This window comes from Cetorhinus maximus, chromosome 12 (genome assembly GCF_964194155.1).
Source record: "Cetorhinus maximus chromosome 12, sCetMax3.hap1.1, whole genome shotgun sequence".
In the NCBI taxonomy this organism is placed as follows: Eukaryota; Metazoa; Chordata; class Chondrichthyes; order Lamniformes; family Cetorhinidae; genus Cetorhinus; species Cetorhinus maximus.
In genome coordinates this window covers 90,278,387-90,511,980 of record NC_135890.1, presented here as the reverse complement: position 1 = coordinate 90,511,980, position 233,594 = coordinate 90,278,387, and the positions used below count along the sequence as shown (strand labels likewise).

Genomic DNA, 233,594 nt, shown 5'->3' with positions numbered 1-233,594 from the left:
GTAATAAATTTTAAATGTTTATTATTAACATCCCATCTCGTGTGACATTGTCACTCACATAAGGGGGACATGTTAATAATTTTAATATTTTTCTGTTTTTAGACTTTATTTACCTCTCACGAATCTCCCTGAGACAGGGCTTTGCTTCAGGGAGCAGTGTGTTCTTTCGCGCGCATGGGCGAAAGAGCGCTCTTTGACAGATGGGGAATCCCTCCCCCCCCACCGTATGCGCTTCCTGTCGGGAAAGCCGCCGCCGAGCTGGTGGGGCCTGCACGCCATCCGAGGGCAAAATTCTGCCCATTGAATTTATTCAGGCAGAATTAGACAGATTTTTGATAGATGAGCTAAGGGGGGGCAGATGGCAAAGTGGAGTTGAGACAACTCCAGATCAGCCATGATCTTATTGAATGACACAGCAAGCTCCAAGGGCTTAATGGCTTAATCCTGCTCCTAAGTCCTACGTTCTTATGTAACATGGGCAAGGAAAAACTTATTAGATCTAGAAATTAAGGATCTGACCCAGGTGCCTTGAATCCCACCAAGAATATGGCCCATTTGCTAATGTGCAGTATTTTATATAAACCATTGAGGCTTCATTTCCCATGAGTTTGCCTCAAAGTAGTAAATACTGGCCTAGTTTTGTAAGTGAGAGTCATACATGTGTTGTAAAGAGAAGACTTTTGCGTTAGTGTGGCTTAGCTAAAAGTGATTTTTATGATTTCATCTTTCTTACTCACAAAGCAGTAAGTTCCCTATAGCACCATGTACTGTAACATTAATTGGTTGGACACAGGTTAACGTAGGCTGCAAAAAGTAGTGAATTCTGATTCACGCTCAATTCAGCACAAGGAAATGGTGATTGGGGAAACTATCTAACAACCATAGCACAGGATGGCAAAACAGTTCAGTTCACCTGACCTGCTTTTGCATAGTCCTCTTCAAAGCGTGTTACACATTCTTGATACAAAAACAGAAAATGCTGGAAATACTCAGCAGATCAGTCAGCATCTGTAGAGAGAGAAAAATAAAGTTAACCTTTCAGATCAATGACCTTTCATTAGAATTCAAATATGATGAAAATTCTCGTGTTCTGATGAAGGGTCATCAGCCTGAAATGTTAACTTTATCCCTCTACATGGATGCTACCAGACCTGCTGAGTGTTTCCAGCATTTTATGTTTTTATTTCATGTTTCCAGCATTTGCAGTATTTTGCTTTTGTACAAATAAAAATTGTAAAGGAAATGCTTCAAATACTACATTTTGTATGCAATTGCTTCTTGTAGTAATTGCAATCTACTCACAGTTTGAAAAGTGACGTTTATGTGGTATGACAACTGTTTAAATAACAATCAGTGATAGAATTAGGGATTAACTAGGTTACCTAGTGAATCCATATTTGTATAATTGATTGATGTTGATCTATTCCAGGTATTCAGGTGTATAAATGTGAAATTTATGAATTAAAAAGTTACCAAGTAGAACATCTGGGTTTAGAAATTCAGTCATTTAAATTAGGGTCCTGTGTTTCTCACAGGATCTGTTCCCAATTTCTGAACACCCCAGTGCTACATTTGGCATATGGTGTACTCACATGACATGACATGGTGCTAACAGGTAGAAAGACGTTCATATTTATCTGAACGTGGAACTGGGGGGGAAGAAGAGTGCTTCCCCTAGCTCTCACTAAAAATATACGGACTGCTGCCAGGTCTCCACCACCCCCAGCCCCACAACCGAAGGCACATGTCACCTCAAGACTAGATGTCACTCTCAAGGCCTGATCTCTTCACCCACCTGGCATTCACTTATTCAAGCTGCAGTGGCACAATCTTGCTCCACCCACAGCACCAGCTTCATGTTAATGAGGTCCAAGGCCTATTATCAATGGCTACTGGGGCCTGTCCCATTTTGGCAGAGATTGTACTTTGCACTCCCCACGAGCCCAAAGAGATGCTTTCAAATTTCTGTTCCTGATTTCATTTGTTTTCTAAATGGCCTGGATTTTGCACTAGTAATGATAGTGAAACTGTCAGTGTTCATTGTCATTACTCCTCTGAAAATGCCAGCAACTTCAGGAGTCCGCACGAGCAGTTAAAAGTAGAAATCCTGAAGTTGCTGTCAACAATCCTATGCTCCTTCATTGGGTGTGCTGTTGAACTTCTTGCAGACTGCAATCAATTAGAAATCACTGATCCAATGAGCTTATGAAATATTACTATTAAAGTTATGCCTCTTTAATGAGGTGCAATTGGGATTTTTACTGCGTACTAAGTCATAACTACTGCTGAAGAGTTCTCAGACCCTGGAAAACTAATTGTTTGTTTAATGCCAATATTTTCCATTCTGATAAAAATTCTAATTTGTAATCTTTTTTAAACATTTGATGCATATGTCCCAAACCTTATTTTACTTATAAAAAGTACAGGATAATCAGTACATTTTACTTCCTGGTTTGCAGTCTGAGAGAATTAATATGATTAGCTGTTTACCCTGTTTGATGAAAGCACTGTTGCTGGAGACAGATTCAAATTAACATTAGGAAGGGTAAGATCCATGCCAGATCACTAGACCTTTATGAACGGCTTCCCTCAACGTCAGCGGTGAGTACTGTCGCTTCATCGCTCATGGCAAAATCCAGGTCAATATATTACATACAGTTTTTAAATTCATTTGTTCTATGTGAATTTATAATGTAGCTCGATGTTTACTGGTAAATACAATTTGTACACCTGTTAAAATCCCAGGTAATTCCTTTGTGAATACTGTATAGGGCATTAATAATTCTTAATGTCACACAAATGATGGATGTGCATGCCAAAAGCATCATACAGACTGCCTACAAATTAAAAGTTTAAAAGTCAAAATTAAATTGTATATATTTAATAAAGAAAATAATTTCAGTACTGTAATTTAATTCCAAGTTAAAGTTACTAATTCTTTGGAAATAAACTGAATCATTTATAAGTAATTTTGACATTTTATTTCTATATAATAGCATAATAGATAATTTTACCTTGTGCAAGTGATTTTTGTGCTGTTCTCTAGTAATTTGCATGTATAACCATCACTGCAAAGTAATTCATGTCTGTGAAGCAGTTTGCGACATTTTAAACACAATAAAGCACTAGTCTTTCTTTCCACATCCCTCACCTTGAATCTGCACACAAAAAATCATTCAAAGATGAATCTCAAAACTTACTTTATTGAAGATGGCATGTCACAATTGGCAGTTATTTAGCTCACTCTTCCTGTTGAGCTTAATGATCAGTGAAGATCTTAGTACACTCGTGTTCACTTTACCTGTACTAAATATCAATGGTACAGCTGAATTTCTTCAAGCCAATTTTTGAAGTTTTCTTCAAGTGTGGATCTTGCTGGGTATTTATTGCCCTTCACCGAGGCTACCAATTAAGAGTCAATTACATTATTTGACTTTAGCCCCACTTCCGCAGACCATGTAAGGATGCCAGGTTTCCTTCCTTAAAAAGGTTAGTGAAACAGTTGCGTTTTTCAATACCTTCATGATCAACTGATTAAAAAAACTGAATTCTATTTCATAAACTGCCATGGTGAGATTGGAATCATTAGTCCAGGCCTCTGGATTGAGTGTCCAGTAACTTGTGCACTACACAAATGTACCTATTCTTAGCCACATAAATTAAGACAAACAATGAGTGTTGCTAAAATTTCTAAACTTTTTAACTTATTTCTAAAAATCATGAAGGGAAAAGTCGTAAAGTATTAACAGGAGCTGCATGTTCATAAAATAACTGATATAATTTGTCTCAAGAGTTGTCCTCTGTGCACTCAAAAAAGTTATTGTTTTAGCTGATTACTTGAAGTGGAGAGAGAATAGTATATGACCAAAGTTGCATTGCAAAGTACCCAGCTAACATTAAATTATGCTACATTACCACTAGAGTGGTACATATGTAACTTCACTCCTCCAATTCAGGCTTCTTTAGCTTCCCTAAAACTCTGGAGCTCCCTCCCTAAACCTATCTACATTTTTTTTCTTCTAAGACACTCCTTAAAACATATATCTTACATCAAGTTTTTGGTCATCTTCCCAATATATCCTGATGCAACCCAAATTTTGGTTTATAAGGTTCCTGTGAAGCACCTGTGGACGTTTTATTATGTTCAAGGTGCTACATAAATACAACTCTGTTGTATACCTGGTTTTCACATTACTGGATAGAGAGATTAGGTGGGAAAAGACACCCGGATCCTAATTAACCTAAAGCATTACAATTAAGTAAAAACTATAGCGTTATTCAAATGCAAAACTGTCAGGATCAACTTAACTCTGAGTTAAGAAAGATTGTAAGTTTATGCTCCAATACAGAACTCAAATAAAATTTAAGCTGACTTCAGTGCAACATTGCTGGAAGATGCCAGTCTTTTGTTGAGATGTTAAACAAAGACCCTGTCTACTTGGTCAGGTAGATGTAAAAGATCTTACAGCATAATTTGTCAGGCAGTCAACATTTCCTTCCCCAACCACCAAATTAACTTGTCATTCATCATATTTACTTGTTTCAGTTGGCTGCTGTATTTGCCTATGCAATAGTGACAACGCTTCAAAAGCGTAATTACATGAAGAGCTTTAAGATCCGCTGAGGATGCAATAAATGGTCATATAAATACAAGAGCTCCCCATAAGGAACTTCTGGTCTTTTGCCAGAACCCTATCTTTAAACAGAAGTACCTCATCACTACAGGCTACAATGGTTCACGTAAACTCATTTTATATCTGTAACAATGAGAATCTGCTAAATACAAAATACACAGCAGTACTTCCAGGAGTTTGCTCATGTTTGGTAACTATTGACAAGAGATTTAAAACTAAGTCCAACGGATTTAAAAGAAAATCTTGATATTGCAATAACTATAACTTTGAATTGAATAGACTCTCTTTCCACCCACACCCTCAGTGCTTAAGATCACAAAAAAGACAACAAAGCAAATCTAGTTAAGAGATAACATTGAAGGTAGGGGATGAAAGTCAAATTGGTCTGTTTCACTATTTAGATCACCGAGTCTTTGGAAAATTAACATAACTCATAAAAGGAAAAAAAAAAGTCCACTTGTTTAAATTTAGAGTTGATGGGCAGGCACATGCAAGTGTACTATATTGAATGTCTAAACTTTTTGGATAGTAACTAATTTACTTATACCACAACAGTTAACTAGGCAGCCACATATATTATTTCACTGTTGATTATATAATTGGATACAGTTCATAGTAAAAGATTCCACCCACAGAAATTTTTCATTTTATACTGTTTTCCATTCTCTCCCTTCACTGTGCCAGGATAGTTCAATTTAATTACTGTTTTGTTCGGTTACAGAATTTTAGTAAAATATTTGTACAATACACAGCAGCAATTTATTTTTCAGGGTGTGGTTCATGACTGAATTTGGAATTCTTATTATCTGAATAATATCATTTCAGTTTAACACTGATAAAATGGTTTAAAAATAAAATTCACCACTTTTACAATGGGCTGATATGGTACAGACAAAAAGTATACATTTTACAAATGGATTCAAAATACCAAATAAAGTACTGTGCTGAACTAGGTATACCATTTTATTAATAAATGTGCATAATTTCTTCAGTCTTCAGACTAAGCTGTTTATCTGGAATATTTCAGTGATGGCAGTGGTTTTCAGAATAGTATTCTACAAAACAAGTTTCATTATAAACACACAATCTTTATGTTCCAGCTTATACAATCTCATGAAAGTCAATATGTTCAACTAGTTTAAGGCATTGTTATCTCTCCTTTCCCCCAAATAAATTTCCATTCAATAATCTGCATAAGTAACAAGGAAGGCAAAAACTAGCATCAGCTAACATTAGCCTGCAGCACATCATTACTGTAAATGGCATTAAGATCACATAGTCCAGTTCTGTAGGAGACCTTCTGGCATTATGAATTACATTTTTTTCCGCATTTTCCCTTTGCCTCTACCAAAGGCCATGTTCTTCATTTCTCTTACACGTTGCCGATTCTTAAGCTTGAGTTTCTTCATTCCTCCCCGTTGTAGGAACTGAGATTTTTCTTTTCTCTTTCTATTTTTGAGGATTTCAGCTTTGGTCTTCAGCTCTGATCGCACTCCATGCTGTTGCCCTTGTTTTCTTGGGAAGGAACTAGAGTTTCCTCTTCCACCTGTAATTTTACACATTGGTTCTTTATCATGGTACAAACAGAATGTTATATTAGAGCAACAGGCAACTTGGCCAATCATGTTTGTGCTTGTATTTTTCTCCAAGGGCTACTTACTCAAATTCCACTCACCAGCTTACTACCCATACCCTTCAATATAGTACTCCTTCATTCAAGCAGCTATTTAACTCTCTCGTCAAACAATTTATGCAATCTCCTTCAGCAACAGTTTATGACAGAGAATTTCACTAAAGAATCATTTTCTCTTAATTTTTTGTGATTGTTTTAGATTGTTGCATCAGTCAGCAAAACAGTAACATGAGAACACAAACTGAATCACTATTTCATCTTAACATAGCTCTTTAATACTTTGACAACTTCTACCAGGTCTCTCAGCTACTGTGGAAAAAAACCAACTTCTTGCCTCTTTTCATATCTGTAACTTCTCATCCTTGATAGGATATGACCTCCTGCAACACTTCATAATAGTCATCATTACAATTTGGCGTTATTAGCAATTTTCAGTATTGATCCCCAAATGCATATCCAATTCATTTCTGTATATAGAAAGAACAATATGTATGCAAGAACTTCACCACACATCTAAGTGTAACAAATCTTTCCAGTCCAACTAACTTCCTTTTGCCTTGCAGCCATCCCTTGATTCACACAGCCACATTCCTAATATTGTGCTATTTTCTTTACTGTAACCTCTTACATGGTAGCTTATCAAATGGTTTTTTGAAAATGCATATTAACCATACCAAATGAATTTTCCTCCTCAAAAGAGATTGGTGCATTATAGACACCCCTATTTTCAAATCAGTAAAACTAATTTTTGTTCCAGTTACAAGCTTCTGATTGAAAATTAAATCCAAGGGAAATGAATCCAGAACAAATGGTATAATTTTATGTCATATCACCATTTTAAGGATGGTCCTTGCTTCTCTGGAGGTCCTGTAATATATGAAAATGTTGTGTTTTCTTTCTTGCAACATCCGTAATGCTGCATTCCTCAGTCCTCATGTATGAATTGCGCACCACTCATTACCATCCCCAGCTCTCCTCCTCTGCACATTCCACCTCACTCTAATCTACCTGCTGCAGTTTTTCTATTTAACCTCTATTCTGTTCTTCTGTCTGATCTTTTCTGTTGTGCTTTGCTCAAAACCCTTCCATGCTGTGTGCCCTTCCCTAGTTCAAAATGCAACATGGTAAACATCACATCACCAACCCAGCCTTTCTACTAGTCCTTTCCAAGCATTTTCTTAATTATTTCCATAGCTATAGGAATATCAGAAAGTAAATTAAAGAGATTAAGTAGTCTATTTATCTGGTTAAAAGGTCTCTCTGATCATCCATTCCACCAAATATCTAATTGTCCCTCAAATTGTAATACTAACTGCCTCCTCTGTTCTCTGGGCCATCCATTCCACAACACATAGGGTTGCCAGTCCTCCAGGATTGGCCTGGAGTTTCCAGGAAAAGAAAATCAATCTTCAGGACATTGCTGTGTGCAAAAACATTTTTGTTGTTGTCATTTTCTTGGAACATTTCTCTTTATCAGTTATAAAAATATTGAAAATGTGGAAAAAAGGGCAGTTTGGCTGATAGCCAAGCATCTTCCAATTGGGTAATGGAACTTTTTGCTTTTCAATTGGCGTAGGAGGGCAGTGTGTCACAGGATGGATGTGTTGGCTGACTAATGGCTGAAACATGGAGGCAAGTCTGGTGATGAAATCTCCAGGACAACATTCAGGCTTGGGTTGATAAGTGGCAAGTAACATTTGTGTCAGGCAATGACCACCTCCAACAAGAGAGAATCCAACCATCTCCCCCATGACATTCAATGGCATTACCATCGCTGAACCCTTCCACTAGCAACATCCTGGGGGTTACCAATGACCAGAAACTGCATCTTCTCAAGGGCAATTAAGGATGGGCAATGCTGGCATAGCCGACGATGTCCTTGCCCCGTGAAAGAAAAAAAAATCCTTAATTACAGTTGGCAACCCTAACTATACGTTATGTAATTTGTGCACCTTCTTTCCTAAGTCTATGTCCCCATTTCTAGAATTTGTGACAGTCTTAAATGCAATCTTGATTTAGCATATTTATTTCCTTCAGATACCATTTGCAGTCAGATATTTTAGAAATCTTTTTCACAAGTGTGAAGCAGGATTATTATGCTCAAGGGCATATCAGTTACAACTGAAAAGAGTGCAAAGAAAATTAGATAAATATACAATTTTACCAAAAAGAAATGTTGAACTGCTGAAATGGGAGCAGCACTTTGAGCTGAAGTACTACCATAGATTTTCCTTCCTATTAATGGATTATAACAGCATTTTGCACTAAAACAAACATTCAGCAGAACTGGTCTAATACCACATGGTTTACAAAACAAATGCATCCTAAGTAAGTTTAGTAACATTTATGATTAACACAAGGTGTTTAGTTTTTAATCAATACTTTGACACAAAGATAACAATATATAAAAAATAAAGTAGCCTTACCTCGACCACCTTTTTTCCTGTGATTCCGTCGCTCATTTTCAGTTTCATCATCAGATATTCTTTCATCAATCTTGTACTTCTTCTTCCATTCCTCATAGCTAAATATAACTAGTCATGGAAACGGGTATATTTTGGATTGTTATTTTTTTTTTACCATTTTAATCTCAAATCTTGAATATGTATTGGCTCAAAAAATGAGTGAAATTTTAAGTGTAAATCGCTTTCTGCAGTAAGATGGTCATGCTACTCAGTTGAATATAAATCATTTCTGAAGTGCTCAGACAACATTCGATTGAATTCAAGATTATAGAAAAGTTCTTATGTCATAAGTTACAGTGCTTGTAAAATTTCTACATTTTCTCCCTCAACTGCCTATTAAAAGTTACCAGATTGTTTTTCTACATCGTTATAATACAGTCATATCTGATTATCAAAGTGCACAGTGACATTTAATTAGTGACCAAGATATATATTCATCTGAGTCATAGAAAGACACAGGACAGAGGCCATTCAGCTCACCATGCTTATGTCTACTCTTTGGGACAGCTATCCAATTAATTCCGTTCCCCTACTCTTTCCCCATGAGCCCAAGTAATTTCTTTCCCTTCAATAACTTACACAATTCATCTTTGGAATGTTACTGTTGACTCTGCTTTCACCAACCTTTCAGGCAGTGCAATCTAGATCACAATAACTTGTTTTGTGAAAACATCTTTCCTCATGTTACTTCTGGTTCTTTTGTTAATCACGTTAAATTTGTGTCCCCTGGTTACTGAACCTTCTGCTACTGGAAACAGTTTCTCCTTCCTTACTCTATCAAAACACTTCAAAATTTTGGACACCCGGTCAAATCTCCTTAATTCCAAATCTCTGCTCTAAGGAGAACAACCCCAGCTTCCTCAGTCTCTCAACAGAATGGAATTCTCTCTCTGTCCTGGTGCAATTCCAGTAATCTTTCCTGCACCCTCTCTAAGATCTTGGCATTCTTTCTAAATTATGACACCCAGGATTGAACACAATATTCCAGCTGAGGCTCAACCAGTGCTTTGCAAAGAGTTAGCATAACTTCTTTGTTTTTGTATTCTATTCTTCTATTAACAAAACCCAGAATCCTAAATGCTTTTCTAACAACCTGAAATTATCCTGCCACCCTCAAAGATTTGTGTACATACCCCCCAGGTCTCTTTTTGAATTTGCTTAAATCTAGAATTTCTGTCCACTACAAGTTACATTTAGGTTATTTTCAGTTTCCTCGATTCCAAAGTTTTAAATCGTCATGGACTGGTGCCATTATTATTGGTTCAGATGTGTCCATCTGAATGATGTGCCAATGGTCATGATTCCTAACAACAGGTAATGTGAAGATGATTCCCTCACATAGCAAATTTTAAATCTAAGCTTAATTCTTTAGAAAAAAAAGGGGAATATGAAGCATGATCTGTAGTTTCTCATATTTTAGGAATAGTGGGGAGGGAAGGAAAGAGCTAAGGACATCTGCCTTCGTTACAACTGCAGATCATTAACCTATTCTTTTGACTTAGGAATTGCACAAGGTATCAAGAAGAGAGAATATATACCAAAGTTTAAAGAAACTGAGAATGCCTTGCTTGCGGGACAGGTATCACCAAATCATGTTGACTGATGGGGAGATCTATCAGTCTATCTCAATTCCTCCATTCAAAAATATACTGATAAGCCTCTCCACATTACAACATCTAATTGGTTCCAAAATAATTCCAGGGCTTTTGTCTCCCCTATGTAATTTGGAAACCAATTCTATGTATTGATCATTGTTTGTAAAGAAAAATTTATTGATATCAGTAAGTTTGCCAATCACTTATGAGACTATTTCCCCACGTCCTATTCTTAGTTCTAGTTGTAGTCCTATTCTTTCATTTTAGTTGAAAGTAATTTTCACATGCATCTTTTGTATATTATTTTCTATACTTTTATATCACCTCTGATTTTAAAGTCAAGAAGTCCAAGTTTCTCCTGTCTTTTTTAATTAATCTTTGATACAGGGATCAGCCTTGTGACTCTTTATGCACAGCCTACAAGGCTTGAAAGTCTCTTTTGTATCTAGTTGAACAAATGGACACCAGTACTCAAGCTGTGGTTTTGTGTTGGAACAGGAGTATGCTACTCAGCCCTTTCAGCCTATTCCACTAATTAGATCATGGGTGATCTGTATTCCTACTCCATGTACCTGCCTATATGCCATATATCAATCTCAAGTCATGCATATTTTAACTGACCCAGCATTCAACACCTTTTGGGTATCAAGTTCCAGGTTTCTATTCCCCTTTGTAAGGGGAGGTAGTTGTAATGTCACTGCACCAGCAATCCAGAGGCCCAGGTTAATGCTCTAGGGAACATGGACTCAACTACCACAGCAGCTGGTGGAATTTGAATTCAATTAATAAATCTGGAATTAAAAAATTTAATCTCAATAATGGTGACCATGAAAACCCATCTGGTTCATTAATGTCCCTTAGTAAAGGAAATCTGCTGTCCTTACCTTATCTGGCTTGCATGTGACTTCAGACCCACAGCAATGTGGTTTACTCTTAATGCCCTCTGAAATGGCCTAGTAAGCCACTGAGTTATATCAAACTGCTACAGTAAATTCAAAAAGGGATGAAACTGGACAGACCACCCAGCAGCAACCTAGGCACCGGAAATGACAAAGGCATACCCAGCCCTGTCGACCATGTAAAGTCCTCCTTACTAACATCGGGGGGGTGGGGCTTGTGCCAAAATTGGGAGAGCTATCCTACACTAGTAAAGCAACAGTCCAATATAGTCATACTCACACAGTCATTCCTTACAGACAATGTCCCAGACATCATCATCGTCTCCTGGTCCACCAGCAGGACGGACACAGCAGAGGTGGCGGCATAGTGGTATAAAGTCAGGAGAGAGTTGCCCTGGAAGTCCTCAACATTGACTCCAGACCCCTTGAAGTCCCATGGCACTTGTTCAAACATGGGAAAGGAAACCTCCTGTTGATTATCATCTACTACCCTCCTCAGCTGATGAAATAGTACTCTCCATGTTAAACATGGAGCACTGAGGGTGGCAAGGGCCCAGAATGTACTGTGAGTGGGGTCTTTAATATCCATTAGCAAGAGTGGCTTGATAGCACCACTACTAACTGAGCTGAACAAGTCTAACCTCAGCTGGACATAGCTGCTGGACTGGCTCTGGGGCAGGTGGTGAGGGAACCAAAAAGAGGGAAAAACATACTTGACGTCGTCCTAACCAATCTACCTGTCACAGATGCATCTCTCCTACAGCACTGACAGGAGTGACCACTGAACAGTCCTCGTGGAAACAAAGTCCCGTCTTCGCATTAAGGATACCCTCCATTGTGCTGTGTTGCACTTTCATTGTGCTAAACGGGATATATTTTTAACAGATCTAGCGACTCAAAACAGGGCATCCATGAGGCGCAGTGGGCAGAACTGTGCTGCACAAACTGTAGCCTCATGGCCTGGTATATCCTCTACTCTGCCATTACCATTAAGCCAGGGGATCAAAGCCAATTCAGTGAAGGTTGCAGGAGGGCATGCCAGGGGCAGCACCAGGCACAGCTGAAAATGTGGTGTCAACCTGGTGAAGCTATAACATAGAATTACTTGCACACAAAATAGTGTAAGCAGCATGTGATAAACAGATCTAAGCAATCCCACAACCAATGGATCAGACCCAAGCTCTGTAGTCCTGTCACTTTTTTTAATATTTGTTCATGGGATGTGGGCGTTGCTGGCTAGGCCACCATTTATTGCCCATCCCAGAGTCAACCACATTGCTGTGGGTCTAGACTCACTCTAGGCCAGACCAGGTAAGGATGGCAGATTTCCTTCCCTAAAGGACATTAGTGAACCACATGGGTCTTTAAGACAATCAGCAAAGGTTTCGTGGTTATCATCAGTTTTTTAATTCCAGATTTTTATTCCAGTCGTGAATGGTGGTAGACATTAAACTACTAATTAACTGGCTCCACAAATATCCTCATCCTCAATGATGGGGAAGCCCAGCAGATCAATGCAAAAAGACAAGGCTGAAGCGTTTGCATTTTGTTGGTATGTCAAAATCCTGGAACTCCCTCCCTAACAGAATTGTGGTGTTGCTCATCACATGGACTGTAGCAGTTCAAAAATGCTGCTCACCACCACCTTCTCAAGGGCAATTAGGGATGGGCAATAAAAGTGCTGGCATAGCCAGTGATGCACATGTTCCATTAAAGAATAAGCAAAACCTATTTTCAGCCAGAAGTGTCAAGCGGATGATCCATCTTGGCCTCCCCCTGAGTTTCCCAGCATCACAGATGCCCGTCTTTTGCCAGTTCAATTTACACCATGTGATATCAAGCCATGGCCAAAGGCACTGGATAGTGCAAAGGCTATGGGCCCTGACAACATTCCGGCAATTGTACTGAAAACTTGTACTCCAGTGTATGACATGCCCCTAGCCAAGCTGTTCCAGTACACTAGCATCTATCCAGCAATGTGGGAAATTATTACGTTCTGTCCACAAAAAGCAGGACAAATCCAACCCTACCAATTACTGCCCCATCAGTCTACTCTCGATCATCAGAAAAGTGATAAAAGGTGTCGTCAACAGTGCTATCAAGTGGCACTTAGTCAGCAATAACCTACTCACTGAACTTCAGTCTGGGTTCCACCAGGGCCACTTGGCTCCTGACCTCATTACAGCTTTGGTCCAAACATGGACAAAAGGGCTGAACTCCAGATGTGAGGTGAGAGTGACTGCCCTTGATATCAAGGCAGCGCTTGACTAAGTGTGGCACCAAGGAGTCCAAGCAAAACTGGCATCAACAGGAATCGGGGCAAAATTCTCCACTGGCTGGAGTCACACTAAGCACAAAGGAAGATGGTGTGGTTGTTGGAGGTCAATCAACTCTGTCCCAGGACATCGCGGCAGGAGTTCCTCAAGGTAGTGTCCTAGGCCCAACTATTTACAGCTGCTTCATCAATGACCTTCCTTCCATTATAAGGTTAGAAGTGGCACAATGCTCAGCACCATTTGCAACTCTGCAGATACTGAAGCAGTCCGTGCCCACAAGCAGCAAGACCTTGACAACATTCAGGTTTGGGCTGATAAGTGGCAAGTAACAGTCGCACAACACAAGTGTCAGGCAATGGCCATCCCCAACAAGAGAGAATCTAATCATCGTCCCATGACATTCAATGGATTTACCATCACTGAATCCCTCACTGGGAGATTCCATTGACCAGAAGCTGAACTGGACTAGCCATACAAGAGCAAATTAGAGGCTGTTCTGCAGTGAGTAACTCATCTCCTGACTCCCCAAAGCCTGACCACCATCTACAAGGCATGTCAGGAGTGTGATGGAACACTCTCCACTTGCCTGGATGAGTGCAACTCCAACAACACTCAAGAAGCTTGATACCATCCAAGACAAAGCAGCCTGCTTGTATGGCATCCCATCCACCATCTTCAACATTCACTCCCCCATCACTGAAGCACAGAGGAAGCAGTGTGTATCATCTGCAGGATGCATTGCTGTAGTTCACCAAGGCTTCTTTGACAGCACCTTCCATACCTGTGCCCTCTACTACCTAGGACAAGGGCAGCAGATGCATGGGAACACCACCACCTGGAAGTTCCCCTCAAAGCCACACATCATCCTGACTTGGAACTATATCATCATTCCATCACTATTGCTGGATCAAAATCCTGGAACTCTCTTCCAAACAGCACTGTGAGTATATCAACTATATGGATTGCAGCAGAAGCTCATAAGAATAAATAAGTTTAAAAAAAAAGTGGTTCCTGAATTCACTCCTAAATGCTTGACCTTGCTCTAATTTTAAACACATCCCCTTGTCTGGACTTCTCACCAGAAAAAAATAGTTACTTAGTGTCTATTCTAATGAATTTCTTTATTATTTTACATACCTAGATTAATCACCCCTTAACTTTTTGAACTCATGTGAATACAAGCCAAGTACTTGCAAACTGTCCTCAATTTAACCATTTTAACCCTGGTATAATTCTGGTGAATTTGCACTATGCTCTTTCCAAGGCCAATATCTTTTTCCTGAGGTTTGGTGTCCTGAACCAAATATAGTAGTCCAATTGGATTCTGACCAAAGCTCTGGGTAACTAATTCCTGATCAGAGCACTACACAGTTGCATTTCTCTTAAATGAGGATCTCAATACAATGCACAGCAAAATTTGAACTATTTCAGATTTAGGTTAAAACAAGATCCAACAAAACGTAATAGTGAGTGAAATGAATCCCAATAAAAAGGATACATGTTTTTCTTGTATGAAGCATTGATGTATCTTCCACTTTCAGTCTTTATTTTCTTATTTTCTTTGCCGGTGTCCCTGACAAATCGCTTTTTTTTACGGTCCCTGCATAAATTTATTTAAAAAGTGAATTGAATTCCAAATTTAGTTCAGATTAGCACCTACAGCACATTAAAAAAATTTTATTTAGAAACTCATGAGAAGATTGACAGCTTCAATCTGGGCAAGCAAAAGAAAAGAACAGTTGGCTGAAAAAGGTGTTGAAATCGCCATTAGATAACACTTCAGGCTACAGCATTACAATTATTCATTTTGTTTCAAAGGCTGTTTGGAATAAGAAGTTACTCATTTACAAAATTTTTTAAAGAAATTGCATGGTACAATAAAAAACCAAGGTGACCAAAGGCATAATAAGCACAATGAGAAAGAGTATGGGAATTTTTTACCAGTTTGCAGCACATGAATTTTTAATGAAACATAAGAATTGATTTCAATAAGTTTGTGACAATCTAAACTACGCGAGTTACATTGTCTGCAAAAGGGGAGACAAAGTGGAATATAAGTATCCCTCATTTAAAGCGCGTTCTAATAGCTTGGTTGGTAAATTAGGGACGCTCCCCGATAGCGTTTGCCCCAATTTTGTTTAAGTGCCATTACTGAGTCAGTTTTTAAAAAATCTACCGCTCGTCTCTCCCGCTTCCTCAACCTTCCACCTTGACACTTCCCTCGCTGCCATTCCATTTTGCAAACATTGCCACTTGTCGCTTTCCTCCTATTCTCCAACCCTCCTGCTCACCACCTCTCCCAACTCTCCATTTTAGTCCTGGTATCATTCTGGTGAAATTTCTGATTCAGAAAAATGGAGAATGTTCCAAGTAAATTAGTCGCAACAGCAGTGAACTGCAATATATAAAAATAAGCCAAAACAAGTTTTTTGCCACTGGCACACATCACTGAAATGAAACAGAGCAAATTAACCTTTTTGAGTTCCAAATGTCTTTTGAAACTTGCATGTTTGTTAACTGCTAGAAATACTTTTTCTCTCCCCTCACCCTCCTGCTTGCCGCCTCTCTCCCCGACCTTCCTACTCACTGTTACCAGTTCCCTGCCTCCCTCTCGCAGTCTCTTTCCCAAGCCCTTGCTTACAGCAAGAGTTTGGGAGAGGGAAGTGATGAAAGGATGGTCGGTGACTGGGAGGGACAGGGACGGAAGCGGCGAGTTGGAGAGACAATGAGAAGGGAAATAGTGAGCAAGATAGTCGAGGAGAGAAGTGGCAAGCGGGAGAGGCAGTGAGCTGGAGAGTCAGCAGGGGAAGCGAGTGGGAGGGACAGGGAGGGAAACAGCGAGCTGGGAGAGGCAGCAAGCGGGAAGGAAAGAGTGAACAGGAGGGAAGTGGCAAGTTGGAGAGGTGGCAAGCTGAAGGTAATTCATTATGAGTTAGTAAGTGCTTTTTGGGCCAGTAAGGCTCAAAGCAGCCAATAGATTTTTAATGGAACAAATGCAGGTCAGGAGCATAACTTACTATTTTCTTATGGGAAAATAGTTTTCATTCAGCACATCCTTTTTTAAGAACGCGTTAGGAGTTCTAACTCCTAGTGCTAACTGAGGGATAGCTGTGTATACCATTAATTAAAAATTAAAGAAATCAATTCAAAATGGGACTAAAGGTTTGTATTCACAACCCCCCCATGCATAATTAACATTCTCTTTTTCCTACTGGCAGATAACATATAAAAAAATACATACACACATTTATGTAGATAAGAATACTTGGAGAATGGAAGGCAGATAATATACAAAACAAGCACAAGAAGTTGTGAAAGCTTTCAAAATACAAGTAAATAGAAGCAAATAAACGATTATAATAGGTGATTTATCCAAAATATGGATGGAACTTTCCAGGCCCCGCATGCCATTGACATGACCTCAAATGCAACAGACAACTTACCAGAAAATTATGGGCGTTTTTGCATGACATTTTTCATCCATTCACAAAAATGGGAAGAACACTGTGATGAGAACACTCGTGACCATCTGGTAAGCCATCCACCGTGCGCAAGCCCCCAACAGTAGTGCAGGACTTCAGAAGGTTTTGGCCTATACCTCAGATTAATTTGCAATTATCTTTTTGTACATTGTTCACTTATATTATGACAAGGCATGTTCCATTTGTAGAAACCTTTGGCAGTTGGGTAAAAGAAGATTCTACTCACATAATATGCAAGCAATTATATTCCATCCATTAAAGATCTATTTTGAAAATGCCCAGTAGTAGGCATCAATTGAACCCGCTAGAAGTTATGGCGTGAAAGCACTTTACAAATAATACTTACCACTTCAGCATTTGTTTCTTCTTTTGCATGTCTTCTGTTTCATCGCCCATCAAGTCTAAAACAGCTCCAGATGCCTGCTGTTCAAAGGTGGTACCTTCCCCACTTAAACTTAATCTAGGTTAAGTGAAATAAAAGCATGGGTTTAAAAAAGTCCTTCATAAATTCAGTGAATTATACAACTAAAAACATTGTTTTGAGGAGCAGAGTAATTAAAAGGGACATTGCTACCGTGAATTCCATTTCAGATAAACAGCTATTACACACATAATTTCAGGTTTAACTATTACACAGGATGATTTAATTATAGACACCACTGCATCCTTGCACTATCTGAAATATTGGATTTGAACGTAGAGCCACACAAACAAGCAATTTGGCGCAATTGGCCTATGCCATCATTTATACTCCACATGAGCCATCTCTCATCCTATTTCTTCTAATTTTATCAGCATAAACTTCTATCCTTTTCTTTTTCATGTGCTTGTCTTCAAATGTATCTATGTTACTTGTTTCAACTACTCCTCGAGATAGCATATTCCACAATCTTACCACTCATTAGGTAAAGAAGTTTCTCCTGAATTCCTTATTGGATCTATAAGTGATCATCTTATATTTATAACCTCTGGTTTTGGACTCCCTAACAAATGGAAACATTTTCTTTATATTTAACCTGTCAAATTCTTTCTTTTTCATAAAGAGCTTTATTGGGACACTCCAGCCTCATCAGCGGGAGAAGAGCTAAGACCTGATTGGAGGCAGCAGCAGCAGACCAGGGGCATGTTCGTGTGTGAAAAAGAGGGGGAGAAAAGCATCCTGTGACTTCACAGGAATGCCATGAGTTGATTGGCTGGCGAGTACCGGAGCTTTGTTTCCCTTCCTCCAAAGGTAAGGAACTGGGAAATTTAAAAAATCCTTTTTTTTTAGATAATAAGGGTTAAGTAAAACATTTCAGTTAACTTCCCTATATTTAAGTGACATTAGCAGAAGGGAAGTTGATGAGTCTCTCTTTCTTAAGTAGTAAGTTTTATTATCTAATAGAGAGTGGAATGCCAGGGCCGCTCTGGCCTCTTGAGTGCACATCCTGTGCCATGTGGGAACTCCAGGGCACTTTGTGTGTCCTGGATAACCATATGTGCAGGCAGTGTCATCAACTACAGCAGTTTAAGCTTTGGGTTTCGGAGCTTGAGCAACAGCTGGCAACCTCACGGATACACTGTAGTGATGAGAGCTTCATGGATAGCATGATGTGGTCACTCCTCAGCGTAGGAGTTTGCAGGAAAAGAGGGAATGGGTGACCACCAGGCAGTCAAGAAGAAACAAGCAGGTAGTGCAGGAATCCCATGAGCGCATCTCACTCTTCAACTAGTAGTCAGTTCTGAATATTGATGAAAGTGATGGTTCCTCTGGCAAGTGCAGCCAGAGCCAATTCCAAGGCACCCCAGGTGGCTCAGCTGTACAGGGGGGCACAAAGACGACTAGAAGAGCAATAGTATTGGAGATTCAATACTTAGGGGAACAGACAGATGTTTCTGTGACTGCAGAGTTGAATTCAGGATGGTATGTTGCCTCCCTGGTGCCAGAGTCAAGAATGTCACTGAACGGCGGCAGAACACCCCGAGGAGAGAGAGTGAACATCCAGCAGTTGGGACACATCGGTACCAACAGCACAGGTAGAAAGAGGGATGTAGTCTTGCAGTCACTATTTAGGGAGCTAGGTAGGAAGTTAGCGAGCAGGACATCAAAGGTAGTAATCACTGGATTACTCCCAATGCCAAGCACAAATAAATGTAGAAATAGGAGGATAAAACAGATGTATGTGTGGCTAGAAATATGGTGGGAGTGTTTTAGATTCCTTGGACATTGGGACCAGTCATTGGGGAGATGGGATCTGTACAAGTTAGATGGGTTGCATTAAACAGAGTTGGGACCAGTTTCTTTGTGAGGTGATTTGCTTGGTGGGGTGTGGGAACCAAGAGACAATACTAGAGAAGAATACCAAGGTACGCAGAATACTGGGAGAGACAGACAGCACCAGAGTAGCAAATAGTAAAGTATTAAGTGGGTTCAGCGTACATATGAATGTGCCTTGTGGTAAATAAGATGGGTGAGTCACAGCCGCAAAGAGCCACTTGGAAATATGATGTGATGATTATGGAGACCTGTCTCAAAGAAGGGTAGGACTGGGTATTAAATATTTCTGGTTAAAAGGTGTTCAGGAAAGGGGGAGGGGTGGCAGTATTGGGTAAAGAGAACATTGCAGTGCTGGAGAGGGAGGACTCCCAGAGGGGGCCAAGGACAGAATCTATTTGGCTAGGGTGACAGAACAAAAAAGGTGCAATTACACTGCTCGGTGCAGTCTATATTCCACAACTAGTGGGAAAGATATAGAGGAACAAATCTGCAAGAAAATTACAGAGAGTTGCAAGAATTATAGAGTAATTATAATGAGGGACTTGAATTGTCCGAATATAGACTGGGATAGTAGTGTAAAGGGCAGAGTGGGGCAAGAGTCCCCCTTGTGTGTTCAGGAGAATTTTCTACAGCAGTATATTGCTAGACCAGCATTTGATGCCCATTCCTAATTATCCTCGAGAAGATGGCATAGTCCATGTGATGTGGGCACATCCACAATGCTATTGGGGAGTTCCAGGATGTTGATCCGGTGACAGTGAAGGAATGGCGATATCGTTCCAAGTCACAATGGTGTGTGACTTGGAGGAAAACTTGCCTGCCCTTGTCCTTTGAGGTAGTAGTTTTCCAGTCCAATGAGAAAGGAGGCATTGCTAGGCCTGCTTCTTGGGAATGAGGTGGGCCTAATAGATCAAGTATCAGTAGGGAAATATTTAGGGGTCAGCGCTCATTGCATCACAAAGTTTAGGTTGGCTATAGAAAAGGACAATGAACAATCCAGAGTAGGAATAATTAACTGGGGGAAAGCTAACTTCAATGGGGTAAGAATGATTCCAATTTATCTGGGTCAAAAACAAAGGTCTGTGTCAAGATTGTAGTTGAACGATGGGCTACATTTAAAGATTCCTCTCTGGGGCATCCTCCCTCTCCAGCACTGCAATGTTCTCCTTACTTAATACTGCCACCTCTCCCCCCCCATCCCCCGCCCCACCTTCCCTATCGTTCCTGAACACCTTGTATCCAGAAATATTTAATACCCAGTCCTACCCCAGCTGAATGATGGGCTACATTTAAAGAACAGATAGTTTGGGAACAGTCAAGGTAGATTCTCATGAAAAGTAAAGGTAGGGCAAACAAACCCAGAGCTCTCTGGATGACAAAGATTTACAAATTAAGGAGAAGAAAAAGTGAGCTTATGACAAATGTCAGGCAGAGGATATAACTGAGAACCAGGCTAAATATAGAAGGTTCAGAGGGGAATTGAAAAAGCAAATATAAGCAAAGAGAGAGTATAAGAGACTGGCAGCTAAGATTAAAGGGAATCCTAAAGTCTTCTGTAAGCACATAAATAGTAAAAACTTGAGGACCAAAAAGGGATTTGTGCATGGAGGCAGAGGGCATGGCTGCAAATGGAATATCTGCACCTGTCTTTACCAAGGAAGATGATATTGCACAGGTCATGGTGAAAGAGGAAGTATTTCAAACACTTGAAGGATTTAAAATTGACAAGGACACAGTATTGAATAGGCTGTCAATAAGGTATGACTGGATGAGATGCATCCAAGGCTACTAAGGGAAGCGAGAATAGAAATTGCAGAGGCACTGCCCTTAATTTTCCAATCTTCCTTACTTAGGGTGATGCCAGAAGACTGCAGAATTAAAATGTTACACCCTTGTCCAAAGAAGGGCCAGCAATTACAGGCCAGTCATTTTAAGCTCGGTGGTAGGGAAGTCTCAAGAAACAATAAACGAAAATTAACAATCACTTGGAAAAATGCAGGTTAACTAAGGAGAACCAACACAGATTTGTTAAGGGCAAATTGTGTTTAACTAACTTGCTTGAGATTTTTGATGAGGTAACAGAGAGAATTGATGAGGGTAATCTGTTGACGCGGTGTACATGGACTCCCAAAAGGCATTTGATGAAGTGCCACACAACAGATTTGTGAGCAAAGATAGAGCTCGTGGAATAAAAGGGACAATAGCAACATGGAAATAAAATTGACTTAGCAACAGGAAACAGAGTGGTGGTTAACGGTTGTTGTTTGGACTGGAGGAGGGTTTATAGTGGAGTTCTGCAGGACCGTGTTAGGGCCCCTGCTCTTTCTGATATATATTAAGAACCTAGACCTTGACATACAGGGCAAAATTTCAAAATGTGCAGATGACACAAACTTGGAAGTATTGCGAAACGTGAGGACAGTGTAGAACTTCAAAAGGACTTAGACAGGCGGACAAGTGGCAAATTAAATTAAATACAGAGAAGTGTGAAGTTTTAGTAGGAAAACTGCAGAGACACAAAATATAGAGTACAATTCTAAAGTGGATCCAGGAGCAGAGGGACCTGGGTGTATATGTGCATAAATCATTGAAGGTGGCAGGGCAGGTTGAGAGTGCGGTTAATAGAGCATACAGCATCCAGGGCTTTATAAATAGGGGCAGAGAGTACAAAAGCAAGGAATTTATGTTAAATCAATGTATAAAACACTGGTTCGGCCTCAGCTGAATATTGCGCCCAGTTCCGGACACCACACTTTAGGATGAATGTGAAGTCATTACGGAGGGTACCGAAAAGATTCACGAGAATGGTTGAGGAACTGCAGTTATATAGATTGGAGAAGTTGTGACTGTTAAAGGTTGAGAAGAGATTTCACAGAGGAATTCAAAATCATGAGGGATTTGGACAGAGTAGATAGGGAGAAACTGTTCCCATTGGTGGAAGGATCAAGAACACACAGATGTAAAGGTAATTTATGGCATAAGAAGCAATGGCGACATGAGGAAAATTTTTCTTTTAAAAGCACAGAATGGTTAGGATCTGATTTGCACAGCCTGAGAATGTGATGAAGACAGATTCAATCCAGGCATCCGAGAGGGAACTGGACTGCTATCTCAAGAGGAAGAATATGCAGGCTACGGGGAGGAGTCGAAAGCATGGTACCTGGTGAATTGCTCCTTCACAAAGCCAGCAGACATGACAGGCCAAATGACATTCTGTGCTGTAATCATTCTATAATTTTTCCCGAAAGAAAACAGCCCATCTGTTCAGCGTTTCCTAAAAAGCATATTCTCAGAAATCTAGCATCATCCGCGCAAACCTCTTTTGCTTCCTTTATAACCTTTTTATAATATGGAGACCAGAACTGCGCAGTTTTTTTGCGTGGTCTAACCAATGTCTGATATAGGTTTAACACGACGTTTCTATTTTTCAATTCTATGCCTCTAGAAATATATCCCAGTGCTTGGTCTATATTTTTTGAAAAAATTGGCCTCATCAACCTCCGTGGGTCCTTCTGGAGATTTATGCCTCTTTATCCCTTGATCTCTTTGTTCCTCTATCCCATTCAAATTCTTATTATCAGAGTAGTATGTGGCCTGTGTTGTTCCTATGAAAATGCACCACTTCACACATACCAATATTGAAATTATTTTGCCAATTGCACACCCATTCTGTAAGCTTAGTAATATTTTGCAAAATTGATGCAAAGGAGCTCTTTCTTCAGAAATAATTTTGTCCGCCATATAATTTTAATCACAATGGGAGAGATATCTACAGATCTTTATTGTTATTGGTTGGCTAGTCCCATTAGACTGGGAAGGAGTGCACCTGTCCATTGTTTTACGCCTCTATCAGATGACCAAGCTCAGCTCCTGAGGAAACATGAGGTGCAACCGTTTTTTTTATGTACAGCTTCAAATGAAATCCAGATTGTATAAGATTATAGCACGACACACAAAGGTCATTTTTGATGATAATTCAATCAAGTTAGGAGGAATAAATAAATATAACCAGTTACTAGGTCCTTTAAGCCCATGCCACAAGGTGGTTCCATTCATTAATTGGCAAAGGTCTTCCAGCATGGTGGGGCACTGGCATTTCACCCTTCTTTTCAGTCAGTAAGTGTCTAAGTGCTTTATTATTTTACTACTACCTCTAAATGAGAAAGACCCTTTTAGAAAGGGAATGTCAGTAAGGCAGATTCAAGGAATACAGTTGGAAAAATGTGTTGAAAATACTGTAGCAAAATAAAGTGAGCAAATAAAACAAAGTACTGAATAAAAAGCTTAAAACATGGAAAATATAAAATCTTAGAAAGAAATATATATATAAACAAAGAAAAAAACCAGGATACATGGTTTTATAGTAACAAAAAAAAACAGTTTTTGGCACAGAGTCCCCCATCTCTGGGTCACACACCCAAAGCGAACAAACTAATTTTCACTCCTCCTTTGTAGCTGCCATCTGCTTAATGCTAACAGACAATGATGTGGTTGAGATTGGGTATGGAACTGTGTGGATCAATGCCTAACACTTTGTGGCATAATACAATGAACTCCAACAAATGATCTAAAAAAAAACCAGATCACAGAATAATACAGGAAAGGAGGCCATCATTCGGCCCATCATGCTTGTTGAAAGAATTATCCAATTATCCTTACTATGCCGCACTCTCTACATTGCCCTTAAAACCTTTTCCCCTTCAAGAATTTATTCAAGAATTACTACTGCATCTGCTTCCACTTAAATTTCTGACATATTCCAGCTTCCAACATTCTTTTCCACCCCAAATCACCCAAAAGCTTAACTTATGCCAAATGGCTTTTACCAGTTTTTGTTAGCAGCAGAATTAGATACACATGAAACACAATAAACAGGCAATTGATACAAACAGTGGAGTGTTCCAGCTAAGGAAAGTTCTCAGCATTGTAGGTTAAAGGGGCTTATAGATAGTTACCCTCTTTCAGAGTTGAAGTCCTTTGGTCGGTAAGGGATGTAAAATTCCTCATCCCTCCCACATTCTTTCTTCATTTTGGGAAAATGATTTGTGGATTGTTCATTTTTCCTCTTTCTCCCCATAACTTCAGAGAATACAGTCTGTCAATATAAAATACAAGATCAATTAACAATGTAGAATAAATGATTGTTTGGTAGTACAGAACCTGAGTATTGCTGAAAAAAGAGATTTTTTTTGAAGCTTTTCATCTTGCACTCAACAGGACAATCGCAAAAATACCAATGTCAGTGGAAGCAGCAACTTTATACTGTATGAGAAGAGAGTGCTGACTGGTTGGCAAGTGGACTCTGATTGGTAGAGGTGTTGCCATGGAGAATGCATCAGTTAATGGTGACTAACAGTTAACTTCCAAGCATTGTTTGAAAATTATTAGCAATATAATGTAGAATAAAGTATGTTGGGCCGGTGAGATGGCGGGGGGTGGAATTTACAGGTCACTCTCCAAAACAGATATTATATCACAGAAAGAAGATGCATCAAGTAATACATATCATCTTTGATACAACTGCTGACACTGCTTTGAACTGTGGGTGTACCTATAACCACAGATTGTGATGTTAAACAAGATAGCTCTCCACCACCTTCTTAAGGGCAAGGGATGGGCAAGAAACACTGGCCATGCCTGCAACACACACATCCTAAGAACATGTATAAGAAAATCTATTTTGAACTGCTACACTTTATATCTAAACATTTCCTACAGATTAAAGTTAAAGCCATGCAAAACTAGTCTATTGCTGCATATTAGGCATCAATTCTAAAAGCAGAATCTGAATGGCACCAAAGGCTCATTTTATGAAGATATTTAAAATGCTCTTTAGCGGACCTAGCTTCTAAAAAAAAACATGAGGCCTTCAACGTCTCTACAACAAAATGGTAAAGTGGGTTTGATCTTTTCACATCAAATGCGAAACGGCATTCTAGTCCACACAATGAGAATATGCTTCACCTGAATATTTCTGCTAGCATAATGATAATGATATTTTGGATCCTTAGATTTTAATATTTCAGGAGCTTATCTAGGGCAAGCACAAGTTCTTAGCCCTTCCAGTTAAACTTAGCCATAGCCAAGGCAATCATTTGGCAACTCCTCCCTGTCCTTCTACCCCCAAGAAACGTGGCTCAGATGGGGCAAGTGCTGTGTGACATGTTATAGCATAGAATCAAACAAATCAAGGAGGTTCCAGGTTTAAAATCTGGTCTGTCCTAAGTTAGCTGCTCTAAATAGGGTGGCAGTTGGGGCACAATTGACTGTAATATCCAAAAGTAAAAGTGGATTTTTTTTTACTGCTATCATCGCCAATACACCATGTTAAAGCAGATTAAACGAGGACAGAAATCAAGCTAGGCTGTGATGTCCCCATTGTCAATAAGCATATAACCTGCTGTTGTCCATCTCTTAAACCTAAAATGAGCAACCTCCAAGTTCACTCCATCCATAAAAAATAACTATTTAACCTCAATGTTATCTTCATCAGATTGCTGACCAACAGCAAGATCTGTCTCCACTGGGCTCGGCATGTTCTTGGAAGCAGCTGCTTGCTTTTCTTCCTTCAACCGTTGAAACTTGTTTATAACCCGGCTCTGCTTATTTCGTGTCACCCTCATAACCTCACTTGCAGTGGTTTTATTTGTAGAACTGACTTCAAAAATGGTCTGTAAAATTGAGAAAGAAACTATATTTTATTTTTTTAAGAAACTATAGTTCTTGGCTTAAAAGCATTCTCATGAGATGGATTAAAAACAGTAATACACAAAACTGTTTACTCACAGATTTAGCTTTGTAGTTTTTGATACTGTTAATAATTTTAAGTCTTTGAAGTTCTGTATCTTCTATGTTAATACCTTAAAAACAGGAAAACACACAAGCTTTTAGTTTTATTAGATTAAAATATCATTACAACACATCTACCTAAAACACTGCGATTGGCAATATTTTTTTTCCAATGAAAAATACAAGTTACAGCCCAGTCCTTCAGAAAGCTGTCTGTTGTGGGTAGGTTCTCAAACGCTGAAAATATGGTGCAAAGGCTAAATTGCATTTGTTTAGTGGGGATACTCAATCATTTTTACTTTTGCATGAGTTAATGTCCAGGAATGTAAGCCCCAAAAATTGTTTTGTAATTTTTGATCTCCTACTGCTTCATTTTTGTAGCAATTGTCTAAAGCCTCTTTCTTGCTGTACAATTCTTTTTTTTAAAGGTTACAAACATACAAAGGACAAGTATTTTGTGACTATAGTATCCATCATTACCACAAATATGATCATTATCTCCACAAAGTGACTAGTTAGCATTTTAAAATCTTAAATATGCTTAGCTTACCAAGTAATGGATGAATGCCCAGTGTTGAAAAATCCATATCTCTAACTCTTTTTACTGATTCTGGAGAAGGATTTGGCCTTGACTTCAGGTACTGTAAGTAAGCATTCTCGGACACTCTTTTCAGGTTCTGAAGGTCTAGTGAAGCTTTATGGTCTGCTATAAGCAGTGATTCCTCATCATCTATAGTATTTTGGGGTACCCTGCCATATATTCCATTTGTATCTGAATACACAAAAAGAGAGATTTAAAAATTCAGTCTATGGCAGAATGAGACACAATACTTAGTGACCATTCACGGTGACACCTGCTGCAAAGATACGGTCATAACAGTTCCTTCCCTCCAGTTACTGATGAGCTAACAATGTCTTGGTACACTTGTACTCAAATAATCTAATGATTAATCAACATCAGAACTTTTATGAAGTTCGAATTTTCGACTCGGTTTATTTAGAAATATTAATTTTATATCATAAATTCTGGATGGTGTTCTAGAGCTTGGGAACGCTCTAGTGCCAATGCCTTACACGTGGCTCAATATTTTACAGAAGAGAGTTCAGTTTTCCACTGAAATTAGATTAGCTAAATCAGTACTTGAAAGACCAGATGTGCATTTTATAATGTAAGCACAAATAAAATAGATTAATACTTTTTTTCAGCTGCAGTTTGAAATAAGGCGGAATAAATAACATCCAGAAGTCTAAATTTTAAACCACGCACAATCCAGTGGATTGACTGAAATTTTTTTTTAAAATGCATTATGCTTCATTAAAAATAACCAAAGCAAACTTTACTAAATGCCTAAAACACATAATTACCTTCAGAATTTTCATCTTGGCTTGCAAATTTGAGGGGTCGTCCAAGAAACAGATGTAAATCATAAACATATGGAATTTCATCCAGGGCTACAAATGAGTAAGCGGTACCACTTCTGCCAGCTCTGGCTACTCGACCTGATTCACAATTAACAATTTTACATGTCCGCTGCTATTTTATAAACAACATTGCTATGTTATCTTAACATATGTTTCAATAAATATAACATTTAGTAGAGAATGATTTAAATCTACAAAAATCTATGTACACAAAAGCCTGCATGTTCATCAGTAAATATTGACACTACAATAAATGTCCAAAGCTGAATCCTTTAAAATGAGAAGTCTCTTAAAAGTTCAAAAAACAACTTAGTGAGGGATGTAGAGATTATAAATGTCCCTCTTCCACCACATTTAAGACCAAAAGACATAGGAGCAGAAATTAGGCCAGTCGGCCCATCGAGTCTGCTCCGCCATTCAATCATGGCTGATAGGTTTCTCAACCCCATTCTCCCGCCTTCTCCCCGTAACCTTTGATCCCCTTACCAACCAAGAACCTATCTATCTCGGTCTTAAAAACACTCAATGACCTGGCCTCCACAGCCCTCTATGGAAATGAATTCCATAGATTCACCACTCTCTGGCTAAATAAGTTTCTCCTCATCTCTGTTCTAAAAGGTCTTCCCTTTACTCTGAGGCTGTGCCCTCGGGTCCCAGTCTCTCCTACTAATGGAAACATCTTCCACACGTCCACTCTATCCAGGCCTTTCAGTATTCTGTAAGTTTCAATCAGATCCCCCCTCATCCTTCTAAACTCCATCGAGTATAGACCCAGAGTCCTCAAACGTTCCTCATATGTTAAGCCTTTCATTCCTGGGATCATTCTCGTGAACCTCCTCTGGACCCTCTCCAGGGCCAGAACATTCTTCCTGAGATACGGGGCCCAAAATTGCTCACAATATTCTAAATGTGGTCTGACCAGAGCCTTATAAAGCCTCAGCAGCACATCCCTGCTTTTATATTCTAGTCCTCTCGAAATAAATGCCAACATTGCATTTGCCTTCCTAACTACCGACTCAACCTGCAAATTAACCTTAAGAGAATCCTGGACTAGGACTCCCAAGTCCCTTTGCACTCCAGATTTCTGAATTCTCTCCCCATTTAGAAAATAGTCTATGCCTCTATTCTTCCTACCAAAGTGCATGACCTCACACTTGCCCACGTTGTATTCCATCTGCCACTTCTTTGCCCATTCTCTTAACCTGTCCAAATCCTTCTGCAGCCTCCCCGCCTCCTCAATGCTACCTGTCCCTCCAGCTATCTTTGTATCATCTGCAAACTTAGCCAGGATGCCTTCAGTTCCTTCATCTAGATCATTAATGTATAAAGTGAAAAGTTGTGGTCCCAACACTGACCCCTGCGGAACGCCACTAGTCACCGGCTGCCATCCTGAGAAGGACCCCAAGGACCCCCTTATCTCCACTCTCTGCCTCTTGCCAGACAGCGAATCTTCTATCCATGCTAGTACCTTGCCACTAACACCATGGGCTCTTATCTTACTGAGCAGCCTCCTGTGCGGCACCTTGTCAAAGGCTGTATCGATTTATTTCCCCCAAACATATCTGTGACCATAGGCAGCACTGTTTATGGTGAATTCATACAAAATATGTATTTAAAATTTTCACAACATTCATTTGAGTCACTTCAATTATTTGTTTTTAAAGGCTATTCAGGGTAAACATTTGCTGTAACGTGCAGAACACAACCACTGCTGAAAAGATCACAAAGTCTTAAAGCCGAAGAAAATTTGAACCATCCTAGGCAAGATATATTCCATTAAGTCCAAGATAAATAAACAAAGATAAAATGGATTTAAAATCAGAAAAGGACTGTACATTAAAAGCTTCAACATCAATTTTGATAAGATGTGGTTTGCCTCATAATTTTTAAAAATACATTTACATGATGTGGGCGTCACTGGCTAGGCCAGCATTTATTGCCCATCCCTAATTGCTCTTGAGAAGGTGGTGGTGAGCTGCCATCTTGAGCTGCTGCAGTCCCTGTGGTGTAGATACACCCACAGTGCTGTTAGGGAGGGAGTTCCAGAATTTTGACCCAGTGACAGTGAAGGAACGGTGATATAGTTCCAAGTCAGGAAGGTGAGTGGCTTGGAGGGTAACTTTCAGGTGGTGGTGCTCCCATGTATCTGCTGCCCTTCTCCTTCTAGATGATAGTGGTTGTGGTTTGGAAGGTGCAGCCTAAGGAGCCTTGGCGAGTTTCTGCATCTTGTAGATGATACACACTGCTGCCACTGTACACCTGTGGTGGAGGGAGTGAATATTTGTGGGAGTGGTGCCAATCAAGTGGGCTGCTTTGTCCTGGATGGTGTCAAGCTTCTTGTGTGTTGCTGGAGCTGTGAACCAACAATGTGAACCAAATCTGGAGGGTACGCCACAGATTTATCAGCACAGTTTATGAAAAAGAACAGGAAGAGAACAGCTGATCCCTCAAGTTGGTCTGAATTTGAAGGGTGTAACCAGCTCACACACCAAATGTGCCCTCCCTTCGCTCCAACAATATTTCAAGTCAATTCGCTCAGGTTTGGAAATCTTGAATAACTTGCTTACCGACTCTATGCAAGAAAAGCTTGGCTTTGGATGGGAAGTTGTAGTTTATGACATTGTCTAACATGGGAATATCTATACCACGAGCTGCGACGTCAGTGACAATCATCACCATACACTTTCTGTGGACAAATTTCCCAATGTTGATTTTTCTTGCTGTTTGGTCTAGAGCACTGTAGCTGTGTGAACAGTCAATACCTTGACTGGTGATCAGCTGGTAGAAACAAAAGTAGTAAGTGCAAGCACATACGCTCTTAGGATAATATTTTCCTACAAAAACAAAACTATTACATTTGGAAATAAGTGAGTAATGACAAATTGATCTTTCAAAGCATAATCAGGCTATTTTTCTGATATATAAAGCAATCTTAATGTAATAAAATGTTCTGTATATGATTTAAGGAAGCAATTGTTGACAGGTGAAAGTATCTTTTCCCATCTTACAAAAAACACACTAATGAGGCTGAAGTTACCAATATGTTGCCACTTCTACATCATTGTTAAACAACTTGCATCAGATTTGCATCCACAAAAAAGCTATAGTGTAATTTAGGTGTGAGGTCCCAATCAGGCATCCAAACACACTAAAGCCAAGTGCTGACAGCAACATCCAAGAGGCCACCTCACGGCACTTGGGAATTGCACTAACCCAGCATCAAGGTAGTTTTTTAAAAAATTCTCGCAATCCGGTGGAGCCCTGAAGCATTTATATACTTAGTATACTTAGTCTATTTTTATACAATGAAGAAAGGGCATGGTGTGAATGGCAGCCAGAGACAAGCCCAGCCATAACCCTGATCTTGTCAGCAATACTTCATGCTCTGCTGCTACTGCTTCAGACTTGTACTTGTACAACTGCAGCTTAAAACTCAAGATTGGCAGATTACCGATCAACTGCAATGCACGTTTCTCAATGGCAAGCACCAACACAAAATATTATTTACCCTCTGATGCCGGGTTCAATTTTGTAGGCTACTATGAGTATAAGCCTAAATATGAGAACAAATTTGTTCTAACAACACAAATTTAAGAAAATATATTGCTAACTGGCACCAATGTATCAGAAACTAAACAAATAAATAACTGTGTCCTTAAACACGAAGCATTTTAAGTCACAGAAAGCTATCAGGCATTAACTGCATCCTTTACATTATCTACATCACAATTTCCCTACTCAGATCTATTCTGGTGGTATATTGATGAAAGGAGTGCAATTATTTTTTACTCTCCCAGAGTTGACCTGTCAGAAAAATTGCCCATTTTGAAATTTAACATGGCTTTAGTATTCACAGGGATTGCTTAAAAGAAAGTCAAATGCTGTCAAATTAAACTGAATGGAGATCCTTGAGGATTGCTGAGATGGCTTTTGTTCTTTTGGCTAAGGCTGTTATGTAATTTCAACAATTTTGTGCACCTTCACATTTGACACAAACCTCCTTCAAGTATTCCACATGATGTTTGGTAGCAGCAAAAATGACAGTCTGTTCTTGAGGTTTTATGATATTTCTCAACAAGTGAAGCAGAACAGCTGCCTTGTCATCAGCTCGTACGTGGAAAAATGCCAACTGTAAAATACCAGATGTAATGTTTTAGTGCAAATGTGTGTGTTAACTGCCTATTATTCTTAAAAAACTGATCAAGTCCTAGTCCTTAAAACCAGATAGAAAAACTAGACAGTCAAATTTCCTAATTCTTAATCACATAAAATAATATAGTTCAACATAATTTGAAGCCCCCGAACAATTAAATTATACCCATTTACTGTTACTTTTTAATTACCTATCATCTCCCATAACTAATCAAATTCTCACCAGCGCAAATTCTATATAGATCTGAATAGATTGAATATACAAAAGCATAAATCTATCTGCAACAATCTCTCAAATCTAAACATTTCCTATTTACAAGACACAATTCATTTTAAAAGATTATGATACGTGGATTAGGAGAAGGAGGAGGCCGTTCAGAACCTCGAGCCTGCTCTGCCATTTGATAAGATCACAGCTGATCTAACTGTGTCCTCAACTGTGTCTACTCCCTATAACCTTGGACTCCCTTATCAATCAAGAATGTATCTAACTCGGCCTTAAAAATATTCAATGACCTTGCCTCGACTACTCTTGAGGAAGAGAATTCCACAGATTAACAATTCTCAGGAGAGAAAAAAAAATCTAATCTGTCTTAAATGGGAGACCCCTTATTTTTAAATTGTCTCTCCTTGTTCTCGTCCCCCTCCCACCAGGGGAAACATCCTCTCATCCTGTCGAGTCCCCTCAGGATCTTACATGTTTCAATAAAATCACCTCTCATTCATCCAAACTCCAATGGATACAGGCCCAACCTCTCCAATATTTCCTCATAAGATAACCTCTTTATTCCCAGGAAGCAGTCAAGTGAACCTTCTCTGAACTGCTTCTAATTCAATTATATCCTTTCTTAAGTAAGGAGGCCAAAACTGTACATGGTACTCCTGCTGCCAATTTTTGGCCCACTCACTTAACCCATTTATAACCTTTCGCTGACTCCTTATATCCTCTTCAATTGCGATTTGCTATAAATTGATAAGAATGACTATTTCATCATTAGTGCTGTTAAGGAAATGGAATTATAATACACATAGCTTTTGGAAAAATTGATGTCACACTTGCTGCAACTGTCCACAAGATAAAGATATAGCTCTACTTAAGTTTAAACTTAAAATTGTAATACCCTGTACAGCTGTTATTTTGAAAGATTAAGTGCACATTCTTCATATTCTTTTATTTCTACATGGCATAATAATATAAAACATTTCTTACCTGTAACTGATCATTCAGTTTAGCATCCACATCTAGCCGGATTAGAACTGGCTCTGTCAAACCTGGAAGGTGCATTTTTTGAAAACTATTAATTTGACTAAGTAGCTTTTTAAACCTTACAGGCAAAAAGATCATCACTACAAAATTTGGTTTTAAGTTATAGAAATGTTATAGTTCATATTAACAGAGAATGCCAGATAAAAATTATATATTTTTGAACAGGCAACTTAAAAATTTGCAGACATATATTTATCTTCCATCGTGGACTCTATAATGCTTAAAATATTTCAAACAGGAATGCGGCTCATTAAAACTTACCACATTTAGGGCTTTCAAAGGGAGGCATGATTGTAACCTTTGGATGTTATATTTCCCCAAATTTCAGGTACAAAGTTTTACATTATACAGATGTTAAACATTAAGCAAATTTAATAGTAAACACAACTTATTTCCGCATGTAAAAAACCCAGAATCCATTGAAATATAATGCAGAATATATTTGTTCCACAATATTAATATATAGCCTCAGATAGCTATCAACTGAGCAAAAGTTTGAATACATAAATACTGTTACCACCACTATGCCACCTTGTAATTGAATTGTTTGGGCAATTTCTGGGAAACAAGGGCAATCTATTTTGGCATCCCTAATGTTTGAAAACATATAAGGAAAAAAAACCACACGCCACATGATTGCATAATTTCAGTTGAGTATTTCAGTGCTTGCCCACTCAACAACAATTTTAAAATGCATGTATTCTAATGAGTAGACAAAAAATATGGATAAAGACTTCAGTTATTAACAAGAGCCTCATGCATAGGGCCATATGGTCTACTCATGCTCCTATCTCATGTTCTTATGTAAAGTACTTTGTAATTACCAATAAATTAGCTAACATTATAAATTAAAAATTTATAGCTGCAATTCGATTTTAACTAACACTTGGACAGTTCTTTATCCAAAAATTGAAAAAAGACTTTGATGAATTTTTACCCTCTTTTATTATGCCAATTTTCTCTTTTCCTTTAATTAAGGCTTCTGCTGAGATACAGGGCTGAATTTTCCAGCTGGCATGCTGGTGGCGGAGCCCGCACGTCAGCGCTTAAAATGTTGCGCGAGCGTCCTGACGTCAGCACGTGGCATCGCAATGTTTAAGTCGGCAGGCGTGCTATGCAGCGCAACGCGTGCCCACCATTAAAGGCCTTGTTAAGGTCATTAAGTCACCAATTGTCGACGATTTTGAGGGGCCCATGTGAACTTCGGCTCGGCGCACGGGCCCAACGGGCAGGTGGGTAAGTGATTTTTTAACAAACCTCATCCACTGGCAGGATGAGGTTTGATTTCAGATTTAATAAAGTTTAGTAAAGTTTCTGTGTACTTCATTAACATGTCCCATCTCGTGTGACATTTTCACATGAGGGGGACATGTTATTGATTTTTAAATTTTTCTAGTTTTGAACTTTCACCACCTTTCAGCGATCTCCCTGAGGCACCACTTAGCCTCAGGGAGATGTGCGCTCTTTCGCACGCATGCGCGAAAGAGCACACTCTTGCAGTTGGGGAATCCCCTCCCGCCCGCACAGGGAGCGCATAGCGCTTCCCATCAGGCGTCACGCTGGGCGGGCCTTAATTGGCCCGCCCATGTACAATGGCGGCGGGGCCCATTTTGGCAGCAGCGATCGGCTGCCCGCCTGCCGCCGAGTCGGTCGGGCCCGCGCCCATCAAGGGCAAAATTCAGCCCACAATTACATAGGTTACACTATCACCTCAGTGCCCAATCTCCATGCACCAATATAGATATTGACAAGAGGCACTGTCTCTGAATCCAAAATACTCTAATCAACAATCCAGGCAGGTGTATTTCAAGCAAGGAGAGCTGGATAGCAATCAGAATAGTGCCCTGGGTTGATTCTCCAAATCCTAACCTAAAATAAACAAGTTGTAGCACTATCAATCATTACCACAGCTGAAGCCAGTTAACAACAGATTGGTGATCGAACCTGGTATTCTCCTGTTCTTTATATTTCAGTTACTCACTGCCTATTCACTTGAACCAGAGATTAGTTTGTGGCCAACAAGTTGTTCTTTCTTTTAAAATAAAACCCTATTTTATCAGTAAACTATTATAGAAAAACAACATGGAGAACATTAACAGGTAGTTCTTACAAATTTCTGAAGTATGCTACTGCAGTTTTAAAACAAGGCATTAAAATGCTTTACCAGCACGTGCAAACTCCACCAGTTGCTTTGGCAATGTGGCTGAAAAGAGCAAGGTCTGTCTGGAGTCTGGCAACCTTCGGATAATCTCTTGTAAGTGCTCTGCAAATCCCATCTCGAACAACCTGGCGCAAAATAAATATTTACAGCACACTTCAGTTATGTACCATCAACAAACACTGCTATTCTCTACATCCTTTCTGCTGTCCTTGTAAGATATATGTTACAAAAATCAAAACAAATTGACTATTGGCATTTACAAAGAGAGTCATTCACCAATATTTGCATGTTAAGCAGTACAAGAGAACAGTCACCCTATTCAAATTAATCTTAGCGTGGCAGTACCTTTATATACAATACAGTTCTCACTTTCTCAATTCATAATTATGCTTCAGTGATCAGTACAATCTATAATTAATAAATGTGCCATTAAGACACGATTAGAGTTTTTGTATGCTCATCCTTTTGCTGTTTTGGAATAAATTACACTAGCATAGTATTAATGACTCATTCTTGCTGAACCGAAAGAAGCACAACACCATCCAGTCCACATTGTCAGCAGCACATCCACTCCCTCCACCATTGGTATACAATGTCTGTAGACTGCATTATCTGCAGGATGTACTGCAACAAACTTAAAAGGATGCTTCGGAAGCATCCCTCAAACCCACAACATCCACCACCTAGCATCTGAACCTGGGCATATATCACCATTTCTTTTTGCTGCTGGGCCAAAATTCTTGAAATCCCTAACAGCACTGTGAGAGTACCTTCACCATATGGATTGTAGCAGTTCATGGGCAGCCAATAGTTTCTCTAGAGGAAATAACAATGACAATAAATGCAGGCCTTTCCAGTGACATCCACAACCCAAAAATGGATTCAAAAATTCACCAAAGGCAATTATTTCAAAATGCACTAACATAAAGCATTGGCTAATTATAAGCAAGATAACAACTTTGTCTCAAAAAACCAAAACCAGGTTAAAATGTGTGGGCAATATGAAAATTTTACTGAATGCGATTATATCTCTCTGAAATAAACTCCACTGAAAGCATCAGACAAAGGACCAGTCGTTTTTTTCCCCATTACCACACAAATGAATGCAATTTTCAAAAAATTTATTCATGGGAAATGAGCATCACTAGCTAGGCCAGGATTTATTGCCCATCCCTAATTGCCATTGAGAAGGTGGTGGGGAGCTGCGTTCTTAAACTGCTGCAGTCCATGTGGTGTAGGTACACCCACAGTGCTGTTAGGGAGGGAGTTCCAGGATTTTGACCCAGCGACATTGAAGGAACGGTGATATATTTCCAAGTCAGAATGGCGAGTGGCTTGGAGGGAAACTTGCAGGTGATGGTTTTCCATTGTGTCTGCTGCCCTTGTCCTTCTAGGTGGTAGCAGCTGTCGGTTTGAAAGGTGCTGCCTAAGCAGGCTTGATGAGTTCTTGCAGTGCATCTTATACCACTGCACCTTGGTGGTGGGGGGAGTGAATATTTGTGGATGGCATAAAAATGAGCTTTCGACCACTAGCATTATTAATAATAGTTGGAAGGCATTACACAGGGGTGTAAAGTAGAAAACATTCTATATTTTAACTTTCACAGCACCTTCTGATTCAGGAAATGAATACTAGTTAAAGATCAGAGCAGGAGGACATGTGTGTGTGCACGCGCGTGCGTGTTCAGAGGTGACCTAAAATAACAGGACATGGAATATGGCTTTTTTCTCGCACATGTTACACTGTTGACAACCTACCTGCAACATTTTGTGTTTATATATTTGGTTTGGGGAGCTAATCTGGACTGTTACCAATTTTCCTTTTCTTTTTTCAACCTTATATACAAATCAAGCATGCAAAATCACTTCGTTTTCTGATGTGGCAGCTTATTTATAAAAGTAAAAATATACTAAACAAACCACAAAAAATAAAGCCATTTATAATAGGCTAAGTTTTTTTTAATCATTCTTCAGGCTTTGGGTTGTGGTTAGTAAAAGTAGCCAAATTTTCCAATTTGAAAATGTCATAATTCTTCATACTATATACGAAATTCAGGTGATCTGCATCAGAAAAATACTTTCTAACAGCCTAGGCTCAGTGTACATTCATCTCTGGGTTCAGAACCCCACTTAATCCCATAATCTCTTCACTGTAGTGCTGTGGGAGTATGGCACAGTTGAGCCTTTCTGATGAGATGTCAAATCAAGACCAAGTCTGCCTCCCAGGTGAGTGCAAAATGACCTTATGGCATCACTGAAAGTAAAGCAGGAGTGTTCTGTGTCCTACCAATATTTATCCTTCAACCAAACCCTACATCATGATCTGGTCATTTATCTCATTGTTATTTGTGGCACCTTGCATTGCATAAATTGGCTGCCATGGTTCCTACATTACAATAGTGACTGCACTTTAAAAAAAATTGCATTGATCGTAATGGTTTTGGGGTGTACTGATGTCGTGAAAGGCACCATATATACGCACACAACTACAATTTCTTTCTTTCTTCTTTAAAACATAAAAATATAGGTTGTGTTATTAAAAATCACCAATATCATTAAGTAATAATAATGGAACGAGATGCTGGTTGTATTTGATCAATTTTACCTGTCTGCTTCATCAAAGACCACATACTCAACATTGTGTAGCTTTAGGTTCATTTCCACAACGACATGCATTAAACGACCTGGTGTGCCAATTATTCTGTAAAATGAACAAACTGTGCAGGTTATAAATCTACATAAAATCATTACTGATGTGTAAAATTCAAGGTACTCATTAATTCAATACTTACATATCTAGCATTCACTCATAATTGCTTGAATACTTAATGACCAAACTGCTCAGCCAACAAAGTCAACTTTCTCTTACCTAAAGTAAGGAATTTTGATCGGGTTCAGCATAACATTAATTGAAATAATAATAAGAATCACCTTCCGAAACTTGGGTAGCTTATTAAAAAGGTTTTATTAGTAGTAGCAAGGCACTAGCAGTGGTAAAGCTTATTATTAGTAGTAGTGAGAGTCCAGAAGGCTGCACTGCCTGCCTGGTGCCAGGGTTTAGGGCATCTGCTCTAGGCTGGAGATGAACTTGCAGTAGGAGGGGGAGGATCCGCTTATCATGATTCACCAGCCACAAGGATTTAGAAAACTTGAAGCGCAGAGCAGAAAGAAATCACTGAGCTATCCAATCCTCAAGAATCATTTTTCCATAACTTCTTTTATCTGTAAATTACTCCTAAATTTCAGCAAGTCCAGACGGATTACTTTTTGTTGCTAAAGTTGCATGCTCCGATGCCCTCTAGAGCCACTCATCAGGAGGGTCTAGAGACTAGCACACATGAATTTCCTCCATGTAAAGCAAAAAAAACAGAATTTTCTGTGCCCACCGGCACCGGACATACTTGGTGGCGTGAGCGGACAATATGGTGCGCTCAGTTTTACGACGGCGCGGTCACCTGCTCGGCCCGCCGATGGTGGGCTGCGTTTCCTCCATCGGACGTCAGGACCCTCATTGTAATACGTTAGCATATCATTATTGGGCATGCCCACTGGAATCGCAGCACCCCCCCTCCCCGCCGGATCATCCGCCCACATCGGCAGGAAAACACGCCGACGTGTTTCACAACAGCATATAAAGGGCAGTCCACCAAGTACACGTCGCTTGAGGGGAACTCAGAGGTGAGTACACAGTAACATTGTGCAGCCCTCGTCAGGGTCACTTGTTGGACTTCAAGCTTGAAGGGCGCTGGTGGGAAGGGGAAGGGGGGAGGGGTCGGGGTTAAGGGCAGCCCTAACTCTGAGGCGACTTGTGGACTTCTGGGGTTGGGGGGGGTGCAAAGGCAGCCCTGCTGTTGAGACGACTTGTGGGGGGTGCACGGGGGCACAAGGGCCTGGCATTGAATTAAGCACACAAGCATTCAGGGTGGGGGTAGGATAGGCGAGGGATGTGGCCATGCATTAGGGAAACTTGTATAAAATGACCATTCCTCTGCAACTCAGACAGCTGATAATTGCAGTCGGGCTTCTAGTTTATCTGCCCACTCAAGCAATGCAGAGACATCAAAGTGCCACCAAGTGTGCCAGAGCTTTTCACCACCCCCCGACCAGGCTCCACAGGTGACCTCTGTGGGATCTCACAAGCCTCCACCCACAAATGCATACATGCAGGAGAATGGGATTGGGAAACTTATCAGCCATGATTGAATGGCGGAGCAGACTCGATGGACTGAATGGCCTAATTTCTGCTCCTATGTCTTATGGTCTTATGAGGCCACAGATGCCATCTTTAGCAGGGCACACAACTTTGTGCATTTTGTCCGGGACCAGGACAGCCAGGATGCAAAAGCGATTGGATTCACCCAGATCTCTGGTTTCCCACAGGTTCAGGGTGTGATCGACTGCACTCACATGGTGCTCAGATCTCCGTTGCAACACATAGTATACCATATCAACCGCAAGGGATTCCATTCGCTCTATGTACAGCTGGTGTGTGAACACCAGGAACGCACCCTGCAGATGTGCGCACGGTTTCCAGGGAGTGTGCACGATTCCTAAATCCTCAGTCAGTCACAGATCCCTGAAGTTTTTCAGGGTCCACAGAAACTGCAGGGATAGCTCCTTGGGGACAAGGGCTACCCGCAGAGGACGTGGCTGATGACACCCGTGCAGCAGACTCAGGCTGCAGCAGAGTGACGGTATAACGAGGCTCAAGCTGCAGCTCGCAACTTGGTGGAGAAGACCATTGAGATGCTGATGGTGAAGGTCTGGTGCCTGGACCAGTCTGGTGGAGCACTGCAATACAGTCCGCAGAGGGTGTCATGCACAGTCATCGTCTGCTGCGCCCTTTACAACCTGGTGCCGCAACGGGGAGATGAGCTGGCTGAGGAGGAGATGGAGGAGCTGGAGGTCTCCTCCAGTAAGGACGACGCCTACAGGGAAGAGGGTGAGGGGGCCCTTGGAGGCAACGAGGACATGGATGAGGCCCTCGCACTGTCTAGACGAGGCCTCAACTTAAAAGGTGCTGAGAGCATACAGAGAGAATGAGAGAACTCTGTGGCACCTGCCTACTACATTATGGCAGCAATGACAAGCACCGCTGAGGTGCAGGCATCAGTAATGTTTCCAGGGCATGAGAGGCCAGACCATCACTTCGGTCCAGAGGCTGCACAAAACACAGGGAAGAGGCCCTGGGCTGAGACACCTGTCTTTGTCTTGTGCAGAAAGGTTTCAAATCTGAGTGACAAGAACGCTGCTCATGAGAACAAGGAACCATAGGCAGAGACATGTTTGGGAGTTTATTGACAATAGTGAACAGTATGTACAAGTGATTAACACCCGTGCCCAGGCTATGCAACTAATTCTTCTTGGCTTTCCTAATCTTGCCGCTACGTCTTGGTGCTCCCCGGACACCCACAGCAAAGGTGCAGGCAGCCTGCTGACTGTGACGCCGTCTGTGATGACTGGAGGACCCAGGCCTGCTTTCGGGGTCCTGCTGCGTGGCAGCGACATCCTCCTCGGCTTGTGGAGTTGGGGCTGCTGAGGTCACAGGAAGAAAGGATTCGGATGGGACGGACATGCTAGGATTCTCCTGGGTGGATGACCCCAGAGTGTGCATCTGCTGATCCTCATCCCTATGGGTGCCCGAGGCCCCAGACTGACTCCTTAAGGGGAAGGGGTAGCTGGAGTGAGATTAAGCTGCCCTGCACCCCTCTTGTGTACACAATATTGGAGGCCAACTATGGTCTCAGCGATGGAGTTCAGCCTGTGCAGCAGCGCAAGAGCAACGTCCTGGACCAAGGTCTCCATGACGGCTGCCATCCTACCAGTGTTGACCTCGGTACGTTGGCATGTCGGCGCTATCACCTCAGTCTGAGGGCAGACGGACACCTCCACCATGCCATGCAATCTGAGGAGTGCAGCAGACATCCCAGTGATATTCCCGAGCTTGCTTTTGTAACTCCAGCAACTGTGACATGACCGACTCCATTGGCTCGTCATCTGGCTCGGACTCAGCAAATTTCTGGCCTCCAGCAGTCATCCGAGTGACGGACACCTGGGAAGTCCCTGCCGCCGCCTGCTGTGGATCAGACAGTGCGATGTGCTCACCAGATTGTGATCATGGGCTATTCTAAAGCTTGGTCCCACTGAGGGGTGTGTCTTGCACTACTGGAGGGTTTGGGTGAGCGCAGTGACGGGACTTCAAGGAGGGTGCCTTCCAATTCCTCTTCCGAGGTGTCTTCGGGGCTTAACTGGAGGCCCTAGGTTATGGACTCTCTTGGCTGTTTCCCAGATGTGCCTGCGGAAGCAAGGGGAGATAATTAGTACATGGTAGTAGTCTGTGAAACAGGACACATTACTCACAGCATGGTTGTCTCATATATGTTGTACTGCTGAACCCCCACTTGGTACAGCAACACCGACCTCACCGTCAGCACAGGACTGGTCCAGATTGTTGCCAGCCAGCTGGATGGCTCTGTTTTCAAAATCCGTGAGGACCTTGGTCTCAGGCATTCCTCCACTGGTCTGCGACGTTTCCCTGTTGTTGTGTGCCAGCTTGGATAGAGATGGAGAGAGTGTAAGCAGGATGCCTGACAGAGCAGATGATAAGTATGCCTGCCGTGTGTGGGTGGTGAGTGGTCCCATGGACGGGATGAGGACAACGAAGGTGTGTGTGAGAGAACAAATGGTGATGTCCCTTGAACTGGCTGTGTGTGAGGGCCCTGTGGATGTGTGATGTGTTTGTGAGATTGTGAGTTACGAGTGATGTGAAGAGTGACTTATCCTTGCGGAATGAAGATCATCATTCATCCTCTTGTGGCACCGGGTGGCTGCCCTCTTTTGAAGGGCACTGGCGCTGACCATTGCTGCCACCACCTCCCAAGCTTGGTTGGTGACACTGCTGCCCATCCTGCAGCCAGACTGGGGGTATAGACATCCCGGCAGGACTCCACTGTGTTCAAAAGGCGTTCCAGAGACGCATCGCTGAAGCAGGGGGGGCTGCAGTCTTTTTGCCTTTCAGGGTGATCCTGTCTTCCATGCAGCAGTCGTGGCCTGGAAGCACTGAGATGTGTGCTCGTGGCTTGACTTTAAATATGGCACCCGGTGTGATGAAGCGGTGAGGTGATGGAGGGTAGGCAAATGAGAGCCCGCTCGCCAATGAAACTGCATATTTCCCAGGAGTGTATAAATAATGTGGCAGGTTTGGGACAATATGGTGTAAAAACCCACCATCACGGCTGACAGGTAAAAACCTCACTTAGTGCAAATCTGGGATGATTCCATGCACAATCTCTGCTTAGCTAAAAATCAGGAACAGAACACATGAATTAGGCTTACGCTCATCCTTTAGTGCAAAGCCCTGAGCACTTATGCTCCAACATTCAGTACCATCATGCTTCCCCTGAATTACAACAATTTCAATAGTAAGCTCCATGGCTTTTTCCCCCAGATACAGTAGGGGACAACATTGCTAATTCAGCATTTCTATTGTGGTATTCTCTTTACATTAACAAATTCTCGATTTATCGAAATTCTTTTAAGTAACAGTACATTTCTATGAAGAACATTACACAATTTTGAGTGAGTTCAACTGCTTGTCCAATTCTTTACAGGGGATATTTCTAAAAACAGTAAAATTCACTAAATTTGTTTTACAAAAGGAATTTCAGGTAGCTGAAGATCTTAATACACAAAGCAAAGCTATGTTACATCACTAGAAGCATTTGACACTGCGTTTGAAGAAATAAAAAAATAACTAATTCAAGAGGTTATTCTCAAGGGGTTAGTCATCATCAAATATTGTTCAAGAAAAAAGTTAACTTACATATCAGGGTTTTCATGAAGTGCTTCAAACTGATCCTCCATTCTAAAAAGAAACATACCACAAATTCCATTTCATTCTTGGCTTTGCTTTGATCAATTAAATTACACCAGCAAAAGTACAGATTACCGCCCCAAAAAGGTACTCACTTGTCTCCGCCCAAGATTAAAGCTGTTTTGAAGCCAGCAAACTTTCCAAGCTGCAAATTAAGGTTGTAGATCAGAAAATTATGTGCAGTAAAGTTTTTGTTTAAATTTTGAAAATGTATATTTATTCAAATTAAACAGAAAGCATATGTCAAAGGCTCTATAACCAGCATTAAATAAATAGTCCAAAATAAGATCATCTGAAATATGTAATACACAAATCTGGACCGCAATTCTTACTTTCAACAACACCCATGCTTTATTTATACAAAGAATGTAATCTTTTCTCTAACATTAGTTTAAAAGATAAAATGTCATATTAAGTGGAATTAATACACGCATACATGCAGATGAAGAAATGATGCTCATTCTTTGGAGTTATTAGTTCCAATTAGCATTAGAAAACTACACACACTATGTATCACGGTCAACTGTATTAAAGTAAGGAAACACCAAAGGCACATGCTCCGTATCAGTAATGTGACTCTAGCTATGTTTTGTTCTATTACATTTTATAATATACAAAACGGTGATTGCAATTCAAAGTACGTAATTAATTGTCTATGTAGCTATTTGGACTGTGAGTTGTGATAAGATGTTACATAAATACCATGTTTTTCTTTCCTTGATGAATTAGGTTTCCCACATTGCAACACTAACTATACTAAAAAATACTTCATAGTCTGGAAAGCATTTTGAGACATCCGAGGGTTATGAAAAGCGCTACATAAATGCAAGTATTTTCTTTTTTATATCATGGATAAATTTGAGAAGCTTGTACTTTGATTTCTTTAAAACTGCCATCATAGGCGCATTTTTCCTGACATTTAACTTCTTTTTGGCTTGCCTGACATGAAAAAGCAACACAGAGGGCAATTATATCGACACGAAAAAACACACTACAGCTGTCCCAATCTGCTCAAATTTTACCCATCAGTTACATAAGTGTGGTTGCTCAGTAATGCATGAATAATACTGTTCATTTTTAATAGCTTAAATTCTCCTGGAATGGTAAGAATTTCAAAATTGTTCAGAAAAAAACACTCTAAAAAGCCAAGACCGACCCTCATTTCAGTAACATGAATGCAACTATTTAGGAACCAAATAAGTGTTAGATTCCATGTTTGCTACATGCTAATGCCAATCTAACTCCATATTTCCCGAATGCATAAAACCAAAGGAAGTATTTTACCTCTTTTGTGAACTTCATGGTTTGTAATGCCAGTTCTCTAGTTGGAGTTAGGATTAAAGCTCTTGCTCCTGATTGAGCATTATGCACCTTCAGCTGTTCAAACAATGGAATAAGAAATGCCGCCGTCTTACCACTACCTGTCCTAGCCATAGCAACGACATCCTTGCCATCCAGTATCACTGGGATAGTCTAAAACAGAGAACAGATTTTTATCTCATAAAAAATTCTGAAGTAATTCCTCAAGGTAAAGTTTCAAATTGTGTTAATTAATAGATCTTTTCCTAAAATATAGAAATTCTCTACTTCTTAAAAATTCTGGTCAATATTAAGTTGCTTCCCTTTCTCAAATTTGATACTTATTCCCCCACAAGCTAAGCTGCTGATTACAACAGGGCTGACAATGAAGACGCTATTTGGAGAGGTACTTCCCTACCAGGTTTATTTAAAATGTGCTGAAATAATTAGAGAAGTTAGTCAACGCTGCTCTTACACACTTATTTTTTGATAAGCGCAAGATCAGCATCAGTAGAAGTCTGAGCGCAGAATGTTTGCTTGCCATCTTTGCTGAGGGGAAAGAAGCATGCAAGGCAAGGACAATTTATAATCATGTTAATCTGATTGATAGCTGAGATTCAACCGTGATACGGAGTTTGCAGTTACTAATGTAAACTTGGCAAGTGTTGAAACTGTTTATGTGGATTTAAAAGTTTCAAAAGAAGGGATAATAGACCCGATTAAAAAGATTAACTAAATATAATTTTTTAAATTCATTCTTGTGGTGTGAACATCACTGGCAAGTCAACATTTATTGCGCAACCTTAACTGCCCTTGAGAAGGTGGAAGTGAGCCACCTTCTTGAACCACTGCAGTTCATGTGGTGCGGTTACACCAATACTTGACTCTTCTGTAACAGTTTGATAGAATTTGGCTAGGCCATTTCATAGGGTGTTAAGAGTCAACGGCATTGCTGTAGACACATGTCGGTCAGACTAGGTAAGGATGGCAGATTTTCTTCCATATCAGTGAAACAGATGAATTTTTATGACAATTTGCTAGTTTCATGATCATTGTTAATGAGATCAGCATTTTTATTCCAGATCTATTCGTGGTGGGATTTAAACACAGATCCCTGGAGCATTAGTCCAGGCCTCTGAATTACTAGCCTAGTAACATCAATATTATGCTATTGTCCCCTGTCCCTGTATTTCTTTATTTCCTCTTATTTGAGAATACCTCAATGTAGAATGTATCATACACTTTATCTGTAAATGTAAAAACATTAAATCTACAATTCTCTGGTAACTTTTTAATGGAAATCTTTTATTTTGATAGTTAATGAATAATTTCACATGTTGGTGCCACTGGCACAGTATAAATAAACAAATATTTTTCATCCATGATGTTTCTTCTACATGTGCTAATTTATAACAAAAATCAGTGTAGCAATGATTTGTCTTAATATAAGCACTACTACAAGTTACCTTTCTCTGAATTGGTGTTGGTACTTTGTATCCTTTCTTCATTATGCCTTTAAAAACAGGAAAGCTTAAACCTGCGGAAAAACAAAACATGATCAATTTTGTGATAGCCATTTTGTACAAATGTTAAAAACCAACATATAATTTCTACATAACATCTCTGTTCAGTGTAGGTAGCCACAAATGTGGTGCTTGATTCACACATTCTGATACTAGAATATCTCTGCAATGACTGCATCATTATGATAGTATGAGGCTAGCCAGCAAACCAGGTGAGAATGTCTAAAGCATCTATATAAAAAGTAAATATTTCAATATTTTAAGATGTATAAAATCAAGTGCCTTACTATAAAAGGCAAACAGAAAGATATGCAAAGAAATCAGGTTATGAAAATTAAGCTAGTCTTCTTGCCACATCTATATATTCAAATTTTTAGATCTGTATGCAGTTCTTGTCCACAAAACATTACTTCTGTTGTCACATCTTTGCATAGATCTCTACATTTACATTAAAAATGGAAACTATCAAAATAAAATTATTTTGTAGTTACACTCGTCCATCACACTGTGGCATTTCTATACTCCTCGGTTTATACAGTGTAGAAACTCCTGTGTTCCAACCTACCCTATTTCTCTACTTCCCAAATTGCCACAAGAATTGCTATTTATCACTAATAACATAAAATCAAAGTATTGCATAAAATTTCAGGCAGAAAGTATGACTTTGAAACAGGATTTGAATTATATCTGCACACCTCGATCTAAATGTTCTCCACCCTCTAACTCCATTTAATTTAAATAATGCACTTGCTCTTGACTCACGTTTGCAACAGCACAACTAGTAACAGTTCTATTTTTGTTTTCAATCCAAAACTGTTCCCTCTGTTGCATCTAGTTTTAAACTAGATGAACATACACCTGTCTATGAAACCAAGGAGTTGGAAAACACAACATAATTCAGGATAAATGAAACAATGCACCATCTTGCAATAAAGAAATTGCTTTTGTTAGGAGAAATACTATTTTATGCTTATGGTATATTTAGGTTGTTGGAGAAGACCTTAGGGTATGTTGATGAGATGAAGCCTTGAGTACAAAAAACCAGCACCACTTTTAACAAATACCATAGAGCACAGCTCTACATAAACCAAGAACAGCACACTACAGTATCTAGATTATATATGAAAGGAAAAGAACATTGGGGTTATGTATGCAAAGTGGGGAAACAAACTGCTCTTGGGTCATAACTAGTTTGTGGAGGACTACATAAATTAACTTGTTAAAGCTGTAATGTGTCAAATAATCAAAAAAAGTAATTCAAGTATCAGAAGTTGTTGGGTGTACCCATGGACTGAAAGCCTCCTGACTTCTTCTTCTTTTTATTCTGCTGTCGGACCATCTCACGGGTGTCTGGTTCGACGTCTGATGGGCAATCAGCTGAAGGAAAGCTTGGTAAATATCTGGTGCTGTGCTGTGAAAGTAATTAAGATCAGATAATTAATTTCTGGATATTTTTTGAATATAAACAAATATATTTACATGGGATACTAATAAGCTAAAGAGAATTTTCTTTTGGGGCATGAAACCATCTCTGAAATAACCATTAACAACTAACGAAATTCGGACAAAATCTATTTCTGCTATATATTCAAGCCAAAAGCAAACTTTTTAGTGCAAATCCTCACAACTGATTATGCCATTGCTTCTTTTACCTGACAAGTCTCTGTAGGGCAATGAACTAAAGGTCCTAAGTGACGCCAGTTTTGTTGGCAGGAAACAAGATGACTTTGTGATTGAATTATGTCACCACAACATAATCCATTTCAATAGTCTACATGGCTAGATTTGAAATGGTAATCTCATTGTACATCTACAATGATTCATATCAAGAGTCAGTTCATTAGGAAGGATAAACAGTCATTGACTCAATAGAGACCAGCTATCCTTAAGACTTTGGCTCACAGATTTTTAAAAATGCAAGAATGCCCCCATATCGTGAACAGGGGTTACAAGTCATCTATCAAATGCTAAATGCTAACACAAAACAGCTTTGTTTTTCCAAAACAAAGTAGTTAAAATCTACTACTTCCTGCTTTTCAAAGCTTGATCCTAGATCTCATGCACGGGCTAAAGATGCTCTTCAAATGACTGAACAAGCTGGGGCTCTTGTCTTTAGAAAGGAGAAGGCTGATGGATTACCTGATAGAGGGAGAGTTCAAGAGGGTGATGTGGAGAAGATGGTTTGACTTGAAGGGGAGGCCAAAACTATTGGTCATAAAGTCAGCTACTTATAAATCCAACAGACCATGAATATGGAGTAATTAAAGTGAACAGGATGAATGCATTTAAATGGAAGCTAAGTAAACTCATTAAAGGAAAACAAATAGGATATGTTAATAGGGTCAGATGAAGCAAGAACACCAGTATGGAGTAGTAGGGCTGAATGGTTTGTTTCTGTGTCACACATTCTATGTAATTATTTTCACTACATGCATTGAAGCTCCTAAGAGCAACTTTTTGAGCACACATCTTACATTGGTATTTCACAGACACTGAAGAGAGATGGAAAAGATCAGAAAATCATTCAACCTTTTCAACTAAGATCCTAAGAAACAAGCTAAAATATTTACATTCACCAGAAATGCAGGTAGCAAACTGAGTCACCAATTTGGATCATTGTTCTTTACACTCCTTGTGGCTTGCCAACCCTGTCAACAATCATCCTCCCCATATTTTTGCATGTGTCCAGCAACTGGTTAGTTGTCACCAGTTTTTGACACCTCTGATTTCCTTCACCACCTTCCCCCCCAGGCTTTTTATCCCAAAAATATACTTTATTCATAAAATTTATAAAAGTACATTACATGATCAAAGTTGACATAGATAAGGTGCAAATCAAATCAGTTTCTTCCAATACTGTATGTTCACTACATTTACAATTATTGTTAATATTTACAAGATTCATTACATATCAAAAATACATCCCAAGGGGTTTTACTCAATTTCCAGCCCCTCAGTGTACTATGGCTGAAAGGCATTAGATGATGGTCTTTCCCCATTGAGCCGCGACAAAAACCACTGCAACGTCTTCAAACCTTCTTTGCAAAGGCACGTTCCAGAAGGCAGTGGCTGACGGTCTTCTCCCCACCGCAGCCAACTTGAGGGCACCGTGTGGAGGGAGTGACACCCCACGCATGCAGGAAGGCTCTTTCTCACTCCCCCCCGGCCCCCCGCCAAAGATGTTCAGGAACAGGGAAGGAAAACAACCTAGTGAAGCTCAATGTAAGTCAAAAGATCAGCACCTCATCTTTCGATTTGACACTTTGCAGTCTTCTGGACTGAAGGGTGAGTTCAACAATTCAGATTATAGCTTCATCCCCTCCCCCTTTAATCGATAGCAGCTGTTGATGGTGAATGGTGACTTCCTCTAGGCCCATCTTATGTTGCTTGTCCCTTACCATCTCCTGTTAACTTACTCCATTATCCTTTTAATCATTTAATCTCTCCTGCCTTCCGCCCAATCACAGGCTTTTCCCTTTTGCTCTTTACGTTGTCTCCATGTTTGCTTCAAACATGAAACTTCTCTGATTATTTGTTCAGTTTCGCTGAGATGTCAGTGAACTGAAACGTTAACTCGGTCTCTCTCTCTCTTTCCACAGATGCTTGCCTGACCTGCTGAGTCTTTCCAGCATTTTTCTGCTCTGATTTCCACACTATTTTGGTTTGACCGACCTGTCGGCCTCATCACCCCTTAGCCCGGCACCCGCTGCTCCCCGGCCACCAACCTTGCCCACGCCGTCATCCTCCTCGGTTAAAGGGGCCAACTGGAACTCCCCACCGTCACTCTCTACATCCACATCCCGGTGGTGCGGCTGAGAGTGGGCCCGGGGATTCCGGCGTCTGTTTGGCCGCTTCTTCTTCTGCGCCATGTCTCCAGACAAAATCCAAACCGCCGAGCCGTCGCACGCGTCCCCCTCAACCGAACAGCGCATGCGCCGCGGCACCCGGCAAGGTCAGAGATCAATGGCTGCGCCCACTCTCTAGTTATCAACAGGGAGAGAGGAAAGTGTACATCATAACTAGCTTGGAACAACCCTCATAAATATGTTTTTTCCATACCTAAAATTAACCTATATCTAAATTGGTTTTTAATAGTTTGTGGTATTTTGTTATGTCTATTACCTGTCTGCTATTCAATGTAGTGCTTTTCCCCCCCTCCAGGCTGTGCGGCGCTGGGTCGCTCCGGATCTCTGGTGTTTGCTGCCATCGCGACGGGAGGCGCGAGGCGCAGCCGCAGGTGAGAAGTAGGCGATGTTTGTGCTCCAGGAACTCACCTGGACAGATAGGATCTGCACTCCGTGGTAACTCATGTGTAGAGTCTATGGTGCCAATATTGTTTGGATGACCGACTTCCGTGGAAGTCATTTGCGTAAGGAAAAAAAAATCATTGCACGTCGTTAGATTTGTTTCCCGTGTGTTTTTTTTTTGGAGCGATGGGCCCAGACTGGAGACTTATGCTGGCAGCTGATGGAGCATAATGTGGGCAAGTGTGAAATTATCCACTTCGGTAGAAGGATTTTTTTATTCATTCACGGGATGTGGGCTTCACTGGCTAGGTCAGCATTTGTTGCCCTTTCCTAGTTGCCCTTGAGAAGGTGGTAGTGAGCTAGCTTCCTGAACCGCTGCAGTTCCTGTGGTGTAGGTACACCCACAGTGCTGTTAGGAAGAGAGTTCCAGGATTTTGACCCAGCAACAGCGAAGGAACAGCGATATCTTTCCAAGTCAGGATGGTGTGACTTGGAGGGGAACTTCCAGGTGGTAGTGTTCCCATCTATCTGCTGCCCTTGTTCTTCTAGATGGTAGTGGTCGTGGCTTTGGAAGGTGCTGTCGAAGGAGCCTTGGTGAATTTCTGCAGTGCATTTTGTAGATGGCACACACTGCTGCTACTGTGCATCGGTGGTAGAGGGAGTGAATGTTTGTGGATGTGGTACCAATTAAGCGGGCTGCTTTGTCCTGGACGGTGTCAAGCTTCTTAAGTGTTGTGGGAGCTGCACTCATCCAGGCAGGTGGGGAGTATTCCATCACACTCCTGACTTGTGCCTTGTAGATGATGGACAGGCTTTGGGGAGTCAAAAGGTGAGTTACTTGTCACAGGATTCCTAGCCTCTGACTTGCTCTTGTAGCCACAATATTTATATGGCTAGTTCAGTTCAGTTTCTGGTCAATGGTAACCCCCAGGATGTTGTTAGTGGGGGATTTAGTGATGGTAATGCCACTGAACATCAAGGGGCGATGGTTAGATTCTCTCTTGTTGGAGATGGTCATTGTCTGAAACTTGTGTGGTGTGAATGTTACTTGCCACTTGTCAGCCCAAACCTGGATATTGTCCAGGTCTTGCTGCATTTGGATATGGACTGCTTCGGTATTTGAGGAGCTGTAAATGGTGCTGAACATGGTGCAATCATCAGTGAGCATCCCCACTTCTGACCTTATGATGGAAGGAAGGTCATTTGATGAAGCAGCTGAAGGTGGTTGGGGTGAGGACACGACCCTGAGGACCTCCTGCATGATGTCCTGGAGCTGAGATAACTGACCTCCAACAACCACAACCATCTTCCTTTGTACTAGGTATGACTCCAACCAGTGGAGAGTTTTCCCCTTGATTGCCATTGACTCCAGCTTTACTAGGGTTCCTTGATGCCACACTCAGTCCAATGCGGCCTTGATATCAAGGGCAGTCGGTCTCACCTCATCTCAGGAGTTCAACTCTTTTGTCCATGTCTGAACCAAGGCTGTAATGAGGCCAGAAGCTGTGTGGCCCTGGCAGAACCCAAAATGGGCATCAGTGATCAGGTTATTACTAAGCAAGTGCTGCTTGATAGCACTGTTGATGACCCCTTCCATTACTTTACTGATGATCGAGAGTAGATTGATGGGGTGGTAGTTGGCCAGGTTGGGTTTGTCCTGCTTTTTGTGTGGAGGACATACCTGGGCAATTTTCCACATAGCCGGGTAGATGCCAGTGTTGTAGCTGTACAGGAACAGCTTGGCTAGGGCTGAGGCAAGTTCTGGGGCACAAGTCTTCAGTACTATTGCTGTAATATTGTCAGAGCTCATAGGCTTTGCAGTAGCCATTTCTTGATATCACGTGGAGTGAATCTAATTGGCTGAAGACTGGCATCTGTGATGCTGGGGACCTCTGGAGGAGGCCGAGATGGATTATCCACTCAGCACTTCCGGCTCAAGATTGTAGCAAATGCTTCAGCCTTATCTTTTGCACTGATATGCTGGGCTCCTCCATCATTGAGGATGGGGATATTTCTGGAGCCACCTGCTCCAGTGAGTTGTTTAATTGTCATTCACCATTCACAACTGGATGTGGCAGGACTGCAGAGCTTAGATCTGAACCTTTGGTTGTGGGACCGCTTAGCTCTGTGTATCACTTGCTGCTTATGCTGTTTGGCACGCAAGTAGTCCTGTGTTATAGCTTCACCAGGCTGACACCACATTTAAGGTATGCCTGGTGCTGCTCCTGGCATGCCCTTCTGCACTCCTCATTGAACCAGGGTTGATCCCCTGGTTTGATGGTAATGGTAGAGTGGGGATATGCAAATGGAAAATCAGAATTTTTTTTTTTTAAAAAGGCGAACAACTAGCACATGGTTGGTATGTACAGGGACTTGGGTATCCTTGTGCACAAGTCACAGAAAGTTAACTTGCTGGTAGTAATTAGGAAAGCAAATGACAAATTAGCCATTTTCTTGCAAGGGGTTTTGAAGAATAAAGTAGTCTTGCAGCAATTATATACGACTTTGGTAAGAGCACTTGAGTACTGTGTATAATGTTGGGCTCCTTCCCTAAGGAAGGATACACTTACCTTGGAAGGGGGTGTAAAGGTTCACTAGATTGATTCCTGGGATGAGAGGGCTGAGCTATGAGGAGTGACACCTGTGTTCTTTCTCCCCCATCTCCTCTCTAGTACTGCTTAAGCTCCTCTAACTTTACCCATGGGTGTATTATAGTTCTCAGTACAAGTTAAGCAGTTTAAACTGCTACTGCCTATCCCATGACCATGCTTGCTCTCTGCCTTCCTCAGTGAGTATTGGACCTTTCCTCAAATTTATCCTCCAAATTCCTGAATTTCTCTGGACAAAAAGACTAAATGACCAATTTTAACTTGGTGTAAACAAATGGGTTTTAAGTAATATATACTTGGGCCCATGGCATCTTTCTGCATTGGACTTCACAGTAAGATTCAGCTGCTGTGTCTCTGATCTGCTTAATTCTTGCTTAAATTTAAAGTAATTTTGATCAGCTTCAGCATGGCTGCTGTTCCCAGCTCAGCCTGTGACTGACCTACTGTTTTTTCAGCTTAAGATACGGTCTGGTTTTTGGCCACAAATTTACTGTCCTGGACCGAGGTATGATTCTCCACCGCTTCTGGATCTTATGGTGATCTCCAACTTCATGACAATTTTTTCTGCTCTGCATCCAATTCTTCACATCTCCGAGATCTTCATTCCCACAAAAATGTCTCCAGTGCATCCCCTGATACTCTACCCTAGAAATAGTCTTTGGATTTCACTTGCCTGCCACACCTATCTACTCTGAGTGTAACTCTGGATCTCCTCCCGTTGTCCTATCTCCATTCCTCATTCACAACCAGGCTAAATGTAATCTAATACATAACCAGGTTCATGTAACTTTAGTTTTGCCTCTGTCCATTTTTGTGCAAACTTTGGCTGCCTCTCTGGACCTGAACCAATCAAATTTCTATTTCCACTTTTTTTCTCTCCACATGTCATTTTTCCCCTCTTGGGTACTCTGCCCTCCCAAATCCCTACCCCAACCCTTCAGTACTCCTCAACCTTCCTACTTTCCTGCCATCGCCATCCTGGACTTGAATCACTCTTGGGTAAGTCTACAGCTTCCCTCTGTGCCTCTCTTGGATTCCTCTGAAGAGCTCATCACTACCTCATTATGAGTAGCAGCCTCAACTGCTCCAGTCACTGAGCCTGTCTCCCAGTCCCAACTCATCCCTCCCAATGCTCACCATGTAACTTCCACCAGCTGATAAGCTATCATAGCCCTTCTCCACATGTCCCTCCAGAATATCTGCTAAATTGTGAACGAGGTACTTGCCATCCATGAGCTCATTGAGGATGATTGAAATGACATCATGACCTTGATGGAAACCTGGCAGGGGTGATGACACCTTCCCACTCAATGAAGCCTCCTGCCTGGCTACACCTGGCACCATTAGCTGTGCCCAGACTCTTGCAGTGGCAGTGTGGCTTTTATCACCAAATCACATCTTCACCTCTCCTCTTATTCTTCTGGCACTTTTTTTCCTCCTCTAAGCATCTTGCCTTTTGACCTCTCATTTTAAATCCTCCTCTCTCTATCGCCCACTCAAGTATCATAAAAATTTTCTCACCAGGATATCATCGCTGGTTTCCTCCTTCAGCATGTACAGCAAACGTCTCGTCCTCAATGATTTCAACCTGCATTTCAATTCACCATGCTCTCCTCTGAGTTCACTTTCCTCCTAGCCTCCCTTAACCACTCCCTCCACATAAACTCCCAAACCCATGTTTACAGCTTCTTACATCACATGGCCTCATTACTCCCACACTGTTAATCACAGATAAAGCCATTTCTAATCACTTACTTTTATCATTCCATCCACCACCCCCTTCCCCCTCCCAACCTTACTTCCTTCTGTGTCCACTCTGGAAGAAAAACTCTCTCCTTATTCACTTACAACAGCAGTCAACAATTAATAGCACAGTTAGCAGTTCTCTCTTCTCGGATACCGTTGCCTTCTCCTTCAAATGTACTGTCATCACCCTTTCTTCAGAAAAAGAGCTATAAATCCCTCTCCCCATCCACATCCTAACTCTAACCTCCCTCTCTCCTCCAAGGACACCTCCCAAATCCATGCTCATCTTTCTCGGAATTCCATGTTTGAATTCTTCCAATCGATTTAGGTCCTGGCACAGTATTGCCACGCCTCTTATCATAGTCATAAACGACATTCTATGTGACAGTGACAAATGTAAACTATCTGACTTCATCCTTATCGACCTGGGGGTTTTGGGCTAGGACACCAGGTAAATTCCTCTGTTCCTCTTTGAATAATGTGTGAATACATCCAATTAAGCAGGCAGACTGGACTTCTGTTTAATACTTCATCTGAAAGATGGCACTACTGACAATGCAATATGCCCTCAGAACTGCCTTCATTATATAAATACCAGTGCATTGTTCTAAAGCTAACAAAAAAATATAAACAACTGTTGGTTGTCATCAGGTTTTGTTTTAAGCAGTGCTCAACAAAAATATGCATTCTTGAGTTTAGGTTAGGCTGAAAAATAATTGATTGGTCTTGCTTAGAATTTTATTCATTTTTTTATATCTAAAGTGGTAAGAAATAAACTTACTGCTGAAAAACCATTGGCAAATTTGGAATTTCTCCCTCTTATAAATTATGCAAGATTAAATTTAGCAAGGGAAGTTAAGTTTAGAGAAACAATCCATCATAATTGCTTCAAATCACTGCTGTATTGGTTCTGTCATTAACAATTCAAGAGACCTAATAGGATTTTTCATTTACCTTTAAAGGAAATACTAGGGAAACTATCTCTTGTCAGACCTTCTATCTTAATTTACTCAGCAAGGAATGACTATGAAACATGAGACTTGAAACATGAGACACTGAAAATTTATATGACAGGAAGTCAAGACCAACTGAAGTCTTAAGATCAAGCATGATTAGAGGTTTGGGGGAATAATTGCATCACAAGAAATAGGAGTAGGAGTAGACCACACAGCCCATCGAGCCTGATCCACCATTCAGTACGATCATTAGACTGTAAATAGCTAAAGCCCCAACACTGATCCTTGCGACACTGCACTACTCACAGCCTGCCAACTTCAAAAAGCCCTATTTATGCCCACTCTCTGCTTTCTATCTGTGAACCAATGCTGTATCCATAAAATATCATCCCCAATTCCATGAGCCCTTATCTTGCTTATTAACCTTTTGTGTGGCGCCTTATTGAATGCCTTTTGGAAATCCAGGTATACTACATCTGGTTCCCCTTCATCTACCCTACTAGTTACTTCCTCAAAAAAACGCTGATAAATTTGTCAAACAAGATTTCCCTTCAGAAAAACCATCTTGACTTGTTCCAGTCATACTATGCTTTTCCGAGTGCATTGTTAAAACTTTCCCCATTAACTATTAGATTCCAGCACTTTCCCAACAACTGATGTTAGGCTCACTGACCTGTAGTTCATTGTTTTCTCTCTCCCTCTTTCCTGAAAAGTGGTGTGGCATTTGCCAACGTCCAATAGGACTATTCTCAAACCTAAGGAATTTTGGAAAATCATAGCCAGTATGTCCATTATCTCTGCTATCTCTTTTAGGACCCTAGTGTGTAGGCCATTGGGTCCTGGGGATTAGTCCCTTAAGCTTCTTCATACTTTTTATCTGGTGATATTAATTTCCCTAATTTCCTCATCCTTTTTACCCCCTTGGTTACCATACATTTCTGGTATAAAACTTGTCTTCTTCTGTGAAGACAGACACACAAGATTTGTTCAATGCCTTTGCCATTTCTTCATTCCATTGAGATGGCAGAAAGGGGATAGGCGAGAGTTGGAGATATGGATAAGGAGAAGGAGAGGGATGGGGACAAGGAGGATGAAGTTTGTGAGAGGAAGAGGTTCAAGAGGAGGGACTGGGCAATATTTGGTTGATTAGTGGTGGGGGAAGAGAGTACTGTTTCTCGCCCAACTGCTGCTTGGTAAGCTGGGGAAAGAAACTGATCAGATTAAGCTAGCAACTATTTCTCTGCTCCATGGCGGCAACAAAGTGGCCAGTTTTATTCCTCCTGTTCAGTGAAAAAAGTGTAGAAAGTCTGAACTAATGCTGTGTGGTGAGACAAAGGGCTTGGGGATGGGGGAACATGGGAAGAATGGTTAAAGGGCTTTGGAAGTACTCATGTGAGCCAAGGTGATAGTAAGCTTGGAGGGGTGTGAATTTGGCTGTGTTGCTGATTGGTGGAGGAGTTTTGCAATGGTACATATGGTGATCTGTGTTTGGGTGGTGGTGGGAGTAGCTGAGATTATGTTCAATGTTGAGGGGTTAGGAGAGTTAAAATAATGCTCAGTAGGAGGGGTGTTTGGGTCCTGTTCAAAATATTGCTGGGGTTTTAAGGCCCAAGTTGCTGGTTATTGAAGGAGACACTGAGGACCTCATATTGCTTAGTTTAGAGGGTGGTGCAGGGTGGGGTTTACTGGAAGCAGCTTTGATAGAAATTGAGGGAAGTGCAGAATGATTGACCAAACATGTAATCAGCTGGGTGGGGGCAGCTAATTTTCTCTACATCCGCCAGAGGACAAGATCAGGGGAGAGACTCGTGGACTCGAAGGATCTCTTCGGCTCCCAGGTTTTGGGCTATCACAGTTTATTACTGAGGCAGGTCTTCATCATTTTCTTCAACTGATTTTGTTTTGTTTTTTGATTCTTCACACGTTTCACATGCCCATTTACATTCCTTACTACAAGAACTGTCATCATTAGATGATTTGACTCGGTAGTGTTGAGAAATAATTCTGAATTTTTTGTTTAAAAACTCATTGATTGAAATTATTTGTACATAATAGAAAAAAAAACACAGCAGGTCTGGTGGCATCTGTGGAGAGAGAAATAGAGTTAAGGTTTCAAGTCCAATATGACTTTTGTTCAGAGTTGAAAATGTGATGGGTTTTATGCTGTTGAAAAAGGTCAGGGATGGGTTAGAGAGTGGGAGAGATTAAATAATGACGAAGTCATGGAACAAAAAGAAAAGGGAATGGTAATGTTGTAGTAAAGAAACAACGCATTGGTCCAGAGTAAGTGTTAATGGCAGAATACCTTTATCTGAAAGCAAAAACATGAAAACAAGATACAGACTAGCACTTGGCAAAAAAACAAAATGGAGGACAGAGTTCATGGTCTGAATTTGTTGAATTCAATGTTGAGTCCGGAAGGTTGTGAAGTACCTAATCGGAAGATGAGTTTGTTCCTTAAGCTTGCGTTGGGCTTCACTGGAACATTGCAGCAGGCTAAGGACAGAAATTGAGCGTGAGAGCAAGGTGCTGAATTAAAATGGCAAGCAACCAGAAGGTTGGGGTCAAGCTTGCGGATTGAGCGAAGGTATCCTGAAAAGCAGTCACCCAGTCTGCATTTAGTCTCCCCAAAGTAGAGGAAACCACATTGTGAACAGTGAATGCGGTATACTAAATTGAAAGAAATACAAGTAAATCGCCGCTTCATCTGGAAGGTGAAGAGAGATGAGTTAAAGGGATAGGTGTTACACCTCCTGCGATTGCATGGGATGGTGCTGAGGGAAGGGGACGAGATGTTGGAGTGATAGAGGAATGGACCAGAGCGGCGTAATGTTGCTTCCTTTGATACCATAAATAGTGTTTTATTTGGTGGGGGCGAAAGGGGATTGGATTTTGTAAGTGTTTTTGAGCTGTCACGTTATGCTACATGAAACCCCTGTTATTTTCAACCTATCATGTAATATTACACTGACAGCACAATCTACCAATACAGTATCTTTGAACTGCTGAGACTGAGATTGATACACATGGAATGTTTCACTGATTTATATATTAGAACAGTTAAGGCTCACACAGTGGCTTCCTAAGGAAAACAGTAAATCTTTGGGCCACAAGAATCAATAAGTTCTTAGGTATAATTGCTGGTCCCTGTTGAATTAGCTGACCTCATCCAGGTGTTGGTACAGGAGCTACAATTGGAAATAATTGTGTCTTAACGATTTTCAGAGCATCATAACACACTGATTATATAGAGTGACTGAAAATATAGTTTATCAAAAAAAACTCTCCCTTTTTCTCATCTTTAGATTAACTTCACTAGACTTGAAAAGACCAAAGTGACCAAACCAACGTGCCAGAAATCATCTTGAGGAGTAGCATGTCAAGTGATTTAGCAGTCACTGATCTTCAACCCAGTCGTGTACGTCATAAAGGATGCAGTCATTATAGAGTTAGAGCAAAGACTTCCTATGTGGATGAAACCTTATTTGGCCATTCTAATGGGCTTCAGAGGTCAGTGGCTGAATTTGAACCACCATGGGGTTCCACATCTCAAACTGGTTCTCAACAACCATTATTATGGAGTCCAAGTTCACAAATAAGACCGAGTGCAAGTGGAAAAATTGATCCAGTTCCAACCCCATCTAAGTGTGGTGGCACACCAATAAAAAAGAACAAATACAGGTAATGACAGGCAGTGTATGAATGTCTGAATTTTAGTGTAATACTTAAGGTGCTAAAATGACTAGCATGAGAATGAATGAATTCTCCTGACATGGGAATGATAAATGAAGTGTTGGGCCGAATAGAATGGGAAGAGAAAGTGGATGATGCATGCAGGAAACCCAACTCAACACTTTCTGGATTGGGGTTTTTTCCAGATTGTAGAACTGAATTGCAGAATTTTGCACGCATGTCATCTGGTCCATGAAGTCTGCAGCTGTATTTTCCACCAAGAGTCACTAGCCAAATCCTAGTCCTGCTTGCACCCATAACTTAATTTTTTTTAATATAAAAAGGCTTTATAGACTCTGGTTGAACAATGTTATGTGGTAGAGAATCCTACATTCTGGATACTTTGTGTAAATAAATTCCTGCTTACGTCCTCTTTAATTCTTTTTGTGATTGTATTTGTGCCCTCTTGGGTCCTTGCTATTGACCATTGGAAACAATCTACCATTATTTACCTTTTCATAATCTTGAAGAGGGGGGCAGTTAGTTCAGATGGCTAGACAGCTAGCGTGCAGATCAAATTAATCCCAACAGCACAACAGTTTGTTCTCCATTCTGGTTGAGAAACACCCAGGGCCTGCTTCCTCGCTCTAGCTGTAAGTAAAAAATCGTGGCACTTAATGGTTCGGCAAATAATCGCTAAGGACCTGCCTTCAGGCAGAGAAGTAGAAGAATCTTGAAGACCTCTCTCAGGTGGCCCAGCAACTTTCTAATCTCCAGTGAAAAAATATTTCAACTTCCACAACTCACTTATAACTGTACATCCTTATTCATGCTGCATTTTTCCATTCATTTTATATTTCTATTATGGGGTACCCAAAACTATACACAATGTTGCCACCTATAGCTACAGTTCAACATTACCTCCCTATGTTTGAATTCTGTATCTTTAGATACAAAATCAAGGATTGTTTTGGTCTTAACCTACTTGCATTGCCACCTTTAGTAACATGTACATTTGCAAATTAAGGATGGTCTACTGATTTTCTACTCATTTCAAATCTTATCAATTTATATGTATTTCTGTTCATTAATCTTACATCCAAAGTGTGTTACTTTGCCTTTTCCCATGTTGAACTACACCCGCCACCTACCTGCCGTCTTTCAATCTTTGACAATATTATTCACACTTAGGCTTACCCTCAATTTGGCTTTTAAAACAAATTTTGACATCATGCCTGTTCAAAGAAAGATGGGAGGAGTTAAAGAAAAGGAAAAGAGACTATTTTGGCTCTAACTTTCTTCTGACTCAGCAAATCTTGGTGGTATTCTTTCAAGCTGGTCCATAGTTCTGAGTTAGGTTCCATTATGTGAAAGAGACAGGGCTGGCTGTGATCAGATATACCTAAATATTTTAGGAAGTCTTTTGTTGCCTGTTGTGTAATTTAACTTGGTAGAACTATAGAATGCTACAGCACAGAAGGAGACCATTTAGCCCATCGTGCCTGTACCAACTATTTAAATGAGCTATCCAATTAGTCCCATTGCCTTGCTCTTTCCCCACAACATAGCAAATATTTCCTTTTCAAGTACAAATCTAATACCACCACCCTTCAGGCATTAAGTTTTAGATCATAAAAGCTCCCCATGTCAGTGCTGGTTCTTTTGTCAATTACCTTAAATCGGTGTGTTCTGGTTGCTGGTCCCTCTGCTGCTGGAGACAGTTTCTTCTTCTTTGCTCTATCAAACCCTTCATGATTTTGACACCTCTATCAACTTTCCCTTAACCCTCTCTGCTCTAATGATAACAACCCCAGCTTCTCCTGTCTTGCCACATAACTGAAGTCTTTCCCTCCGATACCATTCTACAAAGCCTCCACTGTACCAGAGTTTATCATTGGTTAGTGCATGAATCCTAATCTATTATTCACAGTTTTAAAAAAAGATTCTGCGAAAAGTTTCCAAAAGTGTTGTTCTGATAGGTTATAAATTTGAGTTTGTGACTCATGGAATAACACTGGCTTCATTTTGTGGATTTTCCTTCCTACTCATTGAAACTTAACTTGAGGAGGCATGGTTAGTCTCTGCCAGGGAATTGTGCACAAGGTGAGAAAAATATACACAATAAAAGCTTGTTTGAATTGCAGCCAGACTCTACAAGAGTATGTGGTGTTTTCTTTTACAAATTATTTTCCATTTGTTTTGTTGAGAAATAACTTACTAGGAGAGAAATTGGGCTTTGTAGCGCTTCTGTTATAAGTGCTAATTGACCTCCTAAAGGGTAAAATTCATTTTCTAGGTGTGCACTCACACTCCCAGTGAGAAGTGCGCTGGATGTCACCCTCGTACAGTAGGTGTGTGCACATGAACTAATGGCTGCCAGCAACATGCTGAACAAGTAGATTATGGCACCAATCAGTGTGCAGTGCACCAGTGCTGTTTTGACACCTGTGCTGCCATTTCAAATACCACGCTTCAGCCAATGTCTTCTTTTAACCTCCCAACAGCTGAACATCTCCCACCAGCACTACTTAAAAGGATCAGGCACTACTTGCAGGTTATTTAGTGGATTATTTCTTCTTGCTGTTGGTGCAATTCTACATGTTTTTAGTGCTTTCCTCTACTTGTCTAAAGTTTGAATAGTCTTCTACAGGGAGTGGTCTGGCTGATGCTGGACTTCTGTTTTGGTGGTTTAAAGGCTTGTAATGAAACAGGGTGCTTCCAGATATGGGTGGCCTGTTAGTTGCCTTTCTTGGAATTGAGCATGACTGGAAGAATGAAGTGGAGCCACACAGAGCAAGACACATTTCTAGAAGTGGGAGTAGGAGTTGGGGATAAGAGCTCTCAGCAGGAGGCAGTATCTGCCCAGGGTCTTTAGGTTGCTATTCTCTTTCATGAAATTTAGAGAGTACCAAATGCATGAGATGTTTTCAGCTTGCTAAAGAGGTTGTGACAGAAACCTGCCAAGTGCTATAGTTACAGCTTCAACTTCAAAGTAGGGAAAGGAGCGCATTGCCTGTGGCTGCCCAGGTGACCGTGTCTGTTGACTTTTGTGCATCTGGCTCCTTCCAGGCAACTGCTGAAGGTAGAGGCAATATCTCTTTGTAGTACACTGCTGCATAAGGAAGTTGAGGCTCTCTGTATAAAGAGAGACAGTTGCATCTCATTCCCTCTTGCCAGAGACAAGCAGGTGGAGTGAGCATGAATGTTAGCTCAAGTTGCAGACTTCTCCATGGTACCAGGTGCTATTCACTGCATGGACATTGTTTTGCATGTGATTGCTGCAATTTTCCTGAACCCAAAGGGAAAGCAGTCCCTCAAAGTGAAGCTGGTGTGTGACCACAGGCAGCTCATCATGCAAGCGAATGTCTATTATCCTGATAGTTGTCATGATTCCTTTGTTCTGCAGCAGCCCCTTTTCTCAGCTGTATTTGACCTATCAAGGCATGTTATCTACTGATGACATGGCATGACTCCTGTCTGGAATCAATGCACAACAGAGCCATGTTGCCACGAGAAACACAACAGAGCACACCATTGATGCCCTCTAACAATGCTTCCACTGCCTGGACCACTGTTTTTTCATTCATTCACAGGATGTGGGCTTCACTGGCTGGGCCAGCATTTATTGCCCATCCGTAGTTGCCCATGAGAAGGTGGCGGTGAGCTGCTTTCTTGAACTGCTGCAGTCCATGTGGTGTGGGTACACCCACAGTGCTGTTAGGAAGGGAGTTCCAGGATTTTGACCCAACGACAGTGAGGAACGGCGATATATTTCCAAGTCAGGATGGTGAGTGACTTGGAGGGGAACTTCCAGGTGGTGGTGTTCTCATCTATCTGCTCCCCTTGTCCTTCTAGATGATAGTGGTCGTAGGTTTGAAAGGTGCTGTCGAAGAAGCCTTGGTGAATTCCTGTAGTGCATCTTGTAGATGGTACACACTGCTGCTACTGTGAGTCAGTGGTGGAAGGAGTGAATGTTTGTGGATGTGGTGCCAATCAAGCAGACTGCTTTTTCCTGGATAGTGTCAAGCTTCTTGAGTGTTGTGGGAGCTGCACTCATCCAGGCAAGTGGGGAGTTTTCCATCACACTCCTGACTTGTGCCTTGTAGATGGTAAGAGGCTTTCGGGAGTCAGGAGGTGAGTTACATGCTGCAGGATTCCTAGCCTCTGACCTGCTCTTGTAGCCACAGTATTTATATGGCTATTCCAGTTCAGTTTCTGGTCAATGGTAACCCCCAGGATGTTGATAGTTGGGAATTCAGTGATGGTAATGCCATTGAACATCAAGGGGGCGATGTTTAGATTCTCTCTTGTTGGAGATGGTCATTGCCTGACACTTGTGTGGTGCGAATGTTACTTGCCACTTGTCAGCTGAAGCCAAACCTTGCTGCATTTGGACATAGACTGCTTCAGTATCTGAGGAGTCGCGAATGGTGCTGAACATTGTGCAATCATCAGCAAACACCCCTACTTCTGACCTTATGATGGCAGGAAGGTCATTGATGAAGCAGCTGAAGATGGTTGGGTCGAGGACATCACCCTGAGGAACTTCTGCAATGATGTCCTGGAGCAGAGATGACTGACCACCAACAACCACAATCATCTTCCTTTGTAGTAGGTATGACTCCAACCAGTGGAGAGTTTTCCCCCTGAGTCCCATTGACTCCAGTTTTGCTAGGGCTCCTTGATGCCACACGCAGTCAAATGCTGCCTTGATGTCAAGGGCAGTCACTCTCACCTCACCTTGGGAGTTCAGCTCTTTTGTCCATGTTTGAACCAAGGCTGTAATGAGGTCAGGAGCTGAGTGGTCCTGACCTCATTCGTGGTCCAAGTGGTCCTGATCTCCTGCTAAACGGGTATGAAGTTATGCAGTAGGATGCTGCATGGTATACAAACTGCACGAGGAAATGGAGGAGGAGGAATTGCAACAGAACGTGGAGGAAGGGAGTGCATTCAAACCCTGTCTGCCCCACCTCTACGTGATCAAATTATTCATGAACAATACAGTAAATCCAACTACAACTCTCCATTCACCAATCGTGCCAATTTCCTTTCCTTTTTATTACTAACCATCAAATCATCCTCCTACTTACAAGACAAAAAAGCACCAGAAAATGCACATTCCAGTCCAGATTTATATATTAAATCATGACAATGCATTTAGAAAATAAACTAATCTCCATTGCACTGCATCTTCCCATGATATCACAGCCTTTTCCTGCAAGAAAGAGGGAACTTTGTCATGTCATGCAATATATTTGTGATGTGGCTACCATGGTTGAATAATTGCCTGTGTGTGCAAGCTATGAGTTTGTGCGTGAGGCCTACGTGTGTGCTAGTGTATGAGGGCATAGTAGGGTTGAGTCCTGATAGAGATTGTTGGTAGATAAGTGAGCAGTTGATGATGCAGTTGAAGTAGTTGATAGGAAATGCCATTTGAAGATGAAGTCAATCATTTTGACTCCTGTGCGATCATTAAACTTCATCCTGCACCATATCAATGAGCAACACTCTTGGTTTTGAGATCGTAGCTATTTCTTCTAGATGTCTCCTGAGCATGTGTCTGGAGGGCCTCCTTCCCCATCCCCATATTTGATAAAGGATGTCTCTCCTTTCCACATCTTCCACCAAGGCCAGTGGATTGTCTGAAAACCTTGGTCCTTGCGCTTTCACATGTTCAGCCATTGCTAAAGTATCACAGCACTGATTCAGTCTTGAAAAAACTTGCACCACTTGTTGCCACAGTGCACCTCCCTTTTAGGAGGTGATGGTTGCCTTTAAGTTGCAATAACACTTGGAATATTGACTCCTTATTGATCGAGGCAGCCAGTGAACAACATGGGTAGAGCTGGTATTCAATAAAAATTTAACGCACATTGCCACACCTGTGCCAGTTTTCAGGCCATATCCAAGTTCTTGTGTCTTTATTTTCTTTAGAATTTGTACATCTAAAAATATAGAACAACCTTTTTGTAAAAACAGAATGCTAAATCATTTGTACCAAATTTAATTTATCAAATGTTCTTTGGATTAGAAAATATAAAAGCCAAGTCCAAATAGTTTTGTCACATTCCAGCATCATGAAATGAATCCAGCTTAAAGAGATGCTTTCATTTCTGCAGAATAGTCAATAAAGTGATACACAAAAGGCACCATTGAATTGATAATTCTTTATTCAACTTATGTAGCCATGATTAGTTTCAATTTAAATTTAGCGACTTTCAGTCATAGTACTGATATCTTGTAATATCTTGAGGCCAGTTATGTTGAACAGTCTTGCCAAGCTGTGTTTTGTTTGTTCAGCATCTGTTCTTAATCGTGCTAGCAAATTTTTTAGATGAACTGAAGGAACACTTTCATGAAACATTCTGTTTAAACCAAAAGAGTGAAGTTTATTCTGTATCATGTGAGTAAAAAGCCAGTTGGAATATTGGCTAAGAGATTTGCTCATTGTTTCAAAATTGCAGATGTACAATAGTACAATCCATCTTAATAAATAGACCCCAAGCAGAGCTAATGCAGCCAGAATGTAATTTTTAAAAAATTGATGTCTTGTGCTTTGATTGAATATTATGTTCTCTTTATTTTTTTCTTTAACCAAGGTTAAAATGCCGTATGCCCAGCTATTGTGACGAGTCTCTTTTTGGCTCAAAGCAAGAGGACCCAGGCTGGGAGGCACCATGGACTGCAGAAGAAGATAAAATAAAGATTCGGCCACTCCTGTGGACTCCCTCAGTACAGAAAATTAGCTCAAATGAATTTTGTTCTCAGTTCTCACCTGCCAAAGGAAATCCAGTGAAACCACTTTATCCAGTCACAAAAGAATCTTCTACTGACTTTATCGCTGAATACAGAGATAAAGCAGATTACTGGAAGAGGCCAAACAGTGATAGTGACTCTGTTAATGATACCCCTATTCGAGAACGATCACAGTCTTTAACTAGGATGCACAACTCTAGAAAAATAATAGTCAAAGCAGATTCCACATACACTGCTGGGAATACAGAGCAGTTGCAGTATAGACCAATTTCAGCTTTTACTTTACTCTCAGGACCACAGCATTACAATAGGTGGAGACCTGGTAGTATGTCAGATTCTGTTTCATCCAACCAACCCAAGACAACAGGTTCTGTCACAAAAAACCCACCCTGGAAGTACTAAAGATAATGACTGGATTGGGGTATAAAAGAGAATGAGGTATTTCCGAAGCCACTTTGGAGTGAGGTGGTAGCTACGTTTTCAGATTTCTAAGTACCATGAAACAATGGTGTCTTTTTTGGTTGATTGTAAAAAAAACCTACTAATTATGAATTTTTTTTTCAAAAATCATGTTCATTTAAGTGAGTGGGCAAAACTATGGCAGATGGAGCTCAGTTTGAGGAAGTGTGAGGACCCAAGAAAGACAAATTGGAACATTTTCTTATAAGTGAAAAACTAGGAACTATAGAAGGGCAACAAGATTTAGATGTCCAGGTCTGCAATCATTAAAAGCTAGTGGGCAGAAAAACAGTCAAGAGGCTAATGAAATGCTGGCATTTATCTTATAGGGGCTGGAATGCAAAGGGAAGGAAGTTATACTTAAGTTATATTGAGCCTTGGTCAGATCCCATTTGGAGTACTTCACTTAGTTGCACTGCATCTTGGGGAAATATATATTCACCTTGGGTGGAGTACACAGTTTCAGCACAATAATTCCAACCTTAAAGGTTTAATTAAGAGGACAAACCACATCTGGCGTACTATATACAGTTTTGGTCACCTTACTTGAGAAAAGATATAATAGCATTAGAAGCAGTCCAGAGAAGATTCACTCAACTGATTCCTGGAATGAAGGGGCTAATTTCTGAGAAAAGATTGGGCAGGCTGGGCCTATATTCATTGGAGTTTAGAAAAATGAGAAACATATAAGATCCTGAGGGGACTTGACAGGATGAGAAGATGTTTCCCCTTGTGGGAGAGACTAGACCTAGGAGTCATGGTTTTAAAATAAGGGGTCTCCCATTTAAGACAGAGATAAAGAGAAACTTTTTCTGAGGGCTGTTCATTTGTGGAATTCACTTCCTCAGAGAGCAGTGAAGAGCAGTTTATTGAATATTTTTAAGGCTGACTTAGATAGATCCTTGATTGACAAGGGAGTCAAAGGGTATAGGGGTAGACAGGAAAATGGAGTTGAGGCTACAATCTTATCAGATGGTGGAGCAGACTCGAGAGGCTGAATGGCTTACGCCTGCCCCTAAATTATATGTTCATATATATGTTTGTATGACTAGTTGCATGAATTTGGCTTGTATTCCCTTGAGCTTAGATGGTTGAGGGATGATCTAATTGAGGTGTCTAAAATGACAAGGAAAACTCTAAAGGGTAGATCCAAAGAAACTAATTCTTTCATTTGGGGAATCCAGAACAAGGGGGCATAATATTCCAAATAAAGCTAGGCCATTCAGAAGCAAAATCAGGAAGCACTGTTTCACACAAAGGGAAGTGGAAATCTGGAACACTCTTTGAAAGGGTGTGAATACTGGGACAATTGAAATTGGAATTTTCAAGACTGAGAAAGATGGATTTTTTGTTCAGGAAGGTAATCAATGGCAATGGAACAGAGGCAGGTAATGCAGAGGCGCAAATCAGTGAGATCTGATTGAATGGCAGAACGGGCCCCAAGGGGTTGAATAGCCTGCTTTAATTCCTAATACATTGGCAGATTTTAGTGCAATATTTTCATAATAATTGTTCTTTCACTGCATTGGAAGTGCAGGAGTCACATATACTTGTTGGTGAAAAATGCAATTCACAACAACAGTGGTACGATATGTTGCCGTCTTAAAACACCATTTATGTTTTTCCCTTCACCGGATCACTAGGATTTAATAATCTATTGGTACCAAATAATGCACAGTTAAAGACACACTAACTCCCCATATTAATCTGGTAGTAGTCTTGAAGCCTATGATAGAATGGGAACTAATCAACAGTGAATTCAAGGTTTATGCTTTTGGTCCTCTAGTCATTATAAATCTGTTTTCATGAAACAAAATATAGGGTATCCAAAGATTATAAGATAACAGAGCATGCATGAGTTTTCAGAAAGCATATGTACAAGTGGAACTATCTTAAAGAACAAAAAAAAACTGTTCTTCTCCTCTGTGAAGTTTATTCAGGAGATAACAAGTTGTGATCATTGCTGACCATCCTCGATGTAATTGGAGCAGTTTTGTGACGCTGCAGGGCAAATACTCGCCTAAACTGTCTTTTGCCAAGTTAGCAAAGAGTGCATTTTTATCTACCCATACGAATACTTTGCAGTCTCTTGGGGTTTCCTTGGATAATAAACCCTGATAGACTTTCTTGGGCTGTATTTATGGTCCCCTGCTAGCGTGTTTGAAGGTGGGGGTGGCAGGGGAAGCTCGTAGAATGTACCCTTCCCACCTGCCCCAACCATCTCCAATTTTATGATGGGTGGGGAGGCCGCTTAAGTGCCTCATTCCACCTTCACTGTTATTTTACCTATGGCAGGGAGAGGCCCACGCCAGGTGGGGAGCCCGGCAGCTTTTAGTGCTTGAGCTGGTGTGTTGGGAAACAGGGAAGAATCTCCTTTGGGTGTGCCACTTGGAGGCACCCCCTCAACGGTCATAGCCCCCCCTTTAATCCTTCTCCAGCCCCTGAAATCCAGGCCCTGGCCTCCTCAATGGGACCTGCCAGCCAGGGCCTGCCAATACACCAGAATTACCTTGAAATTTGTCTCCATAACCTCTTTATTTATTCGTCTGTTTGTGCTGCCTAGTCCAGCATTTATTGCCCATCCCTAATTACTCTTGTTCAGAGGGCATTTTAAGAGCCAACCACATTGCTGTGGGTCTGGAGTCACAGGTAGGGACAGATTTCCTTCCCTAATGCCAGATGGGTTTTTACAACAATTGGCAATGGTTTCATGGCCATCATCAGACTTTCAATTCTAGATTTTTATTGAATTCAAATTTCACCATCATTCGAACCCAGCTCCCCAGAGCATTACCCTGGATCTCTAGAATACCAGTCCAGTGACAATACCACCACCACCGCCTCCCCTGTTCTGGGACTGCTTGTAGTCCTAGCAATGGTTACTGCTCAAAACTGTCACTGCTGGGACTACAGAGCTGCAAGGCTATCGGATTGACTGGCCACTTTTTAAGGCGGGATCTCCTCCCAAGATAGTGGTGGAACTCGTGACCTTAAAACAATTAACACAGCTTTGAGCATAAAATGGCTGCAGGGTGACCAGGTCCCATAGCAGCTTTTTAGTTGGGGAAGGGGGTAGGAATGGGCGGAGCAGAGAATACATTGCCTGGTAAAATCCAGCCCCTTTGGAGCGAACTTTTATCGTGGGGGTAAAGATTGGCCTTTGTTTCATGTCAGTCATTCCCTATGACAATGTTGAAGGTGTTTTCTAAAATTTATTCTTGGTTTGCTGCAGTGTTCCTGTTTATGAAGTGAATGTTTGGTTCAGATGCCTCAGTAGTGCTCCTGTCTCTGAGTCTGAAGGTCATGGATTCAAACCCTACTCTTGGATTAAGCACATAATTGAGGCTGGTACTTCAACGCAGTACTAAAGGATGCTGCATTGTTAATGTCTTTTTTGGAAAATACATCAGACCAACTACTGCCCATCTGCCTAATAACGTGGATATAAAAGATCCCTTGACATTGGTAAATTCTTCTGGTGTTCTGGCTGCAGACATTTAGCTTACAGCTGTTTGTGGGGCTTTGTGCTGCATGCATATTAACTGCCATATTAGCCTATAATTGATTGACTATAAAACACTTAAGATGTCCTGACAGTATGCAAGTTGCCATATAAATGCAAATTCTATCTTTTTCTTTCTTTAATGTTAAATAGTAATTTTGTAATTTTACAAGTTTCCAGCCCAGGAGCTGACTATTTTTTACACTATAGGAGTTTGAAGGCTATCTATAGTATCATAATGGAAGCTACATTGAAATCAATATATCATTTATTAAATTATTATATGTAATTTTTTTTGCTATTGACCATTATTTTACTTAATACCATTCCAATAATGCACCTGTGTCTAGTAATTGTGTACATATAAAAATATACAGTGTAAATCATGTTTGAGCTATTAGTAGAAATATATATTCAAATAATTTTTAAAAATTAAGTAAATTGAATCACTTTTTGGATTTTTTTTCTCCTTTGTGAATCTTTATATTTGTAAATGAATTATTACGTGATTTCAGACCAAAGGACCATAAAACATAGGAGCAGAAGTAGGCTATTTGGCCCATCGAGTCTGCTCCGCCATTCAATGAGATCATGGCTGATCTGATAATCCTCAATTCCACTTTCTTGTCTTTTCCCCATAACCCTCGATTCCCTTACTGATTAAAAATCTGTCCATCTCTGCCTTGAATATACTTAACGACCCAGCTTCTTCGGCCCTCTGCAGTAAAGAACTCTACAGATTAACTTCCCTCTTAGAGAAGAAATTCCTCCTCATCTCTGTTTTAAATGGGCGACCCCTTACTCTGAGATTATGCCCTCTGGTCCTAGACTCTCCCACAAGGGGAAACAACCTCTCAGTAACTAACCTGTCAAACCCCCTAAGAATCTTATATGTTTCAATAAGGTCGCCTCTCATTCTTTTAAACTCCAATGAGTACAGGCCTAACCTACTCAACCTCTCCTCATAAGAAAATCCCTCCATACTAGGAATCAACCTAGTGAACCTTCTCTGGGCCGCCTCCAATGCCATTATATATTTCCTTAGATAAGGGGACCCCAAACATTAGGTCAGTCATCTCAGCTCCAGGCCATCACTGCAGGAGTTCTCAGGGTAGTGTCCTTGGCCCAACTGTCATCAGCTGCTTCATCAATGACCTTCCTTCCATCATAAGGTCAGAAGTGGGGATGTTTGCTGCTGATTGCACAATGTTCAGCATCATTCATGACTCCTCAGATACAGAAGCAGTCTATGTCAAAATGCAGCAAGACCTGGACAGTATCCAGGTTTGGGCTAACAAGCAGCAACTAACATTCGTGCCACACAAGTGTCAGGCAATGGCCATCTCCAATAAGAGAGAATCTAACCATCGCCCCTTGATGTTCAATGGCATTACCATCACTGAATCCCCACTATCAACATCCTGGGGGTTACCATTGACCAGAAACTGAACTAGACTAGCCATATGAATACTGTGGCTACAAGAGCAGCTCAGAGGCTAGGAATCCTGCGACGAGTAACTCACCTCCTGACTCGCCAAAACCTCTCCATCATCTACAAGGCACAAGTCAGGAGTGTGATGGAATACTCCCCACTGGCCTGGATGAGTGCAGCTCCCACAACACTCAAGAAGCTTGACACCATCCAGGACAAAGCAGCACATTTGATTGGCACATCATCTACGAACATTCACTCCCTCCACCACCGATGCACAGTAGCAGCAGAGTGTACCATCTACAAGATGCACTGCAGGAACTCACCAAGGCTCCTTCGACAGCACCTTCCAAAGCCATGACCACTACCATCTAGAAGGACAAGGGCAGCAGATAGATGGGAACACCACCACCTGGAGTTTCCCTCCAAGTCACTCACCATCCTTCACTGTTGCTGGGTCAAAATCCTGGAACTACCTAACAGCACTGTGCGTATACCTACACCACATGGACTGCAGCGGTTCAAGAAGGCAGCTCACCACCACCTTCTCAAGGGCAACAAGGGATGAGCAATAAATGCTGGCCCAGCCACCGAAGCCCACATCCCATGAATGAATTAAAAAAAAGGATATATGGAATGGTACATTTTATTAGATCTTCAAATTAGCACATCTCCTGCAGCATAATTTGCAGGCTGAGGAAGTCAGTTGTGCAGAACAGCTCGGTGTGGATACCACAGCAAGTCTTGGTCTGAGTGTGGGTATCTAACTGATATTTGGGGTGATTGTCAAGCAGATTGAAGGTGGGTCCATTAGCAAAAAAGAAGAAAATTTTGAAGTTTAAGCCTGGGAGTAAAACACTACTGGATGCATAGTGAAGCTGGGCTTTTAAATCAAGTTTGAATCTTGCAGAGGCCCTGCTCTTCTAAGTGAGTGTGTTGTGACTAGAGTTACAGTTAATTTCACCATTTTATTTCTTGCAGCATTAATCCCTTCACTTCAGAATTCACAACATTTAAAGTAACACTACTATAACAAAATTATTGTGTAATGACTTTATCTAGGAAAATAATTTTCGCCACATTGTTATTGGGTAGATTTCTTGGTAGAATATAATTGAGGAGAATATGTTTTTCTCCAATATGGTGGTGAATAATGGAAAGTAGAAAACCATTTGAGAGAAAAAGGCACCATTTAATCAACAACTGAGGTAACTATCAGATATGCTGATGCACAACAAGGAAAGTTGAAGACGTATTTTAATTTTTGGAGGCTATAGGATACGTTATTTAAATGTATACAGTAATAATAAGAAAAATGTTTCAATGGTATACAAAAAAAACTTGGGAGGATACATGCTTTTATTTTTTCACATTTTTTTATTCTGCTCTTGAATCTCCTCACTGTCTTCATTTTTTCTTTTTGCCTTTTCCCTTTTTCTTTTTCTTCAATGCTTTCAACAGTTGGCGCACTTTGTAACCTTTCCAGAAAGACTGGATTGTGACAGCTGCTTTTCCCATAAGATATGCTTGCTGCTCTTTGGCCTTTTTTTCCTCTGCCTTAATCTTTCTTTCTTCTACAATCTGAGAATATTCTGGTTCAAGCATGTTCATCTTTTGTTCTAGTTCGAACAGCAGAACTGCTTCTTCAGTATGTATTTTAAGGAGGTTCTCGTATTCATCCTGGTAGGATGCACATTTTTAATACATTTTAGTAATACATTGGTTTTAACACCGTGGAGTACTTAACAATTATGAAACTAACAAACTGATCTGTTTTTATTGAATATTAAAGCAAATCCAGTGTCAAATGAGTATTTTATTCAAACACTATATTAAATTGACTTTTAGAGATATTTTTCCGTGACAATATCTTTCAACAAACATCAAAAAAATATCTCATAGGTGACTATAGTTTGGTATTTCAAACACTTATTGGATGAATTTGTGTTTAGCCTTCTTCAATTGCAGGCCTCTCTCACCATTTCTGATGAAATTCTGATGACAGATTGCTCTGTCAATCCTTCTGCTACACAGGATGTTCAAAGGCATGTAAGAGCACCTTGAATTGTCCCGATCTCTCACCAGTATCAGATTTTTGAACTTTCTTTTTCAGTGATTAGCTAGTATTTGCTGAGTATGTTTTTACAGGGAAAAAGTCGCATGTTTTCTATTATGGCACAAGCCCTTGCAAGATCAAATGTTTCCTTGGGGAAAATTAGTACAAGCAATTCAGAAAAAAAATCTTCCTATGTTGTACCACTTAGTTCTCTACCTTGATTTCAGTGTTAACGATAGTGAAATATTCATCAAATTATTAATTAGATTTTTAATATAATCTCTACTACCCAGGCCTTACTCTGTCAAAAGTTGCATTCTTTCTACAAGACACTAAAGAACAGTAACTTCATAGTTATTGTACAAAAAGAAAAGAATAAAGAGAACATCTCTTAAGGATCTCACGATCCTTTGCCATCAAATGTACCTGTTTTTCTTGTAGGTCAGCATCATACTTCTGTATCCAGTTTTCAATCTCAGTTTCAATTTTGTATTTTCGCTAAAATAAGCCATAAAGATGTGATGTCAAATTCAGGCAACAAAAAAATTAATCCAGATAACTAGAAAATCATCCCTTAACCTTCTTCAGGCCAAGCCTGAACGTTGCCCTAGTGTTACTGTGTCTGGCCACGGTCTAGTTCAATATCTGAGGAGGTGCGAATTTAATTAACTTTGCAATCATTAATGAACATCCTGCTGTTGACCTTATGTTGGAGGGAAGGTCATTGGTGAAGCAGGTGAAGATAGTTGAGCCTAGGACACTAAAGTAGAGGACAGGGCATTATTATATTGACCTGAAGTCTCTGATAAAGACACTGTTAGCTTAACTTGAAACCTATAAAATTGAAGGCAAATTATTGATCTGGTTAAGAAATTGTCTGAGTGGAAGGAAACAAAGAATAGGTCTAATATGCAGGCACTCTAAATGGAAGAATGTGACTAGAGTGTCCTGTATTGACTTGTGTTAGGTCCTCAACTATTGACTGTATTTATTAACAACTTGGATGATGGAATAGAATGCCACGTAAATGCAAATTTGCCAATGGCTCAAAGATGGTGACATTGTAAGCACTGTAGATGGAAATATAAAATGATTATAGATTAAGGGAATGGGCAATACTGTGGAAAATGGATTTTAATGTAGGCAAATGTGAGGTCATCCACTTTGTACCTAAAAGGATGGAACAAGGTTCTTTCTAAATGCTGAAAAGCTACAAACAATAGAGGTCCAAAGAGATTTGGGGTCCAGGTGCATAGATCATTAAAAGGTCATGAACAGGTACAGAAAATAATCAAATAAGCTAATAGGCTACTTTATATCTTGAAGTGGCATATCATGGGATTACTCAGGCTTGACTAAATGCTGGTTTAAGATTTAAAAGTGCTTGCAGTTTGAAAAAAACGCTAGAGTGGACGTAGTAAGGAATGTGACCTTTGGGTCAGGTGAGGCGTTGATGACCAAACAATGGGCCAGGCCATGATAAGCTAAGGAACGTGACCATTAGGGCCAGGCTAAGATATGCAGATGACTGGACAATGTAGTAAATCATCAGAGTAGATAATGCAAAGTTCATGATTCACTAACTATGGGCATCGTTTGTGTTAAGGATCAGGTCATTCCATGACTATTTTGTAAACTCACATGTAATTGCGGACGTACTGAACTAGGCATACAAGATAAAAACAATGACAGTTAGTGGTAAAGCATCACAAAGATGGTATAAGTACATGATGGAAACGGTATCTTTGAATAGCCTCTTAGAGCTTTCTAAGAGTGCATTCCCCTGGGTGCATACTTGTATTGCATAAACTGCTGCTTGATTCACCTACAGCTGACTCTGTGTCGAGTGTCTTTAGATACTCCACAACAGTCTAAAGGACTAGAATACAAGGGGATAGAAGCCATGCAATAGCTATACAAAGCCCTGGTAAGACCACACCTAGAGTACTATGAGCCTCCAAGATTTAAATTACAGAGAGATTACACAAACTAGAGTTGTATTCCCTGGAACTTGGAAGGTTAAGGGGTGATTTGATCAAAACTTTCAATATATTAACAGGAGCAGACATGGTAGATAGAGAGAAACTCTTTTGGTTAGGGTGTCCGGGACTGGGGATATAGTAAGTTAGAGCCAGACATTTCAGGAATTAGGAAACATTTGTACACACAAAGGGTATTGGAAGTTTGGAACTCTCTTCCATAAACAACATCTTGTATTGCCGATGTTAAATTAATTGTTAACTTTAAATCTGAAATGGATAGATTTTTGCTAGCCATAAGTATGAAGGGAATTAAAGCAAAGGCAGGTAATAAATATGGAGTTAAGACGCATGATCTCAATGAATGGTGGAAAAGGCTCGAGGGGCTAAATGGCCTACTCCTGTTTCTTTGGTTGGATTTTTATTTTAAATCACCTGGCCATCAAAAATAATTATGTATTTCCACAAAAAATGCAAATCACATGGTATGGTTGTATTTGATAATGGCTGCTATTGGAGCATGACACTCTACCTTTCTTAAAGCTACTTCAGATTCTCTGTGTTCTATTATCGAGTTGTTCAACTGAGTTCGGAGCTGAGACATTTCTTCTTGGTATTTGGCAATTCTCCCTTCTGAATCTCTCTGATCAGATAGCTGTTGTTTTTCTGCATCTTGTTTAACCTGACGAATGTAATCTTCCGAGAACAAGTCAAGTTGAAGCAAGTTGGTTTTGAGCTTCCGAATTATCTCGCTCTTCTTCAACATCTGGTCATACAATTTAAAGTATATATGATGTTCAAGATACAATTAAAATATATTTTATTGTGCTAAAATGGGAATAGGATTTTTAAAACCACAGCTAATTAAATTTACCACTGAATATAATGTCCTATCCCTTTGGCAACATATACAGGGCAACGAGACAGACAAAACTTTAGTCCTCCAATTTCTCCCTCACACTGAAATATAGTCACCTGTTCACACATATGGCTACAGTGCTTGCAATCACAAATGTAATTGTACTGTAGGACCAGAAGATGCATTCCATGTTCCTTTACCTTAACACCCAAGTTTAAATCTTGCTCGTACTGCCGAAGTGAAAGTGTTCTCTCTGATAGCCATTAGTATCTAGAGTTCATAATCACAGAATTGTTACGGTGCAGAAGGAGGCTGTTCAGTCCATTGTGTCTGCACCAGCTCTCCAAATGAGCATTTTACTTAATGCCATTCTCCTGCCTTATCCCTGTAACCCTGCACATTCCTCCTTTTCAGGTAACAGTCTCATTCCTTTTTGAATGTCTCAAAGTAGATTGGATTTAGGAAGTTTTGTTTTCAGCAATTCACTTCTATTACTTCTTTCTTGAAAATGAACACTTATAATTCTATAACTGGTACCTTGCCCAAATGTTATTTGTTGAAGGGCAGAGGGAACATCCCTGCTAAAGTATAATCATAAAATCAAAATACTGCAGATGCTGGAAATCTGAAACAAAAACAGAAAATGCTGGAAAAGCTCAGCAAATCTGAAAGCACCTGTGGAGAGAAAAACAACATTAACGTTTCGAGTCCGTATAAGCCTTCTTCAGCTCTGAAGAAGGGTCATACGGACTCGAAACGTTAACTTTGTTTCTCTCTCCAAAGTATAATCATGTTGTTTTCAGCCCATGTTCACATACCTCTACTTCTGACTGTATTTATTCGCTGGCTAGGTGTTAAAAGTAGTTGTAGCAATCATTTTCTTTGGCTGACATTGGCTAACGTACTGCTACCCAGGGATCAATTCTGGAAAATCTTGTTTTGTATGGTTCAGTACTGCACAATGGGATTGTTTAACTGCTGAATATTAGAACTGGAATTTCTTGCTAACAGGAGCTTGCACTTACAGTCCTTTTTAATGTAAAAAGATGTCCTGAGATGTTTCAGAAGCATAATGAGGGGGAAAAAATCGACACTAAGCCAAAGGAGATATCAGGGAGACAGGGCTGTAGATAACCAAAAGCTTAGTCACGGAGGTGGATTTTAAGGGAAGTTTTAAAGGAGGCAAGGGAAATGGAGAGAATGCAACAGTATATGCCCTAAGTGGCAAAAGGCACGTCGGCCAATGTTGCCAAAGGGAGGAAGATGCTCAAGAGGCAATGAGAGAAATGGAGTTGGGGTTGTAGAGTTGTAGTGATAGAGAATTTAGAGCTAGCAATGCTAATAGAGGTTTAAACTTTGGATGAGAAAACTCATCCCCAAGTCTGCCTGCATTTGATCAATTGACAGCCATACTTAGGCCATAAAAATGACTTGCGTCATACTAGTACAATAAATTGAGGCTAAGGTACAATTTGTAAGGTGCGCACAGTGAGTGTAGCTGCACCAGATGGACTTCAGTCATTCAAGAAGGTGGCTCACTACCACCTTCTTAAGGCAATTAGAAAATGAAAAAATGCTTTATTCTGAACATAACACATGCGATATTAGGGCTAGTTGCATCCGAAGCTGAGATTAGTGCAAGAAATAAAAATGTTCAATTCGATAACTCAATAGGAACAATATACTGACCAGAAAATAATTGCAATTGAAATAAAAGTTTTTTTGCCTAAATTGTTGATATTAATCAGAGGATAACTTGCTCAACAAAGCAGGAATTTGGTGAAAGTGGGAATTAACTAATTAGTGGGTGAGCAATACAAATAGTGTGTTGTTATCAAACTTAAGTTTAACCTAACACATCTTCCCCTCACCACCCCTGTCAACATTCTGTAGGGACTATTCCCTCCGGGACACCCTGGTCCACTCCTCCATCACCCCCAACACCTCATTCCTTTCCCACGGCACCTTCCCATGCAATCACAGAAGGTGCAACACCTACCCCTTTACCTCCTCCCTCCTCGCCATCCAAGGGCCCAAACACTCCTTTCAGGTGAAGCAGTGCTTCACTTGCACCTCCTTCAATTTTGTCCAATGCATTTGCTGCTCCCAATGCGGTCTCCTCTACATTGAGGAGACCAAACGCAGACTGGGTGACCGCTTTGCAGAACACCTTTGGTCTGTCCACAAGCATGACCCAGACCTTCTTGTTGCTTGCTATTGCAACACACCATCCTGCTCTCATGCCCACATGTCCGTTCTTGGCCTGCTGCAATGTTCCAGTGAAGCCCAATGCAAACTGGAGGAACAGCACCTCATCTTCCAATTAGGCACTTTACAGCCTTTCGGACTTAACACTGGATTCAACAACTTCAGACCATGAACTCTCTTCTCTATCTTCACCCCTTTTTCAATCCCTTTTAAAATTTATTTTTATTTACTTATTTTTATTTTTATTCATTTATTCATTGTTTATCCCCTATTATCCCCTTTTTTATCCCTTTTTTTATCCTTTTTCCCCAACCACCGCCCCCTCCCTCCCACTCACACCCAAAAGGGCCATCTGTTATTTATTCCATGTTGTTCCTTCACAGAGTGCTGACCCTTGTTCTGCTATTCACACGTTCTGCATTATCATTATGCCACTATCAACACCTTTAGTCCTTACCACCACCATTAACACACCCTTTGTCTTGTGTCCACGACATCTTTGTCAATCTCCCCTTAGCCACCACCTATCACTGACCTTCTATCCAGCTTCACCTGCTCCACCCCCACTTAAACAGTATAAATTCCATCACATTTCTGCTTCTCTTTAGCTCTGAAGAGTCATGCAGACTCAAAACGCTAACTCTGTTTCCCTATGCACAGATGCCATCAGACCTGCTGAGTTTTTCCAGCATTTTCTGTCTTTATTTAAGTTTAACCTAGTTTTCTTACTTCATTACTTTAGGTAAATACTGCAAGTCAGTGACAGTTAAGCTCTAAGAGGATCCCTGACTAGATATTACTTATTGTGGCTGACAGTTGACTGACCAGTTATAACTAGTGTGTTTCTAAAAGATATATATCAGAGAAATATCTGCTAAAGCATAGAGCTGGGTGAATCTGCAAAATGCAATCGTTTAATACAGAGTGACAATGTGAATTAGGTACAGAGGGAAAGGAGATGTTAAGTAATTTAAATGAAGGGAGAACAGTAAATATAAAACAATCAGGGTAATTAATTAGATCTAAGGGATTAAAATTAACTAAGTAGAGGATACCAACATTAAAGGATTTGAATTGCATTAAATAATCTGTTATATAGGTAAATAAGAATAAGGGCATACTATATTATTTTTATATAACATACAGTACATAGAGTAGGGGCTGGTTTCCCAGTTGGCTAGATATGGTTCAGAATAATGCCAACAGCGCAGGTTCGATTCCCATTCAGCTGAGGTAGACTTGAGATCTACCTCTTTGCCCTGCCCCTGAGAGTGGAAGGCAATGGTAAACCACCACTGACAAAAAAAAACTGTTAATAAAATTGTTCAGGATGAAACATCTACAGACAATTAGCCAAAGACCAGCCTTTGTGAAACTCCCTTGTGATCTGGGCCATATCTTTTAAGCATTTGTACTCTTAATCTCTCTGAAAGATGACCAAATTAATGTGAGCAAGATGGTTTGGTTCAACCCCACGCAAGACTCACATCAGCAGTTGCAGAAATACCTGTCAATCCCCCTATCAAATCCCCTGTGACCACCGCGTTTATACATTTCACTGTGCACCCCTGTCCAGTCATTTGCAGAGCAACTGGGCAGAGCACACATGATGATGATGACAGTACATAAAGTTTTAAACAAAATGATGGAACGGCTGAGACCAATTTCCTGCAATTTCTGTGCCCTGTAGGAACTCCAGGGCATGTTGTGTGTCCTCGTAAACACAGGTGCAGCAAGTGCCTCCAGCTGTTAGAACCTAAGCTCAGAGTTTCTGAGCTTGACTAGCAGCTGGAGTCTCTGCAGGACATACAGGGGGTTGAGAATTTTCTGGAGTGCACATTCCAGAGATGGTCTACCCACAGGTACAATCTAAGCAGATGGCTGTCCAGCAGGATAGGAAGAGACAGGCAATGCAGGAATACACTGGAAGTGCGGTGCTCTCAAACCAGTTTTCAGCGTTGAATGTCTGTGAAGGCTTTGACACCTTGGAAGAGTGCAGTCTGGAGCACACCCACCACACCATGGAACAAATGTTACACTCCTAGGTCTCTATTTTGGTTAGGGGATACAGGACACTGGACTTCAACTTCCACAAAAATAAATATGCAACGTGACCACTTAAGGAAGTGAGTGACATTACTGAACCTGAGCAGGAACATGTGGTAGTCCTATATTTATAAAACAATCCTTATGTTTTTTAAACTTTACTCTTTATACTCAGCTTCATCTATGTGCACCTCTCACCACTCCCCTATTAACAACTCAGACTGTAATATTTCATCAGGAACGAAATAATGCACCTTCAGTACCTGCCAACTCCAAAGCGTCAGATGTGCCCTGCTAACCCACTGCATGTCTTCATAACTGTTGTGCAATGATAATAAAATATAATACAGGTTATATGAAAGCTACAACTTGTGTACATTATACAGTATGTGAAACAACTCTCTACCTATTTTTTTTATTAATTCAAGGGATGTGGGCTTTGCTGGCTAGGCCAGCATTAATTGCCCATCCCTAGTTGCCCTTGAGAAAGTGATGCCTTCTTGAACCGCTGCAGTCCAAGTGGTGTAGGTACACCCACAGTGCTGTTAGGGAGGGAGTACAAGGATTTTGACACAGCGACAGTGAAGGAACAATGACATAGTTCCAAGTCAGGATGGTGAGTGGCTTGGAGGGGAACTTGCAGGTGGTGGTGTTCCTATCTATCTGTTGCCCTTGTCCTTCTAGATGCTCGCGGTCATGGGTTTGGAAGGTGCTGTCTAAGGAGTCTTGATGAGTTCCTGCAGTGCATCTGACAGATGGTACACGCTGCTGCCACTGTGCGTCAGTGGTGGACGGAGTGAATGTTTGTGGATGTGGTGCCAATCAAGCGGACTGCTTTGTCCTGGATGGTGTCAAGCTTCTTGAGTGTTGTTAGATCTGTACTCATCCAGACAAGTTAGATCTGTACTCATCCTGACTTGTGCCTTGTAGATTGTGGACAGGCTTTGGGGAGCTAGGAGGTGAGTTACTTGCCACAGGATTCTAAGCCTCTCACCTGCTCTTGTGGCCACAGTATTTACATGGTTAGTTCAGTTCAGTTTCTGGTCAATGGTAACCCCCCAGGTTATTGATAATGGGGGATTCAGCAATGGTAATGCATTTGAGTGTCAAGGGAAGATAGTTAGATTTTCTCTTATTGGAGATGGTCATTGCCTGGCACTTGTGTGGCGCAAAGGTTACTTGCCACTTGTCAGCCCAAGCTTAGATGTTGTCCAGGTCTTGCTGCATTTGGACATGGACTGCTTCAGTATCTGAGAAGTCGGTAATGGTGCTGAACATTGTGCAATCATAAGCGAACATCCCCACTTCTGACCTTATGATGGAAGGAAGGTCATTGATGAAGCAGCTGAAGATGGTTGGGCCTAGGACACAATGCCGAGGAACTCCTGCAGTGATGTTCTGGAGCTGAGATGATTGGCCTCCCAACCACAACCATCTTCCTTTGTGCTAGGTATGACTCCAGCCAGCGGAGAGCTTTCTCCCTGATTCCCATAACTCCAGTTTGCTAGGGCTCCTTGATGCCACACTCGGTCAAATGGGGCCTTGATGTCAAGGGCAGTCACTCTCAGTTCACCTCTGGAGCTCAGTTCTTTTGTCCATGTTTAATCAAGGCTGTAATGAGGTCAGGAGCTGAGTGGCCCTAGTGGAACCCAAACTGAGCGTCAGTGAGCAGGTTATTGCTAAGTGAGTGCCGCTTGATAGCATTGTTGATGACCCCTTCTATCACTTAACTGATAATTGAGAATAGACTGATGGGGCGGTAATTGGTCAGGTTGGATTTGTCCTGTTTTTTATGTACAGGGCATACCTGGGCAATTTTCCACATTGCTGGGTAGATGCCAGTGTTGTGGCTGTACTGGAACAACTTGGCTGGGGGTGCGGCAAGTTCTGGAGCACAAGTCTTCAGTACTATTGCCGGAATATTGTCAGGACCCATAGCCTTTGCAGTATCCAGTGCCTTCAGCCGTTTCTTGATATCACGTGGAGTGAATCGAATTGGCTGAAGACTGGCATCTGTGATGTTGGGGACCTCTGGAGGAAGCTGAGATGGATCATCCACTCGGCATTTCTGGCTGAAGATTGTAGTAAATGCTTCAGCCTTATCTTTTGCAATGACGTGCTGGGCTCACCCGTGTTTGAGGATGGGGATACTTGTGCAGCATCCTCCTCCATGTACTGAAATCTACAGCATTTTGGTTAAAATGTACCAGAAATAAGCATATTGTGACTTTTGCTAATATACTTTACACCTCTCGCAGGCCCCAGATTACAATATTGAAACATGATTCAAAATCTGATGCATGTTTTTATGTGCTCTTAGAAGTGTAAGTTTTGTCTGTTACAACTTTTGGCATTTGTTGCTATTTAGCATGAGACATCAGATATACAATATATGTAAGAGTTTACCTCATTTTCTTTATCTTGGATGGCTGCTGCCAGTTCGGCCTCCAAAGTTGCAATAATTTCTGTGTTTTGCTTATCTTGGTTAATGATTTTTTTCACAAATTCAAACTTTTCTTTCTCTTCAGTGGGTGTTATCAGAAGTCTCTCAAACACAAAGTCTCTCAGTTCCATTAGCAACAGAATGAGATCTACATAGATGTGATTTCGGGTTTGACATTCTGTTTGGATTATTTGATATGCTGAGGGATTTCCCTGAAAGAGTCGAAGGACGTTTTTAACTGAGCTACCAAAGGCCTGCTGAATGGTTTTAACATCTAGCTTATTCTCTTTGATTTTTACTTTGTGTATTGCAATCTCATTTTCCTCTACAGGATAGTTTTCTTTGCGCAGTTTGCCAACAGCAAAATTCAGATGTTGCTCTAGTCTGTTATGCTCCCTTAGAGCACATGTCAACTCTAAACCAATAGCAACATTGAACCTGTCCAGGTTGGCAACTATATGAGGAATCAAAGTGACTATTTCTATTTTCTTAATAGTATTTTCAATTACAGAAATAATCCGCTCTGCTTCAATTGATGCAAGCTTTTTTCTAACAGGTTCCAAAATTCGCAGTGCATCCACTTTGGGTGTGATCTCTTGCAAAGATGCATCATAATCAGTTGTGGTCCTACTGATGGTTTCTATATTTTTGTCTTCTAATTGCTGACTCTGTACCATCGTTTCACTTGTCATTGTTTCCTTCTTCAGTAGATTTTTCTCATATCTTTAAATCTGCAGTGAGCTGTATTGCTGAAACATATAACAATATATTCTTCTAATGTCTGTAGCAGTGTTCTTTTCAAAATCTTTCTTTAAATTCACAGATGTGCACAGCACAGAGGGAGGCCAATCGACCATGGTGCCTATACGATTTGCTTCAGCAGTAAAAAGCAAAGCCCGGTAATCCATCGCTATATCTTTCAAGAGTAGCAACAAATCAACTTATTTTTGTCTTTTTTTAAAATTAAAGTTCAACAACTTTAGATGTTAGACAATATTTTCCCTTAGACAGTACATGCTGGTAATGGTCGCTGGCTATAGCAGAGCCACACTGAGTAGAGGAGGTATGGCTGATTCTTCAGCTGGGGGATCCCCTAAGGGAACACTATCAGTGGGATGGCCCTCATCCCTGAGATCTACCAGCCTTTCTTCAGCGTCTCTCTTCAGAACACATGCTGCCTGGCCTGGCAAGCTTTTTTTTTGTTTTGATTTTACTTCAGATTTCCAGCACCTGCAGTATTTTGTTATGACTGACTTAATTATCACCTACCAAATTTGGCTTGTCATTTCCCCTCACAACATTTTTTTTTGCATATAAAGAAAGACTTGCATTTATATAGTGCGTATCATGACCACAAAATTCCCAAACTGTTCCACCACAGTAAGTGCTTTTGAAGTATAATCACATTGTAATGTGGAAACACAAACAGTAATTTGATAATTACACATTACATAGAATATATAGAAAAGAAACAGGCCATTTGGCCCAACCAGTCCATGCCAGTGCTTATGCTTCACTTGAGCCTCCTCCAATCCTTCCTCATCTAACTCTATCAGCATAACTCCCTATTTCTTTCTCCTTCAAATTCCTATCTAGCCTCCTCTTAAATCTGTACTATTCGCCTCAACTACTTATATACACCGCGTTCTGGTTAAAGAAGTTTCTTCTGAATTCCCTATTTGATTTATTTACCATTTTAAATTGATGGCTTCTAGCTTTACTCCTCCCCGCAATTGGAAACACATTCCCTGGGCATAAGTTTTGCCTCGGGGGGAAACGGAACCTGTGCCCGGGGCAGGGGGAAAGTCACTCGTTGGTATTTTGTCCGGGGCACCCTCTTAATCCACAAGGAGACAGGATCCCTGTCCAATGACGGGTGGTGAGTGGGCTCTTGAAGCTGGATGCCCGATCAGAGGCTCTTCAGCTTTACAGGTGCAGTTGTATGCAGTAAAAGGTAAGTTACTTAGAGGGTGCTTCAATAAGAAAGTGCCTTCCTAGCCATTTAAAAAAAAATGAATTCCAAATACAAAAAGCAACCATGGGGTGGGGGGTGGGGAGTGGCAGTGCTAGGAGCCCCTCTACAAGGCAGTCTTTGGCTGCACCTCCATCCAGTCAGCATCCTTAATCCCCGTTAACAAGGCACATAATGAGCCTAAAATACTGAGAGTGCTGGAGATCTGAAATAAAAACAAAAAGTGGTGGAAAAACTTGGAAGAAGAGTTATATTGAACTCGAAACATTAACTCTGTCTCTCTCTCCACAGATGCTGCCTGACCAGTTTTTCCAGCATTTTCTGTTTTTATTACTTAATGAGTCAACTGCTTGCCTGCCTTGTGGAGTGCATGGCCTTCCCAGGCCCTGAACCCACATCAGCCAAATTTTCCCACACCCGGAACGGAGCCAGGAAACCATCTGGTTTGTAAATATTAGGCCCCAAAAATTCAGCTTTCAGTGTCTACTCTATCAAAACATTTCATAATTTTAAAGACTTCTATTAGGTCATCTGTCTGCCTAGAAAAAGAGACCAAACCTGGCCATCCTTTCCTAATCTGTTTGATATCATTCTTGTCAATCTTTTTGGGTCCTCTCCACACCTTTGTGTCCATATCCTTTTTATAACATGGTGACTGGAGCACCACTCAGTCCTCCAAGTATGGTCTAATGAAAGTTCCATACAAGTTTAACTAATTTTTCAATTCTATCTAGAAATAAACCGTTATACTTAGTTTCCTTCTTTTATGGCCTTATTGACCCGTGCCGCAACTTTTAGTGATTTGTTCCTCTACCACATTTAGATGCTTATTTACTAAATAATACGCAGTTTTCATATTTTTCTTATTAAAATATAATACCACGTACTCGCCTGTGATGACATTCATTTGGTAATTATATGTTCATTTGGTAATTATATGTTCATTCTTCCAAGTTTATCAATGTTTTGAGGGAATCCAAATATTTGGATTTTTGTCTGTGTTTTTGGTGTGGAGCCATTATGGGTTGGCACCTGTAGGAATGACCTTTGGTTGACTGGAAATTGTAATATTTAAGGTACAGAATGTACCAAGGTCTCAGAACAGGGGCTACCTGTTGGGAGACGTAACAGGTCATAGATCAGTCCAAAGGCAGTTGTTAGTAGCAGCTCAGCTGGGGTGCTGGGGCACAGAGAGAGCCTGAGAGCAGTGTCAGCTCAGTGAAGCTGATGTAGTTATCTGCTCTGTGAAGGGCAGTTGTTGGCAGCAGCATAGCTGAGGAGCTATGACTGCCTGTGTTTAACGCTGGAGTGTAGCCTGGCCAACACAGTGGAATGCAATCTCAGAAGTGGGTCTGCTCAGCTGGAAAAGAAGGCTGGATCTGGGAGCAGATAGATCCAAGAGAGATCTGGAATACTGTGCCTTTTAGTGAGGATTGTACCCTGTGGAACTTGGGTGGAGTAGAGCTGCTGTCAGCTGGGGATTGGAATAGCTCTTTGAAGGAGAGGAGCTGAAATTTCTCATGAGGAAGACAGAGTTTTAAGGATTTTTGTGACTCACAGTGATCACTGAAGTCTAGGTGGGTTGCTGAGAAAACTTGTGGGATCTGTCTTGGTTGTGTCTGACATTTAATGTGCAGTTTGTGGTATGTTAGACCACAGTTTGCCTGTTAATTCATGTTTACCTCATGTTAATTCTGGATGTTAGAATATAAGATAGATAGTGCTGCTTTGTTGATTCTTGTTTAGTAAAATTATTTCTGTTTGTTTAAAATTGTGGAATCTTGTGGCTTTATTCTCTTAGTAAATACCTGGGATTTCAAATTTTGTCCATAACAAATTTACTGGTCCGTAACTGGACCCTAACAAAATTGTGGCTCTCATCCGAAGATCATAACAATCTCTTCTTGTAATGTGTTACAGTCCTCCTTAGTGCTGACTGTCCCTCCCAATTTGGTGTCATCCGCACATTTAGAAATTGTGTTTTTGATTCCAAAGTCTAAATCATTAATAAAAATAGTAAACAGAATTTTATTTTAGTAATGTTGGTTGAGCAAAACTGCCCTTGCTCTTCTTTGAAATAATACCATGGGATCTTTCACGTACACCTGAGTAAACAGATGGAGTTTAGCATCACATCCAAAAGACTATGGGCGGAATCTTCTAGCAATGGGCAGCTTGGAGGGCGGGGGAATTTGGCATGAGGCCAACAATCAGTTTCCGACAGCGGGATGAAATTTAGCAATTATGTTCTCGGGACTTCAAAGTAGGCTAAAGGTAGGTCGAGATTCCATTTTGCATACATTAGCATATCATGCATGCTCATTAAAAGGCCACCTTGCCTGAATTAAGACCACCGCAACGAGAAATTAGAACGTTCACATTCACGACTGCGCATAAGTGGTGCGCACTGGCCAGGTTGACTTCTTCCATCATTAGCAGTGAGTTGCCGCTGCATTGCCGTCTTTGGGGAACGCCTGTAAATGCCACCCTATGCTTGAGATTAGGTGGTGGCAGTGCAATTTGCACGGAAGATGACTAAGGGAGTGAGGAAGGGTGGAGGAGTGGCCGGGCAAAGGTGGAAGGGTTAGTGCAAGCTGTCCAGGGAGGGATATTGTAGGTAGTCCAGGTACCCTTTAAATATGGTACCTGGATCTTTGACCACTTGAGATAACGGCGGGGACAGTGACTTCCTGCCTGCCCCCGCTATGAGAATTGGCGAGCTCCTTCTAGATGCATAAGTAACGAGCTAAATAGCACAAGATCAGCTGGCTAGGCCAGCATTTATTGTCCATCCCTAATTGCCCTTGAGAAGGTGGTGGTCAGCTGCCTTCTTGAACCGCTGCAGTCCCTGTGGTGTAGGCACACTCACAGTGTTGTTAGGAAGGGAGTTCCAGGGTTTTGACCCAGGGATAGTGAAGGAATAGCGATATATTTCCAAGTCAGGATGGTGAGTGGCTTGGAGGGGAATTTCCAGGTGGTAGTGTTCCCATGTATCTGCTGCCCTGTCCTTCTGGATGGTAGTTGTCGTGGGTTTGGAAGGTGCTGCCTAATGAGCCTCAGTGAGTTTCTGCAGTGCATTTTGTAGATGGTGAGACTTGAACAAACAATTTTCTGACTTCAAGGCAAGAATGCTACCTCTGAGCCAGATATAAATTGGGGCATTGGCAGGGGATAGACTAGAAACGTTACCTAAGATTTTTAGAATTCATGTAAAAAAAATTAGAGAGGAGTACATTCAGTGAAGTTGATGTACACAACATACATTACAGCTGATGGGATTGATCTATTAAGATTTGTTCAGTAAGAATATATTATTTGGAGAGGTACATTGAATATACTTTCACAACAGAAGGAGGTAACTTACAATAAAAGTGCATAAGGTAAATCACATTGAATCACAATTTAAATATAGTTTAGTATATACAGGAAATTTTTAATAGATTTTTTTACTGTTCTTCCCATTCACTCTCCATAAGCTTGAGTTCATCCAAAACTGCTGCAAAACTTGCACCAAGTCCCATTCACACATCATCCCTGTGCTCACTGGTGTACACTGGCTCCTGGACTGGCAATGCCTCGATTTTAAAATTCCCTTGTTTTCAAATCCCTCACTATTGCTGTGACTTCCTCAGCTCTACAACCTTTTGAGATCTCTACACTCCTACAATTCTGGTCTCATGCACATCCCCAATTTTCATCACTCCACCAATGGTGGTCTTGCCTTCAATCATTCAGACTCTAAGCCATGGAACTCCCTCGCTACACCTTTGGGCCGCTCCTCCTTTTAATTTACTCCTTAAAACCTCTTTGTCCTACACCTGTCCTAATATCTCCTTATGTCGCTCAGTGTAAAAATCTGCCTGATTTTCCGTGAAACACCTTAGAACATTTTATGATGTTAAAGGCACTATATAAATGCAAGTTGTTGTTTGCTCTGAGATGAAACATGCTCCCACAGAAGGAATGTGAATGTCCATAAATTGATTTCCACAGTAGGGAGGTTAACTTTATTTGTACTGGTAGTCAAGATAAAGTTTTTTTATTCTTTTGTGGGATGTAGATGTCACTGACAAAGCCAGAATTTGTTGTCCATCCCTAATTGCCTTCAAACCAAACATTTCAGAGGACAGTTAAGTCAACCAAAGGTAAGAATGGTAGATTTCTTTCTCCAAATGCAATTGGTGAACCAGATGGGTCTTTATGACAATTAATGATATTTCATGATAAAAACAAAAATAAAAATACCTGGAAAAACTCAGCAGGTCTGACAGCATCTGCGGAGAGGAACACAGTTAACGTTTCGAGTCCGTATGACTCTTCAACAGAAGAGAGGTGAAATATAAGCTGGTTTAAGGGGGTTGGGGATGGTGGGGGTGGCGGGGGGGGGGGGGGGGGGGGGGTGATAAGTAGAGCTGGAAAGGGGGCCAGTGATAGGTGGAGATTCCCCAAAGATGTCATAGGACAAAGAGGTGTTGACGGCAGTGATATTAGCTAAGAAATGTGCTAATAGGTGACATTAAGGGTAGAAAGCAGGACGAGCAAGGTACAGATAGCCCTAGTGGGGGTGGGGTGGGGGAAAGGGATCGAAATAGGCTAAAAGGTAGAGATAAAACAATGGATGGAAATATATTTAAAAATAATGTAAATAGGTGGGAAAAGAAAAATCTATATAAATTATTGGAAAGAAGGGGGATCGGAAAGGGGGTGGGGATGGAGGAGAGAGTTCATGATCTAAAATTGTTGAACTCAATATTCAGTCCGGAAGACTGTAAAGTGCCTAGTCGGAAGATGAAGTGCTGTTCCTCCAGTTTGTGTGAACTTCACTGGAACAATGCAGCAAGCCAAGGACGGACATGTGGGCATGAGAGCAGGGTGGAGTGTTGAAATGGCAAGCAACAGGGAGGTCTGGGTCATGCTTGAGGACAGACTGAAGGTGTTCCGCAAAGCGGTCACCCAGTCTGCGTTTGGTCTCGCCAATGTAGAGGAAACCGCATTTCATGGTCAGTCATCATTATGTATTTCAGATCTATTAATTGAATTTAAATTCCACCAGATGCCAAGGTGGGATTTGAACCTATGTCCTCAGAGCATTAGGCTGGGCCTCTGGATTAGTAATCCAGTGACATTACCACTATATCACCATCTCCCCAGTGATATATTTGCCTTGTGATCACAGCCACAATGTGAAGAATTCTGTCAAGACAGGGAATTGTTTAAATTAGGAAAAAATAAAGTTTTATTTAAATATTCAAGTGACATTTAGTATTCAGTAAGCACTTTGTAACCTATAAAAAAGAATGAACTTGTGCTGTGCAAGGCTACCTGGAACTGAGCAGTAAGTCTCTCAGCCCCAGTAAAAAGCCACTTTGACAGTCAAGTTGATCAATCATAATCAATGTCCTGAAGTTATATTGGTTTGGCCTGCCTCAATTTATGGACAACGAGGGCCCAGTGATCCAAGGTCAAGAATATAACTTCGGAGTCTCCTGGTTCCCAAGCCTCGCAAGCAGGATGCTCACTGTGGGTATCCACTAATCTTCTCTCGGAATTGGCATCTGCTGACACCTCAACCTCACCCACTTGGGACTACAAATCGCAGCAGCACTCCCCAGCTCCAGCCCATTTCAACAGGCAAATCCCCGGCTGTGAATCCCCTTATCCCTCAGCAGCGAACAAACGGACTCACCCATCTCCGCGCTTCTGTTTGTGAGGAGTCAGTTATTCTGTTGCTAAGATACATGCGACCTTTCCCCCCTGACCCCGTGACGCTCGCAGCTTTCCGGACTCACGTTGGTGCTGGAAGAGGGGCGGGGCTTTAGAACCAACCTGTTGGACGCCGCGCTTTGATTGACGTTCCTATTGGAGCGGGCCTGCCAGGCCGATGGTCAGTCTGGACCAATCATCGGCTAGAAGTGAGGCAGGGCCCCGCCCCTTCCCCTCCCGCGTGAAGTTAGCTTGATCGGCAGCGAGAGTTTGTTGTACGCGGACGGACAAGATGATGGCGGTGGCACTCCCCGTGGACGATGATGTCCCTTTAATCTTGACAGAAGACAACACGGGGATCAACGCCGACCATGACAGAGACGAAATCCCTAACGAAAGTAGGCATTATGATCTGTTATACTTTTAATGTCAGAGTTTTAAGGGATGCAACTTTCTTGGCCCCCGGTGGCTGTTGTCCCTTTCTGCATCTTGTTTTTCCGTTTCATTGCATCAAGTTGCCTCCGATTCTCTGCTCCCTGTAGTGTCTGTGTGATCTTCTCAAAATACAGCGAAAACTCACCGGATTCTGCTTTATCGCACGGGCGGTCAACGGGCTTAGTGTCGAACAGCAAATAAAAACAGAATGTTCTGGAAACACACATCAGTTCAGGTAGCATCTGTGGAGGAAGGGTTAACGTTTCAGGTCCGTGACCTTTCGTCAGAACTGATGGTGCAGAGCGGGCTGGGGGAGATTACATATATTGCAGGTTTGGGAGGAGGGTGTGGGGATGATACACTCTTAAAAAACCTCAGCAATCTTTACCATTCCTTACCTTGCATCAGAGAGATATAGTACACAAGGAGGCCATTTGGTCCATCCTGCCTTTGCTGGCCCTTTGAAAGAACTATCCAATCAGTTCGATTCTCCTTGCACTGCAACATTTGCTCCTTCAAGCATTTATCCAGTTGTCATTATTGAATGTGCTTCCACCATCCTTTCAGGCAGTGCATTCCAGATCATAACTTGCAGCTTGTTTTTCAGATTGTTAGTGTCTTCAATACTGAATTTATTAATAAGGAAGACAATAGTGTACTGCAGTTGCTATGATTTAATAGCTGCTTCAACATCATATTGAAGAGATTTATGTTGTTTTCTTTGGGATTTGACAGGTTTTAGGGGACAACTCTTCCCTCCTATTTAGAGATAGGGTCAGGTTTTATTGTGACTCATTGTTCTTTCAATGCTTATCTAGTATCCCTATACTTTCACCTATATAAAACTAGTTGCTATCAATCATTAACCATCTGTTGCATAAAGGCCTATTGTATTATTTCTAACTATATTCCTGGTGATATTCACTGGAAATAACCTGTGTCTCAGTTCTCTCCTCATCTGTATTTCGCCATCCCTGCATTAGCCTAATGAATCTACTCTGTCTGCTTTTGGTGGCTTTAATATCTTTTCTATGATGCCTAAATTTGGACTCTAACTATGTCTTAACCAATGTTTTTTTAATAAATTAATCATTGCACTTTTCTCCTATTTATAAAACACAAAATTCTATTGGGCATTTTAATGGCTTTATCTACCTGCACTCAAACTTTCAACAACAACTTGTATTTATATTGCAGTTTTAATGCAATAAAACCTCCCAAGGCACTTCACAGGAGGAATTATACATTTTATCCCCAGATTCATCTGTTCATCTACATCCTTCAGTGTCTTAAAATTAAGTGTACCCTCAACCTTGGTTTTCCTTCGGCCTCACAGTTAGCCACATTGCATCTGCCAGCTGTTTGCCCATTCCAGTAACCGGTCTTTGGCTTCCTGAGCTTACATTACAATAACTTACATTTTCACAATATTTTTAAAGTAGAAGAACATCACAAGCACTTTGAAGAAGCATATTTAGACAAAAATTGGCACCAAAATCAAAGGAGGAAATATTAGGATGGGTGGTTAAAGAGGTAGGTTATGAGAAGATTCTTAATGTAGGAGAGACAAATAGATTTTGGAATGTAATTTTAGATTGAAAAAAAAATTGTTATCAATTGCTGGAAGTGTGAGCTGGCAATGGCGTGACAAAGACAACATGGCATCTGGGACATTGGTGAACGGGGCCAACAGTCTATTTCCTTAAGCAACGAGGTTTAAGGATTGAGAAAGAAACAACATTAATAAAGAAGAAAATAGTTTGAGTTAAAGTTACGTGGAGTAAGTAGCTAGCCATAGTCCACAAAGGACCATAGTACAGAAATAGAAATAAAGAGAGATTTTTTTTTAATCATTCCTGGGATGTGTGGGCTTCGCTGGCTGGGACAGCATTTATTGCCCATCCCTATTGCCCTTGAGAAGGTGGTGGTGAGCTACCTTCTTGAATCGCTGCAGTCCATGTAGTGTGGGTACACCCACAGTGCTGTTAGGAAGGGAGTTTCAGAATTTTGACCCAGCAACAGTGAAGGAACGGCGATATATTTCCAAGTCAGGATGGTGAGTGACTTGGAGGGGAACTTGCAGCTGGTGGTGTTCCCATGTATCTGCTGCCCTTGTCCTTCTAGATGGTAATGGTTGTGGCTTTGGAAGGTGCTGTCGAAGGATCCTTGGTGAATTACTGCAGTGCACCTTGTAGATGGTACACACTGCTGCTACTGTGCGTCAGTGGTGGAGGGAGTGAATGTTTTGTGGATTTGGTGCCAATCAAGCGGGCTGCTTTGTGCTTGACGTTGTCAAGCTTCTTGAGTGTTGTGGGAGCTGCACTCATCCAGGCAAGTGGAGAGTATTCCATCACACTCCTGACTTGTGCCTTGTAGATGGTGGAGAGGCTTTGGGGATCAGGAGGCGGGTTACTCGTCGCGCTATTCCTGGCCTCTTATCTGCTCTTGTAGCCACAGTATTTACATGGCTAGTCCAGTTCAGTTTCTGGTCAATGGTAACCCCCAGGAAGTTGATAGTGGGTGATTCAGTGATGGTAATGCCATTGAACATCAAGGGGCGATGGTTGGATTCTCACTTGTTGGAGATGGTCATTGCTTGACACTTGTGTGGCACGAATGTTACTTGCCCAAGCTTAGATGTTGTCCAGGTCTTGCTGTATTTGGACATAGACTGCTTCAGTATCTGCGGAATCACGAATGGTGCTGAACATTGTGCAATCATCAGCGAACATCCCCACTTCTGACCTTATGATGGAAGGAAGGTCTTTGATGAAGCAGCTGAAGATGGTTGGGCCAAGGACACTACCCTGAGGAACTCCTGCAGTGGTGCCCTGGAGCTGAGATGACTGACCTCCACCAACCACAGCCACCTTCCTTTGTGCTAGGTATGACTCCAACCAGCGGAGTGTTCCCCCCTGATTCCCATTGACTCCAGATTTGCTAGGGTTCCTTGATGTCACACTATCAAATGCTGCCTTGATGTCAAAGGCAGTAACTCTCACCTCACCTTGGAAGTTCAGCTCTTTTGTCCATGTTTGAACCAAGGCTGTAATGAGGTCAGGAGCTGAATGGCTGTGGTGGAACCCAAACTGGGCGTCAGTGAGCAGGTTATTGCTAAGCAAGTGTCGCTTGATAGCACTGTTGATGACTCCCCTCCATTTCTTTACTGATGATTGAAAGTAGACTGATGGGGCAGAATTGGCTGGGTTGGATTTGTCCTCCTTTTGTGTACAGGACATACCTGGGCAATTTTCCACATTGATTTGTAGGTGCCAGTGTTGTAGCTGTACTGGAACAGCTTGGCTAGGGTGCGCAGCAAGTTCTGGAGCACAAGTCTGCAGTAGTATTGCCAGAATATTGTCATGGCCCATTGCCTTTGCATTATCCAGTGCCTTTATCCGTTTCTTGATATCATGTGGAGTAAATCGAATTGGCTGAAGACTGGCATCTGTGATGCTGGGAACCACCGGAGGAGGCCGATATGGATCATCCACTTGGCATCTCTGGCTGAAGGTTGTTGCAAATGCTTGAGTCTTAATTTTTGCATTGATGTGCTGGGCTCCTCCGTCGTTGACGATGGGGATATTTGTGAAGCCTCGTCCTCCAGTGAGTTGTTTAATTGTCCACCACCATTCATGACTGGTTGTGGCAGGACTGCTGAGCTTAGATCTGATCCGTTAGACAGGGCTAAGTGATCACCCAACTATCACTTGCTGCTTATGCTGTTTGGCATGCAAGTAGTCTGTGTTATAGCTTCACCAGATTGACAACTCATTTTTAGGTATGCCTGTTCCTGCTCCTGGCATGGCCTCCTGCACTCTTCATTGAACCAGGGTTGATCGTCTGGCTTGATGGTATTGGCAGAGTGGGGGATATGCCGGGCCATGAGGTTACAGATTGTGTTCAAGCACAGTTCTGCTGCTGATGGCCCACAGCGCCTCGTAGAGGCTCAGTTGTAAGTTGCTAGATCTGTTCGAAATCTATCCCATTTAGCATGGTGGCAGTGCCACACAACACAATGGAGGGTATCCTCAGTGTGAAGCAGGGACTTTATGTCCACAATGACTGTGCGGTGGTCACTCCTACCAATACTGTCATGGAGAGATGCATCTGCGGCAGGTAGGTTGGTGAGGATGAGGTCAAGTATGTTTTTCCCTCTTGTTGGTTCCCCCTCTACCTGCCACAGACCCAGTCAACAGCTCTGTCGTTTAGGACTCGGCCAGCTTGGTCAGTAGTGGTGCTGCTGAGCCACTCTTGGTGGTGGACATTGAAGTCCCCCATCCAGAGTACATTCTGCACCCTTGCCACCCTTAGTGCTTCCTCCAAGTGGTGTTCAATATGGAGGAGCACTGATTCATCAGCTGAGGGAGGGCGGTACATGGTAACCAGCAGGAGGTTTCCTTGCCCATGTTTGACCTGATGCCATGAGACTTCACAGGGTCCGGAGTCAATGTTGAGGACTCCCAGGGCAACTCCCTCCAGATTGTATGCCACTGTGCCGCCACCTCTGCTGGGTCTGTCCTGCTGGTGGTACAGGACATACCCAGGGATGGTGATGGTGATGTCTGGGACATTATCTGTAAGGTATGATTCCGCAAAGATGACTATGTCAGGCTGTTGCTTGACTAGTCTGTGAGACAGCTCTCTTTTGCACAAGCCCTCAGGTATTAATAAGGAGGACTTTTGCAGGGTCGACGGGGCTGAGATTGTCGTTTTTGTTTCCGGTGCCTAGGTCGATGCTAGGTGGTCTGTCCAGCTTCATTCCTTTTTTTGTGACTTTTGTAGCGGTTTGTTACAACGGAGTAGCTTGCTAGGCCATTTCAAAGGGCATTTAAGAGTTAACCAATTGCTGTGGGTCTGGAGACACACGTAGGCCAGACCAGGTAAGGATCTCAGATTTCCTTCCCTAAAGGACATTAGTGAACCAGATGGGTTTTTACAACAATCGACAATGGTTTCACGATCATCATTAGACCTTTAATTCCAGATTTTTATTGAATTCAAATTCCACCATCTGCTGTGGCGGGATTCAAACCCAGGTCCCCAGAGCATTACCCTGGGTCTCTGGATCACTAGTCCAGCGACAATGCCACTACGCCATTGACTCCCCTGAAAAGAGCCAGAAAGGAAAAGTAAGATAAAAAGAAAATAAATTGAAATTAAACTTGTAAAAATCTTTAGGAACAATTCACTACAGGTCGAGTATCCTTTATCCATACATCCAAAAACTGAGTGTTTTTCTTGAACAGCTATGCAGGTGTAATAAGTGTTAACAGGTAAAAAGTAGGTTGTGTGAGAATTAGCAAATGGAGAAACAACCTAGTATTTGTAGACTATAGCTAACCTAGGCTTAGACTATTGTAATGTCAGTATGCCCCTACATACAGTAGATCTGAAAACCAAAAATATCTGAATACCAATAAGCAATCAGCCCCAAGGGTTTTGGATAAATGATACTCGACCTATGTCTGCAAGATTGAGACTCCACAGTTTCACTTGTTCCCTTTCAGCACTGGAGCGGTTCCAATGCAGGAACATAAATTTTGTCATTTAAAAAGACTATTTGTATTGTTAATTACCATCCTAACACAACCCTGCAGCAAATTCAGTTGGCAATTAATGTGGAAATACAGCAATTTTGGTCAAGTTGCCTTGTTTTGTCAAGTTGCCTGATCTGACAACTGGTAATGCAGTTCAGAAACTTGTGATGATTCACAGTTTATGGATTATCTCTTCATGACCACAAGTTGCTGGACAATTTACGTATTAATAACAGCATGTACCTTAAACATGCTGCTATTTTGGCAGCAAATTCTGTGCCAATATCTCTGCCATATCTTCATCCTCCACGATTAGACTCATGTCTTCAGCCATGGGCTAGAGGCACCTGTTGACTGTGAAACAATAATGTTCAGTTTCTTTAGTAGTGGGGAGGACAGGAATTGACCTGGGGAAAGATAATTTAAGAATACAATCCTTGTGCTTGGGTGTTAGTCTAAGGACAAGAGATTGAATTGATTGGGTTAGGGGATTCAATCTTTTTAAATATGAAGTAAGAAATTCTGATTTAGAACTGTATTGGATTAGTATGGTATCCTTTCAGTCAACCTTGACACGGTTCTGCTGGGCATTAGCCTTTGCAGAAAACTGAACACAAATTACCACTGAATTTACAGAGATTTTTTTAAAAAGGAGCATTGTTAAATAAGAAAATATTGGAAATGCGGGCATTTCAATTAACATTGAAAAGAAAAAGATAGGTTATGGTCACGAGTATGATGCATCAGAACTAAAATCTCATTTGGGGATTGTACAATGGCAGCTTGAGAAATGGGAGAAATTCCCTCCTGAAATTGGCTTCGGGGACATTTTTGAAGTAGCGAACACCTAGCTATGTTATGCCTTACTAGCTTCATGCCGACTCTTGTGAGGTGCATCTTAACCCCTGACAGCAGAAACTGTCAGGGTCAGTAAAGCATGGATTTACCCACTGGTTTCCCAGCCTGATCTGACAACTGCTATTTTAAATTGCAAGCAGCAAGGGCATCCATCCAAAGTCAGCAATGTCCCTCTTTAAATATGCAAATTGAACTCAGATGACATCATTGAGGCTTAATGCAAAATTAACCTGAGTCATAAGCTTAGGAGCAGTGGTGGTTTCCATGCCAGGCCAAACCTGCCGAGAGCTGGATCGAATGCTGGAAGATGAAAGTTTCTTTACATGTTTTTTAAGATGCCTTGTGTGCCGGAAATCCTGTGAATCCCACAATCATCTGCCAACTCCCTCAGTCAACCTACTTTAGCGTTAGCATTTTAGTGTTAGCAACTGTTCCTGCAGGTCGCTGGCAATGGTTTCGGGCTGCCTGAGATCCCATTCCTGCTCATTAGCCAGTTAGTGGTATTGGCCACATTCTGGTTGGATGCCAACAAGCTGCTTGTAAATGAGGCCTAGCAGTTAAAATCGTCCCAGATTCACTATGTTTCAATTTCAGGTTCCATCACCTGCTTCGGGCCCCCAAATGCTGTTCCTGCCTACTGTTAAAATGACTTCTCAATGTGCGAGGTGAAATTGTGTTTCACCCTTCTGTACTGCTATCCCCAACTGTAGTTACAAAAAGTCTTTCTAAATCCATCCGCAACAAGAATAGTTTAAAGAAAAGAATTTATATTTTTAAAAGAAGCATTTAGTTTTTTTTTTACATTTCAGTGGTGCTAATGTACCCTCAATCCATTTGGGTCCTGCCTTCCTCTATTCCACGTCTCAGTCAGGTACTGTTACAGAAGCAATTGCGAATATCTTTCCTAGAAAATCAGGGATAAATAATTCAGGTGGGTGGGAATGCAGGGCTACAGATTGTCAGGTCCACCATCTTGAAACTCTGATGGAGCAGAGACATGGAAATGGCTTAAGTAAATAGTTTCTTTGGTAAGGGTATTAACATTTTAGCATTTTATGGTAATGGTATAATCATAATATTTGCTAGTCTGTTGACATTAATGTGAAGCTATGGCACAATTTTCTTGTCATCAGTTCATGGACTTGTTTCAGTTACAACAATTTGGGAATTATCAGTGCATTTCAGAACAGTGCTTATGGACAGACCTGTATAGTACTTTTCAAACTTCACTAACAGCAAACTGTAATTTCAGTAAATATATTGTCAATCGATTTAATCAGTAATTTTCTTTACAGAAGAAATATAATTTTCAAAACTACACATGGAAAAACACGATTCCTTGAACATGTTGTGACTTCCCAAATCTGCGCCCGTCTTTCCCAGAACTCCATGTTTGAACCCTTACAATCATGTTTCCTTCAGTGCCACAGTACTGAAATAGCTTGTTTCAAAATCATGTGAATGTGACAAATGTAAATGATCTCTCCTTATCCTTATCGAGCTTTCTTAACACAATTGACCACATCATTCACCTCCAATGCCTTGCTACCTTTGTCTAGATGGATAGGACTTTACTCACCTGACTCCACTATTACCTATCTAATTGAAGCCAAATTACCACCTGCAGTGGTTTCTCTACCTCTGTTACCTCTCATGATCCCAAGGAGCTATCTTTGGCCCCCTTCCATTTCTCATTTATATATTGCTCCACGACAATATCATCTGAAAACAGTTAGTTTTCACATTTATGCTGATGACCTCCGGCTCTACCTTACCACTGCCTCTTTCGACTTCTCCCTAGCGTCTAAATTGTCAGACTGCTTGTTGGACATCCAGCACTGGATGAGCAGGACTGGACATGCCTTCAGCTGCCAAGGCCCTAAGCTCTGGAATTCCTGCTCTAAATTTCTCTTCCCCTCTAGTTCCCTTTCTTCCTTTAAGATGCTGCTTAAAACCTACTCTTTGACCAAGCTTTTTGCCATCTGCTCTAATATTTCCTCATTTGGGCTCAGTCAAATTTTGCTTTATGCCACTTCTGTGAAGCATCTTGGGACATTTTATTACATTAAAATTGATATAAATACAGAGACAAAAACAACAACTTGTAAACACAAAATATCATAGCAACAACAAGGAGACTGTACTCTGTAATTTTGTACTCAGTAGACTTTAAAGAGAACTACAGGCATCCATATTTATGACCTGCAACCAAGATGTCTTTTACCACATTCTCCAAAAAGACATACTTGATCTTACATGTGGTAGTGAATCTGTTTGTATCAATGCACCAGGGAAGTGGGTGCAGTGCACAGTCACAACTCTGTCATGGCTCGGTACCAAGATGCCATGGGAAGCAAATGCACCATTCTCACCAAGCCCCCTACAAACCTCACCAAGCTCTACTGCTATTGACTATTCCATTTGACCATTTAAATAGTGTTTTATTGTACTTATTGCACTTTTTTATTTACTAACATGATCGTTAAATCTTTTCTTCGGCTCTATAAAATACAGGTCTTGTTCAGCAACGCACAAATTGCATGTGGTTAACCTCCTCCCAATGTCTAGCCATTTAGTTTTCACATTTACGCTGATGACCCCCGGCTCTACCTTACCACTGCCTCTTTCAACTCCTCCCTAGTGTCTAAATTTTCAGACTGCTTGTCGGATATCCAGCACTGGATGGGCAGGACTGGACATGCCTTCAGCTGCCGAGGCCCTAAGCTCTGGAATTCTATTTAGAGGCATATGATAATGGTCAGTAACAATTCTCCTTCTTAGTCCACATCTTAAACCCTCCTACCAGTTGACTCAAAATGTAAAACAAAAAGGTAATCCAGAGATCTAGAGTTGATTAATTATATCTAGGAAAAATAACTGGAGTCGGAATTTTATTTCAAAACACATGTTTGGGAGTAATTTATCAATGTCATTGTTCTAGTTAAGCTGGTTAATTAAGTGTATGACATGTACTAATCTAGGCCCTTCTTTGGATTTATGATGAATCACTACTGCAAAATTTTTTTCAAGAAAACTGTTTTGTAGGAAGCAATCTTATGTTATCCAAAACATTTGTTTCAGTCTGTAATCATGACATGCACTATGCTTTTAATGTTTTTTATATTCATTCATGGGATGTGGGCACCACTGGCTAGGCCAGCATTTATTGTCCATCCCTAATTGCTGTTGAGGAGGTGGTGGTGAGCTGCCTTCTTGAACCATTTTGTTCAATTTCCTTTGTACTCCCAAAAAAAACCCTGTAGCAAACTTTTCATCATTCTGTCTCTGAAGTTTGCAGGCTAGATCATATGCCTGGAACACTTAGATACTGCAATTTACATAGCATTTGCAAAGAAATTATACACCCCACAGAAACAGACCATTCAATCCAACCAGCCCATGTTGGTATGCAGGCTTATTCTCCTTTCTTTCAATTATCTATTCTTAAATATTGACATAGTTTCAACCTCTATCAATAACTCTGGTACTGCATTCCACTGCCTCACAAACTTTTGTGTGAAATAGTTTATTTTGTTCTCTGCTCAAAATCTTATATCTAGATCCCTCAACCCCTGGATAAAGTGTGTTTCTATTCAGGCCCACTCTTTCATTATATAAGATGCCTCTATCGAATCAACTTTTAATTACCTTTGTTCCAACAAAAGCAGCCCTAGTTTTTCAAGTTGTTTTGTTCCATATTTATATTGCATCACATTAGGCAGCAACCTAGTGAATCTGCGCTGTACTTTCTATATTGCCTCAACATGCTTACTATATCATAAAGTATGAAACCACACAAAGTAATCCTATGTGGTGTTGTATAGATTCACCATAACACTTTTATAATCTAAAGTTCCTGCCATAAACCAAGTATTCTTTTAGCATATTTTTTATGGCCTTCTCAACTTGATGTGTAGCTTTTAATCTCTGGTGAACCAGAGCCCCTAAATCTCTCTGCTCTTCCACATCACTTAGCTTTATCCCATTCAAATTTTTAAAAACAAAATTACCATCTCAGATTTACTGACAATGGATTTCATCCTCCGCCTTCTATTTCATCTTGCCAATATCCCCTAGCAGCTTATTTGGCGATCAGAATTATTTACCATACCTCCTATTTTAGTGGTGTCTATTTCTGTCAGGATTTTCTTTTGTTTCTGCAATGTTCTTCTGTTTCCATTTTGACCACCAGCTGTTGCAATTTCTAACATCTATGACTGGAACTTCTAATTCTTTTTGTTTTTCCTCTGCCCATTTATGAGCTGCATCTTTTATTTCCTATTCTGCAGGGGTAACTTTTTTATGTAAATGCATACAGAACAGTGAATTAAAAGCAAAATACTGCAGATGCTGGAAATCTGAAACAAAAACAAAAATTGCTGGAAAAACTCAGCAGGCCTGACAGCATCTGTGGAGAGGAAGACAGAGTTAATGTTTCTGTATGACTCTTCATCAGAACTAAAGAGAAATATAAATGTGGTGAAATATAAGCTGTTTAAGGGGGTTGGGACAGGTGGAGCTGGATAGAGGGCCAGTGATAGGTGGAGGCAAAGGGGAGATTGCCAAAGATGTCATAAACAAAAGGTCAAAGGGATGTTGACGGTGGTGATATTAACTAAAGGATGTGCTAATGGTGACATTAAGGGTAGAAAGCAGGATGAACAAGTGACAGATGGCCCTAGTGGGGGTGGGGTGTGGGGAAGGGATCGAAATAGGCTAAAAGGTGGAGATAAAACAATGGATGGAAATACATTTTTAAAATAATAATAGAAATAGGTGGGAAAAGAAAAAAATACATATAAAAAATATATAATAATTATTAGAAAAAAGGGGGTGAGGATGAAGGAGAGAGTTCATGATCTGAAGTTGAACTCAATGTTAAGTCCGGAAGGCTGTAAAGTGCCTAATCAGAAGATGATGTGTTGTTCCTCCAGTTTGCGTTGAGCTTCACTGGAACATTGCAGCAGGCCAAGGACGGACATGTGGGCATGAGAGCAGGGTGGTGTGTCGAAATGGCAAGCGACTGGAAGATCTGGGTCATGCTTGCGGACAGACCGAAGGTGTTCCGCAAAGCGGTCACCCAGTCTGCGTTTAGTCTCTCCAATGTAGAGGAGAACAGTGAATTGACTGTACCACTTGAGTACTAAAAATTGTGATTCAGGCATTGTAATCTAAAGCCCATGTTATAGGATCTCCCTGATTTTATAATAATTCTACCCGATGAAGCTCAAAAGCTTGAGGGCAAAAAATGTTTCCTGTACTAAATGCCTAAACAAAAAATATTTGAATCTGCTGCAGTATACTGAATAATATTTTTACGGTGTGGCTAACCAGAACTGTCATCATTTGGTTAGCTTTGCTGATGGGACAACTGAATATCCTTTACATAAGTGAAAGCTAATATGCATGCTGTGAAGGGTGACAAACATTTAACTAACATCTCTCCCTCCCCCATCCTGTATCCAAAGGAATGCTTGATATCTTATAAGCAAGGACATGATGTTGTAAATTGTATTGATTACAATGTTGTTACTTAGTAGTACATGGGTGAGGTCAAAACAGCTGCAGGCTAACCTCAATCAGCTGAAAGAAATTGTGGGAAGAAGACAATGGTACATTATAAGATTATTAATAGACATGCCTAGTGTACCATTACATGCCATAAAAAGCACCTCACAGACACCTATATATGTTTACTAATATCATAGACATTTTCATTCCAATCCCTTTTCCTACTATGTTCTCCCTTCAATCTTCCTCTCTTTCTATCCCCATTTCTTCCCTAGCTGATTGAGCGATTTTCATTCTGGGGAGGCGGGTATAGGACAGAGTTGGGGCCCGGCGCTCTCAGAAGTGGATCGGAAACAGCCACAGAGGTTGCCCAATGCCTAGGCAGGCTGTTTAAAAGGCCCACCTGGGTTCTCTTTGCCCCAATTGTTTTGTTAAATTTTACACCCTTTAGCCCTCATCCCTCACACCCCATCACCCTACCACCCATTCCCCATACCACTTTCATGCTCCCATGCTGATTTAATGCCAACCCATTGCCCCCCCACCCACCCCCTTGGCCTCTTATAGCTGCCATGTCAATTCATGCCAACCCACCCACCACCCTTGGCACGGATACGCACCCTCAAAGACAACTCACCCAGTATCCACCATGGGCAGACCTCAGGAGCCATGTTGAGAAGAAATAAAATAAAAGTATAAATATCTCTTACAACCTTCACTATATTAAAACAAACTCCCATTCATGAAAACCCATTCAAATCTTTTAAATCTCTTCAAATGCTTAAACTCTTATGAGAACAAACTTCTATTCATAACCCCATATCAAAGATAACTAATCCTTTCATCACGACTTTAAACTGTCAAGCTGTGAACTTAGGACCCCTGCCCCCAGCTGAGATAATTTATAGCTTGTGGAAAGCAGCGAAGCATTCGTAATGACATAACAATAGCCCTTGGGAAAACGTCAACAAACAGCTGTTGTAACTGCTAGAACAGTTTTTTCAACTCTTGCTGACACAGGTGGCCTGTTTTTTAAATTTGTAAATAACTTAACATCATGACAGTTCTACAGACCTTAGTCATCCTTCAAGAGCTGTCCTCTTAAAAATTTGTGACTTCCAAACCGCAGGTTAAGGCCCTTGCTACAGCGAAAGTGGGTCTGTCTGAACTCAGCATTGAGTTCTGATGGCCTTGCCGAGTTTGGGTTTCCCTCATGTGCAAATCACATCCTACCCCTTTCCCCTACTGATGAAACTGGGATCTGTCGAAAATGGGGGTGGGATTTCCACATTCGGGTCCTGCCTACCATTTCTTTTAAGGTGCTCGGAGATTCCACTACCCTAGGAAAACCCAGGCCTTGATTTCAGGCCACTGCCATACCACATCCTTTTACACAGCAAAATACTTGAAACAAGGTAGTGACAGATATTGTGTGATTAAAAGAAACATGAGGAAAAGTGGATTAACTTTAAACTATTTCAATTTCAAATATTTTCAATTCCGACGAGAGAAACTCCCTGCCCCACCAGAAATTACTCTTTATATTCACAAGAATAAATAAGTGTTTGCTTCTAATTTGAACTCAGTAATTCTTTCTTATCCATTGTGGTTCTTCTTTTCTTCCTAATGTGAATCAGTTAGAGCTGAAGAGACTCTGGATTCTTTCAGTATCGTTCTGGTTGGCTGCTGCATGTGTGCCTTCTGCATGATGAGCTGATCATATCTGCTCACCCGACATCTAAGAGAGTACTTTGGACAATAGGGCACTCAATCCACGAACCCAACTAAGAACAGACTCAATTTACTCGTAACTCCTTATGTCTGAATGGACGGTCAGGCATATTCTAATACCCTTTCTAGAAAATTAGTGTTGTATTGAAAAATGAAAAGTGTATTTTCACATCTATTGTTTGATATTACAAAGATGACTTTCTCTGACTGTTGATTAAGAATTACAGTAATTAATTTATGATATGATAGCCTGAGCACAGAACAACATTTATAAAGCACATTTAATGTATTTAAACATCCCAAAGTGCTTCATGGGAGCATTATCAGATAAAAATTACATTAAATATTAGACAGGCATTATTAGAATGGGTGACAAAGCTTGGTCAAAGAGGCCGCTTCTGAGAAATGTCTTCAATACGTGGAGAGAAGCAGATACATTTAAGGAGGAAACTTCAGAGGTTAGGACCTTGACAGGTTAAGAAAGGACCACCAATGGTGAGGCAAAGAAAGTGAAGGATGCCCAAAAAGCCAGTGTTGAAATAATGCAGATTTCTCAGATAGTCGCTGAGCTCGATGAAATAACAAACGATAGGAAAGGCAAGGCCATGGAGGAATTTGAACACAAGGATGAAACTAACAAAATGGACTGGCAGTCGAGCCAGTGTAAATCAACATGTACTGGTGATGGTGAATGGGACTTCGTTCAAGTTAGGATACAGTTTTAGATTATTTCAAGTTTGTGTAGGGTGGAAAATGGGAAGCTAGTTAGGAGAGAATTTGAATAGGCAAGGTTGGAGTTAACAAAGGCATGGGTGAGGGATTTAGCGACAGATTTGGCATATGCAGTGGCAGAGATGGGCAGTGTTATGGAGTTGAAAGGAGACAGTCTTTATGATAGATAGACTGTGGGGCTGGATGCTCAGTTCAGGATCCAATAGGTCTTGAACAGACTGTTTCAACCAAAGATCGAACCCAGGGAACATGGGAACAAGAGTAGACCAATTAGCCCTTCAAACCTGTTTCGTCATTCATTGAGATCATGACTGATCTGCAACTTAGCTCCTTATACTCACCTTTGCCCCATATTCCTGAATACCTTTGTTTAGCAAAAATCTACCAATCTTGGATTTAAAATTAACATTGATCTAATATCACTAGGGGAAGAAAGTTCCAACTTCTACCATCCTTTTGTGTGTAAAAGTGTTTGCAAATTCTATTCCTTAAAAGTCTGGGTCAAATTTTTAGCCTATGTCCTCTAATCCTAAACTTTCCCAACCAGTGGATTGTTTACAGTCCTTCTAACTGTCCTATTTATCTTTTACTGCGAGGGCCCTGGTTCAGTTGGAGCCTGTCCCAATGGTACAGTTTCTCCCTATCCCAAAACTGGTTCCAGTGTCCCATGAAATGGAACCTCTCTTTCCCATACCACTCCTTCAGTCACACCCAAGCACTCACCTCCCCGAACCTGCCAGCACCAAGCACCATCTCTCTCTCCCCGCACCCCCCCCCCAGCCCATCAGCTCCGAGCATCCAACCACAACCCCCACACCCTCCAGCCCGCCAGCTCCAGGCAATCCAGCCAACCAGCTCCGGGCACCCCCTCCCCTAGCCCACCAGCTCCAAGTGTCCAGAATCCTCCCCACCCACCAGCTCTGAGCATTCAACTACCCCCAGCCCCTAGCATCCACTGTCCTGAGCCCTGAGCATCCCCCCCCACCCCACCCCATGAGCTGCCATCGCTGAGCACCCCCTGGTGGTGAGAATAAAAATTGAGGCCACCCTAGGCCTTATGAGGTCTGGGCCTCTGGAGGCCGAGGTCAGGGCTGTCATTACCAAGCACCCCTTTGCCAGTGAAAATGAAAATTGAGGCTGCCCGAGGTCAGGTCCATCATCATTAACCTCCCCCCACCTCGTTCGAAATTGAGGCCATCCGAGGCCTCGCAAGTTATGGGGCTCCAGAGGTCAGGGTTGATGCGGGGCCCAAGATCGCCCAGGCTGCCAGCTCCGGTTGCCACTGCCCCCCCCCCCCCCCCCCCCCCACCCCCACCCCCACCCCCACCCCCCACCGAAAGCTCTGAGCACACCCGCTGCCTGGTGAACTTACCTGTGGCTCTGAACTCCCCGGCCAGAAACAGAGATATTAAAAACTTACCCAGCAATTGATGATGTGACACTCGTCCAATCACAGGCTGGTTCCACCCTACATAGGCTCACCAGTGGCTGCCTATCAGCAGGCAACCAGCAGCCAATGTAGGGTGGAACCAGCCTGTGATTAGATGAGCAAACTCTTGAGTATTTTTCAAAATTCTGTCCGGGAAGTCTCGGTCAGTTAACTCCAACGATGAGGCAGGCCGGATGAAAGTGCCTCGGGTGGTCCGCATCCGGCCCATGGGCTGAGCCTTGGACAAGCCTGGTCTATATTTTGGCTATCCCTATGACAGTCTTTATCTTTATCTTCACAGGTTGCAAGTACATTATACACGTTGAATAGGATCAGTTTCTGCAGGTCCTTGTTCTCTATCTCATTTGGGCTCCCTTTATTGTGCACACTATTGGTCACAGTAACCCCACTCTGAACCTGCACCTCTTTACAAGATGTGTCCAAAGTTTGGAGCAAACTATCTAGTTGCTGCTCCCCTTACCTTATGTGTCAAAGTGTCTCCCACTTGCACCCTAGCTTAATGACTCTTGAGCCAGAGAGATTCAAGACAGAGACTTCTACTACAAATGCGTTCATTTGGGACATGTCTGCCAAGACCCACATACTGCAGTCCAGACACACAGCCTGCTCTGTCATATCTTAGTCTATATTATTCAGATCTACATTTTGGTTTGTTGTAAGTTCTTTCTTTTTCTCTACACGGTGACTTACACTAAGCGCTAAAACACTAGACAAGAATTTTATATACTTACTGTCTCAAGTTTACACAAACCACTTTAAGTTTGGGAGGCAAAATGCAACATTTTCTGCACTAAATTCCCACTTTCACCAAATACCAACTTTTACATTCTCTTTACACAGCGCTTCTTTTGCAACCACTCTGCATCAGTAGATACTGTTTACTATTGAACCTTTTTGTGCCATGCCCAAGCGACAAGTGCTTACTCTGCTTCCTGCTCACAGTAGTTAGTATCATTCAGGTAATCACTTACAGTTCATTGACATTTAATTGTCATTGACAGGCAGCTTCTGTTAGCTTGCTTGCAGTTTCTTTTATAATTTTTAAAGTTTTCATTTAAAGTCAAAATGTAAAACTAAATTTTAAGTTGAGATCTTGCCAAAGAATTCCCACCTTCACAAAATTCCAGCTTTTACACTCTCTTTACAGTACACTCTTTTTATGAACACTTGGTAGGAATAGGGATTGAACTGGTGGTCAGGGAACCGATCACGAGCGCTATTATATATTTGATAAACTTCAAAACTTTGGGTAAAACCTGTCTTATGTTGGATGGTTAAATATGTTTTATGCTATAGATTTTGTTTTAAATTTGCATGTATGTGGTGGTCATAATTCTCAATTTATCTGTTCATGGTTTGGTCATTGTAAATAATGGAAGTTACTACCCAAATATACAGGGAACCATGTGTAACCCTCTGAATAAAGTAATTGCAAATTTCAGTCAATCCTTTTGATATGCCTCTTTTTCTGCCTCCATTTCATCATGGTTCATATGCTGTTGAGACTTAAATAAATCTAATAAGGTGTTTTATAGTGAATGCACTACACTTGTTGCATCACGTAGTCAGCTTTGAGTAGCATCCAAATTGTTTAATGAGTCATGAATTCTGACATTAAATCATCTTTGAATGGAAGGCAGCTGCCCCAAAATTGGAGTGTGTATGTAAAAGCAGGTAGATTACCTGTTATCATTTTATCAAAGTACCCATAAGCATCCAGTACTTGCCGTACTTTGTAGTAAACTTAAGGTGGATTGTAAATTTGCAAATTTCTTTTAGTGCAACTTAATCATTCTTCAGAAATTCCATATTTGTGTATAAGTTTACGACTGCCTCATAAAAAATATCTCTGTCACAGAAATCTTTACTTATTAAAACAATTGTTCATCCATTGTGTTTAGTTCGTTCATGTTTTATTTACTTTCATATGAATTTTGTGCTGCTCACATCAAGAATTTCAGTGTCAGGTATAACAGTAAAGCTTCCTGTACTTAATCCCAACCGTGGAAGTACTTTTCTGTTCCCAAAACACCAACCAAATTCTGCCTCCCTTGGTGAAATTGAAAATTGGCATCAGGTTTAGCTTTTACCTTCTAGGAACTGGATTACAAGTGTTTCAGACTTATTTTGCGAATGAACATTACTGCTGACAGAAATGGCTTTTGTTTTGTCAGTTTGGGTGAACGGGTTCCAGTGGTGAAAGACCATTAAATTACTTTTAGAATACCCAGTTCTTTGTGTTATTATTTATATTGCAATATACAAAATAGCAAATGAGCAGAACTCTTTAGGTGAAATTAGTGCAAGGTAGTGGAATATATCATCAAAACAGTAAATTCTGACTCAAGCATCATGTTGAAACAGTTTAGTACTCTGGTCAAACCACATTTGCTTTGTTGGATTTCATTCTGGCAAGGGAAACAGGAAATTTCAAAGCCCCTAAAGAAAGGCAGAGATAGTCTGTGAGGCTTGTTCCCAGTATCAGAGCATTGAGTTATGAGGGCAAGTTAAACTCAAGACTAGCGAGTCTTCAAAGTGAGGCAAGATACAAAAGAGATACAAAATAGAAAAGGAAAATCTAGAGCACAATTTTGACTACAGGACAAGGAAAAGGTATAATTATATAGTATAACTGAAGTTTTGGACTGATGAAGCATTTTTTCATGTGGAGAGTAATAAGGAAATCGCTCTAAGGAAGGAAAAGCTAAAAAGCCTCTGTCAAATGTGAAGGGTGCATTTAACAAAAACTTCAATGAAGAGTTATTAATGCTTGCACCCTTTATATGACAGTATTTTTTTCTAGGAAGCTATTATTTACAAAGTATTCTTGACTCCAAAGAGGCATTTCAGGATGCATCATGGGATTACCTAGGCTTTGCCAAGTTGTGGATATAAGTTTCGAAAGTGCTTGCAGTAAAATAAAACTAGAATGAATGTGACCTTGAATGACTAGCCTATGGATCAGTCCAGGATAAAGCTAATGAATGTGACCTTTGGGTCAGGACAAAATAAGTTGATGAATGGTCTAAAAGTTATACTGTAATAAACTGATAGCTTGACCTTAGAGTCAAGATATGCAGATGACTAGACACAGCAGCAAAGTATCAGGATAAATAAGCAAATTTTATGTTTTGGAATGAACTATGAACATCATTTGTGCTAAAGGTCAGGTCATTGCTTGATTGTTTTACAAATTCCTCCGAACTGTGGCGGTGATTAACAGGTCATTCTGTGTTTATGTTATAAACTCATTTGTAATTAAGGATGTAACAATTAGCCCTACAAGATAAAAACATTGTGTTAGTGATAAGTTATCCCAAAGACGGTATGTATAACCAACAGAGACTGTGTAACTTAGAATTGCCTTTCAGAGCATTTTCCATGTGTGCACACTTGTACTAAATAAAGAACTGCTGTTGAATCTACCTACAGTCGACTCTATATTGAGTGTCTTTTAGATATTCCACAACAACTGGACGGTATAAATTGAAGGGAAGTTGGTGTTTATGAACTGAGTTAGCCGTATTAAAATGAGATAAGAAATGGGCTAATGCCTTCAAAATTCCTGTTGGCCCATGAGGCTTTAGCTTATGTCAAGGTCAGGGAAATCTTCAATAATGTATCTGTTGTCCTTTAGTTTCTTAAAGGTTTCCTTGACTTTTGCCTAGAAGCTACCAAAGGACAATATAACGTGTGTCATTTGCATTTATATGTCAGTGAGACTATTCTCCAATAAACAATGGTACAATTTTGCTGTGGAAGTAATGGCTAATAGTGCTCACCGTTGATGACAGCCTTATGTCTCGGACAACGATGGTTTGCGCCATGGTGCTCATAGTTATTAAAGTGTAAATTGGACAGCAACGTCTGGTAGCTGCACATACTCAAATAAATGTGGAAATCAGGAAGTTGCTGCACTGAGCTGCCATACTCCAGAAACTGCATTATACCACTACCCTGAAACAGTATGGAGTTGCTGTAATTTCATGACAAGTACCCACTAAATCTGCTAGGAAAAGTTAGGGTTTGTCCATTCCAGTGTAAGTAAATTTTTAACGGAACGATAACCTTAATAACTGCCTAACAACTTCTCTGGCACTGAAAATTAATCCTATAAGCCTGAAGTATCATTCCTTAAAATTGAATTATTGTCGGAGATTTAAATTTTTTTTTCTTTCTGTCTCCTTAATTTATTTATATAATTCCACCTTTCCTTTCCTATCTTTATTTTACTTTCTGTACTTCACCAACACTTCCTGGTTCTGATTCTGCTCTGTTTGTTAACAATTTTTCAATCTGATCGGTTAAGGAGATACGCAGTCATTTTGGCCGCTTTACACAGGTCCAGATCCCCTGTAGAGGGTCACACGATGTTCTGACTCTCTAATACAGTAAATTCCATTACAAAATCTCATAGTCTGTGGGCCGAGACCAAAGTCTCTTTGGGATGTAATTTCGCTATTTTTCTAATGAATAGCATTTGGCTCTGTGGTAGGGCTAGTGAAAAATATAGCAGTCTGCCCAGTTTTAGGAGAAGGCAAGAATGATGGGGCAGTGTGACTGGAGAAAGCAGAAAAAAATATATCAGATATCACCAGCAATAATTGTAACAAATAGAAAAATATCAAAGTAAGAATTTTGGTAGAGGGATGTAACTAATGGCAAGCACTGTAGACAGCCGTCAGGGGTGATGTTGGGATTTTTTTTGTCCTTTGCAGTGAGCAAGATCGTGTGGCTGTGCTACAAGTAACTTCAAAGGGTACACAGCTTGAAATACATTTTCTTCTTAAATCAGTGACTGGTGGGTTATTGCTTGAGCATATAAGCTGCTAAGGATTTGATTAATGGGATATTGTTGTCATATTGCAACTATTGTGCATGCTTGACTATTGATGCTACTTTATAGCTGTTTTATTTACTCACCGCCTCAAAAGCTACAGCTCTCCAATTACCAGCTGTTGGTCTCTGAGCTACTAATTTGTTTTCCTTTTTAAAAAAAACTGCAAGTACTTGTCTATACCAAGGATGAACAGGTATTTTTAAAGTTGAAGTTTGTACATTTCAGTCATATTTTGTTTCATGTCACTTCAGATGTACAGTAGGACTTTTTTTCTGATAGATGGAATTCCTGATGGGCTGGCAATTAATGAATGCTTAAAAATAAGGAATCCATGGGAGAGGCACTGCTTTTTTACTAGCCGAGGAAAGCTTTCTGGTGAATGTCTATAGCTGTGCAGCTGTAACATGTGCTTCAGCTTTTAATTTACAAACACCAAAAAAAACAGAAGGCTGCTAAATAAAAATTCAACAACACTTTTTATAGTGTTCACTGTTACACTATTAGTCCCTTAGGCTGTTTTCCATGTTCTGATTGTGAAACTAATATACTTCTGTTTATTTTCACCTGATTAACCCATACCCAAGAATAACCAAATTACTTACCACACAGAAGTAGCATTTTGTGGGTTAATAGGAAGCATAAAAACATTTCCTGTTTGCTATATAATGATCTCAAGTCCTTTTGCGTGTTGAATATGTTGTACTGGAATCCATTTATACTGTATCAGCAGAGTTTGCACTTTGAATAGTGCAGCTGAAATTATATGATTCATCACATAGCATTGATCTTTTCACATTGCTGTGGTGCGGCTGGCAGTACAAGTGGCCTTAACCATTTAGCAGGTTGAAGGAAGTTTCACTCAAGTAGACAAATTAACCGCATGTACAGATCAGTGAACTAGTAAAGTGTTTTGCTCTTTAGTACGATCACATGACTCCTGTATGCTCATTGTGGAATCAAACGATGAGGATTGTAATCGTAAATTGTGATCCTTCTTAAAAAAAAAAGTACATTTCTTTTTTACTTCTGCAAAAATGCAACATACAGACACAGCTTGTGTTTGCTCTGCTGAATTTATTGACAGTCCTTTGCAAAGATCTTCATACATTTGGGAATTTGAGACTGATGATATGTGTTATGTTTACATTTGTCCTAGTCATAATTTTAAATTAGCTTTTAGTGAAGTGTTGTGTGGATTAATGCGAGGAATACTGAGTATTAGGGCTTTCTGTGGTCTTGTAAATTTCTATAAATCTTGCCTTATAAAAACTTACAAAAATAGAACTTTTTGTACTATTATTTTCAATCCTGGTAAAGGGTTAAAGCAGCTGTTTTTATATTTGTATTTGGTGCAATAAATGATACTGATTAAACTCATTGAAGGAGAAGAAAAGTTAAAAGAGGATTAAACTATGTTTACTAATTCAAATTAATTTTGACACTAAACTATGAATTATCCAATAATCTGAAATTAAGTGAAATAATCACAATGCAACAGAGAATTTAGTGGAAACAAATTTTTTTAAATTGAAGTACGCAACATTGAATCAAGATGAGTAGACCATATTTTGGATTATAAAAATAAATAAAATCTAGCTTTGTAATGTTCTGAATGATTGTCCAAAATTGACAGTCCGGTATTGAAACCAATCAACTTGGTACAGTTCTACACAATTGATAAACGTGAATATTATTGAGATAAGGCTCAAGAGGAAAGGGTTATTTAGTGCCTCAGAAAGGTTAATGCCTCACTGAAGTATTAATGACCCATTCATCACGAAAAAGGCCAGGGATAGAAACAACAAAAAGGAAGGGGGATGTTATCAAAGATGCACAGGCGTGACAAAAAGATAATTAAACATTCTCCCCCTCTCTGAGAAGGTCGATTTGTTTTCTAGGACACAGATAGGAATTAAGGCTAAAAATTCAATGATGTAAAATTCATAAGGAGGAAGTGTTGAATAGACTGTTGGTACTTAAAGTTGACAAGGCACCGGGACTGAACGAGATGCATCCAAGAATATTGAAAGAAGTGAGAGTAGAAATTGCAGGGGCACTGCCATAATTTTTCAGTCTTCCCTAGACTCAGGGGAGGTGCTAGAGGACTGGAGAAGTGCAAACATTACGCCCTTGTTCAAAAAAGGTTGTAAGGATAAGCCCAGCAATTACAGACCAGTCAGTTAAACTTCGGTGATGGGGAAGCTTTGTTTTTATTCATTCACAGGATATGGGCGTTGCTGGCTAGGCTAGCATTTATTGCCCATCCCTGATTGTCCTTGTTCAGAGGGCATTTAAGAGCCCTTCTAGAAACAATTATTTGGGATAGAATTAGTAGTCACATGGAAAAATATGGGTTGATAAGGAAGAGCCAGCATGGATTTCTAAAGGGGAAATTGTGTTTAACTAACCTGCTGGAGTTTTTTGAAGAGGTAATAGAAAAGGTGGATGAGGGTAATGCTGTTGATGTGGTGTACATGGACTTTCAAAAGACATTTGATACAGTGCCACACAACAGACTTGTGAGATAACTTATCGCTCATGGAATAAAAAGGGACAGTAGCAATGTGGGATACAAAACTGGCTGAAGAATAGGAAGCAGAGAGTAATGGTCAATGGATATTTTTCAGAGGAAGGTTTGTAGCAGAATTCCCCAGGGGTTGATATTGGGACCCTTGCTTTTCCTAATATATATTAATGATGTGGATCTTGGTGTGCAGGGGACAATTTCAAAGTTTGTGGATGATACGGAGCTTGGGAGTGTTGTAAACTGCGAGGAGGACAGTGTAGAACTTCAAGAGGACATAGAATAGTTGGTGGAGTGGGCAGATAGGTGGCAGATGAAGTTCAATGCAGAGAAGTGTGATGTGATGCATTTTTGGTGGGAAGAACATGGACAGACTATGCAAAATAATGGTGTGAAATTTTGAAGGGGGTGCAAGAGCAGAAAGACCTGGGTGTATATGTGCATAGATCATTGAAGGTGGCAGAACAGGTGGAGAGAGCAGTTAATAAAGCATATAGCATCCTGGGCTTTATGAATAGGGGCATAGATTACAGGAACAAGGAGATTATACTGAATTTATATAAGACACTCATTAGACCTCAGCTGGAGTATTGTGTGCAGTTCTGGGTGCCAAATTATAGGAAGGATGTGAAAACATTGGAGAGAGTGCAAAAGAGGTTTACAAGAATGGTTCCAGGGATGAGAAACTTCAGCTATGAGAATAGATTTGAGAGGTTGGGATTGTTCTCCTTAGAGAGAAGAAGGCTAAGAGGAGATTTGATAGAGATGTTCAAAATCATGAGGAGGCTGGACAGAGTAGATAGGGAGAAGCTGTTCCTGCTTGTAAAAGGATCAAGAACAAGAGGGCACAGATTTAAAGTGATTTGCAAAAGAAGAAAATGTGACGTGAGAGAGAACTTTTTCACGCAATGAGTGGTTTGGGTCTGCAATGCACTGCCTGGAAGTGTGGTGGAGACAGGTTTAATCGAGGCATTCAAAAGGGCATTAGATGATTGTTTCTATTTAGATAATGTGCAGGGGCACGGGGAAAAAGCAGGGCAATGGCACAAAGTCAAAATGCTCATTTGGAGAGCTGCTGCAGACACAATGGGCCAAATGGCCTCCTTCGGTGCGGTTAAAATTCTGTGATCTGGAAACTGCATGGGAAGAAACCAGTTCAAAAGATTGTTAGTGCCAATGGAATCTAGGGGTGGAATTTTATGGTCCCCCACCAGCGGGTTTGAAGGCTTGTAAACTGCAGCACGTCACCTGCCCGCCACCTATCTGACTGTGCTGACCTGCTCCTCATTTTACAGGAAGGCGATGGAGGCATTGGTAGGCCTGCCCACCCTTGGGCCTGTTGAAAGCTTTTAGTGGCCAATTAATTTAACCTGTGGCGGGGGAGGCCCATGCCAAGGAAGTAGCCTGGAGCTTTTACTGGGCAAACGTTTCTGCAAGTGGAGCGGGGGGGGTGAAACCTCTTTTGTTGGTCCCACAAGATCATACACACCCCACACCTTTTAACCCTCTCCATCCCCACCCCTCCCTCTCAAATCTGGCACCCCACCCCCCTCATTCCCCCTACCAACCAGGCCCTGCTGTTATCCTGGCCTTACCTGAAGTCCAGCCTCCGTTAGCTCCTCATCTTTGGGGACTGCCTGTAGTCCCAGCAGTGGCCATCACTCAAACCGTACACTGCTGGGACTATGGAGCTGACGGCCAATTGGATTGGCAGGCGGCTCTCTCAGGTGAGGCTTCCTCCCCAGATGGCAACATAAGAAATAGGAGCAGAAGTAGGCCATTTGGCCCCTTGAGCTTGCTGTGCCTGTCAATAAGATCTTGACAGATCTGATGTGGCCTTAACTCCAGTTTTCTGTCTGTCCCACATTACCCTTGCCTTCCTTGTCAAGCAAAAATCTATCTAATCCAGCCTTGAATATATTCAATGACCCAGGCTCCATTGCTCTCTAGGAGAGAGAATTCCAACACTAATGACCCCCTGACAGAAGAAATTCTCCCTCATCTCCTCCTTAAGTGGGAGACCCCTTATTTTGAAACTCTGCCCTCTAGTTCTAGATTCCCCCACAAGGGGAAACACCCTCTCAGCATCTACCCTGTCAAGCCCCCTCAGAATCTCATATGTTTCAATAAGATCACCTCTCATTCTTCTAAACTCCAGTGAGTGTAGGTCCAACCTGCTCAAGGGTGGAAATCTCACCCTTATCCAATTAATGTCCTGCTAAGTGGGGAAGTGATCCTCGTCAACTCTTTAGGTGATGGGACAGGAAACCCCACCATCTGAAAAATCCTGCCCTAAGTTATGGTTATACACAGAAACGGGACTAGACCATTCAGCGCCTTCAGCTTATTCTAAACAAAGTGTATAAATTGATAAAGGAATTTTATGGGCAGTGAGTTCCAGATTTCTACCACTCTTTTAAATAAAAAAACAAATGCTTCCTGATTTCACTTCATAACTGGGTTAATTCAATTTAAAATTATGTCCACTGGTTTTAGATCCCCAACCAGAAGAAATAGCTTAGCCTTGCCTCCCCATCAAATTCCTTTATCAATTTGACCTCTTGCTTAGATCATCTCTCAATCTTCTAAACTCAAGGTAATACAAGCCATGGTTATGCACCCTTTCCTCATAATTCAAGCTATTAAGCCCATGTGTCATTCTGGTGAATCTGTGCTGTACCTTCTCCAAAACCAGTAATTCTTTCTTGAGATGTGGTATCCAAAACCAAATGCAGCACACCAGATGGGGTCTGACAAACTGTATAACTGAAGCATAATTTCTATTCCAGCTATAAAGGCCAAACTCTGTCCCATGTATTTCTGTAGCCTCAAAACAATTATACAATATTTGTATAAACTCGGAATTTTCCTCTAACAGGAATGTGTGAACCTCACTGAAAAAGGAACCTTTGTGTAAAACCCAGGGTAGATACAGTTCTTTTTGAAAGGAGCAATAAACCTCTCACAGGATGTGGACATACTTTAGATACAGTTGTATTTCACTTGTATATTATGTTTAACCTCACAATGAAAATCTTCCTCAAAGCTTCCTTGCATTGGTTCAGTATGTGCACCTGGATGATTTGGCAATGACCCAAATAGGCACAATTTTGAGCTTTGATGCTTTGAAAATGCATACCTAGCTGATTTTAATTGGGGCAGCAGCAAGGGTGTTTCTGTTTGGCATGAATGCTACTTGCCATTTGTCAGCCCAAGCCTAGATCTTGTCCAGGCCTTGCTGCATTTGGACATGGATTGCTTCGGTATTTGAGGAGTCGCAAATGGTACTGAACATTGTGCAAACATCAGTGAACATACCCACTGCTGACCTTATGATGGAAGGAAGGTCATTGATGAAGCAGCTGAAGATGGTTGGGCCTAGGACACTATGCTGAGGAACTCCTGCAGTGATGTCCTGGAACTGAGATGATTGGCCTCCAACAGCCACAACCATCTTCCTTTGCGCTAGGTATGACTCCAGCCAGTGGAGACTTATCCCCCGAATCCCATTGACTCCAGTTTTGCTAGGACTCCTTGATGCCATACTTGGTCAAGTGCTGCCTTGATGTTGAGGGCAGTCACTCTCAGCTCACCTTTGGAGTTCAGCTCTTTTGTCCATGTTTGAACCAAGGCTGTAATGAGGTCAGGAGCTGAGTGGCCCTGGCAGAACCCGAACTGAGCATCACTGTGCAGGTTATTGCTAAGCAAGTGTCGCTTGATAGTATTGTTGATGACCCCTTCGATCATTTTACTGATGATCGAGAATAGACTGATGGGGCGATATATGGCCGGGTTGGATTTGTCCTGCTTTTTGTCTACAGGATACACTTGGGCAATTTTCCACATTGCCGGGTCGGTGCCAAGTTGTAGCTGTAGCTGTACCCAGCTTGGCTAGGGACGCAGCAAATTCTGGAGCATGAATTTTCAGTAGTATTGCCAGAGTATTGTCAGGGTCCATAGCCTTTGCACTAACCAGTGCCTTCAGCCTTCTCTTGATATCACATGGAGTGAATCGAATATGTGTGAAGACTGGCATCTGTGATCATTGGGATAAAGTGAGAGACAAAGAGCAATAAATCAGGGTTTCTGTACCCAATCCCTGTGCAATAATTCTATTGGGGAATGGGCATCTTTGAAAACTGAGGAAAGGGATTAGTTTAGCAGCGATCTTCCCCACTTCTCCCTCAACCTCCAAGTAAAAAAACTTATATAGGACACTACCCTTATATATCTCAGCTCCAGGACATCACTGCAGGAGTTCCTCAGGGTACTGCCCTAGGCCCAACCATCTTCAGCTGCTTCATCAATGACCTTCCTTCCATCATAAGGTCAGAAGTGGGAATGTTCGCTGATGAGTGCACAATGTTCAGGACCATTCGCGATTCCTCAGATACTGAAGCAGTCCATGTCCAAATGCAGCAAGACCTGACAATATCCAGGCTTGGGCTGACAAGTGGCAAGCAACTTTCACATCACACAAGTGTCAGACAATGACCATCTCCAAGAAGAGAGAATCTGACCATCGCCCCTTGACATTCAATTGCATTACAAAGCTGAATCCTCCACTATCAACATCCTGGGGGTTACCATTGACCAGAAACTGAACTGGACTAGCCATATAAATACTGTAGCTACAAGAGCAGGTTAGATACTAGGAGTCATGCAGCGAGTCACTCACCTCCTAATTCCCTAAAGCCTATCCACAATCTACAAGGCACAAGTCAGGAGTGTGATGGAATACTCTCCACCTGCCTGGATGAGTGCAGCTCCCTCAACACTTGACACCATCCAGGGCAAAGTGGCCCACTTGATTGGCACCTCATCCACGAACATTACCTCCCTCCACCACCGATGCACAATAGCAACAGTGTGTACCAGCTACAAGATGCATTGCAGGAACTCACCAAGGCTCCTTCGACAGCGCCTTCCAAACCCACGACCACTGCCATCTAGAAAGACAAGGACAGCAGATACAAGGGGATACCACCACCTGCAAGTTCCCCTCCAAGCCACTCACCATCTTGACTTGGAAATATATCACCGTTCCTTCATTGTCGCTGGGCCAAAATCCTGAAACTCCCTCCCTAACAGCACTGTGGGTGTGCCTACACCACATGGACTGCAGTGGTCCAAGAAGGCAGCTCACCTCCACCTTCTCAAGGGCAATTAGAGTTGGGCAATAAATGCTGGTCTAGCCCACATCCCTCGAATGAATGGAAAAATACACGGGTTCATCCTTTAACTAGACTATTGCGTCCAGTTTTGGGTGCCACATTTTAGGAAAGATGTGAAGGCATTGGAGAGATTACAGAAAAGATTCACAAGAATGATCCCAGGGATAAAGAACTTTGGTTACATAGATTGGAGAAGCTGGGATTGTTTACCTTGGAAAATAGAAGGTTGAGAGGAGACTTGATAGAGGTATTCAAAATCATGAGGGATCCAGACAGAATAGATAGGGAAAATATGTTCCAATTGATGGAAGGATGAGAACAAGAGGGCACAGATGTAAGGTAATTGGCAAAAACATTTTCATGCAGCGAGTGGAATGCACTGCCTGAGAGTGTAGTGGAGGCGGGTTTAATCGAGGCATTCAAGAGTGAATTTGATTGTTATTGGAGAAGGAAGAATGTGCAGGGTTACTGGGAGAAGTAGGGAGTGTGGCAGTAGGTAAATTGCTATGCAGAGAACTAGCATGGACATGACTAGCCTAATGGCCTCCCTCTATGCTGTAACAATTCTGTGATCCTGTGAAATAGGATGTTAGTGCTCAAGGTCCAGAGGAGCTGCTGCTGCATCTAGAACTGTGTTCCATTATGGATCTCCACTTTTAGAATAGAAAAAATGGTGATTAGAGGAGTGAGAGAATCTATTGTCCAGCAAACTCATTGTGAATTTTGTAACTAAAATGATTGTGACATTGTCCATAAACGTTTAGTGCAGGTGATTGAAATATGTCCAGGATGTTTTGAATATTGATTTTGATGGATGTGTTTCTAATGAGCTTGATTGTAATATTTTAGGAAAGATTTTCCAGTTATATTGTGTACTATAATAAAAAAGATGAGTACTTATCACTTCGTGAGTCACTCAGATCAAGCGGGATACTTGTTGAAGTGGCACTTCTTGTTCCCTCTTTTCTCTTCAGTTTTCTTCCCTGCTTTTTCTAGTCTGGAGCTATGGATAGTAATGGTAGAAGTTCCAGAGTTCTTTCCATTACATAGCTGACCAGGAATCTCTCCTGCTTTTATTGCCTGCCATTAGCATGTGTTGGAAGGATCTGCAGGTTGATACTCAATCCTTTTGGCCATGTTATGGACACATCTTACTTGGCCAGCAAGGCCTGCTGTGGGATTTGCACGCGGAGCTTCTACCTCCAAGGCAGGAATGCTACCACTGTGCCACAAGACTTCCTCCTGACAGTGTGTCAACCGGCTATTTGACTGCAAGGAGACATCCAATCATGGAACCTAAACCTGACCTCATCCAAAGGTTACTCGTGCAGAGTAGCAGCCCTGTTCCAGCAGAGGTTAATGAATCGCAATCAGAAGTAGGACTCTTGTCTTGAGGCCCATAGTACCACGGTCCCTGCTGAGTTCTGCACCAAACTAGGGAGCAGTCCTAGGGATTTGCTGTTCAGTATTTTTAATAACAACTGCTCAACCACGAGTTAAAATTAGCTCCCATTAGATGTTCGTTTACACTATAATCATCAGATGGCCTTTCTGGCCTTGGTACATAATGTTTGCCTGATAGAATAACAAAACTACTGGCAATAACTACACCTGACCTTGATGAGAAATACAGACAAAAAAGTCACTGCAGACAATGAGAGGCAGCCTTGTCGCAGTTTGAGGTTCTTACTCCAAAAATGCCAATGCCAGTTTGGATCATTGTCAACTTAAAGCTCAGTGGCACAATATGATGGCCAAGAAAATGACCCTGCGTGCTAAACTGAAATCTTGCTATAAAATTTTGAACTTCAAAAAGAATATATATTTTCAAGTTTTCTTCAGCTAATTAAAATGCCACAGTTTTTGGTGGGATGTGGAAATGCTTATAATGATTTGGTCCTCTTGTGACATTCTTGAATTGCAAACTCTTTACTTACTAAATATTTATATTATAATCCATTCATAAAGATGTAGTACCACCTGCCCTAATCCTGAACCTGCATTTCTATCATTTCTTTCTGAGCCCTTGACATCCATGAGACCCACCTCCTGGTCACTTGCTCCCATTCCCACTAAAGTGCTGACCATTCAACTTCCCTTCCTGCCTTCCATGCTAGCTGATATTGTGAATGGTTTTCTCCTCTTGGGTAATTTTTTCAAAGCCACCGTAATCACACTGTTACCAAAATACTCACCCTCAACCCCTCTAACTTGTAACTACTAGCCCATCTCCAACCTTCCTTTTCTCACCATAGCCTTTGAACAGCTTGTGGCTTTCCCAATCTGTGCCCAACTTTCCCACAGAAAACTCACCAATCAGCTTTCCACTCCTACCACATCATTGAAACACTCAAATTGAAGTCATGATTGACATCCTTTGTGACCATTGTGAACTCTCCGTCCATATCCTTCTCGGCTACTCTGTAACCTTGATCTAAGTTGACCACACCATCTTCCTCCAGTGCCTGTTCTTCATTGTCCTGCCTTCGCTTAGTTCCACTCTTGCCTACCCAATAGTTTGCTTTCTGCCCCCGAAAGTTTACATTTGAAGTCCCCCAAATATCTTCCTTGTCTCACTGTTTCCCCGACCCCTCCATCCTCATCTTTGTGATCCACATGCTTCCTTTTGGACATGGAAGTCAGGTTACACATATATGCTGACGCACTCAGTTTATCCTTGCACCACTTCTCTTAAACTGTCCATTGCACCCATTGCTGGCTGCGTTTTCTAAACTGAAATAGGGGAAAACTTAAGATATTGGCTAGGATTTTCTGTTTCCCCCTGCGGTGGGCGTAATGACAGGCGGGAGGGGAAAATATCGCTGGAGCAAAAAACTCAGTCTTCCTTCGGCGTAAAAGCAGGTTGTGATCGTCTGCTCCCACCCTCAATGGCGGTGCAATTTTTCTCCTGCGCCATGTCAGGAACACCATTTGAATAAACTAGAATATCATGAATGCTCGTTATCAAGGAGGCTCGCCGGAATCGCGCCTCCACGCTTCATCAAAAGACCATGTTGGCTTCTAATTAGACCGGTGTGATTCACAACCGCATATATATACGAGGTGGACCTGGTGATCTGCACTTCAGCCGTAACTCAGAGGTTTGTTTGCCTACCTTACATTGTGCAGCGCTTGCAGCACCTCCGACTTCGTGCTGGCTTCGCAGGCAGCACCGCTTCGCTTCAAGGGGGCTTACAGAGGCAAGGCTCTGTATGCCAGATCAGTGGTAAAATGGGAGTGGGTTGTAGTATGCTGCAGGGCAAGGGCTCGACTGGTTATGATGAGGGGGAGACAAGACAGAATCACGGGAAGGGGTAGAAGGGAAAAAGCTTGACTGTGGGGAGAGAGAAGATTAGGGAAGGTTGCACTCAGATACATGACTGGGCAGGGTGGGGGCACGGGGGCAGGAAGTTTCCCCTGGGCCAGAATTGAGAGACAGTCATCTTACAGAAGGGCAGAAGTGAGTCAGAGCCAGAATGGGAGGATTGCAGAGTGAAGAAGCGCTTCAAATTACACTGCTGAGCTCCCAAAGACAGTCCTCCTGCCAGTCCGGGGAGGGGGAGGGGATGTCAGACCAGTGTCAGTCATGCCCAGCATAGTGTATGCAAGGTGTGGTCAACACCTCACGCATGGCGATCCGGAGGGTTTCTGGCATAGTCCAGAGCCGCAGATGGTTCAGTCACAGTCAGGAGAGCAGCTACAGCCTGTAGGGGTAGGTACTCAATGGTCTCATGGGGTGGGTCCCTATATGTGACGGTACAGTAGGCCTCAAGATGGGGGTTGGGTGGGGGTAAGGTCTGCATGGAGTATAGGCACATCCATCTCAAACGATTTGGGGAGTAACACATGGATATCACCCAGAATTACAATGGGATCAGTGATTACAGTGGGGGCAAAATAAGGGTAATGGGAGGGAGGGAAACCTGAACGTTACGCTCCCCCAGGATAATGGGAGGGATTTCCACAGTCACACAGGGAGGGTCAAAGCTGGTCTGGAAATAAAACCTGAGGACCACCATCTTGGAACCTCAAGCAATGGCGCAGCAGAAAGTGAAACCAAGAAAAATGCTGCTTGGAAGGGCTATTTTGTCTTTTGGGAGGAGTAGATCACGGCCCTGGGGGGCTGATTTAAAGGTGCACCCACTTGGAATCTGTATTATTACATGAGGAAGAATGCACAGTTGAGACATGTTGGGAGCGTCTCAATAACTATAGAGATTTTCTGCAGCCTTCAATGTAATCGTGCATTCATGTGAACAAAAAGGAAAAGCCTCCTGGAAAGCCCACCTCAGAACTTTGCAGCTGTCAGGTTTAGAGATGGGAACTCCCAGGCCCCCCTGAAAGAATCTCATCCCCTCACAGAGCATGTGTCCTCATGTGTATCCCAAAGGATGTAATCATAGAGTCCGCTGAATGAATAATTTATTGCCTCAAGTAAATGCAGGACATCCAAGCGCCTGGCCAAATCCATCTCATCACAGTAGGTCTAATGAAATGGGGCTGGTGTGTAGTGGTGGGCGGTGGTGCGTGGGAAGCATACTGTGACATTGAGAGCAGTTATTGCATTGGCCAGGATCGTATTGGTTAATGGGTGCCTAGACTGTAACCAAGCCTTTGAACCCACAGTCACTCATGTGTCAGCAACAAAAAGAGAACTTCGGAGGCTGGTGCTCAGTCATGTCTTTGTTTCAATGTTCTTGCAGAGGGAAAACCTTCAGGAAGATAGAGGGTACATTTAATGTTGCCTACATCATCGCTTGCAGGAAGGAGGAAAGTTGGAGAAGAGTGCTATTGCAGTGCCGGCTTGCTGAAGAGAGGAGTTTCACCCTGATGAACAAGGAGCAACAGAACCCCTTCTGGATCCAGAGGATGAAACTTACAGAAACACTGCGGAAAGGCACCTCTCAAGACCAAGAGTGTACAGAAGTCACACGTCTTTTCTGCAGATGGGTGAGAGACAATGTCGTCGCACCTCTGCATGTGCAGGGATCTGGTGGCTCACATCTGCCACATTTTCAGTGAGTTGATGCTGCTGGAACTGGGAGGATATCCTTTTCCAGTGGCTCTGATAGTCACCGCCGCTCTTAACTTCTATGTGAGTGGCTGTTTCCAGGGCTCCACTGGGGACCTCTGTGGGATTTCTCAAGCTTCCACCCACAAGTGCATACAGGAGGTGACGGATGCCCTCTTTGCCAAGGCCCACAATTACGTGCACTTCGCTAGCGATCAAGCTAGCCAGGCAGCCCAAGCACTGGGCTTTGCTGCTATTTCTGGATTCCCACATGTGCAGGGTGCCATCAACTGCACTTGTGGCTACAAGAGCTCCCTGGCAACAGGCAATGCAATACATCAACAGGTAAGGCCTCCACCTGCTCAATGTGCAGCTGGTCTGTGACCACCAAAAACACATAATGTAAATTTGTACAAGATACCCGGGAAGCTGCCACGACTCCTACATCTTGAGTAGATCGCAAATCCTGGACATCTTTGAGGGGCCACACAACATCCAGGGTTGGCTCCTTGGTGACAAAGGCTACCCACAAAGGACATGGCTGTTGATGCCCGTACAACTGCCACAAACCCCAGCTGACAAGGTATAACGATACTCCTTCCGTCACACGAGCATTGGTAGAGCAGACCATTGGCATCGTGAAGATGCGATTCCCATGCCTCGTCAGATCTGGCAGAGCACTCCAGTGCACTCCCCAGAGGATCTCATGGATCATCGTGGTTTGCTGCGCCCTGGTGCTGCAAAGTGGGGAGGACTTGCTAGATACCAAGAAGGAGGAGCTGCACATCTCCTCTGATTAGGAGGACATTGAGAGAGATGAAGACAATGAAGTCAAGGAAGCTAAGGCTGCAGGGGAAGAAGCCATAGCATGTGCCAGAAAAGGCAGGAATGCACATGAGGCTCTCATAGCCACCAGATTCCAAGATGATGATGACGAGTAGCAGTGCTTATCCTGTCAGACCAGTGCCCTCTATGATGGACCCACATCACCACCAGAGTGGCTAGTCTTTTCAACTATCCTCTTCATTCTGAGATTGAGTGTTTACACATTCTGCTCATCATGTCCCCATCCTTTGAAGGATGATGAAGCCTCGGGGGCATGTTTCCTTGCTGAGATGAGGTATCAATTGCAGGAGGTCATTCTAGCATCACACGACAGAACATGCTGCCTCTTCAAGCGTCTCTCTAGCATCCTAGTCGCTAAGGCAGCCTACAAGAGGAATCATGGTAGTGTATCTTCAGTCCAACAAGCGCCAGTGCTAGGATCCGCTGAAGCCACGGCGGGATGGGAAAATCACAGGCTACCTGCCGGCGAAATGGCACATTCCCAGCTGATGCATATTTAACGAGGCTAAAGGCGGACAATCTGGCGCGAAAACACGCCATTGTGGTCGGCAGGGATAAAGCTGCTTTTCTCACCCGTGACTACACTTACGTCACAGAGGGGAAAATCCCACACATTGTCTTCACCCCTACCACAAATTTTGTATCCTTGCCACCAGTTTCATCCTCCTTTGTGGCCACTGTCTCTGTTAAACACTGACTGTTTGCAACCTTTGTATCTTATTTGATCCAGAGCTGAGCTTCCCATCACATATCTATCTTTGTAACTGTCTCTGCTCCTACCTACCTGCTGACAAGACCCTCATCCACACTTTTGTCACCTCCACACTTGACTTTGAATGCTCTCCTGTCTCAACCTACACCCTCCATTAATCCCATTTCTTCTAAAACTCTGCTACCTGTATTCTATTCTGCACTACCAAACTTACCCACTACCCCTGTGCTCACTGATACACATTGGCCTCTGGTCCTCCAGCAGCTCAAATTTTAAATTCTCACCTTCGTATTTAAATCCCTCATGACCTCAACTGTTTCTGTACCTGGAACCTTCTCCTACCCTACAGCCCTCTGATTACCCAGTGTTCCTCCAAACCTGGTGTCTCGGGCATACTGAGATTCTTTTGCTCTACTACTGGTGGCCATGCCTTCATCCATCTAGATCTTACACTTGATAATTGCCTTACTAAATCACTTTGCTTCCTCAATCTCCTTTTCTTTTTAACTTCCGGTTTAAAATGCACCTCTTTGACTAACTTTTAGTCACTCTTCTAATATCTCCTTGTCAAATGTTGATTTTTGCCTGACTCGACTTCTGAAAGCATGTTGGGATGCATTTCTATTTTAAAGTCTCCAAATAAATGCAAGTATTGTTGCAGATGATTAAAATGAAGATGAGCATTTTGATTGAAATTAAATTTTAACATTCTCTTGTTTTTGTTGTTGAGAACATAAGAATAAAGTCCTATAAAATTGCATCATTATACAGATGCTAAAACTCCCTTAGTAGTGAGTACTTGTTGTTTAAAATGTTCATTATTATTTCATCAATGCAACATGTATTCCCTTTTTTTTGTCTTCCTTCCTCTCTGTCCCCAAAGTTAAGAAGGCATCTACATTACATTTGGTATAGATCAGCTGATTCTAGTTCCTGTAAGACAGAATGATGACATTCCCCTTTTCAAATGCATTATGAATGAAATTTAAGTCGCATTTATGAGGATAATACCTGACCTGCCTGGCCTGTTGCTATTTTGAATCATCCACTTTCTGTCCCTTTAATAGATGGAGGAGGATATGACATTATCAGCACTGAAGTAGTTGCAATACCAGACATTCGAGAGTACAGAACGAGCTATGGTTCTCTGAAACAAGTCTGGGAGATGAATTATCAGGAAGCAGCAATCTACTTGCAGGTATGGAACCTTTTTTTACAACTAATGAATCCTGCTCATGTCAAGCTATTAAAAGTGAACAAAGAGTATATTATGTCATTATGAAGTATGTATAGGGAAGGGAACTTGGTGTTGGTATTGTTGCTTGTTGTAAATTGATATAGCTTTTCTTAAAAAAGCAAAAATGTTAAGCTTTAATTACAAATAATCCTGGTAATGATGACCTTGCATCTGCTCTGCTCTTGCTGGACCTCTTGCCTTGACTTCCATTCCACGTATTTCAACTTTGAACATGTTAATTTAGTTCATAATCTCCGCAGTTTTGGTTTAGTTTGTTAGAGTTGGTGTTAATTTTTTTTTTACTGTGTAATGTATTGTACTTGTCAAGGTGAGTGATGTGAATGCTGAAGAATGGAATTAATTTATTTTTAAAGTTGCGGTAGCCAGTAACATTCCTGTACACTCCAAGGTAACTAAAACAGAAACAGGTTTAGAGTGAGGCTTCCACTATTCTTCTCTATCAACTTGAGAATTCCATTTCAAAACCTTGAGTTTCATCTTGTATACTAATCAACTTTTTGACTTATCTAAGTGAGATTCAGCAGTTGTTTTGAATTTTAGGTAGTTTTTTTGCCTCTAACTCATGGTGACTACAAACTGGGTGGTGACTGTCCAAGCTCACTTCATTTGGAACCTTTACAAGTACAAAGATTGAGGCTTTGATCTTGGGGCTAGATTCAAACTCAAATCCCAGAGGTAAAAGCACATTGCATTGGTGGTGTGGGTTAGCGGTTTCGTTTCTCCTTTTATATTTTTAAAAAATAAAACTGGCAAGTTTTAGCTTGCAGATTCATAAAAACAAAAACAAATTAAAAGCTCTGCAATCTAATGTAACCAACCTTGTATTGTAATGGAACATAAGATAGTAATTTAGTAGCATTGATTTAATGTATTTCTAATGTCGCTGAAATTAACAGGAAAGCCTTTGGCTAGGTTCATCTGTGAAATCCTGGTTACAGCCATGCTAAAAGTAGCACAAAAAGGAAGAAACTAAGTATGAGATCACTTATTTCTTTTTACCAGTGAAAACTGAATAAATCAAAGCTCAGATGAAGAACACAATCACTATTTTTATTTATCTAAAAGGATGCATTGCATTACAGCTAGTAAAGTAATAGTGTATATTTTCAAATGGTTGACGAATGTTTGGCAGTGTTCCATGTAGACTTTAATTTTAATAATGTGTTTTAGTTAAATTATAATTGAAGTGATCCAATCAAAATATCTTCTGTTCTATACCAGTGTTACCAGTTTTAATTCATTCAATAGAACTCCTTAAGTTTTTTTATTTTATTGCATTGGCCAGTTCTGTTCAATGGTTAAATGGTCTTCTGTTCTTTAACCTATTTGCTGTAATAAAGTATTATTCATTATTAACATTCAGTACATTGCTCTGTATAGAATAACTTGCAGTGCCATTAACCTTTCACTTTGATTTCAGTTATTGATTTTAAGACGGCTTATTTATAACAAGATGATGCACTAATATGTAAAACGTTGAACATAATACATGATGCTGTGCTCAAGGTGCAAAGAATATGTTGGGAAATTTCAGAAAAATGTATAAATCCTTTTCTTAAAACTGCCCGTGAAACCGGGTTTCCTGTATGTTTCGATTATACAGTTGAAGTGCCAAGAATATGAAGATTCCAAAGGCCCATGGAATTTGTTGTGTGATCATTATTTTTTTGAAATTAAGTGCCTTACTGTTAAAAGTGGTTGAGCAATATTGAAACGAAAGATCTGCAATGTCTTTAAAAAAGGGGGGTCAAAACAATTAAACCAGTTAATTTAACCCCTTTTCTACATGTCTTGTTTTGTCGAGGTTTCTTAGCACCAAAAAAAAGAAAGGCACATTTGGTTGTGATGACTAACTAGGATGGTACCAGCTGCGCAACTTTATATTTTGGTTACAGTACAAACATTGCAACATACCACCTACAAGCTGAGGTCTTGAAGGACAAGTTTGTTTCTGTTCTTGTGCTGCAGATGGGGAGTTTCACAACTAATAGTTCCGTTTAAGACATTACTTAGTCTCTTGTACCCTCAGCAGTAAAAATATTAAATTGTTCACAGCTTTCTTTTTATTTTGTCATTTTCAGGAGGGAGAAAATAATGACAAGTTCTTCACTCATCCAAAAGATCAGAAAGCCCTTGCAGCCTACCTCTTTGTGCACAATCACATATTCTATGTGATGGAGCTAATTTCTGGACTGCTGTTGTTGGTACTCTCGCTATGCGAGGCACCAGCTGTTCCCTCGCTCCGTCTCGACATTTATGTATGTTTTGTCTTCAATTCTTATGAAATACTATCTGTTAATTTTTGTAATATGTGTCTTCCAAGTATTGTTGATGTATTTTGCCTGAATTGCTTGTTTAGGATGGAAGTCTACTTAGTGCTAGTTAATATAATTCTGTTAATGGATGTGAACAAATTTGGCTCTTGAGTTGTTTAAAATCATGGACTGCATTGTCACATGATGCATAAGCCCATAGCTCTGTATGCTGCAATTCTTAAGGAAACTAATGAGAACCTGATTTGTCTGTGAAATGATGATCGGCACAGCAACTTACATTTTAATAGCACAAACAGGATGCAGCTGATATATGAGACATACTTGAGTATCATGTGCATGATAACACCTCAAAACACTTTAAATCGAGGAGGAAAAAAGATGAATGTACAGATGGGGAAAAGAGCAAACAAGTGTGATTAGGGGAGGAAGTGGAAGGAACAGGCAAAAGAAAGGTTTTGAGGAGGTTTTTAAAAGCTGGAGAGCAGTGTCAAGGCAAAGATATGGGGCAGGAGCCCCAGAAGGTAGTGGTTGATGAGCAGCTAACAGTTGTAGATCAGAGACTGAGGAACAAAGAGTAATTTGTCAGAGTGCTATTAAAATAAAGACCAACATTTTATTAGCCTTTTTGATTACATTTTGTAATTGTACACTGGCTTTTAGTGATTGTGTGCCAGGACATCTAAATCTGCTTACTCCTCCACAGTTTTTAGTCTCTACATTGAGAATTTGATTTGTCTTCCATAGATCTAAAGCGGATGCCCTCACACTTCCCCAAATTGAACTCCATCTATTATACTTTTTGTTCACTCAGTGATGTCTGTCTATATGCCTTTGCAACATCCTGCTCCCATCCACACAAATCACTATGCCTCCTAACTTAATGTAAATTACAAAGTTAGATATACAAGCACCATTTGCGACGACTCAGACACTGAAGCATTCCACGTCCAAATTCAGCAAGACCTAGACAATATCCAGGCTTGGGCTGACAAGTGGCAAGTAACATTCATGCCACACAAGTGCCAGTCAATGACCATCTCTAACTAGAGAAAATCTAACCATCGCCCCATGACATTCAATTGCATTACCATAGCTGAATCCCCCACTATAAACATCCTTGGGGTTACTGTTGACCAGAACCTGAATTAGACTAGCCATATAAATACTGTCGTTACAAGAGCAGGTCAGAGACTTGGAGTGCTGTGGTGAATAACTGAACTTCTGACTCCCCAAAGTCAGTCCACCATCAACAAGGCTCAAGTCAGGACTGTAATGGAATGCTCTCCACTTGCCTGGATGAATGCAGCTCCGATAACGCTCAAGAAGTTTGACACCATCCAGGACAAAGCAGCCAACTTGATTGTCACGCCATCCTCAAACATTTATTTCCTCCACCACCAACGCACAGTGGCAGCAGTGTGCTACCATCTACAAGATGCAATGCAGTAACTCAGCAAGGTACCTTCAACAGCACCTTCCAAACCCATGACTGCTACCATCTAGAGGGATAAGGCCAGCAAACTCATGAGAACACCACCACTCCTCCAAGCCACTCACCATCCTGACTTGGAACTATATTGCTTTTCCTTTACTGTTCCTGTGTCAAAATCCTGGAACTCCCTCCCAAACAGCACTGTGGGTTTACCTACACCACATGCACTGCAGCGGTTCAAGAAGACAACCCACCACCACCTCCTCAAGGGCAATTAGGGATGGGCAATAAATGCTGGCCTAGTCAGCGATGCCCACATCCCATAAATTAATTTTAAAAATTATCCCACAAATGGACCCCAACAACCTATTTGCTCTAGCTATCACTTTGCAACATTGCTTTAGACAATATCTTTAGACATATATGCACTAGAATGCCCAGATTTTTCCACCTTCTATAATGTTTTCCCTGAAGGATGTATGAATGATAAACATTCTGCCCACATGCAATTTAAACATCATTTGTCAGTCATGAGTCCAAACCCCAACACATAAACAAGCATTGTCTACAGTCTTAAGATTCACACAGATCTTAATATCATCTGTAGATTTGCAGTTTGTATCCCCAATATCTAAATCCAGATCACTAATAAAAATAGTAAAGAGTAATGGCCCTGACACCAATGTTTGCTTCGATCAGTCTCTGACATACCCAAACCCATCCAAATCAAGAACTAATCCATCCATCTAGAAATATATTTTGCCAATGTCCTGCCAGTCAGTTCTTAATAAAGCTTGTATATTACAACTAATAGCAGTGGCTTCAGCCTTGCGAAACCCTATCAAAAGCATTTTGGAAATCTAAGTAGACAATGGCCCAATATTGGCGCTTGTAATGACAGTGAAACCGTCAGCATCACTTTTCCATTCCAGAAAGTGAGGTGGTGAAGGACAGAAGCCAACGGAGCTAATCTATATGGCGTTTTACATTTATATAAACAGTTACACTTTACAAGCATTCACCTCCTAACCCAACAATTTAAATTTAAACAATAAACCACAGATTTAGTCTATTTATAGAAGGCTCAAGTCAGTGACTAGTTAATGCCCGTCACCTGCATACAATTAATAACAAGTAATATACAATTTACACCCTCCATCGTTATTGTATAAAACTGACAGCAACTTAAGGCATCTGCATATGCAAAGTTAAATGTAGAAATTAGAAAGTTGCTGTCATTAATACCCTCCTCCTCCAAATGGTTACATTCTTCGCAGATGCAATCAACACAGAATTAGTGATTTGACATATAATTCAACTTCTTAGGTACTGTTCTCATTTTAAAAACCATTGAAATTATTAAACCTTTTTGAATGACACGTAGCTTGCTTACTAAATCATAATTACTCTGACCCTGAAAAGCTAATACTCAACTTTTAGAGTGTAATTCCCTCATAATAACATATAAAAATTCCATGACTTTTAAAATTAATTTTTATTTTAAAGTTTGTGACTTTTCAGCTTCTGCCTTAATCCCATGTGTGTGTTCCAATCTTTACTTCGTTTTCTGTAAAATGATTAAAAAGTGAATTATAATTGATGCTTTATACTTCTTGGTTTTCTATAAGAGTGTTGTTTAATCTGATTGGCTGATCAGCCTAATTGATGACTTCACTGTTGCTGGACACCACAGATCCCCTTAGATGGCGCCAGATTCAAAAGTCATGTTGAAATAGGAAAATCCTCACTTTAGAACCCACTAAATCTTGTGAGGCACTGTCCATTCACTGCTGACCGTAAAACCTGGATCATTGTCTTCTGGGCTTCCGTCATCCACCAACTTTGGAACTCCATCAAAAAATACAATTGGTTTTGTAAAACATGATCTTTTTATTAAATCATGTTGGGTGTGCCCAGTATATCCCTCTTTATCCAAGTAATCATATATTGCATCCCTCAAGACTTCCTCAAACATTTTCCTATTGCCAATGTCAAACAAATGGGCTGTGTGACAAGGTTTCCTCTAATTCTGTGCTCTTCCATTTTTACTATGATCTATTATGCAGAGCCTTATTAAATGCCTTCTGAAAGTATATTAGAAGAATATCCATCTAAGTTCCCCTATCCACAATGCTAGATTAGCCATATTGCCATATTCAATCTTCTCAGCAGAGCTGAGAAGTGATAGGAAGGTGCGGTCTGTGTTTTGGAGTGCCATGAAGGAAACTTCCACATAAGAGCCCAGCTTCTGCTGATTTTTTTTGTGTGGAACATCATGTTCAGAATGGAAACTTGCTGCGAGGGAAAATGGGAGTCCAGTTTTGTGTCCTACAACACTAGGACACACCAGAGTGAACAATTGTGAAAATATCTAACACCTTTTAAGTCAGTATTTGCTCTGGACCTATTAACCTTGAAGTATCTCCTTTATTTTCTCTCTATCAAGAAACTGGTACTTGATAATATATATGTGCACATTATATATCTATATATATATATATATATCTCTCTCTATATCTGACACTGTTTAACTATTTTGCAGTCTTTTTTGTTTAAAGTTTTTTTTTATTTTAAACTTGTTTAGGTGCATGCCACACTGGAATTGTTTGCACTTGTCACAGTGGTGTTTGAACTTGGTATGAAGATGAGGTGGTTGGGCTTTCAGACCTTTATTAGGCACAAAAGAACTATGCTGAAAGTAAGTGTTTTTAATGTATATTAACAATTTATGAGAAGTAAAGGCAACACAAAATAAGAAGTAGGAACAGGAGTAGCCCTGTATAATTACAGTAAGACTTCTATGCCATTAGAGTCCAATTCCTTTGTAGTAGAAATGTAGAAAGATTTGCAACACAGAAAGAAGCCCCTGTGCCTGTGCAAGCAGAAGAGCTATGCAGCCTAATTCCCAGTTTCTAACTCTTAGTCCAAGTATCTATAGGTTAATGCACCTCAAGTGCATATCCAGGTATTTTTTAAATGTGATGAGCATTTCTGTCTTTATAACCCTTACAAGCAGTGGGTTCTAGACCTCCACCACCCTATGGGTGAAAAAAATTCCTCCTGAATTCCCCACTGATCCTTCGACCAATTACTTTAAATCTACGGCCCCATATCATTGGTCTCGCTACTAACAGTAAGAGGACCTTCTTGTCTACTTTATCTAGGCCCCTCATAATTTTATACCATTCAATTAAGCCTCCCTTTAGCCTCCTTTGATCCAAAGAAAATAAACCTAGCCAATCCAGTCTTTCCTCATGGTTAAAATTCTCCATTCCTGGCAACATCCTTGTGAATCTTTTCTGTACCGTCTCTATGTGATCGCATCCGTCTTGTAATCTGGTGACCAGAACTTTATGCAGTCTTCTAGCTGTGGTCTAACTAGTGTTTTATACAAATTTAGCATGATTTCTCTGCTCTTTTACTTTAGGCCTCAACCAATAAAGGAAAGTATCCTGTATGCCATCTTGACCATATTGTCTACCTGTCCTGCTACCTTCAGGGATCTGTAGAAATACACTTCAAAGTCCCGTTGTTCCTCTACACTTTTCAAAATCCTAAAATTTGTTTCATATTCTCTTGTCTTTTTGTCCTCCCAAAGGCATTACCTCACATTTGTCTGAGTTGTAGTTCATTTACCACTTTCCTGCCCACCTAACCAGTCCATTGATATCTTCCTCCAACGTACAGCTTTCTTCCTCACCATCAACCACATGGCCAATTTTCCTGTCAGCTGCAAACTTTTTAATCATGTCCCCTACATTTTAATCTAAATCATTGGTATATTCCATGAACAGCAAGAGAGCTAATACTAAGCCCTTGAAACCCTGTTGGAAACAGCTTTCCAATCACAAAAACGCCCTTTGCTCCCTGCCACTGAACCAATTTTGGTCCAACATGCTGCTTTTCCTTGGATCCCATGAGCTTTAAATTTACTGTTATTCTGACATGTGGGACTTCGTCAATAACCTTGTTATAATCCATATAGACTACATCAAACATACTACCCACATTGACCCTCCTTGTAACTTCCTCAGAAATTTCCATCATGTTACTCAACTGAACAAATCCATGCTGACTGTCCTTGATTAATCCATGCCCTTCTAAATGATAATTTATACCGTCACTCAGTAATTTGACCAACACCCAGGTAAGGCTGACTGGTCTGTAATTATTCAGGCTATCCCTTTGTCCCTTTTTAACAGTGCTACAATGTTAGCAGTCCTCTAGACCATGCCTGGAGCCAGAAGGGTTTGGAAAATGATGGCCAGAGCCTCTACTATTTCTTCCCTTCCTTTCCTTTGCAGCCTGGGATACATTTCACCTGGGGCTGGTGACGTATCTGCTTTCAAGAATGCTAAACATCTTAATCTCTTCTCCTTCACTTTGCTTAACTCATCCAATATTTCACACTCCTCCTTCCTAACAATAATGTCTGCTTCATCCTTATCTTTTGTGAAAACAGACGCCAAGTTTCCATTAAGAACACCATGCCCATATCTTGTACCTCCACACAAAGGTTACCTTTTGATATTGAGGTGCCCCTACTCTTTCCTTAGATATCCTCCTGCTGTTTATATATTTAGAAATACAAAGGCTAACATACCATTTACTTCTCTAATTTCTTGCTGTACCAGTTTGAAAATCCAAATTTTTGAAAATCCAAATGCACCACATTCACAAGTTCCCTCTTATCTACTCAGCTAGTTACACCTCAAAAAACTTATTTTGTCAAACACTATTTGACTTTCATAAATCTGTGTTGACTCTACTCAATCACACTTTGATGTCTTTAAGTGCCCTGTTAGCACATTCCAAATAATAAATTCTAGCATTTTCTCTGCTACTGATGTCAGGCTAACTGGCCTGTAGTTCCCTGTTTTCTCCCTCCTCTCTTGAAATGTGAGGTTATGTTTGCTACCTTCCAATCCATTGGGTCGTTCTAAGGAATTCTGGAAGTTCATAGAATAGAATAATGGGATCATACAATGGTTACAGCAGAGAAGGAAGCTATTCAGCCTATTGTGCCATACCAGCCCTCTTCAAGAGCACCTCATCTAATTCCATTCCACCACCTTTTTCCCTGTAGCCCTGCAAACTTTTTCTCCTCAGGTAATTATCCAATACTGTTTAGAAATCTACAATTGGATCTGCCCCCACCATACTCAGGCAGTGTTTTCCAGATGCTAAATGCCCGTTGTGTTAAAAAGGCTTTTCCTCATGTTGCCTTTGCCAGTTACCTTAATTCGGCATCCTCTGGTTCTTGAACTTTCCAGCAGTGGGAACAGTTTCTATCTGTCCAGACCCCTCATGATTTTGAACATCTTTATCAAATCTCCTCTCAACCGTCTCTAAGGAGATTGGGTAAATTGCTAGGCAGAGAACTGGTGCAGACATGATGGGCTGAATGGTCTCCTGTGCTGTAACAATTCTATGAATCCGTGAAATAGAACAGCCCCAGCTTCTCCAATCTATCTTCATAACAGAAATCCCCCATTCTTGGAACCATTCTTGTAACTCTTTTCTGCATCCTCTCTCGTGCCTTCATCAAAGCCAATGTGTTCACTGTCTCTGTAGCCATTTCTTTTAAAACCCTAAGATGTGGGCCATCAGATCCAGGGTAATTGTTAGCTTTTAGTCCCATTTAACTTTTCCAATATTATTATTCTCCAATTTCTTTACTAATACTATTTTCTTTAAATTCCTCAAGGGAAAATGTATTCATTGCGGATTATGAATTTACTTTTTAAATGTTTGTCATTGCTTATATACCATACTAAATCGCCCTCAAACTCAGCATAAAATTCTGTCATATTATGATACTTTTAACCCAGGGGCTCCTTTACTACAAAGTTATTAATTAACCTTGCCTCACTGTACAAGATTGAATTTAAGATAGCCTGTTCACTCGTTGGTTTCTTGACATGCTGATCTTGAAAAATACCTTGAAGCAGTCCATGTCCAGATGCAGCACTACCTGGACAATATCCAGGCTTGGGCTGACAAGTGGCAAGTAATATTCACACCACACAAGTGCCAGACATTGACCATCTCCAAAAAAGAAAATCTAACCATTGTTCCTTGACATTCAATGGCACTGCCATTGATGAATCACTCACTAGCAACATGCTGGTGGATACCATTGACCTGAAACTGAACTGGACTAGCCATATAAGTACTGTGGCTACAAGAGCAGGTTAGAGGCTAGGAATTCTGCAGCGAGTAACTCACCAAATTTCCAAAACCTGTCCACCATCTACAAGGCAGAAGTCAGGAGTGTGATGGAATACTCTCCACTTGCCTGGCTGAGTGCAGCTCCCACAACACTCAAGAAGCTTGATGCCATCTAGGACAAAGCAGTCGGCTTGATTGGCACCCCTTTCACAAACATTCACTCCCTCCACCTTCTACTCACAGTGGCAGCAGTGTGAACCATCTACAAGAAGCATTACAGGAACTCACCAAGGCTCCTTAGACTGCCTTCAAACCCACGACCACTACCATCTAGAAGGATGAGGCCAGCAGACACATGTGAACACCACCACCTGGGAGTTCCCCTCCAAGCCACTCACCATCCTGACTTGGAATTATATCACTGTTCCTTTATTGTTGCTGGGTCAAAATCCTGGAACTCCCTACTAACAGCACTGTTGGTTTACCTACATCACATAGACTTCAGCGGTTCAAAAATGCAGCTCACCACCACCTTCTCAAGTGCAATTAGGAATGGGCAATAAATGCTGACCTTGCCAGTGATGCGCACATTCCATGAATGAATACTTTTTTTAAAACTTAACTCTCGTCCTTGCTATTACTGCAAATCTGGTTTGCCAAGTCTGTATGAAGATTAAAGTCCCCACGATTACTGTATGATCCTAGTAACATGCACCTCTAATGTTCTGATTTATACTCTGCCTACACTGCAACCACTGCTGGGGACCTATAAGCTACTGCCACCAATGTTTTCTGTCCTTTGTTTCTTAGCTCTACCCAACTGATTCTACACGCAGTATTTAATGGAGGTGACAATGTCTCGCCCGCTGGCTAGAGTTGGCAAGAACTCTACGTTGCCTCTTTTAGGGAAGGCCTGTCATATTAAGTGCCATTCAGGTACTTAACTGCATAGCTGTGGGCCTTCTGTAGGATGAAAGACCCAGGGACGTAAGTCCCTCCTGCCAACTGTACAGCTCTGTCCTTTGCCAGTACTGATGTCAGTGTTCCAGGAATCAAAGCCCCTGCCTCCTGTCTTTCACGCCACTCTTTCACCCATGCATTTAACCTTCTTTCTTGTTTGTCCCAATGCAAATGGGGGGGAGGCTGTGGCTTAGTAGTATTGTCACTGGACTAGTAATCCCGAGACCCAGGGTAATGTTCTGGGGACCCGGGTTTGAATCCCACCATGGCAGATGGTGAAATTTGAATTCAATAAAAAATCTGGAATTATAAGTCTAAAGGACCATGAAATGATTGTCCTAAAAACCTATCTGCTTCTTTAGGGAAGGAAATCTGCCCTTCTTACCTGGTCTGGCCTACATGTAACTCCAGACCCACATTGCTGTGGTCAAATGGCCTTACTAGGCCACTCAGTTCTCAAGGGCAATTAGGGATGGGCAATAAATGCTGGCCTAGCTAGTGACCACCCCATGAATGAAATTTAAAGAAATTTGTGCGTGGCTCAGGAGATTTTGGGCTGGATTTTACTGTCTCCATCACACCCCCCCTGCACCCTCCTGAAATTGGCAACCTGTCTGCCATTTTTAAATAAATAATTAATGGGCAATTGAGGTTGTTACCAAACCAATTGACCCATATCTAACACTGCCCAAGCTGTAAAACGGTTGGTGGGCAGGCTGCTTTGAAAAAAATTTTGGGAAGGAAGGGGGCTCAGGATTTGGGGGTGCCCTATGTGCATCAGGGGCACCCCACTCCCATGATGTTACCCCACCCCCCATGATGTTACCCCACCTTTGTTCTTCCCCGCTTGGCCTCCAAAATCCACCTCCTCATTCCCCTTCCCTAGGCTGCCTGATTCCACCTTCCCCACCGCCACCCCCAAGCCCTGGACTTACCTGGCTCCAGAATCTATTAAATTTTTTCCTGGAACCCTGGATCAATATGCCCCCCACTGTGAAATTTAGCCCTTTGTGTTTTAATTTCAAACATGAGTCCTCACAAGTCTTTCAGCATTCCTAGTTCAACCTGTGTTGTTGGTTCCTTCATGGTCCATGACAACTGGATCTTCCCCTTCCCTCTCCAAGTTCTTCTCCAGCCCTGCCCTGAGGAGATGCCCTTAACCCCAGCAACGGACATGTGACTCAACTTTTGGTCGCAGCTACAGAGACCTTACCATCCCCTATTGAAGTCTCTCGAGATGCAGACATTTACTGCAGATGTGGTTGTCTGGGCTCTCAATGCTTTCGCAAACTCTTGTGTTGCAGCTGCAGTACACTCTCTGCACCGCCATCCCTATCTGACATTGTTTTATTTATTTAATTAATTAATGTTTATATATTTAAAACATATCTTTTCCTTAATTTTCTTTTAACTTAAACTAGATCAAGTAATTTTTTATGTGTTTTTTCCCCTCCTTATGCTGTGATGCCACCTTATGATTTTTCTCCAGTGCGGCTCAGGGACTGCCATTTTCAATGCTCTCCCCTCAAGCATCACCCTTTTCAATGCTCCACTTGACTTTGCCTTAATTAAGGACTGCTAGCTGGAGTATTTTTAACATCCTGTTCTACAAATACATTGCATGCCATTTAAATGGTCACCACTTTGCAGACAGGCAGCAGTAGTGGTTGGGACTTTGCATTTTTAATACATACTCTTGTATATGTGTGTTACAAATTCACATTTGGTGAACTTTCAGTTGTTTTACAGTAACTAGGTACAGTTAGTAAAGAGTGGAATTTTTTTTCAGTTTCAGACTAAGCTTCCATCTCTATGCATTTAGAGAGTTAACATTGTATTTTAAAATGTTTCCAAATACAAACATAATAGTTTTTGCTGTAAATAATAGCTTAAAGACCTCATGGTCCTACTTCTACCTTGTCTCTTCCTTCTCCAACAATGCTATCCCAATCTCCCATAACAATCACAGCTCTTCCCACTCGTGTTCAATTAGTTTTTCAATTCTATCATACGTTTCATCAACTTCCTCGTCTGGATGTTCGATTTTGGGCATATCTAATAATGTCCACTGGTTTCCCCTTTAATTTCACTAGCATCAGCCTATCTGAATCACCTCATTCACACACATGGCAGCTTCATTGCCTATCATTCCTTTTCTTCTCCAGAGTATATCATTCTCACTTCATCACTTATGAAGTCACCTTCTCCTGTCCATCATACTTCACATAACCCTAGGATGTTTAATTTCTCCTTTTACATTTCTTGTTTTAGGTTCTTTAGTTTTCCTTTCCATTCATTGTTCATACATTCCACATTTCTATTCTTTTAATATTACCAGGTTTGTATATAAGAGGATTTCACTGGATGGCAACATGAGAGGCCTTACTCCTTCCCTTGCCGAGCGCAACCTCACCTGTCCTTTGACAGAATTTCCTGATTATGTTGTTGGTATTTATTTGTGCTGATGCCATCCTGAGCCGTTTTCTTGGCTATTTCCAGTGGTGGTTCGCCATTGCCTTCCACTGTGCTGTTGGTTTAATCGCCGACAACTCGGCCATTGCAACAGGTAGTACTGAGATACAGTGATACCCGTCGCAGACTTCACCCGTCCAACTTGTCAGGTGCTACTGCTATCAGCTCCTACTGCATTCTGTCGACCATCTATAGCCACATAAACCGCCTGACAGTTTGGCCAACATTTCAGCATGTGCTTAGCCCAGTTGCAATGCTGGTTCTCCTACTCACTCAAAGCCCCCAGTCCCCATTATTGGATCACATGTTTCACTCACCTAGGCCTCCAGTTGCCCTACAGCTCCTTCGACATAGTAATCATGCCCCTACCCCCAACCCCCAACCACCCATTGCGGCAGGATGTCATGTCCAGCCCCCACAAAGACAATGCCTTATCCTGGGCCCTGGCCCTCCTACCCCCAACAGCTTCTTATAACATTTACGTACTGAAGTCCTGATGATGCCTACAGCAGCAATAGAATCCTGGGCCCTTCCCCACACAGGTGATGTCATTAGTCAGAGCCCCAGCCCTTTCCCATACAGCATAGTGGAAAATATTTGGCAATACAAGAAGATTTCAACTGGATTATATAATGGTGAGACAAAGATACAGGAATAGTGTTAAGTACTCAAAGGCTCAGCCAGGAGCCAACACAGACACCGATCACAATCTTGTGAAAACAAAAACAGTACCCTTACTGAAGGAAATCCAACATGGAATACGCAGAAAACAGTGGAACCTAGAGAGAGGCTGAAAGAAGCAAATAAAGAATTTGGAAATGAAGTAAACAAAACAATAGCTAAAAAAGGCAAGGACTGGAATTTTCCAGCCTCTCATGCTGATGTGATCTGCCAGTCCCGCTGAATGGAAACTTCAGTGGCTCGCCGGTCTCGCCGCGGGGGGCTGGAAAATTTCGGCCAAGGATACCACCAACACGAATGAGCAAAGGAAACACAAAGAATCTGTCAAGAAAGGAGGGGCAAACAGCAAAGGGCTTTTAAGAGTAAAAAGGATCAAGACACCATGGGTTATGACTGCATTATTGCAAAAGATGGAAGAAAGGAGAAAATGGAAGAATATCAATACTGAAGAAGGCAAGCTGAAATACAGACACTTGAATTATGAGTTAAGAGAAACGGAAAAGGCAGGATTAAAATGGTTAAAAGAGCAGTGTGATATACTCGAAGAATTAGATCGACTAGGAAGGGTAGACCTTATGTATGCAAAGCCAAAAGATATTAGTGGCACTCAGCATAAAGGACTGAAAACAACGGCAGTAGATAACAAGGAAGATGTTTTATTAACAAACCCTGATGAAATAAGAAAAAGTTGGAAGGAGCATATTGAAGAGCTATGTGCAAAAAAGGAAAACCTGAAGTGATTGAGCTAGAAGAAGATAGTAATGTTGACATCTGGACCAGAAATAGAGAGTGAGATAAGAGCAGCAATAAATGAGATAAAAACTGGAAAGGCAGTTGGAATAGATGAAATACATACAGAGTTGATTAAAAACATGGGAACGAGCTTGGAACATCAAATCTGTACATGGGATAAGCAGTGAGAGTAGCCAATGAGGAGTCGAAACCATGTGTAACTGGAAGGGGAGTTAGCCAAGTTTGTTGTTTATTACCAGTCCTCTTCAATGCCAATGGAGAGAAGCAATGATTAATGGAGCTTCTGAAGACACAGAATCTGGTATTAAGATTTGAGGGGGGAGAATGATATAGCATCAGTTAGATTTGTAGATAACAAAGCACTTGTAGCAAGCATAGAAGAAGGATTACAAGAACTAGTAGCTAGATTACTAACAGCAAGCATAAATTCTGGTTTTGTCAATATTCACTTTGATTCCGAAGTGATGCATATCTCAAAATCACGAAGATATATTCATAAAAGGAAGAGAACTAGAAGTGCAAGAATTCTAGTGCTTAAGAAGCATAATATTTGCAGATCGAAGATGCATCGCAATGAAAAAGGCCATATTTGGTAAGAAGAGACAGTTGTTAACCCTCAGGAGGAGGACAGATGAAATACAAGACAGTTAAACAATATGGGGCAGAAATTGACACAATGGAGGATTTAGTAGCAAGCAACCTTAGCTGGACAATTATCTCACCATTGACAATTCGGTAGATTGGCAGCACAAATTGTTGAAACTCCTGATCCAATAAAGTTGTAGTGATGTGAATGTCGCATCTGGAACCTCATGAGCGGTCTGCCAATGGCTTAACTCTCTGACCAATGAAAGAAAATGATAGAGAAAGAAACAGAGTGACAGATAGAGACAGAAATGGAGTCAGTTAGAGCCAAATGCAATATTGACGCAGGAAAAAGAGAATTGAAATGGAGGGGAAAAGTTACAGGAAGGAGAAGTAAGAAAATAATTTTTAAAACGGGCAGAATAAGAGGAATGCAATTGTTTCCGGGAATTGTTATATTACCTTTGAGTAGTTTATGAATAAAGGCAGGGTAGAAGTGTAAAATGTAGAAACTTAAGAAGTGTTGAACCAGTGGCTCTGTCCATCATGACCAAGATGCATCAGTACAGCATCTAACATGCCATATTGCATGGCTTACTTAGGAACATAGGAATTGCTAGATGAGAAAAGGCCAAGATCCATCTAGTTCGCCATTCTGGTAGTTGCATGGCACAAGAATAATGAAGTTATTGATTAATCGTAGCAAATATTCAATCACTTTCAATTAATCCACAAAAGACCCAAAAATTATGTGAGACAAACCCAGTAGTGGCGAGTTTGGTGAACAAGTTAAAAGTAATTTCCCCCTCTAAACATGCTATATTTATCATGTGCCATATCTCAGATGATTCATATAAGTTTTAAGAAACAGTATAAAATAAATCCATCTAATTTGTATTTGAATGAGTGACCCTTGTCTGAGTGTCAAATCAACTTTTGTCGTGAAAGTAATTACTTTCCCATATTTACAGAAATGTAGATGACAATACTGGCACAAAAAGACCACCAAGACAGAAAAGAGGAATAGATAACATTAGAATAACAATTTAGTACCTGCTGGAGTGAAACTCCACAGCTTCACTGGTCCCTCTATGGGCCTTCGAGGCTGAGAGTTAAAAGAGGGTCAAAAATCATGCCATTGTCAAGATCCTCTATAGCAATGAATACTATCCCAAGTGGAGAAAAATTCATAATAATAACATAACTCTTTCAATTTCACGATTGGCATTAAGTTCAATGGGGAACTTCACAGTGAGAGTGGAGAGGCACAAATTGGCCAGCAATTTGCAGAAGATTGGATCTCTCAGCATATCTTTTCTATTCTATAAATTGATGGTTTTTTGTTTAACGCAGTAGTTAATGACATGCAGCATTAGTACATCATTCTAATGGTGCAACTGCCCAGCAATTTCTGGCCCTGCGGCCCTCCATTTCCATCAAGTTACTCCAATTTCTTGCCATAACTTCAGCGGGAGATTGGCTATATTTGCAAAGCAATTCAGAGCCCAACTCTTAAACCTTTCTTTGCATTCCATATTTTATCTTTTTTAAAAAAAGTAGATTCCACGTGTATACTTCATCATGCATGTCACTACACTTGAATTCTACATTAGGGAATGGAGTCTGTTTTGTTAAGACAACGTTTATATCATTTTAGAAGTAGTTATTCATTAAATGCTTTTAACACACTAAGAAGTTTAACCTTATTCCCTTTCTGGTACTTTTGCAGAGTGCAGTTTTGTTTGTACAGTTTATAGAAGTCATTGTGGTATTAATCAGGCAAACCTCACATGTCCGGGTGACTCGAGCTTTGCGCCCAATCTTCCTGGTAGACTGCAGATATTGTGGTGCAGTGAGAAGGTAAATCTACAGCAATTAGTGTCATTTCTTTGCCAAGATTTCTGTAAATACTAGGTATGTCAAAAAAGCATGGATCAGCAAATTGTTACTGAATTCCAGCATGAACTGAGAATGCAGATCTTTAACTGACAGTTTCAGCACACAAGTATTCTAATCAGGGTTTCACATCCACCATGTCCTAGCACTTCCTAAAATTCTCATTGAGCAGTATTCTGTTTCTTTTGAATAATTGATTTTAATTAAATAAATGTTATCTCTTGATTTCACATGGATGAATATTTGGAAAACACCAGTGGCTCTGTTCTACTATAGTTGATTAGAACAAAATGTGAGAATGTCAATGATTACAAATGTGCTTTATTCCCGAGTCATTCCTTTTTATGTCTACATATAAATAAGCATAATTTGTATTAGTCAGTCTTCAGGTGAAATGTGATAGTGGTTAGGGGATAAATGGACCAGGGCACACTGATATAATTCAGTCCCCATTTTAAGGTCATATATTCTGTTTTTTTTTATACTGGTGAGGGGACGTAACTAGTGGTAATGTCACTGACTGGCGATCCAGAGTTCTGTTGACATGGGTTCAAATCCCACCATGGCAGCTGGTGGAATTCAAATTTAATTAAATTTTAAAAATGTGGAATTGTAAGCTAGCCTCAGTAATGGTGACCGTGAAACTATCACCAATGGTTGTAAAAACCCATCTGGCTCACTCATGTCCTTTAGAGAAAGAAATCTGTCATCCTTACCTGGTCTGGCCTACATGTGACTTCAGACTCACCGCCATGTGGCTGACTCTTAATTGCCCTCTGAAATGGCCCAGCAAGCCACTCAGTTCAAGGACAATTAGGGATGGGCAACAAATGCTGGCCTTGTCAGCAGCATCCCACATCCCTTAAAGAATTAAAAAAAGAAACTACGTTTCTGCGCCTGGTGGAAGGATATCATTACAGTTGACATTAAGGATTTCTATTATAAATTTGTAGATAGGAATTTATAATGAAAGAAGATAAGTGAATAGAATATTTTTTAATATATTATAAATCTATTCAGACCTATAGGGCTTCTGGTAGATTTATGTCGAACTGTAGGCTAGTGAACCAGGTGGAGTAAGATAAATACACATATTTTGTTCTACTTGTAACAATGTTCCATTTTATTTCACTTTGATTTGTAGATATAGTTTGATAACTTTAGCTGTTTTCAATCATTAATGTTGGAGTGATTTAATGAAGTGGCACATAGATCTGTTTAACGAACTTTTAGTGAAACTTAGGCCAGGATTTTACAGCATCTCCTGCCTGCAGGATATTACGGTCCCATCGAACTGAATGGAGATTTAAATGGCTCGCCGCATCTGCCGGGGGAGACACGCTGCGGCGGGGCCGTAAAGTCCTGGCCTGAGTAAATTTAATGAATGAACAGCTTTGATCTGGTGTGAACCCTAATTGTTGTGTCAAAATTGCATTGTACATCTATATAGTAATTTTTAAGTTTACAAAATACAAAACTCTTTTTTTGTCCACTGACTTGAATGTTATTACAATTTCTTTTATATAAAAATGAAAGCTAATTTCAACATTTCTGTTTTACTACAAGTAATACTTAAAATTCTTACACTCTTCCTAATTGGGTTGAAAATTCAGAAGCTTTAAGTTAGTCACTGAGGCAGAGGCCAGAAGGGGGAAATTTTAAGAAATTGAAAGAATAAATTCTTTAAATTCTCACTGCAACAATATTACCTCTCTATCATAAATAAAAAAATATGCATGGTTCCATATATTTTTAACAAAACCAGTATAAGGCCAAATCGATTTTTTTAAACTAGTTGACCGCCCCCCCTATGGATTTTAACAAAACCCTCATTTAAAATTAACACCTATCCATGAAAAGTTAGTTCTAATTATGTTTTGTTTTCTGAATTCCCAGAAATTTGCGTCAGATTTTCCAGTCACTTCCTCCTTTTATTGACATTTTATCGTTACTACTTTTCTTCATGGTCATTTTTGCCATCTTGGGTAAGTTCTTGCCTACTTATTTTATGATTTATCTTTACTTTACATGGACCCTATCCAAATATGTTCTTTATATATTTTAAACACATATTAGAGTTTCTCATTTGAAGCATTGGGAACAATTGATCTATCTGATATTTATTTGATTTTTGAGCTAGAAAAATATTATTAAGCACAGATCATGAAATAATTAAATGATCAATATTACACAATCTTTAAATATGTAGGGAAGCTCATTTTTAATAGCGAAAATAATATTGAGACGCCGGAGGCATTAAGTAAATGACATTGAGTGACAACCTACTTTGGGTTTTGTGAAGAACTAAGGGCTGAATCTCAACTCCCAAAAATGAGTGGTTGGGATCAGGTGAGATGTTAAAACTTTAAAATCTCAATCAGAGGACATACTACATGTGAAATGGAAGGTTGGTGAGGGTGTGAAGAAAGGGTCTAAGATCTATTAATGCTTATGTCAGTGACCAATAAATTATGATGACATCTCAAGTAAGTCAATAAACATGAGTGAAAGTAGTTTTCAGATTATACTGATTACAGTGTCAGATCCCAATACACCAAAGTCACAAGATTCTAGAATAAAACTTTGTCTCTTTTACATCTTTTTAATACATAAATTTAAACAAATACAATTTAAGCATGGTGAACCAAATAATTGAAGGTTAGTTGATGTGATTCCTGGTTAGGGATAGAGGCTGACTGAGGTATTTATAATCTAGCTTGGATTCAATAGCACACCAGTGTTTCTCCTACACTTTATATTCCTGCCGTATATAGTTCCTAGCCTGTTTTAACAAAAAAAAAATCAGTTGTATGCTAGAGGATTCAGTAGTGGTCCATCCATTCAAACAATTGCAAATAAATTGGTACCATCCCGCTGATGCTTCCTGAATTGAAACTACTCCAGGATGCAAGTGCGTTACCTTGGTAGTATATCTTATTGGGGTAGCTTTTAGTGCAAGTGAAAACACCAAATTTTTGGTTTCTAAGAAAAGGAAATGAGTTATGAAATCATAAGGAGATACTTTCAGCCTAAATATATAGTATAAGATTTGAGTATTGCTGAAAAAGAGAAATGCTGTCGAAGCTTCTTTTCTTGCACCCATCGGGACAGGTTCGCAAGAATACCAAATCGCAAAGGGAACAACAATTTATACTGCATGAGAAGAGAGTGCTGATTTGTTGGCAAGGGAACTTTGATTGGTAAAGATGTTACCATGGAGCATGCACCATGGAACAGTTAACTGCCAAGCTTTTGTTTAAATTCAAACCAGGTAGATCGACTCTGATTGGTCAAGGCATTGCCATGGGGTATGAATCAGGGTATGGCTGCCCCCCAAGCTTTTGTTTAGTTGAAAAAGGTACAATGCGTGGACATGTTCTCTCTGTTTGCAAAGGACAAGGCCCTATGTGTAAATATATGTAGCTTTTAGCATACCTAAGTGAACCACACTATGAGCTTGACTGATAATCTTAAATTGGTTGTTGGTTTAATTCTTAGCACAGTCAGGATTGTTTAGTAAGTGCTATCCAATCGCAGAATCACACCTAATGTTGAACACCATGGCTGGAATTTTCTGGCCCCGTTGGCGTCAAGCACCATGGCAGGCGGCGGGGGGTGCACAATATGGCGAGAAGGCCAAAAATCAGTTTTATGCTGTCATGAAACCAGTTTGCGATCGTCCGCTCCTTCCGTCAATGGTAGGCCGCGTTTCTTGCCGCTGTATTTTAATGTATTTGCATATAATTATAAGCCCTGCTCACCCCAATCATCCCCCGAACGTCAAATTTACCGCCCACATCGGCGTGACTTTAGAACGGCATGCTTCACGTCTGCATTCAAATAGCATGCACCTGACAACTTGAACTCGAAGGTGAGTGCACACAACCTTGCGCAGTGCTTGCAAGCATCGCCCATAGGACGTCAAGAGGTGCCACGCATTCACGTGGGGCACAGGCAGTTGCTTTTTCCCAGTCGGTGCCTGGGAAAGGGCTCCAGTGCAGGTCAGGCCGGGTGGTTGGTGGTGGGAGTGCAAGGCAGCACACACTAAAGGAATTACTCAAGCACATGCCCGGGGGGGGTGGGGGGGGGGGGGTTGGCGGGGGAGGGGTGAGGGAAGCGGCCATGCACTTGAAAAGCTTGTCAAAAGTGAGCATTCTTCCGCAGCTGAGACGGTTCTGCTGCAGCTCTATTGACATACTTGGAGTCGGGCCTCTGAAGCTTTCTGCCCACTCAAACAACACAAATGCTCCAGAACTTTTCACCCCTTGGAAGCAGACTGCAAATTAAATGCGTTTTGGGGGGCAGCAGAGCAGTTGGCCAACTGGGCAAGTCATACAATCCCCTTGCAAAATGTGGCCATGGCGCTGTCACTAGTGGAGGTGCTCACAGCCCCTTGCAATGTCTTTATTAAGATTTGGATCAATATCCATCAGGATTAAAGCTACCAGCACAGCCTTGCAGTGCAGGTTAGGAGAATGCCTGCATCTGAGCTGAAAGCACAGCATGCAGTCCAATGGCCAAAACAGACGCCAATCGGTCAAGTGGAGTGGGCGGAGGTGGGTAGAGTTTGGACAGCCAAAGAGCGCACTACACACTGGCCATGAAAGTGGTAGCCAGCACTCTCCTCCATGCGTGAAGGGGCCTTCAGACTTAACCAAGAGAGGTTCTTAGTACACCTATGTTAACTCAAATGTGTCTCTCTTTGACCTGCAGGAGGAGAACATCAGGATCATGGAGCCTGGTGATTTAACGGTATGCCTCATGGCTTACAGAGACCAGAGGAGAAGAAGAAGAAGAGAGCAGCAAAGGCGCCTGGTTTGGTAAAGGGAAGAACACCTCCCTCAAGATGATGGGGTGGCAGGGCTTGCTGCGCACACAGCTGAAAATCCACAGCGAGCCATCGCTTGAAGGTGCCTCGTTAGACCCAGGGTCTATAGACGGTGCCTGTCATTCCTACAGAAGACTGAGAACCAGTGTTGCCAAAGACTGGGCATATCTAGGAAACTGGTCGGTCACATATGCCACCTGCTGCAGGATTTGGCGCCACGGGGACATGGAGGGTATCCACTGTCAGTGCCTGGGAAAGTGACCATGGCGCTCAACTTTTACGCTCGAGGCTCCTTCCAGGGCTCCTCAGGTGACCTGTGCGGGATCTTGCAAGCCTCCACGCACGAGTGTATCCAGGAGGTCACGGACACTATCTTCGCAAAGGCACAGAACTTTGTGTATTTCAACCGGGTTCGGGAAATCCAGGAAGCAAGAGCGCTGGGATTTGTGCAGATCTCTCATTTTCCACAGGTGCAGGGTGCCATCGACTACACTCATGTGGTGCTTAGATCTCCATGGCAACAAGCAGTCAACTATATCAAACACAAGGGCTTCCACTCGCTGAATGTTCAACTGATGTGCGACCACTACAAACACACCCTACAGGTCTGCGCATGATCCCCAGGGAGCATCCATGATTCCTACATCCTTAGAAAGTCTCAGATTCTGGATATCTTCCAGGGTCCAGAGAGGCTGCAGGGTTGGCTTCTCAGAGACAAGAGCTACCCACACAGGACATGTCTGATGACGCCCGTGCGGCGGCGTCAGACTGCAGCAGAACGACGCATAACGAGGCTCATGCCGCGACCCGGACTTTGGTGAAGCAAATGATAGGCATTTTCAAATGAAGTTCCGGTGCTTCGATAGGCCCAGTGGAGCGCTGCAACACTATCCCCAGGGGATGTTGCGCATCATTGTCACTTGCTGCGTGCTCAACAACCTTACGCTGCAACGGGAGAGGAGGACCTGGCTGAGTAGGAGATGCACGTATCCTCCACTGAGGAGGGCGTCGAAGGGGATGATGATGATGATGAGGTCCTTGACAGCAAGGATGCCGGCGATGAGGTCATTGCAACGGCCAGATGAGGCAGTGTGCTCGGGAGGCCCTCATAGCCGCAAGGTTCATGGAGGATGATGACGAGACTTAGGACAGTCCTCACATCCTCACATCCTGACATCTGTGAACGTTTGACTCCTGTGTAGCTGATGGAAGCGCACATACCCTCAGTTCTCAGGCTCATGTTGTGGAGACACTGCGGAGGCCCTAATAGTCGCTAGATTCCAGGATGATGATGACATGCAGTGAGGACACTCCATGGATCTTCATATTGCCTCTGTGAATGTCTGACTCCTGTCTGGCTGAGGCCAGCTTGCTAGCGTTCTGTGACCAGGATCATATCATGGAGACGCAGCTGTGAAACTTCAAATGCACCTGATCCTTTGTCAGCCTTCAGCACCTGACCCCTTCAGGAGCACAGTATCACCGGTCACAGATGCTGAAGAGATGGGGGGGCCAGCCCCGCCTCAAAGGTGCAGATAACACACAGAGAGAATGACGGAATTTTGTGATGCCTGCCTACGGCATTCTGGCAGCAATGAAAAGGACCATCGAGGTGCAGGCATCACTAATGTGTCCAGTGAATGTGAGCCAGTCCATCACTTTGGCCTGAAGGTTACACGCTGCACAGGGAAGAGGCCCGGGACTGAGACACCTGCCTTTATCTTGTGCAGGAACCAAGGCTTCACATCTGTGCGACACGAACACTGCTCATCATAACAAGGAGCCATAGGCAAGGAAACATCCTTGGGAGTTGATTTACAATAGTGAATATTAAGTGCAAGTGATTAACATCTGTGCCAGTCCCTGCAACTACATCTTCTTAACCTTCCTAACCTTGCCGCCATGCCTTGGTGCTCCCCCGACATCCACAGCAGAGGTGAAGGCAGCCTGCTGACTGCCAAGATCTGTGATGACCTTGGCGGGTGTCCTCTGGAGGGCTGAGACCTGGGGGCTCTGGCCTGCTTTTGGGGTCCTGCTGTGTGGCAGTGGCACCCTCCTTGGCCTGTGAAGCTGGAGCTGCCGGGGTCACAGGAAGAGGGGATTTGGACGTGCCGTACACTCCCGGAGCCACCTGTGTGGATGGCCCCAAGGTGTGCAACTGCTGATCCCCTTCTCTATGGGTGCCCGAGGGCCCCGGCTGACTCTTTGAAGAGTGGGGAAGCTGGACTGAGATTGAACTACCCTGCACCCCTCTCGCGTTGACACTGCTGGAGCCAACTATGGCATCAGCGATGGAGTTCAGCCCGTGCAGCAGTGCAGGACCGATGTTATGACCCACCCCCAGGTGCGGTTCCCCAAAGTTGTTGATCTAGGTGAGACCCCTCAATTTGTCACCGTCTCGCTGGGATACCCCCAAGTTGTTACGCCCCAGGTGAGGAGGGATGAACTGGCCCCCTGTCTTTATTCAGTTCTCCCCCCCTCTATTGGCCGCAATAATATTTAAACTAAAAAGGATCTCTTTTGTTGATACCTTTTTCCCAGACCCAATCGTTCTGGGTTTCAAGGAGCTGATTTGATCAGACTTTCTTGAGTTAAAGGTAAGAGTAGGTTTATTAACTACTAAAGTCAAAAAAGGATAAAACACATGCATATATGGTCATACAGGTTAAAAGTAAGAATTTAGTTTGAAGTAAATGAATATATACTTTTTAAATGTATGTGGAACAGTCCTTGAATCGTGGTGAGTAGGTGATTGAGCGTTGCGATTCGAGATTCCAGTAGAATTGATGCCGGTAGATTGGCTCCGGTAGACTAATAGTCGGTTTTGAGGTTCCAGTAGCGTTGACTTCAGTAGAGAGATAAGAGATCGGGACACCTGCAAAAATGATGATTTTCAGGGGTACTGTGCGTGGCTGTTAGTTCTGAGTCAAACTTCCAGCACTTGCTCTCTCTTGGAACACCCATCAATAGAAACCAGGGCAGTTTTTCAGCTCACTTTTAACCCCTCCTTTGTATATTTCAAGTGGGAAGCAAATTCACAAATCTGTCTGGGCATTGCTCACAGGATTTCCTGATGAGATGATTCCCATCTCCCAATATGTCCCATTGTCTCTACCAGAGGGAGCAATTAATTTCTGAATGTCTTTAGAAGTACCTTGTCTGGCAACAGGGTGGGTTCCATTACCTCTTAGGGAGCATCCCAGCCAGTAGCTTGTGTGTATTTTTTTAAAAACTCTGGTCTTATTTTTAAAGTCCAATATTTCCAGACACAATCTGGTGTCTTCTCCTTCATTATAATGACACCGATGTCCTGGACCAAGATCTCCATGGCAACCACTAACCTACCAGTGTTGACCTCTGGCGTGCCAGTGCTATACCCTCAGACTGAAGCCAGCCGGACACCTCCATCGTGCCTTGCAATCTGAGGAATGCAGCGGACATCCCTTCCTGATGTTTCCGAGCTTGTCTTTGCAGCCCCAGCAACTATATGACTGAGTCCAGAGGTTCCTCATCTGACTCGGACTCAGCAGATTCCTGGCCTCCAGCAGTCCTCTGAGTGCCGGAAACCTGGGAAGTCCCTGCCGCCATCTGCTGTGAACCAGACAGTGCGACGTGCTCACCAGATTGTGATCCCGAGGCTACCCTAAAGCTAGATCCCATCGAGGTGTTCGTCTCTGTGCTGGTGGAGGGTGTGGGTGAGCGCTGTGACGGGTCTGCGATTAGGGTGTCATCAGATTCTTCTTCCAAGTTTTTTTCAGGACTTGAATCGAGGACCTGGCCAAGGATCCCCTCAGCTGTTTCCCAGATGTGCCTACAAAAGCAAGGAGATGTAATTAGGACATGGCAGGGGACTGTGAAACAGGGGAAGTGACTCACAGCATGGTTGTCTGATGGATGTTGCACTGCTAGATCCTCATTTGGTTGAACACCGTCGACCTCACCTTCAGCACAGGAATGGTCCAGATCATTGCCGGCCAGCTGGATGACTCTATTTTCAAAGTCTGTGAGGACTTTGATGTCAGGCATTCCTCCACCAGTCTGTGACCTCTCCCTTTTATTGTGGTGCCAGCTTGTCCTGCATGAAGACAGATGGAGAGAGTGTAAGCAGGATCCTGTCAGGCCAGATGAGAAGGATGCCTGGCATGCGTGGGTACTTACTGGTGCCATGGATGGGACAAGAACATGATCTGCAGGGCAGATGAAGGTGTGTGTGAGAAAGAATGAATGGTGACGACGCTTGAACTGGCAGTGAGTGAAATCCCTGTGGATGTGTGATGGGCTTGTGAGTGTGTGAGTTGAGTGTGATGAGAAGAGTGATTTACCCTGGCTCAATGGAGGAGATCATTGATCCACTTTTGGCACTGAGTAGCTGTCCTCTTTTGCAGGGTGTTGGCACTGACCATCGCTGCCACTGCCTCCAATGCTGGATTTGTCACCTTGCTGGCTGGTCTTCACCCAGAGCGGGGCAGGAGGACTTCACAGCGGGCCTCCACTGCATCCAGTAGGTGGCCGAGGGAGACGTTACTAAATTTGAGTGCAAAATGTTTCCTCCCTTTGGCAGCCATGACTTTGCAGCAGCTTCCGATCCCTTAGAGAGTGCTAGCGCTGTGCAGGGGCACCCTTTAAATTTGGCAGCCAGATTACTGATGGCCTGAGGTGATGGCGGGGTGGGCGAATCAGAGGCTACCCCGCCAGCAATCCAGCTTGTTTCCCAGGAATGCATTATTAATGAGGCGAGACACGCTGGGAATGGGACGATACAGTGCAAAAACCTGCCATTGCAGCTGGCAGGTAGAAAGTCCTTTTTCCTTTCTGCTACCGCACTTTGTGCAAATCTGGGATGATTCCGCCCTGTGTTGAACGCTATAATTTTGCAAGCATGGGCTGGTTGAGTATGGTTAGTACTTTGCCTGTTGCAAACAGCTAAAGGGACGTGCTGTTTGATACAATCCACCAGTTGTTGGGATGTACAGTCTATATACCTGGCATCATACCGGCACTGAAATTCATATAGCACATTATGTTATGACCGATGCAGTTGGTAAAGCGGAGTTATTTAAAAATCCCAGAGGGAAACTTTAAACAACTGTCATAACCTATAATTTTAATTGTTATGTTTGAGATGTGACTCAAAATTTCAGGAAATTCTCAGGAATTAGACCACCAGTTCTCGAGGTTTTACATGAAACTAAATGAAGCATTTTATTAATTTACACAGTTTAAAATATATATACACATGACTACAAATTACTACTATCATAACGTTTAACAAATTCCTAAACTAATCTCCATTAAGGCAACAGCAACCCATAGACTTAACCAAACACCAGACAAAGCATTTTCACCTTACGAATTCAAAATGAGGCTCTTTTCACTTTGGTTCCTGTGGAGCCAGTTGGAGGCCTGCAGCTACCTTTTGATCTCACTTTGCCTCTGCTCTGCACACCTAAAACGGTTGTCTTGTTATACCTACCATTGCCCATTGAATGTTAATTCTCATTGTATCAACAACCTCTGAACCAAACCTCTCTAACAATAAAACCCCTTTCATAGTACCAATTTTATTAGTAATACAAACATATTGCTTGGTATCTGCTAGATAGGTGTCCGTTTTCACCCCACTTGAATGTTCTATTCAAAAAATGCAAATGCACACTTTCTCTTTTACATACCAAAACTAGTGTCTTCATTGGATGTACAAGATGCACTGCAGCAACTCACCAAGGGTCATTCGACAGCACCTTCAAAACCCATGACCTCTACCGCCTAGAAGGACAAGGACAACAGATGCATGGGAACACCACCACTTTCAGATTTCCCTCCAAGCCACAAACCATCCTGGCTTGGAACTATATTGCTGATCCTTCACTGTCACTGGGTCAAAATCCTGGAACTCCCTTCCTAACAGCACTGTGGGTTTACCTACACCACATGGACTGCAGCAGTTCAAGAAGGTGTCTCACCATTGTCTTCTCAACAGCAGCTAGGGATGGGCAAGAAATGCTGGCCTAGCCAGTGACACCCACATCCCGTGAAAAAAATTTTTAAATCAGAAATCGTGCCTAAGGTTCATATGTTACACCTCAACCTCACACACTGCTACAAGCTTTTACATGCTGATGGCTATTCAATTATGACAGGCACATCACCCAAACTCATTGCTGTAAATTCACTGACATGCTTCCTTTCTCTTCCAGGCCATGGTAACCCAAAACAGGAGGCAGTAGCAATGAATTTGCGGGAGACATACCATAGATTCATCTCCTCACCCCTTTGGAGGAAACAGTAATTGGCATTAGTGGCAGGGCCATGCTACTGGCATCACTGTAGCCATCCAAGATGATAGTATGTTCCTGCCTTACACATCTTATATCCCACTTCACACTCATCCCACAATCTGGTATGAAGTACTAGTGCAGATGGTGTAACCATTCACCTTTTGCTTCCCATTCATATCACCATCCCTCACTCTCATCCTGTCCTGTGCATTTATGCATTCGGACATTTAGGAATCGCATCCTGGCCAGCCAGTGGTGGCTGAAGCTAAAGGACCAAAGGAAGAGCAGACCTCTGAAAAAGAAGCTTTAATCTGACACCTGCAGCCAACAGCTCAAATACTGGCACTGCACATACCTTAAATGGTAGTATAGAGGCAGGATCTGCACGTGGTGAGTCACCAAGCATGGGTGGGCTGCAGCCAAGCCAGGGCAAAGGATAGTGCATGTTTATGCTCCCTGAAGGATGAGGTCATAGACAAGTTCTGCTGCAAAGGACTTAGATGGGGACTTTGAAAGGATGTGGGTACAGGAAAAGGCACACAGAAATGTCTCCTGTCATCATCAAGGAGCACAGAGGAGTCTGGCTCAAACTTGGCACGTGCTGCAGAGCATGGAGCCCATCGTGGTCCATGAGAATACTTGCAGATCCAACCGCGATGCAGCATCTGATGCTCAGTGTCTCAGCTTCCAGTGCATCAGACAGAAGCCACCTGCCTGAGCAAAAGCTCAGATTGAGGTCCTGAGATCTCTGCATGTTGCCATGCAGGTTGAGACTGCTTCCACCATGGCTGGAAATACCAGTGTTCAAAGGGCCAGGGAAAGTCTCACAGCAGTCCAACAACCTGCTGAGGTACCACCCGGGGGAGTGGCAGTGGCTCCCTGGTATAAGAATCTTCTGTCCTATCTCAGGATGGTGGCATTTGTAGCTCCTACCACTGCCACTCTGTTAGTGCCCCTGCTATTACCTGTCTGCCAGCTCAGACTGCTGCCACCCATGCTGAGGTGGTGCAGCCAAAGCTCAGGGGTGTCTTGTAAGGCATCTGTGGTCTCCCCCAGTCATGCTGCAACCTCAAGGGTAGCACTAGTAGTACACCAGGCCAGACAAAGACACCTGCAAGACAAGCCCAAGGGTGAATAGTTGAGCATCGTATGGATTATTGGAAATTTTGTTGCATAAAATTGGTGTGGGGTGGTTGCTTAGTGGTGTCTTTTATTTCAGCATTGTGGCCAAGAGAACACTGTGATGGTCCATATCAGTTGGATGATGAGATAAGGAAATGTTGAGCAGGAGAGTTCTGGGGATTTATTCAAGCGAATAAGATGATCACAGACATTGCCTCCAGACCATGGATGTGCCAGCCACTTCTCCTTGCTTCAGGATGTCATGAACTGCTCCACAACATCCCTAGTTGTAACATGGGTCTGTTTGTCAGAGCACTGGCCATGCATGGTGGGGTTGTGGAGGAGAGTCATTAGCCATGAGTATAATGGATAGCTCTTGTCACTGAGCTGCCACCCTCTGGTTCGATATGGTAGCTCAACAATGGCTGGAGCTGCGGACTGGCTCTGGATGAGAGCATCATGACTACTACCAGGAAAAGTGGGCATTCACCAACATGACCTGCATGCTAACTGCATGTTGAGTTTGCAGTTTTGGTGCATCCCATTGAGATGCAGTGCCTGCAAGGCCTTGTGTGTGTGCAGTTGATGGTTCCCTGCGCCATCCTGCCATTCCGACAAAGCCACGAGTCTGCTCCACCTGCTTCTCTTTGCCTAAAGAGAAAGCAATGAAGTCCCCACTCCTAAAATACAGGGCCTCTGTAGCCTCCCATTGATGGACGGTGAACTGCGATACATTGGCAGTGTCACCTGGGAGGATCTACTGGCATGGAAATTGAGGATCACAGTCCCTTTGATGGCCACTCACAGTGTCATCCTCACCCTGCTTTGAGGCAGCAGGTCAGGGTAAAGGAGGCGGCACAGTTCTATGACAACCTTCTTGGCGGAGCTCAGAAGTTGAACACACTGCTGCTCCTGGCTGAGGCGCGAGTAAGAGAAGTGCGCTCTGAAGTCCTTGGGTGGGTACAACCTCCTGAGACCCCTACTGCTTCACTCTCTGTCAGCAGCTTGCCTTCTCTGCTGCTTCTACCCTATCTCCCCCTGATGCTGGAATCCAGGTGGATCTGCAACTCTAGCCCCCACAACTGGGAGTGGTGTATTCAGCGGCCTTTCAAAGGCACAGAACTCCTTTCAAATGTCCAGCACCTCTCCCTTCTGACTTAAAGAACTTCTGTCAACTCCACTATCACAGTATGATGAAAGCAAAATACTGTGGATGCTGGAAATCTGAAATTAAAACAGAAAATGGCAGGTCGGGCATTAAATCAGCGTTACACACTGACTGATGTCACAACCTGCATATTTCCAGTGCATCCACAGGATGCCTGTGCTATTTCCCTCCATGACATGGGAATTGGCACAGGCCACACCAGCTACCGTAGTGCCAGAACCACCAGCATTATGGAGTTCAATTTTGCAGCCCTTGATGTGTGAATACCAAATGGGTGCAGGAAAGAGGATACTGGGTAACACAGGTTGGAGAATGAATGTACCTGTGCCACTTGTCTTTTGCAAATGATCAGCTCTAGAATAGTTAAATTGATATCTGGGCACAGCTCCAATTAGAATGCAGAAAACTGGTAAAGACCTGGAACAGGGAAAGTATTACATGTATGAAGTTTAAAATGGGCATACGCTTTATACTTGCTGGTCTTGTCTGAGGATGTTTCTAAGGCTAATGTTATGCTGTCTTCTAATAAGTGATGCCATTTTTTCATTATTTTTGTTTAGGCTTTTATTTGTTTTCTGCTAATCCATTGGACCCAGTAAGTAATCAAAATCTTTAATAAAAAATGTTTGTCATTTGTTTAGTATCTATATATTCTGTTTGAATACCATACACTGTGTGCATATAGTGAATATTCCAGTAGAGTTTCCTGTTTGTTAATGCACAGTGATGTTATGTTATATGATTCCTAGTTAGTTCTCTGGATTGTATAGTTATTGGGAGTTTTAATTAATTATTTGTAAAGCTTTGCTTGATTCACTAATTTGAGGTAAATTGTTTTAGCCAAATTTGTAACAAGTATGATTTAGGAACAAGGAAGGCCATTTAGCTCCTTGAGCCTGTTCTACCATTTAATCAGATCATGCCTAACCTGACTCCATATACCTGCCTTTTCCCCATATCCCCTAATACTATTAGGTTAACACAAATCTATCAATCTCAACATTAAAATTAACAATTAGTGTCAAATGCTATTTGCAGAAGAGATTTCCAAACTTCTACCACCTTTCGCATGTAGAAGTGTTTTCTAACTTCACTGCTAAATGGCCTGGCTCTATCTTTTAGGCTATGCCCTTAGATTGGGACACCTTGACCAGCAGAAATAGTTTCTTTCTCTCTACCCTCAGTTCCCATTAATACTTTGAAAACTTCAATCAAATCATGCCATAACCTCCTAGATTCCAGGGTTGGTGTAACCTCACATTGTAATTTAATCTTGGACTCCAGCTGTTAAATCTACATTGCACTCTCTCCCATGTCAATATGTCCCACTTAAGGTGTGGTGGCCAGAACTGAACTCCCAGGTGTGGTATAACTAGGGCTTTGTATAAGTGTAGCATGGCTTCAATCGATTGTATTCTAGTTCTGTAGATACGAAGGCCAGCATTCCATTTAACTTTATGATTGCCGTCTGCAACTGCCCATAACATTTTAGCAATCTATGTATATGGATATGGAACCCTAAGTGTACTTGCACCTGCATTGTTTTTAGTTTTTCACTAGTTAGAAAGTACTCATCTATTTTTTAGATCCAATGTGGAAAACCTCTCATTTGCCAAAATTGAAATCTATTGCCACAGTTTTGCCCATTCACTTAATCTGTTAATATTTCTTTATAATTTTATGCTTTCATCCACAGTGCTTACAATGCCACCTATCTTTGTGTCATCCAAAAACTTGGATATGTGGCTTTCTATCCCGTCATATGAGTTATTAATAAATACAGTGAATACTTGAGGCCTCAACACAGATACTTACAGGACACCATTAGTCACAATCCTGCCAATTAAAGTACCTGCCCATTATCCCTACTCTCTGGCTGCAATTTTACTAGCCCTTTGGAGACAGGCTGGGAGGTGGGAGGGGTGATAGATGGACGGTGAAAGGCATTGGGAAAGAAGCCCAACATGTTCCCACTGACGGGGAATAATTCCAGCAGCAGGAACGGCAGTAACCCTGCTGACCAGAGGCGGGTGGCTAATTAAACCAAATAATTGTCCTATTGTCAGCCATTTTACTATCCTGCCAGCATTTTACCGATGTCGGAAAGCCCCTCCACCACATGTGGAGTCCACCAGCTTCATCGAGGCAACCTCCCAGCAGGAAGTGATGACTGAGGTTGCTCCTGGGTAACCAACTTCATCACTGGAGGGGTCCCCCTTCCAATTGCTGGGGCCAGCCTGTCAGGCTTCGGCGCATCAACATTTTTTCCTGCAGCCCTTTGAGGATGCCTCAACATGGAGGCACCCTGCCCTTCATGCAGCCTCAGCAGCGGCCATCTCTATTGGTGGTGCTGGAGAGCTGTTGGCTGTCTGATTGTGGAGGCCGAGGGAGATCTTGGAGAGGCCGACCACTGTCATTAATGGGGCGCCGGTCCTGGCGGCGGCCTCTAATTGGCATTCACTGGAACAATTGCCACTGCGGTCTCCCTGTTCGCCCGCAAGGGTTTGGGACCCACATTTGGTTCCGATGTTGGAACTCGCAGTGTGCTAATAAAATCTCAGCCTCTGTCTTCTGCCACTCAGCCAACTTCCTAACTGGGTCAATCATTTGTCTTCGGTTCCATAAGCTTCAACATTAGCTAAATGTCTATTAAGAGGGGCTTTATCGAATGCCTTTTTCAAGATCATACAAATAACATCCATAGGCAATCCCCTGTCCACTACTTTAGTCACTTCTTCAAAACTTTCAATCTCATTCATGAGGCATCACCTACTCTTTACAAATCCTTATTGATCAGCTGAAAATTTTGCAAGATGTTCTGTTACTCTATCCTTAATTGTAGACCCTATTAATTTCCAAGTTTATTAAATAGCAGAAATTTTAAGAAAAATATAACACGCAAAGGTATGATGTTTTTAATTTGATAGTAAGTGCTTATAAGGGTTCAGTTTTTCTGACTATACTATTTTGTTTTCTGTTTGCAGTATTTTAGCACTCCAGAAGACAGCCTTGTCAGTTTGTTTGTTCTCCTAACTACAGCTAAGTGAGTGTACACAACATTCCAGTTGAACAACTGAATAGAAATACCTGTCCTTTGCAACAATAGTTGCTCCCAGGGAAAGAGCTTTAAATAGTGAAATGGGTTTTATTGTCCTTTTTATTTCTAGTTGCTAGAATAAGTTACATTCACGTAGCATGTAGGAAAATTCCAAATCATTGCCATATATCATTATAGTAAGCTGTTTGTAAATGTAGGGTGGTGGCATAGTATGTTGAGGTACCAGTAGTCTTTATCATTAGGTTGCGGGAGGAAGAGGAGTGAAGTGGGATGTGGTTTTGTGTGTGATTTCTTACCTGGTGAATTGGTACTGCCAAGCTGAGGCAGCAAAATTTCACATGAGGAAAGGAAATTACATGAACAAGCCCCATGTGGCTCAAATATTTCTATAATCCATATTTGGTTTGAGAAAATTGCAATACCTCTTCAGCTCATTGGATAAATGCATTACCAAGTGTGATACTGAATTATATTAGAAAGGCTTTAGGTTTGATCCCTGATTTGAGCTGATTAAGCTGATCTCTGTTGGGAAGTCCCTGGAAACATTGCAGTCGGATCCATAAGGGAAACCTTAGGCGTGGTTCTCTTCCTACGAACCTTCGATGAAAATTGTGGGCTGGGGAAATCAGACTTCGCTGTGATGTCCTTTGTAGTTATATAGCAGTCCTGAATCACATGTCAAAATAGCCTCTTGGTACCCCAGAAGGCTGACTCTTGGTTCCCTTAGAATTGAATTCTAACATGAGTCACCAACTGCAGGAGATGAGGGAAGAACAAAGGAGAAAATTGAAGTGGTGTTGGGGGTGAGGGGCAATCTGAAACAGTTGCCTTTTATTTTTTCTTAAAAAGGATAATTCTATAGTTTTCCAGATGTGATGATGCCAGCTTATTCCAAAAATCCTTGGTCCTGTGTATTCTTCATTGTGTATTTATCCATCGAACTCTACTTCATCATGAATCTGGTATGTTTTTGAATAACATCAATCAAAAATTGAGAATATATATCTATCTAATTATAGACCTAATTATAGAATTGTAGTATAATGAATTGTGAATTTATCTTGCACCTGTTTGCTTTACTGAGGTTATTTTTAACTAGTTTTGTTCACAATTTTCCAGCTTCTTGCTGTGGTGTTTGATACATTTAATGATGTTGAAAAGAAGAAGTTCAAATCACTCCTTTTGCACAAGCGATTGGCAATAGAACATGCCTTTCGCCTTCTGGTCAGCAAAAGGGTGAGTACTCCATAAAGTTTGTTTGGGTTTCATTAAGGAAATGGTATTTTACATTAAAAATCATGATTGCAATGATAATCAGTATACCTTCCCCCCAACCCCCCCACCCACCCCCGGAAGTCTCCATGGCGGCCCGGCCCACAGCCATAACCCACTGCAGGTGGGCTTAACAATGCCAGTGTGGGTCTTCCGCCCCTCTGCAGCTCCAAAAGTCCCGGCAGCACCAAGAGCACGTTAGTGGCTGCTGTCAGGACTGCAACGGGGGAAACTGAGAAGGCCCAGGGCTCCCTGAAGCAGTCAGTCCCAGGTCTTGACCAGGGTGGGTTTCAGCTGGTCAGAGAGGGTGGAGGTGTTGGGTTTAAGGCTGAAGGAGGCACGCCTTATTATGGGGGTGAGCTCAGCGGTGGGTCAGGTGGGTCGGGTGGGCTTCCCCCCAAATTTATGTCTCTCCCCCCACCACCGGAAACATGCCTGGCAGGGGCATGTAAACTGCAGCCTATATCTAAAAGTGCTGTATGCTTTATTCATGCTAAAAATAATGAATGTCACTGATTTTTTTATGTCTGTGATGAGATTCTCAATTATGCAATTAAAATTGTGTCCTATAAGGACCCTTGTCATTTCGATGGTCTTTCACCAAAATTATTCCATCTAGATCATCTGGACAAGAGAGTATTCTGATAGAGTTTCAGATGGTTTCCACGACCATACAATAACACTATAGACTGCTTCCTTACCTTTCACTCTAACCTCCAACTTCTGTTTATTGAGACTGATGAAGGGATGAGGGGAGATGTAAAATATCATAATTAAATGGAGAGACAAAAGGTCAGTGCAAGTACTTGTGACCTTCAGTTTCCATGCCCAGAAAATATTAGGAAAAATTATTTTTTTAAATTTGGAAGTAAAACACTCCTCCTTGACAGGACAACAATATTACAGGATGTTCTCTATAAATTGCGAGCAGGTTTTACTTTTAATAATCATTTTTCTCCACTCTGGAAGACATTAACCTATTCCTGGATAACAGTTCCATAACTGGGTGCCCTCCATTACTTCATTTAAGTGTCCATTATTTACCTGTGAGCCTTGACCACATCCACGTAATTGTGATTAAAGCAGGAATTTCTGGATAGCAATTAGAAGCTGATTATTTTTTTCATACCAACTAAGGGGAACTGAAGCCACTTTGTAGGTGTCCAGTGCTTCCCCCACTGAGAACTCATTCAGCATAAAGATCGGGACTTAACGTGGGGCTTTCATGATCTGTGTGACTCAGTAGAGAAATTCAATGTACAAGCAATATTCCATAGATGTGTAACAGTCTTATCTATATCTTTATGTGGTAATTCTCTATTGCAGAGGCCTAATGGCATTTCCTTCAAACAGTTTGAAGGCTTAATGAGATTCTACTCTCCAAGAATGAGCGCCAGAAATAAATATCTCATCTTCAAAGCATTGAAGAAAAACAATACCGAGTTACTGGGGTAAGGAATTTCAGATGTTTTGCACTAATTATCAGTTCTTTTTGAAAATATTTTCCTTGCTTTTTTAAATTAATTCATTCTAGAATATTTTTTGTAGGCACAATGCCTGCTAGGGTTATGAGTGTGTGAATAATATAAATATTTTAAATAAATATCTATCCCACAGAATGGAAGATTTTTACAACTTCTATGAAGTTGCTGGATTAAAATGGAAAGTAAGTAATTTGAAAATTTTATAATTTGCTTTCTGTAGTCCAGTAACTGAGCACTAACCTAGTTATTGGTAAATGCTAAGCAGCTGGATAGGAGTGCAATTTACCTACTTTATATCACAATTTACGCTGTAAATCTGTAGAATAGTGGTACAGATTTGTGTAAAAATCCAATATAAAATAAATGGTCCTAAACTTGTGGGCTATTGGTCAGTGTTTTTCCATGATGCACTGTGGGTCTATTCAAAAGTAAACTATATTCAAGGTATCAAGAAGATTATAGCAAAGATACGCGATTTTTAAAAATTTCATTTACGGAATGTGGGTGTCGCTGGCTAGGCCATCCCTAATTGCCCTTGAGAAGGTGTTGGTGAACTGCCTTTTTGAACCGCTGAAGTCCCTGTGGTGTAGGTACACTTACAGTGCTGTTAGGGAGGGAGTTCCAGGATTTTGACCTAGCAACAGTGAAGGAACGACAATATATTTCCAAGTCAGAATGGTGAATGGCTTGGAGGGGGACTTCCAGATGGTGGTGTTCCCTTGCACCTGCTGCTCTTATCCTTCTAGATGGTAGTGGTTGTGGGTTTGGAAGGTGCTGCCTAGGGAGCCTTGGTGAGTTTCTGCAGTGCATCTTGTAGATGGTACATTGCATGCACTGTTGGCCGGTGGTGGAGGGAGTGAATGTTTGTGGGAGGAGTGTCAATCAAGCAGGCTGCTTTGTCCTGGATGGTGTCAAGCTTCTTATTGCCTCATTTTGGAAGAAAGGTAAAGCATAAAAAGCCTTGGTTAATTGTACAGCAGAAAAGCTGGGATAATTTAATTCTGTAGATTTTCTTAATAAATTCCCAATGCCAGGGTTGAGAGGGAGTGTAAGTTAGACCTAGAGGTATAACATAGTTGCCCCTGTTCTTTGACCCACCCTCTTTTATGCGCAACTCCCCACATTGAACTTATCCTATTGGTTATTCTTTGATTAAATTATTTATCTAACATCTTAGCATTGACTGTACTGTTGAACAAAGTAAAACCAACATATACTGCAATTGATTACATTTAAATATTGCTTTTTTCTCTCCCCAGGCAAAAAGAAGTGGAGACTATTGGTTTTATGACCTTCCACATACTCCATTTCTTATTTTTAAAGGTACTATTACCTTTTACTATTATTGTGGATTACCCAATGAAATAACCAGGCTCTTGCAAATCAACCTATAAATCTGTTTTAGAAATATAAAATTATCAGTTACTTTTTAGGACCTTCAATCGATCTAATTCTAAATTTACTTTTAACTGTTTTTATTCAATGAATTTAAATGTATTGCATGCATTATAAATCTTAATGAGTTATAACGTTTAGATTAATCTCAAGGCTTGGGTAACCAAAGCTTAGTTTTATGGCTAATTACGTTATCTGAGCCTCAAGAATAAATTAGTTTTTTTATGTATCTTATAAAATTCATTGGGCAGAACTTTTCACTCTGTGGCCGGGCACGCGCCCAACCCGCTCAAGCATGAAATAATGGTGATGACGCCAGCTGAGCATGCCGACGTCAACGTGCACTCTCGCGATATTTCACTAGGTGGGCGAGCAATGGAGACGGAGGCGTATTAATTAAGAGGCCAGTTAAGGCCCTTGACACACCAATTGTCTCTGACTTTACATAGCCCGTGCAATTTTTCAGCCAATGCAGGGGCAAAACAGGCAGGCGGGTAGGCCATAATTAGCAAAAGCTCATCCATGAGCGGGATAAAAAGGGTCAGTGGCATTGTCAATATAAGTAGCATGGAGTTTTGGATATAACTCACTGCTGGTTGCTTCTGTGAACTGGACGGTTTCATCTTGCTTCAGAGCTGCATTCTGAGCATTTCTAGGCTTCGTTTCAGGACTTATTGTCTTCCAGGCCCCCAGATGATTCAGACCGCGTGGGCCCCTCCAGGTATCAGACGGCCTTCCGTAACCCTGGTAATGGGGATATGGTCTCCGCTGGAGGCACCTCCTCTGAGGAGGAAGAGAGGGGCAGAAGGGAGAGGAGGCCAGGTCCCAATGCAGCTTCCAGGGGGGAGACCTGTGAGAGGAGAGGCGCAGGCACAAGGGGGGCAGGGCCAACAGGAAGTCCAAGGTGGAAGGGGGCCGCAGAAGATGCCACTATCCTGCTGCCAGGGTTTACAGGTGGTGATGCAGCTACCTCAATATGTCCAAGGTGCAATGCCCAAGGAGGCTCTGTCTCTCAAGGGAGACAGTGACCTCCATTTGTCAGAGGATCAGGCCTGAGATCAGCTCCGACTGTGTTGGTGGACTTCCTATGCCAATGGCGTTCGAGATCTCAGTGGCCCTCAACTCCTATGCCTCCGGCTCTTTCCAGGGCTCGGTGGGGGATCTTTGTGGAGTCTCACAATCAGCTGTCCACAGCTGCGTCAAGCTGGTGACATAAGCTTTGTTCAGGCTTGCATTGACTTTCATTCATTACTATATGTTCAAGGCCAACCAGGCAGAATGAGCCACAGGCTTTGCAACGATTGCTGGGTTCCCCCACGTCCAGGGTGCAATCGACTGCACACATGTGGCCATCAAGGCACCAGCGGGTGAGCCGGGTGCCTTTGTCAACAGGAAGGGATTCCACTCCATGGACGTGCAGATAGTGTGTGATCACGAGGTGAAAATTCTGCAGGTACCCTGGCAGCTCCCATGACGCTTACATCCTGAGGCACTCCCAGGTGCCAAGGCTCTTCAGTGCTCCAGCCCGACTGGATGGATGGCTGCTGAGTGACAAGGGCTGTCCCCTCAAAAGGGCCCATCCGCCACCCAAGAACGGAGGCCAAGCTTTGGTACAACAGGAGCCATGCCTCCACAAGGGCAGTGGTAGAGAGAACCATAGATCTTCTCAAGATGCGCTTCTGATGCCAGTGTGTCACTGATAGTGGTTGCATGTTGCGCTCTGTACAATCTGGTATTGGCAAGGGGGTATCCAGTGGAGGAAGAAGATCTTGATGCAGCTGCACAGGCAACAGATGATGAGTCCAGTAGTGAGTCCGAGGATAAGCACAGTGGGGAGGACACTGAGGGCATGGACGCTGACCCAGGTAACCTCCAGGAAGGCAAGGATACCCAGGACATTTTGATTCAAGTCCTTCAGCTAACCTACCAAACAAGAACCACCACTGCATGCCAGGTGTCATCTTGCGTCATTTTACGCATCGGCGTATCGGGCCCGCCCCTGCACAGCAACATCAAAATTCTGCCCATGATGAAAATTTTGCCCCTACATTCTTATTTTTAAAAATCTAATAACGGAAACCTCATCCCGCCCTTGGATGAGGTGTCATGAAAAATGTAAAGTCCGCCTGGCTGATTTGCCCATCTGCCAACCGTATATTTGGATGGACCACAAAAAATTACAACTTAAATTGCACTAATTGGCTTCTTAATTGTCAGCCAAGATGCTCCGAATATTGCACACGCCCGCTGACTGAAATATTATGCGAACATGGGATGACATCATGATGCTCGCCCAACGTCATCCCACGCGATTTCGTGTCTGATCGGCTTGAGAGCGCGCCCGCGCACCAACCTAATAATTCTGCCCAAAGATTTTTCTGATTTGACTGTATAGCTGTTTCAGATTTCACACCTTCTCTCAGCACAGAGCTGGTCTCAGGACATCTCCCCCACAACTCAGCTCAGCGTGTTTTCCCCTTTCATTTTGAATTCCATTGTCCTTAGCACCTCTTTGAACTCAACCTTTTAAAATATAAAAATCTTTCATGTTTCCCTATTGCTTCCACTTTCGGATCAAATTAAATTTAATAAAATTCCCTTGTTTACTTATAAAGCTCTATAAGTTGTAAAAGTCCATTAAAGTCCCTTTTGAAATTTTTAATGAAAAACCAAGTCCCTACCTATCTCCTAATGCAAATTTTTAAAACCCAACCTATTTACTTCAGCAACTAACCAACTTCACCATTACAAATGTATGCATCTAGCACCTTTACCTTTTTGTCTGTCAACTCTCACAGACAAGCTGTCTCTGTTAACCTTCCCCCAGTTTAATTAATCATGGACACACACAGATATTCCCAAAATATTAAGAAGAATACCATCCATCTTCACATTGATGGATGTCCAAATCAGGAGTTGTGCAACTTAAATGGGATCTTGGAGGTGTCAGTATTCCCATGCGCCTTGGTATACTATTTAGGGGCATCATTTCTTATATGAATTGAATAGTTTCAATACTCAAATCAGACCAAAGTACAGATTCCATGTAATTATATGGAGACTTTGAAACATTGAAAAGGGGGAGGTTGTAACTTAATGTGAATTATTAATCCTATAATTATTTTTTACTTTTGCAGGAATTAATATCCTTGTGAAGTCCAAAGCATTCCAATATGCCATGTGTGAGTAAATGTATTTCGTAATCAATTTGTCCTACCTAATCATGCTGTAAAATTTGGAATTAAGGATCAGCTCATTAATTAGGTATCCATCAAAGCTTTGGTGTAATAGTGTTATGCACTCTGTGGCCGCATGAGTGCAGTTACTTATGTGTAGCAGGTATGAAAATATTTGTTCCCACATAAATTCATGGCCTTAACATTTTATTTCTTTCTCATAGTAATTTTTATTGATTTTGTAATGATTGTCAGAACAAAAATAGCAAGAAACTTATCTGTATAAAACTAACTACATGAACACATCCCTCAGTATTTGACTAAGTGAATAGTCTTTATGCTGATCAAAATCTAATTGTTTGAGGCAAAAATGTACTCTACTTGTTTTCCTGCTGTGCAGTCTGGTCATTGGATATTCACAAAATGGATCTATATACTATTAAACAATGTCTTTCACTAAACAATAATTTTATGAACATTGAATCTAGAACCTCCCTGACTTAATCTCCCTCCCTATCTTAAGAAAGAAACTTCCAACTTTGGTCAGTGCATTGGCCTTGGCCTGGATTTTGCAGTAGTAATGATGGTGCAACTGTTAGCCATGTTTGGAGTCCACACACCTGCAGTTAGGCATGGAAATTCAGAAGCTATTGAAATCCCCTCAGACTGCAATCAAGTAGAAATCATTGAACTGATGAGAACTTCCCCTTTTACATTATTAATCCTGCTGTAAAAACCCTTTAAAAAGTTACACCTTGTTGACTGAGGTGTAACTGGGTTTTTAATGGTGTAGTAAGTTCATAACTTCCATTGAAAACCTCTGACCTTGAAAACTAATTTTTATATATGTGGAATGTCAAATTTCTCCATTTATGATTTTTATTTAAAAACACACTTCTAATTTCTTTAAAATAAAGCTTGTTTATGATATTTCATCTTCTACCTTAATCCCATGTGTATGTTCATAACACCATAAGACGTAGGAGCAGAAGTAAGCCATTTGGCCCGTCGAGTCTGCTCCGCTATTCAATGAGATCATGGCAAATCTGATAATCCTCAATTCCACTTTCCTGCCTCTTCCCCATAGCCCTTGATTCCCTTACTGATTAAAAACCTGTCTATCTCAGCCTTGAATATACTTAACAACCCAGCCACTACAGCCCTCTGCAGTAAAGAATTCCACAGATTCACTGTCCCCTGAGAGAAGAAATTCCTCCTCATCTCTGTCTTAAATGGGCGACCCCTTACTCTGAGGTTATGCCCTCTGGTCCTAGACTCTTCCACAAGGAGAAACAACCTCTCAGCATCTACCCTATCAAGCCCCTTAAGAATCTTATATGTTTCAATAACATCACCTCTCTTTCTTCTAAACTCCAATGAGTACAGGCCCAACCTACTCAACCTCTCCTCATAAGAAAATCCTTCCATACCCGGGATCAACCTAGTGAACCTTCTCCGGACTGCCTTCAATGCCAGTCTATCTTTCCTTAGAAACGGGGACCAAAACTGCTCACAGTATTCTAGGTGTGGTCTATGTAGTGCCTCATATAGCTTTAGCAATATTTCTCTATTTTTATACTCCATTCCCTTTGAAATAAAGGCCAGTGTTCCATTTGCCTTCCCTATTACTTGCTGAATTTGTATGCTAGCTTTTTGTGATTCATGCACGAGGACCTCCAAATCCCTCTGTGCTGCTGCTTTCTGCAGTCTTTCTCCATTTAAATAATATTCAGCTCCTCTATTCTTCTTGCCAAAGTGCATAACCTCACATTTTCCCACATTAAATTCCATCTGCCAAGTTTGTGCCCACTCACTTAACCTGTCTATATCCCTCTGTAGACTCTTTGTGTCATCTACAAACTTGGCGATAGTACATTCACTTCCTTCATTTAAGTCATTCATATATATTGTAAATAATTGTGGCCCCAGCACTGATCCCTGCGGCATTCCACTAGTTACAGGTTTCCATCCTGAAAATGCCCCCCTTATCGCAACTCTCTGCCTTCTATTAATTAGTCAATCCGCTATCCGTGCTAATATATCACCCCCAACACCATGGGCTCTTATCTTATTAAGTAGCCTTATGTGCGGTACCTTATCAAACGCTTTTTGGAAATCCAAATATATTACATCTACTGGTTCCCCATTATCTATCCTGCTTGTTACCTCCTCAAAGAATTTTAATAAATTTGTCAGACATGATTTCCCCTTCATGAAGCCATGCTGACTCTGCATGATTATATTATGCATTTCTAAATGCTCTGCTATTACATCCTTTATAATAGACTCTAACATTTTCCCAATGACAGATGTTAAGCTAACTGGCCTATAGTCACCTGTTTTTTGCCACCCTCTCTTTTTGAATAAGGGTGTTACATTGGCAGTTTTTCAATCCTCTGGGACTTTTCCAGAATTGAAGGATTCTTGGAAGATTACTACCAGTGCATCCACTGTCTCTGTGGCTATTTCCTTTAATATCCTAGGATGCAATCAGGTCCAGGGGACTTATTGGCTTTTAGCCCCATTAGTCCCCCTGATACTTTTTCTCTACTGATAGTTATTGTATTTATTTCCTCCCCATTTTTGCCTCTCGGTTATTTAGTATTTTTGGAATGCTATTCATGCCTTCTGCCATAAAGACTGATGCAAAGTATTTATTCAACTCCTCTGCCATTTCATGGTTCCCATTATTATTTCCCCAGCCTCATTCTCTAAGGGGCCTATGTTCACTTTGGCCTCTCTCTTCCATTTTATATATGTAAAGAAGCTCTTACTGTCCATTTTTATATTACTTGCTAGTTTACCCTCAAAGTTTATTTTCTCCTGTTTTTTTTTGGTCATCTTTTGTTGGTTTTTAAAATGTTCTCAACCCTCTGACTTATCACTAATCTTTTCTACATAGCATGTTTTTTCTTTCAATTTGATACTATCCTTAACTTCCTTGGTTAACCATGGTTGGTTTATCCCCTTCCTAGAATCCTTCTTCCCCACTGGGATGTATCTTTGTTGTGAGTCATGAACTATTTTCTTAAATGTCTGCCATTGTCATCAACTGTCTTTTCTGCACGGAGCTGCCTCAGGGAGATTGAATCGCTATTGAAATAATTAAATAAATGGGAAAAAAATCTAATTAAGCATGTCCCGCCCTGTGATTGTGTCACATGAGATGGGACATGTTTTTATATTTCACAAAACTTTTTTATTTGATTCATAAAAGCTTTAGGAAACCTCAGCCCGCTCGCGGATGAGGTTTCCTTAAAAACATAAAGGCTGCTTGGTCTTTTCGCCTGCTCGCCAACCTTAAGATTGGACGGGCAGCATTAACAATGACACTAATTAACTCGTTATAATAGGCCTATTAGTTTTCGGCGGGCACGCAGCTGACTCTGGCGCGTGGCCGCCGAATGAAACAGCGCGATGAAGTCGGGACGCACGCTCGGCGTCATCACCCGTCATTTTACACGCCGGTATGTCGGGCCCACACCCACACGCCGACTGATAAATTCAGGCCGATGAATTCTTGCTCGTGGCTACCTCTGCCAATTTGATTTTCCCAATCTACATGAAGATTAAAGATACCCATGAGTAATGTACTGCCTTTTTTACAAGCCCTCATTATCTCCTGATTTATTCTGTGTCCTGCAGTATAGCCACTGTTAGGGGACCTATAGACTATTCCCACCAGTGTCTTCTTCCCCTTGTCCTTACCTCCACTCATATCGATTCTACACCTTCCAATCCAGGATCATTTCTTGCTATCGTACTCATTTCACCTTGTACTAACAAGGCTACCCCACCACCCTTTCCTTCCTGCCTGTCCTTTCGAAAAGTCACATACCCCTGAATATTTAGTTCCCAGTTTTGATCTCCTTGTAACCATGTCTCCGTAATGGCTATAAGATCACACCCATTAACCTTTATTTGTGCCGTTAATTCATTTGTTTTGTTCTGAATACTATGTGCATTTAAGTAAAGAGCCATTTATTTTGCTTTTTTACTATTTTTCCTCTTTTGGCCCTATTTACTGTTTTTTTTAATGTTTAAAAAATTATAAATGAAGGCAGGTTTAATAAATGATCTCAGTGTAAAAGATCCCCTAGGAAATAGTGATCATAACATGGTAGAATTTAGCATTCAGTTTGAAAGTGAGAAAGTTTTATGTTTGTATACTCTGTCCCTTCCTGTCACACTCTGGGTGTCACTCTGAGTCTCAAATAGCTGTCCTGCAATGCTGCCAAATCCTTTTGCTTTGTAAGCCTACGTATCCCATCTCCAGAACCCTGCCCCCATTTAGTTTTAAGCCCTCTGTATAGCCCTAGTTATTCAATTCGCCAGGACACTAGTCCCAGCATGGTTCAATTGAAGTCCGTCCCACCGGAACAGCTCACTTCTACCCCAGTACTGGTACCAGTGCCCCATGAACTGAAAACCCATTCCTCCCACACCAATCTTTGAGCCACACATTTAACTCCTTGATTTTATTTACCCAATGCCAGTTTGCCCGTGGCTCAGGTAGTAATCCTGAGATTATTATCTTGGAAGTTCTGCTTGTTAATTTAGCTCCTAACTGTTTAAATTCGGCAGAACCTCCTTTCTAGTCCTATCAATGCCATTGGTACCAAGGTGGACACAACTGGATTCCTCCAATTCCCACTCCAAGATCCCTTGCAGCCCTGAGGAGATGTCCTTAACCCTGGCACCGGGCAGGCAACACAGCCTTCAGGATCCGCGCCCACAGCTGCAAAGGACAGTATCTATCCCCCTAATTACACTGTCCCCTACCACTACTACACTCCTATTTCCTCCCCCCATTTGAATGGCTCCCTGTACCACGGTGCCGTGGTCAGTTTGCTCATCCTCCCTGCAGCCTCCGCTCTCTTCCACATAGCGTGCAAGAACCTCCTAACCGTTGGACAAATTATTAATTGTGGTTCCAGTTATTTATTTTACTCCCTTAAAAGTGATATTTAAAAAGTTAAGGACAGTCAGTGCATTTTACTTGCAATTTGTCTGTGACAATACTTCAATGTGATTGGCTGCGTATCCTGCTTGGTGATGTCATTGTTGCTAGACATCTGGGAGGCACCTTGACTTGGCACCACATTGAATTGACATTCAGAAATGGGAAATCTATGCCACATAGACTGCTAGATCTATGTGGAGAAACTATCTTGGAAGTCATTGACGAACATTGTCACTTTGCCACTGACCAAGAAATCTGGGACATTAAAACAAAGGAAGAGACTTTTTTTTTGCAATAAAAACAGAAAATGCTGGAAATACTCGGCGGCTAGAATCTAAAGGAGGTGATGTGGATTGCGGACGCTGGCTGAAGAGCCAGCAAGAGCCCCGCATCGCCTCTTCCTGGGAAGGCCTGCGGCATCATGTGCCATTAGGCACTTGACAGGCCAGAGTTGGATCTTTCTTTGGGATCAAGGACCCCAAGGGGCAGAAGTCCCACTCGATGAGAACTGCCAGCCAATCAACAGCTCTGTTGAATGCCAGCACCACAGGTGGTGGCTGCTGCCAGTACCTGAGGCCTAGGATCATTGCTGGAGTCATGGAATGGGGGGTCTCAGGGAATTGGCAGGAAGGGTCGGTGGTGGGTGGCTCTCAGTGGGCATCCCCCCTTATCAATACTAGATCACTTGATCAGGCACTGAGTGCCTTTGAACAAGGCATGCCCCGCCACCCCCAGAGCTCACAAGCAACACCTCATGGGTTTGCTTGCTGTGCTCCCTACATGGTGAGCCCTCCATCCACTGCTGGGTTAATATCAGTAGTGGTGCGATGAGGTCCTTAAGTGGGCATTGATTGGCTCCTTAAGGGACTCAGTTGGCAGCAGGGTGGGATGATCAACCATGGGCCTTCCTGCCACAGTCTTAATCGGAGTGGAGGCAGGAAGTTGGTGGGGTCCGCACCTGTCACCCTCTCACCTTATTAAATACCGCACCACCCCCCCCGGACCACCAAACGCAACACAGAGGAGGGCAGAAGATTCACCCAGCAAGTCTGGCAGCATCTGTGGAGAGGGAAACAGAGTTAATGTAAGCACATTAACTTAATGCCCTCCTTTGAGATGAGTTTGGACGCAGGGGTGCATTTAATAGGGCAGGACGGTGGTGGGTGGGGACCTCGCCTCCTTCCTGCCTCTTCCCCAATTAAGTCTGAGGTGGGGAGGCTTGTGAACAGCCTTTGCATCTAATTTGTATCTAATCAGCAGCAGACGGGGGACTTGCCATGCGGGAAGTCTGTCAGGTTTGCTTGTGGCTCCAGGGAAGGGTCCTTCATTCAAACGCAGTTAGTGCCTGATTGAGGGACCCGGCATGAGAAGGGGGAGCCAGCTCCCTGCCCTTGCAGCCATTTCCCCTCCTCCCAATGTGACCCCCATCACGCCCTCGCTCATCTTTGGCCTCGGTATGCCTTAGTGATCCTGGGCCACTGGGTGGTGCATTGCCAGCAGCAGCCACTGCTCCCGCTGGTGCTGCCTGCAATGCACACCTGCCAATCTCTCATTATCCAACAGCTCTCGAGGAGGGTGGGCAGGCTTCCGTCCCAGTGATCCTTGATCTTGGGGAAGGTTGCCACATTCCTCTTAAATGCCTAATGGGCATTTAATGCAGCAGGCCTTCCCGAAGGAGTCGATACAAGGCTCTTGCCGGCTCTCAGATGAGACCCCTGTTGCCCATGTTAAATACTGCCCAGTTTCAGGCCAATGACTTTAAAGCATTAATCAAAATCTCGGCAATTATAAGAGTTGAATACCTTTGCCTACTTTATAATTTTATCCCAATTTTGAGAAAACTTGAATAAAATTAAGACACCTGAGTTGAGGTAAAATCTGATGTGCCTATTTTGAATTGGAATTGTGGAGGACTAAGGATGGACGATGGTCATCAACAATGACTATTATCCTTTGGAATTTTAAATAAAGTTGTGGTATCATTTTAGTAAATATCTACTGAATTTATTTGTAGATTTAAAAATCTCCCATGTAGCCAGTGTACTGCTTTCATATTAGTGGCCACAAGAAGGAAACAGATGTCTTCTACCTTTTCAACTCCGATTAGATTCCATCTTAAAGTACCAGATTTCAAGTACTAACAATAAAAACCTTCCAAAGTAGCAGTAATCTATTCTTATGGTAGTGATTAAATTACATTACATGTTAGAGGTAATCTACATACATTTCTTAAAGTGATTAAGTAATCCTTACAGGGTGCGTCGCTTTGGTTGCATGCCCAATGCTAAAATGGCATTTGAAAGGGGGTTTCTGTAGAAGGCTTGAATTTGGAATAATTTGAGAAATGCCTTTACTACTTATATTACACAATTAAATTCCTCATCTTAGAAGAATATGTCAGGACTTTGCATTGACCATGCCATTTGTATGTGTTGATGATCTCTTATTTTTAAAGATAATTTGAACAGACCCGTAATATTGTCAGGAGAGATGGGGTAATATAAATAAAAATATTTCAGTGTATGGAGGTGACGTTTTATTTGCATTATATGCATAGTGTATTTTGCCAGTCGGATATATTGCCTGTTAAACCATACACACAGTTTTGATTAGCCATTTTCCTAAAAAGTTAACTTTAACCTGTTAAAACATGGCAAAGGAACCTGAGGGAAGATGAGAAGAAATTGCTTTATGCATCGAGTTGACAAAATAAAACCGACTTATGAATGATTGCTGAATTTTGTTATAGACTTGCAAATCTATATGTAACTTCTGAAACAAAATACATTGTAGCGGTTGAACAAATATTTGATAAACATCTGTCTTTGTATTTCAGATGTTGTAATTGCTGTAAATGGAATTTGGATACTGGCTGACACACTCATGATCAAAGGTATAAAAACTACTTTGCAAACCCATTTTTGTATATCAGATAAATTGTTTAGTCAGAACTGTTTAATTTAATGGGTGTGCTTTGTATAAATAGATTATATTTAAAGATGTGACTCACATGTCAATGGGAAGTATATGAAATTATCAGGATATCCAAACAAGTCTGTTGTATAAATTGGACATGAAAATTGTTTGTGTCTATTTTCCCTGTCAGTTTTCCTCCTTCCCCTCATTTTCCAAAGCTATTGCCTCCAAGGTTCCACAGTTGTCAATTATCCTGTTGTACCTTGCATAAGTGGCCATTCTTCATATGCATGCCTTGAAAGCGAATGTTGCAAGCCAATTTGAACATAAAGTAGCATGGGAGAGGGATCATAGAATTCACACTCCTGTATTATTAGCAAGTTCCTTTGGGTAGTGATTAGGACTGGGAACTTTGGGTGACTTTTGCCTCCCTAATCCGGTTGACTGGGAACTAAAGCACTTACTGCTCAACTGAGGTCATATTATTCAGCACGGACTGGAGAGTCAAATTGGGGACTTCTCTGGCCTTTCAGGTTCACTGGATAAACTCTGCTGTGAGAAGAGCGATTTAAATTTTATATTTAACTTTTGTAATTGGAGACGTTGGGGTCAACTTTTAATTAAACTTCCACACAGATTTCAATGGAAATGTAAATTATGCATGTAATGGACAGCTGATTGGCTGCACCAATTTTACACCCAGGAGGTAAAGTATAAATCTAGCCCAACAATTCTTTCTAGAACTGCAAATTTCTTGCATTATACAAATATGCGTCTATCACCTTTTGTATGTGACACTGAGTTTGAAATTTTACTTTTTTTCCTTTGGGGTGATTGCATTATCCCGGCTGTAGATGGTGCCTTTTTTCCCAGGATTGTGCCCTGGAGTTACATTGTATTTCTCACAAGTAAGTGCCTTTTCTTTGAATATTGAATTAACTTCCAACTTTTTTTTTTGTGCTTTTAGGATTTCTTCTACAGTATATGACCATATTATGGTGTTAGTTCAGAAAAGTTATATGGTATTGTTTATTAGACCTAAAGAATTGTCATTTGTAAGAGGGTAAAGATTTTTTTTTAACATATATAGGGAATTACTTATTGTGAAATTTGGGTGTGGGGTGAGAAGGAAGTCGACGATCCTTCACATCAGATTCCACTCCACCCATACAGAGAACAAAACGTAGGAAAATTTTCTTACGAAGAAAGATTAGAAAAAAAATCTTTACTGAGTGTAAAATTATTCCTTTTTGGCTCCATTAAAAATAAAAATTCTTACTTAAATGCTTTGCCATCACACCATTCTCCGAATTTAAGATGAGTGGGTAGGCAGCCTGCTTTTGAGGAATTTTGTTGGGAGAGATTTTCTTTACTTTTTTTTTTATTCATTCACGGGATGTGGGCTTTGCTGGCTGAGCCAGCATTTATTGCCCATCCCTAGTTGCCTTTGAGAAGGTGCTGGTAAGTTGCCTTCTTGAACTGCTGCAGTCCATGTGGTGTAGATACACCCACAGTGCTGTTAGGAAGGGGGTTCCAGGATTTTGACCTAGCGACAGTGAAGGAACGGCGGTATATTTCCAGGTCAGGATGGTGAGTGACTTGGAGGGGAACTTCCCTACCATTACAGAACAGCTGTGATTAAGAGATGAAGGTCAGGATTTCCTGCTCCTGCCCACGATGGGTGTAATGGCGGGAGGGAGGGGCAAATATCATGGGAGCCAAAAAGTCAGTTTCCTGTTGGTGGCAAATCAGGTTGCAATCGTTCGCTCCAGCCTTCAATGGCAGGTCATGTTTCCCTTTGAGCCTTGTCGGGAAGGCCATTTGAACACATTAGAATATCATGAATTCTCATTACCAAGGCAGCTCACTGGAATCATGCTCAGGTGCTGGATCAAAAGGCCACGTTGGTCTATTTAGACCTATGTGCATCATGACCAGATATAAGCAATGTGCACCTGGCGAATTGAACTTCGCTGGTGACTTCGAGGTAAGTTCACCTACCTTGCATTGCACCTCCGCAGACTCTGTGCCAGGCTTCGGGGGTTACCTCAGGCAAGGCTCCATAAACCAGACCAGCTGATGGCAGGGATGGGTTCTGATGTGCTAAGGGTTAAAGGTTTGACTAGGTAGGTGGAGACAAGACAGAGGCAGGGGAATAGGCTGGAGGGCAAAGGCTTGACTGGGAGTGGGAAGGAAGATGAGAACGTTGAACACAGACACATGACTTTGGGGATGGGGAGGATGACTGGGGAATGTTGGACACAGACACATGACTATGGGGAGAAACTGAGGGCAAAGAAATCTCGTCGCCAGATAGTGAAGAGAGTCAAAGGCAGTAGTCCATAGGGAGTGGAAGGCAGAATGGCAAGATAGTCAACTAAAGAAGCGCTTAAGTAATGATTTGAGCTTGAAAATACTGTCCTTGTCCCAGTCCAGGGACGGAGAGGGTATGTCTGTCCACTGTCAGTAGTGCCCAGTATGTTGTGCAGAGGGCGTGGTCAGCACCTCAGACACAGCAGTCCAGGGGATTTATGGCATAGTACTCCCCTGCAGATGGCACAGTCACAGTCAGGGGAAGCATCTGCAGCCTGTAAATTGGGAACAGGTAATGTGGGGGTGGGCACTCATGATCTCATTAGGGGAACGGGGTGTCCCTATATGTGACGGTACAATAGGCTTCAAGATGGGGAGGGGTAAGGCCTAAAGGATTCTGAGGGTAACACAGGGATATCAATCAGTATAACAATGGGATTCAGAATTACAAGGGGAGGACTGAGAGTAATAGGAGGGAGGGAAATCCAAACATTATGCTCCTCCAGGACAATGGGAGGGATTTTCATGGTCATAGAGGGAGGGTCGTAGCTGGTCTAGTAATAAAACCTGAGGACCACCATCTTGGAACCTGAAGCAATGGAGCAGTAGAAAATGAAACTAAAAACAACGCTGCTGGAGAGGGCTGCTCAGGCTTCCGGAAGGAGTGCCTCACAGCACTGGGGAGGTGATTAAAGGGGCACCCATGTGAAATCTGTATTCCCAAATGAGGAGGAATGCACAGCTGAGACATGTTAGGATCATCACTGTTACAACGGAGGCAATAATGAGCCGTCAATGTAAAAGCACATTCATATGAGATTAATTCCAATTATCAATCTCTGTGCAGTAATCCTTTACAACAATTATGGGTATTCCCCTCTGTGATAGTGACATCAAAAACAAATGGGCACCTGCACAGCAGGAGAAGCCTTTTTGAAATACCACCTCACAATCTCATGGCTGCTAGGTTCAGAGATCGGTATCCCAGGCCCTCCAAAAAGAATCTCATGCCCTCTCAGAGCATCTACCCTCATGTGTATTGCAAAGGATATAGTTGTTCAGTCCACTGAATGACTAATGTGTAAATGGGATTAAATGCAGGCCATCCAAGCTCCTGGCCATGTCCATCTCATAGCAGTAGGTCTACTGAGATGCGGCAAGGGGTGGAGGGTGTTGCAGGGAGAAGGAAACGGTGACACTGAGAGCATTCATAGCCATGGCCGCAATTGCAATGGCCAATAGGTGCCTATACTGTTAGCAAGCCCTTAAAGCCACAGTCACTCACTAGTCAGTGACAGGAAAAGGACCTTTGGAGACTGCTGCTAGCTCATCTTTTTATTTCAATGATTCAACAGAGAGGAAAACATGAAGAAAATGGAGGCTCCATTTAATGTTGCCTCCATCATCATAAGGCAGACAGGAGCACACACGACCTCTGAGTAAGGCCTTTTAGATTGAAGACCCTCAGGGATGACGTTGAGTACATGAAGATATCGAAGATGTTACCCTTCTCTATGCACATCTACATCTCTCCTTATACACTACACCTTAACTTTCCACAATGCAGACGTGTCGGGGACTACATGAGCCTTCATCTTCCATAGCCAAGAATGAACATCATTTGTACCCGCATCGCTTGTCAACAAGATGTCTCACACAAGCACTTTTTACATAGAGGATGATGCATCACTGATGTTGGAGAAGAACTAAGAAGGGACACACACTGTGATGAGATGGCTTCACACAACTTGGACCAGAGGCACACAATGTGAGATCAGCTATAAGTGGGGGGAGGGAACATGGTGTGACCACTGATAGACCACAAAACAACTCAGCATACAGAGGAAGGATACCTAAGAGGAGAAGTGGAATGGTTGCGTAGGTGGAAAGTATATATATGTGGTGAACACCCATCCACCATTGTGCTCCTACTATTTCTTGATCTTTTTAACCCTGCCGCTATGTCTTGCTGCTTCCCCAACTTCCACATTGGAGATGGGGTAGCCTGCTGACTTCTATGCCCTGTTATCTGTGATGACTTTGGCAGGAATCTACTGGAGGACTGAGATGTGGAGGGTCCTGCTTTGGGTCTCCTGCTGTGGGGCAGGTGCACCATTCTCTGGGCGGAATTTTCCCCTCCCACAGTAGGTTTCATGGCGGGCTGGAGCGGAGAATCTAGCAGCAGGCACAAAGTCGGAAATCTGCTAGCGCAAAAACAGCTTGCAATTCTCCCAATGGTGTGTTTATGGAGTGCTGGTTATCCCACCGACTAGTGGTGTGAATGCCATTTGCATTCATTAACATCTCATGAATGCTCATTAAAACAGATGTTCCCCAGAATCTTGTCTCACATTCCAATCTTGTGTCACGCTAGCGGGAAATTATGTCACCTCAAACAAGTTTAAAAAGGGGTAGCGTGCAAAAGTTGGACCTCAGTTCACTGGTAACTTCAAGGTGAGTGCAACATACATAGCTTACCTGCCAGAGCATTGCGCTGTTCTTGTTGCGAAGGTTTGACACTCCTAACGTGTCAACGGGCATCCACTCATTGACCATGTTCTGGTGGTTGGAGGTCAATCATCTTGGTTCGAAGACATCACTGTAGGAGTTCCTCAGGATAGTGTCCTAGGCCACCCATCTTTAGCTGCTTCATCAATAACCTTCCTCCCATCATAAGGTCAGAAGTGGTTATGTTCGCTGATGATTGCACTGGGGTCTGCTCCTGCTCTTTGCCTACATTGTCCTGAAGAATACCTCCGTGCTGTGGTATTCATGCAGACCTCCACTTTAGAAACTAGCACTTAAATTGGGGGTGGACTGTGAGGCATGGGTGGAGTTGATGAACACAATTTGGGCAATGCGGAAGGAAGGTTGTGGAATGGCAGTGAGGGGACGAGCGAATATGAGGGGGGTAACGTGGAGGGAAGGCTATGGAACGGCAGTGAAAGGGAAGGGCAAACACGAGGGGGGCAGTGGGGAGGGAAGGCTGTAGAACAGCAGTGAGGGGGAAGGGCGAACATGACGGGGGCAACGGGGAGGGAAGGCTGTGGAATGGCAATGAGGGGGAAGGGCTAACACGAGGGGGCTTTCTGGGGTTGCCCTCTAACTTCTTGCTGCTGTAGGAGTGAACAGGAGTCTGCTTAGAAAGAAAGGAGGAAGATTTCCTTGCGATGAAAGCCACTGAAAGCCGGTGGCTTCATTAGCACTGTTAAAGTGCTACCCAGAGCTCCGTGGCTTCGCATCACAGTCACTGCATCTCAGGAGTAACACGTAGGAATTTAGAATTTGGGAATGCAGGCAATGGTGAAGGAGGCACAGCTGTATCATATATATGACATTCCATCTATGAAGGCCTGTCATGTATCTAATCCAGCCCACTCCAGTTCAGTCTGTGGCTCCAGAGTAGAGCGGCCGCATTCTGAGAGTAATTAAGGATTTGACAGTCCTAACGAGCCAACGGGGCAACCACTCATTGACCATGTTGTGATGGTTGGAGGTCAATCATCTCAGTTCCAGGACATCACTGTAGGAGTTCCTCAGGGTAGTGTCCTAGGCCCAACGATCTTCAGCTGCTTCAACAGTAACCTTCCTTCCATCAGAAGGTCAGAAGTGGGTATGTTCACTGATGATTGCACAGTGTTCAGCACCATTCGCCACTCCTCAGATACTGAAGCAGTCCATGTGCAAATGCAGAAAGACCTGGTCAATATCCAGGCTTGGGCTGACAAGCGGCAAGTAACATTCATGCCACACAAGTGCCAGGCAATGACCATCTCCAACAAGAGAGATTCTAACCATCCCCCCTTGACATTCAAGGGCATTATCATTGCTGAATCCCCCATCCTGGGGGTTACCATTGACCAGGAACTGAACTGGACTAGCCATATAAATACAGCAGCTACAAGAGTAGGTCTGAGGAATCCTGCGGCGAGTAACTCATTTCCTGACTCCCCAAAGCCTGTCCACCATCTACAAGGCACAAGTCAGGAGTGTGATGGAATACATTCCACTTGCCTGGATGAGTGCAGCTCCAACAACATTCAAGAAGCTTGACACCATCCAGGATAAAGCAGCCCACTTGATTGATATGCCTTCCACAAACATTCACTCCCTTCACCACCGACGAATGGTGGCAGCAGTATGTACCATCTACAAGCTGCACTGCGGAAACTCACCAAGGCTCCTTCGACAGCACCTTCCAAACCCACAACCGCTACCATCTAGAAGCCCAAGGACAGCAGGCACATGGGAGCACCACCACCTGGAAGCTCCCCTCCAAGCCACTCACTATCCTGACCTGGATATATATTGCTGTTCCTTCCCTGTCGCTGGGTCAAGATCCTGGAACCCCCTCCCTAACAGCACTGTGGGTGTACCTACACCACAGGGACTGCAGTGGTTCAAGAAGGCAGCTCACCACCACCTTCTCAAGGGAAATTAGGGATGAGCGACGCTCACATCCCATAAATGAATTTTTAAAAACTGGTCACTAATATGCCGCATCAGAGATTGGAGCACAGAGCTAGGTCGGGTCCCTCATATCAATTAAACTTTAGCATCTCATGCAGGGCTCAAGATGTTACATATCTGCGATGCCATCTTGGTCACCTCAGTGTGTGTGCTAGTGTCTCAGGGACAAGGCAGCATCAGCCGCCATGCAAGTAGGGCAGGAAAAGCTATGGACCCTTACAGTTTCCAAATGTGTCATCCTCTGAGCTTCACTTTCTTGCTCCTTGAATCATTAATATCTTCAATATTTGCTTTCGGAGAGAAGGCAAAAGCACTTGTGGATCCAGGGCTCAATGCTGCCCTTGTCAAAGTCCTAATACAATGGAGGAGATGAAGGAGGGAGAGGCGACTCCATGCGCAGCTCCAGCAGGAGGGCCATGGTCAAGCGGAACCAGAGCACGAACAGGAGGATCAGAAGGAGAGACCCAGTCAATGGGGACGACTCGCCAGACCTAGGATTTATAGAGTCTCCCATTTACAAATGAGTGAAAGGCAATGCCGTGCACATCTGTGCTTGTCCCAAGCTCTGGTACATCACATATGCCACATTCTTTGTGAAGACCTGACGCCATGTGGAGCTGGAGGGTATCCCCTGCCAGTGGCTTTGAAGGTGACCGCAGCGCTAAATTTCTTTGCCACTGGTTCTTTTCAAGGATCAGTGAACCTGTGCGGCATCTCTCAGTCCACAACACATCAATGCATAAAGGAGGTCACAGATGCCCTTTACAGGAAGCCCCATCATTATGACAGGTTTGCTCTGGACGAAGATAGCCAGGCTGCAAGATTCACCCTCTTCACCACCATCTGTGTTCCCAAGAGCGCAGGGTGCAAAAGACTGCACCCATGTGGCTATAAGGGCTCCATGGCAGCAGCCCCTAATGTTTATAAACCGCAAGGGCTATCATTCCATCAATGTGCAACTGATGCGTGTCACCGGAAGCACATACTGTTGGTGCACGGTACCTTGGGAGTTGCCATGACTCCTACATCCTGAGTCACTCCCAGGTGCCTGAGATTTTCAAGGGGCCAGGGTCTGCAGGGATGGCTGCTTGGAGATAAAAGGTACCCACTAAAACGCTGGCTGATGACACCGATGTGTTGCCCTCAGAATCGTTCTGAGGAGAGCTGTTGCACCTTTCACAATCTGGCAATGCAAAGAGGTGAACCTCTGCTAGAGAATGAACTGGAAGAGGATGAGAACTCATCAGAGGATGAAGATCCAGAGGCCCAGGAATCTCAGGAGGCTGCTGAGGGTCAGTTAGAGCGCAATCATGCCATGGAGGAAGGAAGACATGGGAGACACGCGTGTGATACGTTAATTGCTGACAGTTTCCGGGAAGAGTAAAGTTAAGTGAGGGCATATGGCCACATCCCTCCGAGCCCTCAATGCCATTTACTTCCATCTCAGGGATGTCCACCCACTTGTAATGAGAATGAGTCCTGCATTCACACTTGCGCTTTCTGTTCTCTTGAATCACCAGGCCATGATCTTTGCTTTGGTCTGTGGGGTCCTGTGAGCGAGCTCACTCTGGGAACTGAGAGTTCACTGAGGAACACGAGCAATGCAAGAGAAGACATGAAGCCTTCGCTGCCATCTAATGGTGCAAACACTGCAACTGAGATGTGGGCATGCCTAGGGATCTCCTCCTTCCATGCATGTCTTTTCTTCTGCCACTACCATTGAGGAGACACAAATGCCGCTGGAATATCAATGCTGATGAGCTGCCCTCACTCATTGGTATTCCTTGAGGAAGAAGGGTTAGAAACACTTACATCACACACATCAAATGAAGATTTAAACACATCTCCCTAATATCACACAAGGGTGCGGTGACTCATTCAACTGAGGTTCACGTCACAGGAATGTGAGTCTCACAGTGGGACATTATCACTGAGTGGAAGGATGGCTGAACCTCAAAATAAGAGGACTCTAAAGTACAAAATCACAACGCCTTCAGTTGCCCAAAGCATTCCTATAACCATCAAATGTCTTCACAAAAGTGTAATTTCTTTACATGTATAGCACACCCGTGACCCAAAAGTGACATCAATTTTTCTTAACTTTCCTAACTCTACCACTACACATGGGTGCAGCCCCAACATCCGCAGCAGAGGTGGAGGTACCCTGCTGGCTGCTATGTCCCAATGTCTGCCATGACCTTGGCAGACGTCCTCTGGTGGCCCGAGGCCTGCAGGGCCCCAGCCTGATAAGGGACAACTTCTCAGGGACAGAAGCATCCTTGGTGGCTTGAAAAGCTGGAGTGCATGGGGTCACAGGCAGAGGGAGCTGTGAGCGGCTACACAGCCTTGGAGTGTCCTGAGAGGAGGCCCCTGGGGTGTCTGGCTGATGCTCATCCTCCCTGTGGGTGCCCGAAGGCCCCGCCCTGACTCCTGTAGGAGATGGTAAGCCTGGAGGGAGGTCAAGGTGCCTTGTCCCCATGTCACCTACATCTTGATGGTGCCACCAGGGTGTGTGGCCATGGAGTGCAGAGCTGAGCACAAATGCAGCAAGAGCTGCTGGGCCAAGGTCTTCATGCCTTCCCATGGTGACCTCGAGGTGCTTGCATGTTGGAACCACGACATCAGACAGAAGGCGGACAGACTCCTCCATCATTCGCTCTAGTCCGCTGAGTGACTTTCAGACCTCTGCCTGATGTTCCACTGCCTGTCGTTGCATCTCCAGCATTGAGTTGACGGCCGCTTGTAGAGCCTCGTCATCTGACAGGGACTAAGCAGGTGGCTGATCTCCAGCAGGCCTCCGAGTGCCATAGACCTGGGCTGTTCCTGCCCCCGACTGGTGCAGGGGCATGTCAGTGAGGTGTTCTCCAAAAAGTGAGCCCGAGCCTAATCTACATCTGTGCCCCACCGACATGTGTGTCTCTGAGCTGGTGGAGGGTGCATGTTAGTGCTGTGACGATTCTTCCAGAGCTTCCTCTTCGGATGTGGTCTGGGCCTCGCACTGATGCTCGACTGGCTTGGGGCCTGGTACCTAGAAAATAGAGTTTCAGTTGATGATCATGAGCTATACAAGACTGCATGTGACACACTGTGCTTGTCAGGATTTGATGAGGTGATGGAGCTGTGATCCGTACTGGGTTGCTGGCCGATCTCCCCTTCCCCACAGGAGCGATCCCTGTCCTCCCCAGCCAGCTCAGCTGTAGCCTCCTCAAACTCAGTGAGGGCAATGACATTGACCATCCCTCCCCCTGTCTGTGATCTCTCGCACCTGATGTGCGCCAGCTTGGCCTGTATGAAGAAGAAAGAAAGGCATGTGATGAAAATGGATGGAGCAGAGGTTGGGTGAGATGCATGTTCCCTGTGTGTGGTGAGCCTTCCCCAGATGGGCCAGAGGATGGAGTGTGAGCAACATGATAGATGGGATGATGGTGATGTGAAAGTCTCGGTGAGAGAATGAGTGTTGATATGTGACCCTGCTAATGGTTGCATGAAATCCCTGAAGAGCGTAGCCATTTGAGTGCATGATGGCATGATGCGAGTTTGCTATTGGAGGGAGTTGAAGGATGACTTGCCCAGGTGGAGTGGATGAGATCATTCATCCTCTTCCTGCACTGGACGGCATTTTGGGCGCAGTTGCCAGCCACGCTGACCTGCTCTGCGACGGCCTCCCAGGCCGGAGAGGTGAGGCTGCTGCGCTTCCTACAGCCATCCCTGGGATACATGACTTGCCTGTGTGCCTGCATTCCTCTGATCAAGGCCTGGAGGGCCTGGTGGGTGAACTGAGGTGCTGCCTTTTTCTTAAGGCTCTCTGCCGTCTTCTTCTGGATGGAAGACATCACTGCATGTGTCCGGAGGACAGGTGGGCTGGAGAGAGTGAGATTTTGTGTTGGACTGGCCTTTAAATATGGCGCCCGGACCTTCGACTCCCCCAGCTGACAGTGGGCGAACGAATAAGCTCCCGACCCGCCAGGTGATTCGGCCCAATACTCACCTATACGTAATTAATGACCATCCAAGTGCAGAAACAGGCGCAAATTCCTGCCGTTCCGGCCAGTGGGGTGGGCACCGCCAAAACTGCCACCGCCGCACTTAGTCTCATAAATGGAAAATTCCGCCCTCTGTCTGTGGAGCTGGAGGTGTTGAGGTCACAGGCAGAGGGGATTGGAATCAGCTGGACACTCCCAGAGTCACCTGGATGGATGGCCCCAGCGTGTCCAGCTGCTGGTCCTCGTCCCTATGGGTGTCTGAGGGCCCCCAATTGACTTCCTGAAGAGAGGGGGTACCTGGAGTGAGACTGAGCTCCCCTGGCCCCCTCTCGTGTAGCCACTGATTCCACCCATGCCTACAATGATGGAGTGCAACTCCTGGTACAGTGCAGGACCAAAGTCCTAGACAAAGGTCTCCATGGCAGCCACCATCCTACAGTGTTGACCTCCGTGCCCTGGCATGCTGGTGCTATGACCTCAGACTGAACGCTGAGGGCCTCCTCCAACTCTTCCTCCTCCTGCGTACGTTGTAATCTATGGAATGCATCTGACAACCCTGCCTGATATTCTATTGTCTTTCGTTGCAGCTCCAACATCTGCCATAAGACCGAATCTGGAGGTCATCTTCTGACTCGGACTCTGCAGAATCCTGGCCTCTAGCAGCCCTCCAAGTGCCTTTGACCTCCACAGAATCTGTGCTGTGCTCACCAGATTGTGACCCTGAGCCTGCTCTAGATCTAGGTCTCACCAAGGTGTGTGTCTTTGAGCTGGTGGAGGGTATGGGTGAGCTCTGTGATGGGTCTTCATTTGTTGCATCCTCAAGAACCTCATCCAAGGTGTCAGGGGAGCTGGAGTTGAGGGGCTGGCTCTTGTTGTCCCTAGGGCGCTTGGCAGAGGTGCCTATGAAAGTGAGTAGAGATAATTAGTGTGTGGCATCAAAATACAAAACATCACATTGCACCCACAGTCTCAAAATCTGAAGGATAAGCCGGTGAAGGGTCCTCACGTGGGTGTGCACTGCCGACCTCACCGTTACCCCAGGCACAGTCCCGGTCCTCTCCAGCCAGGGGAAGAGCAGGCTCCTCATACTGGGTAAGGGCCTTGATCTCTGCCATGACCTCACCAGTCTGGGACCTCTCCCTTTTACTATGGGCGAGCTTGGCCTGCATAAAAAGAGATGGAGAGAGTGTGAGCTTGAGGCATGTCAAGGCGGATGATAAGGATGGATGTGTGTGCATGCTGAGAGGAGCCGTCTTCGGGATGAGTATGTGAGCTGCACAGGATGTGAGGTGAGATTGAGATGTCAAGGTGTGTGTGGGAGAGTGAGTGGTGTGCTTGTGATGGCAGTGTGTGAGATCCCTGTAGAGTTTGATTCTGCGAATGTGAGGGGCTTATAAGAGAGTGAGCTGAGAGTCATGGGGAGGTTGACTTAGCCTCCCTGTGTGGATGAGATCATTCTTGCGTTTTCTGCACTGCATGACCTGTCTCCGCTGGGTGGAGTCACCGCCACAGACACCACCTCCTATGCTGGGCTGGTTACCTTTGTGGACCTCCTTGGGCCATGATGGGGTTACAGAATGTCTTGATGGGAGTGGGCTGCGCCAAACAGGTGTTTCAGTGAGGCATCTGTAAACTTTGGGGCTACATGCTTCTTCCCTTTGTGGGCCATCTCTGTCTTGCAGCAGTCCTGGACTTCAGGCATTGAAAGATGTATGTGCGGGTGCGGTTTAAATATGGTGCCCAGCATGATAGCCCACTGATGTCACAGCTGGGCGGTCAAATCACAGGCCACCCACCGACACTACGGTGTGTTTCCTGTTGATGAATATTTATTGAGGCGGGAGGCGGACATTCGGGTGCAAAAACCCACTATTGTGGCCAGCGGGGAAAATGCTGTTTTTCCCCGCACACCACCGCGCTAATGCACAGAGCGGAAAATCCTGCTCAAAGGCTGCACTTTACGTGCACTATTAACACTGGTGCTACATTTGTCCTGTTAGTCTTATGGACTTGAACACAAGTTTTTTTTCAGTTTCTTCAGATCTATGTTTTTGTGGCATCAATGTAAACCAAGATGCTGTTCCTTGTTTCTTCACATGTCCTTTCCAGCATGTCCGACTCAGTAATAAGGATTAGGGGGTGAAGGTGATTTACTGTCCATTATCTATGAGGGATACATATGCAGCCAGCCTTGCCATGCAAAATTCTACCCACATATCAGTTCCGTGCTAATGTGGGAGAAAGGTATTTCATCATTTTTCCTTACTGAAAGATGATGTTTAACCTTCCATGAAGTTTGCCCCATGCCCTGACTGAAAAAAATTTCCTTCAGTAGTCTAATGAAATATGTCTTTGGAATTAATCAAAACAGTTTTGGATCTATGTCATGTACAATAATGGAGCCTAAACACTTTTGCTGAATTATGTGATGTGAAAATTGGATTGCTATATTGGCACATTTTTAATGAACTGTATTCTTAGAACTGTGTAGACTTCTGTAGCAGAGTTATATTTCCACAATATGCCAGGAAACATGCCATGCTTGCATCTGTGGAAATGCATGAATGAAAATTGAGGCTTTAGACCACTTGCAGAGCTTAAAGCAGTAATAAGTTCTCCATAGCAATAATAAGGATTCTTCTTAATCTTCATTAGAACAATTGGAGATTGAAAAATCTGATTTTTTTAAACAAATCTGCTAAAGGTAAAATATAATTTGATATATTGAATACGTGCATACAATGTTGAAACTGTGGCATTTTCTGTTAGGGCAGTGTCAAAAAGAAAACCTTACAAATGCTCTTGGAAAGTTCACCTTGATTTAACTTACAAATGCTCTTGTAAAGTTCATCTTGATTTAACAATGTCTTTCCTATACTTCAACTCACCCATACTAAGTTTTGCAATGAATATTTACCCACGCAGCAATGGTATTTCTATGTTTTGTGTAGTTTACGGGGTAGAAATGCTACTGAAAATCACTGGGCTGGGACCAACTGAATACTTCACATCTGGCTGGAATCTGTGAGTATGGAACAAATACAAATTGGTGTGCAGAATAAATAATTTGTAATCTCATTTTTCGTGGCAAGCACTTACACATCTGTTTCTTAAGGGCTGCTGGAAAAATGGTGTAAAAAAATTAACTTGTATAAGCATGATTTTTAAAAGTTTTGTATACAATGTACACTCAAACGGTTGGTAATATACGTACTCTATTCAAAGCAATACAGTGACGGATTTTCTACAACTATCTCAGGATTATTAGGCTGCTTTGCCTCTTGGGGCAATGTAGCAAATTTGAATGAACGCAGTTACATAGGATGAATCTCTTTATTTCACTCATTGGATCATATTTGGCTCCTCCATGAAGCTATTACCATCACCCTCACCCTTACCGGATGAGAAGTCCAAACTAGCTGCTAACTAATACTACCGGTACCCACCATTTAAAGCTAGTTCAAATAGCGCGTTTTCGTTTTAGCATGGTTTGTAAATAATGGAACTTACCCAAATAACGTTGCCTCCATTTTTGTTTTAGCACGGTCACTGCACATGTGCCAAGAATCATTGTAAATGCACATGCTCAATCTGCTATTTTAAACACACTGCCACTTTGTTCGCAACCTCACCCAACCTAATTGCCTGCCTGCCTTGTGGGGACAGGCAGTCTTGCTGGGCCACAAACTTGCCACCCCAAAATGGCCAGTGCGACGAAGTGCCCAAAATTAACACCCTGGCCAGCGCTGATATTTTCAAGCACCTCCCCCCAATCCCTGTTCCCAGCTCCAGCGATAGGTTCGGGAGGGGAGGGATACAGGCACCTGAAAAATTCGGCCCATAGCGTCAAACAATAGAACATTCAAAATGCACTTAAATACTGGACTGGGTGGTTAGACTGATACCATCTGGCTGAATGCGTTTTCTTATTCTTGAATTTTGGCATGTTGCTAAGAAAGACTACCCTTGTTACTTAATTCTTGTTACTTAGTTCCTTAAATGGTCATAGAACTGAAAAAACAGCTATTCCTCATTTAGCACTCCTAACGTCTTCCTAAAAAATGACGTGCTGAAAAAACCGTGCTAAATGAAAATGACTTTCCCTTAAGCAACCATATAATTAAGTCCCTGACCTGTAATTTTTACATGTTTCCTGCCTTCATGGCAAAAATTTTGCCTTATGACCTTTTTTGCTGAATATCCCAAATATTTGTCACACTTGAGTAAAGAAGCTTTTATTATATGTTATAAATTTACTTTTTTTTAAATTTAAATTTATGGCCAGGATTTTAAGGCCCTCCCACCCGGTAGGCTATTACGGTCCCGTTGAACTGAATGGAGATTTAAATAACTCACCACATCTGCCAGGGGGAGACAGGTGACAGTGAGGCCATAAAATCCTGGCCTGTGTCCCACCTGCCTGATTTACTTTGAAGTAATATTTTGCAATATCTATTCTAATTATTGCTTTATACATCTCAGTTGCCACCAGGAATTTTACGTCCAAATATATATCAGGAGACAGGGAGATATACTTTGAGCATTGGTAGCTAATACCAAACAGCATGCCATTTTGAGAGCTCAATTTGATGATTTTAATGCTGTGCCACAAATAATTGTTTACCTTGACAGTAAATGCTTACTCATAATAAACCAAAAACATCAATTGAGCAATTGTTAGAATGCTGGTGCAGGTTTTTGGTTCTATTTTTAGTTATTACAAAAGCCTTTTTAGGGCATGTCTCAAATATGACTTGAAAACAGACTTCGTAGTATTGCTTTAAAGTTATTTTAAAGTTTGCTGGGTGGCACAGTGTGGGAAGTAGATGTATTTATGTCCCTCTTCCTAACCCACTCTATTGAGCTTCTAATCTATGCAGGAATGTATCTGTCACCTTAGGAAGGTATTGCCAGGTTGCTGTATGTGTCTCCGACAACTGATTCAAGAATGATATTGACCTGGAAGCACAGTTGATTGGCTATATTGACAGTTGAAAGAGGCATATACTCTGGTTAATTAAACATGGGGGAATGGGAAAATTTGGTGACTTGATCATTTTATTTAATTGTTAGTACCTCAAGCCTCAATTTTGCTGCATGTAGCTACAAAAGTTTCAGCCGAGCCGATTTGAAATGCTGACAATTTCAAGGCTGTCAATGTTGTTGCAAGTGTGATCCAGGGTGGTTAGCATGTCTACTCCTGTTTTGTCCCTACCTGATTTGGAATACCTTGCCTCACTGAGATACTTCATGCAACCCGTCAAGGACTGACATAATGTTTCTGACAAAATTAAGCATGTTTGGAGTTAATAGGCAATGCTTGGGACTTCCAAGTGCCACTACTGCTTGGATTAATCTGAATGATGTCAGTGATAAACAGTTTTGTTGGCTCAGCAGTTGATAATTTCCTCTTTTCTGTTGGGTAACATTAAAACATTGTTTACTTTTTTCATGGAATATTAATTGTTCTGTTCTATATCTCGAACACCTCACTCGGCCCCTCCACTGCTCTGTATAGTCAGATTGCTTGTTCAACATCCAATCTGAATGATCTGCAATTTCTTCCACTTAATAAATACTGGGAAGGCTGAAGCCACTCCACACACAACCTCCATATCCTTGCCACCAATTCCATTCCCCTTCCTGGACATTGTCTCTAGTCGATGCAGATTGTTTGCAACCTCAACATCCTATTTGACTCCAGGATTAACTTTCAACTTCATATCCTCTCACAACAAAGACCACCGATTTCCATCTCAGTAATATTACATGTCTCACCCTCATTTTAGCTCAGTTGCTGCTGAAACCCTAATCCATACCTTTTTATCTTTAGACTCGATTTTGAAACGTTGCCCTTGCCGGACTCTTGTCCTTTATCCTTCAGTTCTTCCAACATTTTGCCACTATAGCCCATACTACACCAAGTCCCACTCACCAGTCGCTCCTGTGCTCACTGATGTATATTGGCTGTCAATCCTCCCTTGATTCAGATTTAAATTTCTCACCCTCTGTAAATCTCTATTCCCGTTTCTGTAATTACTGCAGCCTTACAACCCTCCAAAAACTTTAAGTTTCTACAACTCTGTTCTCTTGTTCAACTCCTGCTCCCTTTTCCCCCTCCATTGCTGGCCATGCTTTTAGCTGTCTAGGCCCTGTGCTCTGGAATTTCCTTCATAAACCTCTTGACCTCTGCAGCCCTCTCTTCCTTTCAGATCCTTATTAAAATACACATCTAACTAAGCTTTTGGTCACTCTTCCTAACATTTTCTTCATTGATTTGGCATTGATATTTGACTGATTACACTTCTTACAAGTGTCTTGGGATGTTTTTCTATGTAAAAGTGCAAGTTGCTGTACTAAAAACCTTTTAAGTTTCAAGGCAAAAAAAATATGTATGAGAGAGAGAAATGTTTTTGATCAAAAATCAAACTCAACGCTTTTGCCACCAAGACAGTTCTCTGACCTCTGACTCTACCTTATTTTCTTACTTAAAGACCTACCTTGCTATCTCAATTCTTTCCTCCATTTGCCCTAATAACGCCTTGGTGTTTAGTTTTGCTTTTTAACACTTCTGTGAAGCACCTTGAGACATTCTATTATGTTAAAATCACCATATAAATATAAGATTTTTGTGAAATATTTAGGTCTGCAATGATGACAAGAATGTCTGCTAGAAAAAGACTCCGTGCTACACTGTACCTGTGTGACACATTATCTAAGACATTCTGGTTCAAAATAACACCCGCTTTTTGGACAATCTACATTACGTTGTTGCAAATTTCTATCATTTCTTCTCCCTGGTCCCTTTTCTTGGCATTTACAAGAAAATCAATCTATGCTTCCATTGGACACGGGCAAAGTTTAGAAGGAATAATATATTTCAAAATCTTTTAATCATAATTTCCTTACAAAAATGTCAGCATTAATAATTTTAGAATATGTGATTGTAACACATTTAAAAAAGAAGTGGACCCTAGAAAACTTTAACTTTGCTAAAAGCATCGGGTTCAAATTTGCTTTTATAATATTGACTGCACTGTAGGGTTTTTTGCATATGTGTGTGTGCATCCTTTATATGTAAAATATAGCCAGGTGGTCTGTGCTATTATGTACAATGCAAGCAACAAGAGATACCTTCATATTTTAGGTTTGATTTCCTGGTCACCATACTTGCATTCGTTGGAATAGTGGTCTTAGCTTTTGATATGGAACCATTCTACTTCATTGTCATCTTGAGGCCACTTCAGCTGCTAAGGTTAGTAACCAATTTTTTGCTCAGTATTTATCTCTTTCAGATAGGCAATTATGCTTAATTTACAAACTTTAACTCCATTCTGAGCAAATATATTTAGCTCATGTTTCTGCTATTTATGCATTTACTTTTTTTTGCTATGACCTTGTTTTTGAGTTCTTATTTTGCCTGGGAAAATAGACATACATTTACAATTGAAATTGGGAACACTATTTACACAACCAAACAAAATACAAACAAAAAAATTCTAATTTTATTCATATGTATATTCAATAGAAGTGTTAAACTGGCTGTTATTTTTAAAGTTGTTTTATTCAAAAATTAACATTTACTATGACTTAAGTAGAATAGAGGTTCAGCATTCCCTCAACTGGGGTAGGCTTTCCACCTACAGCCCTCAAACGTGTCCGGCCCATCTCCCGCGCATCCGCCCTCATACCTTCCTCTCCCTCCCAGAACCATGATAGGGTCCCCCTTGTCCTCACTTATCACCACACCAGCCTCCGCGTTCAAAGGATCATCCTCCGCCATTTCCGCCAACTCCTGCATGATGCCACCACCAAACACATCTTCCCTTCACCCCCTGGCGGCTTTCCGCAGGGATCGTTCCCTCTGGGACACCATGGTCCACTCCTCCATCACCCCCTACACCTCAACCCTCTTCCACGTCACCTTCCCATGCAGCACCTGCCCCTTTACTTCCCCCCTCCTCACCGTCCAAGGGCCTAAACACTCCTTTCAAGTGAAGCAGTGCTTCACTTGCACTTCCCTCAATTTAGTCTACTGCATTCGCTGCTCCCAATGTGGTCTCCTCTACATTGGAGAGACCAAACGCAGACTGAGTGACCACTTTGCGGAACACCTTCCTTCGGTCTGTCCGCAAGCATGACCCAGACCTCCCTGTCAGTTGCCATTTCAACACACCACCCTGCTCTCATGCCCACATGTCCATCCTTGGCCTGCTGCAATGTCCTAGTGAAGTTCAACGCAAACTGGAGGAACAGCACCTCATCTTCCGACTAGGCACTTTACAGTCTTCCGGACTTAATGTTGAGTTCAACAATTTCAGATCATGAACTCTCTCTTCCATTCCCACACCCTTTCTGATCCCCCTTTTTCCAATAATTTATAACTTTTTTACAAATATATTTTTCTTTTCCCTCCTATTTTAAAATTTATTTCGATCTATTGTTTCATCTCCACCTTTTAGCCCATTTCGATCACTTCCCCCCCACCCCACCCCCACTAGGGCCATCTACCACTAGCTTGTCCTGCTTACTACCCTTAATGTCCCCATTAGCACATCCTTTAGATAATACCACCACCATCAACACCCCTTTGTCCTTTTGTCTATGACTTCTTTGGCAGTCTCTTCTTGGCCTCCTCCTATCACTAGCCCCCTATTGAACTCTACCTGTCCCACCCCCCTCTACCAGCTTATATTTCATCTCATTTCTATATGTCTCAGTTCTGATGTAGGGTCATATGGACTCGAAACATCAACTTTATCCCTCTCCACAGATGCTGTCAGACCTGCTGAGTTTTTCTAGGTATTTTTGTTTTTGTTCTAGATCGCCAACATTCACAGTATTTTGCTTTTATCTTAGATTTTTAACTTGCTACCTATGCGTAAAACAGGGGTTATGGATCAGCAAACTGTTGTAGAAGCCACCCAATATTCATTTTCACAATGGATATGAATATCTAGTGGCTTCTGGAATGTGCAGCTGCGCCAGAAAGCCAATTAAACACTCTTGTGGCAAGTTGATAATATAGCCCTAGTGGTTGAAATTGTGATGTAAGATCATATCACCTGGAGTAATACAAAAATTACCATTTTATTCTGTAGTATTGCTTTCACATATTAGGAGTCTAAGTGGCTAAATGATCTTAACTCCAATTTCCAGATTGTTTAAGATTAAGCGGAGATACAGAGATGTTCTGGACACGATGTTTGAATTACTTCCCCGAATGGCCAGGTATAGTCCATGACTTTATATAATTTTTAATATGTAAGGCAGTGTTTCTTCTATGAAGTAATTTTTTTCCTTCCCTGCCTTCCAGTTTAGGGCTGACACTCATGATTTTCTACTACTCGTTCGCAATTGTAGGAATGGAGTTTTTTGGTGATGTTCTCTATCCTAACTGTTGCAAGTAAGTGTTTCCATGGGATTAAAAAAAAATAACTGTAACCTATGTAGATTTTCTGTGCAACACAAGAATTTGGTCACAGAGTATCACAACTCCTCAGCTCCTCTTGTTACACTCCCAATAGAGACTGATAACTTTTTAAAAGAAATGAATCCCCATGACACCAATGGGAAGAAAACCAATGAACAAGATTTCACTTTTTAAAGCTTTTGCAGTCGCGAACAAACCAGAATCAGCATAATTTAAACATTAATTGGCAGGTGAAGGATATATCAAATAAAGAGGTAAATTTCACTTTAAATAGTCAATACAACAAAAGTACGTTTACAAAAGTACAAGCACTAACCCCTCAGCATATATGGCATGAAAAACAGCCCTGTGTATTACCCAGATGGAGATTTAATTCTTTTACTCATACAGGAGGTAGGCTCGAAGTCCCTTCATACAGCAGTTTCACAGCACCTGCCTTTCACAGCACACCCCACCATCCCCCCAAATCCAGACCCCCCAACAAAGGCATGTTTTTCCCAGCCTCACTTTTTGGCTCTTGGAAACCCACCTTTTTAGTCTGCTTTTTAGCTGCCACGACTTCCCAGCTTAGCTACCTTACACCTCAGCATCATAGTCCTTGTCCTATTTTGAGAGACTTCTCCCTGCTTCTTCACCAGGATCTGTGCCTGCGTCTTTGTATTATGCAATATTGTTTTACTCCTGTAGAAACTAGCTGTAATTTGTCATCCCCATGAGCTGCCTATTTACCCTTTGCTTCAGCTCCATAGCAACCTAGATCACATGAGCACTTCTTAGAAGTCTAAGGGACACATTGCCAGAATTATCTTAGTTTCACTTCGGACCTAAAGGGATCTTCCCAAAAGAAAATACAGGGTTTTCCCCAAAACACAAGAGTAATCACACACTCCCTCAGAATATGACCCAATTCTTTGTTTACAGTAACAGCATGGTAGCAGATTTTTATCGCTGGGAAAATCGGACCATTGGTGACAGAACTGTGATACAGGGATACTACTCTCTCAATAACTTTAATAACATCCTTAACAGTTTTGGTGAGTAAAGTTTAGATGTTATTTTACTTAGTTCAGCATGCAGTAAATGTTCTGAAAATAATCATCTTTTTTTTCTCTTTTACAGTAACTTTGTTTGAGTTGACTGTTGTAAACAATTGGTATATAATCATGGTGAGATTTTTTGAGATTAATCATATTCTCGAAAGATAAAGTCTATTCCACTGAATTACTCCTTAACTGTAAATGTTTATAAGAGACCTAGCTATATCTCTCTCTCCACAGGAAGGCGTGGTATCTCAGACTACAAACTGGAGTCGCCTTTACTTTATGACTTTCTACATTGTAACTATGGTAAGTAAAGGTACCTACAGTTGTTTCATTATTCCTCAATATTGCAGCATAACAGAATATATCATTTATAACTATAAAACTGTTCACTAATGAACAATAATAAAGATGTGAATTTATTATATTCGTTAAGGATTATTCAGGTTAAGGAAAAACAATCAATCTTAATAAAAACAGAAAATGCTAGAAATACTCAGGTCAGATAGCACCTGTGGGGTGAGAAACAGAGTCAACGTTTCAGGTCTGTGACCTTTCATCAGAACTGGGAAAAGTTGGAAATATAATAGGTTTTGGGCAAATGAAAGGGTGGCGGGTGGGAAGAAGAGTAGAGGAGATCTGAGATAGGGTGGAAGACAGGAGAGATTAAATTACTTTAAAGGAATTGTTCATTCGACTGATTCCTGGGATGAAGGGGTTATCTTATGAGGAAAGGTTGGACAGGTAAGGCCTACATCCATTGGATAGTGGAGGCAGAGGCATTAAATATTTTTAAGACTTGGATAGACTCTTGATTGACAAGGGAGACGAAGGTTATAGAGAGCAGATAGGAAAGTAATATTGAGGCCACAAGTAGATCAGCCATATTCTTATCAAATGGCGGAGCAAGCTCAAGTAGCCAAATGTCCTACTCCCTCTAATTCATATGTTCCTATCTGTGTGATGTTCATATCAATGGGCAGGATTTTGCCCTTGGCAGGGGTGCTCGGCGGGGGCGGTCGGGAAGCCGACCGCCACCCGCGATCGGCTCGGCACCGCGATTTCACGTGGGCGGGCCAATTAAAGCTCACCCAGCGTGGAACGTGAGCAGCGGCGCTCAGCGCTGCCTGTGCGAGTTGGGGGAGGAGGGCGAGCAGTCTAGAGCGAACTTTGCGCATGTGTGCAAAAAAGTGCTTGAGTCTCCCTGAGGCTATGCTGCACGTCGACAGGCAGCATTAATTTGAATTTAATTCACTTTTTAATGACCTTGATAGGCCTTTTAATTGTCGGCGCGCGCACAGCCAACTCCAGCACACGCCTGCCAAATGAAATATCGCACGTCATGTTACCCTCAGGCGTGTCGGGTGCGTGCCCGCACGCCAAGCGTAATATTCTGCCCTGTGTGTGTATGTATGACAAAAAATTTCATGGTGCTAGGCCAAAAGGAAAGGTATTGGAGCAAGTATAGAAACAAAAGCCTGGAGGAGGTGGGAATGGCAGAATCCTGAATAGTTGCCACTTGAACACAAAGTAAAGGAAATAAGAAAGAAACGTGAGAAAAAAAACAAACCAACAAAGAAACACAAAACACAATGGGGATAGATCTAAAATTGTGAACTTATTGTTGAGTCCAAAAGGCTGTAAAGTGCTGAGTCAAACGATGAGGTACTGGTCCTCAGTCTTGTAGTGAGCTTCATTGGAGCAGGCCAGGAACAGAGAGGTCAGAGTGGGAGCAGTGCAAAGAATTAAAATGACAGGCAGCTGGAAGCTTGAGATCATGCTTGCGGACTGAATGGAGGTGTTCTGCAAAGTGGTCATTCTGTCTGCTTTCAGTCTCCCCAACGTAGAGGAGACCAAACCATGAGCAGCGAATGCAGTATACTAAATTGAAAGAAGTATAAGTAAATCATCATTTCACTTGGAAGGCGTGTATGAGGCCTTGGATGGTGAGAAGGAAGGAGCTAAAAGGGTGGGTGTCGCATCATGTGCAAATGCATGGAAAGGTGCCATAAGTCAGTGCTCCCATTCAATATGCTGACAAGGAGATGGGATCCTTTTTTGTTCCTGGCATTTTATTCCCCAAGTGGAAACTGGATATTCAGTAACTTAGATTATTAATACAGCTGAGTATTTGGTAAGATGCAGCTTCAGAGCTCCTGAAATGAAGCCTTTTGAAAGAGAAGGCCACATAACTCACGCCCAAATTGTAATTGTTCTTACAGATGCATCTTGTATGTACAGAATCTTACCTACCTAAGGAGTTTCATCGGGGATTAAATATTTGATTATTAGCACTAAAGGTTGGCATATTCCTCTTATGGGAAACAGTGACATAGTGATAATGTCACTGGATAAGTAGTCCAGAGGCCCAGGCTAATGCTGTGGGGACTTAGGTTCACATCACACCACTGCCGTTGGTATAATTTAAATTCAATTAACAAAATCCAGAATGTAAAGCTAGTCTCAGTAATTATGACCATTCAACCATCATTGATTGTTGTAAAAACCTCCCATCTGGTTCACTAATGTCCTTCAGGGAAGGAAAACTGGCATCCTTACCCGGTCTGGCCTACATGTAACTTCAGACTCTCAGCAATGTGGTTGACTCTTAACTACATTCTGAAATGACCTAGCAAGCCACTCAGTTCAAGGACAGTTAGAGATGGGCAACAAATGCTGCCTTGCCAACAATGCTCAGATCCCATGAAAAGAATACAAAAATGAAATGAGGACACAAAGGGTGTGAATCACTCAGGTGTAGCCCTACCGACTGATGTGACATTGGACTTCCTAATTTGGATCATACAGGTCCATTGAACAAATTCATGCATCACTCTACAAAGATCAGGTGTTGAACTGCAGTTTGGATCAGACGCCAGTGTCATTTAAAGGGCCAGGCACCCAAATCGAAAGTGAAGTAATCTTGAAGGTTGTCTGCACATTATGTGCAACCAGGAGTTTGAAGACTGAAGGAGTTTTAAGGGTTAATTTCTCTCTAAAGCCATTTTTTATTTAATTTAGCAATTAACTAAAAATGACTTTAAGAGGTGAGTTAAGTTTATTACAATCTTAAAACAGGGATATACAAGCTCTCTGAGAGCAGCTGTAGCTAGTTAATTAGGTAGCTAGCTTAAACTTGTTTCTGTGCTTTAGCAGAGCTTGACTCATTTGTTTTTCAGAAAGTATAAATACAGGGGTTTCTCTGTGCTGTTTGCCTGCACTGAGTGCTGCTTGAGTGCACGGTATCAAGCTTGGAATTTGATGAGTGAGTGGGGAGTTAGGTGAAATGGGGAACTATAAATTAATTAAGAAAAATAAATTTAATTAACATAATAAAGATGGCTGGACAAGTGATGTGTCATGGTTGCAGCATGTGGGGGCTTCTGGGTGCCAATGCAATCCATGGAACTACATCTGTAGTAAGTGTCTGTGGCTTGGGGAGCTTTGGCTCAGAGTTAGTGAGCTGGAACCTGAGCTGCAGACATTACAATACATCAGGGAGGGAGAAAGTTACCTGAACACTTTGTTCCAGAAGGTAGTCACACCCCTTAGGTTAGTGTTATCTGATTTGGTCAGTGGTCAGAGACAGGAGGGTGTGACTGCGCAACAGGCAGGAAAAGAAGGTAGGAGTGGAGGAGCCTGAGCCTTTGCAATTGAGCAACAAGTTTGAGGTTCTTGCAGCTTGTATGGACGAGAGCGAAGGCTGCAGTGTGGAAGAACAGGCTGACAATGGCACCATGGTACAGGAAGCCATTCAAGTGGGGGGAATTAAAAGGGATGTAGTGGTAATAGGGGCCAATATAGTCACGGGTATAGATACTGTTCTCTGCTTCTGAGAGCAAGAATCCAGAAGGCTGTGTTGTCGGCCCATTGCCAGAGTTTGGGATGACTGCTCAGGGCCGGAGAGAAACTTGCAGTGGAAGGGGGAGGGTCCAGTTGTCGCGGTCCACGGACATAGGTAGAACTAGGAAAGAGGTTCTGTATAGAAAGTATGAGGAGCTAGACACTAAATTAAAAAGCAGAACCTCTGGGTTATTACCTGAGCCACATGCAAATTGGCATAGGGTAAATAAATTTAAAGAGATGAATGCGTGGCTCAATGACTGGTACGGGGGAAGTGGGTTCCTGTTTGTGAGGTTCTGACATATTACGATAGACGGACTTCACCTGAACCATGCTGGGGCCGGTATGATAGTGAGTCTTATAACTAGTGACGTAGAGAGCGCTTTAAACTAAATAAAGGGGGGAAGGGATCATGTAGGGGAAGATGGAGTAAATTAAAAGGAAATGACAAGGCAATAGATCAAGTTAGCAATAAAGGTAATGATAATCAGAGTATGGCAGCAAGGGACAGTTATTGCAAACTTGAGTGTGCCAGCGGATAGAGCCAGAGCTTACAAAAATGGCAAAAAAAAGCTGCTTTAAGGACTCTGTATCTGAATGCCTGAAACATTCACAATAAAACTGATGAATTGTCAGCTCAAATAGAAATTCATATATATGACCTGATAGCCATTACAGAAACATGGCTACAAGTAAACCATAGCTGGGACCTAAATCTCCCAAGGATATGCGACATTCAGGAAGGATAGGAAGCTGGGAGAAGGTGGTGGGTAGCTCTGTTAATTAAAGAGGGCATCAGTACTATAGTGGGATATAACCTTAATTGTAAAGGTCAAGGCATAGAATCAGTTTGGGTGTGTCGGAGATTAATCACACCAAGGCATCATTTAGTACTTAGAAACCCCATTTATTACTTGTACACAAGGGAGACAACACAATGAGAGCTATTGTACCGTCTCATAGTAGAATACACGCAGACCTGTTAAAAGCATTTTTACAGCCAATCAGTAAATTTTGCACAAACCTATCTGCTTATTTGCATAAGTTAATTGACCAATCCATATAGTAGTAAATTTTTGTTCCCAGCACAACAGATGTTGCACTTTCGCAAATGCTTATCACGATCCCGATTTACATTCGGCCTAAGAAAGAACAAAATGGAATGTCTCAGGGCTCATCCTACAACTGTGGTCAGACAAGATGGTATTGTTCTCAAGGTTGCAGTATTTTTCTCTCAGGCCTAGGCATATAATTCAATTTCCCCATTAACCCTTTTAGCACTTAATGGGTTCCCTATAGTTGCCTAGGTCACCACAAGTGGAACTAAGAAACATAAAGGGTCAGAAAACATTGGGGGGAGTTCTTTATAGGTCATCAAAAAGCAATGGTAATATAAATCATGGTACATATCAGGAAATTAGAGGTGCGTGTAACAAGGGTAATACAGTAATCATGGGGCATTTCAATCTACTGGGTAAACCTAATTAGTACTAAATATTGTGGAGGACAAATTCATGGAATGTATACAAGATAGTTTTCTCAAACAGTATGTCAAGGAAGCAAATGGAGAATGGGCTACTTTAGATCTAGTATTATGCAATGAAAAAGGGCTAATTAATAATCTTGTTATAAAGGAGCCTTTGGAAAGAGTAACCATAATACGATAGAATTTTACATTATGTTTGAAAGTAATGTGGTTCAATCACAGACTAGGGTCTTAAATCTAAACAAAGGAAACTGAGGGTATGAGGGGCAAATTGGCTATGGTCAATTGGGAAACTATCTTAAAAGGTACGAGGGTAGATAGGCTATAGCTAACATTTAAAGAACTAATACATATAGAAATTTTCTCCCCATCGAGGGGGTTGGGTGGGAGCAGGCGTGGGCGGGCACACAGCCAATCACCGCCTGTGATCAGTTGGGTGCTGCCATTTTACGTGGGCGGGCCAATTAAGGCCCGCCCAACGTGGCGAGCGCCCAGAAGCGCTGAGCAGGGCAAGTCGGCTAAGTTGGGGAGTCGCATGCGCGCGAAAGAGTGCAGAAATCTTCAAGGCACAGGGCTTCCTCAGGAAGATTAGTTTAAGTTCCGAAAATTTTAATCAAGAAAAAAAATTTAAGACAGGTACCCTCATGTGAAAGTACCTTTGTGACATGAGCTGGGACATGTCTATGAATGTTATTAAAAATTTTTATAAAACTTTAAACACCATCATGAAATCTTATCCTGTCCGTGGATGAAGTTTCATGATAAATGCGAAGGCCGCCTGGTCTCTTTGCCTACCCGCCAACCTTAAGGCAGGACAGGCAGCTCAGTTTATTGTTTTAATTGATATTTAAATGGCCTTAATAGGCTTTTGACAGTTTGGCGGGTGCACAGCCAACTCCGGTGCGCACCCGCTGAACTGAAAATCTGAATGACGCGCGGTGACGTTGGGACGCATGCCCGACGTCATCGTGCGTTATTTCACGCATCAGCAAGCGGGCCCCCCGCTCGCCGAGCCAAAGATTCTGGCCATAAGTTACACAAAAATACATTCCTTTTAATGCATAAAAACCCAGCAAGGAAAGTGTTCCAACCACGGCTAACGAAAGAGATCAAGGGTTGCATTAGATCAAAGGAAGAGGTGTATAAAGTTGCCAAAAATATGGTAAGCCTGAGAATTGGGAGCATTTTAGAATTCTGCAAAGGAGGACCAAGAGAAAGATTAAGAAAAGGATAATAGAATATGAGAGTAAACTAGCGAGAAACATGAAATGGACTATAGAAGCTTCACAGGTATGTAAAAGTAAAAGATTGACAAAAACAAATGTAGGCCTGTTACAGGTGGAATCAGGACAATTTATAATCGGGATTAAAGAAACGGCAGAGAAACTAAACAAATACTTGGGCCGGGATTTCCGTGCCTGCTGGCGTTGGGCGTGTTTGGTGGCATGAGCAGACAATATGGCGAGAAGGCCAAAAATCATTTTCACAATGTCATGAAATCAGTTTGCAATTATCTGCTCTGCCTGTCAATGGCAGGTCGCGTTTCCTGCCATCAGATGTTGGGAACCTCAATGTAATACATATTAGTATAAGGCCAGCCCACTGGAATAGTCCCCCCACTTCCCCACTGGATCATCCGCCCATCACACCAATGTGTTTCACAATGGCATATAAAAGGCATGCACTTAGCAGGCTGCCCTTTGAAGGTAACTCTGAGATGAATACACAGTAACGTTGTGGAATGCTCGCCCGGGTCACCTGTTGGACTTCAAGGTTCAGGTGCATTGGGGGAGGGGGGGGTTGCAAGGCTGCCCTGTGGCTGAGGCGCATTGGTGGGGGCGGTGGGGGTGGCAAGGGCTGCCCTGCAGTCGTAGGTAGTGCACAAGCATGTGTGGGGGTGAGTGGGTGAGGGACGTGGCCACGCATTAGGGAAACCTTGTATAAAGTGACTGTTGCTCTGCAGCTGAGACAATTCAGGTGCAGCCACATTGATATAGCTGGCCATGGAGCAGTCATTAGTGGAGGCGCTCACAGTCCCTTGCGATGTCATCATCCCGATTTGGACCAGTCTCCCTCATGGTTCAAGCTAAAGTGCAGCCTTTCAGCGCAGGTTGGGACAATGCCTGCGCCTGAGATGAGAACGCAGCATGCAGTCCAATGGGCAAAGCTGCCGCCAATCAGTTGGGTGGTGTGGGGCAGAGGTGGTTGAGGTCTTGGGCAGTCATTGCAGCGCACTAATCTCTGGCCATCCAAATGGTGGCCAGCACTCTCCAAGATGGGTTAAGGGGCTTTTAGACGTAACCAAGACAGGTTCTTAGTACACCCATACTCACCCACATGTCTCTCGCTCTCATCCTGCAAGAGGAGTACATCAGGATCATGGAGCCTGGTGACCTAGTAGTATGCCTTGTGGCTTACAGAGAGTGAAGACGACAGAGAAGAGAGCGACTGAGGCGCCTGGCAGCACAGAGGGAGGAGCGGCACCCTCTGAAAGAAGGGGTGGCTGGGGGTCCTGCACAAGCCACCTAAGAGCCACAGTGAGCCATCGCTGGTCGGCGCCTAGCTAGACCCAGGGTCTATACACGCTACCTTTCATTCCTGCAGATGACCGAGAACCAGTGTCACCAAAAACTGTGCCTGTCTATGAAACTGGTCAGTCACATCTGCAAGCTACTGCAGGATTTGGTGCCATGGGAACGTGGAGGGCATCCACTGCCAGTGGCTGTGAAAGTGACTGCGGTGCTCAATTTCTATGCCAGTGGCTCCCTTCAGGGCTCCACAGGTGACCTCTGTGAGATCTCACAAGCCTCCACCCACAAATGCATCCATGAGATCACGGATGCCATCTTCATGAGGGCACACAATTTTGTGCATTTCGCCGGGGACCAGCCATGATGCAAGAGCGATTGGATTTGCCCAGATCTCTCTTTTCCCACAGGTGCAGGGTGCCATCAGCTGCACTCACGTGGTACTCTGATCTCTGTCGCAACACGCGGTCAGCTATGTCAACCGCAAGAAATTCCATGTGCTGAACGTGCAGCTGATGTGCGACCACAACAAACGCATCCTGCGCACAGTTTCCAGGGAGTGTGCACAACTCCTACATTCTCAGTCGGTCACAGATCCCTGGAGTCTTCCAGGGTCCACAGAAGCTGCAGGGATGGCTCCTTGGGGACAAGGGCTGCCCGCAGAGGACGTGGCTGATGACACCTGTGCGCTGGCCTCAGACTGCAGCAAAGCGAAGGTATAATGAGGATCATGCTGCAACTCACAACTTAATGGCGCAGACCACCGGGATGCTAAAAATGAGGTTCCGGTGCCTGGACTGGTCTGCTGGAGCCCTGCAATATAGTCCACAGAGGATGCCATGCATCATCGTCATCTGCTGCGCCTTTTACAACCTGGCGCTGCAACAAGGAGAGGAGCTGGCTGAAGAGGAGCTGGAGGTTTCCAATGGGGATGAGGGTGAGGAGGTCCTCGAAGGCGACAATGACGGGGATGAGGCCCTTGCACTGGCCATACGAGGCAGGTGCGCTTGGGAGGCCTTCATTGCTGCTCGAGGAGCATGTGGAGGCTGTCGACAACATGCAGTGAGGAGATGCCATAGATCCTCACATTGCATCTATGAATGTTTGACTCCAGACTGGCTTATGGCATTGCATATACCCTCTCTGATAATTCTCCTGTCGTGGAGACGCCGTAGAGGCCCTAATACTCACTCGGTTGCAGGAGGATGATGACGATGTGGTGAGGACACGCCATAGATCTTCACGTAGCCTCTGAGAATGTCTAACTCCTGTCTGGCCGAGGGAAGGTCGCTTGCGCTCTGTAATCAGGGCCATCTCATAGAGACACAACCATGAAACTTTAAAAGCATCTGATCCTTTGTCCGCCTTCAGCACCTGAACCCTCCAGGAACACAGCATCACTGGTCATTTGCTGAAGAGATGGGGGCCAGCACCATCTTTAAGGTGCTGAGAGTGCAAAGAGAGAATGACAGTACTCTGTGACTCCTGTCCACAACATTCTGGCAGCAATGACAAACACCGTCAAGATGCAGGCATCAGTAATGTGTCCAGGGAGTGAGAGGACGGACCATCGCTTGGTCTGAAGGCTGCACAAAGCACAGGGAAGAGGCCCTGGACTGAGACATCTGTCTTTATCTTGTGCAGAAAGGTTTCACACTTGAGTGTCATGAACACTACTCATCAGAACAAAGAGCCATAGGCAGGAATACATTCTTGGGAGTTTATTGACAATAGTGAACAGTATGTACAAGTGACTAACACTCGTGCCCAGGCTGTGCAACATCTTAACTTTCCTAACCCTCCTGCTTCATCTTGGTGCTCCCCAGCCATCCACAGTAGAGGTGGAGACAGCCTGCTGACTGCTACGCCCTGTCTGTGATGACCTTAGCGGGTGTCCTCTTCAGGGCCAAGACCTGGAGGGCCCCGGCCTGCTTTTGGGGGCTTGCTGTGTGGTAGTGGCACCCTTCTCGAGCTGTGGAGCTGGAGCTGCTGAGGTCACAGGAAGAGGGGATTCGAATGGGCCGGACACTCCCTGAGTCACCTGGATGGAAGCCCCAAGGTGTACACCTGCTGATCCTCATCCCTATGGGTACCCGAGGGCCCCTGGCTGACTCCTTGAGCAGAAAGGGTAGCTGGAGTGAGATCGAGCTTCCCTGCACCCCTTGTGCCTGCACACTGTTGGAGGCCAACTGTGGCGTCAACGATGGAGTTGGGCCCACGCAACAGTACAGGAGCGACGTCCTGGACCAAGGACTCCATGGTGGCCGCCATCCTACCAGTGTTGACCTCGGTTCAATGGCATGCCGGCGCTATCGCCTCAGCCTGAAGGCGGAAAGACTCCTCCATCATGCCTTGCAATCTGAGGAGTGCAGCTGATATCAATTCCTGATGTTTCCAAGCTTGCCTTTGTAGCTCCAGCAACTGTGACATGACCATGTTCAGAGGCTCGTCATCTGACTCCGACTCAGCAAATATCTGGCCTCCAGCATTTGTCTGAGTGCCGGACATCTGGGAAGTCCCTGTTGCTCCCTGCTGTGGATCAGACAGTGCGATGTGCTCACAAGATTGTGATCCCAAGGCTACTGTAAAGCTAGGTCTCACCGAGGTGTATGTCTCTACGCTGGTGGAGGGTGTGGGTGAGCGCTGTGACAGAACTTCAAGGAGGGTGTCTCCATATTCCTTTTCAAAGGTTTCCTCAGGGCTTGATTGGAGGCCCTGGGTCGTGGACTCCGTCTGCTATTTCCCAGATGTGTCTGCAAAAGCAAGGGGAGATAATTAGTGCAGAACAGTGGCCTGTGAAACAGGACACACTTGTCACAGCATGGCTGTATGATGGATGTTGCACTGCTACCTCTGCAGCTGCAAATGGCTGCAGAGCTGGCACTGTGGAAGAGCACTAAGACAGGCAAAGGCACACAGAAGACAGGCACTAAGGGAATACACCAGGATCATTGGTTGGCATTTGCATGAAATATTGGATATTTTGATTTTCAAAGTTGGTTTCATGGTGGCTTTTATCTCACATTTGTGACCAAGAGGAAGTTGTGGTTGCGTGTTACAGAGGAAAGGTAAGATGTGAGACTGTTGTTGAACGTAAGATTGTCATTGCGTGCACTGATACCACAGTCGAATGAACTAAACATAGGAATTGTTGGTAGCCTCCTCCTTCCTCTTCCTCTTCTTCCTTCTCAGCTGTTCTCCATATATCTGGTGGCAAGAATTGTGCCCTCATGATGGTGAGGTTGTGCAGGATGCAACAGACCAAGGTATATCATGACATATGGTCTGATGTGACTGCAGGTCTTCTCCAGGCAGCAGAACATTGCCTAAGCATGCCCAATGGTTTGCTCATCTCATTTGGCAGATATAGCTCTTGTTATAGGCACATGTGCATGAGTTGCACACCAGAATCATGAGCCAGAGGTGATCAGAAAGCTCATGTCGCCCAATAGCCACTCTGGAATGTTGTGATGGCTCAAATGTTGATAGTGAGTAACTCGCTCAGTATAAAGGCATCATGAACACATCCAAGATATCAGACATTGACCTGCATGATATACTGAGTATGGTTGCACACCAGCTAGACATTGAGAGAATGGATCCCCTTGCAGTTGTTGCATATCTCTGAGTGTTAATGTGGCACCCACAATGCAATGTATGTGCAGCCATTGGCACCCTGCACTAGTGGAAAGCCTGCTATCCTGGAAAAGCCACATTGGTTCTCCTCCTCCTCTTTAAAAAAGTGCTGGTGGGTGCATCCTTCCTACTGCTGAATGCATGTTCAGCAATGGGAAAGGAGGGCACTAGCTGGAGCATTGATGCTGAAAATGGCATCAAATCAGTGTTACTATGACAGATGTCATAATCAGCCCACTGTGCCTTATTTCCAAGTTCCCCTGCTAATGGCTGGCTTACTGTGATAATTTCTTAATGATTTTAAAACTGGGTTTATTTTGCACAACAATCAGTTGTAACTTCTCTTTTTTCTTTTTTAGGTTGTACTTACTATTATCGTTGCATTTATTTTGGATGCATTTCTGTTCCGCATGAACTACAGTAGAAAAAATAAAGATGAGGAAGGTATGTGTAATCTATATGAATTTCCATTGCTGATATTTTCTTTTTGCTGTTGTGTGTCATCGTGTTTTGTCTTTTAGTTTAATGTACCTTGTGGCAAGTTTTTCTTTTGCATTTAAATGTGATCAGTTCATACCAGAGATTGGTATAATGGGAATGGGTCATGCTCTAATTTTATGTTTCTTGTAACAAGATTTTGTATGTACTTTGCATTCTGATGTTTCGTCTATAACAGATGAAAATGGAATTGTTTTTGAGACCGAAGTTGACAAGGAGGAAATTGATAGACTTCTTGAGTTCAACAAACAGAACGGTTCCCCTTCTTCTGAGATCTCTGGACTTTTTAAACTGTCATCCAGAATGGCAAGCAATGATGTATGTAGTTTCTCTTTCTTGTATTCATTGTTCTTCTTTTATTTGAGATTTAACAATTTGTTATGATTCCCTAATTATTAAATGTAGGTAATATTGCCATTTCTAAGTCTCCACATCCAGGATAACTAAGGGTAGTATATAGGCAGGAAACGTAAGAAAATTAAACAAACCTGAAAATGACTGTGTTCCTTTCAGGCTGCGTATTGCCAGTTTTTTGTATTGCGTTATATTTTATATAATGTTAACTTTGAAATTCACAAATTGAATACCATTGAAATCCAGGATTTGATGAGATACATGTTTACCACTAGATGGCAGTTTTAGCCCATGCATGATATTCAGTTTGACAGATGAAGTACTTTCACGATCAACTATTAACATAAATTATTTTTAATTTCCGCAATATCTTAGTGAGTTTACTGTAGACTTGGAGGTCTCAAATTTAATCCTTAGTTACTGCTGATTTACCCAATTATAGCATAGGCACTACAAAAAATTATGGGGATAGAGGAATCAAGACAGGTTTCTGCATGTGAGCATTATCTGGTGCAAGTGCACAGGCAAGCATTGCGTGAGGACAAGATTCATCATAACTGTGACACCCCTCTCATTGAATAGCTTGCTTCTGCTCATTGTCCAGGCTAGCTCATGAATAATGGTTACCATCAGTGAGGCAATTGAAGGTGGCGAGTATTCTTGAAAGTATATCCTTGCAAATTGTAGAAACCTTCAATGGAGGAGGGAGGAAAGGAAGAGGAGAAAATTGGAAACAAAATGGTTAGTCAGTGTTTAAGTGTTCTATATTTAATTCCCCAGCTTGCAGCTTAATACTTGCAGCTGTAGAATTAAAAAAAACTAAACTTAATTGTACTTGATATGCATAATGGTTCTTTGGTTGATTGTTTTCCTTACAAAATGTTCTTAGAATGATTTGAGTAGAGTAAAACTACTAGATCTTACCATACAGGGACTGGGAGGGAAAAGACCTGAATGGCCCGAGCAGTCTTTTTTCACCTTATTCTTACCTTCGTGACATTGTTTTGAATCTATAGCAGTCCATTTGCCAAGCCCCTGATTTAAGCCATTCCTGAAGAAAAGGGACAGATTGAAAGCAAAGGGCTCACCTTGGGCTGCTCAGACATATAACTCAATGTACCCTTCAGAGTGACATTTATGGGAACTGACCTAAAAGTAGTTGCCCCATTATGTTTTGCTAGCCATGTTATATGGATTGGATGTAACCAAAGGAAAGGAGAAAGGGAAAATAGTTACCAACACCATTGATGAGCATATGAGTTTGACTATACTGTTTCATATTGAAGAGAGTTTTAAGCCCCTGAGTCAGCTGGTATATAAAAATGAAAAAATCTGTAACCTGACCCTAATCCACCAATTTCCAATTTTACCAGAAACAGGTAACGCAGGAGATGGGTTTGTCATTTAAATATTAAAATGAGGCTGCATGCCTCACAGTTAGCCGCTATTTTAAATTCAGTCCTGGCTGGCTGCGGTTACTGGACTTCAGGCAACCTGTTGGCCAATGGAAGCTGAGTACTGCTACATCCAGGAAGGTACATGCCTTTCCACTTAGCTGCTGAATCCAGTTGGCCCTGCTGATCAAACATCCTCCCTGCCAACCCTGAGGCAGATCGCCTCCACCACCAATCCTTCTGATCTCCCCCCACCCACCTGCTCCTAAGGCCTCTCCATTACCACCTACCTTTCTGATCCCCTGAAGCTGCTTCTATCTTTAAACCCACCCCCCCCCACCGCCCGAGAACTCACATTTCCTCCTCCATCAATTATTCTGATTTTCCCTCCCACTGAAGGCCTTAGATCTCCACCACCAACTCCTCTAATTTCCCCCTCCATCAAGGGTAAGGCTAACAATCTCCTCCACCAACAATCCTTCCAATCAATCCAAAACATTTCACCACCCTCCAGCTCAACCAAGGCCCCTGATCTCTCCCCACCCACCCGCCTACTCTCTCCCCAAAGTCTCCAATCTTATGTATCACCAAGTCTTCCAATCCCACTGTCCCACCCACCTCAAGGCCTCTGATCTCCTCCATCTATTTGTGTTTCTCACGTGTCGGTGCAGACTCAATGGGCCAAAGGGCCTCTTCTGCACTGTGATTCTGTGATCTAACCCTGAGGCCCTTCTGATCTCTTCCACTATTGAGTCTTCCAATCTCTTTGCCCTACCACCCTCAGCACCCCAAGTTCTCTGATACATCCCACCCTCCGTTCCCTGGCTGTGACCATGTGTCAAAAGCCTGCATCTGCAGGAAGCCTCCATCCCGCCAGCCAGCCTCGATGTGGCTGGCTGCGACTGGGAAATGGAAGCAGAAAATGTTAACCAGTTCCTTTTGTTAGAATCAGTAGGACCTAAGGGAAACCGATTCTTCCATCCTTTCCAACTTCAAAATATCCCGTCCTGCCACACCACCAGCAACCCCCAACCCCCAAACACCCCCCCGGCCCCAATCTCTGCTTCCTCCCTGTCTCACCAATTATTGGGACCCATGTTTTTCATTTCAGAAGCAGCTTCTTTTTCAAGAGGACATTTAAGATTATCTTAATTTTTATGACATGAAAACTATTTCTTGTTTTATTACAGCAGCTTAAAATGGTTTTTATTGGCAGAAGATCAAGAACTAAAAGTGATCTGAGCATTAAAATGTATGAAGAGGAGATTCAGGTATGAAAACCTTAACAATGATGTACATACTTATATTTACCAAATAGACAAGTCCATTTAGATAATTTGACTTGTCAGATAGAATATATTTCAGAGTGAAATACTTCTGTAAAATTGCCCACAAAAACATACTCCAGTAAAGAGTTAACTTCTTCATAAAAGTGAGGGCAGAAATTGATTGGGGCAGGAATGAGATGGCAATACTATTGCTTTTATAAATGGAAACTGCTGATCGAGACAGCAGTTGGACAAAAGTTACCAGCTACGATAGAAACAGAATAAAGGAGATTTTTGTGGGTTAAATTCTTAGAATTTGCTTGTGGAGTGTGATTTGCAGCTCAATTTGTTCTCATGAAGATTGCAATATGTTAAAGGGAACATCAATTATTAACTATGCTGTACATCTAAATATATTATCAGAAAGAATTGTGCCTACCGCTTCAGTTAGATGCTGATATAATTTTTGCCAGCTCCTGGCCCACACAATGTACAGCAATAAAAATGTCTCCCTTTCCAACAGGAATGGTTTGAAGAGTATGCCCGAGTAAACCAAATGCAGCTCGACCAACCACTGGAATGTATTTTGAACTCAAGTACTCACCAGCCTTCTGCGGAATTACGACAGCGATCTCAGACTGTAACTTAGAAATATAATGTACTAATCCACTATGCAATAATTATTCATTGTTACTTTATATTTCATGATTTGCACACACGCACTTGGGAATTTTTTGCCAGTTGTAAGAGCTACTGTGTTGGCAGAATCTTGGCAAGGGCTAGAATAGTGAGGGATAGTGGCCATATTATTGAGAAATTTTATCTGATCATTTTTATCTGTGGTAAGTTATATGTAACATAGGGCTGAATTTTATGCTGATCGGGCGGGCACGTGCCTGACCCGATCCGATCAGGCATGAAATTGTGCGAGATGATGTCGGGCGAGCGTCCCAACGTCATCCTATGCTCATGATATTTTAGTCGGCAACTACACTTCCGACTTTTGCACGCACATGGCGACAATTAAGAGGGCAAAAAAAGCCCATTAACGGCGCAATTGTCTGTCATTTTATGTAGCCCGTCCAACCTTACAGTTGGCGGATGGGCGAATCGGCCAGGCGGCCTTTACAATTTTCATTAAACCTTATCCAAGGGCGGGATGAGGTTTCCAGTATTAAATAAAATAAAAATAGAAATCTGTGGACAGCATTATTATAATCTGTATGTTCAGATACCTGATTGTGGTGCTTGGACATTTTTTCCCTGATTTTAAAAACTTTATTTCCTGGGTTTCAGGTCTTCAGCTCCCTGAGGCAGCTCTCTGCCTTCAGGGAGCTTTCTGTCAGCACTCGCCTGCGCCCGCGTTGATGTCATCACCCACTCTCCTCCCGCCCCCATCTTAGCAGCGCTTCACATTGGCTGGTTGTTAAATCGCGGTTGGGGGCCGATCACGGTCAGCGGTCCGTTTCCTGACTGCTCCCGGGCCCGCCGATCACACCTGCCCACCGAGCTGAAAATTCAGGCCATAGTATCTCTTTTTAATGTGTCCGCAAAATATGTGAGAGGTATTTTAGGATTTTTTTAGCTTTCTTCCACCACTTTCATTTGACACATAGCCTTTACAAGTGCTTTCTGGATAGCTTCTCTCAAAACTTCAGTATAATACCTATCCAACCAGCATTTTGTTTATTTGCAGCAAGTCAGTTCTCATTGTCTGAGTCTTTATCGTAAGATGTAATGTTCTTGTAAGAGTTACTGTTTCTTGCTTGACAAAATTTAATTCCCAAGGTCTTCTATTTGTAAGCCATAGTGTTGAATGCAGGGAGACAGGTGAAAGTATTAATGGAATATTAGCCTAACATTAGTTTAGAAATGTAGTCATTTCAGATACAGTTACCACTACACTTAGGAAGTAGACCAAAAGTTCAATTCCTGTTCTTTTTCTAGAAGCTTATTGATGTTAAATTTGTTTTTTGACTACTGTAGACATTTATAAAATCCATGTCTTGCTAAGGATGTGTACACATTTTGTAAGAATTGTCTTCAACTTATGCTGTTTCTCTGATTGGACCAGGCAGTGTTATGTGTTGAATCCTGAGTGTGTTTCAGGCAGTGCAAAATTTAACATTTGTTCTTGTTCACAGAACTTTTATATTACCTGGTCATGTCTATCACCCCTAAATTATTATTTTGCTAATACCAGGAGTAATGCTTTCTGTTTAAATCATCTGTTATCTTTAATATGTTATTGTTTGCTGGTGAAATTGAAGGAAATAGCTCCGCTGAAGTACTGGAACGGTGCGCTTTCCAGTTATCAAAATGAAGTGAGTGATAAAGTGGTAAATCTACTTTGGTTACCTAGTATTTGAGTGCAGTGACACAAGAGCCTGGATTTCCATCTTTGAAGTGTGAATCGCGAGTCAGGTCATTGCCCAAAGTTACAATTCCACCTCCTACCCGGCAATACCCATGCTATTTTCATTGTGGGGGTGGGGGGCGCGCTGGAGTCAGGGGCACCACCTCCAAAAGCAGGCCACAGGCAAAAGCAGATGCCGAGGCAGGCAGGTTAGGAGGCCTGTCTCCATTCCTAGGGACATCAGCCCATTTAGGGAGATGAGTGTGAGGTCCCCTAACACACATCCCCCTCAAACCCCCCCCCATGCCCCCTCCAAAATCCCCATGTTTACCCACTCCCCACCCATGCCCCCTCCATACCCACTCATCCAGTATCCACAATGTGCAGAATTCTTGAATCCTATAATAATATTGGGAAGTCAATAAAACTTTCAAAATAAACAAAGTCTTTAAAAAAGACCATTTAAAAATATTCTATTAAGTGATCATAAAACTGTCAAAATAAATAAACACTCAGCCTCCTTGACCCTGCTGAACTGAATCAATTAGTGGGGTTTGGAGCTCAGCCAAACTTGCATGATGAGATTCTATGAATGAATGTATCAGCACTCCCTGCTGAGCTGAGGCTATTAGTGGGGTTCGGAGCTCAGCCAAGCATCCATAATGGAATGCTACTTCACAGCTGTATAGACAAAACCTCCAGAACTGGATACATTAAAACCTTTGAAGTCATAGAAAGAGCTCAGGCATCTGTTGAACCTTTGAAGCAGAGGAACAGATTTCTGAGTAGCATTTCAAAGAGCTCAGCCATCTGTCCAAGCTTAAAGGCAGGGGAGCAGACGTCTGAGCTGTCAATCAGTGAAAAGATTAAATCATGGAGGACCATTGACATGGTCACACCTGAATATCACTATTTTTCAATGCAGAAGAGCACATACCCATAGCTAATGTACTCTAATGCATCTGAAAACTTTTCCACTTTCACAATTTTAATGGACACTTGCCTTTTAAAATATATTTTAAGTGTCAAAAAGTTCCCAACTCCAGACTAGGGATGCCCCATGGTACATGACTCCTCTGAGCTGCCATGAACTACGTCGCCTTCAGAAGTTGGCAAGATTCCATCAAAATTGTGGGTGGGGGGGAGGGGGGTTGGTGTCTGATTAAGTCCATCCTCACAATGAAGCCAGCAAGGTCAGTAGTGTTGCTTGTAGGCTGGCTTCCCGTACCACTAAAAGTTGTCGGCAATGGGAATGTGGGTAGAAATCACAGAATCGGGCCCTACCCGCCATTTTTAAAGTCTGCCCATCTCCATTCTGACACTGACAGAAGCATGAAAATCCAGCCCAAGGCATTTCCCACGAGTAATGTAAATCCTCTTGCATATTTGTTTTAATGAAACCAAAATGATAAAGCATGATCAAATACTACACAGGCCAACCTGAAGGCAGGTGAAGGAGAGAATGTTATCTTTGGGCAGCAGCAGGCTAGAGTCTGATAATGCCAATGGGGAAATGTAACAACATTCTGGAGTTTTGCTTGATTTGTGGATTGCAAGTATTTATATACAGAATTTTCTCCTCGAGTTATCAACTGTTCATGACATTGCAGATATTCCAAAGACAAAGCACAATGTACTTTTCTATTCCGTTCTTGTGATCGTGGGGTTCAAAGACAATTTTGTATTGAACTAATAGGACGTGATTTGATGAAGAAGTGGTTTGGCATAGTGATTATACTCTGCCAGTTTTACTGCAGCAGGTATATTGGCTACAAATTGAAGATTTGGTTATTGAAAAATCCAATAGAGAATAAACAAGAATAACTGAATTCAATTCAATGTACTTAGAAACTATCAACAACCTGTGATAAGGATCAACAAAATATTTAGCTAGTCAGTGCGAAATAGATATTAAACCAGAAAGTAGGAAATTGGATATAAGCTGCCAATTACTTAGAATGAGTTTTATTTACCAGGATGCAAGCTAAGTGAAACATGGCATGTTAATTTTAAAACTCCAAAAATAAGCAGCATTCAGTAGTACATTGAGTTTAGAACATTGCTTTCATCTTTGGAATTTTAGTTTCAAATCTACTAGTCAATTTATTAACTTAATCCTTTTAGATGAGAGCTTTCTAATGGAAGATAATTAACAATAACGTAAAATAAATCAGAATTGAAGAGTTTTTTCAAGTTTTTAAATATCATGTAATAGCTGTATTTTCTTTAATAATGGACGAATGTATTACTGCACATCCCAAATACACTCCTGCCATACATCAAAAAAAACAAATTGTTAAAGAGGATTGTTGTCTTCCAAGAATAACATGCACAGTTCAGGTGTGAACATTTATATTTTCAAGTATTTCTTTTGTTATTATATTTTTAACATTTTATCTCATCTCATTTGAAGGGGATTGGATTTTCATACATATCAAGGAAAATCCGATCTCAACACTTGGAAGTTGTTAATTTGGTCTAATATTTACCGTTTTGGCAGTAATCATATTCTCTTTATACTTGATTAACCAAAGAAATTAATCTGGTACATTTCAAAAAAAGACTTAACATTTCCACTCTCAAGAGACAGTCCTTCCCGTGCCATGAACGGAACAATGCCCGTTAAGATCAGACCCACCATTTTGTTTGCATTTTGAGATCTGTAGGGTTGACCCTGCACTAAACAAAAAAAAAATTGCCATATCTTTCTAGTACATAAAATATTTTGATTTTTAACATTGCTCAGTTAGTGTGTAAACTAATATTAAGCAGTTAAATATTTATGTTATGGCTTGAATGATATAATTTAATTGTATATGAAGCAATTCTCTTTTGAGATGAGGGAGTTGATTGCTTCATTTGAATTTATAATTTTATTAAACCATTGCCACCACACAGACAATTCCAACATCAAAATGACTGTACCAAGAGTCATCATGTTTAAATAGGTTCCTAAAATTTTAATGTTTTAAAACTTTGCTTAAGCGTATTGTGTTTAACATTTGCACTGTGGGATATTGCCCAGAACAAGCTATTTTATCTGGATCACTGAGCAATAATTTACTTTATTTTTCACGTAAAATTTAAGATAGCTGTATGTCGAGTGGTGAAACACATTACATAAAGTAATATGACAAGTTATTGCACTTTTGCAAAAGTAATGTGCAAGAGTAATATGAAAGAATCAATTTTAAAATTCTCATCATTGTTTTCAAATCCTCTATGGCCTCACACCTCCGTATCTCTGTAATCTCTTCTAGCCCCAAAACCGGTGTTTCAGTATCTATGGTCAAAATTACACCTGGCTTTGAGTATTTCATCACGCATTATTTAAATATAGTAGATCATGATCATCTGTTTAGATTGTCTATTAGGTTAGATAAGGTATAGTAAAACAGAGAGATTGAATGCACTAATTGTATGCATTTAAAGCATTTTGTAACATAGTTTATTTTTGTAAAGTGGAGCTTCTTTTGTCTACATAGCTATCCCAGGTGGATTACAAACCAAATTCATGCATGACTATATAGATTTAACATCTTGTGAGTGGGTCATGAATATTCTGTATTCTAACTAAATTAACATTAATAGAGGGATCACAGAATTGATCCCAGTTGTAGTGGCAAAGGAAAAATCTGATTTGAATTGTCTTTTGCTTTCTGAGTTATATCAATTTAGATCTGCATTTTCTCTGGTTACAGTCCAATCCTGAGCTAAGTATTGTAAAACCCATATGAAACAACTGAGCTTGCTTTTGTGTTTTGTTCTCACTTTGGGCATAATTTTCCAACTAACACTGCAGCAATTGGAATGTATTCACCAATGTAGACAGAGATTGCTTCTGTGGCAGTAGCAATACCAGACTATTTATGGAGTAATATTGGAGTTCTTCACTAGCCTTTCAAAACATTCATCCAAAGTGAGTACACAATGCCAGACCAATCACAACCATTGTGAGATATTTGACTTTCAAATGGGCTTTCAGCCACATATCCGAGCCATCACTAAACCATCTATTTCCAAAACATTGCCCAACTTTGCATCAGCCTCAGCTCATCTACTGTTCAAACCTTCAACCATGCTTTCGTTACCTGAAAACCTGACTGCACGTCTGGATAGCCTCCCACACCCTATCTTCTATAAACTCTGCAGTCGTGTCCTAAATCCTACCGAGTCCTGTTCACCCATCACCCCTGTCTTCACTAACCTTCATTGGCTCTCTGTTAAGCAATGTTTCAATTTTAAAATTCTCATCTTTGTTTTCAAATCCTCCCTGGCCTCACGCCTCCCTATGTCTGTAATCTCTTCCAGCCCCAAAACCGGTCAAGATATCTGCACTAATCCTGGCCTCTTGAGCATCCATGATTTTAATATTGTGGCTATGCCTTCTGCTGCCTAGGCTCTAAGCTCTGGAATTCCCTCCCTAAACCTCTCTGCCTCTACCTCTCTTTCCTCCTTTAAAACACTCCTTAAAACCTACTTCTTTGGTAATCTCACCATATTTCTCCTTATGATGTTCAGTGTCAAATTTTGCTTCATAAAGCTCCTGTGAAGTGCCTAGGGATGTATTGTTTCATGAAAGGTGCTATATAAATACAAGTTAGTGTTGCATTGAAAAGATTCAAAAATTGTACTTGTGTTCTTTGACCCAGCAAGATCCCAATATTAATTTGTAACCATGTAGTTGGCATCCAGTTGGGCATCAAAATGGCACACATCCATAAATCTCTGCTCATTATTTAAATGTAAACGTTGAATGTATTGGTGCCGCAACACTAGACTTTCCAGCAGCGGCAGTAGTTGTAGTGAAATGTAAAAGTGCCAGCCAGTATCAAGATGGAAATATCCCATTATTAATCAAGCATACTTTGTGTATGCATCTGTAACAATTTGTAATAGCACTGCACATGTGAAAAAATCTTCTCAGTGGATAGGTGCTGCTACAGATGGTTCTGTTTCTATTGTGTGCAAAATATGTGTTTCTTAAAAAAATTGTATTCTTAGTGAATATTATTAAATTCACACCTTTTAACATTACCTTTGGTTTTATTTCTGGATTCTAAAGGTGTGAATATTTAAGGTGGTATGCTGCCTATTTTTCCATTTATTTATACTTCTACCCTTACTTTATTGGAATACTGAATTTGAATATACTGTATTTTGCTGCAAAGTTTTAAAATGTAATTTGTAATATAGTTTGCAAAGTAATTAGAAATAAAATAATGCTTCAAAAATTTATTTAAAATCTTTATCCTGATTTCCTTTTTTTCTGTTTGCATCACTTTCTTACAAGAAATCTATCTGGGTTATTGGACCTTCTCCCCATAAAATTTCCCATCTTTGTTGAAGAGTTGGAATCAATGCCAGACTTTTCCCTGCAGGGTGGGAGTGTGCTCCATTCAGCTTAGAAAGTAACTAAATCATGAGCCATGCACACACAGTTCTGAAAGTAGGTCCCACATCTGGCCTCATCTTGGTAAAGTTAACTTATGTTAGGCAGATAAATATGAGGTACATAAAATAACTACCACATTCTACATTAGATGTAGCCATGTCTTTGTGGACTAAAATCAGCACGGACAAAGTCCTTCCATCGAGTAGCACTCCGATGTTCCTACATGCTGGATGCTGCTAATGCGACTGACAGCACTATACACTTGAGAGTGGGAATTTGGGGGAGATCAGAATTTTTACGATGTACAACACTATTGAGCTGTAGATGACAGGAGATGGCAGCTGGGAAACAGCACCTGGGGATGAAGTGAGAGATTGAGGAGGTAAGAATAGCACTTTGGGAAGGGAGATGCCAGAACCAACATGTTGGCCAAAGAAATAGAGAGGGAAATCAAGAATAGCACATGAGAGAATAGAATTAGAGGACTCTGAAGTGTTTCGAGTAATCTGGGTAGGATGGACCTGTTAAAAACCCAAATGTTTTAGTTTTTAATTCATTAAAAATAACCATGTGAAGTGTAAAAATGGATCGAGAAGGCACTTTGTGTTTTGAAAATTCAACATTTTGTATAGGAACTTACATCCAGACTTTCACAGAAATGCAACACCAGTTGGGACGTCAGCGTTAGAAAGACTGTTACAATTGTAAATCTGCTCCTTATGGTCCTGACTGGTATTATAGTCCAAAAGACTAGACTTGAAATTCCCTACTGATGATTCTTCTTAAATTTAAATAATTTTACAACATTTCTGCCAGTGATAAACACTCCATTATGATACATCAAAGAAAATAAAGAAAATGTGCAAATGAAAATTAAGTAGTTTTCAATAAAATGAAGTAAATATCTCCATGTATTCTAGATTCCAAAGTACTGAAAAATACACCAACTAGTGTGTGATGGTCCATGTGCTATTGGGGAAAAAGCTACATTTTATGTTGGGATAGTGGTCCCTTGAAGAACTAAGTCTGTCTGGAAGTTGACTTCTTGTAAAAGGTAACTTGCCCCAGGAACTGATCATGTGACCAAGCTGCCAAGGAGATAGACAATAGAAAAGCAAAGGGTAAACAAGAAGTTTATTGCAGGGAACATCTCTTTCAAGCAACTTAGTTTAAAGCAAGCTGATTGCAGGAAGGGAACTTCTCTTCCAACAGAATTCAGCTGAAATTCTTTGTGTTGGCTAAAAAGTTCTAAAACCTTTGATAACTGAAGAACTCTGTTAACAGCGAGTTGAACTTCTGGATTGGCCGAGAAGAGAGCGAGAGTGTTCCTGGAGGCAAGACTTCAGAGTTAAAAAACATTAGAACCAGGAGAATTCTAACCTGAGGGGGTTATACTTAAGATGCTAATGATGCCCGTGTTGAAATGAGAGCCCTCAACAGTGGGACATTTGGAGGAGATTTGAAGGGAAAGCCTTGCCAAAGGCAAGTAGAAGGCCCAAGAAATCTTAACCCTTATACGAATCTTTGGAACAATACCTAGACCAGGTGATTCGTCTTCCAATTTCTGATAATTATTTAACTGGAGTTTTTTGGGATGTAGGTCAATGGGTGTGGAAGGAAATTTGAGTTAATTTGGTTTAGAGTATAAGTAACTGTACATTAAATATCTTTAACGTAACTGACTATTTAAGATAGTGTATTATTATTAGCATTCATGTTCTTTGAATTTTGTGTGGAAAAATTCTTTTGATTTAAACAGTGAACCTTGTGGCTCCATCCTTTTAGTAAATACCCGGATTTTCGATTTAAAGAATAATAAAAACATTACTCGTCTCTACCGAGATCATAGCAAGTGTAAAAAAAAAAATTACTGAAGGCAGATGAGTTTTCATTCTTCCGTGTCCCTAAAAATAAATTGTGCTCTCAGGCTTTTGTATACTTAGCGTGAAAGAATGTTGAGTATACCCACAGTACAAGTTAAGTCATGCTGTGCTTTGTTATTACTTTCACATCTAAGTTCTATTCAGGGCATTTTATTGAATGGTCAGCTATTACTACTTATCCAGGTTGACATGTATGCAGGCATTGGCCAGTGTTTGCATGGCAACAAACGAGTATGTCTCTATGCAACCATCCTCAGAGGTTTAGAGGGAACTGGACTGCTGATTGCATATGGTTATATGCAGATACGATTGCAAATCATTCTGATTAAGTCTTCTCACTAAAGTCAATTTGTAGGCCAGTGGGGAAGCAGGCACCTGACAAGCAAATTTAGGGTGCATTTGGGACATTGCTCTAACGCCACATACTTGATTTCAGTGATGTAGTACAGCCAAATAGAAATTAGGTTGGCTGCTCGAGAACAGCACTTGTTCTCTGTGAAAGTAATATAATAAAGGTGGCTGAAAATCTGTAAGCTGAAGTTAGAGTTTTTTTTGTTGGGCTCAGTGTATACCACAGACATCATGTTTTCAGTAGTCCAAACTTCATGGTTCAGGTCCAAGGGGAAACTTCCTACATCGAGGTCTCGAGTTAGAAAGTTGTGGGTTCAAGTCCCACTCCGGAGACACGTGTATAATTTTGGCTGATGCTACAATGCATTAGTGCTGCATTGTCAGCATTTTCTTTTGAATGAGACATTCAACCCAAGTTCCAACTCCCTGCAGATGGATGTAAAACAGATCTCAAGCAATCACTGAACAAGAGCAAGGGAATTCTTCAACTAATGAGCTTCCTTCCATCACAAACAGTTTAGCTACTTTTGTTTATTGTTAGTCGAGGGACTTGGATGCTGTGCACAAATTGGCTGCTATGTTAAAAGTAATTAATTGGTTATGAAACACTTTGGAATGTCCTGACGTTGTGAAATGTGTTATGTTACTCAAGTTTAATCTTTATTAATTAATTCAGTTCATTTCAGTCCCCACTAAACCTAATTGCCATCAGTGTAACTCTCAAACAGATAAAATCATAACTGGAGGATTTGATCTTTTTTAGGCGCATCTTGCCCAGTAACCTTTACTCATATCTGATTTTACTGTCCTTAAAACTGCTAGAATAAGAGATTCTCTGGTCAGCTGCATATTTTGACCCCTGACACCTCCCCATCTAGAGTTAAGGATGCATAGCATTGATCAGAATGATTTCCCCTCTAGGGAGTCCCTGTGTGTAATTTTGATGAAGGTGGCACAGAACATTTTTTTTATTCATTCATGGGATGTGGGCTTCACTGGCTAGGGCCAACATTTAATGCCCATTCCTAGTTGCCCTTGAGAAGGTGGTGGTGAGCTACCTTCTTGAGCTGCTGCAATCCATGTAGTGTAGGTACACCCACAGTGCTGTCAGGAAGGGAGTTCCTGGATTTTGACCCAGCGACAGTGAAGGAACGGCAATATATTTCCAAGTCAGGATGGTGAGTAACTTGGAGGGGAATTTGCAGGTGATGGTGTTCCCATGTATCTGCTGCCCTTGTCCTTCTAGATGGTAATGGTTGTGGGTTTGGAAGGTGCTGTGAATCCATGCAGTGCATCTTGTAAATGGTACACACTACTGCTACTGTGCGTCAGTAGTGGAGGGAGTGAATATTTGTGGATGTAGTGCCAATCAAGCGGGCTGCTTTGTCCTGGACAGTGTCAAGCTTCTTGAGTGTTGTGGGAGCTGCACTCATCCAGGCAAGTGGGGAGCATTCCATTACAGTATTGACTTGTGCCTTGTAGATGGTGGACAGGCTTTGAGGAGTCAGGAGGTGAGTTATCGCATGATTCCTAGCCTCTGACCTGCTCTTGTAGCCACAGTATTTATATGGCTATTGCAGTTCAGTTTCTGGTCAATGGTAAGCCCCCAGGCTATTGATAGTGGGGGATTCAGTGATAGTAATACCATTGAACATCAAGGGGTGATGGTTGGATTCTCTCTTGTTGGAGATGGTCATTGCCTGACACTTGTGTGGCGCTAATGTTACTTGCCACTTGTCAGCCCAAGCTTGGATATTGTCCAGATCTTGCTGTATTTGGACATGGACTGCTTCAGTATCTGAGTTGTCATGAATGATGCTGAACATTGTGCAATCATCAGTGAACATCCCCACTTCTGACCTTATGATGGAAGGAAGATCATTGATGAAGCAGCTGAAGATGGTTGGGCCAAGGACACTACCCTAAGGAATTCCTGCAGTGATGTGCTGGAACTGAGATGATTGACCAACAAGTGCAACCATCTTCCTTTGTGCTAGGTATGACTCTAACCAGTGGAACGTTTTCCTCAATTCCCATTGACTCCAGTTTTGCTCCATGATGCCACACTCGGTCAAATGCGGCCTTGATGTCAAGGGCAATCACTCTCACCTCACCTCAGGAGTTCAGGTCTTTTGTCCATGTTTGAACCAAGGCTGTAATGAGGTCAGAAGCTGAGTGACCCTGGTAGAACCCAAACTGGGCATTAGTGAGCAGGTCATTTATTGCTAAGCAAGTGCCACATGATAGCACTGTTAATGACCCCTTCCATTATTTTACTGATGATCGAGAGTAGACTGAGGGGGTGGTAATTGGTTGGGTTGAATTTGTCCTGCTGTGTGTGTACAGGACATACTTGGGCAATTTTCCACATATATGGGTAGATGCCAGTGTTGTAGCTGTACCGGAACAGCTTGGCTAGGGGCACAGCAAGTCTTGGAGCACAGGTCTTCAGTACTATTGCCGGAATATTGTCAGGGCCCATAGCCTTTGCAGTGTCCAGTGCCTTCAGGCATTTCTCGATATCACGTGGAGTGCATGGAGTTGACTGAAGACTGGCTGGGGACCTCTGGAGCAGGCTGAGAGCAATCATCCACTCCATACTTCTGGCTGAATACTTTAGCCTTATCTTTTGCGACGATGGGGATATTTGTGGAGCCTCCTCCTCCAGTGAGTTGTTTAATTGTCCACCACCATTCGCGACTTGATGTGGCAGGACTTAGATCTGATTTGTTGGTTATGGGATCGCTTAGCCCAGTCTGTCACTTGCTGCTTATGCTGTTTGGCATACAAGTAGTCCTGTGTTATAGCTTCACCAGGTTGACACCTAATTTTTAGGTATGCCTGGTGCTGCTCCTAGCATGCCCTCCCGCACTCTTCATTGATCCAGGGTTGATCTCCTGGCTTGATAGTAATGGTAGAGTGGGGGATATGCCAGGCCATGAGGTTGCAGATTGTGGTTGAGCACAATTCTTCTGCTGCTGCTGCTGATAGCCCACAGCACCTCATGGATGTCTAGTCTTGAGTTGCTAGATCTGTTCGAAATCTATCCCATTTAGCACGGTGGTAGTGCCACACACTATGGAGGGTATCCTCACAGTGAAGGCGGGACTTCGTCTCCACAATGACTGTGCGGTGGTCACTTATACCGATACCGTCATGGACTGATGCATCTGTGGCAGGCAGGTTGGTGAGGATGAGGTCAAGTATGTTTTTCCCTCTTGTTGGTTCCCTCACTACCTGCCGCAGACCCAGTCTAGCGGCTATGTCCTTTAGGACTTGGCCAGCTCGGTCAGTGGTGGTGCTACCAAGCCACTCGTAGTGATGGACATTGAAGTCCCCCACCTAGAGCACATTCTGTGCCCTTGCCACCCTCAGTGCTTCTTCCAAGTGATGTTCAACATGGAGGAACACTGATTCATCAGCTGAGGGAGGACGGTACATGGTAATCAGCAGGAGGTTTCCATGCCCATGTTTGTTTGACCTGATGCCATGAAGCTTAAGGGGCCTGGAGTCAATGTTGAGGACCCTCAGGGCAATTACCTCCAGACTGTGTACCGCTGTGCCACCATCTCTGCTGGGTGTCCTGCTAGTGGGACAGGACATCCCCAGGGATGTTGATGGTGGTGTCTGGGGCATTATCAGTAAAGTATGATTCCATGAGAATGATCAGTTGCTTGACTAATCTGTGGGACAGCTCTCCCAATTTTGGCAGAAACCCCCAGATTTTAGTAAGGATGACTTTGCAGGGTCAACAGGGCTGCGCTTGCCGTTGCCGTTTCCAGTGCCTAGGTCAATGCCAGGTGGTCCGTCCAGTTTCATTCCTTTTTTGAGACTTTGCAGCGGTTTGTTACAACGGAGTGGCTTGCTAGGCCATTTCAGAGGGCATTTAAGAGTCAACCACATTGCTGTGGGTCTGGAGTCACATATAGGCCAGACCAGGTAAGGATGACAGATTTCCTTCCCTAAAGGACATTAGTGAACTAGATGGGTTTTTAACAAAAGACAATGGTTCCATGGTCATCATTAGACTTTTAATTCCAGATTTTGTATTGAATTCAAATTCTACTAGCTGCCATGGTGGGATTTGAACCCAGGTCCCCAGAGCATTACCCTGGGGTCTCTGGATCACTAGTCCAGCAACAATACTACTATGCCATTGCCTCCCCAGGGGGGGCATAGGACAGAGAGACATCATCAAATGAGAATAAAGGAAAACCCATTTCTACTCACCCTAAAAAGTGTGTTTCTAGGCTCTAGAGATATTAGGAATGAGTGATCACCAACTTAGCTTCACTTAACAAGCTGCTGATGAATTAAACATGATAATCCGAAGCCCAAAATCATGTGTCTGGACAGCCATGCTAGTACCTATCAAAAGCAGTATTTCTCAACTCTCATCACAGAATCCTTCCAGGCTGTAACTGGGAGCTTTGTAATCCTGACCCATGGCTGATGTTGACAATAGAACAGGGCACCAATAGCATCTCAGAGATACATACAAATTAGGAAGAGTAGGCCACTCCCTCAAGCCTGCTCCGCCATTCAGTAAGATCATGGCTGATCTGGATGTAACCCCAGCCCCACATTCCTGCCTACCCCTCGATAATCTTTCACCCCCTTGTTAATCAAGAATCTAGCTCTGCCTTAAAAATCTAGAGATCTAAAGATCTAGGAAATTCATCCATTATGTGAGGACTCTTAAAGAGTAGCAAGACAGGGGTATTCCGTTTTAATTACATTACTAGTTTAACAAAATTCAGGTCACAGAGGATCTCCATATCACACTGCAGCCATCTGTGGACTCATTGGATTGGAAGTTTCCAGATCCTTTATGCAGCAGAATGAGATTTACACCCACTTCAGTCAGGAGGCTAATGTATTAAAAAGCCAAGAGTCTGTTATTTTCAATGTCACTGGTGGGACAAGGATGGAGTGTTGCTAGCTAGGGAATGGGACAAGAATGGTAGAGGGACGGTAAACTCTACTAGGAGATGGAAAATTTAGGAAGGGGAGCAGAAGCAGCTTTCATATTTAAAGGGCTATATCTGAATAAAGGGTTGAGCAGGCAGATCAAAACGACTGGTGCTACAGAAGAGAAAGCATCCAACATAAGGACTAGGAGCAGGAGTAGGCAATTCAGCCCCTCAAGCCTGCCCCGCCATTCAATACAATCATGGCTGATCTCATTTCTGCCTCAACTCCAATTTCCCACCCTCTCCCCATAACCTTTCAACCCATTACTAATTAAAATTTATTCAGCATCCCGGCATCCATTGCACTCGGAGGTAGTGAATTCCACAGATTCACAACCCTTTGAGAAAAGTAATTCCTCCTCACCTCTAATTTAAATCTACCACCCCTTAGCCTAAAACTATGGCCTCTCGTTCTAGAATGCCCCGCAAGGGGAAACATCCGCTCCACGTCTACTTTGTCTATCCCCTTTAGCATCTTAGATCTCCTCTCATCCTTCTAAACTCTCATGAGCATAGGCCTAAACTGCTCAATCTCTCCTCAAACAACAAGCCCCACATCCCTGGAATCAATCTAGTGAACCTCCTCTGAACCGCCCCCAATACAACTACATCCTTCCTCAAGTAAAGGGACCAAAACTGTGCACAGTACTCCAGGTGCGGTCTCACCAATGCCTTGTACAATTGCAACAACATTTCCCTATTTTTATACTCTATTCCTTTAGCAATAAATGCCATTTGCCTTCCTTATTACCTGTTGTACCTGCACACTAGCTTTCAGCAATTCATGCACAAGGACACCCAAATCCCTCTGCACTGAAGCATTCTGAAGTTGCTCTCCATTTAAATAATAAGTCGCCTTTTTATTCTTCCAACCAAAATGGATAACCTCACACTTATCCACGTTAAACTCCATCTGCCAAATTTTGGCCCATTCACCTAACCTGTCCATATCCAATTGTAAATTTCTTATTTCTTCATTGCAACTTACTTTCCCACCTATTTTGGTGTCAACTGCAAATTTAGCAATAGTACCTTCTATCCCAAGTCATTAATATAGATTGTAAGTAGCTGGGGCCCCAAGGACCGAACCCTGTGGCATCCCACTAGTTACAGCTTGCCATCCAGAAAAAGACCCATTTATCCCAACTCTCTGTTTTCTGTTGGTTAGCCAATCCTCTATCCAAGCTAATATATTACCCCTAACTCCATGTGATCTTATCTTGTGTATTAATCTTTTGTGCGCCACCTTAAAGATCTTCTGGAAGTCCAGATATACTACATCTACAGGATCCCCATTATCCACTTTGCTTGTCACATCTTCAAAGAACTCTAGCAAATTAGTCAAACAGGATTTACTCTTCATAAAACTATGCTGACTCTGATGGATTGCATTTTGACTTTCCAAATGCCCCATTACTACTTCCTTAATAATGGATTCCAACAATTTCCCAATGACAGACATTAAACTAACTGGTCTATAGTTTCCTACTTTCTGCAGCCCCCCCTCCACCTTTTTGAATAAGGGCATTATATTAGCATTTTTCCAATCCACTGGAACCTTTCCAGAATCTAGGGAATTTTGGAATATTATTACCAATGTATCCACTATCTCCACTGCCACTTCCTTTAAGACCCTGGGATGTAGGCCATCAGGTCCTGGGGGCTTGTCACCCTTTAATCCCAATAATTTGCTCAGTACTTTTTCTCTAGTGATGGTGATTGTTCTAAGTTCCTCCTTCTCTGTACTCTCTGCACTACCTGTTACTATTGGGGTGGTACTAGTGAACTCCACTGTGAAAACTGAGGCAAAATATTGATTAAGCTTCTCTGCCGTTTCTGCGTTCCCCACTATTAACTCCCCAGTCTCATCCTCCAAGGGACCAACATTCACTTTAGCTACTCTCTTTCCTTTTATATACTTGTAGAAGCTTTTGCTATCAGCTTTTACATTTTGCACTAGTTTTCTTTCATAATTTACCTTTGCTCTTTTTATTATTTTTTTAGTAATCCTTTGTTTAAAAGTTTCCCAATCTCCCAGCCTGCCGCTGACCTTTGCGTATGCCTTAGTTTTTGCCTTTTAAGTTATCTTTAACTTCCGGCTTAGCCATGGATGCTTTTTCCCCCTCTTACCATCTTTCTTCCTCTTTGGAATATATTTTACTTGGGAGGAATTGAGTATCTCCTTAAATATCTGCCACTGTTCATCAACTGTCCCACCATGTAGTCTTCCTGCCCAGTCCACTAGGGCCAAATCTGCCCTCATGCCTATGTAGTTACCTTTGTTTAACTCCAGAACACTAGTGTGGGACTCAAGTTTCTCGCTCTCAAACCGAACTTGAAATTCTATCATGCTATGTTCACTCTTCCCTAGAGGATCCTTTACCATGAGATCATTAATTAATCCCATCTCATTACACAAAACCAAATCCAGAATAGCCTGCTCCCTGGTTGGTTCCACAACATATTGCTCCAAGGAATAAACAAACAGTCTCTAATACACTCTACGAACTCTCCCTTGAGGCTACCCTTGCCAATTTGACTGGTTCAGTCTATATGCATATTAAAATCACCCATGATTATTGCCATGCCTTTCTTACATGCTCCCAGTATTTCCTGGTTTATCCTGTGCCCTACTGCTGAACTACTATTTGGGGACCTATAGATTACTTCCACCAGGGACTTCTTTCCCTTGCTATTTCTTATTTCTACCCAGACTGGTAGAAATAGACTACCCAAGACTACGTCTTGCTCTCCAGTGCCTATAATCATTCCTCACCATAACACTGATCTCTTCCTTTACTATCAAAGCTACACCACCTCCTTTTCCTTCCTGCCTATCTTCCGAAATATTGAATACCCTTGGATATTCAACTCCCAAATCTGTTCTCCCTGTAACCACATCTCAGTAGTGGCCACCAAACCATACCTATTTATCTCTATTTGCGCTGTTGACGCATTAGTTTTATTCCAAACGCTAAGTACATTCAGATACAAAGCCTTTAAGTTTGCCCTATTGTCAATTTTCCCTACTCTTATCTGATTCTTTGGTGCAATATGGCATTCACACGTTCTGTCCCTTCCTTTCACTTTTTGGTAACAATCAGCCTCGTCACTGACCTGCACTCTTACGCTCTTTTATATTTCCATGTAACTGAACACCCCCCCTCCGACTATTTAGTTTAAAGCCCTATCTACAACCCTAGTTACGCAATTCACCAGGACACTGGTCCCAGCATGATTCAAGTGGAACCCGTCCGAACGGAATAGCTCCCTCTTTCCCCAGTACTGGTGCCAATGTTCCATGAATTCAAACCCATTTCTCCCACATCAATCTTTGAGCCACATATTTACCTCTTTAATCTTATTGACCCTGTACCAATTAGTTTGTGGCTCAGGTATTAATCTGGAGATTACCACCTTTTTGGTTCTGCTTTTTAATTTAGCCCCTAGCTGCTTGTATTCCCTCAGCAGAACCTCTTTCCTTCTTCTACCTATATCGTTGGTACCCACGTGGACCACAACAACTGGGCCTTTCCCCTCCAACCCCAAGTTCCTCTGCAGCCCAGATGAGATATCTTTAACCCTGGCGCCAGGTAGGCAACACAGCCTTCAGGACTCTCGATTCTGGCTACAGAGAATAGTATCTAATCCTCTAACTATACTATCCCCGATTACAACTACATTTCTCTTTTCTCCTTACACTTGAATGGCTCCCTGTACCATGGTGCTATGGTCAGTTTGCTCATTCTCCCTACACTCCCTGCTCTCGTCCACACAGGGAACAAGAATCTCGAACCTGTTGGAAAAGGGCAAGGGCTGAGGCTCCTGCAGCGCTGCTTCCTGGATCCCTCTACCTGCCTCACTCATAGTCACACCCTCCTGTCCCTGACCACTGGCCGAATTTAAGGTAATTAATCTAAGGGGTGTGACTGTCTCCTGAAACAGTGTCCAGGTAACTCTCCCCCTCCCTGATGTGTCGCAGTTTCTGAAGCTCAGACTCCAGCTCATCAACTCTGAGCCAGAGTTCCTCGAGCAACCAACATTTGCTACAGATGTGGTCACTGGGAACCACAGTGGGGTCCACCAACTCCCACATCATGCAGCTACAACACATTGCCTGGTCCTGCATCTCTATTTTATTTAATTAGTTTTTAAATTTGTTTTTAAATTTCCCACTGGTCTTTAATTTATCTGTAAAATATTTCTCCTATTTACCTTTAATTTGAAATCAACTTAGAATAGGTAGATCAAACTAACAGTTACTTACCAATGAACTTACAGTTTTCCTGTGATGTCACTGTTTTTTTTCACTCGGCGACTGTGACTACAGAGGACACTCTTCCCAGACTGCTTCACAGCGACGGTGACTGCGGAGGACACTCTTCCCAGACTGCTTCACAGCGACGGTAACTGCGGAGGACACTCTTCCCAGACTGCTTCGTGGCAACGGTGACTGCGGAGGACAGTCTTCCCTTCAAAGAATTTTAACTACAAAATCCAGGGACCACCTCAAAATGTATTTCAAGTGATAAAGGACAGTAGTTGTCTCTTTGCTAAATATAGCTCCCACATCAATTGTCATGACAGTAGAACATAAAAATTAAGTATAAAACGGTGTTATGGACTGAGATGGGAGGTGGTAGGACTACACAGTTAATTTTAGTCCCACTTCTTCACAGGTTGTAACAATAGTTTAAATGTTTAATTCACCCACAAAAGTGGCCAATTGTTACCCATTGAATACTGTTATTCCTAGCATAAAAAGACTAACCAGGCTTCTTTCAGTAAACAAAAAAATATTGATTTATTATAAACAAGTGCTTTTGAAAAACAAGTTAATAAACTGGTTGACATAAGTAGTAGTTTAGAAAAAGCAGATTTTTTTTTTAAAAAACCCCATACACTCTCACAAACACGAAACAAACATGAAACAGGACAAAACCAACAAGTCTCCTGCAGAGGCTCGAGTACGGGTACGTTTCTTTTGAAAGGATAAAATTCAGAGACATCAACACTGTTAATCTAACAGAATCCTGGTCACAATAGGTTTGGAAGTTCCTTCAGATGCTTTTTTTTTGGTGAAACTGTCCTTGATGACTGACTTATCACAACCTTGCAAACAAAAAAAAACAGGATATATACTGATGAGATGTTTGAGGAAAATTTAACTCACTCTAGGCTGCATGTAACACAAAAGGTGGGGCAGAGAGAGAGGCAGCCTGCTACTAAGGCCCCATCTCACTGAGTTTTATAAAGACTAAGACATTCAAAGAATACTTCTCTCAGGCCAGGGTTATTTTTTTTAAGAACATAAGAAATAGGAACAGGAGTAGACTATTTAGCCCTTCGAGCCTGTTCCACCATTCACTAAGATGGCTGATCTGCTTGTGTTTTGATTTCCACATTCCCATCTAACCTCGATAACCTTAGATTCTTGTTAGGCAAGGGAATCAATCCACCTCTGCTCTAGTATTCAATGACCTCCACCACCTTACGAGGCAGAGAATTCCAAAATCGCACAACACTCAGGAAAAAATTCTCCTCATCTCAGTCCTAAAAAGGCGACCCCTAATTTTAAAACAGTGCCCCCTAGTTCTGGACTTACCCACAAGAGGAAACATCCTTTCGACGTCCACCTTGTCAAGGCCATTCAGGATCTTGTATATTTCAAATCAATTCACCCCTCACTCTTCTAAACTCTTCTAAACAAGCCCAGTCTGTCCAACCTTTCCTCATAAGACAACCCACTCATTGCAGGTATTAATCCAGCTTTGAAGTGCTTCCAATGCATTTACATCCTTCCTTAAATGAGATGACCAAAACTGCACACACTATTCGAGGTGGTCTCACCAATGCCCTGTATAACTGAAGCATAACATCCTTACTTGTATGTTCAATCCCTCTTGTAATAAAGGATAGCATTCCATTAGCCTTCTTAATTACTTGCTGTACCTGCATACTAACTTTTTGTGACTTGTGTACTAGAACGCCTAGATCCCTCTGCTCCTCAGAATTATGCAGCCTTTCTCCATTTAAGTAATACTCTGCTTTTTCTGTTCTTCTTGCCAAAGTGAACTTCACATTTTCCCATATTAAACTCCATTTGCCAGGCCTTTGTCCACTCACTCAACCTATCTATATCCATCTGCAACCTCATGCCCTCTTCACAACATACCTTCCTACCTATCTTTGTCATCTGCAAATTTAGCTACCATGTCTTCACTCCCCTCATCTAAGTCATTGATGTAAATTGTAAAAGTTGAGGCCCCAGTACAGACCCCTGTGGGACTCCACTTGTCACATCCTGCCAATCAGAAAAAGACCCATTTATGCATAATCTCTGCCAGCCAGCGTTACCCACTACACCATGAGCTTTTATTTTCGGTAATAATCTTTGATACAGCACCTTATCAAATGCCTTCTGGAAATCCAAGTACAGTACATCTACAGGCTCCCCTTTATCCACTGCACAAGTTACTCCTTCAAAAACTCCAATAAATTGGTTAAACA

The 233,594-nt window shown here is 42.1% G+C and overlaps 4 protein-coding genes across 8 annotated transcripts; 2 read left to right on the top strand and 2 right to left on the bottom strand.

The window, feature by feature from the left end:
* Nucleotides 1-3,183: 3,183 nt before the first annotated feature.
* On the bottom strand, nt 3,184-49,646 carry ddx54 (DEAD (Asp-Glu-Ala-Asp) box polypeptide 54). 2 transcript variants are annotated; one of them, XM_078554077.1, is made up of 20 exons: nt 49,453-49,646; nt 47,012-47,138; nt 45,671-45,741; nt 44,190-44,378; nt 43,001-43,050; nt 42,855-42,896; nt 37,638-37,733; nt 35,036-35,157; nt 32,815-32,876; nt 31,450-31,581; nt 30,020-30,230; nt 27,396-27,530; nt 26,581-26,802; nt 26,028-26,101; nt 25,715-25,912; nt 24,197-24,336; nt 17,331-17,444; nt 15,001-15,102; nt 8,694-8,791; nt 3,184-6,180 (listed from the first exon to the last, which is right to left on the bottom strand). In XM_078554077.1, the coding sequence occupies exons 1-20, from the start codon at nt 49,594-49,596 to the stop codon at nt 5,948-5,950; spliced, it is 2,562 nt and encodes an 853-aa protein (XP_078410203.1). In that variant the 5' UTR covers nt 49,597-49,646; the 3' UTR covers nt 3,184-5,947. The 2 variants fall into 2 exon arrangements, with proteins under 2 accessions (XP_078410203.1, XP_078410204.1); XM_078554078.1 differs by lacking the exon at nt 31,450-31,581.
* Nucleotides 49,647-49,888: 242 nt separating this feature from the next.
* LOC144687676 (RBPJ-interacting and tubulin-associated protein 1-like) lies at nt 49,889-70,132 on the top strand. Of its 2 annotated transcripts, none has more exons than XM_078554076.1 (3): nt 49,889-49,964; nt 58,591-58,966; nt 65,557-70,132. In XM_078554076.1, exons 2-3 carry the CDS (start codon nt 58,662-58,664, stop codon nt 66,113-66,115), a joined length of 864 nt encoding a protein of 287 aa, XP_078410202.1. In that variant the 5' UTR covers nt 49,889-49,964; nt 58,591-58,661; the 3' UTR covers nt 66,116-70,132. The 2 variants fall into 2 exon arrangements, with proteins under 2 accessions (XP_078410202.1, XP_078410201.1); XM_078554075.1 differs by having other exon boundaries at nt 49,959-50,096.
* Nucleotides 70,133-72,277: 2,145 nt separating this feature from the next.
* On the bottom strand, nt 72,278-90,425 carry drc10 (dynein regulatory complex subunit 10). The gene is made up of 5 exons (XM_078554067.1): nt 90,356-90,425; nt 82,661-83,446; nt 75,674-75,907; nt 73,589-73,660; nt 72,278-72,786 (listed from the first exon to the last, which is right to left on the bottom strand). The coding sequence occupies exons 2-5, from the start codon at nt 83,387-83,389 to the stop codon at nt 72,514-72,516; spliced, it is 1,308 nt and encodes a 435-aa protein (XP_078410193.1). The 5' UTR covers nt 83,390-83,446; nt 90,356-90,425; the 3' UTR covers nt 72,278-72,513.
* Nucleotides 90,426-90,619: 194 nt separating this feature from the next.
* Nucleotides 90,620-219,726, top strand: tpcn1 (two pore segment channel 1). 3 transcript variants are annotated; one of them, XM_078554064.1, is made up of 27 exons: nt 90,620-90,770; nt 126,804-126,934; nt 129,076-129,252; nt 133,287-133,400; nt 144,054-144,184; nt 146,117-146,205; nt 158,177-158,211; nt 160,601-160,659; nt 161,537-161,636; nt 161,794-161,910; nt 163,273-163,397; nt 163,564-163,612; nt 164,690-164,753; nt 167,963-168,007; nt 175,801-175,857; nt 176,735-176,788; nt 189,598-189,670; nt 193,794-193,901; nt 195,806-195,877; nt 195,963-196,052; nt 197,001-197,113; nt 197,199-197,245; nt 197,357-197,425; nt 208,972-209,056; nt 209,289-209,428; nt 212,052-212,129; nt 212,650-219,726. In XM_078554064.1, the coding sequence occupies exons 1-27, from the start codon at nt 90,665-90,667 to the stop codon at nt 212,773-212,775; spliced, it is 2,454 nt and encodes an 817-aa protein (XP_078410190.1). In that variant the 5' UTR covers nt 90,620-90,664; the 3' UTR covers nt 212,776-219,726. The 3 variants fall into 3 exon arrangements, with proteins under 3 accessions (XP_078410190.1, XP_078410189.1, XP_078410191.1); XM_078554063.1 differs by having other exon boundaries at nt 212,049-212,129; XM_078554065.1 differs by lacking the exon at nt 167,963-168,007 and having other exon boundaries at nt 212,049-212,129.
* The last annotated feature ends 13,868 nt before the right edge of the window (nt 219,727-233,594 follow it).

Bases quoted from the DNA above. Each gene is read 5' to 3' on its own strand.
- ddx54 (XM_078554077.1), bottom strand. From the start codon at position 49,596: ATGGCGCAGAAGAAGAAGCGGCCAAACAGACGCCGGAATCCCCGGGCC. The intron at 30,231-31,449 runs GTTTGTGTCAAA...TGTTTCTACCAG, and splicing joins ATGTGGAATACTTGAAGGAG to CTGATCACCAGTCAAGGTAT. The intron at 24,337-25,714 runs GTTAAATAGTTA...TTATATTGACAG, and splicing joins CTGATGAAGATAACATTGAG to ACTGTATTCTCTGAAGTTAT.
- tpcn1 (XM_078554063.1), top strand. From the start codon at position 90,665: ATGATGGCGGTGGCACTCCCCGTGGACGATGATGTCCCTTTAATCTTG. The intron at 164,754-167,962 runs GTACTATTACCT...TTACTTTTGCAG, and splicing joins TCCATTTCTTATTTTTAAAG to GAATTAATATCCTTGTGAAG. The intron at 197,426-208,971 runs GTAAGTAAAGGT...TTTCTTTTTTAG, and splicing joins CTTTCTACATTGTAACTATG to GTTGTACTTACTATTATCGT.
- drc10 (XM_078554067.1), bottom strand. From the start codon at position 83,389: ATGACAAGTGAAACGATGGTACAGAGTCAGCAATTAGAAGACAAAAAT. The intron at 75,908-82,660 runs GTAAACTCTTAC...TTGTATGACCAG, and splicing joins TCCAAGATAAAGAAAATGAG to ATGTTGAAGAAGAGCGAGAT. The intron at 73,661-75,673 runs GTAGAGTGTCAT...GGCTTATTTTAG, and splicing joins CTGAAGTAGCTTTAAGAAAG to CGAAAATACAAAATTGAAAC.
- LOC144687676 (XM_078554076.1), top strand. From the start codon at position 58,662: ATGTCAAGTGATTTAGCAGTCACTGATCTTCAACCCAGTCGTGTACGT. The intron at 58,967-65,556 runs GTAATGACAGGC...TCTTTAACCAAG, and splicing joins ATAAAAAAGAACAAATACAG to GTTAAAATGCCGTATGCCCA.